This window comes from Geotrypetes seraphini, chromosome 6 (assembly GCF_902459505.1).
Source record: "Geotrypetes seraphini chromosome 6, aGeoSer1.1, whole genome shotgun sequence".
Classification (NCBI taxonomy): Eukaryota; Metazoa; Chordata; class Amphibia; order Gymnophiona; family Dermophiidae; genus Geotrypetes; species Geotrypetes seraphini.
Window position 1 is genome coordinate 205,421,884 of NC_047089.1, and position 288,358 is coordinate 205,710,241.

General features: G+C 42.6%; 3 protein-coding genes across 4 annotated transcripts; 1 reads left to right on the plus strand and 2 right to left on the minus strand.

Annotated features, from left to right (window-relative positions):
* Positions 1-11,804: 11,804 nt before the first annotated feature.
* On the minus strand, positions 11,805-24,199 carry TMEM230 (transmembrane protein 230). 2 transcript variants are annotated; one of them, XM_033950607.1, is made up of 4 exons: positions 24,074-24,199; positions 14,559-14,679; positions 13,749-13,871; positions 11,805-13,440 (listed from the first exon to the last, which is right to left on the minus strand). In XM_033950607.1, exons 2-4 carry the CDS (start codon positions 14,652-14,654, stop codon positions 13,300-13,302), a joined length of 360 nt encoding a protein of 119 aa, XP_033806498.1. In that variant the 5' UTR covers positions 14,655-14,679; positions 24,074-24,199; the 3' UTR covers positions 11,805-13,299. The 2 variants fall into 2 exon arrangements, with proteins under 2 accessions (XP_033806498.1, XP_033806500.1); XM_033950609.1 differs by lacking the exon at positions 24,074-24,199 and adding an exon at positions 23,997-24,017.
* A 10,636-nt stretch (positions 24,200-34,835) lies between these two features.
* PCNA (proliferating cell nuclear antigen) lies at positions 34,836-65,957 on the minus strand. The gene is made up of 7 exons (XM_033948954.1): positions 65,820-65,957; positions 57,517-57,996; positions 56,636-56,733; positions 47,494-47,561; positions 46,163-46,357; positions 36,926-37,049; positions 34,836-35,114 (listed from the first exon to the last, which is right to left on the minus strand). The coding sequence occupies exons 2-7, from the start codon at positions 57,735-57,737 to the stop codon at positions 35,035-35,037; spliced, it is 786 nt and encodes a 261-aa protein (XP_033804845.1). The 5' UTR covers positions 57,738-57,996; positions 65,820-65,957; the 3' UTR covers positions 34,836-35,034.
* CDS2 (CDP-diacylglycerol synthase 2) lies at positions 65,931-165,556 on the plus strand. Its single transcript, XM_033948953.1, has 13 exons — positions 65,931-66,071; positions 87,251-87,396; positions 98,814-98,910; positions 106,534-106,631; positions 113,643-113,782; positions 118,238-118,296; positions 124,119-124,201; positions 133,128-133,215; positions 145,082-145,150; positions 151,980-152,132; positions 152,857-152,976; positions 156,414-156,517; positions 162,835-165,556. The coding sequence occupies exons 1-13, from the start codon at positions 66,018-66,020 to the stop codon at positions 162,965-162,967; spliced, it is 1,344 nt and encodes a 447-aa protein (XP_033804844.1). The 5' UTR covers positions 65,931-66,017; the 3' UTR covers positions 162,968-165,556.
* The last annotated feature ends 122,802 nt before the right edge of the window (positions 165,557-288,358 follow it).

Below are 288,358 nucleotides of genomic sequence, written 5' to 3' on the forward strand. Positions count from 1 at the left end.
GAGACAGAAAGAAAAAGTTGGGGAAGAGAATGAGGTCTGGAGGAGAGGAAACATACAGGAGGCTGAAAGAAAGGAAGAAAGATTGGATGCACAGTCAGAAGAAGAAAGTGCAACCAGAGACTCATGAAATCACCAAACAGCAAAGGTAGGAAAAATGATTTTATTTTCAATTTAGTGATCAAAATGTGTCGGTTTTGAGAATTTATATCTGCTGTCTATATTTTGCACTATGGCTCCCTTTTACTAAACCGCAATAGCGTTTTTTAGCGCAGGGAGCCTATGAGCATTGAGAGCAGCACGAGGCATTCAGCGTACCTCCCTGTGCTAAAACCTACTATTGTGGTTTAGTAAAAAGGGAGGGGGTGTATTTGTCTATTTTTGTATTTTGTTACTGAGGTGACATTGCATAGAGTCATCTGCCGTGACCTCTTTGAAAAAACCCGGAATATGAATAATTAACATTTTCTCTGCCTTTCAGTGTGCTTTGTGGTTTTTTTTAATTTTATTGTTGGTAGATCATTATGACTTAGTCATTATAAAAGTAGCTCGCAAGCCCATAAAGTGTGGGCACCCCTGAGCTAGAGTCTTCTCTGGAGCAACCGCAAGCTGTCTAAATCTCAGGGCAGTCAGCAGCATGCTTCCAGTCATCATCAATGAGAGCCCCCCCCACTCAAGCATGCTCAGTTCATGTACGTTAAATGAGCATTGGCAGAGGGCTCTCAACATCAGCAGCTGGAAACTTGCCACCAGCTAACCCTGAGGCTCAGACAGCTTGCGAAGACTCTGGAGAAGACTCTAGCTAGCAAGGCATGAGGATCCCTGCCAGCTACACTAAAAATATGCACTGCTGCTGGGTGGGCCTGAGTTGAAACTTGGTGAGCCCCTACCCACCCAGGCTTTCCGATGGTAATGCCATTGAATGCAACTATGTTAAACTTCAGCCAGTCATGTTTTCAGGGTATCCACACTGACTAAGTATCAGAAATGTGTATATGCAACAAATACAGATATTAGGCTTCACTTTATATTGAATTGAACTTAAAATTGTATGTTTACCCAAATTAGAAGTCAAAGTTTCTGTAAACCAGGGGTGTCCAACCTGCGGCCCCGTGAAATATTTTGTGCAGCCCCGGTCAAGGGCGATGCAGTGTTTTCTTCTGCTGCCCCTGGGTGTTTACCGTCTTGCCGGTTCCCTCCTCTGTCTTGCTGCAGCATTTGCGTGTTTGTGCAGCCCCAGAAAAAAATTTTTCGGCCAATGCGGCACAGGGAAGCCAAAAGGTTGGACACCCCTGCTGTAAACGAACTGGGGTCCAAAAAGTCCTATGTAATAAAAATAACCATGTCTATCTCATAGATGCTGATGCTGTACATTTCAACCTCCAAGTCCAAATTCGTAGCCAATGAGATACAGAAATATACTGTTTTATCTCGATGCTCCAAATGTCTCTAAGACTATTTTTTGGCATTTTATTCAAAAATTCAGAAATTAATTTGTACCACTGGGCGGCCTGATGTCCTACTAAATCTGTCTAGTAGCAAAGGATCTGCAAGCTATAATAAGTTTTTAAGTTTTTCCTTTCAGGGAACCCACTCTGAATAGCCTGCTTCAACTGCAACCACCTATAATGTTGAGACTTTAAAATACCAAATGATTGTTGCAGCCGTGAAAAATCAAGCAGTTTCCCATTAGATAAAACATCATCCAATGTCCGAATACCTGCCTGCATCCAATTCTTCCATGAGATCCCAGCACCGCTTACTTGAATCTTGGAGTTTAACCATAAGGACTGAAAAGTAGATTTCATTATAGGAATATCTGATAATTTATCAATAAATTTAATTGTTTTCCATATGTCCAATATTATAATGTTATCCTTGGTATATCTAGGTAGTCTGATACTTATTACATGAGATAGTCACATAGGGGACATAATTTTCCATTCTAGGTAAAGCCAATCTGGGAGATGCTCCATGAGCTCGGGGAGGATCCAATACATTCCCTGACGCATTATATAGGCAAACTAGATAGTTCTAAGTCTAATAGATGCTGGCATTGTCATATTAATATAGGGACTCTGGATCACTTGTTATTTTTGTCCATTGATACTTAAGTTCTGGAGGTCAATTTGGGGACAAATATTATTCTTGAGTCATCTATTCCCTTAACTTATGAAGCCATAATTTGTGGTACGTTACTACACATTAAGCCTACTTTGGATAAATATAAAAGCCGTCTTTTCTTGATCATGATAAGAATAGCTATCCAAATGGTCACACATAACTGGAAGAGCCATGACAGAATAAATTACACATTTTGGTGGGCATATGTGTGTACCACATATAAATATGAGAGCATGAATGCGGAATGTATGGGGTTTAATAGTTCATTTAATAAAGTGTGGAGCCTATTGAATACATTTGTTACCTCGCAATAAGGGTCTTGTATTTTTCCTTTTCTTAGATTTCCTTACACATCCAGGATGGGTGGGTGGAATTTAAATTACTTAATTATAATATTGTAATTACTTAATTATAATATTGTAATTACTTAATTATAATATTGTAATCACATCATATGTCTTATTGTATTAATAATTGGGAGAAGGATGGGAGAAAATTATTGTTTTATGTATTACTTGTGTAGTTAATAGTGCGATTTATATAGTATTTTATGTTCAATTAATTGTATTACACTGTCGAAGTTTGAAAATCAATAAAGATTTTTTTTTAAAAGTCAAAGTTTCAATTTTTCCAGACAGCTGAGTTACCTCCTAAAATACTGAGTGGAGTGGAAAGGGTAGATAAATTACTTGTTTACTCTTTTAAAAAAATATTAGGACTAGGGGACATGCAATGAAGCTACAAAGTAGTAGATTTAAAACAAACTGGAGAAAACATTTCTTTACTCAATGTGTAATTAAACTTGGGAATTTGTTGCCAGAGGATGTGATGAAATCAGTTAGCTTAGCAGGTTTAATTTCCTAAAAGAAAAGTCCATAGGTCATTATTGAAATGGCTTTTGGTTTGGGGACATCCACTGCTTATTCCTAGGATAAGCAGCATAAAATCTGTTTTACTACTTGGGAGCTGGCTAGATAACTGGGACCTGGGTTGGCCACTGTTGGAAGCATGATACTGGTCTTGATGGACCATTGACTTGTCCCAGTATGGCAATTTTTTTTTTTATTATTATTTATTTATAAGTTTTCAATATAACAAGTATAAACTTGTACAGAAAAGCAAAATTCAAGAAATAAAAATTCCAAACATAATGATAAAAATCAAGAAATAAATTATATCTTAAATCTCACTCAAGTCCTCTTATATAGGATCCAAGATTATAATAAACGGAATTTAAGTAATCAATTAAAGAAGAAAAGAACAGTTATAGGTAAAACTGTGCTAACAGTCGTCTTTCTCTATCCATCTTGAGCTTTCTCCAGCCTTGACAGTGTTAGGAATGTTGTCAGTTGAGAAGGTTCAAAGAAAACAAATTTATGCAACTTATAATGGACTATGCATTTACAAGGATACCGAAGAAAAAAAGTAGCACCCAGGGCTATAACTGCTGATCTCATTAAAAGAAATTATTTTCTCCGCTTCTGTGTGTCTCTGGCTAAATCAGGAAACATTTGAACTCTCAGTCCCAAAAATTCTTTATGTTTATTTTTAAAATATAATTTCAATAGCCATATTTTGTCCATTGTAAGAGCTACTGAGAGAAGCAAAGTTGCCGGTATGGCTACTTCCCTATCTGAGGATTCTAATAAAGCTGTAACATCCAAAGGCTCTTGATTTACTTCTTGTAAGTTCATTTGATCTTTAATATCTTTAACAGGAAGATAATAAACCTGAGTAAGAGGTGGTATAGAAGGTTCAGAAATTCCCAATATTTCCGTTAAATAACGAGTAATCATCTCTCTAGGAGTTACTGTTGTAATCTTAGGAAAATTAATTAATCTAAGATTATTACTTCTTGAAGAATTTTCAAGTGATTCAAGTTTTCTTCTTAAATTTGTATTATCTTTAATTAAAGCCTCCTGTATTACTTTATGGGAATTAATATTCTGTTGTTGATTTTCTATCTGTGATTTATTATCAGCAGTGATTTTCCGTAGTTCTATAATATCCTTATCATACAATTTAAACCGTTTTTCCATTTGATTTAGTTGGGACACTATAGTTTTAGGAATAGTAGCTACCAGGTCCCACAGAGCGTCCAATGTTACCTCCTGGGGTTTAATTAACTGAGGAAATTGAAAATGTAAAATCCTGTGCTCACCCACTGGCAAGTCTTCCAATGTCTGTTCAGGCTGGGCTAATCCATCTCCCGCAGTTGTTGAAGCCTCGAATTCCATGTTCAGGTTCCCTAAAAAAGACTGGGAAACCGAATCTCTGTCCCCCGGACTGATCTCCACTGCCTCCGGAGGAGGAAACACTCTGATAACCGGAAGTTCCCCCTCCCTCGGGGAATTAGCCGTTCGTGGATGCGGGGGAGGTGCTCGCATATCAGGGCTAAAGGTAGTTTCAAGCCCCAAGGAGGACTGCTGCGTGCCGTTCTCCTGCAGCGTCTCCAGCGGGGGTAGCCCTGATCCTGTCGACGTTCCCTGCATGCACCGGATGAGATCTTCAATGTTGTCAACCGCGGAAGTTTTGGAGCGCCACGAGGCCCCAGCGGCGCTTCTCCCTCTCCGTTTAGGCATATCAAAGGTAGGAAATCGTGCCGGAAATAATATCCACTTTGAAGGAGCTATTGGGAGCAAACGCACAGCGTTCCTATGCCTTCGCCATTTTGGATCCCCACTATGGCAATTTTTATGACATGAAGCTGCTTAGCAACCAATCTCCATTAACTTTCCTAAATATGAATTTGTGCTTAGTGCACATCATCATGGCCCCTAAATTTTGGTGATCATCAGAATTTATTTATTGGGATTAACCACCTTTTTCAGGAAGAGATTCACCCAAAGTGGTTTACAATACATTGAATAGTAATCTTAGCAGCACTATAGAAATGATGAGTAGTGGTATTAGGTACGCTTAGGTATTTTTCCCCATCTTCCCAGCAGGCTCACGATCTAACTGTGATACCTAGGGCAATGGATGGTTTAGTGACTTGCTCAGAGTCACAGGGAGCAGGCTGGGATTGAACTTTCAACCTCCCATTTGGTTTGAAAGTGAGTCAGATTAGACCAAGTGTTCCAAAATATATAACTCCCACTCTTCCCCCCCCCAAAAAAAAAAAAAAAGTCCTAGCATATTTCTATGTAAAAGTAATTCCAACCTCTTTAGTAAAGAGGCTTTGATGCAAAGAAACAAAGCAGTTTGGAATTTCTTCCTCTAAAACTGCCTCTTCCCTCTTTTCTAGTCTTCTGGTGACAAATACATATACACACAGAACAATGAACAAAACACATACACACAAACGTATACAAAACACAATCTGTCACACACATGCTTTCACTCTCATGCAGCCCTCTGCTGCTGCCACACTCCTTTCCTTGCTGAGATAGCTCTGTGGCACAGTGCTAAGAGCAATAGCCTCAGCACCCTGCGATTGAGGGTTCAAACCCTGTGCTGCTCCGTGTGACCCTGGGCAACTCACTTAATTCTCCACTGCTCCTGGTACATTAGATTGTGAGCCTATCAGAACAGATAGGGAAATGCTTGAAGTACTGTATGTAAACTACTTTGAGTGCAGTTGTATAACTACAAAAAGACAGTATACAAATCCATTTCCCTAATTCAATTATGTAATTAATTTTCTTTGTTGTAAACTCTCCTATAAAACCTAGTGATCACACCATAAAGCTTTCTTAATAGTTGCAATATACAACTTAAGCATTTAGGGGTCCTTTTACTAAGGTTCGCTAGCCATTTTAGCGCACGCTAAAACAGCTAGCACACCTTAGTAAAAGGACCCCGACCCTAAGGAAGTCCCCAATTGGCTCAGATGCCTCAGGCCCCTCCTAAGGGAGGGGCCCGAGGTGCCTGAACCAATCAGGGCCTTAGGCCCCTCCCTGTGCCTCATATGACGCACCGGGGCAGGGCCTAAGGCCCGCATTGCATTGCTGGAGGCCGGAGGAGCAGGAGGGACTGAGCACCACTACTGCTCCCAACTTACAGGTACCTGGGGGTTTGGGGTTCAGGGCCGGTTGGGGGGGGGAGGATGGCAGGAGGGAGTTGACATCCCTCCTGCCATATCTAAATTGGTGGGGTTAAGTGGCAAGAGGGAGTGGGTATCCCTCCTGCCATATCTAAGTTGAGGGGGTTCGGTAGGGGGGTGCTGATGGCAGAAGGGAGTGGGCATCCCTCCTGCTATATTCGTGGGGAGGTGGAAGTGTTTGGTGACAGGAGGGAGTGAGCATCCCTCCTGCCAGTTTTGGGGGGTTCGGGGAGGAGGAGCTTTGTCAGGGGGGAGGCCTCTTCATTTTTCTTGGGGGCCAGATATTTTGCGTGTATACTACATGCAAAATGTTTTGTCATTGCAAAAAAATAAAATAAAACCCAACAACAGGCAAACCTGTCAGTAACAAAGTTACAGGTCAGCAGCAGTCGGGTTTTAGGATAGTAAAATCTGATTCAAAATAGCCAAGCAAATGTTAGTGTACCAATCGCTTGGCTATTTTGCATGGGGTTTTACTAATTTGCATGGGTTGGATTGATCAACACGTGGTGGGCCGTTTAGTAAATCAGGTAGCAGCGATTGTCGCTAAACCTGTGAAATCAAGTTTAGCGATGATCACCGACTTTAGTAAATTGGGACCATAAATTGTAAGATTTTATGATATATGGTGCATAAGTATATCTCCAACCTATACGCCACCCATGTGAACACTCACCCTCAAAGTATACACCATCAAATCCAGGCACTTACTTAAATAGGGCTTAGCTGGAAGCTGCTTATTTACACTTATGTGTTCACATATGTATATAAACAACTAGACTATCACATTCATATATGTTCTTACACCCTAAATCCTTATATAATTACCCCCTCCCCCATGAGCCTGGACAGAATACACAAACTGTTCTGACTACTGGAGAGAGGAATTAGGGAGGGATAGGAGAATGCGATGGACTGGGGAGAGGAAAAGGTGCAGATAGCATTAAAAGTGCAAGAGAAAACAATATGCATTTCACAATGCTTTATGGGTTACAGCTAGTGCTACCTAAAATCCTCTCATACATGGATTACAATCTGGAAACAAGAAAAATGCTGTAAATTTACTTTTTAATCAGCAATTGAAATGACTGGAATGCAGGCAGGGGAGCTCGTGACTCTTTTTCAGAGCTTGATAGTCCAGTTATGAAGGGCCTTTTAGCTTTACTTGCCTCCGATTTCTAACCTGGTATTGTGCTCGTGCTGAGAGCAGCAGAAAAACAATCTCCTAAGCATGAAATTAATTACAACCTGGAACTAAAGCCCCCCCCCCCCTTTTATTCATTTCAAGAAAATCTATTACAAGGTCAGGCATGCCTAGATCTGACTTCATATGCCCTAGCATCTGTGCAGTACGAGTAATATTATAGATAGATATAATTTCTGATATGGATTTTGGCAAAAGGGATGTCATGTGTTTCAGCAAGATTTTTCCAGCTAAATTGCAGGGAGGCTCTTTTGAGAATTAAATGACCAGTTATTTGAACAATAGGCAACAAAAACTGGGTCTAATTTTATGGGTTTCTTAGTTTTATGCATTCAGGGCTGGCTTAACAATTGGACTAGGTGAGGTGACAAAGAGCACCAAAATACCCAGCCTCTGACCTTGCCTGATCTACTTGTTAAAGCAGGGGTCTCAAAGTCCCTCCTTGAGGGCCGCAATCCAGTCCGGTTTTCAGGATTTCCCGAATGAATATGCATGAGATCTATGTGCATGCACTGCTTTCAATGCATATTCATTGGGGAAATCCTGAAAACCCGACTGGATTGCGGCCCTCAAGGAGGAACTTTGAGATCCCTGTGTTAAAGCCTTTTCTCTCCCACCTCACAGTTTGGTTTCTTCCCCCTGCCTGTGGGAGTGGCACTGTTCCCTCATTATTCTGTCTTTAGCCAGCTCATGAAAGGGTGAGATATCCCAAGGAGGGAGGGGATGCTGCCAAAGAAAATTGGTTCAAGGTATCACTAGCGCTTGAGCTGGCCCTGGAGCTCCAGTTCCGATGAAAGGGAAGCTGCGCTGTCATAGATACAGCTGGTCCCGAGAAAGTAGCTACTCCTGTAGACTCAGCACAAGCTACTACATCCATATTCCATAGATTTATATGGGAGTCAAAGAGAAAGCAGATGGCATTGATAGGTAGACTAGATGGGCCATATGGTCTTTATCTGCCTTCATTTTTCTAGCCAATAGCAGGGTAAGACATAGCCCTCCTCTCTCCCCTCACAGAACAAATTGAAAACTTTTTATCTTCACCTTGACTTAGTTTGCTACTGAGAGAGCAAAGCCCAAACTTTTAATGGAAGCGTTTAATGTGCCCACAACTTATTTTGAAAACTTCAAGATTCATGTTATTTTGAGACATTTTGTACAGATACAAAAGTGTGATTAAAGAGACCACATTTACTTTGTACCCCCTAATAACATGGATCCAGCCATTTGTTTATTAAAACAAATTGTATTGCAAGACATCACAGAAAGGAAGTGGACAATTTGTACAAAAGAGAGAGGGCTTCTCTAACAACCTTAAGGCAACATAAAGCAATCATAATTTAAAAAGTTGGTAAGGGTGAAGTGGTTATTCTACAAGAGAGTTGATTATATGCAAGAAGTTGAGCAGCAATTATTAAATATAGATGCATATAAAAAAATATCATTAGAGCCAACAACAAAATTACTACAATCTCAGTTTTAAGATTAAAAAAAGTTAATGGATGAAGATTTTCAAATTAATCTGAGTGAAAAGAGGAAGGCTCTGTCTGACCTCTACTTTCTTATTTTGACAGACATTGCAAAGTCTGCACACCTATCCAGAGTTTCTTCCCCCCCCCCCCCCCCCCCCAGCAAGATCCAATGTTTGCTCACCGTTCTTGATCCCAGTGGCACTGCTCTAGCTCTTTGGGCCACAGGCAGCAGTGAAGTAAACACGCTGCCTTCGGCGACCCAGAAGTAGCTTTAACTCTGCCACTACATCTTGTCCCCACATAGTTATGTGAAAAAATTAAGACACCCCATGAAATATTGTTCTTTAAGAAATGTTCACATATCAATGTCAAATCGGACACCCCTACACCCTAATAGCTAGTGTTACCCCTTCGGCTGAAATAACTGCAGTGAGACGCTTCTTGTAGCCATCTACCAGTCTCTGACATCGGGCCGAGGAAAGTTTGGCTCACTCCTCAATGCAGAATTCTTCTCAGCTGTGAGATGTTTGAAAGGTTTCTTGAACGTACAGCCCGTTTCAAATCACCCCATAGCATCTCAATGGGATTAAGATCAGGGCTTTGACTTGGCCACTCCAGGACTATCCATTTCTTAGTTGTCAGCCAGTCCTTGGTGGATTTACTGGTATGTTTTCAGTCATTGTCATGTTGCAGGGTCCATGACAGATGGTCACAAATGTTCCTCAAGCACCTTCTGATAGATTACATATACCCACTTAACTACCTCTCTTAGCTCCAACCCTTGCTCTCTCTTTACCACACTAAACTTCCTACTCAAAGCACCCTCACCTCCTATCCCCCTTCAATTTCTCCCTAAACTATGGCAGAGTTCTTCTACAATAAGATCCAGAAGATTCACCTTGAGCTCTCAACCAAGCTGCCTCCCCCTCCTCCTTCTCTGAAATCACTAAGGAAACCACACATCTTCTCTCATCCTCCAAATCAACTCCCATTCGCCTACACAGCGCTATCTCGCTATCATCTCTCAAATCACATCCTCAACCTACTGCTCTCCACTGCAACCATCCCTGATGCCTTCAAACATACCTAGCTTGATCCCAAGTAGTAAAACAGATTTTATGCTTCTTATCCTAGGAATAAGCAGTTAATTTCCACAAGCCATCTCAATAATGGCCTATGGACTTCTCTTTTAGAAAATTAGCCAAACAATTATGGATTAAATTGATTGATTACTTCTCTCTTATTCAAAGAATTGTAGTTCTATTTTTCTAAATGTATTTTATTGTTTTAGATTGTAAATCACCTTGCTCTGTGTTTCAGTTACAGGCGGTATAGCAAATCTTGCTCAAATAAAAAAAAAATGTACAGTTAGTCAATGGAATAATTAAACAGGATTAAGGAACATGTGAGAATATCAAGCTGCTTGGCCTTTGAGTACAGCAGCTGGATGTTGCCACTGATGTTGATTAAACAAGAGTTACAATAATCTGCATGGTAAACAGTAGAACACTCAACTTTTCACTCCTTGGTATCATACAGTGATACACACAAAACCAGAAAGACTTTCACACTGGACTCCTTTAACTCTTGTTTCAGGTGCCACTAGTGTTGACTTTTTGAACAGGGGCACAAAACAAAGGCATAAAACTAAATAATTGAAAATAAGAAAGTGGTAGAAATCTGGAACGCTTTTCTGGCGGCTGTTATAAGGGAAAGCATCTCCAGAGATTCAAGATAAGGTTAGGCAAGTTCCTGCTGAACCAGAACGTATGCAGGTAAGGCTAGGCTCAAATAGGGCACTGGTCTTTGATCTAAGGGCCATCACGTGAGCAGACTGCTGGGCACGATGGACCGCTGGTCTGACCCAGCAGCGGCAATTCTTATCCTCTATAATAAAACCCTAAGCACGTATGCACACTTAGGGTTTTGTGATCGCTGAGCCGTGCTGTGTCCCTCTGTGCCGAATTCCATTTTGGAACACGGAGGCAGGGAACACGCCGGCGACTCCCCCTCCCTCCCGCTCTCACTCACCAACCGCTGCTGCTCCTCTTCAGAAGGAACGTGCTACCATGGTGGAGAGCGGCCTGCGAGGTTCGTTACAGCCGGCTGGCGAACTTCAGCAGGCTGCTTTGTTGAATAGGAGCAGCAGCGGCAGCGGTTTGTTCCAGTGGGACAGAAGACACCAGGAACCATGGATGGAGGGAGGGTAGGAACAGGAGGGGGGAACAGAAGGGGGCTACGGAGCAGGCAGGCATGGCACAAAAGGGGACCAGGGGGAGAGGGAAAGGGGGCTGCTTTGGGGGTAGGGGTGTGCTGGAGGCAGACAACAATCATGGGGGGGGAAACAGGAGGCCACGGAGTAGGCAGGCATGGCACAACAGGGGGCCAGGGGAAGAGGGAAAGGGGGCTGCTTTGGGGGGAGGGGTGTGCTGGGGGGGGAACAAGGGGGCCACGGAGAGGCAGGCAGGCATGGCGCAACAGAAAAATACAAGCAGGCAGGGGGCCAGAGAGACAAACGGCCAGGGAGAGACACAGACAGAAAGAATGACAGACAGCATCCAAGGAGAGAGAGACAAAGAAAAAAAACCAAAACAGACAGACAGACAGACACATCTACTCTAGCAGCCGTTAATGTAACGGGCTTAAACACTAGTGTTCTTAATAATAATAATAATTATTATTATTATTAAGAAAAAAAAATCATCAAGATATCCACTCCAGAATTGGTCACAAGACTGGAAGAAATTCATGTTTGAAATAATCAGCAATCACAAAGGAAAATCTTTCATAAGCTGTCATGATCCTCATGAAATTAAGTGGGGCAACTAACAATAGCAATTCAAACTACTCTGCATGTAGCTCCATGTGAATGGATTTTCTCCACAGCGTCCTGAACGCTTAAGAGCTGTTATTTCAGATATTTGTGAACCTGGTACAGACTGCACTGCATAACTTCTTTGGCTCAAGATTAATTGTTTTACTGAGTTTATTTTAGTCACTATAAAACTAAACAGGATGTCAAAGCAAATATACAAACACTACAATAGCAGGAACCTGTGATTAAATGCTGCACAAATCTGCAGCGCGATTTAAATGCTATATAAATATGTAGCCTGAAAAAATAACTTGAAAGCTGTGTCCTGAGGAAGGTCAAATCTTTTTAATCCATTATTTATAGTCACAGGGGGCTGAATGCAAAGTTACTGCAAGTGTGTCCTGAACGCAGCCCGATTCTATAAAATATGCCTGATGTTAGGTGCTTAGATCAGCATATCAAGCCGATCTAGGCACCTTAATTTTTTAATTGGCTCATTGAACAGCACCATTAAAAAAACAACTTAAAAAGTTAATTTTTGAACAGGCGCCATGTAGATGTCTACATTGGTGCCTATTCGAAAATTAGGTGTACTTACAGGGTTTGGGCGTGGATTGCATTAGGTGCTAGTATTTTAGGCCAAGAAATATATCGACACCTGTCTTTGATGCCTACTGGTGCGATTCTATAAATGGCATTTAACTTGCCTATTCCCTAGGCGCCTACCAATTCAGGCACCGTTTATAGAATCAGACTCATAGTGCTTCAGACAAAACAGGTCCATAACATTTTAATCCAAACTTAAAAAAAAACAAAAACCCCAAGACATGTATGAGAATATCAAGAACATTAGTAAGGTTGTGTAGACAGTCAAGCAAAGAGGATAAAGTTTGGTGATTTTATATTAAAAAAAGATATGGTCCTGGTACTGGACAGCAGACAGATGCTCAGATCCTTATACAGCCTGCTAAAGTCTTGACCTCTCACGTATGGGTCTGCTGTTCAGGTACCATGATCTTTTGTTGCCTTAGAACTCGGCCTCAACAAAAGGAAAGACAAGATTTTGTTCTCTGCCTGCTATTTTCTCATTTCTGCTGCCATGTCTTGTTTCTGGGGCTTGCTGGTTGTTTTTTTTAGGTCTGCTTTTTATTTTAAAAGAACACTATCTGACTTTATTCTGACCACATGTACTAAGTTTGAATTTGTCTATTTTAAAGCTTGAATGATGGGCTGCCACAGTCTGGTGGATTAGGGGTACTGATCACTATACGGAGCCACCTTCAATTTTTGTTCACCATTTACTGAAAATTAAAATATACTTCTCTTGTTGCCAATTCTGTTCTATAACAAAAATGATACACCTACCAGCATATCCAGTAAATGCTCAATACAGTTTGCTTTTTCTTACATAAAAAGCCTACATAAATATGATACAGTAAATGTTCAAGAATATATAATACTTTGTCATGGCGTCCCTGGCATTTGAAGACGTCTTTGAGAAAGTTTCTAAAATAGAATTGTTTTCTGCTTTACTGCTGTTTCCTGAGTAGGAGGTGAGGGTGCTCTCTATATCTGCAAAGCCATCCACTGGTATTAGTAATATTAGTGGTGGTGGTTGTGGGGAAGCATGGTAGAATGGTCTTCAGTCATCAAAGTCTGGAATATCATCATAGGAATAGCCTCTGTAGCCTTTGGATGCATAGTATGCAATTCGCAGATGATAAAACCCAGGTAAGAATACCAAGATCCCAATTATCAGCACGGGGATAGCTCGATCTGTATCCTGAACAACAACAAAAAAGAAGCAGAAAGAAGTAGACTGTTAAAATGTATTATCTGTATTTATTAACAGAGTGAATGTAGGGAGGCAGGCTGATGGCTCTGTGGCAAATTTTGTGACGTGCCGTGTGCAGGAACTGGTTTTGAATTCCAGGCCTGGCTTCTGCTCCCTGTGTCACCATGGACTGCAATTTATGAGGAAAGGAGGAGAGGCATTTAAAAGATGATGCTGAGCTAAAGCTCCCCTTTCCAAAATGTGGTGCATAATATCATAGTTAAAGAAGAAAGCTAGACAGTAGGGAAATTGTTTACCCCTTTGATAATGTAACCTGCCAGAAGTAGAGCCCCAATGACTATCAGCAGCGTCCCAATCATGAACAGCACAGTTGCCAATGCAATCGCCTTGTACGGGACCTTTGGCGGGCTCTTCTTGAACTTATAGGAATAAACAGAAAGTTTGCATTTAAAAAGACATCACCACCATTACCTTTCTCCCACACCCTAAAGAACCTAAGGCTGCCCTTTACTACCCCAAGTTGGCCATAAAGTGCATTAGGAAAAAAATAAATGGATAAATTTACTGACCTGCAGAATCTACCTTTTGGAAACTTATAACTCACCTAGAGACCAAATAAAAACAAATCTGCAGCTGAAATTTGCTGCTCGGTTTTGGCTAGAACTGAAGCTGAAACCAAAAAATGTTGTACCACTCCACCGGCCCCCTCCTGGCAGAAGATACCCCCCCCTCCCCAAAAATGGGTTTCCAGAGGAGTGGGGGGAAGACCTAGCCATCCTGGGCTTCCTAACCACCCATAGGTTCTCTCTGGGCCAACCTAAACAAGCCATGGTGGTCTAGTGGCTTCTTCAGGGGCAGGAACAAAGCCCATTTCCTGCCCCAGTGGCCCTGCTCAATGGAAATGGCTACTGAGGAAAGTCTTGGTTGCCATTTTGAGATCTGTACTGGCATAAACAGTGTAATCAACACAATGGCAATAATTCAAGAAGATGAACTATAACCAGTGCATAGAGTTTGGTTGTAACTTAGCTCCCTTTCTCGGTCAGTAGCCTACTGGAGTAGTAAGACTAGCAGGAATAATTCAGCAGGGACTTCCAACCTCTTACCTGAAGGTCAATGTATCCATCATCAGTACTGGACAGCTTAGCATACTTCACCTTGCTGCTGGATATCCCAGCAGTTATATTACGTGAAGGCATCATCACAGGAGGCGAGGTCAGCTAAAATCTGGAACAAAACAGAGACGTGGTCAAGGAACTAAGGCTTGAGTGGGAAAGGTCTGCACTGTTTAATACACTCCATCCCTCAGTACTCACACACTACTCTCCCCTCTGCCATACAAAGCCCTTGCTTCTCTTTCCCAGTTGTGAGATAACATCCCACCCCTTTCTCTCTTGCTGACACACTGAGGCACCATCACGCCCCCAATTTTAAAACCTGCCAGCTACTGGGTGAAACACTGCTATATATACAGTACTGATTTCTGTGAACCTGTTTTGTGTTGCTCTATATTTAGATTGCCTTTTAATGCTTTCTAAAATTATCTTCTTAAGATCACTGCATTAATAAAACACATCATTACTCAGGGGTTTTATGCCAAGGCTCCAAAACAGTGAATGACATTTTTCTCTGTACGCTGTCTGATTACATCCCAGCCCCATTGATCTTAGTCTATAATTATTTTAATGGCTTTTGGATTTAAAATTTTGCCATCTACATTTCCTAGTGCAACACTATTACATAAACCTCTCTCATCAAAGTATTTAAGGCCTAAAGAGCCATGCTTCTATTGAATTATCAGAAAAATTAGCAGTCCTTCTCTTCTAGGAAACTGAGCAGTCAGCAGTAGCTCTAACACCCTACTGGAGACATTTTAAAACTAAATCTGAACCGCCGGCACAAACCGCTGTTTTTCACTCGCGTCTGCCTTCACCTGGTCTCCTCTTCAAAGCAGCCTGCTGAGGATCGCTGGCCGGCTGTAGCGAACCTCGCAGGCCGCTGTCCACCACGGTAGCATGTTCCCTCTGACATGATCACATCAGAGGGAACGTGCTACCGATTTGGACAGCGGCCTGCGAAGTTCGCTACAGCCAGCTGGCGATCCTCAGTAGGCTGCTTTGAAGAGACCAGGTGAAGACAGACGTGAGTGAATAACAGCAGAAGCAGCAGCAAAAGGAGACCAGGAAGCCAGGATGGAGGGAGGGTAGGTACGGCGGGCCAAATCTGAAGGTGAGACCGGGAAGAAGAATGGGGGAAAACATAGAGGCCTTCGGGACGGGGGCGGGCTCTGGTGTAGAAGTACCCGGAGGGAGAGAAGGGGTGCAGATGTGCATATGCTGAACTGAGTGGAGATTGGGGTGGGGAAGAAATAAAACAAAGGAAAGGGAGAGAGATGGTGGGCAATGGGATGGAGGGAGGGAAGGAACAGAAAGGGAGAGAAGTTGGACACAAGGGATGGTGTGGAGGGGAGATAAAGATACTGATAGGAGGATAGTTGGGAAGAGAAACGGAGAGATGGTGGACCCTGGGGTGATGAGGAAGGAGGGAGAGATGCTGGTTGAAAGGGTAGTTGAGAAAAGGACAGATGGTGGATCTGGGGATTGTGGGGTCCATTGCTGCAGCTGCGGATATGGACACGAAAAAAAGGAAAGATGCCAGACCTCCGGGGGAGGGAAGGGAAATGGAGGACAGAGATGGATGGTTAGCACGGATAAAGAAGAAAACAACAAATGGGTAGGAGACCCTGGCAAGCGAGTTATCAGAAGACAACCAGGGCCTGGGACCAACAAAAGGTAGAAAAAATAATTTTATTTTCTGTTTTGTGATTACAATATTTATTTTGTTTACACCACAGAGCTGGTGTGGGATTGGAGACGTTGTAACCCTATACTTCTACTAAAACTAAGCCTTAGTCACTTAGGAGTCTTTTTATTAAGGTGCACATTTAGTGTGCGCTAAATTAGTTAGCATACTTTAATTAAAGGACCCCTAATTAACTTAATTACAAATTTGGCCCGCGGCTTTGCCTTTTTTTCAGATTTCGGCCCCTTATGTGATTGAGTTTGACACCCCTGCTCTACTGCAAAACAGTTTGTACAGTGGGGAAGTCTGTTACATGAATGCACCAGTTTTAGACTATTTAATGTGTCCCTCATTTTTAATACTTATTGTTCCTTACCCAGCAAGGAAATAAAACAATAAACATAAATAAAGCGAAAACAATCAATTCACATTGGAAGCTGACTGAATTCTGGTTTTGGTTACAGCTACGGTGCTGAAATTGCCCTAAAATCCTTTTTCTGCCCAGTTTCGGTCGAAAGGCTATGGAAGCTGAAAATCTATGCTTTGTCCTTATTGTCTCCCTCTCTCCCCTCTCCAAACAGGCGTTGCTTCTCCCTCCTGCCACCTGTAGGTGCCCCCTTCAGGCCTATTTTATAATCCCTAATGGTATATTCAGGTCAGAAGCGATCCCCAGTCGCTCCTGCCCATCCTGACTCTGCTCTCAAAACAGCTTCCACTAGATGTCATGGCAATCTCACAAGACTGCCACAAGAAGTCACAGCAACATTTTGAGAGAAGAGCTGACAAGGCCAAGAATGACTGAGGATTCACTCCTGCCGTTAATACACCACTAAGACTACCAGATATTCTATTCAAGTCAGGATTTATAGCCCTCTTATCTCTCTCCTCAGCCATCTCTTCTCCAAGCTAAAGAGACCTAACCTTTTTTAGCCTTTGTCCTGTTCCCTTAATCACTTTGTTATCTTTCTCTGTATCTTTTCTAATTCCTATATATCTTTTTTGAGATGCAGTGACCAGAATTGAAGCACACAATACTCGAGGTGCAGTCATACCATGGAGCAATACAAAGGCGTTAGGCTATTCTTCATTTATTTGCTATTCTTTTCCTGCTGCCACACCTAAGCACAAGATTAACATATTGTCCACAATAATACCTAGATCTTTTTCCTGGTTGGTTAACTCCTAATGTGGAACCTAGCATCATGTAACTATAATTTGGGTTATTTTTCCCCATGTGCATCACTTTGCACTTACTAACATTAAATTTTGTCTGCCACTGGAACGTGTGGATGGGCATAATCAAAACATATGTCTAAGTCTGATTTGGGCATATGTCGCTAGACACGCAAAGTCAGCAGTAGGAAAATGCCCATTTTTGAAAAATACGTCTAGAATATATATTTTTTTAAATCGTCTTTCTGAATGTACAGGCTATTGTTCGTCCAAACCACCAGGACATCTTATCCTTATACCACATTTTCGACCAAAATTTTGTCCAAGTTCCAAACACCCAGAACAAGACCATTTGGATGTGGAAGGGGCCAATCTTGTAAGGGACTGGCCACCCCCAGACATAGCAACAGAGCAGTGGGGCACCTTACCCGGCACTGCTGTGAACTTCACAAAAAGGGTGCCACATAAACATCTCACCAGAACTCCCTTATAGGTTATGGTGAGCCCTCCAAAACCCACTATACCCATCTGTCTACAACCCCAATAGCCCTTATGACTGCAGGTGGAACCTATATGGAAGTAGAGTAGTGTTTTGGTGGGTGCACATGTTCCACCATATATGTAATGGATAGAGTGGCTTATGGGCCTGGGTCCTCCTCACTATGGTTTACTTGCCCACCCCCCAGGTTAGGCCCCATCCTACCCATATACTGCCCTAACCACTCCTCCAGATATGCCCCTTTCAGACCTGTCTTTTAGGTCATCCAAGTGCAGTCAAAACTATTACCAGGTTATGTGAGGAGCTTCCTCCGACATCAGAGGGAATGCTTCTGACTCAGTCGCGGGCACACGTAGGAGCCGCCTGCAGCTTTGTGCAGAGAAACGACTGTGGCTGGAAGGAGGGAGCCAGCCAGAAGGTATACACCTGCTGGAAGGAGGCACGTAATTGGAACACAGAAAGGAGGGAGGGAGGGGGAGAGGGGCGTATTAGAACTCAGAAGGGAGGGAACACAAACTTCGGACAAAGAATGGAAGGAAGAAGTGGGGGGGGGGCATGAACTTGGGACATAGAATGGAGGGGAGGAGGGGAGCATGAGCCATAGGATGGAAGAATGGAGTGAGGGAAACAGATGCTGAAGTGGGGGAGGAATAGAAAGGGAGAATTGGGTGTCTAAGTGAGAGGGAAAGAGAGATGGTGCACATGGGGAAATGAAGACAGGAGAATTGTTGGGTATAGGGAGGGAGAGAGAATTATTGGACATGGTGGTAGGAGAGGAGTGAGGTAGAAAAGAGATGAGATAGGGAAGAAAGAGATGAGAGGAAGTAATGTTGGATATTGTGGTAGAAAGGGATGCAAGATGGATGGAAAGGGATGCAAGAGGGGCCTCAAGGAGGTGGAGATGGTGGGAATAATACTAGGATCTGAATTACATACAAATTCAACTTAAGAACAGTTTAAAAAATGGAACCTGTTCTTAACTCGGAGAGGGCCTGTATAGGATCATATAAGGACAGGTAAGAAGACTCCCTGAACTACAGATCTGTTCTGCTCTGAATGTATAATGTGCAACACTTTCACAAAAGATGATGATGTCACAAATAAGTGTAGGCAGTACTGCTTCAGTTTAAAGGGGTGTAAATTTCAAAAAATGGAGGAAAAAGCCTCAGACAAATGCCCTTCCACCACCACAATGGTGGATAAAGGTGGTTGGGTGGTAACCTCATTGGCAGAAAACCTCCATTGCACTCCCTATTAAAAACCTTTAAGCAGGGCTGTCTATGCAATTGATAGATGAAAAAACTTTCAACTTATCTTTATTGATCGGTACACTGCTCTGAATGTATAACATGTTAAACATCTTAAATGAACAATCAAAATAACCATACCAATCAGAAACATTTATGGAGCTCAAACATTCTCCCAAATGTGTTATAGCAATATTCTTCACACCCTTAAGGTCTGACTGACATCAAAATCTCAAGTTTTATCTTGAACTTCCTAATTGAAGACTGTAAGCAGGTGAGGTAAATACTGACAGGGCGTGGTTCCTGAATGACACACCTATCTACTAGAAAAGACATTTACAAGGTAAGAACCTAATCTCTTTCTAGTGCAATAGGTGTGTCATTCTGGACAGTTCCAGAAATCTAGGGTGGGACTTCTGTGCCCGCTCACAAAACTCAAGGACCCAAAGAGTGTCCTCCGATGCTGGCATGTCCACTCTGTAGAACTTGGGAGAACGTATGCAGAGCAGACAAGGGCGCTGCACTACAAATCTCCCCAGGTGAAATCACCCAAGCTTTCACCTATGAAGAAACCATGCTTCTTGTGGAATGTGCTTTCAAAGAGACCAGCAATTGCTTGTCACAAGCAATATATGCTGACGAGATGGCCATCCATATCCATCTTGAAACAGTAGCCTTAGATGCCAGTCTACTATGTCTTGCATGACCAGTGAGCACAAACGGATGGTCTGACAGTTAGAACTCATTGGTGACTTCTAGATAAGATAGGCGGACGCTCCTCACATCCAGCTTCTTCAGCATCTGGTCCTTTTTTCTTTGACCCTTTGGTCTGGTATGCTGCTAATCTTGCTTCTTGATTGACTGGGTGTCCGTTGCAATGGACTCCCCAGCCGAACAATCTGGCATCCGTTGTGAGAATCACCCACAAAGTTATTATAAAAGGCATGCCCCATAACAACTGTAGTGGGATTCCGAAGTCTACTGAAGAGTCATTTGAAGGAAGTCCATTTGTGGGGACCACCAGACAGTAGTGCATTCTAGACAGAATGCATGTGAGCTTTCGCCCAAGGGATCACATCTATAATGGCTGCCATGGAGCCTAGTATTTGGAGGTAGTAGTGCCATGCAGATGGAGCTGGCTTGGCCATCATGTCCATTATCTAAGTGCAAAGCTTCTGTCTGCGTGCCTCTGCTCTGGAAGATAGACTCAGCCTTCTGCCATGTTGAATAGAACTTCCAGGTATTTGTTTTAGAACCAGTTGCCTCTTTCAAAAATTCACTATCCAGACCTAACCACTTGAAACACTGCTTGCTCCCCTTCTGATAACAACAGATTTCTGATCAGTCAGTCATACAGATATGGACACATTTGCAATCCTGCCCTGAGGAGATGCGCTGCCACCACCACCATCACCTTAGTGAAAGTGTGTGATGCTACTGCTAATCTTGAGGGGAGCGCCAAGAAATGTCTCTCCAGCACATAGAATCTCAGGAAACTCCTGTGTTCCAGAAATAGGGGAATGTGCAGGTAGGCTTTTCTACAGATTCTGTAAAGGCAGCTCTGAATAGCCTTTTCCCTTCCCTTTTGTATTATCCTTCATTGTGATCTTTTCTGATTATATTGTAGTTCTCTCCCTCCCCCCAGTCCTTTTGTCTCCTGTTTGTTTGCTTGTTTTTGTCCTTGTCTCGGCATTTGTTGCAACATTTTAAATTTGTATTCCCTCCTTTTTTAATTGTATTGTATTTTACATCGCCTAGAATGTTGATAGGCGATGTAAAATTTTTAATAAACCTTGAAACCTAGGGAAGGTAGAAATTCCCCCAGAGCTACTGCTGCAATGACTGACTGCATGGTTTCCATGCAAAATCATGGAACCTGAAGAGCCTCATCAACGTATGTGAGATCCAAAATGGGTCTCTATCTTCTGAGCTTTTCTTGAGCACCATGGAGTACATAGAGTATCTGCCTGAGCCTGATTCTTCGGGCAGCACTGGCTCTATGGCCTGAATTTCTACAAGTCTCTGTACTGTTAAGACTCTACATGATTTTCTGGGTGCCCCACTGGAAGTCCACAAACCAGTCTGTTAAAAGATTGGTGAACTCGAGCTTGTACCCTCTCTGAATGATCTCCATCAATCTGAAGAGATTTGTACCCAGACATACGCTGAGAGCCTTCCTCCTATCTTCAGTGGGAAGACTTCGGCCCTGGCATCATTGCACTTTCTTGGAGGTTGATGTGGGACAAGAATTGGAGGCTTGACTTTGTTTAGGTTCTATAAATTTCTGTCTTGATAACATCTCCGAGATGAGGCTACTCCCAAGTACTGTCGAAGCACCTGGAATTGCAAACATTAGACCAGTCAGAACCTCTAGAACAGTGGTCTCAAACTCGCAGCCCACCAGGTACTATTTTGAGGCCCTCGGTATGTTACCATTATCCTGGAACATTGCCCGCCTCACTGCTGAAACCTCACGCAAGCGCTTTCCTGCATCTGTACACAATTGTGAGGTGGAGTGGAGAGGACAATCGTGTACAGACGCAGGAAAGCGCTTGCGTGAGGTTTCAGCAGTGAGGCGGGTAAAGTTCCAGAACGTAATCATTAAAGGCTTGTGTGTATGTGTACGAAATCTCGTGAAATTCGGTACCTCTCCTAGCAATAACTGCTTGATGGCAGTTGTGTCCAGTGCTGGAGATGAGAGCCGAAGGCGGTTGCGGACGCAACCACCAGACACTTAAGGCAAAAGTTTTCCAGGCACCAGGCACAAGTCAGATATTGATTCTCCCCTCTACAAAAAAAAACAACAACTAGAGGACTAAACCAAAATCTTGTCTCTTGCAGTTGATCCTTTAGATTAGAATCTAAATCACAATTTTCCATGAGGTAAAACTCTTTATAGTTTATAAATCTTTCCTTAATTGCTTCTGATAATTTCAGCTATACACAGCTGAAAGCAGTGCAACATGCAGAAAGTGAAAAACTATCTAAAATGTCAATCTATCTATCCAAAATGCGGCCCTGCAAAGGGTTTGAATTTGAGACCACTGCTCTAAAAGTTTGCGATCTGCTATTAGGCAGAGATTTTGGCCAACAATCTGCCACGATGGCTATCAGATCGTCCAGACCCTTTCCAAACAAAATCTATCCTTCAACTTTATTTATTTAAAAATTTATTACTCACAACCATTCAACAACCCTGAGCGAGTTACAATCTAACATGCATAATTAAAACAATGTCACAAGATCTCCGGTGTATCTCTCTACCGAGCCAAGATGAGTAGTACTGACCACTGTCTTTAAGTGTCATCAACCTATGACTACTTTGGGGCATTAGTTCTGGTCTTGTCCCTTGGTACAAGTCTTTTGGACTCAGATTCCCCAACATCTCTCTGCTATGTGGTATTACACATATACTTGTTGTCCTGAACTGTTATTTACGTTGAGTCTATTCCCTGTTCATCCCCAAAGGGTTTTCGGGGATTTTTGGAACTAGCTATTTTACTGGGGGAAAAAAACCATTTTGAATAACATTGTTGAATAACACTGGAGCCACCAACTTTGTTCCATTGGCGCACCCTCATGATCCAGCAGGCTTTCATGGAACAACTCTTTTTGACTTCACTGGATACTACAACAGGACATTTGTTTTGTAATATTTGGAAGCCTTTTTGGCTCACCTTGACCTCTAAGGCTCGGAGTCATTTCTTGAATCCATGATTTTGTTGGAAATATGGCGCTGGAATATTTTTGCTGTTTTGTATAATTGGGTGGGTGGGAGGTGTGGGGTTGGCTATGGAGGGTGGTTGGGTGGATAGGAATTGCTTTGTATTTCTTTGCTGATTTCCTATTGCTTATTTGGTGTGTGCTTTGTTTACTGAAAATTTGGTTAATAAAACATATTAAAAAAACCCCGAAAACAAACGTCACAAAATACAAAGACATAAAACCAAATTATTTCATAAACTATAACAAACAATAATATTCTGCAACAAATTCCTGTTTCCGCATAGGTGGGACTTGCAGAAGCAGCTTCTGGGGCAGGACGGAGGCAACAGGCTTCCCTCATTGCTTGCCCAAAGATTCAATGCAGCAGCCAGGGAGGAGGTAGGTGGGGGAGTCAGGAGCTGGAGAGAGAGAGGTCTGCGGAACCTGGGGTGGGGTTTGAATTGGTGCAGGCTCTAGTATTGGGGTGCAGTTAGGTGAAGAGGGAGAGTGTGGCAGATGTTGGAATGGAGAAGGGGAGAGTTGCAGTACAATGGAGGAGGGACAGGGGAAAGAAGAGAGAGATATTGGTCCTGTGGTGAGGTACAGGAGAAAGGATAAAGAAGGAAGAGAAACTGGGCAGGAGAAGGAAGGGTAGATAGGGATGGAGCTGGAGCTGGAACTGAAAGGGTGATGAAATTCAGTGGAGGATAGATGAGGGCCAAAATGGTACAAGAGGATGGGAAGGGGAACTAAGAAAATGGGTGAAAGGTGGGGTGGGACTGTGACCAGTGGGAGGCAAGGGCAGGGCACGGTATAGGCGGGGGTGTAGTCACATGCCCTCTTTTTTAGTCTTCTGAAATATGGTAACAGCAAGGTAAATTTAAAAAAAAGGGTCAGGAAAGAGAGAAAAAGTGTGCCCTGAAGCCATGCAAGTGGGGGCGGCTTCCCGAGTCCGTGCAGATCAAAGGAAGGCGTTAAGCAGCGCCCCAAACGTCATCACATTCAGATAATTCTTATACTGAAAGTGCGCTTAACAAAGCCTAATGACGATAGTTAAAACACCTCGGAATCAGTCTGCCCCGAAATAATCCGAAAACGTTCTGTACTTGCAAACCTACCGTAAAGCATTTGTGGGACGAACGAGGTGCGCAAGATTACGGCTACACTAATCCTGGCCTATCTCCTCATACTTTACCTGTACCGGGAACCCATGCTCCCTGCCACCACTTCACCCAGAAACGCTTTCCACCGACTAACTACTTCCGGCCACCGTACTTTAAAGAACTCCCTATGCAAGCTACCTTTCTATTGGCGCTTGCAAAGAAAAGGCCAATTGGTCTGCTGCAGGCTGGAATCCATCCAATTTTCGATGGTTGGGTTCATTGGCCCTGAGTAAACACGGCGGAATCCGCGAGATACGACCTTGTTCCTTGGCCCAGAGTAGCCTAAGCATTGTACAATGGTAACACGGACCGCACTTACAACAGAGCAAGAGCTAAAAGTTGCTATCAATAGCTATGAACAAGGTTTTCACGCTCACGTCCCCTATTGGATATAAGAAAATCTTTTATTTGCTGTACACCTAGTCATAATTTATTAAAAATGGAAACTTGTTTAAAATTCTTCGCATTCTGTAACGAGGAATGGTGCACAGTTGATAATTTCCTAAATATAGCCCTGAGCCCAGTCTATAAGCTAACATTGATACAGCACTAAGCGATGTTCAGGAAATACTTTAAAATTTAAGATGAGACCACTCACACATAGGCAGGGTGACTCAACTGTTTAGGGAAGCTAAAGTGGATAGAGCTAGGATCAGGATAGGGTATGGCTGGGACGAAGTGGAAGTTAAAGTTAAAATACTGGGTAGGGCAAAACCTAGTCAAAAGTAGAACAGAGGGGCACTGTTGAACACTGCCAGGAAGGACACTTTCACGATTGGGCTCTGGTACAGCTGTGTACCCGGTACTTGTTACTGATAAGTTTCCCTTGACTGTATCCATGACATCCTGTCTCGCCTGTTTAGATTGTAAGCTCTTTCAAGCAGGGACTGTTTTCTTATTTGTTGTGACGCAGTGCTGCGCTGCATGCGTCTTGTAGCGCCATAGAAATAATAATTAGTAGTAGTAATATATACACTAGGAATTATGTAGCAAAAAAATCAAAATACAATAAACAGAAAAAATTTGTGCATCTATTTCCAGAATACTGCAAAAATTAAACATTGAGCTGCCTCAGCACTGTTGACCATATGAACAATAATGATATTCAGCATTATTTTTAACAGAAATCATGCAGTTTAATGGCAACCATAAAATGACTTACCTATCAGGTTTTTTAGTAGTTGGTAAATGAGCAGCATGCTTCCTATTGCTTGTAGTTGTTTAATTTTATCTTCGCTGTTTCAAATGCTTAGAGAGCAGCAGTCTGAAGGGAAGATTCTCTAATGTGGGCATCTCTCCTGCCAGTCTTCCATTTGGGGGTCTTTTTTTTTTTTTTTTTTGCATCCGGGGGAGGGGGGCTGAGATGTCAAGCCTTCACCCACAAAGCAGCAACTCCCATAGTGGAGTGTGCTTTCAATGTGATCAGTGGTTGTTTACCACAACCCACATACATGGAGGAAATGGCCATCTTAATCCATCTGGAAAATGAGACTTTAGACACCGGCCTCCCTTTCTTGGCATGACATGTGAGAGCAAAAAGGTGATCAGAAATGCAAAACCCAGTTACTTCAAGGTACCAAAGAAGCACTTGCTTGACATCCAGCAAATGCAATGCTTTATCCTTTTTCTTAAACCCTGTAGTTCTTGATTGATATGGAAGGCCAAGACTACCTTCGGTAAGAAAGAGAAGATCGTGCGTAATGAGAGCCCTGCTTTCGTGAACCTAAGGAATGGCTCCCTGCAGGAGCTTGTAACTCAAACTGTCTCGCTGATGTAAATTGCCACCAGGAACACTGTCTGTACTGTAAGATTGAAGAGGAAAGCCTCCTTCCTGTAAGAGCTCATATGGAGCAGCACTGAGACCTTGCAAGACAATGTTAAGGGAAAGGGGAACACTCAAGAGGGCACAATCGCAGAGCTCCTTTAATGAGCTGGGTGACATTGGGTGAGTGGCCAAGGAGCCTCTTTCCGCTTGAGAATGTACTGACAAGCCCCTTCTATAGTCCCTCCTGCAAAAAGTCCAGGACTAATGTCGTGGGGGCCGGTCTCTGGAATAGCTCCGAAATCTAATTCTGGAGCTTCAGGTCTGAAATGGAAGCCTGCTTAGCGTAACTTTAGTAGTATCTCCTGCCCTCTGTCTGATCCAGAACATCCGCAGAGATATCATAGGTCAAGACCTTGCAAGTAACTCTGATAAGATCATACAGAGCATCAGCAATGTAATTCACTCCAGAGAGGAGCATTTGGGGATCTTCCTCCTTTATTGGGTCAGAGGCCCAAGACAGGTGAGTATGACAAGAACATGCCACAAGGAAGATGCAGCTGCTAATTTAATCCCTAGGACCAAAGCTTGAAATTGATGCTTGAGTAGCAAGTCCGCTTTACGGTCCCAAGGATCCTTTAACATCATCCCTCCATCACTAGGAAGGAAGGGTTGTTTAGTGACTTATGCTTCCAGCAAATCCACTTTCAACTGAACTGCTGGAAATCTGGCTCCATCGGATATAGTTTGGTCATAGTCTTAACCACTGGCGAATCCCAGTGGGCAGCGACCAGATTAGTGATGACCAGATGCAAGGGAAAGAAATGCGGTCAGAGCCATAGAACTGAGCACTCAGAAACAGCAGCTGGCAGGACTTCCAGCTTTAATTCTTGCAGCAAGGTAGAAATAATGCTCGAAAGCACAGAGGCCCTGAACAACTAGCATACTGTTAGGTCTTCCCCCTGATCCAGTGTCACCATCCCCTCTTGACTGCTTTCCTCCTGCAAGAAGCAGACTCTGCCAGGGAGACTTCATACTGGGATAGAGTGGCATGGAATTAGACTTGCTATCCTCCCAGTCTGTGCTTGACTGAACCTTCCGGTTCAAGTCTGTGTCCTTGTCTGGTCGGGGCACCTGTCGAGGGGTGAACCCCTGCACCGCCACCACAGGTGCATTGCTAACAGATACTGAGGACCCTTGGCAGGTCAAATAAGCATTCTACATCAGGCTCACAAAATCCGGTGTGAAGCCTGGTACTGTGCATGGCCATTACAGATTCAGAGGGTCCTGGGAAGGGTTTCTACCTCTGGGGATGCGCCTCCTGTAGATCCCCAACCCTGGAGGATTCCGAGGAGGCTGAGGCTCCCGCCCCTCCCCTACACACTCCCATCACATGCGGACATAGATGCTCCTCAGCCGACCATCCAACACAAACCTGGTATGAAATAGTGATAAAAAGGCCCGAGGAGTACACCTCATTTGATTTTCAGCAGAATCGAGGAGTTTTGAGGCAGATGGAAGCAAAAGAAAAAAAGATAGTTTAAAATCCAAGATGGCCAACACCAGAAAAATTGTGCCAAACACAGCCCATGGAGACTTCCTGAAGGAAATAAAATCACAAGGAGGGGTTTTGGAGGTGGGGACCTGGGCTATGGGGTCAGAAATTTTCAAACTCAACTGTAAGACTCCCCCTCCCCCCAATGTTTCTCATAGGCTTCAATAACCTTACTCACTGTGCCATGTTGTCTGCCTGCTTTAGCTTAGGATTTCAGCTGGACTACTACAAATTGATCCTACAAAGCATTCAACACTAACAGAAAGCACAGTTACTTACCGTAACAGGTGTTATCCAGGGACAGCAGGCATATATTCTCACATGTGGGTGACGTCATCTACGGAGCCCCAGCGCGGACAGCTTTTCAAGCAAACTTGATTGAAGTTTCAAGTTTGCTACACTGCACCACGCATGTGCATGTCTTCTTGCCCACTAGAGGGCGCATCCCCACCTCGTGGTCCTCAGTTCCTTAACCAGCAAAGAAGCCATCCCCGGGGAGGAGGGCGGGTTGTGAGAATATATGCCTGCTGTCCCTGGATAACACCTGTTACGGTAAGTAACTGTGCTTTATCCCAGGACAAGCAGGCATGATATTCTCACATGTGGGTGACCTCCAAGCCAACCAAAAAAGGGCAGGTGGGAGGATGGCAATTTAGGAAAACAGATTACGTAACACCGACTGGCCAAACCGGCCGTCGCTTCTGGACAAAGAATCCAGACAGTAGTGGGAGGTGAACGTATGAACCGAAGACCAAGTGGCAGCTTTACATATGTCCTCCACAGGAGTAGATCGGAGGAAAGCAACAGAAGCTGCCATCGCCCTGACCTTATGCCCCGTGACTCTACCATGGAGCGTGAGACCAGCCTGAGCGTAGCAAAAAGAAATACAAGCAGCTAGCCAGTTGGACAAGGTGCGCTTGGAAATAGGATGTCCCAGCCGATTAGGATCAAAGGACAGAAATAATTGAGAAACCTTCCGATGGGACTTGGTACGTTGGAGATAAAAAGCCAACGCCCTCTTACAGTTCAGCGTGTGAAGCGCCACCTCACCAGGATGCGAGTGGGGCTTCGGGAAGAACACCGGAAGAACAACAGACTGATTGAGGTGGAAATCAGACACAACTTTAGGTAGGAATTTAGGATGGGTGCGAAGAACCACCTTGTCATGATGGAATACAGTAAAGGGCGGGTCCGCAACCAAAGCCTGTAGCTCAATAATCCGACGAGCAGACGTGAGCGCAAGTAAAAAGACCACCTTCCAAGTGAGAAACTTAAGAAGAGACTTATCAATAGGCTCAAAAGGAGGTTTCATCAGTTGAGCCAAGACCACATTAAGATCCCAAACTACAGGAGGAGGTTTCAGAGGAGGATTAACATTAACTAAACCCCTCATGAAATGAACCACCAGAGGATGAAGATAGAGAGAACGTCCCTCTAGATGCCGATGGAAAGCAGCAATAGCACTCAGATGTACCCGGATGGAAGTTGTCTTCAACCCAGACTCGGACAAATGCAACAAATATTCCAGCACCGAGGACACCGGAATCAAACTTGGATCCAGATGGTGCGAGGTACACCAGGATGAAAATCTGGTCCACTTCTGAGAATAACAAAGCCGAGTCGAGGCCTTGCGCGAGGCTTCCAACACCTCCCTAACCGCCGAAGTCAGGGGGAAAGGAACCAAGCCGTCAGATGTAAAGACTGAAGATTGGGATGCAACAGCGAACTCCGACTCTGAGACAGCAGAGAGGGAAACACCGGCAGAAGTAGAGGCTCCCTGGTACTGAGTTGAAGAAGCAGGGAGAACCAGTGCTGACGAGGCCAACGAGGCGCAACGAGAATCATAGTGGCGCTGGATGACTTGAGGTGAACCAACGTCCTCAAGATCAGAGGAAAAGGAGGAAACGCATAAAGGAATCTCCCTTCCCAGTCGAGAAGGAAGGCGTCTGCCTCGAGACGGTCCTGGGAGTAAATCCGTGAACAGTAGAGGGGCAGTTTGTAAGTCTCCGGGGAGGCAAACAGATTCACCTGAGGCGTTCCCCAGCGGTCGAAGACCTCGCGCAGAACTCGGGAGTTTAGCGACCACTCGTGCGCCTGGAGAAGACGACTGAGTTTGTCGGCCAGACAATTCTTCACTCCCTGAATGTAAACCGCCCGCAGGAAGATGTTCTGGGAAGTCGCCCATTCCCAAAGGCGCAAGGCCTCCTGGCACAGGGACCTGGAGCCCGTTCCCCCTTGCTTGTTCACATAATACATTGCCACTTGGTTGTCCGTCCGTACCAGGACCACCTGATTGCGCAGCAGATGACCGAACGCCCGAGCTGCCAGAAAGATGGCACGAAGCTCCAACACATTGATGTGACACAGACGGTCCTCCTCCGACCATAACGCTTGAGTCCGCAGACCGTCGAGGTGAGCCCCCCACGCATACTCCGAAGAGTCCGTGGTCAGAACCTTGTGATGTGGAGGGACGAGAAAGAGCAAACCCCCTGAAAGATTGGAAGAGTTGGTCCACCAACAGAGCGATCGTCTCAAAGGAGTGACCTCTACAGGGAGGGAGAGCGGGTCTCGATCCTGATGCCACTGGGAGGCCAAGGTCCACTGAGGAATTCTCAGATGCAATCTGGCAAACGGCCTGACATGAACTGTCGAAGCCATGTAGCCGAGTAGAATCATCAGCCTGTGCGCAGAGACGGAGCGCTGCCGCAGAATCTGGCAGGCCAGGCGAAGCAGAGCCTCCAGTCTCGACGAGGGAAGGAACGCACGAAGGCGAACCGTGTCCAGCACGGCCCCGATAAACTGAAGGGATTGAGCCGGGCACAACTGCGACTTGGGAAAATTTACCTCGAACCCCAGACGTTGAAGATAACTGATAGTCTGTCGGGTCGCTGAGATAACCCCCTCCCGGGACGAAGCCTTGATCAGCCAATCGTCCAGGTAGGGGAAGACCTGCAGTCCCTGAGATCTTAGGGCAGCCGCGACCACCACCATACACTTTGTAAAGACCCGAGGAGACGAGGCCAGCCCGAAGGGAAGGACGCAATATTGGAGGTGCAACTCCCCCACCTGGAACCGTAAGTACTGGCGGAAGGCGGGATGCACCGGAACATGAGTATATGCTTCCTTCAGGTCCAGGGAGCACATCCAGTCCCCCGATTCTAACAGAGGGTACAGGACTGGAAGGGACAACATACGGAACTTCTCCCGGACCAGGAACTTGTTGAGCCTCCTGAGGTCCAGAATGGGGCGTAAGTCCCCTGTCTTCTTCGGGACCAAAAAATAACGGGAGTAAAACCCCCGTCCCCTTTGGTTCGGGGGCACGGGCTCCACCGCCCGAAGGCTCAACAAGGACCTGGCTTCCGCCAGGAGAATAGGAAGCAGGTGTCGACAGCCAGGAGAAGCTCCCGGCGGATGTTCTGGCGGCATGGCCAAGAAGTTTAGCAAGTAACCCTCGGAGATGATCCGGAGCACCCAAGCGTCCGACGTGATCTCGGCCCAGGCTGGAAGAAAGGCCTGCAATCGGCCCCCGATAGGAAGGGGGTCTTTTGACAATGCGGAGGGGGCCCGCCCCCCAACCGTGCATCACGTCAAAAAGACGGAGCAGGTTTAGACGCTCCTTGCGCTAGAGGCTTTGGTTGGGACGCCCTGCCCTGCTGCTGGGGGCATCGGGGCGGTGGCCTGGAGAAGGCCGGCGTCGACTTCTGCGGGTACCGCCGCGGAGGGGGTCTAAACGGCTTCTGCGGCGGAGCCCGGGGTTTGGGACGGACCAACGAGGCAATAGAGCGCTCGTGTTCAGACAAACGCTTGGTTGCCGCCTCCAAGGATTCATCAAACAACTCTAAGTCAACACATGGAAGATTGGCCAGACGTTCCTGCAAATTTGGGTCCATATCCAGGGTACGGAGCCATGCCAGGCGGCACATGGCCACCGAGAAGGCGGACACTCGAGAGGCGAGCTCAAATGCGTCATATACCGCATGGAAGAGGTAGAGACGCAGCTGGGACAAATTGGACATAAAAGCCCCAAAATCCTCCTTATGGGAATCCGGCATGACTCCATAATACCTCGGCAACGACTTCACCATCTGTCTCAAATAAGACGAGAAGGTGAAAGCGTAATTTAGGACCCTAGTCGCCATCAAAGAGTTGGAATAGAGGCAACGACCAAACTTGTCCAAGGTCCATCCCTCCCGTCCGGGGGGAACTGCCGCAGAGACCCTGGAAGGCTGCGACTTCTTCAAAGCCTACTCCACCAGTAGGGACTGGTGGGACAGCTGTGCCTTATCAAAGCCCTTGCACGGAACAGTGCGATACTTGGACTCCATCTTAGAAGGCACCGCTGTGACTGTAAGAGGGGAGTCAAGGTTCCTCAAGAAGGTCTGGCTAAGAACCTTATTAAGAGGGAGCCGAGGCGTCTCTCTGGGAGGAGAGGGTAAATCCTGCTCCTCCAAAAACTCCTTGGTGTACTGTGATCCTGCTCCCAGATCAAGGTCCAAAGCCCTTCCCATATCCAGAACGAATCTAGAGAAAGAGGAGGGCTTTGAAGGTGGAGAGGGAGATCGAGACAAGCGCCTCGCCAAAAAGGAAGGAGAAGCCTCGCGTGAGTAACGAGGTTCCCTTCCCGTGCCAGACCCCGAACCCCAAGAAGCTGCCCCGAGCGATCGAGGCGGGGTCGGGGACCGCCCATGTCCCGAGGAACCCCTTCGGGAAGTCCCCGGGGTATGGGGCACCAAGGCACACCCCTTCCGTCTTGGCGAAGAGTCCCTCGAGCACTCAACCTCAGACAAACGAACAGCCTCGGGTTATCGAGGCGTAGTTCGGAGACCCGCAGGGTCTCGGCCCCGGTCAGCGAGGAGCAACCGCGGCGCCGAGGCGAAGCCCGTTGGCGGTTGGGCTTCCTCGATCGACGCTTCGCCTGAGGCCGACCCGAGGGCGAGGAACCTCGGGAGGACCTCGACGAGGACGAAGAGGAAGAGATCCTCCGAACTCGCCGCACCTTGTCCCGAGGCCGCACACTCCGCTCAGGCTGGTCAACCGAGGCCGAGGGCAAGGTCGGGGCCAAGGCCGAAACCCCCCCCCCGGGCCCGAAGTCGAGGGCACCAAGACAGAGGTCACCGACGCCGGGGCAGCCGAGGCCGAAGCCTGCTGAAGGTGCGTGATGGCCCCGGACAGCTCCGAGGCGATAAGAGCCCGGAGCAAGTCCTGGAAGACGGGAACCCCCATCATAGTTGGCAGATCCGGGGCCGTCGGGTGCTCCCTCGATAACGAGTATTCCCGCGGGGCACCCGACTTCGGCTCTCGGGGCGGGGCCGAGGATGACCCACCCGCCCCCGCCGAGGAACTCGAGGATGGCTTCTTCGAGGCTGAAAGTGAAGAAGGAAGTGAGGACTTACCCTTCGCCGACTTCGGAGTTGAAGCTTTGACGTCGAGGGCTCCCGGGGCGAGGACGAAGGAGTCGAGGCCGAGGTCAAGGCCGGGGCCGAAGCCGACGTAGAGGCCTTCCCCGCCACGGGGTCCACTACAAAGAGCTCCGCCAACGAGCCTGACGGCGGCGGAGAGCTCTCCTCTGAAAAGTGGAGCACCGGGAACAAGTGTCGGTGGGGTGCTCAGGGCCCAGACAACGCAAGCACCACCGGTGAGGATCGGTAATAGAAAGAAGCCGATCGCACCGGGTGCACTTTTTGAAGCCCGTCACAGGACGGGACATGGGCCCAAAAACCGGCCGGGAACAAGCGAGGTCCTGCGGCCGCGGCTACCGAGAGCCCCTGGAGCCGAACGAAAAAGTTTTTTTTTTTTTAACGAAAACGGAAAGAAATAAAAGGAACAAAAAAGAGAAACACAGCGACCGAATCAAAAAAGAGATACAGCCGCGGTGACAGAAGGCAAAACTAAGAGCACAATTTCCACAGGGCTTCTGGCTCCGCGGAAGAGAATGAACTGAGGACCACGAGGTGGGGATGCGCCCTCTAGTGGGCAAGAAGGTATGCACATGCGTGGTGCAGTGTAGCAAACTTGAAACTTCAATCAAGTTTGCTTGAAAAGCTGTCCGCGCTTGGGCTCCGTAGATGACGTCACCCACATGTGAGAATATCATGCCTGCTTGTCCTGGGATAATGTGTGTTCCAAAAACCAAAAATAAGCCAGGCATACAAACAGGTAAATAAACTATAAAACCGAAATATATAGACAAAAATTAAATTGAACACCTAAGCAATACACTAGAGAAATAGAAAAATTATACATGTTCCTCTGTACTGAGCGAGTATAAAAAGATGTGAATTTTAAAAGTTATCATATTCCAACTGCTACATTATAAATTAATAAAAATAAAATAATCTAATTTTGTGCTTTTATTAAGCTTACATTTTTAAACTAGTTTTCAGAAGACAGACAGACATCCTGGTTTTGGCCTCTAAAAATTAGTTGGAGGTGCTCAATGAAAAAGGCAGCTTACTAGTGGGGTGTGTGGCAGATGATCCAGTGTCTCCAGCTGAATGCAGATTAGGTTGATCTGCTTATATCCAAGGCAAAGCACAACAAATATCTATCTATCTATATCTATCTATCTATATATAACTAAATGTAAACCATACTTTAAAAAAAAAAAAATCAACATTCTGAAATGGAGATTATTTAATAACTAGGATCACAATGGATGTCCAGAGGGAAAGAATTGCCCTGTTTGTGAAACACCCCCCTCGTCTAATGTGACCTATTTAGGAACCACTGCTGTAGGCAGCTCAGATCAGACCCTCAGAAAATTTGTAAGTACTATAGAAGATGGATCAAGCAAAGATTATTTTTTAAAATCAAAATTAACTGTAAATTGGCCAAAGTATTACATTATATTAGAGATCATAAAAAAGATACAAGGATAACCATGACCAAGTTCTGACGCACTGTACATTAAAGCTTGTTCTCTCCTTGCAGACCAGCAAGGATCTCGCTTTGTTTTCCAACTGAGAAATGAAGAGTAAAAGCTGATACCTTATTTGAACTAGCAAGGGATCTAGCGAATCTTGAGAAATAGTCTAGGATTTGGTAGCTAATATGAAAGCAGGAGGCGGCAGGGAGGAGGTGAGAAACTTCAGTGCATAAAGCCACAGAATCTGGAGATTTTAAGTTGGTCAAACAGGTAGAAAAAGTCACAGCAAGCTAGGATAATGCTTGGGTGTAGAAAGAGGAATGACCAGCAGGGAAAAGGCAGCAATAGTGCCCCTGTATGGCAAGACCTCATTTGGCATACAGTGTGAAATTCTGGAAACACCTTAAAAAAATTGAAACAAATGGGTTGAAGTCAGTCCAGAGACAGTTACTAAAATGGTTAGTAGTCATCATAAAGCATAAAAGAGGCAAAGTTAAAATAAAAAAGTACTTATTTTGGGAAAAGGCAGGTGAAGGGAAACCTAAGGAGGCATTTAAATACTTCCTATGTATTTATGCTTGGAGTCAGGTCTCTTAACTGAAATATTTGCAGTAGGTTTTAAAACAAAATCTTTATTGACTTAAAGAGTATTTACAGAAATATCTACAGACATGTCTAAGAGGTATAAAACTGGCAGACACCTGCAAATTTATACTTTAATTGCAACAAACACATACCATAAGAGCAGTTTTGTATACATATATATATAAAATGAGTTTCTTGTGAGTGCTCCAGCACCCTGTGCAAATATTTATGCAGCTTCCTCATCTTCTATCTTGGGGGCCAGATAATACTTTACATGGCCCATATCTGCAATTTTGTATTCAACAACTGTAGAATGAAAAAAAAAAAGGAAATTAAGGTCTCCAGAATGCTTAAACAGCTTAAGGGGTCCTTTAATTAAACTGCATTAGGTACTAAGGTGTGCCTAATGCAACAAAATTGACCTAACATGAAACACACTAAAGCAGGGATGCCCAAATGGTCGATCGCAATCGACCAGTAGATCGTAAAGGCAACACAAGTCGATCGCATTGCCTTCGCAATCTTTTTCTCCCTGCTGCTTCCCCAAGCCAGGCCTGGTGTGTACAAGCACAGGACTTACAAAACTTCACCTCAGACGTCAATTCTGACGTTGGAGAGGAAGTTCTGGGCCAGCCAATTGCTGCCTGGCTGGCCTGGAACTTCCTCCCTGACGTTGGAATTGACGTCAGAAGTGAAGTCTTGTGGGCCCGGCGCTTGTACGCGCCAGGTCTGGCTCGGAGAAGCAGCAGGGAGAAATCGCGTTGGTGGCTTGGGAGTGGAGGTAGGGAAAGAATCGGAGAAGTAGAGAAGCGGCACGATGGCTTGGGGGGATGGCAGGGGGAGAGAGAAAGGCAGAAATAAAGAGGGGGGCAGGGGGAGAGAGAGAGAAAGGCAGAAATAAATAAATATTGGCTTTACAGAAGAAGGAAGTGCAATCAGAGACTCATGAAATCACCAGACAAAAAGGTAGGAAAAATGATTTTTTCAATTTAGTGATCAAATTGTGTCCGTTTTGATAATTTATATCTGCTGTTTATATTTTGCACTATGGCCCCCTTTTACTAAACCGCAATAGCGGTTTTTAGTGCAGGGAGCCTATGAGCATGGAGAGCAGCGCAGGGTGTTCAGCGCAGCTTCCTGTGCTAAAAACCGCTGTCACAGTTTAGTAAAAGGAGAGGGGGTATATTTGTCTATTTTTGTATAGTTGTTACTGAGGTGACATTACATATTTTAAAGTCATCTGCCTTGACCTCTGATAAAACCCCCAAATACAAATGATAATTAACATTTTCTCTGCGTTCAGTGTGCTTTGTATTTTTCAAAATTTTATTGTTGGTAGATCATTTTGACTTGGTCATTTTAAAAGTAGCTCGCAAGCCAAAAAAGTGTGGGCACCCGTACATTCCACGTTAGTTTTGCCATTTGTGCAAACTTATGATTTTTTTTTAGGGGGGAGGGGGTTTGGAGAGGGGGAGAATGGGCTAATCAGCTATCACACTTACTAACTGGCTAGCATGTTCTTAACAGAAGCCCTTAGCACCTCCTAAATAGGAGGTGGTAAGCGCTCCAATAGCAATTATTTTAACACTAGCACATGGCCATATATTCAACTGAAGAAAGACCCTTTTTGACAGCCACACTAAAAACAGGCTTAGTGCAGAAGTAAGTCCCTCACAAGGATGCACTAAACCCATTTCTTAGTGCAGCTTAGTAAAAGAGCTCCCAAATGATCTGCTTGCCTGAATGACATAGCTAACACCCTGTCAGCTATACTTTCAGCAATGCAGCAACCTAATCGATTCAAGCGTATGAAAAATGGAAGAATAATCGAGCTAGCTAATAAAGATACTTTGTTTTACTTAAAGCAGCTGTGGAAATTTTCATTCAGTTTTTTTTTCTATAAGATCTTTAGCCTGCTTCCTGTCAATCTAAATGGAATACAGTTCAAACATTGCCATTGGATCAGAATCCTCCCCCATCAACACACGTCTGAACATCTCAAAAGAATACTGTATAAACATAAGCAGATTATTCTACATTAGACAAGACTAGCAGCCTAAGAATATGACCAACATGGAAAAAGGGAAACACAGAACTTTGACAACTCTAATGCTTACCGAGGGGTATATCTGCAGACATGCTAAGCGTGACTGTGGGTGAGAGGGGGGTTGCTTTGGTGAAGAAGTTCAAGTACCTCAGTGCAAATGTGAGCTGGACTGGCTCATTCATTTCTATTGTAACCTGAAAGGAGGAATAAATAATAATAATAATTTATTTTTATATACCGCCATACCCGAAAGTTTTAGGCGGTTTACAACAATTAAGCATGGTACATACATTACAAATCATTTGAGATTCGGCAAGTTAAATGCATACGATATAGGAAAAAATACTTACAATGTGAGATAAATAGGAGTTAATGCTCTGCACTTCTGATATCATAAACCTTCTAAGATGCTTTCAGACTTGCCCTGGAATACCCTCTTGCCCTGGAATAGCCCTTTAGATTTCCAGGATGTCCACAACAAATATGCACAAAGGGAAGAAATTCTACCAGTGTCTTAAGTTAATTAACAAATGCCATTAAAACAGCAAAAAAAGTTAACGTTAAAGTGCCTACCGGCGCCTAAATAATATGCACCGGAATCGCACCTATTTAGGTGCTTTAGGCTACCTAATACCACTATGGGTGTGGCTAACACCGGAAGTGGCATTAGCCAGCCTAAAACGCCTATGTAGGCATGATACACATCAAAAGATAGGTGCCGGAAATACCAGCCTTGAAAACCCTAACCTTCATTTCTGGGACCTTTCTTTTGCCCTGTAGAGAATCCAGGCCAAAATACCTGCTTACCATGGAGGCAGTGTATGAAAATGTCCTTACATATTCCTTGTGGATATCCTCAAAACCTGACTGGTTAAGGATAATTCTAGAAGCAGTCTGAGAAATGGCTCTAAGGCCAAACCACTCATTCCTTGCAGGAATCTGCAGAGCAAGGAAGAAGCACTGTGGATCAATTTGGAATGAGGGAATGGTGAATATATTTACATTGGTGTGATATACAAGTCTCCTTCAGATGGAAGAAGTAAGACAGATTTAACAATAGGCATTCAGAATATATTTAAAAACGGGGAAGTTTTACTAATAGGTGATTTTAACATGCCAGATGTTGATTGGGGTATCCCTATTGCAGGGTCTTCTAGAAGTAGGGAGATTCTGGATTCTCTACAAGGAGAACTGTTCCAGCATTTGGTAATGGAACCCAAGCGGGATGGGGTCATACTGGACTTAGTACTTACAAACGGGGAAAGTGTTTCTGATGTTACAGTGGGTGATCATCTGGCATCGTGATCACTGCATGGTACGGTTTAATATTAAGATGGGTATAGAGAGGGCTCATTCAAAAGCAAAGGTTCTAGACTTTAAATAAAACTAACTTTGTTCGGATGGGGGATTACATAAAGGAATTGTTGTGTTGGGTGGGAACATCTGGAAGGAGTGGAAATGCCGACAAACCTTTTTGTGAGGCAAGTAAGTAAAAGTAAGAGGAAAAGGAGGCCACTTTGGTTCTCATAAGTTGTAGCTGAGAAGGTAAGGAATAAGAGGTTAGTTTTCACAAACTACAAAAGATCGCAGAAAGAGGAAGACAGGCAAAAATATCTGGAAAAGTTAAGAGAGGCTGGTCGTGTAGTCAGGAAAGCAAAGATGCAAATGGAAGAAAAAATAGCTGACATGATAAAATGGGGAGACAAGACATTTTTTTAGATATATTAGTGATAGGAAGAAGTGCAAAAGTGGCATTTTGAGACTCAAAGGTGAAGGGAATGAATATGTAGAAGCTGATAAAGAAGAGGCCGAATTGCTTAACAAATATTTCTGTTCTGTGTTCATGGCTAAAGCGCCATGAGTGGGACCGCATTAGACAAATATAAATAGGGATGGAGGAGTAATAGACCCTGATCTATTTTCAGAGGATTGTGTTCGTGAGGAGCCAGCTAAAATAAAGGTAGATAAAGCGATGTGGCCAGATGGTGTACATCCGAGGGTGCTGAACGAACTTAGGGAAGTTCTGGTAGCTCCCCTGACCTTTTCAATGCATCTCTAGAGTCAGGAGTGGTACCGTAGGACTGGAGAAGGATGGATGTGGTCCCTCACCACAAAAGTGGAAGTAAGGAAAAAGTAGGGAATTACAGGCTGTAAGTCTGACTTCTGTGGTAAGCAAATTAGTGGAAACGCTTTTAAAACAGAGAATGGTCAAGTTTCTGGAATCCTGTGGATTACAGGATTGGAGGCAACATGGAGTCACTAGAGGTAGGTCTTGTCAGACAAATCTGATCAATTTCTTTGACTGGGTGACCAGAGAATTGGATAGAGAATGTGCGCTAGATGTGGTGTATTTAGATTTTAGCAAAACCTTTGATAGTATTCCACAGACATCTGGGTGTGATTGTAAGTGATGATCTTAAGGTGGCCAAACAGGTTGAAAAGCTGACGGTGAAAGCTAGAAGGATGCTAGGTTGCATAGGAAGAGGTATGGCCTGTATAAGACTCTGTTGAGACCTCATTTAGAATATTGTGTACAATTCTGGAGGCCGCACCTTCAAAAAGATATAAAAAGGATGGAGTCGGTCCAGAGGAAGGCTACTAAAATGGTGTGTGGTCTTCATCATAAGGCATATGGGGACAGACTTAAAAAATCTCAATCTGTATACTTTAGAGGAAAGGCGGGAGAGAGGATATGATAGAAATGTTTAAACACTTATGTAATATAAATGTGCACGAGTCGAGTCTCTTTCATTTGAAAGGAAACTCTGCAATGAGAGGGCATAGGATGAAGTTAAGAGGTGATAGGCTCCGGAGTAATCTGAGGACATACTTTTTTTTACAGAAAAGATGATAGATGCATGAACAGTCTCCCAAAAGAGGTGGTGGAAACAGAGACTGTGTCTGAATTCAAAAGGGCTTGGGATAGGCACGTGGGATCTCTCAGAGAGAAAGAGATAATGGTTACTGTGGATGGGCAGACTAGATGGGCCATTTGGCCTTTATCTGCTGTCATGTTTCTATTCCAGTGCTGCAATACAGCCACAAACCTTTCTGATCACCATTCTGTCAGCCATTAGTGACTTGTCATAAGCCGACTTGTAAACAACAGCTTTGATGAAGTACCCCAAAAAGATTTCAAATGAATGGCAGAAAGTTTAAATGATGGAAATTACTACTTCTGAAATGGTGATCATAACTCCTGAAGCTGAAAAGATAGCACGTTAAGAGGAGAAAACTGTTTAAATAGTTGTGTAATACTAAGCTTGATAGGTCTTGGAGCTTGTTGACACGTAACAGAAAACCTGATATTTATCAAAAGCGAGATCCATCCTAGGAGTGAAGTTCATTTGTGCCAAGTAATGTGTAGAAAGCAATGTTATTTACCGTAACAGTTGTTATCCAGGGACAGCAGGCAGCTATTCTCACTAGTGGGTGACGTCATCCAATGGAGCCCCGATGCGGACATCTCACAAGCATACTTGCTTGTAGAAACTTTTAGAAGTTTCGAGTTGCCCACACCGCACATGCGCGAGTGCCTTCCCGCCCGATGCACCGGGCGTGTCTCCCAGGGGAGTTGGGTGAGACGTGAGAATAGCTGCCTGCTGTCCCTGGATAACAACTGTTACGGTAAGTAACATTGCTTTATCCCAGGACAAGCAGGCAGGTATTCTCACTAGTGGGTGACCTCCAAGCTAACCACAATGGGATGGAGGGAGAGTTGGCAACTTAGGAGAATAAATTCTGTAACACTGTTTGGCCAAACTGTCCATCCCATCTGGAGAAAGTATCCAGACAATAGTGAGAGGTGAAGGTATGAACCGAGGACCAAGTGGCAGCTTTACAAATCTCCTCAATCGGTGTCGATCTGAGGAAAGCTACAGAGATTGCCATTGCTCTGACCTTATGGGCTGTGACTTTACTGTGAAGGGGTAATCCAGCCTGGGCATAGCAGAAAGAGATACAAGCCGCCATCCAGTTGGAGATGGTGCGCTTAGAGATAGGGCGTCCCAACTTGTTCGGATCGAAGGAGATGAAAAATTGAGGAGCAGTTCGGTGAGGCTTGGTGCGTTCCAGGCAGAAAGCCAAAGCACGCTTACAGTCCAGAGTGTGAAGAGCTGATTCTCCAGGATGAGAATGTGGCTTCGGAAAAAATACAAGAAGAACAATGGATTGATTCAGATGAAATTCCGAGACCACCTTGGGGAGGAATTTGGGATGAGTGCGAAGGACCACCTTGTCATGATGAAACACAGTAAAGGGCGGATCCGCAACCAATGCTTGAAGTTCACTCACTCGACGGGCAGAAGTGAGGCCAATGAGAAGCACCACTTTCCAAGTGAGAAATTTCAGAGGAGCCTTGTTAAGAGGTTCAAATGGAGGCTTCATAAGTTGAGAAAGGACAACATTGAGGTCCCAAACCACTGGAGGCGGTTTGAGGGGAGGATTGACATGGAAAAGTCCTTTCATGAACCGGGAAACCACAGGATGTGCAGAAAGAGGTTTCCCCTGAAGAGGCTGGTGAAACGCAGCAATCGCACTAAGATGAACTCTGATCGATGTAGACTTGAGGCCAGAGTGAGACAGGTGCAAAAGGTAGTCCAAAACAGAGGACAAGGAAGCATGTTGAGGCTCCTTGCGCTGAGAAAAACACCAAGTAGAGAATCTAGTCCATTTCTGGGAATAGCATTGTCTAGTAGCAGGCTTCCTTGAAGCTTCCAAAACATCCCGCACAGCTGGTGAAAACTGAAGGGAAGTTACGCTGAGAGGAACCAAGCTGTCAGATGTAGCGACTGCAGGTGGGGATGAAGCAGAGATCCCCGATACTGCGTAAGCAGAGACTGAAACACTGGCAGTAGGAAGGGCTCCTTGCTGCTGAGTTGCAGAAGAAGGGAGTACCAAGGCTGCCTGGGCCACCGAGGAGCAATCAGAATCATGGTGGCCCTGTCGGACTTGAGCTTGACCAGAGTCTTTTGAATGAGAGGAAACGGAGGAAACGCATACAGAAAGAGATTCCCCCAGTCCAGAAGAAAAGCATTTGCCTCGAGACGATGAGGAGTGTAGATCCTGGAGCAGAACTGAGGCAGTTTGAAGTTGTGGGGAGCTGCAAACAGGGCTATCTGAGGCATCCCCCACAGGACGAAGATTTGATGAAGGGGCGTGGAATGGAGAGTCCACTCGTGAGGCTGGAGAAGACGACTCAAGTTGTCCGCCAAGGCATTGTCCGCCCCCTGAATGTAGACAGCTTTGAGGAAGGTATTGTGGCGAATCGCCCAATCCCAAACTTTCAGAGCTTCCTGACAGAGGGAGGCCGATCCCGTGCCTCCCTGCTTGTTGACATAATACATGGCAACCTGATTGTCCATACGAATGAGGACCACCATGTCATGAAGTAGATGCTGAAAAGCAGTGAGAGCATTGAAAATCACCCTGAGTTCCAGGAGATTGGTATGGCACTCATCCAAAAGCCCTGGGTGCGGAGCCCGTCCAGATGAGCCCCCCAAGCATAGGTCGAGGAGTCGGTCGTGAGGACCTTCTGATGGGTAGGCACATGAAACAGCAAACCTCTGGAAAGATTGGAAGAGAGCATCCACCAGCGAAGTGACTGCAGCAGAGCAGGAGTGACCTGAATGTGATGAGTCAGAGGGTCGGAGATCTGCGACCATTGGGAAGCCAGGGTCCACTGAGGAATCCGCAGGTGAAGTCTGGTAAAAGGAGTCACGTGAACCGTAGAGGCCATGTGGCCCAGGAGCACCATCATGTGTCTCGCCGAGATGGACGGGCGAGAAGAGACCGAGTGACAAAGATGAAGAAGAGCCGCCAGGCGCTGAGGAGGGAGGAACGCTCTGAGTTGAACAGTATCCAGAACAGCTCCGATGAAGGGGAGAGTCTGCGAAGGTTGAAGATGGGATTTGGGAAAATTGATCTCGAATCCCAGACTCTGTAGAAATCAGATCGTCCTCTGAGTGGCCCGCACGGCCCCCTGAGATGTGGGATCCTTGATGAGCCAGTCGTCGAGGTAGGGAAACACTTGCAAACCATGGTTCCGGAGTGCTGCAGCCACCACAACCAGGCACTTGGTGAAGACCCTGGGAGACGAAGCCAGGCCGAAAGGAAGCACTCTGTCCTGAAGATGAAGATGTCCCACCCGAAATCTGAGGTATTGACGGAAGGCCGGATGGATGGGAATATGAGTGTAGGCCTCCTTGAGATCCAGGGAGCATAACCAGTTGTTCTGCTCGAGGAGGGGATAGAGAGAAGCCAGGGTCAACATGCGAAACTTCTCCCTGACCAGGAATTTGTTGAGCACCCTGAGGTCCAAAATAGGATGCAGGTCGCCCGTCTTCTTTGGAACAAGGAAGTATCGGGAGTAAAACCCCCTGTTCCACAGGGATCGGCTCGACGGCACGAAGCCGGAGCAAAGCCTGAGCTTCCTGAAGAAGAAGGGCGGTCTGGGTTAAGTTGAAAGGATACTCTCTTGGAGGATGTTCCGGAGGAACATGATGGAACTGAAGAGAGTATCCCTCCCTTATGATGGAAAGGGCCCAGAGGTCGGTGGTTATAGTCGTCCATCGATGGTAAAAATGATGGAGACGACCCCCGATGGGAAAAAGCGGGGAGGGCAGAACGGTGGAAGTTCTGCTCCCTACGAGACAGTCAAAAAGGCTAGGGAGCCTTGGGGACAGCAGAAGGTTGAGGCTTCTGTTGGGGCTTCTACTGATGCTGCCTCTTCACCGGCGGCCGAATGGCGGAGGCCTGCTTCGGCGGGTAGCGTCGCTGATAAATCATAGGAGGATGAGCCGGACGAGAGATGGCAGGCTTGGCCTTCTGACGGAGGATGGACTGAAAAGATTTTTCATGCTTGGATAACTTCTCCGTAGCTGCCTCAATGGACTCATCGAACAGGTCCGCCCCTGCACAGGGAAAGTTCGCCAGTCTGTCCTGGAGGTTCGGGTCCATATCGCGCCTCATGGCCACCGAACAGGCTGCCGCCCCGGCCGAGAGCTCAAAAGCGTCGTAAGACGACTGCATCATCTGCAGGCGTAGCTGGGACAACGATGCCAGTACCTCGGAGTACTCGAAGCGAGCCTGAGAGTCCAGATAGGGCAAAAAGTTTTGCAGGATGGAGAGGAAAAACTCGAAGTAGGTGGCAAAATGAAAGCTGTAATTGAGGATTCAAGAAGCCATCATCGAGTTCTGGTAGATGCGCCTGCCAAAATGGTCCATGGTTTTGTCCTCCCGGCCAGGAGGGGTGGAAGCATAGACCTGGGAGGGGTGAGACCGCTTCAGAGAGGATTCCACCAATAGAGACTGGTGCGAAAGCTGTGCCCCATCGAAGCCCTTATGGTGCACCGTGCGGTAGCGAGCATCCAACTTCCCCGGAAACGCCGGGATGGAGTAAGGGGTCTCGAAGCACCGCATGAAAGTCTGGTCCAGACGCTTGTGCAGAGGCAGGCGCAGAGACTCGACAGGAGGTTGAGGAAGATGCATCGTTTCGAGGTACTCCTTTGAGAACTTGGAACCCGAATCCAGGGTGATATCCAGATCCACCGCCATCTGCCTCAGGAAAGACGAGAAGGACAACTGGTCCGCCAGAGCCGGGCCACGAGGCAGGCTCGAAGACGATGAGGCGGCCTGGTCCGCCGATGTCGAGGACCGGCACGGAGAGAACGAGCCCACGCAGTCTTCAAGTTCTGGCATGGGAGGAGGGGGCGAGTATTCCAGAGAAAACTCCCGGAAGGGTTGCTTCCGACGAGGCGAGGTGTGCCTCGATGAATGCCTCGATCGACGACCGGAGCTGTGTCGAGAAGCAGGCCTCGAGCGACGGGGTGAGCGACGCCCAAATGAGGCAGCCACCGAGTAGATGGGACTGGAGGCCGTGGATCGAAGCAGCAACGGCTGAGACGAGGTCCCCCGAGGCGCTCCCCAAGGTTCGAGGCCCGGCATCGCCGAGGAAGGGTCCGGACCAGGCAAGCCATGGAATGAAGGTATCGACTCCAAGGGTGGCATGGGCAAAGACTCTTCTCCCTGCAAGACATGCCCCAAAGCCAGACCAGACACTCGCCGAGACTCTGCTCTCAGCAATGAGAGTGTGCGCCGAGGAGGCACCGGAGGCGGCTCGACCTCGAGGGAGGCTTCCGCGTGCTCAGGCTGTATATTGGAGAGAAGCGTCGGCCCATGTTTGGTCAAGAGCTCGACAAACCTCTGCTCCATCAAGGCATGAAACGACGCCGGCAAAGAGGGATCCACATCAGAAATGGGACCTCCTGCACGGACGTCGGTCAGCCGGCCGCCAGGGGGCTTGGATTTGGAGGCCTTGGGCACCTTAAGCACCACTGGAGGGATAGGGGGCTGCGCTATCTGACCTGAAGAGACATCAGAAGGCACCGCAGCCTGCGTCGAGGTGGAAGCCGGCGTGAACGAAGCAGGCTTGAGCAGACTCGAGGCCGAAGTTGTAGAATCGGAAGTTGAAGGCGTGGCGCCCTGGGAAGAGGGCCGCACCGAGGACGCCTCCATGCCAAACAGCGACTCCCACAAAATACAGCAACGCTTAAACGCACGTGCTGTGAGCGTGGAGCAAGGCTGGCACGATTTCGGAAGATGTTGAGGACCGAGACACTGAAGACAGCATCGATGCGGGTCCGTCAATGAAATCGCGCGCTGGCACTTGACACACTTTTTAAAACTGGTAACAGGCCGGGACATAGGCCGAAAAAGCTCCGCCGCAAGGTCGAAGCCGCGGGGCCACGGCCACGTGACCTGCCCAGTCGAACATTCGAACAAAATTTTTTTTTTAATGCAAAAACAACAAAACGCAACATGAGCCAACAGGAATGAGCAAAAGAACCCAAACCCGCGGGCACAGAAGGCACAAAAAGGGAACTTCGCGCAGAGAGTTCAAAGGCAAACTTCTCAGCTCCGCGGAAGAGAAAGAACTGAGGAGACAAGCCCAGTGCATCGGGCGGGAAGGCACTCGCGCATGCGCGGTGTGGGCAACTCGAAACTTCTAAAAGTTTCTACAAGCAAGTATGCTTGTGAGATGTCCGCATCAGGGCTCCGTTGGATGACGTCACCCACTAGTGAGAATACCTGCCTGCTTGTCCTGGGATAATTAATCCATTAGAAACAGTTCCCTGTGAGATCAAATGTAACATTAGACAGCATGGGCAAGTAAAGGTACATCTTTACATTAAATTGGTGGTGCCACATTTTCCATTTGAGACCACACAACAATCAAATCTCACTCGGATTCAGTTAAAGTACATTATTACTACAAACATCAGAATTTATACTGTAAATAAATTCTTACTGCATCATCCTCTTTATCCACATTAGAAGTCTGAGATAGTTTCACATTTCCAGTACCCAGCTCACCACTGGCAGAGAACTTCACACCATCCTTTGCACAAGAGATCACAACAGCATCCCCAATTTGGCTGAGATCCCGACAGATACGGGCAAATTCACCAGAAGGCATTTTTATTATACAGCTATACTCTTGTTCCTGCAAATGATGAAAAAAAAATATCATTGCATCAAGAAAAGCAGTGATGAAGTTGGAAGAGGCAATGGTCTGGCCTTGCTTCTAAACTTACTGGTGCTTATCAACAGCTTATTTGACGGCAGTTATCTGGGATGTAAACTATTAATAGTGCAGCCTATAACTTCATGTTCCTACTCTTTCAAAAAGCTCTGTCATGTCTGTCCCTATATGGTTGTATAAAAATGTTAAAAGAACAATCTGCCGGGGACAATTTGCTCCTTAGTAAAGGTTACATTGGGGGGAAGAAGTGCATTTTGAATCACTGGTTACAGGACTCTCCACCCACCATCTGGTATTGGCGCGATCTTTTAATGGTCTGGGAATCTCTGTCAGCCCGGTTCTCCAGGCACCGGAGTAAGATCTTTCTATCTGTTTGGTCTTCTTATTTAAATACTCTATCCCCTACTAGCAAGAGTCAAATTGTAAACAGACTGCAGAAGCCAGCAATACTCTTACTGTCTGTTACTTGATATTAGATTTGGGGGGGGGGGTGTTTGCAGTGGGGTAGCTTTCTTTGGCTGAGTCTGAGTTATAAGAACCCAAACCTGATCTCTGTTTGTTTAAACTTTTGTTATATTTGTTAGGTTTTGCTATACTTTTCTTATTGGAAAAATGTATCTGTTTGTATTGCTCTATGCTTTATTTCCTGAATAAACTGTTTAAAAAAAAAAGTGAAAGGATGTGCATTCAGCTGGGCACAGCTCCACCAGGGCAGGATTAACCAATAGGCCAAGTAGGCACGTGTCTAGGGCCCGAAATGGTCAGTGGGCCCGATGAAGGAGGGCATCAACATTGTTTTTCCAAACAGCAATGGGCTCCTCCTGCATCGATCGGCAACGCGGGCCCCCCCCCATTGACGGAAAGTAAGACAAGCAAGCAACGCGGGTAAGAAAGGCAATGGGAACTGTAATTGTGCAAGCGGTGCTGCTTGCCCAAAGCTTCCCTCTGATGCAGCTTCCTGTTTCCGCCTGGGCGCATAGTGGGGTGGGGCGGGGCAGGGGGGCCCAGTGTGCCTAGGGACCCTCGACGAATTAATCCTGCCCTGTGCTCCACTACTGACAAAACTCCAAAAGGGTGGCTGAAGCACCATGACTTACTGGGATTCCAAGCTGTTCCACATCGAGATCCATCAATTTCATCTCATAATCTGACACCTTCTCCTGATCTGTGAACAAAAAATATTAGTTCAAGTAACATTCTTCCATAAAGAGCAAAAACTGATAGAAGGCAAAGTTAAAAGTCCACCTTTCCAGATATTATAGCTCAGGTGGGAACAGAAAATGCACACCAGGCAGACAAAACAAGTTTCCGGGTACAACTTATGCAAGTATCCTGTTTGCAGACTTATCTTTTAAAAAATCTTACAACTGAACAGATGTGAACCAAATATAAAATATATAAACAGATGGTTTGGGTAGCTAGAAAATATGATCACTCTGCCGTCTACAAAGATGAGTTGGACACCCAAGTTGAAGTTTGGACCACAGACCTTTGGTCAACTTTCCTGCTCAATTAGGACCTTTAGCAGTGTGCTGCCACCTCACTCACTGGAACTCTATTTTGAGCACAATGGGAGATAACAAAAAAGTCAGATAGAGTGCTGCCAACTTTGCTTAAAGAATTAGGTTTCTTTCATAAAAATGTCTATGGCAGTGGTCTTCACTAATTTTAAATTGGGGCCACTTTGGATCCAATGAGCTGAAGGAGAACTGCCAAATATCTTCCCATGCAAAGTCACGACACTGCTGGCCAGGGTGTTTTCAAGACATCCGATACCCCAACATCCACCTTCAAACTGGTATTCCATGTATCCTCAAGGAGGTGGGTATTTCCAAATGCATTCCCTTCATCTATTGAGAAATGCCTTGTCCTTCAAGCATGTGGCTCTTCCTCCCATTCACTTCCCTCTTTCTCTCCTGAACTTGGTTAGCAAGTAGCAGAAAAAAAAAAACCCACCCCAGGATGAGGGCCGTCCCAGAAGTCTCCAAGGGCCATTGAAAAATTATTGTCTAGTGTGTTTTTTGCCATTACTGTGTACTTTGTTTCAGCTGCTTAGCTCTGCCAGCCACAAGAAGCAATCATAAACCAGCATGAACAGCAGTATCTTTGGAAATGGAATAGAGAAAAGATAAGTGCATGGGATTCACTATTTCCACCTGGCAGGTAGATGGATTCTGAATGACAGCACTGGAATTAGCAAGCGATGCCATGAAGCTGGGGCTTCTAAAAGTAGCTGTTTCTTTTTAAAAGCAGTGTTGCTCCTCCCCTCCCACAAGACCTGTACATTTATATTCTGCACTATTCAAAGTTCTAGGTGGATTACAAAAGGACATACATAGCAGTAATTTAAGACAGTAAAGAATGGACAACTAGTGAAAATTATAGTGCAAAAATTGGTCCAAGGTGGTTAGCAGACCCCATAGGTAAGCAAGAACAGCATGGTGATCAGACATGACCATTTCCCTTTCTAACCTCCACATAGAGGCTAAACACCAACTTTAAACATTGTGGGGGAGGGAGTAATCAAGTGTGCTAGGTTTTGCGCATAGCTTAGCCTTCCTGCACAATTTTGTACAGTTGTGTGTGCACCTTATGTTAAAATGAGATTTGTATATAAGCTGTGCACAAAAGACAGACTTTGACATCAGCACACAAGTACATTTAAATCCCAGAGTAATGAAGATATTATTCAATACAGATGCAGAGAGCTACACAGAAAAGAAGGCCGAGTGTTGGGTTTTCCAATGCTGGGTCTTTAACACAAGGCCTGAGGAGTACAAATTTGACTCATCTGAAGTCAGCATTAGCGAGAATTTCATGCCTATTTCTTCTCTTTATCATAAGTATACAGAATACACCTTTTCTGGCTTCATTGAAAAGGATCGGTAAAAATGGCTGGGGGGGGGAGAGGGAAATGTGCTGGATTGTTGACAAAATGGGTGCTGTAAATGTAAATCTGAGTGTTTTTATACCATGTACTGGACTGCTATTCTACACAAATTATTGCTATTGCAAAAATTGTATGCACAGAATAGCATTCCACTAAGAAATACAAAACAATGGATAAGAACATCCAGCCCAGTATCCTGTTTCCACAGTGACCCAATCCAGGTCACAAGTACCAGGCAAAAACCCAAATAGTAGTAACATTCCATGCTACTGATCTCCCTGTCTATCTCAATAGCAGACTTTTCCTCCAGGAACTTGTCCAAACCTTTTTTATTTTTGTAAGCCAATAGCACAACATACCCAAGATATCATAACACAAGAATGTAAATATATTAAATAAAAACATATGTTGAAGGTTCAGTTTCACACTATGACCACAAACGTGGGAATTCAGTACATATCTATAAAACAAAAACAATTAAAATAAGTTTCACAAACCTGCATCAAGGATAACACAGCATATTGATCCAATTATTTTACGATAAAAATAGTGTCATCCACATCCTTTATACCAAGAATCGTTTTTGATTTTTTTTTTTTTACAAAATTATCTGTGAAGTTACTCCAAATGGCCTTAACACAGATTGAGTGGATGTCTCTAATCTGGTATCAGTGATATGACTCCTGTTTAAACATTTTGAATAATGTTCATTCACATATGACTAGATTACTACTACTATTATTATAGTACACTCTCTGTTAACCACAACCAGAACTCTCAAGCAACTAGCAAACCCCCCCACAAAAAAAAAATAAAAACATACCACACCTGAGTATGCCCACTAGTGCTGCCCGATTTAGGAAAAAAAAATTTTGATTCGATTTAGCCTATTGAATTGATTTTTCGATTTGATTTTCCTGCCCAATTGGGTGTTTTTTTCAAACATCCTGGTGGGTTTATTTTATAGCTTTTTCACCCCCTTTGGCTTCTCCTAACCACACTGGCGCAGTGATGTAAACAAAATAAAGAAACAAAAAGGACTTTTCCTCTCTCTGTTAAATCCTAGCTCACGTTTGCGGTCTAACACCAGCTCTGACAGGATACACTTTTCAAATCTGACATTTTGTAATCACAAAACAAAAAATAAAATTATTTTTTCTACCTTTTGTTGTCTGGTCAATATTCAAATCTTGTTGGTCCCAGGCTCTGGTTGTCTTGCTTGCCAGGGTCTCCTTCTTTCTCCGTGCTAACCATCCATCTGCCATCTCTGTCCTTCCCTTCCGTTTCCCTTCCCTCCCCCAGAAGTCTGGCATCTTTCCTTTTTTTCATCTCCATTCACAGATTCACCTTTTCTCAACTACCCTTTCATCCAGCATCTCTCCCTCCTTCCCCACCACCCCAGGGTCCACCATCTCTCCCTTTCTCTTCCCAACTATCCTCCTATCCAGTATCTCTATTCCCCCTCCACACCATCCCTTGTGTCCAACTTCTCTCCCTTTCTGTTCCTTCACTCCCTAAATCCCATTATCTACCATCTCTCTCCCACTCCTCTGTTTTTAGACCCACTATTTCTTCCCCCCAAAGTCCAGCATATGCATGTATCTTTGAACCCCCCTTCCCTCCCTCTGTGTACTTCTACAACAGGACCCCCTCCCCTGAAAGTCTGTCACCCCAGAAGGTATGTCCCTCCCTGAAGGCCTACACCCCACCCCTGAAGGTCTGTGTCCTCCCTGAAGGCCTACATCCCATCCCTGAAGACCTACACCCCACCAGAAGGCTTGCACCCCCCTTGAAGGACTGTACCTCCCCTCTAAAGGCCTGCACCCCACCATGAAGGATTGTACCTTCCCCCGAAGGATTGTACCCCCCTTGAAGGACTGTACCTCCTCCCTGAAGGTCTGTTCCCCCAGAAGGCCTGTATGTTCCCCTCTGGCCTCACGTGCCTCCCTTTACCCGATTGCAGCCTGCAGAAAGGATCGCGGGTACTTTAGCAATCCTTGCAGGTTGCCATAGGTCTCAGGAGCTGTCGTCCTTCTGCCGCAGTCCCACCCCTCCTCTGATGTCAGAGGCAGGATCGCGGCAGAGGGACGACAGCTCCAGAGGCCTATGGCAACCTGCAAGGATCGCTAAAGTACCCGCGATCCTTTCTGCAGGCTGCTCTCTGCCGCAATCAAGTAAAGGGAGGCATGGGAGGCAAGGGGGAAAGCCGGACACTGCAGTACTTCCCCACTGACCCTCTCCCCCTCGCCCTCTAAAGCAGGAGCGGCAACAGTTTTTGCTCTTTATGGAAGAATGTTACTTGAACTAATATTTTTTGTTCACAGATCAGGAGAAGGTGTCAGATTATGAGATGAAATTGGGGGCGAGGGTCAGATGGTGAATCGGGAGACCGATTTTTGGGGGTTTTGAATCGATTCAAATCGATTCACCCAAAATGAATCGGTGAATCGATTTGAATTGTGAATCGGGCAGCACTAATGCCCACGCTTTGTCTATCACATGTCTGGTAGTTTATCTAGAACAGTTTATGGTATAGCATATTAGTAGTAGTAGTAGTAGTAGTAGTTAGGTCTATTAATCCCCATGGGTGCCGGTTAACCAAGAGTCTACCTATCCCACCCACGCCATGAGATCAGATAGCACACGGCCAGTCCCAGCAGGGCCTTCCTTCTGCTGCATCCGCATCACTTCCTATAGACCAGGGGTGTCAAACCCAAATCACATAAGGAGCTGAAATCTAAAATGCAGGCTTAAGTCATGGGCTGGATTTTTAATTAAAATACTTACCTCCTCCTTTGCTGACGCGCAGTGTGGGCCCCAGCGCTGGTGGCGGCTCCGATGCTCACAGGACTTCTGTGAGCATCAGATAAATTGCCGGCACCAAAACCCACGCTGAACGCCAGCAAAGGAGGGGGTTAGTCTTAGTAGAAATATAGGGATGCAACCTCTCCAACCCCACGCCAGCTACAAAATAAATAAAAAAACGACTTTTCCTCTCTTTTAGGTCCTAGTTCACGCTAGAGGTCTGCACGGGAACGGGGATCGCAGGAATCCCGCGGGACTCCCTCGGGGACCCCCCTTGAGCCAACAGGACTCCCACAGGAATGGAAGGCTTTGGAAGCAGGGTTCGTCCATATAATATAATGGACACGTCGGCCTTAGTAAAAGAGGGGGTTTATAAGTTAATTACCTGAACAGAAAACAAAAAAAAGGGTTCCACCAAAGAGATTCCACAAGGAAAACAGCAGCGCAAACACAAAAGAAACTGTGGAATTGATGATCCTGTCAGAAGCAATTGTTGCTTTTTATGGGGACGGGCGGGGATGGAGATAATTCCATGCGGGGATGGGTGGGGACGGGCAGGGATGGGTGGGATTTCTGTCCCCGCGCAACTCTCTAGTTCACGCTTGCTGTCTAACACCAGCTCTGGTAGGATACATATTTCAAATCTGACATATTGTAATCACAAAATAGAAAATAAAAATTTTTTTTCTACCTTTTGTTGTCTTGTCATTTTGCTTTTCGTCCCAGTTTCTCTGTCTGATTTTGTCTATCTTCTAATTCTCTTTCCAGTGTCTGCTGTCCATTTTTTTTCTCCTCTTCTCTCTTGCTCCTTTCCCTGTCTCCAAAATATTGATTTTTCCCTTTCAACTTTTCTCCTTTTTTCTTTTCTGCCTCTGTCCACTCAAATCTCACCCTCTTTCTCATCCTTCTCCTTTTTAAATTTTCAGCTACCTATCAATTTTCCATCTTCTCTTACTCTGTAGCTCTCCCATTTCTCATCTCACTCCTTTCCCAGCCTCCTATTTCCTTCTATCTCTTCTCCTCTCTCCTCTTGGTCCAACATTTTGCTCCATCTCTTTTCTGTTGTTCTTCTTCCCTCCCCCCTTGATGCTGAACAATGAGATGGAAGGGGAAAAAAACAAAAAAGAGACGCTGCATCTATATCTCCTTTCCACCCCTAGGCCTAACATTTCTCCATCCCCTTCCATCTCCAGATTCAACTTCTCTCCCTTTCTCTTCCCAACTGCCCCTCATCCCATCTCTCCCCGTCTGCCTGCCTGCCTGCCTCCCTCCCCCCAGGTCCACCATATCTCCCTTTCTCTTCCTCACGGTTCTCCCTTCAAGTAACTTTTTCCTTCTTTCTCCACATTACCCCAGGTCCAATCTCTCTCCCTTTATCTCACTCTCTTCAAAGCCCGTTGTTCCTTTCCCTCCAGCACCGGTCCGATGTTGCTGCTGTGGCCCAGCATCTGCCGGCCTCGGCAATTCAGGAGTGCTGTATGTGGCTCCTTCTGCTTTTTGCCTGCCGCGGTCTGTCTCCAATGACACGCAACTTCCTGTCTACGTCTGGATGGACCGCAGCAAACTGAGGGCAGGAGGGGGAGCCATGAACAGCACTGCCGCCGAGGCCGGCTGACTTTCTGGCGTGGTGGCAGACTAGCACAGAGGGGAGGACACGCTGGGCTCAGAAGGGGAAGATCAGGAACATTGCTGCGGGCCACATAAAAAGGCCAGGCGGGCCGGATTTGCCCCACGGGCCTTGTGTTTGACACATGTGCTCTAGATGGATGATGCAGCAGAAGGAATCGATTTGTTGTCTGGAGAATGCTAAATTTGGATGGAGAGAAGAGGGAAGGAGACATGGACGACAGATCAGTAAGTGGAGGGGATAGGGGGTGAGCAAGAAACCCAGGCCATAAGGGGGGTGGGAAGGAAGAGATGCTTGATCGTAGAGAGAGGGGGACAGAGATGCCAGACCATGGGGAATAGGGAAGGGATTCAGGGTACAAGCGAGAGAGGTGGTGAGTGGGATGAGGGGACATGGATGCTAGACCCACAAGGGGGGTTGGGGGGTGGTAGAGAGGAAGAGAGAGTGACCAAGACTAGAAATGGGGTGGAAAGGGAGGAATAGATTCTTAGCCAGTAGAGAGAGAGATCAGACTATGGGGGGCCAGTGAAGGGATTCAGGGTGCAGGCGAAAGGGGTGAAATTTAAAGGGAGGCAGAACTGCAGTTGGAGTGAGAGAAGAAATAGTGGAGGCTGGAACCTGAGAGAGGAAAAGGCAGGAAGGATAGGAGAATTCTACACAAAACACTACAAAAACTGCTGCTGTAGTTCTCCGGCATCAGCTCTTTCAAGGCAGCCTCACCTCTTACCAACCTAGAAGCTTTTTCTCTGCAGCATCGTACAGAGAAAGTTTCTGGGTCGGCAAGAGGCAAGGCTGCCTTGATAAAGAGCTGAGGCTGGAGAACTGCAGCAGCAGCAGCATTTGGGGTAGGGAGAAAGTAAAAGACACTGGACCATGGGGAGAAGAGAAAGGAGAAAGATGCTGTACTGCATAGGTTGAGAGGTGGGGGAATGCCAGACAGTTTATGCCCTGCCTCTGGGGAAGCCTGAAACCAAGAATAGGGTGGGGGCTTGGCCTCCCACAGCTACGCCCCTGCGATGGAAGAAAATGCCAGAGATGTTAGACCCAGGAGAGATAGGCCAAGGAAAGGAAGATGCTGAATGGAAAGGCAATTGGGAAGAGCTAGAAATACATTAGATAAGATTTCTTTCTCAATAACAGACTAGGTTTTCCTCCAGGAAATTGTCCAAACCTTTTTTAAAACCAGATACGCTATCCACTCTTACCACAACCTCTGGCAATGCATTCCAGAGCTTAACTATTCTGAGTGAAAAATATTTCCTCCTATTGGTTTTAAAAGTATTTCCCTGTCCCCCTAGTCTTTGTAATTTTTGACAGAGTGAAAAATCAATCCATTTGTACCCATTCTACTCCACTCAGGATTTTGTAGACTTCAATCAAATCTCCCCTCAGCCGTCTCTTTTCCAAGCTGAAGAGCCCTAACCTTTTTAGTCTTTCTTCATATGAAAAATGTTCCATCCCCTTTATCTTGGTTGCTCTTCTTTTGAGCCTTTTTCTAGTGCCACTATATCTTTCTTGAAATAAAGAGACCAGAATTGAATGCAATACTCCAGATGAGGTTGCACCATGGAGCGATACAAAAGCATTATAACATTCTTAAGTCTCGTTAACCATCCTTTTAATAATGCCTAGCATCGTGTTTGCTTTTTTGGCCACTGCCACACATTGGGCAGAAGGTTTCATCGTATTGTCTACAATGACACCCAGATCTTTTCTTGGGCACTAACTCCCCAAGGTGGACCCTAGCATCTGGTAACTGTGATTTGGGTTATTCTTCCCAATGTGCATCACTTTGCATTTGTCCACATTAAATTTCATCTGCTACTTGGATGCCTAGGCTTCCAATTTCCTAAGGTTTGCCTGCAATTTTTCACATATTTGAACAGTTTAGTGTCATCTGCAAATTTAATTACTTTACTCATCGTTCCAATTTCCAGATCATTTATAAATAAGTTAAACAACACCAGTCCCAGTACAGATCCCTGCGGCACTCCATCTCTGCCATTAAGAAAAATTACCATTTAACCCTACCCTCTGTTTTCTATCTGATAACCAATTCTTAATCCACAACTGAACTTTGGGAGAGAAGGAGAAATGTTGGTCTAGGGCAGTGTTTTTCAACACATGGTACGTGTACCCTTAGGGGTACGCGAGTCACTTGTTGGGGGTACGCAGTAGTGCTGCCCAAGTCATTTGAATATATTCACCAATTTACTTTGATGAACTGATTTGAATAGATTCGTTTCCTCCGGGTCAAAGCAGCAGCAGCAGCGGTGAACAGGCTGCTCCTGGCCTGCCCGCTGGGGCCTTCCCTCTGCTGCATCACTGATGACATCACTGATGATGCAGAAGAGAGAAGCCCTGTTGGGCAGGCTGCCGAGCAGCCTGTTTACTGCTACTGTTTAGGTCTGAGGTGGGGGAGGGGCCAAATCAGCATCGAATCAAGGGGGCAGGAGCGAATGAGCATCAAATCATAGCAGTATCCTGGAACAACAATGAGTAGAAGCAGTTCCACTGTGACTGAACAACTCTATCTGGATAGAAGGAGCACTTGTTGCAAAAATAAATTCTTGATCTAGGTGGATGCAGCCCTCCTGGAAGCAATGGGGTCTGGATGCAGCCCTCCTGGAAGCAATAGGGTCTGGATCCAGGTGGATGCAGTCTTCCAGGAAGCAAAGACCTGCTCTAGGTGAACTGTAGGTCAAGGGGCCAGGACAGGGCAAAAAAGCCAGACATAACAGGTCAGCATGGGGGCTTGTCCCATATCAAAACCAGCAGTGGCTGCCAAATGAAAATTACACTCTGGTCTTAAGGTGGTATTAAAAAAGATCCAGAAGATCCTGCTTTTACCCGGACCCACATCTAGGCCTTATCCCTTAGTTTAGAAAAAAGTTTAAATTGGTCATTTATCACTTACTTGGGGATTCAAAAACCATAGTCACTGTATCTGCATTGTCTTCTGCTCTCAGAGTAATTATGTCATCACTGGCAGCACATTTTAGTATCTTAGACATACTAGAAAATGCAAACAAAAAAAATCAGTCATCACAGCAAAGCTATCAATTAAGATTACACCTTTATTCACATTTGTTACAGGTTTTCCCACTTCAGCATAAAACTACAGAAGGTTGTCAGGTATTTGTGACCTGGATTAAGCACTATTAGAAACAGATACATGTACTGGGTTGCATGGAATATTGGGCTGTCCCATGGCACGCAACTTTATAATTGTCTATAGGTTAGGGACAGGCTCGTTCCCGCGTAGCCTCTATCATGTAATCCAAGCTGGCGCCAAAATTACGTCATCACGCCGCGGCCCTGGCGCCTTTTTTTGTGCGGGATACAATTAAACGCTCAACGCGCTTCTTACAATGTAAGACTTAAGGGTGGGTGTGGATATGTTGAAAGTGTGTGTGAGGGGACAATCTTACCCCATTTCGGAGGCTTCTTTCCTCCCCCTACCTCCCAAAAAAACCCCAACAAGTCCGGACAGATCGCGCCCGACGTCACAATGGCGCTCTTTGTGAAGTACAACGTTACAAGATACTGCAACATTGTTCAGAACGGGATGAGGGTGATCTCGCGCTCAGTCGGCGAGAAACAAAGGTCTTCTATAAAGTGTTCCTTTAATTCACCAACTCCTCAGCATGCTACAACGGATTTAACAAAACACCAATCATTACCATATACTTTTGAATAAATATTATTTTCATACTTTATAACCACGATCTTTTAAGAAATCTGTCCGGAACACAGCTCCTTGACTTCCCATGCTCGACCCAATCGTTTTCTCCTCACCTGCTCATTTTGACCCCAATAGACTGGTTGCGGTCGCAACGATATGTATCAAAGCCATCCGAGCGCATGGTAAGCTGCACCAGGGAGACATGCGAAGAGTCCATACTTTGTAGGCTGATGCCGCTCGAAGTGATGTCCCAGCACGCTTCATCGATCAGGTCTTTTAGGGCCTCCAACACCTTCTTTAAGATAGAGCCCTGCACCAGTCGAGCCTCGAACATGGTCACTGGAGGGAGAGTGGTAGGACCCTGAAATCAATGTTGCCGGGAAAAATCAATGTCAGCTGGTCTGTCTTTTGCAACAAAGATGTTAACTACGTCGTCCTGAATTTTTCACTTATGCAAACGGCCGGCTGCGCGCCTCCGTTTTTATAGAGTACGTGACGCCTCGCGTCAGACGAATGACAGCTTTGAAGTCAAAAGGCGCCAAAGCCTGATCTCCCTCCTCTCTGCAGGCTGCATTTGTTTTATAGATTCTGGCCTGTGGAAAGAGAGGGAAGGTCTTTTAACTTTTTCCTATAGATATGTGGTTTATGCTGAGAGATTAATAAACAAGATGACACGTTTTAGACTGCTGGGGAACAGGGCAGAAATTAAGGAGGGGGCCCCTGATCCCCTCTCCTTAATTTCTTCACCAGCCATTACTACTGCACATAAAACAACTTTAAATTACTTCTTCACACAGAAAAATACACACAGACCTTTACCAAATACAGAATAAGGGATCACAAATAGAAATTGAACTGGGAGCTAGAGAGCTGCACGGGAACGGGGACGACGGGAATCCCGCGGGACTCGCGGGCATCCCGCGGGTTCCCCCTTTGGGTCACGGGGATCCCGTGGGGACGCCTCCGAGGGTCGCGGGGTTCCTGCGGGGCTGGATGTACTCAGTCGCGCGGCTCTTCTTCTCCCTACCTTCTCTGCTTGCAGCACAGAGCCGAACGGAAGTCTTCCCGACGTCAGCGCTGACGTCGGAGGGGAGGGAGGGCTTAAACAAAGCCCTCCCTCCCTCCGACGTCAGCGCTGACGTCGGGAAGACTTCCGTTTGGCTCTGTGCTGCAGGCAGTGCAGGTAAGGAGGAGAGTAGCCTCGCGGTTCGAGTGGCTACCAAGGGAGGGGGCGGTCCGCCCCGCCCCGCCCCGGTTGCAGCACAGCCGGCCAGGTCCCCTTACTTTTGTGGCACTTCCCCTACCGACCGACAACAGTCCCGGTCCGACAATCTTCCCTGCCCTGTAGCCGCGAATATAAATTATCTTCTTACAGCAGCTGTAATAAGGTAATTTAGATTCGGGGTTAAGGGCAGGGAGGTTTGTCGGACCAGGGCTGTTGTCAGTCGGTCGGGGAAGTGCCACAAAAGTAAGGGGACCTGGTCGGCTGTGCTGCACCCGGGGCGGTAGAGAAGGAGTGGGGAGAAGGACGCTGAAAGGCCATGGGGAAGACAGAGAGGGAGAAGGACGCTGAAAGGACATGGGGAAGACGGGGGGGGGGGGGTGGAGAAGGACGCTGAAAGGCCATGGGGAAGACAGAGAGGGAGAAGGACGCTGAAAGGACATGGGGAAGACAGAGAGGGAGAAGGACGCTGAAAGGACATGGGGAAGCAGAGGGGGGAGAAGGACACTGAAAGCACATGTGGAAGACAGAGGGGGGAGAAGGACGCTGACAGGACATGGGGAAGATGGGGGAAGAAGGACGCTGAAAGGAAATGGGGAAGAGAGAGTTGGGAGAAGACGCTGGGCAGGGAAGAAGACAGATGCCAGACTATGGGGGGAGCGGAGAGAAGAAGATGGGTGCCAGACCAATTTGGAAGGGGGAAGAAAGGGAGAGGCACAGTAACAGAGCAAATGGAAGATGCAGAAGGAAGAGAGACAGTGGATGGAAGGAATTGAATGAGAACATGAGGAAAGCAGAAACCAGGCAACAAAGGTAGGAAAAGAATTATATTTCTTTTTTTTTATTTTGCTTCAGGATAAAGTAGTATATTAGTTGTGTTGATAAAAATTTATAAACATTAGAGGCTCTGGTAGAAACCCGTTTGCAAAGTATGTATTCTTCCCAATTAATATTTTCAAATTAATAAAGTCTTTTTGCTTATTTGTAAATGGGTTTCTACCAGAGCCTTTAATTCAGTAGCATAATTAAATGAAATAACTATTTTTGAAGTTTATAGGGACTGGCGGGGACGGAGGGGATTCCTCGCGGGGACGGGTGGGGACGGAGGGGATTCCTCGCGGGGACGGGTGGGGACGGAGGGATTCCTCACGGGGACGGGTGGGATTCCTCACGGGGACGGGTGGGATTTCTGTCCCCACACAACTCTCTACTGGGAGCCTCAATAAATTAAACTCCGCAAGTATTAAAACATTGGATATGCACTTATTTTTGTACTAAACATACAGGGGATCCCTGGTCCAGGTCCCTAAAAATTTGCCACCTCCCTTGCTGTAGTTGATGGAGATCCCAAAGCCCTGCCAGCTGAAGGCCACCTCCTCTAGTCTGGCAGTCAGAAATCTCCAAGCTCTGCAGCAAGCAGCAGAACTAGGAAAGTTCCAGCCACTGGACTGTAGGAAGAGGTTTTCAGCTGGCATGACCTGGGATACCAGCTTAGGTATTTATATTTTGCATTTGAGCAGGAGGCAGGGAATGGGGAGAATATTTGATAACCACCCACTTTGGGCTCAGTGCCACTGTCCACCCTTCCCATCTGCAAATAAAACACAACTACAAGCAACCACAAACTTAAAATATGTAGACAAAAAAATTAAACCTCAAGAAGCCATATGAAATGCAACACTAGAGAAAGAGAAACAGCACTCTACACTTAGGAAAATAAAAACAAAACAGTATAAATTTACTGTAAAACTGCATTTTCTGTTCATGAAATGAAAAATAAAAATTATTTTTCTACCTTTATTGTCTGGCCATTTTATTCATGTTTAACCCAGTTACTGCTTTTTTCTGTCTTTTCTTATTTTTTTTCCCAGGGTCTTTAGTCTATCTGTCACTTTTCTCCCTTTCTGTCTTATTCACTTTCTCTCCTACATCCATCTCTGACTTTAACCTTTTCCTTCCAGTTTTCCTCCATGTATGTCCTATTTTTAATTGTAGCTCAGCCCTTCTCTCCCTCAAAATATTTTAAACATTTTATATTGTAATTTTGTATACCCTTAGGCTATTATAAGTGGTCTATCAAATTTTAATAAACTTGTATTTTTCTCAATCTCTATCTGCCTCTATTTACAGCTTTCTCTCTCTCTCATCCTATTATTCTCCAGTTTTGGTTTTTTTTGTGTTTTTTTGCTAACTCTCCCCTCTCTCTGGTCAAAAATGTGGTATAAAGATAGACGTACTGGCTGTCTGGACAATCAATGGCCTGGACATCCAGATAGATGATTTTCGGGGAAAAAAATTCTAGACGTATTTTTTGAGAATGGTCATTTTACCACTGCTGACTTTGGGTTTCTAGTGCCATAAGTCCGAATTGGACTTAAGACATTTCTTTTGATTACGCCCTTCCACGGTTAGAATACAGGGTTGGCTTAAGGCATGAGCCAGATGAGGCACTGGCTCAGGGCGTTGAAGCTCAAGGGTATTGCAAAAGCTTGCCTCACTGGTTCTTCTTTCACAGTGGTAAAAGAGTATTTCTTTGCTCTTGCAAAAGGTGGCACAACTCCTTGAGCCAGTTTTGGTAGAGTAGTTTAGCGGAATTAATGAAGAGCTCAGCAGAGGCAGAGCATACCAATAATGCATTTACCTTTAAGAGTGTTGCCATACTGTCTCCTGACATTTTATTAAATTAATTGATTGATTTCCCAGCCCCACTGGGATTAAGTCTTACAATAACAATAATGTGATTTCTTGGTTCTTATCAGGAGGCTTGATCCCAGTGTGGGGAGGGATCAACTGAACAAAAATGTTGGGAGACAATGTAGCAATACTATTGAAGCTAAGTACAGTATTTACTATGCTAATTTCCTCCTAAAAAATGTAAGCCTTTGGAGAGGGGATTTCCAAATTTGAAACTGAAATTACACACTGACCCAAAGCAATGAAGGGTAAATTTACCCAAGGTGTTAGCATGTAAAAGCATAAAAAGCATCATTGGGAGACACAGGATTTGAACCTAGGCTTCTTTGCTTTTCCACCTGCTGCTCTGTTAGGCTGTGCCTCCATTTGCTGGATACTGGGGAGCAGTGGCATGCACTGCAGTCAGGCCTTAGGTGAATTCCCTGAAAGAATCCCCTGAAGGCTGAAGCAATCCGTAATTACAGGCTCTCGACTCCTGCTTCTTGCCTCTTTCTTAGCGTCCTGTTGTCAGAGGATTCACTGTCTGGTAATGAATCCACAGCCCTATGTGCTTTTTTTTTTTTTTTTTTGCTTGCTGCGGTTTGGTTGAGCAGGAAGCCTGTTCCAGGGCCTTCTGTTTCTAAGCAGCAGAGGGAAGGACCCGGAGCAGGCCTGTGTGAAACGCAACATTGAAAGCAAAGTGTACCACTGCGGGACTGGGTGTGAAAAAAAAAAATAAGAGGAGGCTGTGGTTGTGCTGGATCTTCAGGGAGGGAAAACTCACCAGACCTGCAAGGGTACGGGGTGGAGAGAGGGGAGATGGACACAGAACCTGCAAAGGAGGGGTCTGGAGAGAGAGGAGATGGGCACAGAACTTGCAAAAGAGGGAGCTGGAGAGAAGGGAGATGGGCACAGTACCTGCAAAAAAGGGGGAGGGGCTGGAGAGAGGGGAGATATGCACAGGAGCTGCAAAAGGGGGTAGGAGACTGGAGAACGGAGATAAACTGAATAGAGGAAAGATGCTATGCATGAAGGGAACATAGAGATAAGGATACAGAAGTACAATGCTGGACACAGAGGGAGAAACAAGAACAGGGACTCTGGAAAAGCAGACAGTGAACACTGGGAGAGGACAGACAGGATCACAGGGTGGAAATATTGGACTGATAGGGAAAGGACATAAGAGAGAAGATTGATGGTGGACATGGAGAGAGGTGAAATGGACAGGAGACCCAGACAAGAGAAAAACAGAAGAAAGACACTGGGACCCAAGCAAATGGAAAAATAAAATACTCAGAATACACAGGTAGAAAACAATATTCTGAATTTGTTAATTGGAATATGTCAATGTTGGTAAATGCATAAATTTTTGATTTCTTAAATTTCAGTTTTTTATTCCTTTAGAATTGCTGAATATGCAATTCAGACTTTGAGGGTTACAATTCTGTTTTTTGCCTTTAGATCTGATGTGTGGTCCCTTGTTTCATCTTTTTGCGGGTCTGCTTTTTATGCATATGGCCAAGATGTAAAGGGTATGGGTTTTGATATATTGCTTTTTCTGTGCGTGATTACAATCAAAGTTTACATTTTTTAGATAGGTATTTATTTTGTACCTGGGCAATGAAGTGTTAAGTGACATGCCCAGAGTCACAAGGAGCTGCAGTGGGAATTGAACTCACAACCTCAGGTGCTGATGCAGTTGCTCTAACCACTAGGCTGGTATTATCCTAGCAGGTGGCTTTTGTGAGGTATTCTGTGTTTACTTTCAATGTAGGGATCTGTATACTGGTATTCTAGGGTGCTGCTGCCTTATAGATAAGGTTGCTTGACTCGCTCTAGTCCTGCTACCCATAAGCAGCAAGCTCTGAAAGGCGTATGTGGCCACTGTGATGGTTTTGCTGGTAGATCTTAAATGGGGTGAGATTGCTAGTGCCACCCCTGGCCATTTCAATGCATTGGAGGATTAAGTGGTTTACCTAAGGCCACAAGGGGCTGCAGTGGGATTTTAACTTGGGCCCTCAGATTCCTAGTCTGCTGCTCTAACCATTACCTATTCCTTCACCCTGTCCTGGACATTGACGCTCTTTAATTATGACCAGTTTTCTACAGTTTGTAAGTCTGAAATAGGTTTGTATTTTGCAGTTTGGCTACTGGAGCTGTTTCTGTTATGAAGTTTGTGACATAATCTAGAATATACATACATGTAATAGTTGGGTTTGTTGCTGGTTTTTTAAAGATAGCAACCTTACTGCTGATTGCTGCAGAAGGGTGGAGAAGGATGCAACAGTATGTATAGTAAGGAACTTGGGAGAGGCATGAAGGCAGGACAAGGGAGGGGCAGGGACAGGGCAGGAGTCAAGTTTTTCTTTGTCAAAAAGTTGGCAACCCTACTCCTAAGTGAGCAAACTCCAAAGTTTCAAGTTTATTAGTAAATTTGATAAATCGCCTATTAGAATCACTAAGCGATGTACAAAATAAAAATAGTATATAATAAACGAAACAAACATTTAACAAAGTTCTTTAGTCATAAACAAACATGAGTTGGGTGGGACAGGAAAAAAGTTACAATTTTAATTGGGGTAGAAAAAATGGGAACAAACAAAAGGAGAAGGGAAATAAGGCACAACATAATTTAGAATCTCACTGAACATTTAAATATCAAAAGCGTCTTTAAATAGGTAAGATTTTAAAAGTTTTTTAAATGTTATAATGTCCTTCTCATTTCGAATGTATTGAGGTAGGGCATTCCACCATAAAGGTCCCATCACAGAGAATATGTGAGCAAGAGTGCAAAGAAGAAGAGCCTCTGCGAGGGCTTTTAGAAAGGAAGATGCTGAGTCCTAACAGTTGAAGCGAGCAGCTCTGCCATCCATATCAGGCACCAGCACCAGCAACAGAAACACCACCAGCCTGAGGAAATTGCCCCAGGGCAGCCTGTGAGGTGCCTGATGCTCCATTCTCTTAGCCTCCTACATTTATACTTGCAAAAATAAGAAAAGAAACTGTCAGTTTTTCTCTTTTTTGATTTGCATACACATCCGCCTTTACCTTTTGATCGGTTGTTTATTGATTTGGACCCCCGAGAAAGGCTCGGTCGAGCCGAAACACAGACCATGTCGGGTCCATACACACCAACTGGGTCAGCTGTTCAACAAAGTGGATGTACAGCTCTCCCTTCGGATTTGCGGTTTCCCTATTCACAAATTTGGTTATTCTCAATTTTTTATTTTCTTCTTTTTGCTGGCTAACCGAACCCCCCCCCCCCCCCCGAACCTTACCTGGTGGTCTAGCAATGATGCGGGGCAGAAGCAATCTTCCTATGCTCTTGTCCCATGCAGAGCCGTCATCAAAATGGCAGCCATGTGTTCCCATTGTAGTCTTGAGACTACAATGGGAACTCACGGCAGCCATTTTGATGATGGCTCTGCACAGGGCAGGAGCATAAGAAGATTGCTCCTGCCCCACGTCACCGCTAGACCACCAGGTAAGGTCGGGAACGCAGGATGGAGGCGGGGGTGGGTCAGACCTGGCCCAAAAATTTATTCACAATTTTCCCTATTCGCAGGCCAGCTCTGCACCTAACCCCCGTGAATATGGAGGGAGAAGTGTATTTGACTATCTTATAATAAAGGACCATTCAAGAACATTGTAGTCCACAATCTCTGCTTTTCTTTGGTTTCTCTCCTGTATGCCACACCTGGTCTAGCTCCTGCCTTCCTTTTGCCATTTTATGGTTTCTTCCTCCCATCTTTTACCTGCAAGATCAGGTTAATTTATCTTGCTCCTGACTTTTGAGTCAGCTTCTTGTTTTGATCGAATCTGCAGTTCTACATCACATAATGTCAGCCTGTGCATAACTTTGAAGGATAGATTTTGGGAAGGTGGTAGTGATACGGAGCTTGTTTTTTCACATCAATACAAGCTTTTAAATTTTCCCAATTATGGAATGAACTTCCTTTAATTTTGAGGTGTCCCAGTTCCTTCCAATCTTTCCATAAATCTTTGAAAACTTTTCTATTTGCTAAACACTTTGACAATTAATCTCCAAGTATTTTAGTATATTTATTAACTTATTGTTAACCGTGTCGAGCTTCCTCTGGGTGAAGACCCGGTATATAAGGCTAAATTTTAATTTAGTTTAGACTGGGGATGTTGAACTCCACACATTACCTCTCTGAAAACAGAGAAGAATTTTCATTAATATTGGGAATGCTTATTGCATTCAAAGAGCTGGTACCTATGAACAGAAGACTCAGTAAATTAATAAGATTATTGAAAACTAAGATTAAGAAAAAGACATACTTTCAAGCTAGAAGAATAAAGCTCTAGCTTAATAGGGTACATTGCATAACAGAGGAATTTGGTTTGCTCCTGGACACATAATGATACAATGGAGTCAGGACCGGGATACTGTGACCTGAAAAATGAAAAAATTAGCAACCCTGATATTATATTATGATAAATCAATTGGGCACAGAGATATGGGACACCGCCTGCAACTGATATTACTATAAGCCTCACCTAACGGATGGTTCTTTTCTTTATACACGAACCGGAAACAGGCAAGGCTCCGCCTGCTCTTCGATACCGTCGGCTGCTGCCAATCACAACGCACTGCCCATCGGTGACGTCATCTGCTGCGGCTGCGTTCTGGAGGTGCTCCCGGGACTGTTATGCTCGCGCAGTGTTTAGCTGATTCTGCAACCGTTCTCGTGAAGGATGGCGGAGCTTAGGCAGCGGGCGGGTCGTGAGCAAAATGCAGAGGAAAACAAGGTGAGAGACTTGTGATAGGAAGAAATTTGGCCTAGGCGTAGAGCCATGCCATTCCTAGGATTACTATATGGCTCCAAAAAGGAAAACGGATTTAGATATCCGGGATTTACTTCCATTGCTTCCAATAGAAGTAAAACCTAAATGTCTTATTCTGTCCTCCTTACTTCCATTGCTTTCAATGGAAGTGAAATCCAGATGTCGCATTCTGTCTTCCTTTTTCTGCAGCTATAAGGTAACCCTATCTTGCTATTAGCTCTCTTCTCTGACTGTCCCAGACCTATGCATTTACAATATCTGGTGGTCTCTATATATCTTTCTTCAAATCAAGTCTTGACTGACCCTCTTCTCAATATGTTATCTTTTCTCTACTATGTTTGAGTGCCTCCCCACCACCACCACTACTCGCCTACATCATTCTCTCTGCCCTATTCAGATGCTCCACCTGTACCCCAATGTGCATTCTTCTCTTTAGCTTGTGTGGGTGACACCCCTCCATGCATCTCTTTATTTTCTCTGCCTCATTGCCCCTTCTCCTTGCCATATTCGGGTGAACCTGTGCATGAATTTTCTCCATATCCTGCCTGGGTAAAAGTATATCCCCTCTGCATGTATCATTAGTCCTCCCTTTATGACTCCCTTGCTTGCATTCTTTAGGCCCTCATGACCCTCCTTGCTTGCCTACGTTTTCTGCATCACTTGAATACCCTTTATATAGTGCTTTTTTATGTAAAAAAAAGTACTGGTGCTTATACAGGGCCAGTTTTAAGGGTGGGGTTTCACTATTTATGGCGCTACCCTACAGTAGCTGTACCCCCATAATAGCTACACTCGTTTTACCAGCCATTGAACATATCCCAGGAAAACTACGAGTGTGAGTACATACACACACACACAAATTCTGATCTACACAGCCAAGGCCCATGTTAGACATGCTGGGGCTCAGGACAGACATTAAAAAGGGGGTCTGCCACCCCTCTGATGCAACTTCCTGTTTCCGACTGGATGGACAACATCAGAGGAATAGTGCCAAGGCGGCCAAAGGCAGCACTGGTAACCCCTTTCCAGATCAAAAAATGCATTTTAAAAGGTGAGGAGGGGCCTTTGGACCAGGTTGGGGAGAAGGGAAGAACATCCCAGCCCTTGGGGGCCCCCTGGAGCTATGGAGCCCAGGGCAGCTGCCCTATTTGTCTCCCCTCCCTCACGCTAGCCTTGTACATAGCTTTAAAAAATTCCAACTCAACATACAGTGTAATCTTGTTATAACGGACTTGCTTATAATGGAACCTCATCTATAGCGGACTAGGTCCACTGGTCCCGACCGAGCGCCTTTATAAACATGCAGAAAATCATCGCATATAGTGGATTCGCATATAATGGACTTTCGGATATAACAGACAACCAATTTGGTCTCCAGAGCCGATTTTAACTATAGTTTTATTCGGCTATAACGGACATGCAGGCTCCCCCTACAAGGTGTGTGGTGTGCCGGTGATATAGTATCAAAATGCAGCCCAGAATAAAATGACAGATTATTTTTCTTTCCAGTACAGTACAACATAATGCTTTAGAACATCTTTTAGTGTTCTGGTTTTGCAATCATTTTGTGCCATACAGGTGTCTGGTTTTGCAATCATTTTGTGCCATACCAATGTTTTGTTATTGATGTTGCTGATATGCTTGTGCAGTTACTGTTGTTCATTGTTGATTGATTGATTGTATGTTGTTTCAAGTTGACCTAAATAAAGTTTTAAAAGAATGCAACTCTGGATATAACGGACCGTTTTTCCAGGTCCCTTGAAGTCCGTTATAACGAGTTATACTGTATATGTAGCAAATCTACCATAGAAAAGTAGCACTGATTCCTATGATTTTAAACAGGAATTCTACTTAAGCAAGCAGCACTACAAATATCACACAGGTTGCTAGAACACCAGAATACCTACTGTTGATAAAACAAAATATGTGGGACTACAGAGTTCTACACAGAAACTACTTGCAAACGGAATAACATACCTCTATCACACACAAAGCACAGACAAACCCACACCAAATATAAAACAAAGGATCATAAATTAGAAATAAAAAAACAAAATTTAGGAAGCCCCCAGAAGCCAAACTAGGCATTTGCCATAACATAGGAGAAATAAAACCAGAAAATGCATTTTCTATTCTACTAAACAAAATACAAAGACGTCAGTGATGCACAGTTTTCAAAGCTAACGTATTTCACCAAATAACTTAAAAATAAAACACTTTTCTACCTTTGTTGTCCAGGTACTTTATTTTTCCAAGCATGTTGGTCCCAGTTTCTTTTCTTTTGTCTTATCTGTCATCTGTTTTTCTAGTAGATGTAGTCCATATGTCCTTTCTCCACTTTTCTCCTGTCTTGTATTCCCTCACTATATCTGTCTTTGATATACAGTATTTCCTTTATCTCTTTTCTGTCTTCCCCTTCAAATTTAACTTTTTCACTTTTCAGTCCCTCACCTATATTTCACTTACCGGTCTGGTAAAACAGGCTTTGGCAGGCAAGCAGGAGGCAGGAAAAGAGAAGGATAGAAAAGCAGAGCAGAGAACAGGAGAGGGGAAGAAGGAGCAACAGAAGGCAGGAGAGAGCAAGGAGCATCCGCAAGAGGTAGCTCCGCCCACCCCTGACATCATCCACCGGAGCTCCTCCTTAAAAGGGGGAGGGGCCAGCGGCACTCAGCCGTTTGGTGCGCACTGAAGGTGAGCCTTAGCAAGGGCGCCTTTTGCGAAAGGGCCTTGAGAAGGAATGAGCCACCGTTAAAGGAGAGCAGAAGACCACAGCAGACGTAGAGGACACACAACCAGGCAGACACAGAGGACAAAGCAGGCGCAGAGGACAGACACAGAAGACATCCACAGTAAACCGGCAAGCGGGCAGCAACGGAAGCAGAAGACAGAAGCAGGATGTTGATCTACCCAGTTTTCTGTACCGTCTGCCATATGCATGACTACCTCCCCTCTGGGAGGTGGTCTTACGTATGCACTCAATGCGGAGAACTGGAGAGCCTGAAAAAACAAGTCAGACTTCTGGAGGGCAGAATACTGGAACTGGGGGCACTTCAACCAGAGGAGGAGGAGGAAGACAAAGATGTAGAGAACATCAAGATAGAGGACACCATGGAGGAATAAGTCCAAGAGCTGGAGAAGTTCATAAAGGAGGCATACAGGGAGGCTGTGAAAACCCCCCACAACAGTGGAACTGCCTAGATACACCTAAAGAGAGTGTGAACCACCCGATGGACAACCACCAGGAAGAAATGGGTGACACAGCAGCGAGATCTGGAAACAGCGGAGGGGACCCACATGAAGACGAGTCCGGTGCAAGCCAACACCAGGATGAGAGAAAATGGATGGGAATGAAGAACACGGACCTGCGGCTGGAGAGATGGACATACACCAGGGACATGGACCTGCGGCTGGAGAATCAAGAGAAGATAGAGAAGACAGCAATCGTCGTGGGGGACTCCATCATCAGACAAGTCGACAGTCACATAGCGAGAGGAAGACTGGATCGGCTGGTGACCTGCCTACTGGGAGCCAAGGTAGAAGACATAATGAGCTGCACTGACAGGATCATCGACAGTGTGGAAGAAGAAGATATGGCGGTGGTGATCTATGTGGGGACTAACAACGTGAGCAACAGGAACTAAAGCAGGGAAGTACTGATAGACCAGTTCCGGATGCTAGGAAGGAAGCTGAAGACCAGAACGCAGAGGATAGCATTCTCGGAGTTCCTGCCGGTACCCAGGACCGATGAGAGGAAGCAGATGGAGCTGCAAGCAGTCAACACGTGGATACGGCGCTGGTGTGAGGAAGAAGGATTCCACTTCGTGCGCAACTGGATGACGTTCTGGGAGAAGAGCAAGCTATTCAGGAAGGATGGATTCCACCTCAGCAGAGATGGAATGAGGCTACTTGCAAGCAACATCAAGTGAGAAGTTGAGAAGTTTTTAAACTAGGAAGAAGGGGAAAGTCGACTGAGAGAGAGAGTCGATGATTCGGGAACTGGAATACCCGTAGAATACCATGCAGGAAGATAGAGGGGAAGACTCACCAGATCACAGGCAAGACAGATCGAAAGGGACACGAGGGAAGGAAATGCAAGAAAAGAACAGGCCGCAAACTCAAGTGTATGTACACGAACGCAAGGAGCCTAAGGAATAAGATGGGTTAATTAGAAGCTATGGCACAAAAAGATAACGTGGACATCATCGGCATCATGGAAACGGTGGCCTGAGGAAAACGTCTGGGACACTGTGCTACTGGGATACAAACTATACCGCAGAGACAGAGTGGCTCAAAAAGGTGGGGGCATTGCCATATACGTCAAAGAGGGAATTTAATCTACTGGAGAGAACACGCCATAAAAGATGGTTAAGTTAAGAGTCTCTATGGATCAAAATTACGGGAACAAATGGACTGGAAACGAAGATCAGCATCTACTACCGACCCCCAAGGCAGTCCGAAGAAATTGATGGAGAAATGATGGACGAGATTAAACGCAACTGCAATGGAGGCAACGCAGTTATCATGGGTGACTTCAACTATCTGGGGATAGGCTGGAACCTAGGCATCTCCGGCTTCGCTAGGGAGACCAAGTTCCTGAATGCTGTAGGTGATTGCTTCCTGGAACAACTTATCAAGGAAAATACAAGAGGAAATACAATTCTGGGTTTAATTCTAAATGGACTGTGAGGACCAGCACAAGGTGTAGAAGTAGAAGGGACACTGGGAAACAGCGATCACAACATGATCTGCTTCGACCTGGACGCAGGGGCAAAACATCGGTCCAGAATGACGGCCACGACACTGAACTTCTGAAAAGGGAATTCTGAAGACATGATACTCATGGTGGGGAAGAAGATTAAGAAGAGGATAAGCACTGTAAAAATGCTAGAGCAAGCTTAGTCCCTTTTTAAGGACACAGTCACCGAGGTGCAAAATCTATATATACCGCGTATCAACAAGGGATCCAAGAGGAAAAAGAACAAGGAACCAGCGTGGCTCACTGTAGAGGTGAAGGAAGCGGAGACAAGAAAACTTTGTTTAAGGAATGGAAAAGGTGAAAAACGGACGAAAACTGGAATAAGCACAAACAACATCAACGCAGGTGCCATAAGGCGGTAAAAGGGGCCAAAAGAGACTACGAGGAAAAAATAGCCAAGGAGGCGAAAAACTTCAAGCCGTTCTTTCAATATATTAAGGGGAAATGACCTGCGAAGGAAGTGGTGGGACTGTTGGATGATCATGGAATAAAGGGAGTACTAAAGGAGGACAAAGCAATTACCGACAAGCTGAACACATTTTTTTGCATCTGTATTTACCAAAGAGGATATACACAGCAACCAGAACCCATCAGGCTATATGCTGGAAACGAAGATAGGAAACTGACTGGGTTGATGGTCAGTCTAGAAGAGGTATGCAGGCAGATCGATAGGCTTAGGAGCAATAAATCCCAGGGACCAGATGGCATCCATCTGAGGGTCATTAAGGAACTGAAAGGGACTATAGCTGAACTGCTTCAACTAATAGCCAATTTGTCGATCAAATCGGGAAAGATTCCGGAAGACTGGAAGGTGGCGAATGTTACGCCGATCTTCAAAAAATGTTTGAGGGGAGATCCTGGAAACTACAGGCCGGTGAGTCTGACCTCGGTAACGGGGAAGATGGTAGAGGCGCTGATAAAGGACCGCATCATTGATCCCCTGGACGGACACGGTCTGATGAGGACCAGCCAGCACAGTTTCAGCAAAGGCAGATCTTGCTTGACATACTTGCTGCACTTCTTCGAGGGAGTAAACAGGCAGATAGACAAGGGCGACCCGGTTGACATTGTATATCTGGATTTTCAGAAGACGTTTGACAAGGTTCTACATGAATGACTACAGAAAATTGCAAGCCATGGAATTGAGGATGAAATACTCACGTGGATTAAAAACTGGCTAGAGCATAGGAATCAGAGAGTGGGGGGTAAATGGACAATGCTTGGACTGGAAGAGCGTCACCAGTGGGGTGCCGCTGGGAGAAAAAGCCTAAGATTTTAAACAGGAGCATACTGGAAAAGTTCTCAGAGCTCCCTGGCTCAGTCACTGGCACAAACCTCCTGCTGGTGCTCCTAGATAGCTCTTTAGATAGCATCAAACAAATACCTCTTCTTTTACGAATGCATAGTGCGGGTTTTAGAGCTGGCAGTGGCAGTAACTGCTCCGATGCTCATAGGAATTCTATGAGGATCAGAGCAGTTACCACCGCTGCCGGCGCTAAAACCCGTGCTACATGTTAGTAAAGGAGGGGATATATCTTCTATAGCAAAAAAAATTTTCATCTATTTCAAAATACTGTTATATTTGCTTAAAGCAGTGTCCCGCAAACTTTTCTGGCTGGCGGCACACTAAATGTAGTGCCCCGGCCAGAAGGCACCCAGAAGTTGACGGACTGAAGTCATCGTATCAACGTCCGCGCAAGCGCGGAGGCTCGTCTTGCCATGACCCCACTGTTACAGGGATCCGGGAGGTGCAGGGAGAAGAGAGACGCCGGCCAGGAGGAGAGTCGTCCATGCCGGCTGACTTCCTACAGGACGTGCCTCTCGTTGCGAGAAGCACATCCTGTAGGCAGGCAGCTGGCGTGGATGACTCTCCTCCTCGCCAATGTGTTGTGGCACACCAGAAATCTCAGGAGGCTCACTGGTGTGCTGCAGCACACAGTTTGTGATACACTGGCTTAAAGCATTGTACCAGAGAGTGGGAAGCTCTGGTCACCCATTCATATAAATTAATCACATTTGTCTACCAAGACCTTCTTCTAGTTCAGAAGTGTCAGTCCCTCCTCAAGGGCCGCAATCCAGTTGGGTTTTCAGGATTTCCCCGATGAATATGCATGAGATCTATTTGCATGCACTGCTTTCATTGTATGCTAATAGATCTCATGCATATTCATTGGGGAAATCCTGGAAACTCGACTGGATTGCGGCCCTCGAGGAGGGACTTTGACATCCCTGTTCTGGTTGAACCACGTTGCCTAGGGTCCTGTAATCCATTGGATTTTAAAAACTACTATTCTCAGTTTTAAAAGCAATTGCATTAATTTTCTTACCACAGAAATCAGACTTTGCAGCCTGTATTTCCCAGCCTCTTCCTTACTTCACGTTTATGGAGAGGGACCACATTTGCCCTTTCATTGTTTTGTGTTTAAAGAGGAAGATGTGGTTTATAGATACTTATTATATTCACACTTGAATTTAATTGATCTATCCAAAATTCATATATTGCTTGTACTATAGAGGGGGTGGCAGTTCTTTTTCATGTGTTAACATTCCATTTAGCTAATGCAAGAGTGAGCTGGTATTGACAATTTTTGACATTTCTTAATATCTTGAAATGTCGTTCCCATCTCAAAGTGAAGGGGTAATAATGATTCAAAAAGATAAGGTCATAATATTACTCCTGTGCTTGCTTCTCTTTAAGACCCACATCAGAAAATCTTTTGCCACAGGAAAAGTGCTGCTAGATGCAGATGAAAAAATAGCTACAGATTTTAAAAAGCACATGGAGTCCACAGTTACAAAGGAGTGAGAGAAGAGATTGAGTGGAGTGTCTGGCACTGTAGCAAGGATAGATATGGGTCTTAGGGTGCTTATTCTGTCTGCAAATCAGAAGGCTGCATGTATGAATTTTTAAAAGTAATTGCATATCTAAAAAGTGTAAATTTACTGTGGATTTTATAACACAAGGCCATAGTGAAAAGAGGCTAAATACGTATAATACATTTATTGAGGTTAGCTGCAGTGATAATGATGTGAATGAAGGGCCATCATGCCTTTAAATTTTGGAGAGTAAACATAACATGCACAGAATTTCAGGTCAGCCTTGTAAGATCAGATGTGCATTTATGTAAAACTTGCAACATCTTTATTCATGACAAAAGGATGTTAATAAAAAGGTTTACCATATATGGTGGTCATGTGGGTCAGAGCGCAGATTGTGTTATCTTTGGTTTTCTCTGCTTCTATGGGCCTTTGTGCTATCAAATGCAGAAATGATCTCAGGCACCTTGTTGCTTGATTTATGGATTTCTAGAGTTTCCACTGTCAGATACCTAGTTGACTGAAATCTTTTCAGCAGTTTAAAAAATGGGAGGGTATCTGCTTGTATATTTTTTTTTTTTCATCCATAGATCCATATAAGCCTGATGTTTCTCAACCCCCATGAATCCTGTCACTCTCAGATGTTCTGTGGTAACCTCAGTCACAGTAGACCCTGTATCTCTTTTCTATAGTGCATTTAGCATTAGGACCATCCTCATCGCTATTAGAATTTGGGCTTCTGTCACTCCTCGGCCCAAGGTGCCCAATTCCAAAAGATGAATATTATAGAACTAGGTAGAGAGAATGCTTAAAATACTTTTGTGCTTTTTTTTGACCTTTGTTCCAATTAGGAAAGATGCCATTAAGTGTTATAATGATGTGTCATAGTTTGGACACACAATGTTAGTACAGTATGTAGGGGAAAGAATATTAGATAAGCATGGTATTCAAGGTCTATCATCTTGCTATAACTGGCATAAGATTGTTTCCCTAGCCCTTCGCTGTCCCATTTGTATGGATTCTTCACAGAGCTGGAATATCAGTATCCTTGCTTGGGAAGCAGGAAGTGAGGTTCAAACTGAAGGCTCTTACATAGCTGCTGGGGACATCGGTTTAGGGGCTGGGAGTGGGAGGGGAGGGTGATTCAAATAGCAGAAGACAGATGTTAGACTTAGAATTAACTCTCTTATATTTAGAGAGTATTACTTGGAGTGGAAACTGCTATTTAACTCAAGGAGTAATAGGCTTTTAGTTTGTACTTTCATTGCTTTGATGAGATAGACATTCTGATACGATGATATCCCACTAACTCTTCCTCTGTATGCCTCCACTTTATAGTCAGCAATACTAGAGGGTGCTTTTTCATTCTGTTCAAGAGAGCCTGCAAAAAAATCATGTGAAAAACAAGGGAGGGGGATCTGGTGTTGATTTCAGAATGCAGCAGTTTAGTGATCTCACCACTCTTGAGTAGCCAGGCTATGGCTCTTTTGATTTACTTTAGACATCTTACAAGAATGGACACTGTACCTCTTTTTCCCTTCTCTGTATGCAGTCTCAGCCCCTTAACCTTTTCCTATCGTGTGTCCCGGATGACAGGACATTCCAAAAATGACATAGACAGTGGATAAACAGTCTGTATCCTATATAATAAAAGACTAAGCGCACATGCGCACTTAGGATTTCGTGTTCCCTGCCGCTGTGGTGTGTGATCCGTGGCAGCCAACCCAGCGGCAGGGAACATTCTGGCCACTCCCCTTCTCCCGCCCTCACTCACCATGGAAGCCAATCAAGCTCTTTCCCTGCCCGCGTCCTCAGCAGGGAACACACCTCCGTCCTCACTCGCTGCTGCCGCCGCTGCTGCTGCTGATCCTCCTGTAAAGAGCAGCCTGCGATGGTGGCCGGCTTTAGCAAACCTCGCAGGCTGCTCTCCAACCTCGTTAGCACGTTCCCTCTGACGCACGGGATCGCGTCAGAGGGAATGTGCTACCAAGTTGGAGAGCGGCCTGCGAAGGTTCGCTAAAGCCGGCCACCATCGCAGGCTGCTTTTTACAGGAGGATCAGCCACCACGGGGATCGTGAGAGGAGCCGCCGGTACTTTAAAACTTGGAAAAAAAACCTTCAGCTGCAGCAGGCCAGCCCGCGGGAAGGGAAGGGAAGGGGGAGGGGCCAAACGGAGCAGGACAGCTCACGGTAAGAGAAGGGAATGGGGGGTGGGGGAAAATGCTGCTACTGCTTCAGCTGGGACCTGGAGGGGAAGGGAAATACTGCTGCTACTTCTGCAAAGGAAAGTGGGGGTGGAGAGAAGGGAATGGGGGAATGGAGGAAAATGCTGCTACTACTTCACAGGGATCTGGAGGGGAAGGGAAATATCACTGCTGCTTCTGCAAAGGAAAGTGAGGGGGAGAGAAGGGAATGGGGGGTGTGGGAAAATGCTGCTACTACTTCACAGGGACCTGGAGGGGAAGGGAAATACCGCTGCTGCTTCTGCAAAGGAAAGTGGGGGGGGGGGGAAGAGACGGAAAGAAATACAGACAGACAAAGGAGGCCAGGGAGAGAGACAGAAAGAAAGACAGACAGGGGACCAGAGAGACAGACAGAAAGAAAGACAGACAGACAAAGGGTGCCAGGGAGAGAGAGAGAGAGAAAAATAGCAGGAGGGAGAGAGACAGACAGGAGCAGGGAGAGAGACATAAATAAAGAAAGACAGACAGGCATATATTCTAGCACCCGTTAATGTAATGGGCTTAAACACTAGTGGACTAATAAAGAGCCAGGAACACAAAATATTTGAATTTACAGACTTATGACTTATTTACATTATGTTTACAATAGCTGTAAATGATAACGGTGAATAATACAAAACTTTGCTAAAATAATTACGATTGGAACCAGCGTAACGTAAAATTTATTACGATAGGAAAAGGTTAATTCCTCATTTCATCCTAGAGAAAGTAGCAGCAGAAAGACTGTAAAGCCTATCTGAGTCTCAGTTGCCCATCCACCCCAACTGATCAAGTCAGCAGTCCCTTTCTCTCCCTCATAGATTTCTTCCTGAATTCAAATAATGTCCATGTCTGTTGGGATGGTTTAATTCTAAATACTTAGGGTCTAAGTGGATAACTACTTATAATAAGACTTTTATTAAACTAACTAGTGTTTAAGCCCGTTACATTAACGAGTGCTAGAATATATATCTGTCTGTCTTTCTTACTTTCTGTGTCTCTCCCTGCCCCTGTCTCTCTCTTCCTTTCTTTCTGTCTTTCTCCCTCCCGCTGTCTGTCCTACTTTCTTTCTGGTTCTCTCTCTGGCACCCTGTATGTCTGTCTTTCTTTCTTTCTGTCTCTCTCCCTGCCTGCTGTCTTTCTGTGTGTCTGTCTTTTGTTCTAATGCGCTGCCTGCCTGTCTTTCTGTCTCTCCATGGCCCCCTTCTGTTTCCCCTCCCCCAAAGCAAACCAAGATTGCTCCCAGGCCCCCTTTCCCTCTCCGTCCCCTCCACTTCCCTGAGCAGCAGCAGCATTTCCCTCCCACCCTTCCCTGAGCAGCAGCAGCATTTCCCTCCCACCCTTCCCTGTGCAGCAGCATCATTCTCCCCCCCCCCACACTACCCTGTGCAGCAGCAGCATTTCCAGGCCTTCCCTGTGCAGAAGCAGCATTTCCCCCCACAGACACACACTTCTCTGTGCAGCAGCAGCAGCATTTCCCACCCTTCCCTGTGCAGCAGCAGCATTTCCCGCCCCCCCCCACACACACACTTCCCTGTGCAGCAGCAGCATTTCCCACCCTTCCCTGTGCAGCAGCAGCATTTTCCCCCCCACACACACACACTTCCCTGTGCAGCAGCAGCATTTCCCACCCTTCCCTGTGCAGCAGCTACATTTCCCGGCCTTCCCTATGCAGAAGCAGCATTTCCCCCCCCACACACACACACTTCCCTGTGCAGCAACAGCAGCATTTCTCCCCCACACACACATACTTCCCTGTGCAGCAGCAGCATTTTCCAGCCTTTTCTGTGCAGCAGCAGCATTTCCCGCCGCCCCCTTCCCAGCCGCCGCGTTTAAATTCAGAGAAAAGCGCTGCACCGCGCTACCGCTGGCTTTGGCATCTTCTATCCACTGCGGCCAATCTTAGCGGAAACAGAAAGTAGTCAGAGAGGGCGGGCCGCAGTGGACAGAAGACGGCGAGGCCAGCGTTAGCGCGGTGCAGCGCTTTTCTTTGAATTTAAACGCGGGTGAACCGGCGAGAAGGAGGAGGCTGTGGCGGTGGTGGTTTTGACGGTGAGTGAGGGCGGGAGGGGGGAGTCGCCGACTGTGCTGTGTTCCTCCACTTTCCGATTTGTATGGCCTCCACATACGCACTCCTGCTGGCCACGGACCTACTGATCACAGATCAGAGATCACGGAAGCACGCAGGTAAGTGCGCATGCGCGGCTAGGGTTTTATTATATAGGATGCAGTCTCCTTTGACAAGCTTTCTGAGTGTAGTCCAATTTGTGCTATATAGTGTTGTGAAAACTCATCACAATTGTACTAAGTTACATACAAAATGATGCAGGTAAAGATCATATGGGCCTGTCTAATCTGCTCATTCATACCATCTGCTAAGCTCTAATACCTTGGCATCCCTCAGAGGTGCTTGTCATATGCTTTCTGACAGGCTGTTCATGCATACACCATCCTTTTTCCAAAGAGATGTTTCCTGAGGTTACTGTATGTAATGTACTGTCTACTTTGAACAAAAGATGGTAGTTAGACTATTTAGAATTTTTTTTCTATCATATTCCTATTTGTCTATATGAGAGAGAAATCTGTGCATGAGTGACGAGCAAGTATAATAAAAATATGGTAAAACAAAAAAATGCAGATTGTGAAAGACCAGAATTGGAAACAATTACCCATCTTGTTGCTGACTGTGGTCTAGTTTTATATTTATCATTCCTTATTAATGTAGCCATATTATTGCAGTATTTAACAGTGTTGGGGGCTCACAATGGCTATAATGATTTGAACAAAATTTTTACATAAAAACTTCCCCATTCCCAAACAATCAACCTCCCTAATCTCTCCTCAATAGCAGTCACCAAATCTCTTAGGAAAATACTTAGGGCTCCTTTGACAAAGCTGCAGTAGAGATTTCTACTGTGGGCCAGCGAGAGAAATGCTCCAGTGCTCAAAGGAATTCTATGAGCGTCGGAGCATTTACCTCGCTGGCCCGTGGTAGAAACTTTGTAAAAGCCAGTGTTAAACAGTTCTTCTCTTCCCCCATCCCCAAAATAAACCCAATTGGGATGATAGCTTGATTAGCAAACATCTGAGGTTAAAATTTCCAAATTCTAGAGGTATTAAATATAAAACAATACACTTGAGAGCAAAATGGTGGCACTCTCTTCCAATACTTGTACAATTAAAAACTATCCTCTCCTATGAGAGTTTCTGTAAAGCAGGGGTGTCCAACCTTTTGGCTTCCCTGGGCGGCATTGGCCGAAAAAAATGTTTCTGGGGCCGCACAAATGCGCAAACACTGCAGCAAGACAGAGGAGGGAGCCGGCAAGATGGTAAACACCTAGGGGCAGCAGAGGAAAACACTGCATCGTCCTCGACTGGGGCCACACAAAATCCTTCATGGGGCCGCAGGTTGGACACCCCTGCTGTAAAGGCTTGAACACCTATTTGTTTGCAAGATATCTCATTCACTTTAACAGATGGCAGATCTTCAGTGTGTTTGTTTTCATTTATAATGGGAAGTGTGTGACACAGTGGTTATAGCTACAGCCTCAGCACCCTGAGGTTGTGGGTTCAACTCTCATGACCCTGGGCAAGTCACTTGATCCCCATTGCTCCAGGTACATTAGATAAAGTGTGAGCCCACCAGGACAGATAGGGAAAAATGCTTGAGCACCTGAATATAAACCACTTAGGCTATAGAAATAATAAAAAAAAAAAAAATTATATATATATATATATACACACACACACTAGTCTTTAAGCCTGTTACATTAACAGGTGCTAGAATATGTCTGTCTGTTTCTTTATCTCTCTCTCCTTGGCCGCTGTCTGTGTCCTGTCTCCCCCCCCCCCCCGAGCCAAGCTATGTGCCCCCAGCACACACCTCCCCCCAAAGCAGCCCCCTTTCCCTCTCCCTAACTGTCTCTCCATGGCCCTCTTCTGTCTTCCCCCACAGAGCAAAGCTGTTTGCCCTAAGCACACCCCTCCCCCAAAGCAGCCTCCTTTCCCGCTCCCTGTCTGTCCATGGCCCCTTCTGTCTTCCCCCGAAAGCAAAGCTGTCTGTCCCCAACACACCTCCCCCCCCCCCAAAGCAGCCCCCTTTCCCTCTCCCTGTCTCTCCATGGCCCCTTGTAATGTAATGTAATGTAATTTATTTCTTATATACCGCTACATCCGTTAGGTTCTAAGCGGTTTACAGAAAATATACATTAAGATTAGAAATAAGAAAGGTACTTGAAAAATTCCCTTACTGTCCCGAAGGCTTACAATCTAACTAAAGTACCTGGAGGGTAATAGAGAAGTGAAAAGTAGAGTTAGAGGAAAAATAAAAATAAAATAAACATTTTAACAAGACAGCATTGATCTAAATACTTTGGAAGGTAGAAGAGAGGAGAGAAAGGAATAGAAGCAGAAGGGGGAGCCGTTGAACAGTAGAATTCTGGAGAAATTTAAATGATAGAAATAGAACAAAACAAAGACAAAAGGCAAAACAATAGATAAGATTAAAGATAAATCATAAGCTGGAAAGAAAAATAAAATAAAACTTTGTCTTCAATCCACGGTTTCAGCGTCAGTGATGAAGTGGAGCAAGTAAGTTTAGGAGGAGCGATTGACGTTTCCAGAAAGGGCTTCTTCAGGGAATTGTCTTTCCCCCAGAGCAAAACTGTCTGTCCCCAGCACACCTCCCCCCCAAAGCAGCCCCCTTTCCCTCATCCTATCTCTCCATGGCCCCTTCTGTCTCCTCTCAGCACACCCCTCCCCCCAAAGCAGCCCCCTTTCCCTCTCCCTCTGGCCCCCTGAATTAATCCCCCTGCTTACCCTCCCTACATCCTGGCGTCTTCTGGCCTGCTCCTCTTCAAAGCAGGCCGCGATTGTGGTGGCCGGCCCCAGTGAACTTCTCAGGCCGCTCCCCAACCCGGAAGCACGCTCCCCCCCGACGCGATCCCATGTGTCAGAGGGAACGTGCCACCGAGGCCGGAAAGCGGCCCGCGAGGCCCGCCAAAGCCGGCCACGATCGCAGGCTGCCCCGAAGAGGAGGATCAACGGCAGCAGCAGTGAGTGAGGGCGGGAGGTATGTTCCAGCTTGCTTCGGGTTGGTGAGGGCGGGAGGAGGGGAGTGGCCAGAGTGATCCCTGGCCGGGTTCTAAAATGGAACAGGGCCACGGATCACACACCACAGTGGCAGTAATCATGCTTTTTTAAAAGCGCATGCGCCGCTAACGTTTTATTAGATAGGATATATATATATATATATATATATTCTGGTGATGGCCAGCTTCTTATTAATTGGAAATCACATTGAATTTGGGGTATTTTAGCGATTCATAAATATTTATGTAATATAAAATCTCTCATTTGAATTTCAGGACTGTTTATTTTTAAAACTATTTCATGGTAGTCTTATTAAGTTTCAATTTGCATATTTTACCTCATTCATCCCCCCCCCCTTTTTTTTTACAAAAGCGTTTTTTAGTGCCAGCCAGTGCACTGAATGCTCTGTGCTGCTCACGACACTCATAGAATTATGCATTTATGTTTATATGTGATCTTTTTACTACTGTTATAAGTTCTGTGTTGAATTATACCTGCTGTACTGCCTTGGATAAATCTCTTCATAAAGGCGGTTAATAAATCCCCCAAAAATAAAATAAAAAATAGGGATCATCCAGTCCTAGAGATGATCAGCTCTGTGTCTTTCTGCGTTCCTCCCCCACTCCCCCAAGCCCCTGATTCCTAGGGGTGACAGGCTTTGTATCCCTGTGCGTTTAAACTGAGGTTTTGAACCAACCATCTGAGTTTAATTAAACTAAACTAAACCTTAAGTTTGTATACCACATCATCTCCACATTCGTAGAGCTCGGCACGGTTTACAGGAGATGGGATAAAAAGGAACTACAATGAAAGGTAGAGGTTTACAGGAGATGGGAAAGAAAGGAGCTACAATGAAGGGTTAGAGGACCAAGTATGAAGAGTTTTTTGAGGGCTTACATATTATACGTATTTTGCTGCCATATATGACCATGCCATGTTGGTTCTAGGACAAATCAGCGTGGCCAATTCAGCTCGGCCGTTGTTGTTTTTTTTGTGGGGTTTTTTTTTTTTTTTTTTTTTTTGCAAATAATTTTTATTGAGAAAGCAGTCAATACAAACAACAAAGCCCAGGCAGAGGACCAAAGAGCTGGTACATTAGAAGATTAAAACAGAGGTATGAACAAATGCCTTACAACAGGAGAGATGCAATCGGAACGCACACCTGAGACAAACACAAAGTCAGTCTAGAAGCTCGGCCGTTGTAATGGCATGCACTTACTTTGCTGAAGCTGCAAGGTTTGAAAGAGAGAGAAGGGGAAACCCCCTCACCCTCACCCCATTGGTGCTTCTTTCCTTTCCCTTCACCCACCCGCGATTGTCTTCTCCTGCCTCTGCATCATCTGATGACTTCAAGGTCTGAAAGAGAGGGAAGGAATAGCCCCTCTTGCCCCCAATTGGTGCTTCTTTCCTTTCCCTTCACCCACCCGCCATCGTCTTCTCCTGCCTCTGCATCATCTGGCGACTTCAAGGTTTGAAAGGGAGGTGGAGGGCATCATCACAGATCAATCAGGTGTGTCGTAAGGTTTCCCTTTATTCAGAACATTGTCCAGAGGGAACACTTCCGGGGTTAAAGGTTGACTTTGAGAGGGTGCTTTAATAGTAAGAGATAAAACAGCCTGCACTGAACTTCCGTGCTGAACTGGCTATGCTGAATCGTCCCATTTTCTGCCATGTCTGGGCTGCTGTGCATCCTTAACTGGAGAGAAGTGATTGACATACTAGGAAGTTGTTGTCAGGGCAACTCCTTCAGGATCAGATGAAGTGTGGCACTACCTGTAATTCTGAGAAGCCAAGCAAGGAGGGAGTATCAGAGCGAGACTAGAAGGGGAAAGAGGGTTGCCAAAACAGATTATTCTTTCTTGCATCTTGACTTGTAGACAAGAGAAGGAGGAGCTTCCAAAATGCTTAGCCCTCAGTCAGAGTCTGGAGCTGAGGTCCATGGCCCTTGTTTTTGTGTTAGGGATTTGGATTTTAATGAAGCTGAGCAGAGGCTGAGAACGCTGCATCTGAGAAAAGGAAACAGGACAGCAGAGGATATTTTCTCTTCTCTCGAGGGAAAAGCTGCGCCTTCTAAATTCTGTCAGCACAGGAAACATCTGGGTTGCTCCAGATGGTGAACTGATAAATGTACTTACTGTAATGTTAGAAAGGTCAAACATTCTCCATCTTCTGCAACACCCCTGCCAACTAAGAACCTAAGAGCTTAAGTTTTTATGTCTGTGCAGAGTTCTGATCAGTGCCGATGGACCACCCAAGTTTAATATGGGGCAGTATCTTCAAATGGGTTAGTCTTATGCACGCCATGATGAAATAGAACCACATTCCTAAGCTACAGTGTGATGGGTATGATTTTTGTCTCAGATTTATTAAGAACATAAGAATAGCCAAACTGGGTCAGACCAATGGTCCATCTAGCCCAGTATCCTGTTTCCACAGTGGCCAATCCAAGTCACAAGAACCTGGCAAAAACCCACATAGCAACATTATTCCTAGTGCTCACCTCTTTACTTGCAATATAGCTTCCTTTTGGACTTCATAGGATATAATAATAGGTCGCAACGGGCAAGTGACATCCAAAAAAATTGAATATATTTGTATCTTTCTGCCACATTTTCTTGATGTCTGCATTTTTTAATACTTGAGGATCTTTTGTCTCTCCATATGTTGCTCAGAATAATTGCTTGACAATGAGACTTTTGTTATGAGCAATGCTGTACTTGTGGCTTTTTTTTTTTTTTTAACTTTTTAGAAAACCAAAAACATGTAAAATGATGACTGATAAAGACCATAGGATCTATTCAGTCTGTCCATCCATATCATCTATTATTCTTTCCTCTAATTTATAGATTCTATGTGCTTAAGATCATAAGAATAGCCTTACTGGGTTTGACCAGTGGTCCAACTAGCCCAGTATCCCATCTTCATTAAGGCCAATCCAAGTCGCAAATACCTGGCAAAAACCCAAATAGTAAGCAAATAAGATGAAGGGAAGATAAGTTAATCGATATATGGTCAAAACATCAATTCTAATATTATTCAAAACTTTAAATGAAAGCCAAAAATGGCATCTAATATAACTGATCTAAATTAAATTATTTATAAAAAATATCATCATAAGTGTCTAAATCATAATAAGAATAAAGCCTTAATCCTTATTGAGTATTCAGAGAAAATTAAAATTGTATAGTGGACATATCATAAATTATACAGACTTTAAAATAGTTGGGAGCAGGAGGGGTGCCCGGTCCCTCCTGATCCTTGCGACAAGGCTCCCAGGCTCCCTCCATCTTCGGGAGTAGGAAGGGTGCCTGGACCCTCCTGCTCCTACGCCAATCTTTGGGAGCAGAAGGAAAGTTCTCCCGCTCCTGCTCCTCTGTCCGGCCGCCGCCCAATAGTGGCCTTAGGCCCTGCTCCGGCGCATCATCTGATGCACGGGGAGGGGCCTAAGGCACTGATTGGCTGAAAGAATGAATGCAGAACAATTGGGAAATAATAAAAATTTTAAAAAATATGGGGTCCATTAGAGTCATTTGTTAAACAAAAGACTGACTGATTGATTAACCTTTAATTCCTAGATGATTTCTACACACACCCAGAGAGTACTTTGTTTAATATTTGTTTGAAGATAAGTGCTGTTATATGTTTTATCTGACTGTATATTTTGTTTGCACTTTGCATAAGTTCTGAAAATGAATAAAGATTTTTTTTTTTTTTAAAAAAGTCTGCTGCTCTAGCTATGTGAGATTTTAATGTGCAAATGAGTTCATATTGAACAAACATTTGGGACGCTGTAACTTAATATAAATTGAGGTGGCCCTAACTAGATGGCTGAAAGAAAGAGTGGAGGGTTTCGATGAGCAGAATAGTCATGCATCCCTTTGGACCAATTTGGCAGCCTAGATCCTACCTAGAGACAGAATGATGGGCCAGCTCAAATCTTCTCTCCAGTCTTTGCTTTCTAGGGCAAGATGCCCAGTTAAAATGAAAATTTAAAACCAGGAATAGCTCAAACTGTAAAATGGGAATCTTAAAAAATCTTTTCTGATGAAGCATATGAGCGCCAGCCTCCAGAAAAGCTCTAATGTTCATGGTTGGTAGGTGTGAATAATTTAAGGTGTTTAAGGATAGTAAATATTTTCACAGTCATTGCAGTGTTTATCTGGCTTTGTACAGCAAGTGCCTGTCGAATTGTGTTCACAAAATAATACATAAGGTAACTGCTATGCAGCCACCTTTGTCATAGAAAGTTTGCCTGTAAATATGATAGTGGGGGCTCATTTTCATAGCACTTAGACACATACACAGTAACATAGAAATCTGTGGTTACTCCCGAGTGCTTTGAAAATGAGCTGCTCGATCTATTTGATGTCATCCAAAGGGACAAGAAGAAAATTGACTTGCTTTGTTTTTGCAGCTGAATAAAATGGAGTCCGGGAAGGGGAGAGCAGAGAGGGAAATGCCATACAGGGAGATTGGGAATTACAGCCATAAATCTTGAGCATTTTCATGATTCCTAGTTTACTAGCTACTAATCTATACTTCTTCCCATATATTAATTTGTTACCTTTTGAGGTTATGTACAAGTCAATAGCATTTTTAAGGACACTAATAAGTGATTTAACTGTATACTAATAGTTATTCATCTGCTTTGCATGATTTTGTATTGCAGCAGCTCAGTTATCTATTCTTAATAAATGTTTGCTTGTGAAAACCTATTAAAAAAACCTAACTGTATTCACTGTCAAGGTGAAAATCTTTATAAAGCTTCACAAGCTAAAATTCCAAAAGTGTACTTGCACCGTTTGGGGGGGGGGGGCTTTAGCACATGGTGCACCATTGCAGAGCTTTCTACTCAGTATGGGCTCCTTGTACAAAACCGTGCTAGCGGTTTATGCGCACGCACCAGATTAGCGTGCGCAAGCCGAAAATCTACCGCCTGCTCAAAAGGAGGCGGTAGCGGCTAGCGCGCGCTATTCCGCGCGTTAAGGCCCTAGCGTGGCTTTGTAAAAGGAGCCCTATATGTATGCTGGTTATTATGTATGTCATATTCCAACAAGCGTGTTTGTGCTGGTTTTTGAGAGGCATTTGTTTCATTATTAGTTTCTCTTTATATCCCCTTCAAAAGAGTGGCTTAAGAACTTTAATTTAAAAAGGAAAATGATTTATTATTGGCATAGATGTAGTTGCTTATTTTGGAGGGGGAGGTTGGCAAAAGGTAAGAAAGCCATATTGGGGAAGGGAAGGAGGGGGACATATTTAACATTAGCACCCACAGTCTTTAGGGGTTGCTGCCCATCACAAACTATGCCTATGGTTATAGACAGACACAGCAATTTTAGCATTTTCTGTGAGCACATGTGAAAATGGGTGCTGGAACTGTCCAGCCTCTGAGCCAGTAAAAGTATGTGCCCAGGGAAAGAAAACCTCGTATTTCTCCCTGCTGCAATTATGTATGAATGCATTCACTCTGCCTTGCTGGGGTTTGGTGTGTGTCTAGACTCTAGAGCAGTGGTTCTCAACCCTGTCCTGGGGGACCCCTAGCTAGTTAGGTTTTCAAGATATCCCTAATGAATATGCATAAAACATGTTTACATGCCTGTCTCCTCCATTATATGCAAATCTCTCTCATGCATATTCATTAGGGATATCCTGAAAACCCAACTGGCTGAGGGTCCCCCAGGATAGGGTTGAGAACCACTGGTCTAGAGGAGTAGTTTAATGCTTAAGAAAAGTTGGGTTCAAATCCCACTCTGGGTCATGGTGGTCTTGAGTCACTTAACCCTCCATTGCCTCAGGTATAAAATCATATATATAAATCCTTCAAGGATAGGAAATTACCTAGTGTATCTGAATATAACTCACCTTGAGCTATTGAAAGAAGTATGAGCTAGAGCTAAAATTCCTTCCTTCCCTACATACATACATGCCTTTTTTGCCCAGTTTTTTGTGCACACATTTGAATTAGTAGTGCATGAAAGCAAAAATAAATGAAGAATTTGTCATGAAGACACAACAGGGAGAGCATTTCCTTCCCCTGCAATGGCCAGAGTCTGGAGTAACTTAAAAATCCTTCCTGTTATAGTGGTATTAGAGATTTGATAGCTTCTGATTTTCTTTTCTTTGGGGGGGAGGTTAGTTACAGCACTAGTGTGACAAAAAGTTGTAATCTCTGACAACCCTGTTTCCCCCTTTCCCTCTTCAGCCAATGGCTGATAGCTGTAGCCAAAGTATAATATTCTCTATTTATTTTCATGCAGGAACCTGAATCAGCGGCAAGGGTGAGCAGAGAAATCACATCGGACAGCAGTGAGATGAAAACTGATCCAGGCGGGTCTTCTGCTTCCGGCTCTGTGGATGATACTCCAGAGGTCCTGAACAGGGCCTTCTCCAAACTGTCCTCGAGGTAACAGCCAGAACTGAAGAGGCTCAGCATAGCAAAATGGGGATGATCAGTGATTGTCTTGGCTTCTTTATTCACCTGCAAGTGGCATTAACCTGTGTGTGGTAGCTACATGTTTCTGGTAGCTACAGTTTGAGTCAGGTGCAAACTGGAGAATGCTAAGGGCAGTTCATTCAGCTTGTGCCTGGATTGGAGGATCAGAGAGGACAATATTCAGTCAGGGCAGTCAGCTTTTTTTGTTTTTCTTCTTTAAATACTTGCTGCTGCTGAGTTTAGTTTGATGGATAGTGGCAGTGCTAGAATCTAGATAGTGATAACATTCAGCCTGTTGTCAGGATGGCTAATTGGGTATCCTATTTTTAGATATTTGGTTAGTGGATTGAGTATTGCCACTGACTAGATAATTCTAGGAATCATCCTTGCTCCACTCACTGACTCCCTGGTACTATCTGGTCTATAATTATTTATAGCAGCTTTATTCAGATAATGACTAGTCCTGATCATTGATGCTTAGGTAGTAGCTTCTACTATCTGGATAAGTGCTTTTGAATATCGTTCCGAGAGTGTCGCATCTTTCACCAATAAACACTCACATTGCTAGATAAGAGTAGAATCGGGTTGGGCAGACTGGATGGACTACCGTATTTTCGCGGATATAACGCGCACCGTTGTAAAACGCGCACAGGGGTATAGCGCGCATAAATCACGAAGATATGTAAAAAAACTTTTCTATACCGCGCTCAGGCATATAACGCGCATGCTGCCCGACTCTCCTCTGGCCACCCCGACTCTCCTTTCGCTCTCCCCGACTCTCCTCTGGCCACCCCGACTCTCCTTTCGCCCTCCCCGACTCTCATCTGGTTGCCCCGACTCACCCTGACTTTCGGTGCACTGCCCCGACTCTCCTCTGGTTGCCCCGACTCACCGTTCACCCGCCCTGACTTTCGGTGCACTGCCCCGCCTCTCCGTGCCTGTCCCCCTTGAAGTCCTGTCCCCCTTGAAGGTCTGCCTGTCCCCCTTGAAGATCTGCCTGTCCCCCCTTGAAGTCCTGTCCCCATCCTGAAAGCCTGATGCCCCCCCTCGACGTCCGATTCTTCTCCCCCCTCGGCAGGACCACTCGCACCCCCACCCCGAAGGACCGCCAACTCCCCGACAATATTGGGCCAGGAGGGAGCCCAAATCCTCCTGGCCACGGCGACCCCCTAACCCCACCCCGCACTACATTACGGGCAGGAGGGATCCCAGGCCCTCCTGCCCTCGACGCAAACCCCCCTCCCTCCAACGACCGCCCCCCCCAAGAACCTCCGCCCGTCCCCCAGCCGACCCGCGACCCCCCTGGCCGACCCCCACGACACCCCCACCCGCCTTCCCCGTACTTTGTGTAGTTGGGCCAGAAGGGAGCCCAAACCCTCCTGGCCACGGCGACCCCCTAACCCCACCCCGCACTACATTACGGGCAGGAGGGATCCCAGGCCCTCCTGCCCTCGACGCAAACCCCCCTCCCTCCAACGACCGCCCCCCCCCCAAGAACCTCCGACCGACCCGCGACCCCCCTGGCCGACCCCCCCACCCCCCTTCCCCGTACCTTTGGAAGTTGGCCGGACAGACGGGAGCCAAACCCGCCTGTCCGGCAGGCAGCCAACGAAGGAATGAGGCCGGATTGGCCCATCCGTCCTAAAGCTCCGCCTACTGGTGGGGCCTAAGGCGCGTGGGCCAATCAGAATAGGCCCTGGAGCCTTAGGTCCCACCTGGGGGCGCGGCCTGAGACACATGGTCGGGTTTGGCCCATGTGCCTCAGGCCGCGCCCCCAGGTGGGACCTAAGGCTCCAGGGCCTATTCTGATTGGCCCACGCGCCTTAGGCCCCACCAGTAGGCGGAGCTTTAGGACGGATGGGCCAATCCGGCCTCATTCCTTCGTTGGCTGCCTGCCGGACAGGCGGGTTTGGCTCCCGTCTGTCCGGCCAACTTCCAAAGGTACGGGGAAGGGGGGTGGGGGGGTCGGCCAGGGGGGTCGCGGGTCGGCTGGGGGGCGGTCGGAGGTTCTTGGGGGGGGGGGCGGTCGTTGGAGGGAGGGGGGTTTGCGTCGAGGGCAGGAGGGCCTGGGATCCCTCCTGCCCGTAATGTAGTGCGGGGTGGGGTTAGGGGGTCGCCGTGGCCAGGAGGGTTTGGGCTCCCTTCTGGCCCAACTACACAAAGTACGGGGAAGGTGGGTGGGGGTGTCGTGGGGGTCGGCCAGGGGGGTCGCGGGTCGGCTGGGGGACGGGCGGAGGTTCTTGGGGGGGGGCGGTCGTTGGGGGGAGGGGGTTTGCGTCGAGGGCAGGAGGGCCTGGGATCCCTCCTGCCCGTAATGTAGTGCGGGGTGGGGTTAGGGGGTCGCCGTGGCCAGGAGGGTTTGGGCTCCCTCCTGGCCCGATATTGTTGGGGAGTCGGCGGTCCTTCGGGGTGAGGGTGCGAGTGGTCCTGCCGGGGGGGGGATGTATCGGACGTCGGGGAGTCGGCCGGGCAAGAGGGCTTGGGCTCCCTCTTGCTCCGATCGTGGATGCGGGTGCGGGTGGGAGCGCGTGCGAGCGGTCGTTCGGGGTGGGGGTGCGAGCGGTCCTGCTGGGGGGGTGAATCGGGCGTCGGGCGGGGTGGGAACTATGTTTAAAAACTTTTGTATACCGCGCTCAGGCATATAACGCGCGAGGGGTATGCGCGGTACGTAAAATCACGTATAACGCGCGCGTTATATCCGCGAAAATACGGTATTCTGGTCTTTATCTGCCACCATCTACTATGTTAGAGAAAATAATGTCAAATTTGTGCAGTGGCATCTCTTCTGAACCTCAACCCCCCAAGTCAGGTCTTGTTGAACCTCCTGCCATGCCCAGGCTTTTAAGGAGCATAAGATTCATGCCATCCTGCTTTCTGGGTTAACTTTAAATATCAAAGAAAACATCAAAGAATACAGGGTAGCATGAAATACTTCATTCACCATTCAGAACATATTATCCTAGAGTCTTCTCTTGTAGTATTTATCAAAAAAAATTTTCAGATGGGCTTCTGTCATAGACTCAGTGTAATAAATACAAAGCCTTGCACAATTTTAAATATAGGAGAGAAATATCAGAGTCATGATTGGAAAGGGATCATGGGGACTCTTATAGCACACAACTATTTCAGTACCCACTTCACCGATCCTAATCTTTTCTAATCATTTGTTTCTCCCCCCCCCCCCCCCTCCTCCACTGCCCCTAACAGCGTTTCAATCAAACAAACCTGCTACGGGGGATTCACCGGCGCACACATCTGAAAATAGAGAAACCATTTAAGCTCTTCAAATCTTTGTATTTGTTACATTGAGTCTATGACAAAAGATCATTTGAAAAAAATTTTTTTGATAGAATACTGCAAGAGAAGACTGTAGGATAGTATGTTCAGAATGGTGGTTGCAATGGCCTTGGGGGTCATTACTGAAATGTCTGAAGTATTTCATGCTACCTCGTTTTCTTTGATATTTGTATTTATTAGGGTAGTAAAAGAAGTTTGTGTGATTATACATCTCCTAGTTATTCTGGATTAACTTTGGCATACCAGGTTTGTTTTATTCTAGATAACATAGTAAATGACCGCAGATAAAAACCTGAACAGTCATACTCATCATTAATTTATGATTAAATTCTCTTCCTTTAGCATTTCTGGGACAGAGAACCGTCACGGTCTTTAGGATCAGCCTAACCAAACCAAAACATTTTAGCAGCATTCCTCTGAACCAACTCCATCCTGTTTATATCTTTTTGACGGTGCGGTCTCCAGAATTGTACACTATTCTAAATGAGGTCTCACTAGAGTCTTTTATAGGGGCATCAATACCTCCTTTTTCCTATTGGCCATTCCTCTCTGAAAAGGATTAGGTCCCAATTCCTGCCCCATACTTTCTCTGCCATTTGGAAGTCAGGTGCACCTGGGGACATATTGTAGAGGCAAGAAATGATCTCCAAAACATGTCCAAATTTATTATCAGCTTCACATCTCTTTTATATTATTCTACATGAATCAGTGTTGTCAGCATGTGTCAGCATGTGACGTAAACACAAATCATATATGGACACAGGTCACATGAAACTTTAAAGACATCAGCATTTTTTCTATCTGGAGACTGGAGTCCAAAAGGTCAGAAAAAGCCTTGACCAGCAAAGCTTCTTAACTAAAGCTGTCTGTAAATACAGCTTAACAAAACAATTGAATTCACTTCACAACAAGTTAAGAACATATCTTTTCAAACATAAATGTCCTTGTACTATCTTCAAAGAAGGAAAGACAAACAGGGCCTGGTTTTCTTACAGCTTCAAAACATGGCCTAAGGACATGATACGTGTCCCTTCACTCTCCGTATGCACCCAAGCATCCTTCTAGTTTTTGCTGTTGCCTTTTCAACCTGTTTGGTCACCTTAAGGTCATCACATATTATCGCTCCTCTTTCGTGCACAAAAGTTCTTCACCCCCTAAACAAGTGGTCTCAAACTTGCGGCCCGGGGGCCACATGTGGCCCGCCAGGTACTATTTTGAGGCCCTCAGTATGTTTATCATAATCACAAAAGCAAAATAAAAGTTTCTTGATCCTATGTCTCTAGCTATAAATTACAATATTATTATTAGGACTTAGCCAAAAGGAAAGATTTATAAACTATAAACCTTGTAACCCATTCTGAGCTACTGGGAGGATGGGATAGAAATTGAATTAAATAAAATAAAAGAGTTTTACCTCATGAAAAATTGTCATTTCTTTAATAAGACATTAACTATTTTTTTTCTGAGGCCCTCCAAGTACCTACAAATCCAAAATGTGGCCCTGCAAAGGGTTTGAGTTTGAGACCACTGCCCTAAACTATACTGTTCCCTTGGGTTTTTGCAGCCCAAATGCATGACCTTGCATTTCATAGCATTAAATATTAGCTGCCAAATTTCAAATCATTCCTCAAGCTTCATTAGGTCCTTCTTCCTGTTTCCACACCATCAGGGGTGTCTACTCTATTGCAGATTTCGATATCATTCACTAAGAGGCAAATATTACTATAAGGGGGTGCTGAAAAGTTCTCAGCCCAACCAACTTCTTAAATTCTGAGTGTTATTTTGCCAGTGTTGCTGAAAATAGCTTTATTTTGCAAAGTGCCAATTTGTAGAATCATAATGCCGTGTTTTAACATTGTTTCAGATCATTAATTGAACCACATCAATGAAAAGTGTGGAATTTTCCAAGCTGTCCATGAAGTGTGCAAGCATTCAGCATGGAGATTTTGAGACCGAAGATGCAGCAACGTCTGAGAGGCCTCAAATGGTGTCAGCTCCTTAAATTGTTGACCATATCCAGATCAACGAATATTGGCTAAAATAATTGCTAAGACACTACAGATATCCAGGGAACATGTTGTGTACATAAGCAGCTGGGTATGAAGAAGCTGTCCATCTATGTATGTCTCCTTCCACTCCATGGTTCTTCAGTTTCCGTAGTAGGCGTTCATGGGGTACCTTGTCAAAGGCTTTTTTGAAAATCCAAGTATATGATGTCAATGGGATCCCCTTTGTCCATTTGTCTGTTAATTCCTTCGAAGAAGTGCAATAAGTTCGTTAGGCACGATCCTCCCTTGTAGAAGCCATGTTGGCTTGTTCTCACCAGTTTATTCCTTTCTAGATGCTCATCGATGCTGTCTTATCAGCGCTTCCACCATCTTCCCCGAAACCGAAGTCAGACTTACTGGTCTGTAGTTCCCTGGGTCATCTCTCGATCCATTTTTAAAGATAGCGTTACATTAGCTATCTTCCAATCCTCTGGGATCACGCCTGTTTTCAGGGATAGATTAGAAACCTGCTGTAGTAGTTCCACTATTTCCTCCTTTAGTTCTTTCAATATGCTAGAGTGGATTCCATCCGGGCCCGGAGATTTGTCAGTTTTTAATCTATCTGCTTATGTACGTCTTCAAGGCTTACCTCCATGGATGTTAATTTTTCTGCTTGATCTACTTTGAAGATCTTTTCAGGTTCTGGCACGTTGGATGTGTCCTCTCTTGTAAATACTGACGAAAAGAATATGTTTAGTCTATCCGCCACTTCTTTTTCTCCTTCACCACTTCCTTCCTATCTCCTTCATCCAGTGGGCCCACCTCTTCCCTTGCTGGCTCCTTCCCTTTAACATATCTGAAGAACGGTTTGAAATTTCATGCTTCCCTGGCTAGCTTCTCTTCGTATTCTCTTTTGGCTCTTCTAAGTTCCATGGCTCCACATCATATCCTTCTTGTTTGGGCTGAGAACTTTTCAGCACCCCCTCGTAGACAGCCCTTCAGAAATATTGCTTATAAAAATGTTAAAAAGAACAGGCCCAAGAACAGAACCTTGAGGCACACCACTGGTAACATCTCTTTTCTCAGAACTATCTCCATTGACCACTATCCTCTGTTATCTTCCACTTAACCAGTTCCTGACCCAGCCTATCCCAAGAGCACTCAATTTATTTATTAGCCGTCTTTGTGGTACACTGTCATAGGCTTTGCTAAAATCTAAATACACCACATTTAACGCACTCCCTCTATCAAGTTCTCTGGAAGAAGTAGAAGAGACACTGGGAAGCATTAATCACAATATGATCCACTTCAACCTGGACACGGGGGCGAAACACTGAACTTCCAAAAAGGGAATTATGAAGGGGGGAAGAAGATTAAGAAGAGGATAAGCACTGTAAAAACGCTAGAGCAAGCATGGTCCTTTTTTAAGGATACAGTCACCGAGGTGCAAAATTTAGATATACTGCATATCAACAAGGGATCCAAGAAGAAAAAGAACAAGGAACCGGTGTGGCTCACTGTAGCGGTGAAAGAAGCGATCGGAGACAAGAAAATTTCGTTTAAGGAATAGAAAAGGTAAAAAACTGACGAAAACTGGAAAAAGCACAAACATCATCAAAGCAGGCTCCATAATGCGGTAAGAGGGGCCAAAAGAGACTACGAGGAAAAAATAGCCAAGGAGGCAAAAAATTTCAAGCCGTTCTTTTGATATGTTAAGGGGAAACAACCCACCAAGGAAGTGGTGGGGCCGCTGGATGACCAAGGAATAAAGGGAGTGCTAAAGGAGGACAAAGCCATCGCCAACAAACTAAACACATTTTTTGCATCTATATTTACCGAAGAGGATATACACAGCATACTGAAAGCCAACAGGCTATACACAAGAAACGAAGACAAGAAACTGACTGGGTTGATGGTCAGTCTAGAAGAGGTATACAGGCAGATTGATAGGCTTAAAAGCGATAAATCCCCTGGACTGGATGGCATTCATCTGAGGGTAATCAAGGAACTAAAAGGGGTTATAGCTGAACTGCTTCAACTAATAACCAATCTATCGATCAAATCGGGAAGGATTCCAGAAGACTGGAAAGTAGCGAATGTTACACTGATTTTCAAGAAAGGTTCAAGGGGAGATCCGGGAAACTAAAAACCAGTGAATCTGACCTCTGTACCGGGAAAGATGGTAGAGGCACTGATAAAGGACCGCATCACTGACCACCTTGACGGACACAATCTGATGAAGATCAGCCAGCATGGCTTCAACAAAGAAAGGTCTTGCTTGACGAACTTCCTGCACTTCTTCGAGGTAGTTAACAAACAGATAGACATTGTATATCTGGATTTTCAGTAGGTGTTTGACAAGGTCCCGCATGAATGACTACTTGAAAAATTGCGAACCATGGAATCGAGGGTGAAATACTCACGTGGATTAAAAACTGGTTGGCGGATAGGAAACAGAGAATGGGGATAAATGGACAATACTTGGGACTGGGAAAAGCGTCACGAGTGGAGTGCTGCAGAGTTTGGTGCTTGGACCTGCGCTCTTCAACATATTTATAAATGACCTGGAAATTGGTACGATAAGCGAGGTGATTAAATTTTCAGATGATACAAAGTTATTCAGAGTAGTGAAGACATGGAAGGATAGCGAAGACCTGCAACGTGACATAAACACGCTCGAGAAATGGGCTGCGACATGGCAAATGAGGTTTAACATGGATAAGTGTAAGGTGATGCATGTTGGTAACAAAAACCTTATACACGAATACAGGATGTCCTGTGCAGTACTCGGAGAGACCCCCCCAGGAAAGAGACTTGGGAGTACTGGTCGACAAGCTGATGAAGCCGTCTGCGCAATGTGTGACGGCAGCGAAAAGGGCGAACAGAATGCTAGGAAAGATTAAGAAGGGGATCACGAACAGATTGGAGAAGGTTATCATGCCACTGTACCGGGCCATGGTACGCCCCCACCTGGAATACTGTGTCCAGCACTAGTCACCGTACTTGAAGAAGGACACGATACTACTCGAAAGGGTTCAGAGAAGAACGACAAAAATGGTTATGGGGCTGGAGGAGTTGTCGTACAGTGAGAGATTTAAGAAACTGGGCTTCTTCTCCCTTGAAAAGAGGAGACTGAGGGGGGACATGATCGAAACGTTCAAGATAATGAAGGGAATAGACTTAGTAGATAAAGACAGGTTGTTCACCCTCTCCAAGGTAGAGAGAATGCACTCTCTAAAGTTAAAAGGGGATAGATTCTGTACAAATGTAAGGAAGTTCTTCTTCACCCATAAAGTGATAGAAAACTGGAACGCTCTTCCGGAGGCTGTTATAGGGGAAAACACTCTCCAGGGATTCAAGACACTTAGACAAGTTCCTGCTAAACCAGAACGTACGCAAGTAAGGCTAGACTTAGTTAGGACACTGGTCTTTGACCTAAGGGCCGCTGCAGGAGCAGACTGCTGGGCATGAAGGACCACTGATCTGACCCAGCTGTGGCAATTCTTATGTTCTTATGTCACCCAGTCAAAGAAATTAATCAGATTTTCTGTCAAGACCTGCCTCTAGTGAATCCATGTTGTCTCAGGTCCTATAATCCACTGGATTTCAGAAACTTCACTGTTTCTGTTTTAAAAATGTTTCTATTAATTTACTTACTACACAGGTCAGACTTATGAGCCTGTAGTTCCCTAAATAAATAAATACAAATGCAAAATCTTCCATGAATATCTTCAGTCTCTTGGGAACACACTCTGCATGACTGTGAATAAGTGAAAATGCTTGTGAATAGCAAAAATGAGTTACCGTATATACTCGAATATAAACCGGGATTTCTAGGCCCAAATATCGGCCTAAAAATGTGGGTCCCGGTTTATATTTGGCCTAGCGCTCACCCGCCCCCCTCCCGGACTTATTGCAGGCCTCCGCCAGCCTGCCAGGTTCTGCACCCTGTCCCCCCTCCCTGCTCTGTCCATCATACCTCCTCTGCCGCTGGAATCCGTGGTGGTCCAGAGGTGTAGGGGGTAGGAGCGAGCTTTCCACGCTCCTGCCCCGTTGCTAACCTGGTCAGTTGCTCCCATGAGTTCCGACTTCAGCTGCTGAACGGTACTGAGCAGGAGTCCAGGATTTCGTACACATTGGTGTATTCCCCCAGAGTAGGAAGCACTGGGTGTATATGGCTGCAGGTTGGCATCTGTAGAACCTGAACATATCCCTACTTGGTAGGGGTGAGGTGGGAATATGTATGTGTTGAATACTCCAGTCATGCTTTCCCCCTCCCCACCAAATCTCCTCAGCACCCTTCAAATCACCAGCGATAATTCACAACAGATAGTTACCGTGATTTGAAACCCATATGATTTCTATGTCCACCACACATGATGTTTCACTATATATTCTGCAAGGTCTCTTCCTTAACCACAGTCTGTTTGCTTTCTGATAAAATGGTGATATGTAGAGAGGTGTCAGACTAAGGTCTTTACTGCTCATTGGCATTACTCTGTATTTATTGCATTGTCTGCCCTCACAAAATGTACTAGGTCATTTTAGTGTTCTGCTGATTTAATTATCTTTACTGAAAGAGACAGGCTGTAATTTTGAGTTTAGCCTTTCCCTGTAGGGACTTTGGCCTAGATTCACAAAGCAAACCAATTGTGTATCGATCGGTTTGTGACCCCTTTATGACCAAATTTCCCTCCGGCCTGATTCACTTACCTCTCCTGTGATCTGCTTCCAATCCGTGCATGCAAATGAGGGGAAACGCATACAAAGTAGACAGGGACGCGATTAGCCAAAGAAATTTTGTGCTGGCCGATCAACGCAAGAAGCGACAGCTGGGGACCAGTCGAAAACGTCTTTCCGATTCTCCTACTCTATTGAAGCCCTGCTCTCTGCCGCCAGTGAAGAGAAACAGGTTTAAGCTGCATCTTTTCTTTCTGAACAATCCACACGAACGTGCCCCAGATCGCCTGCCTGCCCCAAACTGCCCTGATCGCCTGCCTGCCCCAAACTGCCCTGACCGCCTGTCTGCCCCAAACTGCCCTGACGCCTGTCTGCCCCAAACTGCCCTGATCGCCTGCCTGCCCCAAACTTCCTTGATCGCCATCCTGCCCCGAACGCCTGCCTGCCTCGACTCTCCCACCCTTCCCCGCAATGCAAACCCATGGTTTTAACCCGCGGGCTTAAGTGGGTTAAAACCATGGGCTCCAGTTTAAAAAATAAAAAAAATCTTTGCCAGCCCAGAGGTCCAGCGCATGTACTGGGATCGCTATAGAGTGATCCGGGCAGGCAGATAGGGGCATTCCTCCGATCGCCCCCATCTGCATATTGTTGTTTTGCAAATTCATCGGTCCTGCCTGGATCGGGCCTGATCGGGCAGGTTCGTGAATCTAGCCCTTTAAATAGTCCATCCACTGAAAATGTTTCTTTCCGAATATGCTCAGGCTATACTGTATATCAGCTGTTCTGCTTGCTCTTTCAACGTAAGGTGAATGCTACTTGGTAGCTTATGAAAAAATGGAAAGAGTTCAGCTGTATAGAAGTACATTCCAATGCACTTAGAAAATCCTTGAGTTCTGAGAAGACATTTTGAAATACCTTATGTTTGGAATTGGTATTTGGCATGATTGTATGGCAAAGGATAGATCTGTTCATGTCATTGTGTTTGTACTTGTTTTTTTTCTGTGTCTCTTTGCAGAGTGCCGTTCATGATTGGTCTGGCTATTTTTCATAAAACTGAGCATTGGGGTTATGGGGGTGGAGGTAGTGCTTTGAGATGCCCTTTTATCCTGGATCTCAGTGTGGCGGGTTGGTCCTATGCCTTGCTCTTTTTTTTTTTTTTTTTTTTAAATTCTTTATTCATTTTCAAATTTACAATAAATGTAACAATATATCCAAACAAATTAACAATAAATATAACACTTAATAATCATCAATAGTACAAATAATATGCTCTTATCTCCCACCCTTCCCAACCTTTCTTATCATATAATCAATACCTTATTCAATATGTAACAATAAATTTACCCTCCCCTCCCCCCCTCACAATCAAACTTGTAAATTTAAGGGCTCTTATGCCTGCTTTTTCCTCTTTGTGTGGTTTAGATGGAAGAACTGGTGGGTGCGAGGTATCCTGACCATGGCAATGATTCTGTTTTTCTTCATCATCATCTACCTGGGGCCTCTGGTTCTCATGATGATTGTAAGTAATACCTGCAACCATGCTTCATTAATATCATCTGCAACTGTGGAGTCTACATGCTAATGAGTTTTATAAACACCTGAGCTTGTGACATCAGACAGGAACAGTGGTATCTAATTATATAGAGGGGGCAGAGAGGGGAATAAAGTTCCTGGATGCAGCATCCACAATTACCGCTCTACAGCTCTCTGCATTAATCTATCTTGCCACCTATCCCTATGTGGGTCTTGTGCTTGGAGGTGCTACAGAGACAGCTTTTACAGGCCCTGGGTGAACGAGGATGGGTGGGTGTCATGATCATTGCATAAGGACGATACCTGGTGTCCGAATTCAGGGCCAGCTTTCCTGAAGGAGCCCTGGAACATGGCCCCACAGCCAAGAATCACTACAATGATCAGGGTAAGTATGTTGGGGGAGGGGAGGTTTACCTTGGAGAAGAAGTACCTAGGTAGTTGCAACTGATGGTCCTTGGCATCAAATCCCAGCCCTAATTCTGATTGAGCTGGAAATTATAAGGGAATAGGAAGAAATCCTTGATCAAAGAAAGTTTTTATAGATATGTACCTACTCAAGGAGGAATAAATATATTATTACTTCCATTAATTAAGCAGACCCTGCACTTCTGTATTTGTAGCATTTGCATATGCAGTTTTGGGGAGAAGACACTTGGATTTCTATTTTGTACCAAAAGAAGCCTCAGTGCTTCTTGTAGTCAGAATGTATCACCTGAGTGTTTGAACAGAACGCCTACAAATTGGAAAAGAATGGGGTGTCCCCTCTCTTCCTCTACACAGACACAAGTAGTTTTTAAAAAAATATGAACATAGGATGTAAACAAGAGGAGAAGCTAATCTAGGCACAGAAAAGAACATGCTAACCTCTGCAACCTTTAAAGCAAAAGTGCATTTATGAGATAATTGGGGGATAGAGGAGCAGGAGGTTTACTTAATGAGAGGATGAAGAAATCCAGAATACTGTGGTGGCCTCACTGGAGGAGACATTTCTTGGGGTTGGGGAATAGAGAAGGCAGATTCTCATAGGTCCTGTGACTTCTCTGCTGTTGCAGAGATTTGATGCTATCCAGCAGGCCACAACAATAGCCCTGTTCAATAGCTTAGCCTCCCTTAGTTAGTCTTTTAAAGCTTTAGTTGTTTGCCTTTGTTGCAGAAACCTAATAAACTTTTTTAAATTTACTTATTCACTTAATTAGCCCGTCCTCCCAAAAGAGCTCAGAACGGGTTACAAGAGTACATGCACAGAATGGTTGAGATAATACAAACAAGCCGTAATAGAGTACTACAGTCACATTACAGTAGGTATAAACACTAATTTGTAGTGCCTACTTTGGGGTGGGGTTTAGACAATGGCCTAGATTGTGGGTCTATCCCTGAAAACAGGCGTGATCCCTGAAGATAGCTAATGTTACGCCCATCTTTGAAAAAGGATCGAGAGGTGACCCAGGGAACTACAGACCGGTGAGTTTGACTTTGGTGCCGGGGAAGATGGCAGAAGCGCTGATAAAAGACAACATCGATAAGAATCTAGAAAGGAATAAACTGATGAAAACAAGCCAACATGGCTTCTGCAAGGAAAGATCGTGCCTAACAAACTTATTGCACTTCTTCGAAGGAATAAACAAAACGGATGGACAAAGGGGAACCCATAGATATTGTATACTTAGATTTCCAAAAAGCCTTTAACAAGGTACCCCATGAACGCCTACTATGGAAACTGAAGAACCATGGGGTGGAAGGAGACATACATAGATGGATCAAAAATTGGTTGGCGGGTAGAAAGCAAAGGATGGGAGTGAAGGGCCACTACTCGGGCTAGAGGATGGTCACGAGTGGTGTTCCGCAGGGATCGGTACTCGGACCGCTGCTGTTCAATGTATTTATAAATGATTTAGAAACAGGGATGAAGTGCGAAGTAATAAAATTTACAGATGACGCCAAACTATTTAGTGGAGTTAGGACTAAAGAGGACTACGAAGATTTACAAAGGGACCTGAACAAGCTGGGAGAGTGGGCGACGAAATGGCAGATGAAGTTTAATGTAGAGAAATGTAAAGTCTTGCATGTAGGAAACAGAAACCCAAAGCACAGCTATACGAAGGGAGGGCTGGTAATGGGTGAAAGTACCCAAGAAAAGGACTTGGGGTAATAGTGGACAAGAGAATGAAGCCGTCGGCACAGTGCGCAGCAGCCGCAAAAAAGGCAAATAGAATGCTAGGTACTATCAAGAAAGGTATTACAACCAGAACGAAAGAAGTTATCCTGCTGTTGTATCGGGCAATGGTGCGCCCCCATCTGGAATACTGCGTCCAATATTGGTCACCGTACCTAAAGAAGGATGTGGCGATACTCGAGAGGGTTCAGAAATGAGTGACACGATTGATAAAAGGTATGGAAAACCTTTCATATGCTGAAAGATTAGAGAAACTGGGGATCTTTTCCCTAGAGAAGCGGAGACTTGGAGCGGACATGATAGAGACTTACAAGATCATGAAGGGCATAGAGAAAGTGGAGAGGGACAGATTCTTCAAACTTTCGATAAATAGAAGAACGAGAGGGCATTCGGAAAAATTAAGAGGGGACAGATTCAGAACCAATGCTAGGAAGTTCTTCTTCACCCAAAGGGTGGCGGACACCTGGAATGCGCTTCCAGAGGATGTCATAGGATAGAGTAAGGTATTGGGATTCAAGAAGGGATTTAGATAACTTCCTGAAGGAAAAGGGAATAGAGGGGTATTGATAGAGGATCACTATACAGGTCCTGGACCTGATGGGCCGCAGTGTGAGCGGACTACTGGGCGCGATGGACCTATGGTCTGATTCAGCAGAGGCACTGCTTATGTTGTTATGTCTAATGGGTTCTTTAATGTTTGCTCTTTTCATGGAGCTGAGTGTGTGGTGAGACAGGGAAGAGTAGTACAAGTTTGAGGTACAGTAGGTATAAACATCAAAGATACACCAATTTAAATCCAACAGAGGTACATTAATTTGTGTCACAGATACAGTAAATTGTTTACATCAAAGAAATACTTATTTACATATCTATTTTGTGGCCTTTGAGGTTGAAATGCACTAAAGTGCTTCTCCACGCATGTCGTCTTGGAGACTGGGTAATGTGGTTTTCGTCTATTTTTATAAATCGTATGTATTCTGACAAGTGGAGGAAACTTTGCAGAGCAGGGCTCATGGAATTCTTTCCATCCCCTCTTTATGTGTGAGCACATATCTGTGTTTTTATGAATGTGTGTATTTATTTGGCTCTCCATGTGTCTGTGACTAGGAGATGAGATGAAAAGAGGGTAGTTTAAAAGGTGCACTTCCCCCCCCCCCTTCCCTTTCACAATAAATATTCTTATGGTGCACTTGCTGGAACTGCTTCTCTCATATAAATGCAGTAGAGTTGTTGTTTTTTTTTTCTTTTTTGGATTTGAATTTTGCTCACACTTTTTAAATTAATAGTTCAGGGTGAGTTACATTAAGGTACAGCTTTTTTTTTTACTGTCTCTGGAGGGTTATAGACTAAGGGCTCCTTTTATAAAGGTGCGCTAGCGTTTTTAGCGCATGCACAAGATTAGCGCGCGCTAGCTGAAAAATTACTGCCTGCTTAAAAGGAGGCGGTAGCGGCTAGCGCGCGCGCTAAAACCGCTAGCACACCTTTGTAAAAGGAACCCTAAGTTTTTGGGGATTTTATTTCTATGGGAAAACCTGGTCTGATCTGCCGTCATCATTTTTTTTTTTTCTCTCCATGCTAAATTTGGTCCCATTCCATTAAATTTTCAGAGAGTTATTTTGCCCACAGACAGATGGATAGGCATTTTTCTATCCCATATGCTTAAATTATTTTCAACAATCAATTGGGTTGGAAAGGCAGGCAGAAACCCCACATGTCCTATATATCTATTTATGACAAAAGTGGGAAGTAATGCTGTATGGAGTTGTCTAGTTTTAGGCAGCAGGATTTCATGTAAGTGGTGGCATACTAGTTGTTTGTACACACAAATGGTTTCTTATAGAATTCTGGAAACATCCTTTAAATGTATATGCAAATCTACATGTACAAATTCTGTTCAAGGCTTCTAAAATAATTTTGTCAGCAAAAATCTGAGCTTAGCCTACATAACAGATACCAAAACCAAGATATCATACAATTACCATCTGAACTTTCAACAAATCAGTTTGTCACATCCCCTGATCACTCGGTGTTCTTGTAATCATAAGGAGGCTTAATAAGCACACTTTTCCAAGAACAATGTTCTAATCTAAACCGCAAAGCAAACAATAGGTAAAATAATTATACTTCATGAACAGCTCCCTGAAACATTATCTCCCTCCCAATCCTGATTCCCAGAATTAAAAAAAAAAAAAAAAGTTACTCAATTTCCATTTTATTGAACATATGCTGTAACATTTTTTTCCACTTTTCCCTCAACCTTATCCATCTGTAGTTTTTATCTGTGGGAGCTTATCAGGGGAAGGAGACAGCAGTTTTTTTTGGTCTGTCTCAATGAGATGAGGGACAAGAACTGGATTTAAAAAACGGACTGGAAATCAGTCTCACAGCAAACCACATTCATCCAGAAAAAAAGTTGAAAAAGACAAAAAAAATCATAAATACATAAAACGGAGAAAACCAGACCTTGTACATGGACAGCTGGGACTGCACTGTGCCCTAAGCCGTCCGTATCATCACAGGTCTGAAAAAACTTCGTACATCAATAATAGATCAATCTCTCATCTGTTTAAACTTAAGTTTTTCCAAAACTTTTTTTCTTCCTTTGTAAGCTGGATAGAAAAGTAGTTCTCACTGCATAAAACTTTGCAAAAACTTCAGCTGGGAAGAAAAGTGTCTCTAAATTCTAGCATAAGTAGAAAGTTTTGAAAAATTTAAGTTTATTTAAACAGAAGAGAGAGTGATATATTATTGATGTATGGAGTTTTTTCAGACCTGTGATGATACAGACGGCCTAGAGTACAGTGCAGTCCTGGCTGTCCGTGTATGAGGTCTGTTTTTCTCCGTTTTATGATGTTTTTGTCTTTTCAACTTTTTCTGGATGAATGTGGTTTGCTGCTAGACTGATTTACAGTGTGTTTTTTTTTAGTCCAGTTCTTGTCCAGTATAAACGACTGTATCCCTGTATTCATTGATCAATGAGATGAGGGTCACTTTAATTTCAGTGGTGGAGGCCCTAGGACAAAATGTTCATCAGACATATTTGCATATATTTTGACCCAAATTTATGCCAATTTTTTAAATACATACTCACTCTGTTATGGACCTGGAGTATCTGTACATCCAGTTGTTTAGTGTTGATAGATAGTTCTGTATGATTTCCTGAGGGGATGAGAGGGTTTGACCTAACAGCTTTCTCTTTTTGCCTTTGTACTTCCAGCTTAATCAGAATCAGGGCTGAGTTCTGACACCAGAATTTTCATCCATAACAAGTTGGGGTCCTTTCTCTTGTGTTGTATTCTCCATTCCTCCCTCCCACTTCCATTCCCGCAGTGTACCTAATCTGATTATTTCAGTGATGGTTTTGGCTAGACTAGGACATGCCACCAGGGTGCTGCCAGGGAGTGGAAGATTGGATTTAGTGATCGAACTGGGGACACTATGGGCTTGCCTGAGTTTCTTAGGGACATACAACCTCCTCTGACATACCGGGCGGGAGGCGAGAGGTTGTGGTCCATATAGAGGATGAGCCTTTTCTGTCCTTAGCTGGGCAAGAAGTCAGCTCATCCATGACACGTTAATTAGTTCACAAAACAACTGTTCTAGTGCAATAGGTGTGTCATTCTGGACAGCAGGGTATTCTCCCCTTGCTCGCGAACCATGCAAAAGGACTCCATTCAAATTTTCAGCTCCTCCTCCCTCTCCAGAGGGCTCTGCTGTCCCCTGTAGTTGCGGAAAGTGTCTTCTGATCTGCTCTGTATGTTTCTTTAGAGTGCAAAGGAGGTTATACAGAGATAATCATTACTGCTCTCCTCAAAATCAAGAAGCTTATGATGATCTCTGCTTATGTTAAGGCATGGTAGACGTTTCAACACTGGTGCACAAAAGAGAACATGGAGCCATTTAGTGCTCTGATCACGCTGGTACCTGCTTTCCTCCATGCATGTCTCGACAAAGGCCTTGCAGTGGCATCACTCAGGGTCCAAGTGGCAGGCCTCTTGTGCTTCAGAGCCCATAGATGCAAAGCTGCCCTGGCTTCTCATCCAGACATAGCCAGATTCCTAAAGGGGGCACTAAGGCTCAGATCTCAGGTAAAACAACTGTTTCCGTCATGGAACCTTAATGTGGTTTTGCTTGGCCTCGGTTGAGCCTCTTATGAACCTATTCAAGAGGCGTTCTTGTTAGATCTTACCATCAAGATCATCTTCCTTGTGGCCATTATGTCAGCGAGACGAGTTATGGAGGAGTTTCCTTGCACACAGTCACATCCTTATTGTCGAAGGTCGTTAAGGTGTTTCATATCAATGAAGAGGTAAGATTGCCAGCATTCCAGAACACAGGTCAAAGAAAAAGAACGGGATTCTGAAATATCTGGATGCAAGGAGAGTCCTCTTATGTTATCTGGAGGTCACTAATTTATTTGTACTCACCAGCCAGGCTAGACGCAGTAGACCAGCATCTAAGGCTACCATCTCAAGATGGATACTGATGGCCATCTCGTCAGCATATATTACCTGTGGCAAACAATCGACTGTCCCCTTGAAAGCACATGCCACAAGAAGTGTGGCTTCTTCATGGGCGAAAGCTCAGGCAATTTCGCCTGGAGAGATTGTATGGCAGTGATCTGGTCCACTCTGCATATATTCTCCAAATTCTGACGAGTGGACATGGCAACACGAGAAGACACCATCTTTGTGTCCTTGGTGTTACAAGCAGGCGCAGAGTTCCTACCCTAGATTTCTGGGACTGCTTTTGTACATCCCTACAGTCCATAATGACATACCTATTATATTAGAAAAAGAGATTAGGTTCTTACCCTGCTAATATCTTTTCTAGTAGATTGACATGGTGGGGTTCCAGAATGACACACCATTTATTTACTCCACCTGCCTACTGTCTTAATCAGGAAGTTTGAGTCAAAACTGAGATATGAAGAATGATCTATTGATATAACACATAAATGTTTCTGATTGGTATAGTTATTTTAATGTTTTGATTGTTTAATTCAAATGTTTAACATGTTTGTTATACTTTCAGAGCAGAATAAGATCTGTAGTTTGGGGAGTCTCCCCATGCCCCTCCTTCTTATGTGTTCCTATATAGGGCTATTGCCTGCCTTGGTACAAACTGAAGGGGGCAGCAGGGCCCTCTGGAGAAGGAGTAGGAGTTGAAAACCTGGATTGGATTCCTTCTGCACAGCTCGTGAGCATGGGGAGAATACCCTACTGTCCGGAATGACACACCCATCTACTAGAAAAGTTATTAGCAAGGAAGAAGCTAATTTCTTTTTGAGGAGGGGAACGGGAGCAAATGCATGTCCCAATTAATATGTTTTCCATCAGCTTCTGTGGATACTGACATTTGAGCAGAGAGGATGATGATGCTTATCTGTCTCTCCTAATCTCTCCCCTTTTCATTTTTTTTTTTTTTTTTTGACAGGTGATGTGTGTGCAGATCAAGTGCTTCCAAGAGATTATCATGATTGGATACAATGTGTACCACTCCTATGACTTGCCCTGGTTCAGGACGCTCAGCTGGTAAGTGCCTTGAGTGCCGCATGCCTAAGGTGACGCAGTGGTGATAAATTGTATCATCAGTTTCCATGGTTTGTCACGGCATCTCGGGCACATGATAGGATGTCAGAATGCAAAGAGACCTTAGATACGTACCCAAAAATATAATATATCGCAAGTGTGGTTCGGGTATAGTTGAGACTTACTGGCAGAGAATGACACGGTGACTGTTTGGTAGAATTGTGTCCTAGAGAACAGCAATTAAAATATCGGGACAATATTCAATATTCACTTAGCCTGGGTATTGCTGCTGAATATGCCCTCTAATTGTTTTGGCACTCCAAACTGTACTGGAGCAGAACTTGAGCAGAGCAAAAAGGTTCTCCTAACTTTTGGGGAGAGTGTTATGCAATGGTTAAAACTTATTACAGCCTCAGCACCCTGAAGTTGTGGGTTCAAACCCATGCTGCTCCTTATGACCCTGAGCAAGTCACTTAATCCCACCGTTGCCCCAGGTACATTAGATAGATTGTGAGCCTGCTGGGGCAGACAGGGAAAAATGCTTGAGTAACTGAATAAATTAATGTAAACCATTCTGAGCTCCCTGGGGAGAATGGTATAAAAAACAGAATAAATAAATAAATTTATTCAGTTAACTATCTGTTTAGTGTTCTGAATGCCACCACCTAACATAGTAACATAGTAGATGACGGCAGATAAAGACCCGAATGGTCCATCCAGTCTGCCCAACCTTATTCAATTTAAATTTTTTTATTTTTCTTCTTAGCTATTTCTGGGCAAGAATCCAAAGCTTTACCGTGTACTGTGCTTGGGTTCCAACTGCCGAAATCTCTGTTAAGACTTACTGCAGCCCATCTACATCCTCCCAGCCATTGAAGCCCTCCCCAGCCCATCCTCCACCAAACGGCCATATACAAACACAGACATATTTAATATTATTTTCTGATTCTAAATCCTTTGTGTTCATCCCACGCTTCTTTGAACTCAGTCACAGTTTTACTCTCCACCACCTCTCTCAGGAGCGCATTCCAGGCATCCACCACCCTCTCCGTAAAGTAGAATTTCCTAACATTGCCCCTGAATCTACCACCTCTCAACCTCAAATTATGTCCTCTGGTTTTACCATTTTCCTTTCTCTGGAAAAGATTTTGTTCTAAGTTAATACCCTTCAAGTATTTGAACGTCTGAATCATATCTCCCCTGTCTCTCCTTTCCTCTAGGGTATACATATTCAGGGCTTCCAGTCTCTCCTCATACGTCTTCTAGCGCAAGCCTCCTATCATTTTCATTGCCCTCCTCTGGACCGCCTCAAGTCTTCTTACGTCCTTCGCCAGATACGGTCTCCAAAACTACCTCAATGGCACTTCTGGGTCAGCCCTAAAACTGGATGGTCAGCACCAGGCAGTATCTGGGTACTCTTTCATTTTAACCCCAGCAACTGCCATTTTTACTGACAGTAGTGGTTAAATTTTGGCCCTGTTGAATTGCAAACATGTGAGAATAAAAAAATTTGTAATGGCCTGTAATGGTTGGACTGGAGGACAGCTAACGTCATTCCACTCCACAAGAAAGGCTCAAGGATGGAGACAGCAAACTACAGACCAGTGAGTCTAACATCGATAGTGAGCAAACTAATGGAAACTCTAATCAAACACCAATTAGATAAGATCCTGGATGAAGAGAATCTACGGGATCCCCAACAACATGGATTTACTAAGGGGAGATCCTGGCAATCCAACCTGATCAGCTTCTTTGACTGGGTAACGGGGAAGCTGGATATTGGGGAGTCCCTGGACATCGTGTACCTGGACTTTAGCAAAGCATTCGATAGCGTACCACACCGCAGGTTACTGAGCAAGATGAGTTCTATAGGATTAGGTAACACATTGACGAAATGGGTTGGGAGCTGGCTTGGAGGTAGGCTCCAAAGGGTGGTGGTGAACGGCACCCCCTCCGAAATGACGGAGGTGATTAGTGGAGTACCACAGGGCTCAGTCTTGGGCCCAATCCTATTCAACATCTTTATAAGAGACTTGGCAGAAGGGCTTCGAGGTAAAATAACGTTATTCGCCGATGACGCCAAACTGAGTAATGTAGTGGGCAAATGCACAACAGACGAAGATTCAGTGCCCGACAACATGATGCACGACCTACTCCTACTGGAGCGATGGTCTAGGACATGGCAACTCAACTTCAATGCCAAAAAATGCAAAGTTATGCACCTGGGCAGCCAGAATCCATGCAAGTCTTATACCCTTAATGGCGAGATCCTAGCAAAAACGGTAGCAGAACGAGACTTGGGGGTAATCGTCAGTGAGGACATGAAGTCTGCCAATCAAGTGGAGCAGGCTTCGTCCAAGGCAAGACAAATCATGGGCTGCATACGAAGGGGTTTCGTCAGTCGTAAGGCGGAAGTCATTATGCCATTGTATAGATCCATGGTGAGGCCCCACCTGGAATACTGTGTGCAATTCTGGAGGCCGCATTATCGCAAGGATGTGCTGAGACTGGAGTCGGTGCAAAGAATGGCCACCCGGATGGTCTCGGGACTCAAGGATCTACCATACGAAAAACGGCTTGACAAATTACAGCTATACTCGCTCGAGGAGCGCAGAGAGAGGGGGGACATGATCGAGACGTTCAAGTATCTTACGGGCCGCATCGAGGCGGAGGAAGATATCTTCTTTTTCAAGGGTCCCACGACAACAAGAGGGCATCCGTTGAAAATCAGTGGCGGGAAACTACGAGGTGACACCAGGAAATTCTTTTTCACTGAAAGAGTGGTTGATCGCTGGAATAGTCTTCCACTACAGGTGATTGAGGCCAGCAGCGTGCCTGATTTTAAGGCCAAATGGGATCGGCACATGGGATCTCTTCACAGGGCAAAGGTAGGGGAGGAACATTAAGATGGGCAGACTAGATGGGCCGTGGGCCCTTATCTGCCGTCTATTTCTATGTTTCTATGTTTCTATTGTCTTTTGGCATGTTATCCTGCAAATCCATTTTGTGCTGTTTCAAAGGCAAAATTGGGGATGAGAAGAAAGTAAAATGTGGTGGGGGATTTTTTTTTTTTTTTGCTGGTTAGGGTAATGGCATTTGATATACCGCCTTTCTGTGATGCAACTAAAGCAGTTTGCATATTATATATGGGTGTTTTCTCTGTCCCTAGTGGGCTCACAGTCTCAACCTTGCCTAGTAGCTTTTTCAAATCTATTCGATGTATGTTTAAGTTAAGGGTGTCGTGTGATGAAGGGGCAGGCTGTTTCATGTTTGGATCTCTGTCTTTGGATCTAGCAACGTTCAGATGACTTTTAATATGAGCAAGTGCGAGGTGATGCATTTGGGAAAGAGGAACCCGAACTATAGCCAAGTGTGAGATGTTTCTGGCCTGGAAAAGAATCTAGGTGTCATCATTGAGGATACAATGAAACTCTTACTTCCGTGTGTGGCGGCAGCTAAGAAAGCAAATAGAATATTAGGAATTGTTTGGAAAGTAATGGAAGACAAAAGTCATAATAATGCCTTTTTATTGCTCTATGGTGTGGCTGCACCTCAAATACTGTGTGCAATTCTGGTTGCCACATCTCAAGAAAGATATAGTGGAATTAGAAAAGGTACAGAGAAAGGTGCCAAAAAATGGTAAAAGCAGGGTGGATTTAATTTAAATCAAATTGATTTAAATCACTAGTCAGACAGACTTTATTTAAATCAAGATTTTCTACAGAGACTCATTCTTGCTAGTATAATCTCTTAATATTTACAAGCAGATTATTTCATTTTTTTTTAAAATAACTTTACAGATTAGTTTTACATAGAAACATAGAAAATGACGGCAGAAAAGGGCCCATCTAGTCTGCCCACACTAATGACCCATCCCCTAACTTCCTCCTTGAAGAGATCCCACATGCCAATCCCATCTTTTCTTAAAATCTGGCATGCTGCTGGCCTCAATTACCTGTAGTGGAAGATTATTCCAGCGATCAACCACCCTTTTGGTGAAGAAATATTTTCTGGTGTCACCATGAAATTTCCCTCCCCTGATTTTCAACGGATGCCCTCTTGTTGCCGTGGGCCCTTTAAGAAAAAAGAGATCTTCTTCCATCTTGATACGGCCCATGACATATTTGAAAGTTTCGATCATGTCTCCCCTCTCTCTGCGTTCCTCGAGTGAGTATAGCTGCAACTTACCCAGCCGTTCCTCATACGGGAGATCCTTGAGTCCTGAGACCATCCTGGTGGCTATTTGCTGATTTGGTTATACTATTAGAAATACATAGATAATAAATAATTATGAAATTATTGTGAAATATATAGTTCACCTCACAATAATTTCATAATTATTTATCTATCTCCAACTTAATAGGTTAATCATTCATATTTGGACAACTTTTCTGCTTTACTTTATTGAAAGGAGAAAAATAATTATTACCTTAATAACAATTTAAACAGTTATTTAATCAAAACAATAACATTATAGCATTTGTATTCTTGTATTTCCTTAAACATCCATATTAAACATATGTGATTAAACAAAATATTTTTTAAACAACTTACGCTGTGTTTTACTAAATGGCAGTAGAGGTTTCTACCACAGGCTGGTGAGTTAAATGCTCTGACGTTCATAGGTTAGGGTTAAATAACCATTTTTATCAATGGAGGAGGGTGAATAGTACAGTGCCACAGGGATCTGAATTGGGACCAGTGTTTAAGAAATATGATGAAATCAAAACATTTACCAACTTGAAGATCCTGCCTGTTCAAACATGTTCCTTTTGTCATCTTCATCAAAGCACTTCTTATGCTGTTTTATTCGGCCCATGAAGGCTTGCATTTTTGTTGCAGTGTTTTGCATTTTGCATGCGTTCCTGCCTTGCTCATAGGTAGAGGAACTTCATTAAAATATTCCCAAACTGGGTCTCTTTTACAGCCTGCTGCCATTTCCCAGTTTTGAGAAATGCAAAACCAAGAATCTATGATAATATCTTCTAGATAGAAAAATTGCCCATTACATTATGAATGGATTAATGGAATTCATTTACAAAAAAATTTAAACATTGCATGAATATACATCCTCATGTTATATTCATTAAAAACTAATCCTTATTTCATGATGAATAACTTTCGGACTATAATGTATCTTAAATAGAAATGATCTTTAGATAGATTTATCCTCAAAAAAGTATTGTATTTAAAAAAAATTCAATTTAAGTAAAAAAAAAAAATCCAATTTAAAAAATCATCGATCTTTGTCCAACCTGGGAGAAAGGGCTAGGGCAATTTCCCTACGAGGAAAGGCTAAAGTGGCTAGGGCTTTTCAGCCTGGAGAAGAAACAGCTCAGGGAAGCTATGATAGAGGTCTATAAAACATTGAGTGGACTGGAGCAGGTAGATGTGAGTCGCTTGTTTACTGTTTCAAAAAATACTAGGACTAGGGGGAATGTATTGAAGTTACGAAATAATAGATTTAAAATAGGAGGAAAAATGTTTTCATTTAACTTGTAATTCGTTTCCGGAGAATGTGGTAAAAGCATTTAGCTTAGCAGGGTTTAAAAAGATTTGGATAGCTTCCTAAAAGAGAAGTCCATAAACCATTATTAAGATGGATGTAAGGAAATCCACTGCTTATTCCTAGAATAAGCAGTATACAATCTGTTTTACTGTTTGAGATTTTGCTAGGTACTTGTGACCTAGGTTGGCCACTGTTGAAAACAGGATACTGGATTTGATGGACCTGCAGTCTGTCCCAGTATAGCAGTTCTTATGTTCTTATCTAGTGGAAAACTGCCTCTGAAATGCAGAAGCTGTCACTCTCCCAGGCCTTGCTTACCTGCTATACAATACCACCAGTCACTGCAGCTCCCTCCCTTCCCCCCTCCCACCATCTGAATGACTTAACAGGCAAATGACAACAGCATGTAGTGACTTGAAATATGGTGTGCATCCCCATCCTTTTGATAATAGCCCTGTTCTCTTCCTTTTCTTGTTTAGGGTTTGGAGAATTTGATGGTGTTTTGACATTGTTGATAACGATATGTGGTGTACAGTCTTGCTTTGGTCATATGTTATTGGTTAAAATGTCTCTCACTGGTCATGTGTGACCTTTTTTTTTTTTTTTTTTGCATCTACACTGTATGTGTTTGTGTTTACATATGGGGGCAATTCTACAACTGGGTGCCTCCATTTAGACACCCCAAGGACATGTGGTAGAAACCTATTCTGCAACGGCACTCAGGTTCTGTTATAGAACAGTGATGTAATGCAGCATCAGCATGCCTAATGTTTTGGTGCCTGCAGTTAAATCAGCCATAGATCTGGCATAAATGCAGGAGCCTAAATACATCAGGGATGTGTATGCACATGTGGCTCTGCCTATATGTAAGCCTTCTTTACAATTGCACAGTATGTAAGTTGCTTGGGTATTTATAGACCAGTGAATCGCAAACTGTATGCCGTGGCATGATTCTGGGTGTGCCGCCAAGGTCGAGTCACTTCCGGCATTGGCACCTCCCCCTCCCCCACACGGCACCTTACCGCCTCCCCCTCCCACCACGAACCTCGTCTTGTTTTCCCTGAGCTTGGCGCCACATCTGGAGGGCCTCCGAATATGCGCGGACGCCAACGTAATGACGTGTGCATGCACGCATACATGCAATGTCAACATCCGCACCTGCTTGGAGGCTCTCCGGATACAGCTCCGAGCTCAGGGAAAACGAGACGAAGTTCATGCGGGGGTGGAGTGGGTCGAGGTTGTGGATGTGCCACAGGAAAACATTTGCTTCGTTAGTGTGCCTGAGCAAAAAAAAAAACTTTGCGAGACACTGTTGTAGATGATGCTTAGGCATCGTCCTGGCAGTGTCGTGGACGAATGTACATTTATGTGCATAAGTGCCAGTACTGCATACATGTGTACAAAGAGTGCATAAGTGCGGGTGCCTAGATTAAAGAATTGCCCTTAGAGCCTCAGTCCCCCCATAAAACTTGGATAACACAGTGGGGATGGTCTCTCTATGCCAGGTACTTCTTGCTGTGTGTGAATTACTTCTTCTATGGAGAGACGGTAACGGATTATTTCTTCACACTGGTCCAGAGGGAAGAACCATTGCGGATTCTCAGTAAATACCATCGTTTCATTTCCTTTGCACTGTATCTAACAGGTAAGGTCTGCATCTTCTCATTCAACTGGTCATGTCTCCATCTGAGCTGTGTTTTCCCCCTTGCTGAGAGAAAAATTTTAATGTGTTTGTAAGCATAGGTTAAGTAGGTATCCCAGAGAAGCTGTGGAGTATTTTTCTATATGTAAAATAAACCTTTTTGATGTACAGACATCGCCTTTGAAAAGATTTCCTAGAATATAAGTATCCAAACATATGTGCACACATCCTGAATTTCCATACGTTTATCTGACCTGGGTGGAAGGATTTGTGCATGGTGTGCAGTTATGAGCATTAAATAAAAATTTTTTATTAGGGGTGTGAGAGAAACTGAAAATTTGTGTGCCCGAGAGCAGGTTCCAAGTATATTATCCTTGGGAGAATTCTGCACAACAGCACAGAATTTGCTGAGGAGAGAGGGGAGCAGTCACTGGAAGGAAGTGGGGAGGAGAGAGAGGGGAGCAGACGCTGAAGGGAAGTGGGGAGGGGCGAGAGAGCGGAGCACATACTGGATAGAAGGAGGGGGGGATAAAGAAAAATACAGACATGATAGTTAGTGAAGTATTGGAAGGAGTGAGGGAAAGAGGTGACAAGCTGTAGGTAGACACAATGAAAGGGAAATTGAGGACTAGAAGGTAAGAAAGTAGAGAAGTAGAAAACAAACTGAGAAGGAAGATCAGAAAAGGAAGGAAGAGAGAGAGATACCAGAGCATTGGGGGAGGGGGAGAAGTCAGATACCAGATCTGCACAACAGCACAGAATTTGTGCAGAATTCCCCATCTCTGCAGGATGCACATAATTTTGTACTTTCTGTGTAGATAGGCAGCAGTGGCTCTGCTCGCTCTCAAGCAGCAAGAGAAGGACGTGAAACTTCATTCTCCTGAGCCAGTTAGAACCGACTTTAAGTGAACCGGCACTTAAGGATGAAGTGACCTGATATGCAGTGGTTCACTTCTTTCTCTGCATGAGAGTGAGCATAGCTATTGCCTGTGGCTGAAAATGAGAAGGGGGCTCAGAATAAAGGTAGATGAATATGCCATGGGGAGGGTGGGTGGAGAGAATGAGAGGTTGGGGTATTGCATACAGAAGATGTTGGGAATAGACAGAATTATGGGTTTTAGGATTTAGAGGGAGACAGAGAACTGTGGAGGCTGGAGTTTGAGAAAGGAAAAGATGAGAGAGAATTTCAGGTCATAAACTTTGCAGAATTGTAAAATATTGTGTGCAGAATTTTCAGGGGATTTTTTATTTTATTTTTTTTTTTTTTTGCACACAATTCCCACGTAAATAATATGTGAAGGTAATTTTAGAAAAAGGAAATAAGTGCATCCTTTGCTTTTTAAAATTGATGTAGTACATGCACATTCTTACCATACAAGTTTTATATATTTTATATATTTGTATATAATTTATTTATTAAACACTACCTGAAGGCTATCAAAGTAGTATACATTCAGTTGTGCAGCCTGCCAGATGCTAAATTTTATAACTGTTGTAATGTGATGCCTAATACAAAGCTCGCCCATCCAGATTTAGGGTTCCACTGTAGTTTCTGTTTAGCATAAAAAAATTAAGGGTAGATATTCTACAGGATTTAATTGGGTAGGAAGGCTCCAACCTAGTTAAATCAGTTGGCCAGCCATGGAGCACATATTCAGCAGCACCAAAAAGGCTAGTGCCACTTTGACAATCATGACACTAACCGGTTAGTGCCCGGGTGGTTCTGGTATAGTTGGGAATGACACGGTGACTGTTACCTATGGGTAACCCGCATATTGGTAGCTGTGGAACGGTGAATGGCCTTGTCCCTGCAGTAAAGTATTTGCCGCACGTTGCCTCCCTTCCCACCCCTCCTGATCAGCAGCCTTCCTTGCAATCGCACGGTCCAGCAGCCCCCTCCCTCCCGATCATTGTGGACCGTGCATCTCTTCCCCTCATCTGGCCATCTCCCTCCCTTCTCCTCACCTTTACTTGCGCTTTTCAGAGTTTTCTCTCTTCGAGTAGCCTGGATGCCACAGTCTTCTCACAAATCATGCATGATTGCCCTGAAACTTCTCCTCTGATGCAATCCACCCAGGTGGAAATAGGAAGTTGCATCAGAGGAGAAGTTTCAGGGCAGTTGTTCGCAACCTGTAAGAAGATTGTGGTGTCCGGGCCACTTGGAGAGTAAACCTTGATTCTGAAAAGTGCCCGCGAAGGTGACAGGAAGGGAGGGAGATGGCCCGACCAGGGGAATAGGTTGAGTGGTGACGAAGGGGAGGGGAGAGAGGAACAGACACTGAAGGGAAATGGGGAGGAGAGAGAGGGAACCGGCACTAGAAGGAAATGGAGAGGAGTGAGGGGAGAAGATGCCAAAAGGAAGTGGAGAGAGCGGTAGGAGTAGACACTGGATGGAAGCAGGGAGGGGAGAGAGGGGAACAGATGCTGAAGAGAAGTGGAGAGAGAGGGGGAGGGGAGAGAGGAACAGACACTGAAGGGAAATGGGGAGGAGGGAGGGGGGAGCAGATGCTGCATAGAAGTGGGGAGGAAAGAGGAGGAAGTAGATTCTGCAAGGAAGTGGGGAGAAGAGAGAGAGGGGAGCAGTCGCTGGAAGGAAGTGGGGAGAAGAGAGAGAAAGGGAGCAGTCACTGGAAGGAAGTGGGGTGGAGAGAGAGGGGAGCAGCCACTGGAATGAAGTAGGGAGGAGAGTGGGGAGCAGACTCTGAAGGGAAGTTGGGAGGAGAGAGAGAGCAGAACACATACTGGATGGAAGGAGGAGATAAAGAAAAAAGAGCACGTGCTGGATTGGGGGAAGATGATAGAGTTAGTGAAATGCTGGAAGGGGTGAGGGAAAGAGGTGGCAAGCTGTAGGTAGACACAATGAAAGGGAAATTGAGGACTAGAAGGTAAGAAAGTAGATGAGGCAGAAAACAAATTGAAAAGGAAGAAAAGGGAAAGGAGAGAGAGAGAGAGAGAGAAATATCAGGGCATTGGGGGAGGGGGGAAGAGACAGATATCAGATCTGAAGGGAAGAAAGGAAGAGAGAGATGATAAAAACCACCTGGGGGAAGGAGTGAGAGATGGAAGAAGACAGAGATGCCAGACAATGGGGGGTGCGGAGGGAAGAAGATGGGTACCAGACCAATGGGGGTGGGGAGAGATGGAAGGGAGAGGCAGACAGTTTTTGGTAGAGGCATATAAATAGAGCAGATGCCATATGGAAGAGGCAGAGAGAAGGCAGACTGGATGGAAGGAAGAGAATGATTAGAAGATGAGGAAAGCAGAAACCAAAATGTGAAAAATTGGAGTTTGCCACAAATAATCTTAGGTCCTCACAAGGTGAACTACTGAGACACTCCCTCCTACCTTTACTAACCTTAGTAGTTTATTTTGTGAGGACCTAAGAAAGCAGAAACCAGACAACAAAGGAAGAAAAAGATTTCTATTTCTTTTCTTTCTTTTTTCTTTAGGATAAAGTAGTATTGTAGCTGTGTTGATAAACATTTATAAACAAAGCCCTGCCAGCTGAAGATCTCTTCCTCTAGTTCAGCAGCCAGAACTCTGATTTATAAAATGACAATTGTACAGAATATTGTTTCTTTTTATACTTTAATAAAATAAGTTCAGTATAAAACTATTTGAGATTTGTGCGGATAGGATCGGATGGTTTGTGGGGACGAGGCGGAGATGAGGACAAATTTTTTCCCTGTGTCATTCTCTACTTACCGGTTAGCGATGATCTTCAATCTGCTAACCAAGTATGTGCCCAGATAACCCCCCCCCCCCCTTTTTACTAAACCGCAATAGTGGTTATTAGCGCAGGGAGCCACACTGAATGCTCTGTGCTGCTCCCGATGCTCATAGGAACTCTATGAGCGTCGGGAGCACCTAATAACCACTATGGTGGTTTAGTAAAAAAAAGGGGGGGAGTTAGGACACTAAAACGGCTGTCCTAACTTTCTCTGGGCACTGGTCTGAATATTGGCTGGCACTTTGATAACTTCTGGTGACTGGCTAGATCCAAATATTCCCTGCTAGTGTCTGGATTAGGGCAGCATTGAATATTTGGATCATTAACTGCTTGCAGCAAGCAGCACCTTTAAATTTTTGGACCCTCCCCCCCCCCACCAAACTTTGTTCTCTCCTGCAGTTCACTCACATTGCTTCACATTTATGCCTAAAGTTTCAGATATGATTGCCCTGACCAGCAGGAATTACATATGCAGACATTTGGGTTCAGAGGGGAGGGAGAAAGGGAGAGCTTTTAAAGTGCCACAAGGTTCCCCCTTGATTTTCTACTAGCGTAGAGGTTTGCCTCGTGGGTCCAGTGGCCCAGGAGAGGGCCTTGACTACTGTCATTCTCAAGCCAGGATGAAGAAGGTAAAGCAGTGACTCAGGGCCTGAGGACAGGCTCATTGAAAGGATACATCTAGTAATGTATGAATATCCCCTCCTGATCAACTCTTTGCCTTTTCTCAGGTTTCTGCATGTTTGTCCTCAGTCTGGTGAAGAAACATTACCGACTGCAGTTTTACATGGTAAGCTGACTTGAGCAAGTTCTGACAGTGCTTCATGGTATGGGCTGATAGTGTAAGGAAGCTGGAGGATCAGAAAGTGTCACCAGAATGGACAAAAGCCTCTTGGGGACATTTCAGTAGGTGAGGACTTCCTCTTAGGTGCCCTGAACCCTGCAGTGAGCACCTATTTAATAACAGCATCTGATCCACCAGATTGTGATTGGCGTGACTTGCATGAATATTGTTGCCAAAATTGAATCACTATGACATCTCCCTTATCTGCTCTCAACATAATGATTTTGATTTGATTTATTAAAACTCAATTAGTCACCCTTCCTCAAAAAGATGACAAGGTGATGTAAAGACTAAGAAAAAATTTGAAAAGCATAAAAATGTGGTCCTGATCATTCTTAAGTTGATCCAGAGCTGCTGTTCAGCCTTCGATAAACTAAATTTAATCCATGTCAAAGAAGAATTAGATTCTAATTTTTCTAAATCTCTCAACACCAGCTCTTGAAATAATAGAGTCCATTATACCTGGTGGATACCATTTTGTAGAAGGTCATAGAATAGATATGGCAAGTTGGCTCCTATTGATTGCAAAATATTGTTTCAACTGCAAAAGTCTTATAAATCAAAAAAATAGCAATCCTAGATTTAAAAAGATTGTAGACAGAAGCAGGGACAAAACCTAACCCTAGATTCAGTACATCTTCCGGTATTGGAATCAGATTAACTATTCCCAATTTATATCCATTTGTATTTATTTATTCAATTTTCTATACTGTTCTCCCAGGAGAGCTCAGAACGGTTTACATGAGTTTATTCAGGAACTAAACCATTTTTCCCTATCTGTCCCGGCAGGCTCACAATCTATCTAATGTACCTGGGGCAATGGGGGGATTAAGTGACTTGCCCAGGGTCACAAAGAGCAGCATGGGTTTGAACCCACAACCCCAAGGTGCTGAGGCTGTAGCTTTAACCACTGCGCCACACTCTCCCTGCAGATCCTTCTCCTCATTGTCTCTCTTTTGGGCCTTCTATCCTCTTTCCCTCAACTTTTTCCTGTGAAGTGATCTGTAGATAAAAAAAAAAACCTATTTAGAATCATCTGCTTTTCCAGTTTGTGTTTTCTGTGTTCATCTCTAATTCCGTCCAAATCTCCATCAGAGTTTTCATGTATGTTTCTTCCTCAGATCCCATGACCTATCTTTATTCAACCAGGTGTATACCATATTCTGTTGATGATCATTTTAATACATTTATATTTCTTAATTTTCAATTGCTGTAAGGAATCATGAAAGGAGGTCATGGTTTTGACCAATTCTTGATGCTGTTTCTCGGTATTCATCCACTGGACATCACTGCTTTAATTGATCCTCAAGCTCAACCACCTCTACTTTTAATTGAGCCTTCAGAACCATTCTTTCGACAAGTAACATCATAAAATCTCTTATATTTATTTAAGATGCCCATCCATTTATCAAAAAAGGATGTTATTTAGTATCCCTTGTTTTTATGTAATTTTACATTGTAAACCGCTTAGAAACCTGAATAAGCGGGCTAAAATTTTTTTTAATAAACTTGAAACTTGAAAACTTGTCTTATTGGAGGAAAATAATCTAGGTTCTTTCATTATCTGAAGATCTCGAGGTATCATTAACTTTTTTTTAATGATTTACTTGTCAATTCAAATAAAAAAATTTTAAACATTTAAAAAAATAATGTTTTGATCTGATGACGATTATGGGTGATATTTCTTTTAGAGGAACTAGGAACAAAATGTCCTTGCTTCTAGGAGTTCTCTGAAAGTCCACAAAACTTTTAAATTTAACATTGCGTCATTATGTTTTAAGAGTATAATTTTTTGAATTTTATATTGATTTGAATTTACCTCTTGAATTGAATACTTACATTTGTGCCATTTCTCTGAGGTCAAGTAGTCATAATATTCTCATATGTGGATGACATCATCCATGGAATCCAGTACATACCCTGTCAAGTGCACTGTCACTTTAAATCTTTAGGCAGTGCCTGCACCACACACATGCAGGTGTCTTCCTGCCTGACGTCAGCACGTGGTACTGACAGTTCTAAGTTTTCTGCAGAGCCGAGAAGCTGTGTCTTTGGTATCTTCTCAGCACGTCAAACTTTGAAGTCTTTTTTTTTTGTGTGTGTGTGTGTGTGTGTCTTTTTTTTTCCATCACTATTTTATTGTTTTCCAGTGTTTTCACTGAGTTTGGTTAAGTTCTGTCAGTTTTTCAATTTTTGGCCACTTTGAGGCCTTTTTTTCAACCCAGAGAGCATCAATATACTGAAGCTACCTGGTACATTGAGCCTTTTGACTTTGCATCGACTGTTTTCCCCTTCATGTCAAAGAGGGTTTCTAATGGCTTCAAGATGTAATCGGACAATTTTAGGCTCTGACTCCCACAATTGGTGTGTTCAGTGTCCTAGGTCCTGAACATCGGAACATTTCATTGTGAACTCTTGTCTGCATATGCAAAAGCCAGGCAGATTCAGTGTGATAAACTTTTCGGTTCAGCATGGAGGGGAGATTCAAGGCCTGACGCTCAACCTTTATCGACACTGGCTACTTGGTCCTCAGTCAGTACCTTTACCTCTCATTATTGTTTGGAACACAAAGAGTCAGTCGGTTTGGACAAGCATTTCTGTAAAATCGTTTCTCTACCTGAGCACCAGCTTTCTTTCCAGACCTGTTGGGTTTCACCAGGCTCATGTTTATTTAGTATTAAGCCTTTTCCAGAGACATGATCCTGTCTGCTTGTTCTTGGAGAAAATAATTTGTCCCTGTCCCCGAGAGTTTGGCCCCATCCCTACCAGCTCAGTCCATGACCTTACAATCTCGGTCCCCGTCCCATCCCATCCCACAAGCCTCGGATAGTTATGATTTTATACTTAACTTATTTTATTAAAGTATTAAAAAAAAAAATATTCTGTACAATTGTCATTTTATAAACACAATACACAGCAAGGATCAACAAAATCCCTGTCTTCCCTCCCCAAATATCCTCTCCACTATCGAGAAAACTGAATAAGCCAAATTATTACAGAATGTTACACAGAAAAATTATGTTAACAGAATACTGCAGTCACACATGACAGGAATAGTGTTAGGGGAGTGCTATTAGGGCAACTGCCCCCTGATCAGAGAGAACCTTAAGTCTGCTGGAAGCTAAAGAACCACGGCCTGGGCTTTGCAGTCCCCGTCCCCGCAGGAACTCAATTTCTCCATCCACGTAAGTTTTGTCGCTGACCTTGCCCCATTCCTGTAAGCTCTGTCTTAACCACACAATCCTCTAACACTTATGATTTTAAAGTGTTTGAAGCTTGTACAGATGAGGACAGAGCTTGCAGTAATGAGGCAGAGGCAAGGAAAGAAATCAATGGGACGGGAAAATTAGTTCCCGTGGGGACAGGGAAAAGTTTGTCCCCGTGTCATTCTCTACCAGTTATGTCTAACACCAGCTCTAGCAGGATACATATTTCAAATTTGATATATTCTAATCACAAAATAGAAACTAAATTATTTTTTCTACCTTTTGTTGTCCTCATTTTATTATTCAAATCATGTTGGTCTCAGGTGCTGGTCTCTGTTTTCTATTGTCTACTCTTAACTCGCTCGCCAGGGTTTCCTGACCACTTGACATTTTATTCTTTCTCCATGCTCACCATCCATCTTCTATCTCTGTGTATGTATTGTTCCCTATGTTCAGTTTCTCCCTTCTCTGTCTCCTTTACGTTCCTTTCTAGTATTTTCCCTGTGCCCATCTCTCTGCCTGTGTATAGGGAGTGGGGGAAAAAAAGAGAGATCCAGGGTGCATCTCTCCCATGCCCTCTACTGCCACATCCAACAATTTCTCCCTCTCTAATCTCTCGGATCATGTGCAGCATTTTTCACCACTGCTTTATTCCCTCCCTCCCATGTCCCAAGTTCATGCCACCTGCCTTCCTTGGTTCATATCCCCCTTCCTGCCTTTGTCCCAAATTCATGCCCCTCCCATGACCCAATGTGCTCCTTTCTCCCCCCCCCCTTTCTCCCTTTGTCCCACATTCATAACCCCTCTCTCCCTTACTTGTTCTCTTCAGGGCTACACTCACTCCCTTCAGGGCTGTCCAGCTGGGCTGCTGCTTCCTGCCTTCAACTGCAATTCTTTGCAAGGGCACGGGCAGTGGTTCTTACACACTGCACGTGGCTGACCTGCAAGCCTTCTCTCTGACATTGGACAGATAGCTTCTGGGTTATCCACATGCAGCATACAAGAGCTGCTGCCTGCATCCCTGTAAAGAACAAGTGCGACTGAAGTCAGGAAAGAGCAGCCCACCTGGAAGGAGGACTGTTGAGGTAACCTGGGATCCCCGGCTGACCCAGAAGGCTTCCCTATAATGTCAGGTCTGACATCGGAAGGAAGCCTTCCAGGTCGGCTTCAGCAGAAGGGGGCATGCAGCTGAGGGGCAGAAAGGAGGCCTGTTTACATATGGGATCCCCAACAGCAGTGGCATGTGGCAGTGGCTCCACATTGGGGAGGAAGGGGACGGGTGACCTGTGTAGTGCCGTGTTAATGGCAGTAAGGAACAAGGGGGTGCTTCTAACTACAGGGATAAAGCTTTTCACCGTTCTTGCGAGCGTTGAAAAGTTTTGTTCCTGTGTCTGTGGTGAGTCAGTCTTTGGTGTCTCCGTAGTTGCGGGCAAGCCTCGGCCCACCGTGTCCTCTAGTTTGAACCAGTCCAGTTTTTCTTTTAGAAGACACCTGTGAAGAAAGCCCAAGAAGGTACTTATTTAATTCTTAGCTTATAAAGGCAGCAGAGGCACTTATGTGCCTTTTAATAAAGCCAGCCTCAGTAGAGTGCAAATTCAGACAACCAGTTTTACACCTGCTGTAAACATGGTGCAAATGTCTGCATGTAACTTACACATATACATTCCAAATCTTCCTCGTCACTGTCCAAACTATGCCTCTAGGAATGCCTACATAAAAATACATGTGTACTTTTGGTATATGTACATGGCCCTGCAATTTTTTAAATGACATTTTCTGTACTGAAAGCACTTTACATGTTAATAATCCTTTATAAAAGACCCCCCTTGAGCTAAGGTGGCTTTACACCAGGAAAGGTTTTTAATATACAAAGGTGTTTTCAAAATATTTGGTAAAAGCTTGGTAACTGCTACTTGATATTCTGACTAATTTGAATCCTCCTCCACCTGTATATTCAATAGGCCTAATACTCAAAGCAGTTTAAGCAAGCAGAAGTAGTTCCTGCCTGTTTAAACAGCGCTTAACACATGGTCCAGCACTGAATATTTGGGTCTAACAGCCAGCAATAGTAAGCAATTAAAAAAAAATGCTCCCTCTCACAAGCTGAATATTGACAGAATGTGTTTTTTCTTCTAAATTCCACTTTGGAGCAGTTAGCTGAGCAGATGACACTCAAAGTAATTGGGCCTTTGGAGGTGACTGATTTACAATATGAAAAATGTAGGTTTTTATTCTTCCCTCCATTTCATATTTTTTTTTGTTGTTGTTGCCTCCCAGTCTGCCCTGGTGATTCCATTTTTCTCACCAACTGAGGACTGCAGAAGAAAATCTCATATTTGCTGTGAGGGCTCCACATTTCTCATGCTGATACATTTTACCTCAGGTCCTGTCTGTCAGGAGACTAGGAAAATGTGTCCTCTGTTTAGATTGTTTTTCAAGGCATAAAAAATTTGCAATAAATTTACCATATCAACTTGATTACAAGTGAGGGATGAACAGATCATGCTGGCGGTATATGCTGTGACAGCCTGGAGTGACTACTTTTTCCCTTCTTGTCTCCAGTTTGCTTGGACACATGTGACGCTATTGATTGTCGTTACCCAGTCACATCTCATCATTCACAACCTGTTTGAAGGAATGATCTGGTAAGTACCAATTATTTAATTAATTTTGTTAGTTTGTCATAGAAACGTGATGACAGATAAAGGCCAAATGGCCAATACATTATGCCCATTCATAGCATCTACTACCGTGTTTCCCCGTAAATAAGACACTGTCTTATATTAATTTTGTGGCCAAAAAAGGCACTAGGTCTTATTTTTGGGGATGTCTTTTTTTTTTTCATGTACAGTGATCATCTCTCCCTTCCTCTCCTCCACCCCAATTCTTCCTATTTCCTTTTTCTCCCCCCCCATGTACAGCATCTTTCCTCCCCTCTCACCCATCCCCTTGTGCAGTATCTTTCTATCCCCCCTCCCATCCCTTGTGTAGCAGAACCCTTGCAGCTTCTATCCTTCCCTCCCATCCCTTGTGCAGCAGAATCTTCCAGCTTCTATCCCTCCCTTCCTCCCCCCCGCCGACTCATCTCTCTCTCCCATCCGAACTGTAAAACAGTAATAAATACCTTATAACGAACCGACAGTGTCGGCAGCAATCTAGACAGGCTACTTTGTGGTCTATTGCCCGGCGTTCCTCTGCTGAGTTGCTGATGATGTCATCAGTGATGAGGCAGAGGAACGGCCGGGCGATAGAAGGCTGCGAAGCGGCCTGTCTAGATTGCTGCTGACGCTACCGGTTTGTTATAAGGTATTTATTTCTGCCTCGCGGTTCAGATGGGAAGGAGAGATGGGGGGGGGAGCGCTGCTGCCGGTGACTAGGACTTATTTTCAGAGGTAGGGCTTATAAGACCTACCCCCAAAATCAAGCTAGGGCTTATTTTCAGGGAAACAAGGTATCTTCTCCTCTCCTTAAGAGATCCCACGTGCCTGTCCCACGCTTTCTTGAATTCTGACAGTCTTTGTCTCCACCACCTCTACCAGGAGACTATTCCACACATCTACCACCCTTTCTATAAAAAAAAAATATATTTCCTTAGATTACTCTGAGTCTATTGCTTTTTAACTTCATCCTATGCATTCTCATTCTGGAGCATCCTTTCAAATGAAAGCGATTTGCCTCATGTGCATTTATGCCATATTGGTATTTAAATGTTTCTTATCATATCTCCCCTCTCATGCCTTTCCTCCAAAGTATACATATTGAGATCTTTAAGTCTGTCTCAATTCACCTTATGATGAAGACTACCAACCATTTTAGTAGCCTTCCTCTGGACCAACTCCATCCTGTTTATAGCTTTGTGATGGTGTGGTGTCCAGAACTGTATATAATATTCTAATACAGGGGCATCAATACCTCCTTTTTCTTACTAGCTATGCCTCTCCCTATGCACCCTAGCATCCTTCTAGCTTTTGCCATCACTTTTTTAATCTATTTGGCCACTTTTAGATCATACTCCTCTCCTCAAAGAGCTAGGCTGATGCTAGCCCTAAAAGCCCATATACTTGATTTGAATTAAATTGAATTAATGACTATTGAGCATGGATAATGAGACACCAGCGCACTCATAAAGCTGTAGTTGCCAATTAAGCTGCTAGCTTTCACTCAAGGTGTGCAAAATAACAAATATACGGAAATGATGCATAACGCAAGGTTTACCAAAATAATTATTTATTGCTTTTATTTTGCCATCATGGACCTCAAAAGGCTAGTTGCGTTAGCGGGAGGTCGTTATAGTTGCCAAAATGCTCGCCTTCTGATAACGATCTCAACCCGATACTTCGAAGCTCCCCAATATATACCTTCAGTCCAGTTTTACATCATTGGCCGTCAGCCAATCAACTAACAGAGGCTGTACTTAAATTTAGACAAAGACCTTCTTTTTAACATAGACTAAAAGTTCCAGAAATCATAATTTTTTGTTTACATTCATTTCTGAATATACATAAACATTTTATAACATAGCCAAAGAAATGTTATCTGAAACTGCTTATTTGTGTCGAGAAAACCTACATTAAAAAGTGCTGAAAACTTGTCAGCCTCAGAGAAAAAGGAGGGGCTGTTTCCCCCTTTCTCTCTGAGCTGACAGCTTCAAATTTCATTGGCATACAGATTCAGAAACCTTCCTATGCTGGAGATTGGAACAGCAGTTTCTGACTCTAATTATTCCCAGATGTTACCCTAGGATTTTTCCTTAGTGTTCCTTCAAGTTTAAAATATATACAATATTAGAAATCAAGTACACTCTTTCACATATCTTTCATCCATCAATTCATTCGTTCTTTCGGGGCCCCTTCCATACATTCATAGCTTCACACATTATATGTCATTCATATTTAATGCATGTTATATCTCAGTTTGGGATACGTAATCTAATATGCTCTTCCTAACCAGCCTAAGGCACATCTGATATCAATTAGAACCATGAGGCTAAAAACGGGAAAAACCTGAACAAGGAGAAACGCAGAGAGAAAAAGAAAGAAACATAGAGGCAGTTTCATCCCTCCAGAAGTGTGTCCTGATTTCCCTTATGGTCTGGCTTAATAGCAAAGTACATAAAAAGAATATTATTATGCTTTTCCTTAATATTAATCTGTAGTGTGTTTTTCTGGCCTTGGCTACATCCATATTCAGATTTTTATTCACCAATTTTTCGTACGCTTCTATTGGGTGTGGCCTTAACTAACACATATGCTTGTATAACTAGAGTTACCCAGAATTATACGAAAAGCAGGCGCTTTTGTAGAAAAACTCCACAAAATACTGCACCATCATGTCCTGACGTCCATTCCATTATGTCCCATAGACATCACCCCCTACTGGCCACGAGCCACTATTCCTCACTATGGATCTCAATTTAATTCAAATCAAGTATATGGGCTTTTGGGTCTAGCATCAGCCTAACTCTTTGAGGGGAGTATTATGTTCCATAAGTCTTTTGAAGTCACTTTTAGATCATCACAAACTATCAGACCCAAGTCCTGCTCCTCTTTCGTGCACAAAAGTTTTTCACCCCCTGACGGTCACTTCTGATGAGTAGTCCCCCCCTCCTAATTTATTGTTAATTTGTGTGAAGAAAGGCTGCCAACCCATCCTCAAGAGTGCACAAATCCTTTAGTGGCCTTTGTGGTTTGGGGCAGCAGTGAAAATGTAGCTGTGTGCCATCCAGTCAAAGATGAATTATGATGTGTCATGGGATGGAGGCTCATGATGCCAGAAAAAATTGGTGGCTTTGATGAGTGAAGGTAAGGACAGGTATTAACCAGCATGGCTGTGGTGCTGAGTCTTATCTGCAAAGCTGAAACAAAAACAGATAAAAATGAATGCAGTTTTAGGCCATTGGCCTATTTAGTCTGCATAATCATGCCATCTACTATCCCTTCCTCGCCTCCAGAGAACCAATGTGCTTGTCCCAAGCTTTCTTGAATTCAGATACACTTTTTGTTTCTATCACCTCCACCGGGAGGCTGTGCCACATATTTACCACCCTTTCCATGAAAAAGTATTTTCTAAGGTTACTTCTGAATCTACACTTCTCCCTCCGTATTCACGGTTTCGAGTATTCATGATTTTTAGCTTGCTGGCTCCTCCCCCAAATTACATCAGCTTGCGTAGAGAAATCGCTGATTCCAAGGATTTACAGGAAAAAATCGCTTTTTCTCAGCACTTTCTTCACCGTGTTTTACCTCTCCTTCAGGAACAGGCAAGGTCTCCCACCTTTTATTCGCGGTTTCACCATATTCACGATGGTTTTTAATAGAAAACAGTGAATAACATATGAAAAAAGTTATTCACAGTTTTTCTTTATTTGCGGTTCTGTAATCCCCTATCACAGCGAATACGAACGGAGAAGTGTATCTCCTTTCACCTTCATCCTATGCCCCCTTATCCCAGAGTTTCCTTTCAATTGAAAGAGACTCGCCTCATGTACATTTATGCCACGTAGGTATTTAAACGTTTCTATCATCATCTCCCCTCTTCTGCCTTTCCTTCAAAGTATACATATGAGATCTTTAAGTCCCCATGCACTTTATGAAAAAGACAACCATCCATTTTAGTAGTTGTCCTCTGGACCAACTCCATCCTATTTATATCTTTTTGAAGGCATGGTCTTCATAATTGTACACAATATTCTAAATGTACATGGGTTGTACTGTATGTTTGGTTAATGCATTTTGTATGTTTTCCTGTAACCTGCAAAGATTTTGGATGTGCAGGATATAATTTTTTTTTTTTTAATGGGGCCTCACCAGAGTCTTATATACAGGGGCATCATTACCTCCATTTTCCTACTGGCCATTCCTCTCCCTGTGCACCCAAGCATCCTTCTAGCTTTCGCTGTCACCTTTTCAAACTGGCCACTTGAAGATGATTACATACTACCACACCCAAGTCCCGATCCTCTTTTGTGTACATAAATTTCTCACCCCTTAAACTGTATCGTTCCTTTGGTTTTTTCAGTCCAAATGCATGACCATGAATTTCTTAGCTGTCAAATTTCAAACTATTCTTCAAGCTTTGCTAGGTCCTTCCTCATGTTCTCCACACTGTCAGGGGTGTCTGCTCCATTGGTATCATACGCAAAAAGGCAAATCTTACCAGACAGCCCTTAATCAATATAACTTACACAAATGTTGAAAAGAACAAACCCACGAACTGCAGCTTGAGGCACATCACTGGTAACATCCCTTTCCTCAGAGTGAGCTCCATTGACTACTATTCTCTGTTGCCTTCCACTCAAACCGTTCCTCACCCAGTCAGTCACCAAGTGCAGCATATTTAATAGACACCTGTATGGAACAGTGTCAAAGGCTTTGCTAAAATCTAAATACACCACATCTAATGCTCTCCCTCTGTCCAACTCTCTGGTCTGACAAGACCTGCCTCTGGTGAATCTATGTTGCCGTAGGTTCTGTAATCCACTGGATTCCAGAAATGTCACTATTTTCTGTTTTTAAAAGTGTTTCTGTTAATTTACTTACCGGCCTGTAATTCGCTACTCTTCCTTTCGTCCACTTCTGTGAGAGGGACCACATCTGCCATTCTCCAGTCCTCCAATACCACTCCCAACTCTAGAGAAGCAGTGGGATCTGCCAGAACTTCCCTAACTTCTTTCATCCTGTGCACTCTTGGATATACGCCATTTGGCACCATCGCTTTGTCCACTTTTAGTATAGCTGGCTCCTCACGAACACAGTCCTCTGAAAATTGTTTATGGTCTACCACACCTCTTTTTCCATTTGCATTTGTCTTCTGTGGTCCTGCTCTCGGCGCTTCAGAACACAGAACAGAAATATTTTGTTAAGCAATTCAGCATTATCTTCAACAACATATATATATTCCTTCCCTTCACCTTTGAGTCTCACAGTGCCACTTTTGCACTTCCTCTTATCACTAACATATCTAAAAAAAAAGTCTTGTCCCCCCAGTTTACCATTTGTATTGCTGTCATGACTACCGTATTTTCACACATATAACGCGCGTGCTATACACGATTTTACAAACCGAGCATAACCATGCGCGTTATACTATTGTTTTCTGTCTTGATGTCGCCCTCCTCCATCTTCCTGCAGCGTTTGCTGAAAGCCGCAGCAGCGGCTTCCATGCGCCTCCTGCGGCTGGGAAGCATTCCCTTTGACGTCGTGACGTCAGATGAACACTTCTGGGTCAGCCGCAAGAGGCACATAGGATCCGCTGCCCGCAGCTTTCAGCGAACGATGCAGGAAGATGGAGGAGGGCACCAGCAAGACAGAAAACACCGCATCACAATAGAATAGGTATTACAGGAGCATGCACGGTATACGTGTGGGTGCGCTATACCAAAATTTTCTTACATAAATTCCTTGTTCCCGCGCGCTATACCCGTGTGCGCGTTGTACACGTGTGCGCGTTATATGCGTGAAAATACGGTACTTTATCAGTTTATCAGATATCTTTGCCTATTTTCCTCTTTCTGTGATCATTTGTAGTTTGTGTAAGCTAACCTCTTTTTTTTTTTTCCTTACCTTGTCAGCTACTATTTTTGAGAACCAAAGTGACCTTCTTTTCCTATTACTTTTACTTATGTTCCTTACAATAGCTTCTTTCAGTTTTGCCCACTGATTTCCTACTTCTTCCAGATGTTTCCATCTACACAACAACTTAGGTTATCTGAACAAAGATTGTTTTTTTTGAAGTCTAAAACCTTTGCTTTCGAATGAGCTCTCACTATACCTATCTTAATATTAAACCACACCATTCTGTGATCACTGGATGCCAGATGATCACCCACTGTAATGTCAAAAGCAATTTACCCATTTGTAAGCACTAAGTCTGGTATGGCTCTGTCCCATGTGTGTTCCATTACTAACTGCTGGAACAGTTCTCTCTACTTTTTGGAGACCTCATAATAAGGATACCCTCAATCAACATCTGGCATATTAAAATCATCTATTAGCAATACTTCCTCTTTTACAGCTATATTTTGAATGTCTTCAATTAAATCTCCGTTAATTCCTTCTGTCTGTCTGTAAAAACATTTTCTTTTTTTTCTTTCCAGATTAACCCACAGTGCCTCTTCCTTACCCTGACGGTCCTCCAATTGAGTCACCTTTAATATGATCTTTAACACATAACACCACTCCTCCTCCTTTTCTTCCTATCTTGTCTTCCAGAACAAATCATAGCCTAGTATAACTACACTTCTCCCTCTGGATTCACGGGGGATAGGGGCAGAGCCAGACTGCAAATGGTGAAATACCGCGAATATCTTCTGGTCCGGCTCTGACCCACCCCACCTCCCTCCCGCCTTCCCAGCCTTACCTGGTGGTTAACAGGCTTTTGGGGCAGGAGCGATCTTCCTACGCTCCTGCCCCGTGCAGATCACCAATAGGAAATGGCTGCCGTGAGTTCCTGTAGTCCACCAGGTGAGCCCGGGATGCCAGGGGGAAGGCTAAACTATGTGGGGTGTTTTTTCTTTTTTTTCCCCCTCCCCAAAAAATCTCGAATATGTGAAATTGCGATTGCTGAAGCCGCGAATGAGGAGGGGGAAGTGTATATCCCAGTCATGGTCATCTGTGAACCACATCTCTGTGATTGCCACTAAATCCAAATTGGTCTGTTCCATCACAGCCTCTAGATACAGAACTTTATTTTCCATACTACAGGCATTAGTATATACTGCTTTTCCAGACATTACCCCTTTTTCCCATGTGTGTAGAGGTATTCAATGATTCACTTACCTGAGGGCTTATACTTACCTGGGGGTTTTGATCACCCAGCCCCAGTGATTCTAGTTTAATGCCCTCATCAGTAGGTTAATCAGTCTGTTGCAGAAGACACTTTTCTTTCTTTGAGAGATGCACATCAGTTCTGCTCAGCAGCGATTGAAAAATCATCTTATGGTCCAGGAAGTCAGAATGCTCTCGATGATGCCATCCGCACAGCCACACATTCATTTTCAGAATGCCAGCTTCACTGCCTTGGCCTTTTAGCCTCGACAGGGAGATTGATGATGCCATCTGCACATCTGTCTGATTCACCTTTCCTAGAGCCACAAAGTCACTTTTTATACAGTTGGAGGGGTACCTAACAGTATCATTAGAGCCAACATGGAGGAGCAGTATCGGGTAATAGTCATTAGGCTTGATTAGTCTCAGCAAGCTCTCTGTAACATCTTGAATTTTGGCACTAGGCAGACAGCACACCTCCTAGGACATCATGTCTGGCCTGTACTTCTCAGGAGGGAATCACCAACCACCACTATCTTTTGCGTCCTAGTGATTATGGATCCAGCAACTTTGGGCATTTCGATCTTTGGTTCTTCCTCTCCCCTGGGATACTCTTCTCTCCTCCACTTCCAGGGCTGCATACTGGTTTTTCAGTTCAAGGGCAGGTGGAGTCAGGATATTGTCCTGCAAGATCCCATAATTTGAGTCCAGCTGTCCTCTTTCAACATGGACTCTTCTTCTCCACGTTTGGAAATCTTTGTTGCCTCATGCAATATTTCATTGATGTACTTCTCATTCTTGCTTTTCAGTCTTGCCACTTCTTTTCTCAGTTTCTTCATGAGGGATTCAAGCTGTAGACACATAGAACCAGCCCCTCTCCTTGGGCAACATTTTCTGTCTGCATGGAGGTAGAAACTGTAACTGGGGCAGCAGCTTTGGTGGCACGATGTTTCTCAGCAATACTGTGGTTGCAGAAGTAACTCACACCTGATGAAAGAAAAGAGAAGAGAAAACAGTAAAAGCCCTTCCAAAGCAGTTATCCTCCTAATTGACTGAAGAGCCTGTAAATCAAAAGATGAGCTTTGGGGTGGGTGGGAGGCAATTAAACATGAAACAGAGGCTTTCCTGAACTGCTATCTATTCTCTAAATTGATGTTTTCTTATGCTGTAAAATGCAACCTACAGTACGAATCTAGACCTAAAACACTTTTTATATAAAAACCCTAACAGAGACTTTAAAGAATACACTATTGTCTAAACTGATTTTGCTAAATAAGTAGAGTAATTAAAAAAAAAAAAAAAGAAGAAAAAGACAATGAAATCACATTCTGAAGACCAAGTCTAAATGCCAGCAGGTAAGATACTGCAATGAAGTTTTTCCCTTAGCAGGTCCTTACTCAGCACCTCTTCAGTGCCCCATCCCCCACCCCCTTGATAAAGTCTAGCTGTGTCTGTAACAAGCTGCCTATTTGATGTACATCTTGTAGACTAGTTACTTGCATCTTATGTGTTGTAATGTTGTGTTGTGTACTATTAACATTTGCTGGTAGTGAAATTAATCTGGCAGGTTTATTGCACTAGAATCTAGAGTACTCTGCAATTAATTTCATCTCCTATGTGGAGTTATAGTTTATTTAAACTTTATATACTGCCATTAACTGATCAGCAGGTCAAAGCAATGTACAGGCTAAAATAGATAAAGAACTCCAGTAAATTACAGGAAAGATACACTCAAAAGACAACAGTCACACAATAATGCCCTGAAGCGGTGAAATAGTATCTTCTGATCTGGGTGCCATCTTTTCAGGTTCATCGTCCCGATTTCCTGTGTGATCTGTAATGACATCATGGCCTACATGTTTGGGTTTTTCTTTGGCCGGACTCCACTGATCAAGGTCAGTGCAATGTGTTGTACGGTGGTCTTGTGCCCAGGATCTGGAATGCAAGAATGTTCTCTGATGTATCAATCGGAAATGCTTCTTTGACTGCATCCTCTGTTTCTTTGTGTTTCTTTGAGCCTGGGTTGGTAAAGTTCAGCTGTTTACCTGTGACGCCTATGCTATGAGAATAGCATTTTACACGATCCTTACGTTTGCTTCTTTTAAACATATGCGTTCTCATAATCCCAGCCATACTGTAGCTATTCTTGGGGTGTGTTATGGAAGCAGCCTCACTTAAGTAGAAGGGAGAACATGTTAGAAGCCATTAAGGAATCGCAAGGAGTCTCATTCTTAGGGTTCTTGTGTGTATTTATTTATTTATTTGGATTTATTAACTGCCTTTTATGAGGAGATTCACCCAAGGTGATGTACAGCGAGTACAGTTCAACATAGGTCTTACAATTTTGTTAACAGCATCACGGTAGTAAAAAGACCAAATATGAACAAATACAATAAGTGAGGTAAACTCAAAATCAGCAAATAGAAACGTAACAATAGGACTACCATGAAAGAGTTTAAAAAATATACTTATAAAGCACTGAAATTCAAATAAGAGACATATATAATACAGTGTCAGCATAACACTTATGAAACAACTGATAAATACTCAGAGCATTCAAATAGCAAATATGATGCTTATACTTTTCTACCATACACCTTATCCTTTAGCCGAGGGGCCAAGTGCACTTATTAGTTGGGAACAAGATGGGTGGTACAGAGTCCATTGGGTTAAACAGATGGGAGGCTAAACTCAAGGCAAGTTGATTATACAGTTTAACAAGATATAGTTTTAAGAAGATGTTAAAAACCAAGCTATTTGTAGACGCATACTTTTGATTTGTCTTTCCTAATATTGTCTGGGTATTTTGGTAGCACCTTATAAAATATGTTATTGAAGAATTTATAGGTCCTATTTCTTATGTATTTTGACATTATATTGGAAAGTGATTTGTATTGTTCTTTGTTTTTGCTTTATGTATGTTCATTTGGAAACCGCTGTGACTCCAGGCGGTATATAAAGTTTTAAAGTAAGTAAACAAATAAAGAACTGTAGCAAGCTAGTCCTGGTGAAAAATTAGTGTGTGGTCAATCACCCTACTATATATTTAAGGTTTGGGTGAAGAGCCAAATGTTCACCTGCTTCCTGAAGTAGAGAGTCTGGAGTTAGACTTAGCCCCTCTGGGAATAAATTTCAGAGTGTGGGGGCTAATCTTGTGAAGGTCTCAAAGGTGTGTAAAGGGTTAAATTAGTTGCAGCTTATGTAAACTCTTTTTGGTTAGACTAGTGTACAGGGCATTACAGTAGTCTAATCGTGATGTTATCATAAGAACATAAGAATTGCCATCTCCGGATCAGACTTTGGGTCCATCAAGATGGCATAGACAAATGTGGTCAGACTTGTCTTTTCAATATATGGCGAGAGATTGCATAGCTGTCATAGAGACAATTTTTAAAGGTTATTTGAATTTGCGGGATCAGAGTGAGTGATGTCCTGAGATTCCTGACCTGTGAATTTAGGGGGAGTTCTATAGATATATTTGTTTATAGAGTATGAGCTTTGTTACTTGTTGATTTTACATACTCTTCCCTATTAATTTGGTGGAGTTCATATATCCCAAAATATATTTTTGAAGTCCCCTTCTGTTAGGAACCCAAAGAATCTCTGTTTTGCTTGGATTCAGGCAGAGTTGTTTGCCCATTCCTGAGTTGTAGTTCGGCAGGCAGTCAGTCTACTCATAGTTGTGGGTAGATCTGGTTCAGTGGGTATGAGTAGTGGCACATCATCGGCATAGATATAAAATTTTGAGTCCATTTGTAAGCAGTTCAGCCAGAGGCTTAAGATTAGATATTAAATAAGATTAGAGACAATATGGAGAGCTGTGGCACCCAAAATAATATGCTGCTGTTGAACAGAACTGATTGTTGTCTGTCTGACAAATAGGATTTGAACCATGTAAGTACTGTGCTGCAGATACCTGTTTCTGCCAGTCTTGAAAGCATGATATTATGATCCATAATGTCAAAGGCTGCTGAGAATTAGTATTGGAGGCAGATCCCCTGTCACGGTTTCTGTGCAGATCATCAAGAAGGGTCACGAGTCTGAAGCTGGATTGACATGGGTCTTGCCAATTACTTTAGAGTAGCCAGTCATTGAGTTGAATGCAGACATTTTTTCTTATGTTCCTTACAATAGCTTCTTTCAGTTTTGCCCACTGATTTCCTACTTTTCCCAGATGTTTCCATCTACACAACAGCTTAGGTTATCTGAACAAAGTTTAGTTTTTTTACTAGAACCTTTGCTTTCGAATGAGCCCTCACTATGCTTATCTTAATATTAAACCACATCATTCTGTGATCACTGGATGCCAGATGATCACCCACTGTAATATCAAAAGCAATTTCCCCATTTGTAAGCACTAAGTCTGGTATGGCTCTGTCCCATGTGTGTCAAAAAAACTCGGATATGGTGAATATCACTAATAATCACAAAAACACTTTCACCAAAAGGAAAAATGAAGGTATAGTAAATAAAGACACAAGCAGAAACCAATCTTAACGGAAGAAAAAGCCTCAGACAGGGGCCCGCCCACCTCCACAATGGTGGAATAGCGGTGTTCAGGCGATCACTTCACTGGCATAAAACCTCCTATTTTGATGGTCTTAGCAATGTGTTGAAAAATTGTTTTCAGAGTTGAGTGATATGGAAGAAGATAATAATAACTTAACTTTCTCCTTAAACTCCTTAACTTTCTGTCCCATGTGTGTTCCATTACTAATTGCTGGAATGGTTCTCCCTGTAGAGAATCCAGGATCTCTCTACTTTTTGGAGACCCCATAATAAGGATACCCCCAATCAACATCCTGGCATCGGTAGTTTTCGGGCTTGTTCTCATCAAGGGAGCTCTTTTTCAGTAGGGGGCGCACCACAGCTTTTTCTAGTGTTGTTGGCAGCTGCCCTTCCACAAGCGAGGTGTTAATGATTTTAGTGGCCCCTTATGGAAAGTGTATTCTTTCCATAAGAAATCTTAATTGAAGATGTGCGTATACTGTTGTGACTCCTCTGTCAAAAAGTATAAAATGGCATCGCTCTATATGATTAAAGTACCAAGAAAAGATACTACAATATTTTGTGAGTGGGTGCCAGTCCTTTCTCAGGGGGTTTTTTTTTCCCGTGTAACATTGATTGGTGGAACTTTTGTCTACCTGCCAGCCACATGGTACATTTTGGGCTCCTTTTATGAAGCCGCGTTAGCGATTTAACGTGCATAATAGCACGTGCTAATTTGCCGGCTGCGCTAGCCGCTACCGCCTCCTCTTGAGCAGGCGGTAGTTTTTCGGCTAGCGCAGGGGTTAGCGCACGCTAAAAATATGCGTGCGCTAAAGCCGCTAATGCGGTTTCGTAAAAGGAGCCCTTTATCTCAATATGTGGCTTATCTTTGCAGTAATAATGAAAACGCAGAAGGAAGCAGTTCTTCAGGAATGAGAGACCCAGCCAAGTTCCTGTGTATAGATAGGAGCCTCATTCTTTTTTGTCTCCCACAGATGAGCTGACACTTGAATTTTAAAGCACACGCAAGTAGATATTAATTAAGGATCTTATGGCCGTGAATGTTGCCCGTGAGCAGAGCCTAGATATGAATGAAGTAAGCAGGTTGTGTTCAGGGCAATATTAACCATTAGGGAGATAGGCAGTTAAGGTTCAAGGTTCAAATTTATTTGTTATACTGTATATTATACTTTAAAATAGTGGTAACAAGAATTCAAATAAAGGGCAACAGTTTCTAGGGTTACAGAAAGGGGCTAGAGCAAAGAGCATCTACAGTCAGCAGAAAACAAGTGATCCTGACAGCCACACAAACTCTTTGACTACCATAACCACAGGGAGAATAACCCATATACTTAAATAAAGACTTTAAAAGTATGATTTTAATTATGCCTTTTTACGTTATGTTCTAGGAGAGACTTTAGTGGGGTGATCGTGATTGTCAAGTTAATGTTCAAAATGTCAGGGGAAGCCCTGAAAGCCTAAAGGTTAATTGATAGTGGACCCAAGGCTCTCTTAAGATGCTGGAGACCTTTGCACTGGCCCTGATCACATGTGAGGATGCTGCGATGAGGAACATGATCTTTTCAGCAGAATAACCCTGTCATTAAAAAATAAGAGAGACTTCCGGTAGGGGTATGCAGCAGTGAGGACGTAGTTCTAGCTGCTCCTGACACCCCCTGCTAAATCTGCAGTTGATTGCCAGCAAAACATACTTCACCGTACTTGCTGTAGAAGAAGGGGTACCCCCTTACCACCTGCAGAACCTTTCTAGCCACTTCGGACCTAGATGGCAGTGGAATCATTGAAAAAAGGACAGACCAAGCGCTCATTGGGGGGAAACACAAGATGGCAGAGACCTTTCTGGCTTCTCCTTTGCCAAGTTCAGCGTGGGCGGCAGAGATTATGGTGGAGGTGAAGTCTGCCATGGAACTTACCTTAGCTAGACAACTACAGCAGATTTTGGATAAGTTTGAAGTAATGGACCAATGTATTCTTTCACTTACGACGGATATAAAAGAAGTGCAGGAGAGAGTGTGATGGAAGACGCGCTGCAGCTGTTGTTGGAAGACTACAAGTACATCAATAAGAGACTAGATTTGGTCGAGGCAAAATTGTACGACTTGGAAAATCGTTCACGTCAGAATAATCTTTGTTTAATAATCTTACCTGAATCCATTACTGACAAAGAACTTAAAGCTTTCATGGAAAAATGGTTGGCGGCTTCCCTTGGACTTTCTGGAGTGGTTGGGCTCATAGGATTGGCCCACAGTGGGATAATAGCGAGCGATCCTGTTGGGAATTAGACTTGGTAAACATCTGGAGATTCCTCCACCCTATTCCACAATATCCAGGGCCCATTCTACTCTATCCAGGAATGATTATCTGTTGATTTCTACCTCTTGGGTATCCTGAATGGGGAAGGCGGAGATAGGCCCTTGTGAGATCTCGGCCCATGCCCCAGTATGGGTGGATTGGGAGGGCCCTGGAGAGTGATTGGGTGGGGGTCACTTGGAAATTTCCATTAGACTTATATGCAGATCAGACTTTTTGAAAATTTCTCCTGAATAGTTGGAGGGGAATACAAGGCGGTTAATGCTCTTCAGAGTGAGGACTCGGGCCTTTTTTGGGAAGCAGCCAAGTCTATTCTGAGAGGTCATTTTAGCTATGCCAGCCATAAAAAGAGGGCCCGAGACCGAGCTATTCTTTGGTTGGAATATAAGCTCCAACATTAGCAGAAGCGCTTTGGGCACACACATTTACCAGCGGATAAAGTAAACTGCAGGCGACTCAGGTGGAACTCAATACCCTACTTCATCAAAGAGTGAAAAAAATCCATGACTTATTACAAGATACCAACTTTATCGTTTTGGGAACTTAGGAGACTGGGTTAGTGAGAGCAGCAGAGGGACATTCCCCTATTTTACGTTTGGTTTTAGAGCAGAATTTTATAAACATCTTCAGAGTGAAATCGCTCCCCCTCTGGTTCGGATGTATAATATCTGTATTGAAACAGGGACTCTACCGACGGAAAAAGAAGATATCTTCTTCCACCTCGATGCGGCCCATTCAAGTATCTCAAGTATCTTCTTTTTCAAGGGTCCCGCGGCAACAAGGGGGCATCCGTGGAAAATCAGGGGCGGGAAACTGCACGGGGACACCAGGAAATTCTTTTTCACTGAAAGGGTGGTTGATTGCTGGAATAGTCTTCCACTTCAGGTTATTGAGGCCAGCAGCGTGCCTGATTTTAAGGCTAAATGGGATAGATACGTGGGATCTATTCACAGAGAAAGGTAGGGGAGGGTCATTGGGGTGGACAGACTAGATGGGCCGTGGCCCTTATCTGCCGTCTATTTCTATGTTTCTAACTTAATATGGCCAGGATAATGTTTCTTCTCAAACCGGACAGGGATCCTACGCTTCTAAGTTCCTATAGACCCATCTCGCTCTTGAATTTTGAAGCGAAATTCTTAGTTAAAGTTCTGGCCAATCGTTTGGTCCGGGTTATTCCTTCTTTGATACATGAATCTCAAGTAGGTTTTATGAAAGGGAGATACTGTATATTATCAAGAGCATGAGGTAGATTCTTATGTCCTTAGAAAAGGTTATGAGAGAACAGAGGCCCTCTTTGTTAATCAGCTTTTATATGGAGAAGGCCTTTGATAGAGTAAGATGGGACTTCTTATTTTCGGTCCTCGCTTTTAAGAATTTGAGGAATGTTTTGTGCAGGCCATCCATACTCTGTATCAGGACTCCCGGGTGTGGTTTGAGTTCTGCTCAGTTTTCCATTCACTGAGGAACCTGACGGGGCTGCCCAGTCTCCCCTTTTATTTATTCTAAGTCTTGACCTGCTCATCAGAGAGATCTTAGCTACACTGGACATTAAAGGGGTGGTGATCAGGGACCAAGAATTTAAACTTGCTGCCTTTGCGGATGATTTTTTGGTGGTGCATGTTCAGGATCCCACAGGAAAGGTCACCACCTAGACTTAATCATATTTCTCTCCAATGCTCCAACTACCCCCATCATAAGTTTTATAACTGAAACCTGGACTAACACCCCTTGGTCAGACCACCTCCTTTGTAATTTCAAATTACACTGGACCAAGAAACCACCCAAAAGGAAACCAAAATTCAATCAAAGAGAGAAAACGATCTGGACAAGAGGACAACTAAACCCGGCAGAATTTTGGTCACACTATAGCTTAACATCCAATCCTGACTCAGATCCAAACTTCAACCTAGGATGGAAAAATTTCAGCAATCAGGTTCTAAATGATATTGCACCACTGAAAGTTTGCAAGAAAATATATCGTGTAACAGCCTGCTGGTACGATACCGACTTAATGCCACTAAAACGAGTAGTACATAAACTGGAAAGAATATGGTGCAAATCAGGAAAAGATCAGGATAGCCCTGGCGACTAAAAGTTAAAGAGTACAAACTAATGATTAGAGAAAAGCGCTGTAAACATTAATCCAAATCAATTAACTCTCCTTCGCTGAATACCAAAGAACTCTTCAGAATTGTCAACTCATTATTTGATATTGAGCTACATAAGCATTCTCTGACAGATCTCCCACCCTCTGCTTCTAGCTTAGCCAACACTTCGCTTCAAAGATTCATAATATGAAAACGTCCCTCACAGCTATAAGCTTAGACCTATCTATCAATTTATCTGCTCCAGAAAATGAAGGCTCAACTGCAGACATGACCTGGAACCATTTCGAAAACCCAAACTGAAACCAATTCCACAAGCTCTCCTCTAAATACACCAAATCCAACTGCCTACTAGACAACTGCCCACCAACTATCATGAAAACAGCCCCCTTCCCATTCAAAGCTGAACTTTTCAACTGGGTTACTTTTTGTTTGTCCACCGGCTACTTCCCATTGGAACTCGGTCACATTCTCATTACTCCTATTATCAAAAACTCCAAGGAGCCAGTCACCTCTGTTGCCAACTACAGACCCATTACCAACATACCTCTTTTCCTCAAACTAATGGAAGGCCTAGTTAACCTTGATCTCATGACATACTTAGAGAAATTCAACATTCTACACGATTCTCAATCAGGATTTCGCACAAATCACAGCACGGAAACAGTCTTAGCCTCACTGACAGATTACCTCCTCCATCTATTCTCCCTGGGAAAAAGTGCACTGGTACTTCAATCAACTCTACCATTAAAATCCTTGGAGTCATCCTAGACCGATGCCTGTCTTTTTTGAAGACCATACTAATGTTCAAGTTAAAAAATGCTTTGGCACCCTCTGGAAACTTCGTACCATGAACTTAAGCACCTTAGATTATTGCAATATCATATACTTGGGTTCCTTTAAGAAAACCATCAAACGACTGAGAATCATTCAGAATACAGCTGTCCGTCTCATCTATGGTCTCAAAAAATCTGATCATGTAAGCCCATATTATAGAAAACTACACTGGCTGCCGATGGAGGCAAGGGTCATCTTCAAGTTTGCCTGCCTCTGCTTCAAAACCATAACCGGTTTATCCCCAATCTACCTCTCGCATTATTTTGAATTTCTAGGCACCAATTGCACATGTAATGCCTATCTGTTCACCTTCCCCTCCCCGAAGGGCTGTATCTACAAGAAATTCCTTGATAGATCACTGTAATTTCAAGCAAGCAAATGGAACAAATGTCTAACCATCCTCATTTCCAACTCACCCTCCTACCAATCCTTCAGGAAATCAATAAAAACCTATCTCTTTGACAAATTCCTCTAACTCCTTCCTACCTTGTAACATCTCTGAAACACTTCCGGATATACATATCTACTCCTGACTTACCAATGTAATTTGAAATTTTCTCTAACATCACTGTTTGTATACAGTCTCTTCCTCTGTAAACCGCTCTGAACTGCTTGTGGTATTGCGGTATACAAAAATTAAGTTATTATTATTATTATTATCTTCTCTTTCTTCATTATTAATGGTTATTCAGTAATATGGTGATTTCCTGGTGGGAAATCTGAGACAAGAATAGGGGACTGCCTTCCCGCTTCAGTGGGCAGACCATTTCGGTATTTGGGTGGGCTTCGGTGGGCAGACCATTTCGGTATTTGGGTGTTTTGGCTTCCTCAAAACATTGGTCTTTTATATACTATTAATGTTCAGCTTTTGATGGAGGAGACTGGACACTGTTTGGATCATTGGCAGCATCTTCCCTTATCTTTAATAGACAGAATTAATCTTTATAAAATGATCATATTCCCTAAATGGCTCCAGGTCCTCCCTTTGAAGCTGAGAGTTAGGGATATTTTGCTCCTAAATAAGATGATTTATAAATTCTGCTGGGACCAATAAGAAATCAAAAATCTGTTTCTCTTTTTTGTCTGGCTCTTGGAAATTGGACAGCTTGGGCCTTCCAGATATTAAAACATATAATATTGCTCATCTTCTTTGACACATTACTGATTGGCTCAGGGGCAGTGATCATTATAGTCCTCTGGAGCTGGAACGGGCTTTTGTAGCTTCTTATCATTTTAATGTGATTCTGCCTGTTCCTCCTGCCCCAGGATTTCAAACACAGCTGGGTAATTACACCATTGTGAGAAGCAAGGAAATTTTTGGTGTCTCATCTGGGGGGTAATCCACCCGTATCAACTCTTGTTACCCATAAGGGGGAATATAATTTTTTTTTTTTTTTTTTTTTTTTTTACCAGGAATAAGAGAATAAGGCATTTCAGCACTGGAAGGTGGCTGGTATTGTCCTTTTGGAGCATCTGCTTAACCCCACGGGGAATTTGATTACCTATGTGGAATTTTTTCACAGGATGAATCCTAGATGGGGTGATTGCTATGCTTTCTGTCAACTTAAGCATTACTATCTTTCTTTGGACAGGAAGGCCATGAGCTTTCCTCTGGGGGATAGAATGCACCAATTCTTTGACCTCATTTCCCTGGGAAACATATCTATTTTGGGTACCTATAAAGCTTTAGTAATTTTGGGTCCTTCTAGAGATTTTGCCTCACTGCATCAACGATAGGAAAGTTATTTGGGAGGATTGGTGTCCACTTGGGATATTTATGCCAGTATCAAGGACATTCCTATTGAAGTGCTCAGGGAGTGTGCTTTCCGAGTATTTCACAGGGCCTATATCACACCTTCACAGTTCCGTAAAATGGGTTATGTTCAGGCACCCTATTGTTCGAAATGTAATTTAGAAGAGGCCACTTATTTTCATGCCCTTTGGCTCTGCCGGCTGTTCAAGCATTTTGGAAGGGGGCTGGGGCTTATAAGCGTTTAATCAAAATTTTAATAAACTATGAAACTATCAGACAGATATTAGGACAACATCTAACTATTTCTCCAGAGGCACTTTTATTGGGTTTTCCAGAATCTAGCAGGATTCGGGGAAGGGGGCCCGAGACTAGCGGATAGTGAGGCTGGTTTTAAGAGCGGATAGTGTAGCTGGTTTTTAAAAAGGTTTGGACTGCTTGCCCTGCATTGGTAGCATGGAATGTTGCTACTCTTTGGATTTTGTCTAGGTACTTGGAACCTGGATTGGCCACCGTGAGAACAGGTTCTGACCCAGTAAGGCTATTCAAAAGATGTGTATATTAGAACAAAAGGTTATTCTGAAAGCGTGGGCTTTGTATGGTTCTCCCTCTTTCTGGGGGTGGAGACTCAGAATCCATGAGCTGCTGGGATGGGAAGCTAGGGATGCTAAAGGTATCTACAAACGGAAGAAACTTTTTTTTTAGCATTTGGGACTCCTACCTTAATTTTCTTATCACCTTGTAAGCACAGCCAGACTTTGAATCAGCTCTGACCAACCCTGCTATTAACCCGAAGTTCTTTTCTTTTATCTTCTTTCCTTTCCATTCACACTTTTAGAATTTTATTTTGGGTGATTGGGGAGGGGTTTCTCAGAGAGGGGGGATGTTGTCTGAAGGGGGGGTAATATATGTAAGATGAAACTGGATGACAAATTTTATATTTTCTTTATTGTTGTTGTATAGTTGTGCAGTCATCAATTAAAAAAAAAAATAGAGGTCTTTTTATTTGAAGCATAAACCTGTACAAAAATGTTTCTAGTACGCAGCAAACATATGCTTCAGGACAAAGGATACAAACAACAAAATTGCTTCTCAAGTATATCATTCCAAACCAAGACCTCTAATTTTAAGAGAGCAATATAAGTGAACCAGAATAACCTTTTTGAGTCTGAAATATTGCTTGCCCTTAGTTCACTGTGTAAAGCAGCAAGTCTCGTTTCCTCTTCTGAGTTTTCTCCTGATAACTGAGTCTCCCAGCATGTGATTACCGTACTGGTGCTTTTTCATATTGTATTTAGTACTTGTGATAGCAGTGGAAAATTGTAACTTCTAGTTAGCCCTATAATAGATAGGAGGGAGCGGAGGGGGGCTTACACTGCTAGTGCCTGTTCCCAACTTACCTCCCTAGCATGGTGTTCTGCCAATCTAGTGTGTCTCTGTTCTGCCAGTTCTAAGCATGAGAAGGTGGTTTAGTCTCCTTGCCTGCAGAGACCACTAACCATGATGTCAGTTTTTAGTGGTCAATTTAGGTTTGGAATTGAGGGCCCCTAAACAGATCTGGGCTGGTTTAGAGATATCTGACTACCTTGGTGAACCTTTAGCTGTACCCTCCCCTCCCTTGGCCACCATCCCTTTATCTTCCTTTCTTTTTTCCTCTCATGTCCGGCATCTTCTCTTACCTTTCTGCACACCACCCTTAGCCAGCATCTCCTCTTCCTGTGGTGGCCAACATCTGATCTCCCTTTGGGCCTACCTATATTCTCATTGTTGCCGACACTGCAGTTGCCATGCCTGGCCTTGTGGCACTAAAATACAGTCTGAATGGATGGCACCAGGGCCTTGAGCTCATGCCCACACTCAAGGTCTGCTGTATCCTGCTTCCCTCTGAACTTTGTTTTAGAGGGACCGGGGTAGAATAGGCTTTGAGTGAATGCATGTGCCAGTCACATGGAGTCTTCTCTGCTGCTTCTGACTGCTGCGTTGCGTTGCAGTGTCACTTCCACAGTTGCATCACCTTAAGTGATGGCTGGCCCACTTAATGAGAAAGACAAGCTTAGATCATTAAGGCCACCTAATGGTAATGATTTTTGCTCACTATTGATCAGTATAATGTTTGAACCTTGAGCTGAAAGTCTTTGCAACCCTGTGCTAGTCTCCTTGAACCTTCTGAGTTAATTGAACTATTATGTTCCCTATTTCTTTTTTTCCTTTCCTTCTCTGCTCACCCCTGTGTCCCTCTTCACCTTGCAGCTTTCGCCAAAGAAAACATGGGAAGGTTTCATTGGAGGATTCTTTTCCACAGTGGTTTTTGGACTGTTGGTAAGTTGTTGTTCTTTTGTGTTTTGTTCTGATATTATATCATGTAACGTCTTATTCTTTTGCTTTTAAATTAACCGAATTCTGGAATGCTTTACCGCTTACATTAAGAAGTTTAGGTTCTTTTGTTTTATTCCGGAAAGTTCTGAAAACTTTTTTGTTTGCTAAACATTTTGGAAATCAACTATTTCAGTCTACTTTTTCTTGTCAAATTTATGTATTATGTTTTACATTATTGTAAACCGAGTCGAGCTCCTCTTGGTTGATGACTCAGTCTATAAAATTAAGTTTTAGTTTAGTTTAATCTACTTTGCAGTGGCAGAGTATAAATCCATGAATGGAAAATGTTTTGATCCATGTTACCGAGGACCATTGGCGTAGTAAGGGCGCCGTCTTGATGGGGGTGCTGGCCCCTTTTCACCCCCTATGCCACGCTCATGCCCTCCCTTCCCCCTGTACCTCTTTAAATTTTTGCCATCTTGAGAAACATCTCCATTCTGCTGCTCACACTGGCCTGGCTGTCCTCTGAAATCACTTCCTGGTCATGGGGCTAGAAAGTGACATCAGAGGGAAAGCCAGTGCTGGTGTGAACAGCAGGCCAGAGAATTTGTTCACATTGGCGAAGATTTAAAGAGGTATGGGGGAGAGGGGAAGGGAGGGCGTAAGCATAGTGTGCAGGACAGGGAAAGAGGAGGGTGGAGAGGAGGATGCCAGGGGAGGGGGGGACACTACTGCCCCGGTTTCCTCCTACCCTCATTATACCATTGTTGAGGGCCTTCACTTTTCTCAGTGGTGAGCAACAAAGTCAACTGGAAAAGAAAATAAAGTTACTTAACCCAAAACAAGTATTCTCCATGAACAAGCAAAATAGCAGGTCCTCAGAGCATAAGTCTCTCTAGCTACACACCGCATTTGACAGAGAAAAAAAGGCAGTAAACTGGGTGCTGCAGTGATAGAAACCTATGTCTTTTAAGTAGCAAGAAGTGTTTTTTTAAAATATATATTCTTTTGAAAGACTAGCCTGGAACAGAATTTCAGTGAGCCTGGGGAGGATAGAGTTGGATTCTATTCTGTTCACTAATAGGTTCTAAGTGACATACAATATAAGGAAGACAAAATCCAATGAAATAAAATTGAACATAATAAAAAGCAGAATTAATCATTGAAAAATTAAATAATTTCTAGAATGCCATTTTAGTTAAAAGGTTGTTTAAATCTTATTTTTCCGTTTTGAGGGGAATTCAAGTATTCAGCGGTTCCATCCTCTAGTAGGGTCTTTATTATTCTAGACCAAAAAGACAGCTTTAGAAATGAAAGAAACAAAACAGTGACTGGACTTTCTAATGGAATGGGGCTGCTGCCAAATGCACACTATAATAAATCACAGGATTTTAGTTTCTTTGTGTGTTCATCTTTGAGAGATTCATTAAGGACCAGGGCAGGATTAATTCGACGAGGGCCCCTAGGCACACAAGTACACTGGGCCCTCTGTCCCGCCCCACCCCACAATGCGCCCAGGCGGAAACAGGAAGCTGCGTCAGAGGGAAGCTTTGGGCAAGCAGCACTGCTTGCACAATTACAGTTCCTGTTGCCTTTCTTACCCGCATTGCTTGCTTGTCTTACTTTCCGTCGATGGGGGGAAGGGAAGGCGCGTTGCCAATCGGGGTGGGGCCCGTGGTTGCTGATCGATGCTGGAGGGGCCCATCGCTGTTTGGAAAAAACAATTTTGATGCCCTCCTTCATCAGGCCCCCCTGACCATTTCGGGCCCTAGGCATGTGCCTACTTGGCCTATTGGTTAATCCTGCCCTGTTAAGGACCATTATTGTAGGCTAGTTATACAATCATTGAGTAAAATAGTAGTAGTTATATGTTTTTAAACTGGTACCAAAATAATATCTGCACATGAACATAATTGAAACAGGAAAAAAACTTGCCCAGAGTACTCCTATATAGGTTAAATAGGATAGGGGACAGTAGGGAACCTTGAAGAATTCCACATGAGGGACACCAACAGAACGAATTAATATGATTTTTGGAGATTTTTGAAAGTCAGACTGTCCAAATCTACTGTCATGTTGGGAGTCCTTTTCCAAACAGAAATGAGCTGTGAATGTATGAGCAGATGACCATTTTGTAGCTCTGCAGATCTCTTCCATAGAGGTTGATCTCAAGTAGGCTAAAGATACCGCCATGGTTCTGATACTGAGTTGTGACACAACACCTATGCATAATCAAAGTAAATGCTGTTTGCTGAACAATTAGATAGCATGCATTTGACAGCAGCCCCCATTCCAGTAGAAAGTCTTCCCAATGTTTTGTTTCTTTTATCCTTAAGGGCTTTAGTCCACTCTAGATATGGGATTGCAAGAGAACCTTGGTCTCCTGTTTGGCAGTACACTTTCACTACTGTGGGCTTAAGGCCTAGAAAGCAATATTGCAAGAACAATAAGACTAAGGTGGAAATCTGACACAACCTTAGGAAGAAACTCTGAGACCCAAAGAGACTGATTATTATAATGCTGGAGTCAATGGATTGAACTTATCAGCGCCTAAAGTTTGTTAGTTCTGCTTTTAATAAACATGAAAACTGTCTTGTCTCCAAGGGCCTGTGATCGTTTCCTGAACAGACTTCAGTTGAGTGCACACCTACCTAGGGAAGTTTAGTTTTGTGGGTATGGGGTTGGTTGGATTTGTGGATGGTTTACTCTTGTGTGTGGGAGATGGGGTATGGGCAGTTGTTGAAAACTTGATGACTTGCCACTTAGTTTTTTATCTATGCCTGTATTAGACTTATTGTGTTGCTGTACTTATATATCTTTGGTTGGTTGTACTGCCTTAGCCATCAATAAAAATTGTTTTAAATTAATAAACATGAAAACCTCTCTTTAATATCTGTGAACACAATTTACAATGAGAGGGATCATGATTGAGCCTCAGGCACTGCATACAGTAATTATGGATATCCGCCATGTAAATGGTCTTGTTGCATCAAGTACACTACTTAAAGGCAATGAAGGCTTTTTTTTCTGGAAAAAACAGCTGAAGCAAAATTAAATAAACTCAACTTTTACAAAGTATACCATGACTGGAAGCCTGAAGTTTTCAATGGAGGCCTACACAAGGCTGTGCAAAAAAATAAAAGAAAATGTAAAACAGCCAAAAACCTATCTAAAATGCTACCAGGGAAAAGTACCATATGATGACAGGACTACATGAGGTGATAACTGTGTTTGATGCAAGTTTCAGTGACACGTGACTGACCAGCTCCACAGAAAGATAAAGACTGAGATGGTCCTGAATAACAGTGGCAAGTGGGAAGCAACTCAAAACATTCTAGTAATTATTAAGTTGGAGAAGCTTTGACGTGCAGGCTTTGTCGATTACATCGCCCATGTCATGAGGTCTTCTACTTGTCTTTGGAGAAACAGTAAACCAGAAACATGGAGCTTCTAGAAGCCCTTTTTGGTCTTGCTTTGCAGGCTAGAGAAGGCATACCTCCCCTTTTTTGCCCATTCTCCTTGTTGATTTGTGTGTGTTAAGAATATAAGAATTGCCGCTGCTGGGACAAACCAGTGGTCCATCGTGCCCAGGAGTCCGCACTCACGGCGGCCACTAGGTCAAAGACCAGTGCCTTACCTGCGTACGTTCCAATTCAGCAGGAACTTATTTAACTTTGTCTTGAATCCCTCGAAGGTGTTTTCCCCTATAACAGCCTCCGGAAGAGCATTCCAGTTTTCTACCACTCTCTGGGTGAAGAAGAACTTCCTTACATTTGTACAGAATCTATCCCCTTTTAACTTCAGAGAGTGCCCTCTTATTCTCCCTACTTTGGAGAGGGTGAACAACCTGTCTTTGTCTACTAAGTCTATTCCCTTCATTATCTTAAACATTTTGATCATGTCCCCTCTCAATCTCTTCTTTTCAAGGGAGAATAGGCCCAGTTTCTCTAAGCTCTCGCAGTATGGCAACTTCTCCTGTCCCTTAACCATTTTAGTTGCTCTTCTCTGGACCCTTTTGAGTAGTACCGTGTCCTTCTTCATGTACGGCGACCAGTGCTGGATGCAGTATTCAAGGGGGGGGCATACCATGGCCCAGTACAGCGGCATGATAACCTTCTCCGATCTGTTCGTGATCCCCTTCTTAATCATTCCTAGCATTCTGTTTGCCCTTTTTGCCGCCGCTGCACATTGCAAAAATAAAAAATAAAGTTATTATTATTGCGTGGATGGCTTCATCAACTTGTCGACCAGTACTCCCAAGTCTCTTTCCTGGGGGGTCTCTCCGAGTACTGCACCAGACATCCTGTATTCGTGTATAAGATTTTTGTTACCACCATGCATCACCTTACAGTTATCCATGTTAAACCTCATTTACCATATCGCGGCCCATTTCTTGAGCGTGTTTATGTCCCGTTGCAGGTCTTCGCAATCTTTCTGTGTCTTCACTAATCTAAATAGCTTCGTATCGTCCTCAAATTTAATCACCTCACTCGTCGTACCAAATTCCAGGTCATTTATAAATATGTTGAAGAGCACGGGTCCAAGCACCGAACCCTGTGGCACTCCACTCGTGACGCTTTTCCAGTCCAAATATTGTCCGTTTACCCCCACTCTCTGTTTCCTATCCGCCAACCTGTTTTTTAACCACATGAGTATTTCACCCTCGATTCCATGGCTCGTAATTTTTCAAAGTAGTCATTAATGCGGGACCTTGTAGAATGCCTTCTGAAAATCGAGATATATAATGTCGAGCGGGTCACCCTTGTCTATCTGCCTGTTTACTCCCTCGAAGAAGTGCAGCAAGTTCGTCAAGCAAGATCTTCCCCTGATGAAGCCGTGCTGGCTAGTGGTCTTCAGATTGTGTCTGTCAAGATGATCAATGATGTGGTCCTTTATCAGCGCCTCTATCATCTTTCCCTGTAGTTTCCAGGATATCCCCTCAAACCTTTCTTGATGATCGGTGTAACATTCACCACTTTCCTGTCTTCCGGAATCCTTCCTGATTTGATCGACAGATTGACTATTAGTTGAAGCAGTTCAGCTATAGCCCCTACACACTGTTAGAATGGCTTCCATCCGAGTTGCTGCTTTCAATCCACAAAGCTGACGTCAGAAAAGTGATCTACCCATTTCTAATATTCTGGCTCCCTGCCAGCTCTACTTTCCCAGCTGCTGGTGCCTGCCTATTTCTTTCACGTACCTTTCTATTATTCCCAGTTGCATTGCAGTGTGCATATCTGACTCATGTTCTCCGGCAGGCTGAAAATAGGTAATTCACAGAGAAATGGCTCTCAAAGCAATAATTAATCCTTCCGTTGTCATGAGAATGCCTCTTTCTATTCTGTAATTTAACAGATGTTTTCAGTTAGTTAAATTACAGTTGGTGGTCTGACTTTGAGCCTAATGTCGGCCACTAGGTGCATGAAGAGTTTACTGGTATATCAAGAACATTGAGGGGTATGATGGTTTCTGGACGAGACATGCTTAGTCACAGCTTTTTGCCTCCGGCACTATTGGTTCCTGTGGTTCTGCACCCCCAGCCACTGAGAATGAGTATTTAAACTGCCACTGTCACTGTGCAATAATTGAGCCTCTGATTCCAGTAACTTATAAATCTGGTATCTGCAAATGAGATCAGATCAGGTGGGACTTTCACAAGGAAGAAATATTGCAGACAATAATTCAATGATACATACTCTTTATTTGTGGTTCTCCAAGAGTCATAGACAGGTCTGGTTTTCAGGACAATTGAATGATGTAATTTTATGTAACTACTGTATTTTCACGCATATAACGCGCGCGTTATACACGATTTTACAAACCGTGCATAACCATGCGCGTTATACGTGTGAGCGCGTTGTACACATGTTTTTTTTTTCATTCGAATCCGGCATTCCCCCTGCGAACCGGCATCCTCCCCCTTCCCCCCGCTCGCGTCACCCGCCCCTCCCCCCCGATCCTACATGCCCCCCAGCACCGCAAAGACAATTATTACCCGATTGGGCACCGGCACCAGCACCAATGCACAGGATGTGCCAGTGCCCGAAGATCCTCCCTCGTTGGGTTGGGCTGGGCGGTGCGGTGCGAGAGAGATCCTCCTTCTTCCTGCGCCGGGCTGGACTAGGCTTTGAGCATTTGTGCATGCTCAAAGCCTTCTGGTCTCGCTCTCTCCGAGATAATCTCGGAGAGAGCGAGACCGCACCGCCCAGCCCAGCCCAAACCAACGAGGGAGGATCTTCGGGCACTGGTACTGGCACATCCTGTGCATTGGTGCTGGTGCCCAATCGGGTAAGAATTGTCTTTGCGGTGCTGGGGGGGATGTAGGATCGCGGGGGAGGGGTGGGTGACGCGTGCGGGGGGGGGGGGAGGATGCCGGTTCGCATGGGGAATGCTGGATTCGAATGGAAAAAAAAATGCTCTCTCGGGTAAGCGAGCGGGGGGGAGGATGCCGGTTTGGAGTAGGCGGGAGGAGGTTTTAGCATGCGTGGTATACGCGTGTGCGCGCTATATTAAATTTTTTTAACATAAATTTGTGTTCCACGCGCGCTATACCCGTGTGCGTGTTTTACACGGGTGCGCGGTATATGGGTGAAAATACGGTATATCATGAATGGTATGGATATCCTGCTAGTGGTCTTTTGAAGGATGGTACTTCCGAGCCTTGGTACTCAAAGGGCAAATGTTTTTTTTTTTGTTGTTTTTTTTTTTAGAATAATCAAATTGCTTTTTAATAAGGAAGATTGGGATGGATGGAATTGTTAAATCTTTTTTTGGTCGGGGGACTGTTGTACTCTGTATAAATTTTAATTTCTGTCCTGTTCTCACCTTGCAGTTATCATATGTGATGGCTGGGTACAGCTACTTCGTCTGTCCCGTGGAGTTTAACAATGACACCAATCGCTTCACAGTGGACTGTGAACCTTCTGAGCTTTTTCAGCTTCAGGAATACCACATTCCTAGTGTGATCCAGTCCATATTTGGCTTGGTAAGAGGCCAGGATAGAATCATGTTTTAAAAATTAAGTGGGGCCAAACTCCTCTCCTGTCCCTTATTCACTAGGAGGCTGCATGAACTATGGAGGCCCTATCTAGTCCTATTGTTTTGTGACACTGGAAATTGACAGTTTCAAGTATGCAAGCACAACTTTTCTCTGTTTAATAAGAACATAAGAATAGCCTTACTGGGTCAGACCAATGGTCCATCAAGCCCGTTCTCACTGTGACCAATCCAGGTCACTAGTACCTGGCCAAAACCCAAGGAGTAGCAATATTCCAAGCTACCGATACAGGGTAAGCAGTGGCTTCGCCCTTGTCTTTCTCAATAACAGACTTTGGACTTTTCCTCCAGGAACTTGTCTAAATCTTCCTTAAAACCAGCTATGCTGTTCGCTCTTACCACATCCTCTGGCATGTTGGAAATAAAATTCAGCACTGTTGTAGCCTGATGTTGGTGGGATCAAGTGGCCTCGCTGAGAAGAGATAAACTGCAGCAAGGGTACAAAATTCTGATCATTGAGGATCACAGCCCTTACTGCTTTTCAGGGTGCATGTAATTATTCACAAGAAAGTTTGGGTGTAATGGCCCTGATTAGTTTGCATATTTTTGGTAGCATTCTTAAGGATCAATATTATGTACTAGATGAATTGATGAGATTATTCTTTTCTCTCAGCTGTTGGAATAATTTTTTGTTTTATTCCCCTTTCCTGCAGAAGACTGTTCATATGTATCCTTTCCAGATCCATAGCATTGCTTTGTCCACCTTCGCGTCTCTTATTGGCCCCTTTGGAGGATTCTTTGCCAGTGGATTTAAGAGGGCTTTCAAAATTAAGGTAGAAACGTCTCTCCATATAGACTAGTGGTCTCAAACTCGCGGCCCGGGGACCACCTGTGGCCTGCCAGGTACTATTTTGAGGCCTTCGGTATGTTTATCATAATCACAAAAGTAAAATAAAACAGTTTCTTGATCATATCTCTCTTTAATAGCCAAACGGAAAGATTTATAAACTATAAAGAGTTTTACTTCATGCAAAATTGTCATTTCTTTAATAAGACAACTATTTTTTCTGAGGCCCTCCAAGTACCTACAAATCCAAAATGTGGCCCTGCAAAGGGTTTGAGTTTGAGACCACTGATATAGACAGATGTTAAGAGTATAAAACTGAGCGACCTGTAGAAATAATCACATAGCTAACAGCTCCTTGGTTGTATAGGTGCTCTGTTCCAGGAGATTCTAGTCTTTGAGCACTGCAGAGAATGCACGCCAAGATTGGGTTCACAAGATCACCGCACAGCCACTATCCCAGGCAGTTTGCTGTGCAGAGCTGATGTAGCCAAGGCTGTGGAGTCGGAAGCAATTTTTTGGTTACTGGAGTCCGGAGTTGGAAAAAATGTGCTAACTCCAACTCCTAATAGAGTTAAATTGTATGTCGTGCAAATATTATAATGTTTAAATTTCTTATTTCACAGATAATAATTTGATTAACCCATGTTTTACTTTTAGAATAAATGTTGATATAAAGTTATTTGCTTACAAAATGTAGTGTATTTTATGATATTTATATTAGTGGAAGTGGCACCTAGAAGATGACACAGAGACAGTTTGTCCCTTCAAATTCTGTCTGATCCCATCTGCACAGAAATCATTTTATTAAAGTATAAAAAGAAACAATATTCTGTACATTTGTCATTTTATAAAACACAAATACAACAAGGGGAGAGTATGGTGCAGTGGTTAAAGCTACAGCCTCAGCACCCTGAGGTTGTGGGTTCAAACCCACGCTGCTCCTTGTGACCCTGGGCAAGTCACGTAATCCCTGTATTGCCCCAGGTACATAGATAGATTGCGAGCCCGCCAGGATATACAGGGAAAAATGCTTGAGTACCTGAATAAATTCATGTAAACCGTTCTGAGCTCCCTTGGGAGAAAGGTATAAAAAAAACTGAATAAATAAAATAAATAAACAAAACCCCTGTCTTCCCTCCATTCTTGTCCTCCTCACAAATATCCTCTCTATTATTGAGACAACTGAACAAGCCAAATAACTACAAAATCCTGCATAGAAAAATCATGCTAACAGAATACCTCAGTCACACACAGAAAACACAAATGCCAAATCCATAATAGCTGACCAAATCAATAAACATAAATTAAACCAAAATCCCATGAAGCCACACTTTACACGCAGTACAACACCTACAGTGTATATAGATATATAAATAAAGGAGTTGGATTTGAAGGTTTTATGTACCAACTCCACGGCCCTGGATATAACAACCCTTTCTGCTTTCTCCTTCCTGGGAGATCTTGCTGGCATGTATGCGGTGTGGTTATTTATAATTTCCCAGAAAATGAAACCATTGAGGCACCACTGCTCAGACATGCTTGGATCATAGTTTGTGCAGTTGAATCTGACTGTTTTGGGTCACTTAGAGGCTCGTTTCAAAAAAGAAAGACATCTAAAAAGTAGCATAAAGGGGCAGATGGATGTTTTCCTTGTCAAACCCTTCCAATTCGCTATTTTCTAAACCGATACCTATGCTGTTCATCTGCAGTTCGTCTACATCTCAAAGAGATGTATTAGAGGCTTGGGGTATGTGGGACTAGGGTGGTTTATGACATGGGCATACAGAATACATCCAGGCAGGGCATAATTTGCACATCTGGGTGCTAGAACTGTTTTTAACAACGAATAAGTGCCAAAAAGGTGACCAGATGACCGCTGGAGGAATGTAAGCATGACACCCCCCCATACTTACTAGTGGGGGATAGTGTGGTGCAATGATTAAAGCTACAGCCTCAGGACCCTCATCTATTCCTTGTGACCCTGGGCAAGTCACTTAATCCCCCCATTGTCTCAGGTACATTAGATAGATTGTGAGCCCGCCAGGACACACATGGAAAAATGCTTGAATACCTGAATAAATTTATGTAAACCATTCTGAGCTCCCCTGGGAGAATGGTATAGAAAATTTGAATGAATGAATAAATGACCCCTCACACTTCTTCCCCAGTGGTCACTGACCCAAAGTGTGAATGAAACAGTACATACCTGCTTATTTGACAGCTTCAAATATTATGGCCGGTCCTAATAGAGCAGCAAGCAGGTTCCCGAAGTAGCCTGGTGGGGAGTATAGTGAACTGTAGAGATGGCAACTCAGGCCCATACTCCACTCTAACCTTTACTCTTGTATTGGAACATGTGAGCCTTCCAAACCCCATCCTAATCCTACTGTATCCACATATAGGTGTCATCTGCAAGCATAAGGGCTTTTGTGGTGTGTAGTAGGTTTTGGAGGGCTCCCCATACGTTATAAGGGGGTTATGGTGAGATATGTACCTAGGTGCCTTTATGTGAAGTTCACTGCAGTGCCCTATAGGTGTCCCACTGCTCTGCTGGGATGTCTGTGTGGCAATCTATTAAGAATGCTGGCCCCTCCTATATACCAATGGCTTATTCTGTGTGGTTTTCTTTTGGATGTGTTTGTGGGTTTTGTTTTGTTATTTTTCAAAAATGGGTAAAAAAAAAAGATGCACCGAGCACAAACACATCCATTTTCGAAAAAGCAATTTAGACATCTTGCAGTTTTGAAAATGGGCATGTTTGATACTGGCTTTTTGTGTGTGTTCTGCAAGACATCTAAACTCGAATTTAGATGTCGTATTTAAAATGCCCCTCTTAATGAATTAAATTTGTGCACATTGCTGTACTGATCTTCAGCACATGCCTGCCCAAGCAGCAGTGAGGAATGTTTGCTGCTGTGTCAGATAATCAGTGTGACATGGCTGAGGGAAACTTTGGCTTTAATTCAATGGTAGAGTCCCTCCATGTTGCAAGTTCACAGGTTCGAATTGTTGAGGTTCCTGGTTGGAAATTTAGCCTGTGAAGCTTTTTAGCAGCTGTCGAGTTGTATTGGTTTCCTGCAGAGATGGGCAGAATCACCACATAGTATAGTCCTCTGCTTATTATGGCAGTGTTGGAATTCTATATTGCCATGATAAGTTGAAAGAAAATATTTTTATTTATCTTAATGATGAAGTCCATGTGCATTAAAAGAATAACAACAGAAAATATCAGTGAATTGGTTCTAGTACCTGTATATGCATTTCTGTGTGACAAGTCTTCTGTGTTACTTTTTGTGTGTGTGAGCCGGGGGTGGCAATAATGGGAAAGAGATGAAGAACAAATTTGGTCAGATTGTACAGAACTCTGTGAAGAGAAATATAAGAGGCTGATTTAGGGTTGTTGTTTTTTTTTGTCTTTGGTAGGATTTTGCTAATACAATCCCTGGACACGGAGGTATTATGGACCGTTTTGACTGCCAGTATTTGATGGCCACTTTTGTGAATGTGTACATTGCTAGCTTTATCAGGTAAGCCACGTCCCTTTTTTCTTTGCAGAAAGTCTGCCGTTCATATTTTGTGGATGAACTATATATTGGTGAATAGCACACTTAAAAACTAGTGACATGTACTAGGAGGGGGATCATTAATAAAGAGAATGGGGCTGGTGGAAATAGCAAGTATAATATAGAGAGACAATTCCCCTGTCTGACTAGAGTTGGAAGGCATGCCGGTTGGAAACTCATTAATATCCTAAGGTAATCCTACAGAAGGAGCCTCAAAGGAATATACAGTATACAGTTTTGTGATATTCAGGATCATACCTTGGGGTAATCGGGAAGTGTCTTAAGGTAGTCATAAGAGGAAAATTGATAATAGTAATGCCACAGAGAGAAAGGGTGAAAGGAGCAGCTCAGTCAAGTACTTCAGAGTTAGGAAAGCTCACAAACAGGGAATGAGGACAAAAAATGTATTAAAGAGGCTGGAGCCAGCAAGGGGGAAAACTCCAGACCCTGCAATTAGATCATAGAAACCATACTTTCTATATATATTCCGGTGTTTTAGTATACACACATCCAGGGGAAGGAAAGTGGGGGGGGGGGTATTTCTTTTGGCTGGTTTTATTCCTTGATGAATGTGTTGGATAGGAGAGGGGTTTTATTTTTTCTGTATTACCATTAATTGTTTATAAGTGCTTATTATGATTATTAATATATGTATGTATATTGTTGTGCACTTTTGTTAGTTTTAAAAACTTAATAAAGATTTATAACCCCCCCCAAAAAAAACCATACTCTTAATTGCTTAAAACAAAGGCATTTAAAAAAATATCTAAATGCTTTTATCAATGTTCAAAAGCAGCACTTACAAACAGAATATTCAGTACCGAATAGCAAACAGCCGGGTAAGCACATCATGGTTCTTTGACCCGCTCACCCTTATACACAAATCGATACAGATCAAAATCCCCACAGGTAACTCCCCAGTTCTCCTCCCCCCACCCATATACCACAGTCACAATCAATCCCCTTTTACCTCAAAGACCTTTTCTACACTTCAAATCTCTGCTATTGTTTTACAAAACTCCCCATTTTGTGGTGCTTTAAACTGTCAATTTCTAAAGAGCATACCAATCAACCTTTTTGTCTATAACTAATTTCCAATCAGGTGGGAGCAACCTTTTCCAATGTGTGGCCAATACCACTAGAGCGGCAGTTAATAGTAGTTTAGAGAAACTCTCCTCCATTATCCCAATCAAAATCATATTGGTGTAGGAAAACTAATAATAATAATTTATTCTTATATACTGTCAGAACACAAAAGGTTCTAGGCGGTTCACAGCAGATAAGGCTGAACATCAATTTCTAGAATGTGCACAATACATGTTGTATTTAAAAAGCATTAGGAAGCTTGGGTTACAAATTTGTCCAATAGTTGTGTCTTTAATAGTTTTCTAAAAAAAATAATAGGATGAGACTCCTGGGATGATTTTGCCAAACTAGGCATTCATTTTGTCTGCCTGGAAAGAGAGAGTTCTCTCGAGAAATCTCTTCAAACGGCACGATTTGACAGTAGGATATGTGAATAACTGGACTCTACGTGTGGGCTTATTGGAGTGATTTAAAGAGAAATGGGAAACAAGGTAACCTGGGGACATACCGAAGATTGATTTGAAGCAAATACATCCACAGTCTTACAATCTCTGGCAACATGGTAAACGTGTTTCTAAAGCTGGTGATCAAGCCCCTGGCCCTGAAGGTGTTTCCAAAACTCCTGTATGGTCCTACACCCCAACCCACACACCCTCCCAACACCTTCCAAATGTACTGAGGTATAACACCTCATAAGGACCTTACACCCATTTCCACTATCATCGTAACTAGTCCCAGTGAATTTGTATGGTGCCAGGTACTTTCCCATTCTGTCTTAGATATTTCCCAGTCCAGATCAAGTTCCTAAGCCTTCATGTATGATAGGGGCTTATCTCTAGTGTTGAGGCATTGATAGATTGGAGATATCACTTCTTTTTGCACAGTAGGGCCTAAAAGCTCAAAATCTGTTTTCATCCTAAGAAGGTCATCTAAACCACTCTGAATTGAATCTCCAGTCATTAGTAGCGGTATAGAAGCTAACAATAAACAATGTTCCAACCTTAAGAATACATCAGCACCCCCCCACCCCCTATGGCAAATTCAACATTGTGTGGCCATTCAAACAAAAAAAGGCAAGGGAGGTGTCTTTTCAACCAGTAATAAAGTCTTTATTTGAAATGGTGGTCCCAATAAAGATCCCTGTTTCGGCGTATAGGAAAACGTCTTCCTCAGGGGACACTTATGCTTGAAAGATGCTGGAAATAAAAACCACGTGTGCAGTTGAGCAGCAGCGTTGAAAAAAACTATCAAAGTGAAATTCAACATTGTAACACAAATGAGTGACCCAAGAGTATTTTCACCCCGCCATGAGAGTCCTCTTCACTGCAGAGCTGTGTTAACAGCTTCTGAACCCCCTTCAGTCCTACCCCCACCAGGATAACGGGACTGGACCCAACCCTGCCCTTGTTCAATATGGTTTACACGATTGTAAGGCCCAGAGCTGAGCTATTTCTGCAGAGAAGGAACTGCTAGGTCCCCAGCTCTCTTGCCCAAGCAGAGTACTCTCCTATCCACCCTAGGGTGTGTACTTGCTCAGATAAAATTAATAAGCTGCCTCTGTAAAGTGCCCAATATTTTCTTTCTCCCCAATACTGGAAGTGTTTGAAATAAGAAGTGAAGTTGGGGCAAAATCATCATTTTAATTACCTCAGTACGCCCTAGCCAAGAGAAGCAGAGGCCTGTACATCTGTCTAAATCCCTACGAATTCTTCGTAAGACAGAGATATAGTTAAGATCATACAGATTAAAGACAGGACTTCCCAAATGTATGCCTAAATAATGCAACCCACTTAAAGGCAAAGGTACGACCCAACAATTCCACTCTGTTAATTGGCAGATTAACATTCAATATTTCAGACTTAATCATGTTCACCCAAAATCCGGAAACCTGACCATATATAGTCAATTTCTCTCCCACTGCTTTAAAGAATTCTCTGGGTGAGTCAACATTAACAAAAGATCATCCACAAATAAACTCAACTTGTACTCCTGCCCAGGAGTTTTCACCCCGGCAGTTTCTCTCACCTTAGAGGCCAGGGGCTTGATCATCAGTGCAAACAGCACCAGGGACAGAGGACACCCCTGCCTCGTCCCCTGGTATAGCCGAAACGGAGCAGAAAAACTCCCATTTACCTAAGGGTCCATTATATAGTGTCCTGTTCCAGCTCAGCAGTCTGGTTCCCTCACCAAAGCGCTTCAAGTTTCAAGTTTATTAATTTTTAATATACCGACCATCAACTGGTATCTAGCCGGTTTACAATAAAATGATAAAATAAGAATAGAAGAAATGCTTATAAAAAGTAATGCTTATGAGAAAGAGGGGATGTGTACATAAAGGACTTTTGACAGTAACAAACATGATGGTGAGGTTAGAATAAAGGGGAGGAGAGTTAGAGTACATTATTAGTGATGAAAAAAAAAAGGGTTGAAAGGAAAAGGAAAGAAAGAGGGGGAAAACATTAGGGATGGGATTGCTTCTTAAAAGCGGTTGGCTAATTGATGATGGGGGAGGTTCAAGGGCGATGAAATGCATCTTGAAATTAGTTGTTCATGACGAAGTTGGGATGGCAGAGCATTCCATAGAGTTGGAGCGACTACAGAGAAGTTAGATTTCCTGGTATAGAAGAATTCCTTAATTGAGGGACTGGATAGTAGATTCTGATCAGTGGATCTGAGAGTCCGAGAAGGGCAAAAAGGGATAAGAAGTTTGTCAAGGAAAGACCAACATGAGAGTTTTGTAGGTAATACGGTGTGTAATAGGTAGCCAATGGGCTTCTTTCAGGAGAAGGGTGACATGATCATATTTCCCTAACTTGTCAATAAGTTTTATTGCCGTGTTTGAATAAGCTGTTGACGTCATAGTTCTTTTTGGGGGATTCCATTATAAAGAGAATTGCAAAAATCAAGATGGTAGATAACTAAATAATGGACTAGGGTTGTGATTGCTTCGGTTTCAAGAATAGAAGTTAGGGATCGCATAAGCCGCAGTTTGTAAAAACAAGTTTTTACCACTGAACTTATTTGGTCATGAAAAGTTAAATCTTTATCTATGATTACCCTGAGTAATTTTATTTTTGTTTCCATTTTTATAGGGTGAGATTTAATGAAAATCTTTCCTGTTATTGTTTTGTTGTTTTTAGTTGAAAAAAGTAGGCCACATGATTTATTGATATTAAGGGAGAGTTTATTTGCGTGGAGCCAATCACTTATTTTATCTAGTTTAGTATTAATTTCTTGTATTTCAGAGTGGTTTGTAGTATCAACGGGGTGAAGTAATTGAATGTTATCCGCGTAAGCGAAAATTGTGAAGCCAATTCTCTGGGCTAGAGTGAGAAGAGGGGACATAAAGATATTAAATAGCAGGGGAGATAGAATAGAACCCTGTGGGACGCCATAAGTTTGGACTATAGGTGGTGAGGTTTCCTCATTTGAGTGAACTTTGAAACTACATTCGGTGAAATATGAGTTAAACCATGAAAGAGCTGGACCTGTGATGCCACAGTCTCTAAGACGGTTGATGAGAAGAAAGTGGTCTACAGTATCGAACGCTGCAGAAAGGTCAAGGGAGATAAGAAGAACAGATTTTCGGTGATCAAGAAAATAATATATAGTAGAAATAAGACCTAGTAACGATAATTCAGTGGAGTAAGAAGAACGAAAGCCAGTTTGGTGTGGGTGTAGAGCATTGGTTTTATCAATAAATTCAGCTAATTGGTTATAGATGATTTTCTCCGTTAGTTTAGAAATAAGAGGAAAGTTAGCGATAGGACGGAAATTTGTTGGCGAGGTTGAGTCTAAATTTTGGTTTTTTAGTTTTGGAAAAACGAGGGCTGATTTCCATGCGTGGGCCGCAAAGGAAGTGAATTTGAAGGGGAGGCTATCGTAGAGGCTTTCTCTGCATCAACTGAAATAAAAATTGACTCTTGTCCCATCTTTACAGCCCATTTGCCTAAATTCAGAACATTCCTGATATTATCTCCCACTTGCATTCTCACTATGAACCCCAACTCATCTGGGTGGACCAGTCTAGGACCCAACATATCAACCTGTCTACTACAACTCGGGTGAAAATTTTGGTGTCTACTCCCGTAAGCAAGATAGGGTGATAAGAAGCATAGGACTTAGAGTCCTTCCCTTCCTTATATAAGACAGTCACCCCTGCCAGTTGCATAAAATATGAGAGTTGACTCTGTGCATCAATTGAATTGAAAAGATGAAGTAATAGCAAGAGAAGGGATTCAAGAAATTGTTTGTAGAACTTAAATGTGAACCCGTCCAACCCTTGAGGTTTCCCTGGTTTCATTGTTCTTAGTGCTTGACGAGCTTCAATCAGCATATTAGGTCTTTTACATCTGCAAAGCATCCTCAACTGAAATAGAGCTAAGTGTAACAAGAGTTCAAGTAATCATCAATAGCATCTTCTGATACCTCACCTCCACTGAATACAAATTATTATAGAACTGAACAAAGGTATCCCACACTTTTTCCTCTGTCCGCACAGCTACCCCTGACTGCCTCTTAATAGAAAGGATAATAGATTGCGCTCTCCTAACTTTCAATCTGTGGGCTACCAGTCAACTAGTTTTGTTGCTGTATTCAAAGTACTTTCGTTTCAACAACTGTAAATGAAAATGCATACGATCTAATTCATAAGCCTGCAAGTCTTTGCGGGCTGTTTATAAGTGCTTCAATAATTCCTCATTCCAGGGCTGATGTTTGTGTCCCTTCCAATCAGGCAATTAGATACTTCAGGTCAGGACTTCCTCCTGTTGCTGCCACTTTTTGAAAGATGCTAACGAAATAAGGTGTCCCCACAGAGTAGACTTCAACTCTTCCCATACAGCAGCTGGAGATGTGGTTTCTTGTGCATTACTGAATCATGGATTGCAAAAGATGATTTATTTACTCAAAATGAGCTCTGTTCCCATGGCTATCAAGGTCTTTTTTCTTCCAGAAACTGCCGGAAAGGAAGAGGTTTGGCACTTCTCTATAAATCATTTTTCAATGTACAGTTTCTTGAAAAAGTTAGCAATGCATTTCTAGAATATCTGCTAGCTACTGTTAACAATGAGCTCGCCCGTCATCCATGAGACAGTTGAAGAATTCTCCAGACAATAACCTCCATGCTCCTTTTTTTTTTTTTTAGAAGGTCACATCAACAGGATGACCCTAATAATGGTTCTGTGTTCTTTTAGGGGTCCTAACCCAAGCAAGTTGATCCAACAGCTTCTCACTCTACGGCCGGATCAGCAGGTATATATTTTCAACACATTAAAAGCACATCTAGTTGACAAAGGGATGGTGTCTGTCAGCGGTGAAGAGGCGTGAAAACTGAAGCCGCAGGACCTCTACCTTGGACAAAGGCAAAAGACAAGATGTCCGCCCTTAAATGACTAGTGCACCATTTCACCACCTTTTCATTGTAAAATGTTTGCTTTTTTGTCTTTTCTATTTTTACACACTTGCGCATATATATATATAAGGTTTCTTAAAGAATATCTGATTTAGTTATCAACAGATTGCACGGCTGAACGAGGGAATAAACTGTTGCTGTGAAAAGTCAGCGGTTCCCTTTCCCATTAGTGGGACAGTACACTCAGTGCTAGACTTCATTTTATGTTTTTCAAGAGTCTTTTTTAATATAGATCCTGACTGACAGATTTCATTTTATAGCAGAAAAATCTCTCTCATTGCTCTTTCTCTCTGCCTTTGAGCAGTGAAGGTGACCTTGAGAAAACAGTATTTTCCCTTTGTGTGGGTCTTGGCTTTGTGAGGTATTGTCAGTCACTATGTCCTTTCTTGGGCTTCTCATTTTCTATAGTGAGGGTAACTTAGTAACAGCATAGCTGGGCAGAAAGGCTCATCGTCATAAGGACAGCTTACTGTTATGTTTCTTCATAAAATTATCCCAGGGAAAGTAGATGTGCACTAATTGCGCTTATGTCTATGTGCCAGTAAGACTAGGCGCAAATGTGTGTATTTTATTCTCTGCCTTTTGGGAGTGCCAAGGTGCATGTCATATAAGGGTAGGTACTATATTTCTGTGTGCCTACCTTTTTATGCATGCATATCTCTGGGCAGTTTTATAAGAGCCTACTAGTCTATATGTTCAAATCTTATATAAAATTACACTCTACATGTCTTTTTGTCAGTGCATACTAATCATGTTATGTTCATTAGATACTATAGGTAAGGTCTGTATATATCTATATAACTATATATTTTAGTCTCATTAGGAACACACATGGGTCAAGCGTAGATTGACTAGGAAACCAACCATATAATGTTTTCCAAGCACGCCCCTTAAACCCTGCAGGCCTTTTCACACCTTGCTCAAACTCCCCCCCCCCCTATTAAACTGATCAAGTATAGGTTTTGGAAATTCAAATAGTTTTTTTATTGCTTGTTAAAAAATTGTTCTTATTGCTGACAGTTTTAATGTCATACATGATGAAAGGATGTAAATAGGGAAAAGGTGGTGGTAGAAAGCTAGCGTGTAAAGCAACTAAACTCCATTTAAAAGAGGTAAGGGTGAAGCCTGGCATGGCAAGGGGTCTTGGGACGAAGTAAAGCTGCTAGGTTTTTAACTCTGCTCAATCCATTCCATTGTTGTCCAGAAAAAGTCATAGGCAAATCCTATAAACAGTTACACAATCATTAAGCCAAAAATAAAGGCAATTTTTTTTTTTTTTAAATTCTTGAAAGAGGGAGGGTATTTGAATCATTCTACTAAATGCATATTTAGTTTTTCCCCTGAAAACTAAATGTATGCAGGACACTGTGCTTGATAAGGAAGGGGGAAGGGAAACATTATTTTGGCATTGCCATAGGATTTGGGAACTTAAGGTGTTGAACTGCATGGTGCTATAGGCTTATGGGATGCTTGGCTCTTGGGTGAAGGGCAATTCAATCTGATGTTGTTGAGTGGAACTGGGGGGGGGAGATGGGGAAAGCTGTAGAAAGGATTGGATTGAGAAGGAAAGACTTGGATTGAGAAGGAAGAGATTGGTTTTGATCTTTGGACACTGTGGAGTCAGTTTTAACATCTAAGGTGAGCATGTTTTTGACTGAAAAGTTGCCTAAATTTGTGTCTGCAATTCATTTACCTAGATTTAAGCCTTGAGTTGGGTGCCTAGTATCAAAAAAATAAGTTCTGAGCCTAGTTTTATTTTTCATACCCTAACAACCCTTTTAGTTGTCCAGCTTTTTTAAGTGCTTAGCACTAGTCTTTTTTTTTATTATTGTTAAAATTAAACAAAATTAACAAAAGCAACCAACTTGTTATAGAAATCAACTCCTACATGAAGAGAAAAATTATGAAACATCATTCAACTAAGAAAAGGTGCAGAACTTCACGAGAGTCAGTTAGCCCACAATATAAGGAGGATTTACACAACACAACACAAAAAAAAAAAAAAATCAAGTAGAACTGAGCTAAAAAGAGGCCATTTAAGTCTTCTTTTTTTTTCCACAACCAGACAGAAAACAAACTCAACAGCAGAAATATATTTATAAAAAAAAATAAAAAATCTTAGCACATACACTGGTAACCTCCCTCTTAATCATCAGGAGGTTTAGCTACCTCCATATGTTCCCTTTTGGGGGCTAATGATGGTATAGCAGGAACTTGACTTCCCAAATATCTGAGCTTACAAACGAGGCAAGATGATGCAAGTTTGGAAAAAATATATCAGACATTTAACTAAACATTTACAGAGAAACCTTAAAAGAAATAGTCCCCCCTCCCTCTAGATTAACAACAGTGGGCCAAAGGAGCAACCTTTTCTGTTTTTTTGGTGTCTTTAGTCACATTGTGGTAGATATGAACTTTAGAGTTCATTTACGCAGTATATTTAGTCCTAAAAAAATTTTAAGGAGTCAATCCATATCCAGTTACAATGCACAAGTTATTGACATGGTGGAAACCACAGGATCAGAGATATATTGTTGCAGATATTCTGTCAATTCTAAACTAAATATATCTATCCACAGAAGTTCAATCTGGACCATTTTTCTTCACTTGTGGCAAATAAGCTTTCACCAGTGGTGGTGTTGACTCATTAGGAACCTTAAGGACAATGGGGGCAAAATTCTTTAATCCATCTCCAAAGCTGGAAATAGCTCCAGGGGGAGTGCAGAAGGGACCAACGGTGAGAGAGCAGGGTTTGCCACGTATTGCTTATTACCCAGCAGGAGCACAAATGAATTTTGTCTCTCTGGTAATGTTCTTACTGCTTCTCCCAAACAGTAGCATCCACAAGCAGAAATGTAGCTTAGATTATGCTCTAAACACTTTTTTTAGTTCATTAACCTGTATGACTACAATGGTATAATTGGCACTTGCAAAAGTTACCTCTGAGGCAAATGGACTGGTTGCACATTTATGATATGTGGCGAGTATAAAAGCTTCCAAAGAAAGGTGGAAGAAGATGTTTACTATTTCTCAAAGGCACAGTGTTTAAAAAACCAATTTCTTCTGCTTTGTGATCTAGTTTTTATTTTTATTTTTTTTATAAAATCTTTATTCATTTTCAAACTTACAATAAGTGTGACAACAAGTTAAAACATTTTAACATTAAATATATCACTTAATATTCAGCAATAATACTAATCATATAACCTTATCTCCCTCCCTTCCCACCCTTTCATAACAAATATTTAATATCCTATATAGAAGATGAAATACTAAAATTCCCCCCCTCTGAATATTGAACTTTTAAATTTAAGGGAAAAATAGCATGTATTCATTACAATATTTTGTTAACGACTCCCACACATCTTGAAATTTCCTTAAATACCCCTGCTATGCAGCTATTACTCTTTCCATTTTATATATATGATACAATGAGTTCCACCAAAAATTATAATTCCATCTATTCCAGTTCTTCCAGTTACAAGTAATTTGTTGTATGGCAACCCCTGTCATTATAAGTAAAAGCTTATTATTGTTCGAAGATATCTGATTTTTTTGCCCTCATTAATATGCCAAATAATATAGTATCATAGGTCAATGCCACTGGGTTTTCTAATAAACAATTAATTTGGCCCCAAATTGATTTCCAAAAAGCTATAATAAATGAACAATAGAATAATAAATGATCTAAAGTTCCTGCTTCGAGATGACAATGACAACATCTATTAGACTTAGAGCTATCTAATTTTTGTAACCGAACAGGGGTCGATAATGCTCTATGTAACAGAAAAAAACAAGTTTGTCTCATAGATGCAGACACTGTACATCTCATCCTCCGAGTCCAAATTTGTGGCCATTGAGACGCAGTAATTTGATGCTTAATCTCAATGCTCCAAATGTCTCTCAGACCAAGCTATATTGATTATTAAGATTTTTCCATTCAGGGAACCCCTCCTGAATGGCCTGCTTCAGTTGCATTCATCTAAAACTTTGTGTTTTATTTAGGCCATATTTATGTTGCAACTGTGAAAAATCAAGCAGCTTACCATTATAAATAACATCATCTAATACATGTATGCCTGCTATCATCTAATACTTCTAGATGACCTTAAATCCGCCAATTTGAATCTTGGAGTTCAGCCATATAGTTTGATTTGTGAATTGGAATAGGTGTTAAATTACTCACATATCTTAATGTTTTCCATGTATCTACTAATATTCTATTTTCTTTATATAATCTAGGCATTTTGATACTGAGAACATGGCATAATCGCAGAGGAAACATGAGGCGCCATTGCAACCATAACTAATCTGGGATATTTTCAATGAGCTCTGGGAGGACCCAATACATACCCTGACGCATAATATAGGATTGATGATACCTATAAAAGTTGGGAAAATTTACCCCTCCCTCTGCAATCGGCTTTTGTAGAGATACTAAAGCAATTCTAGGAGTTTTACCTATACAAATAAATTTTAACTAGCCAAATAAATTTTTTATAAAAGGACCCTTGAAAAAAAACCGGCAACATACCCATTTGATAACAAACCACAGGCATCATCATTTTAATAGTTTAGACTCTCCCAAACCAGGAAAGATGTAAAGGATTCCATTGCTCACACATTTCTGTTACCTTCTGTAATAGAGAGTGATCTAGTTTTTAAAGGATTGCACTACGGGGCCTGATACATTAAAGAGGATTTCCCATCTTCTCACTATAGGAAAGTACCTCTGCCTGCCTCTCCCCTGCACTCCCCAGCCCTAAGTTTGATGCCGATTGGTAGACTCCATGATAGTTCCACTGCTTGTATAACCAAATATTTTTTTAAACACATACTCTAAACAAACCTGGAATTTAGTGGAGGAAGAGAAATTACTTTTTGTAATGTTTCATTCTCCAGTGATGATACTTGGAGGAGTCGCATATTGGTCATGTGGGCACACCTAGGCTGTTTTTTGGAGAAATATTTCTTTAGACGGCTGAACTGAAGGCAAAACTTGTGTTAATGATGGAACTGAGCTTTATTAGCAATCGATATCCATCTGTGCGGTATTTTGATAAAAAGTTCTCTCTAGTACACAGGTGTATAGACTATATCCCAAGACATACAAGTAGCCAATGTATTTATTGTTCTTAGTCTGCATGGTCATTTAAAATCGGGAAAACTGCATAACTATATTTAACCTTTCAGTTCCATGATTCCCTAAACCTTGACTCTGGCTCTGAAAGCAGATCCCACAAGACTTGTAGGGAGGCACCCAACCTCCTATCTCAAATAAGAAGGGAAGTTATCAACATGGATACCATTGAGATGGGTTATTTTACCATAATTCAAGAAGAACTATATTATATATAATTAATTAAATAATAACCCCCCCCCAAAGGGAAATATACTCCTCCTTTTACAAAACCGTTGAGCGGTTTTTATCTCCGGCCACGGCAGTAACAGCTCCAACGCTTATAGGAATTCTATGAGCATCAGAGCTGTTACCGCTATGGCCAGCATTAAAAATCACACTACGGTTTTGTAAAGAGGGGATAGTAAAGATTCCCAAGTTAAGATAGCTGCATCATAAAAATTTGTGGAGAAAAAAAGAGACCTCAGAAAAATGCCTGTATACTTCAGCACAATATTGTCCTGCATTCAGGGCTAGTCACAGTCATGGGTTGCTGAAAAAAATTCCACAAAATCAAGACACAAGTTATCCAGCTTCATATAAACATATATAAATGCAGTTTTTCTTCTTAAACAAAGAGATACCAGGACATAATACAAAATATCAAAGTTAAAAAAACAATCCAGAACACTTCTCGTAAATATAAATTCAAAAGGCAGAAAACCAAAAAAGAAAGTAAAACTGAAGCAAAATAATACCAAGCAATTGGCCAGACCTGATAGAGGCCCTGTTTTGCAATTAAAGCTATCTCGAGGACTCTGGCCTATAAAATTTCTTCCCAGCACTCATATTCTACTGAAACAGCTCTCAAGAAAACAAAGGCTCACCAATGCCTGAATGCAGGACAATATTGTGCTAAAATATACGGGTATTTCTCTGAGGTCTCTCTTATCTCCACAAATTTTTATATGATGCTGTTATTTTAACTTGGGGATCTTTACTACATTTCCCTTTGTGGATTATTATTTAATTATTTTACCACAAGCCATGCTATTTTAGCACAGGGTTTCATTGAATAAAATGGTATCCTGTGCTAAAATAACAAGACTTCTAATAAAATAACCTGTCTTAATGGTATCCCCACGTTGATAACTACCCCCCTCCCCTTTAATTATACCAGCCATAGAAAGGCACAATGCAGTACAGCATATGAGTATCACAAGTGCAGCATTAACACATAAAAATTCTGTCTTCTGACTGAATTCTTTCTAACTTATGGTACCAGTACAAGAATAATTCAAATCCAGTGTGCACTAGCTTTTGAAAGGTGAGGGGACTTTAATGGTCCAGAAAACTCTGGCTGGCAGTATTTTGGATAATTCTACCACTAGTCAAAAAAAAAGTATCAGAGAGGCCTCCAGTTTTCTGAATGACCAGTGTAGGTTCTATAACTATTCCCTACATGTTTCAACATTGGATTTTGAATTCTTCAGTTTTGGGCTGGTCCCTCTGATTTTGTTACCGCTATAAGTGGTTGAAATGGAATAAGTATGGGAAATATATGTATTAGTACTTTTTTATGCAGGGGCTCACCATTTCATGTATTTCTGTATTTATTTTTGTTTGCTAATGAAGTTATCTGCAAACGAAACGATAGGATATTTGAGCATTAATGTAGTTTTAATTTACAGATTAATTTCAGATTCTTATGTTTCAATGCTCATTGTGAACACTGGAAGGTATACAGTTTATTTTTTCCTTATTGTATTTGCTGTGATCCAATAACACTGAACTGTATTTTAAATGTTTTTGAATGTATTTTTTTTTTTTTGTAGTTTTTTAAATCTTTATTTTTTTCTGGATATCCTGACTCCCCTTTTCTCCCCTCCCTCCCTCCCTAAATAAAAGAAAATATATTTTTAGGTGGTCAAAATGAATGTTAGGCACAATAAATATATATACAGTATCTAATTTTTTAGCAGTGTTTATAAAGCTTGTTAACACGGTATGTGTATTTCACATTTGTTCTCCAGTCAATAAAGCTGGAGCAATGATCAACTAGAGAACAGCATGAGTGTCAGCTGCTTTTTTGAGAGCCATAACTTTATTTATTCTTATTTTTACAATACAATGCAATTTCTTATATCCTGCAATTTTCAACAAGGAATCATTGCGGCTTACAGCAGGCAGAGAGAGTTAGGAAGATATGCTGGATCCTCAGAGTGGGGGAATAAGATGGAAGGGAGAGGGGAATATTCTGCACACGGAAGGGAAAAGAAGTGGAGGATGCACATAGATGGAACTGAAGGGAAGAGGAGGAAATGCACATGGATGGAGGAAATGCATATAAATAGAAGGGAAGGGAGAGGAAAGCACATGGATTGAAGGGGAGAGAAGAAAATGCTGTAAATGGATGTAAGGGAAATGGGGAGGGGGAGTGCATATATAAAAGGGAAAAGAGAAAGGGAAATGCATATGGATGAGAGGGGGATAACTAGATTTGAGAAAATAAAAAATGGAAGAAATATGAATGTGAAAGATCAGTGTTAAAGATGATGCAATAATCATGCTTACATTACTTTAATACCTAAACCGGGGAAGCCTGACCTGTATATTGAATCTTATCGTCCTATTTCTTTGATAAATGTTGACATAAAAATTTTGGATAAGATATTGGCTAATCGGTTGGTGCAGTTACTGCCTGCATTGATTGTTCCTGAGCAGGTTGGTTTCATTAAACATCGTCATTCTGTGTTAAATGTTTGCCAGCTGCTAGTTGCTGTGCAGCGCACTCGGGATGCTGCACTTCAGGGGGGTCTTGGTCGGCCTAGACGCTGCCAAAGCCTTTGACCAGGCCAATTGGCATTATCTTTTTCAGGTACTCCAATATATGGGTATTACTGGCTGGTATTTCGACATGGTCCGGTTGCTTTATATGCATCCTACAGCCTGTGTTCTGGTCAATGGCAGCCGTACGTACATCTTCTTTCTTGATTGCGAGGGGTACCAGGCAGGGGAGTCCTTTATCACCCGTACTGTTTCTCCTTTACCTGGACCCCTTTTTGCGCACTTTGCAGAAGGACACTGATTTGCAAGGTCTGCCGGAGGGCGATTCGCATTTGAGGGTGTTGGCCTTTGCGGACGACCTCCTGTTGACCTTGGGGACCCTACAGAGCTCTGTTCCTCGAGCCCTGGAACTCTTAGATGAGTTTAGCATGTACTCTGGTCTGGTGCTCAACAAACAGAAATCTTTGGTGCTGGCTTTATCTCCGGAGGTGCAGAGTACTTGGCAAGGTCCCTTCCCTTTGGTCTGGGCTCCGGGTCGGTTGAGATACTTGGGTATTTGGGTTTCCCCAGACTCTTGTCAGCTTTATCATTTGAACATTGTTCCACTGTTGACCGCCACCAAACAGAAATTGCAGAACTGGCAGGTTTACCCTCTTTCTCTCATGGGGAAGATTGCATTGTATAATATGGTCTTGGTCCCACAGTGGCTTTATGTTTTTCAGATGTTACCAGTTCTCCTTTCCACTAAACATGACAAGGAATTGAACACCTGCCTTCGTCGTTACTTGTGGAATGGGAGGAAGGCGAGATTATCCCTTCCTGCTCTGCACAGACCCAGGGACCAGGGTGGACTGGGACTTCACAGTTTGAAGATGCTGTCTTTGGCATGTCCAAATGAGACATCTCAATGATTGGTATTGGGGAACGGGACATTTTTCTGCTACAAGACAAGAATTGTTTCTCTGTGGACAATATCATTTTAGTTATTTACTCCACGTGAAGCGTTTGCCCCCGAGGACATCTTCTGCTAGAGACTTATTTTTGTTGCCTTTGCGTCGTGTTTGGAAGTATTTGTGTCAACGGATGCACATCCCTTACACTGTGACCCCTTATTTGTCACTACAGGGCAATGGAGACTTTGTTCCGGGGATGTCCCCGACGGTTGCAACGGTGTGGACGGCAGCTTCTTCTCAGTATATCTTTCAACTCGTACATTCCAATGGAACTTTATACTCTTTGGACGACCTCATTAGGGAGCATGGTTGGACAGCCCAACATTGGCTCCCTTATGCTCAGTTATCAAATTACGTCCGTTCCTTGCCACAGGACTGTCTTACGGATAGATGCATGGAAACTATTTCTGAAGCTTTATGTTTGTCTGCGCAGATGTCGATACCGTTGCGATACCATTATCGCTAACTACAGGAATCTTTAGGTGACATGCCTTTTGCTCATTATGCGACCAAATAGTCATTGGACTTACCTTGTGAGGTTACGGATCAACTGATAGCGAGAGGAATTCGTCGAGTGGCTAAATTGACCTCTAGAGTGACCTTGATAGAAATGAATTACAAATTCTTGCTCCGCCTATACAGGTCTCCGGCATTTATGTTCCAAGCTTCCATCTGCACCTCTTCTGCTTGTCTTAAGTGCAACCATTCTCCGGCTACCCTTGGACATCAATTTTGGACGTGTGCAAAGATACAAACTTTTTGGCAGCAGGTCCATCAACACATTATGGCAATGTGGAAACATAAATACGTCTTTGGTCCTCTTAATTTGTTCACTGCTGACTTTTTGCCGAGACCCTTCCCAAAGGGTTTCAGGGGCTTTATGGAAAGAGCAATACTACTGGGCAAGAAAGTGATTCTTCACTGTTGGATATCATCTGACTCTCCGACTTTAGCACATTGGCGCACTCTGATGATCGAATTGGCATCCATGGAACGCCTTAGAGTGCCTTCTTTGGAAACACCTCGGGGGCAAGCGTTTTGTTCATGTTGGGAACCTTTTTGGACTACTTTGACGCCCAGGGCACGCAGTCACTTGCTGAATGTTTAATTTTTTCTGTTTATGACACACTGGAATGGGAATTGTGGATTGTCTTCTGATGGTCCTTAGTATTTTTTGGGAGGGGGTGGAAGGGTGGGTTGCAGCATACCTTGGTGAAATATGATAAGAATTTTGGATCTCATTTTTGTGCTTTGGTATTCTGTATTGGTTTGGTTCTATTTGAAATTTAATAAAATATATTATTCCAAAAAGATGATGCAAGGCAGGAAATAAAGAAAGGAAGTGGACAGGAGGCCTTGAAAACAGTTAAAAACACAGGGAACAAGATAATTAGAAAAATTAAAATCTCCAGACAACAAAGGCATGAAAAGTGATTTTATGTTCCCCTTAGTGATTAATGTATATCAATTTTGAGAACTTGCATCTGCCAGTAGTGTTTTAAACTGTACAGGAAGAAGTGCATGTCTTTCTATTTCTCTTGCTCTACATGCAGTCTGGCATCTGAGGTTTCAGTTTAATATTTATCTTCATTACTGCTTTTGTGGTCACATTCTGTATTTGAACAGGTGCGATCTGTGTTCTGTGCTTGTGACAGAGGCAAGGATGGGGTGCTGAGGAAGGAGATGGTTGAGCGAGTGTGGAAATAGAGTTAATATGGTAAAAGTGAGGCAGTAGAAGAGGGGATAGGCTGTAAGAAACAGCCTGGAAACGAGGGAAGGAAGGAAATACAGAGATGTAGCTGAAGCTAGTGAGGGATGAGAGGCAGTGGAGAGTAGATGGAGGCTAAGAGAGAAGAGTTTAGAGGGTAGAAATGGGACACTAGGGAGTGGGTAAAAGATAGAGGCAGTATAGCATATTGGGGAAGGAGAAAGATGGGGGCAATGCGATTGCTAGAGAGAAAAGCCAATAGGCAGATGAGGTGAAAAGGAGGAGACTAAGGGCTCCTTTTATCAAGCTGCGGTAGGCAGTTAACGCGTGGAATACCGTGTGTACATCCGCCTGCCGCGCTAGTCGCTAACGCCTCCATTGACGAGGCGTTAGTTTTTTTGGTGTGCCGTGGGGGTTAGCGCGTGATGAAATGTCCGACGCGCTAACCCCCTTAGCGCACCTTGATAAAAGGAGCCCTAAGGATTAGAGGATGAGAGAATTGTAAAATGGGTAAAATTCATATGTGGGTGGACATAAAGGCAGAGAAGAGAAAAGTGAAAAAGAACAAAAATGATTAGTGCTAGGCAGATATAAAGAAGGAATGAAACACAAACTTGGAAAAGAATTTAGGTTAGCATGGGCACAAAAAGTGGAATAGACTGGGACCAACATAATAGAAAAGTGCCTAGACAACAACAATAGAGAAGAAAAAATATTTTTATTTACTACTTTTTAATGATTGGAATGTGTCCACTTAACATCTTTTCTATTTTTATATTTAGCAGAGTAAAGGACAAAATAAACTTCTACAAGTATTGTCACTGCTTATAGAATCTTTTTTCTCAGGAGTACCCATTTCAGTTTTTCCTTCTTTTTTTGTGTGTGTGATTTTCCATTCTCTGTAAGTAAAGGGTCTGTCTGTGTTCTGCATGTGCAACTGAGGTGAAGGATTCTGTTACAGTCCAATTTATTATAGATTTCTATAGTAGATATATTGGTACTCTAGGACCCAGTGTAATATTTATAGCCCTGTATTTTCATAGATGGGTTATGGTTTGTTAAGTTTGCTATGTAGGCTTTGAATGTGTAGTTGCAGGGTTTTGTATTATTTTGCAGAATGTCTGGCCTGTTTGAAAGCAGACTCTGGGAGATTGTCAGCCAAAATAAAAAATAGCCAGTAATAGTAGTCTTCCATATCCTGTGTAGTTGCCACAAAAACAAAACCCTACCTGTTTTAATTGTTTGGATGTGGAAGGTGACAGAATTCCAGCGAAACCAGAAGTTTCATTGGAAGGAGGGACTTAGCTGGAAGAAGGTCCCGGAGCAGGCCTTCAATGTTGCCTCTTCATTGATGAAGCTTCTAAGAGGCTGGTAGACCCAGGGCAAGAGGCGCAAAAGGGATGAACCGGTAGGGGAGTTGCAGGGTTTGGGTTTTTTTTTTGCCATTTGACAAGTGATCGGAAGGGAGGGAGGGGGGCTGTTGGACCTGCAATCGGGAAGGAGGGGGTTGCTTGGGCTGTTGGCTTGGCTGGAGCTGAAGGGAGACAGATGCTGGATCTAGTCTGGGGATTGGGGGAAGGGAAAGAGGTGCTGAGCCCAAGTGGTAGGGGGGCTGGAGCTGGTGGGTAGGGATAGGTACCAGACTCACACCAGGGCACTGAAGGGAAGGGAAAAAGGTGCAGGACCTTCAGGGGGGAGGAGAGAAAGGGAAAGAGTAAAGCTCAACCAAAGTGATGAAGGAAAACAGTGAAATATTGAACATGGGGGGAGGAAAGAGAGTGTGTGAGACGCATTGGTATAAGGGAGTAAGAGGGGAGAAGCTGGACACAGGGAGATGGGCATGGATGGGAGCATGAGGGTGGTATAATGCCAGACATGGATACAGAGGGCTATAATGCCAGACATGGGAGGTTATATGGACACAGAGAGAAGATGGCTAGAAATGGGAGAATAAGAACACAGAAGGAAGATGCTAGACTTAGGGGAAGCATAGATATATAGAGCAGCAATGCTGTTACCATGGAGTGTGGATCATAGAATGGTGAGATGATGAAGGCAGGGAGATGGGCACAGGAGAAATACTAGAAAGGGACATATAGGAGACCTAGAGAAGGGAGATGCTGAACATGGGGAATACATACATAGAGAAGATGGATGGTGAGCATGGAGAAAAAAGAAATGTCAAATGGTCAGGAGACCCTGGCAAGTGAGTTATGTGAAGACAAAAGAAAGCAGAGACCAGCATCTGAGACCAACATGATTTGAAGAATAAAATGACGAGATAATAAAAGGTAGAAAAAAAAAATTTATTTTGTGATTAGAATAAAAAGATTATGTACTTACCCTGGTAAACCCTTTTCCAGAAGATAATTGAGACATTCTAGACAAGTGGGTAGTTTCCCCATGGCTGTGTGTCATCTGCAGAAGGAATCCAGTTCAGATTTTTCTCTGTGCCTCCTCTGTACTTCACTGAGCTTCTTAGCTCCACCTAGAGTTAGTATCCAACCGCCAAGGCCCTCCAAATCAATGTGAAATAGAGGCACCCATAACAATCAATCAAGGTCATAAATAATTGTTCTGCTCAAACATGAGAATATCATAGAAGCATAGAACATGACGGCAGAAAAGGGCCACGGCCCATCTAGTCTGCCCACACAGCCCACCCCCTAACTACCTCCATGAAGAGATCCCACATGCCAATCCCATCTTTTCTTAAAATCTGGCACGCTGCTGGCCTCAATTACCTGTTGTGGAAGATTATTCCAGCGATCAACCACCCTTTCAGTGAAGAAATATTTTCTGGTGTCGCCATGAAATTTCCCACCCCTGATTTTCAACAGATGCCCTCTTGTTGCCGTGGGTCCTTTAAGGACAAAGAGATCCTCTTCCACCTCGATACTGCCTGTGACATATTTGAACGTCTCGATCATGTCTCCCCTCTCTCTGCGTTCCTCGAGTGAGTACAGCTGCAACTTACCCAGTCGTTCCTCATACAACCTGAGACATCCTGTTGGTCATTCGCTGAAACGACTCAACTCTCTGCACATCTTTTTGATAATGCGGCCTCCAGAATTGTACACAGTATTCCAGCTGGGAGTCTCACTATGGATCTGTACAACGGCATTATGACCTCGGGCTTACGGCTTACGAAACTTCTACGGATACAGCCCATGATTTGTCTAGCTACAAACAGCTGGCAAAAAAACTCAAGGGAGCTCAGAAACTACTCCTGCCAAAAAGGGCTGACTGGTATCCAAGTTACAACTCTGAGACGCATGAAATGAACTGAGACAGTAGCAGGTGCAGGAAGGACAGGGCGGGAGTTTAGAATGTCTCACCTATCTATTGGAAAAGAGCTTACCAGGTTAAGTACCTAATCTCTTTTTCCAGTGCAATAGGTGAGACATTCTAGACAAATGGGACATACAAATAAATAAATGGAACATACAAATAAAAGCAGTCCCCACAAAGCTAGGGTGGGCTCACTGTGCCAACCCTCAAGATTGAGGACCCAAAGGCAGAATCCTGTCTTGCTGCTATATGCACTGTGCAAAACAAGGCAAACATGTATAGAGAGGACCACTTTGCTGCTATGCAAATCTCCTTAGGGGAGACACCACTAGCTTTGGCCCCACAAAGAAGCCACACATTTAGAAACGGGAGACTTTCCCAGAAAGCATGTAGGCTGATAAAGGGGCCTCATGGGGATCCATCTGGAATCAAGGCCTTAGAAGCAGGAACACTCCACTTGATAGAATGAGTCAGCACAAACAGAGACAAACTCATTTGTGACCTCCAGATAGTGAAGAAGTACTCCATACATATCTAGGTTCCTCAAAACACGTGTCTTTGAACCAGTAGGCTGAAAAACAGGCAAATGGACTCCCTGATTAACATGGAAAGCCAAAACCGCCTTCGGCAGTAAGGAAGGGACTGTGTGTAAAGATCTCCCATTCTCTGAGATTCAGAAAGAGCCTGGAGTCTGAAGACAGCGATGGATCAGCGATCAGAAAAAACATCTTGAGCATCAAGGCCAAGAGGGAAGCATCCTGAAAAGGCTCAAAGGAAGTCTTGGATAGACTAGACAGCACCAGGTTGAGGTCTCAGAAGGGGGTCGGTAGATAAATCGGTTGTCTAAGGTGAAGAGCCCCTTTCAGAAATCTGGCAATGCCAGGGAAAGATGCCAAAGACTAAGGACGATCCTGGGCTTGAAAAACAAGAAAGCCCAGTCTCTTGGACCCGAAGAGGCCTTGAGCAAGACCAGCCTGGAAAAAAAAAGTCCAGCACCACCAAAAGTTCTTCACCCACTAAACTGTACCGTTCCCTTGGGTTTATACAGCCCAAATGCACGACCTTGCATTTCTTGGCATTAAATCTTAGCTGCCAAATTTCAGACCATTTTTCAAGTTTCCCTTAGGTCCTTCCTCTTGTTTATTCACACCATCAGGGGTGTCTACTTTATTGCAGATTTTGGTATCATCCGCAAAGAGGCAAATCTTATCTGACAGCCCTTCGGCAATATTGCTTACAAAAATGTTAAAAAAGAACAGGCCCAAGAACTGAAGCTTGAGACACACCACGGTAACATCCCTTTTTTCAGAGCAATCTCCATTGACCATTTTCTTCTCTTGCCTTTCACTCACCAGTTCACAACCCAGTCCGCACTTTGAGAGCCCATCCCGAGCACACTCAGTTTATTTATTAGACGCCTTTGTAGAACATTATCAAAGGCTTTGCTAAAATCTAAATACACCACATGTAGCATACTCCCTTTATCCAATTCTCTTGTCATCCAGTCAAAGAAATTGATCAGATTTATTTGACATTACCTGCCTCTAGTAAATCCGTGTTGCCTAAGGTTCTGTAATCCACTGGATTCCAGAAACGTCACTATTCTCTGTTTTAACCTCAGAAGTCAGACTTACCAGCTGGTAGTTCCTTACTTCTTCCTTACTTCTACTTTTGTGGAGAGGAAACATATCCACCCTTCTCTAGTCCTCTGGTACCACTCCGGACTTTAGAGAAGCATTAAAAGGATCAGGCAGCGAAGCCACCTGAACTTCCCTAAGTTCCTTCAGTACCCTTGAATGTACACCATCTGGCTCCATCGCTTTGTCCATCTTTAGCTAGCTCCTCACAAATACAATCTTCTGAAAATCGATCAGGGTCTACCACACCTCTAGCCCTAATTGTGTTTGTCTTCTGTGGTCCCGCTCCCGGTGCTTCATCTGTGAACACAGAACAGAAATTTGTTAAGCAATTCAGCCTTATCTTTATCAGCTTTTACATATTCCTCCCCTTCACCTTTGAATCTCACAATACCACTTTTCACTTTTTCCTGTCACTAATATATCTAAAAAAATGCTTTGTTCCCAGGGCGGTCCAAGATGGTGACAGCATGTTGTCAGCGTCTCTAATGGAGATCAATAGAGGGATTCAACTTTACCTGCTTTGCCGATATGCCTCATTTGAAACGCAATGGTAATGTCTGCTCCGACCCTGTTGTGGTAAGGGGCTCTTCCCCTGCACAGCAGTCGATTTTGGACTTTGCCATCGCCACAGTGAGTCCCCATGCAGCCGGAGTGTTGTCTGCATTGTCTCTGGCAGGCAGAGTTGCCGAAGATCTGGACTTGGAGGGGCCTCTCTTCCCCAGGGCAGCTGTTCCCCCACCGCTTCCTGTTCCAGTCGCAGCTCAATTGGAGGAATGCTGCGCTGTTACTCTCGCAGGGGAGACCCCAATTCAAGGGGCTGAAGCTGCGAGAAGTGGGAAGGAGTAGGGAGATTTGGGAGGTAGCCTGGAGGCTTCCTCTCAATTGAAGAGACCAGCAGCGGTGACTTTAGAGAGAACTTGGGAAGTTCTCTCGAAACTAAACATTACCGTTGCCAAGTCTTTCCAGGAGGTTATAGCTCTTGTGAGTACTGTGGACAGTTTGGGGAAAAAATTAGATGGTACAAATTTACCTCTGAAAAACAAGTTAAGGAAAGTGTGGAAGATCATCAAATATTCACATCTGAAATTGTTAGATAACATTTTGCTTAATAGGAAAGCTGAACAATTAGAAAATTATAATCATAGACTGAATATGCACTTTTTGAACTTTCCAAAATCACTTAAATGCTTAAAAAGGATTTGATTGAGGTTGTGACATTTTTTCCTGATTCTGCTAGTGAATCGAATATATAATTTACCTGCAAGGAAAGATATAGGAGTCATCCTAGAAGCAGAAGAAATGAATTTAAGCACAAAGGAACCATTAAATGTTACTTATTGTTTGCTACCACATTATCCAATACAGTCGAGAGAGTTACTTTAATAGCATCTGTTCCGCCACTAATTTCTGACAAATGGGATGATCAGTGACACTCAGAAAAGCACACAGACAATATAAAAGCATAAACAATAACCCTTTATTATATAAGAATAAAAATAGCATCACCTTGACCCCATACAACGACCATCTTCACAATTGGGAATCCTGGCAATTGATAGGTGGGTGGACCAAAGGACTGTCCCTTTAGACATCTTGGATTCTCCCTCCAGACGTCATGGATTCTAATTCTAGGAGCAGCGTCCCGTCCTTATAAAGGGTGAAATCTGCTGAGTTCAAAAGCATAAACAGCAGGTGCTGGTCTTTTGTTCCTTGTTTTGGCAACACCCAGGTCAAGATGTCAGATAAACAGACTTGTGGATTCATGTCAGTAGTATGCTGAGTTTCAGTTACCCCCCTGGCCAGTCCCTTTGATGTTGTTTGGGCAACACTTAGGTCAAGGAGGTCAGAATGACAGATTTACAAGGAGGTGTTGAAGAAATCAGCTTCCCATCCTTTTGATGCGGTTTGGGCAACTCCCAGGTCAAAAAGGTCAAGATAGCAGATACTTGTTGTGGAAACTTTTGATGTTGTCTTGGCAACACCCAAATCAGATAAGCAGACTTGAGGAGACATATTACATAGTATTTTGAATTTCAATTACCCCCTGGTCATGGGCATAACAGCATCATTTGTTTTTGAGCATGATGTCAAAAACTTTCAAACTTTATTTTATGGTAAAAAAATGTTTGGATTTTTCCCGACGTCACCAGACAAATACAGGAGCGAAGGAAATTGTTTCTGACAATGAGAACTGAAATGGTGGCTTTGGGTGCTTCATTCCTTTTGGCTTATCCATGCAAATGTAGGGACTGAAATATGCTTTTTTCTCACCAGAACACTTGTGAGTCTTTCTGGATTTGAAGAAGTTGGTAACTGGAAATGTTTAGTTAGTATAGAACAGATGTTTGGCTAAATGGGACTCAAAAGCTGCTAAGCCAATTCTTTTATGTATTTCTTGCAATAAAAGTTTCTCTTCACACTATCACCCCCTCCCCCATTTATTGTTTTCTAAGGAAGGCATGTAGATAGTTGTTTTATTTCTACAATTGTTTCCTTGATATTTTCTTCTGTTTTTCTGAAGCAAGAGTTTTCTTGCAAAATATCTTTAAACATCAATAAAAATAAAGTAAAAAATAAAAAAATGTTATGGTCCCCTGTTTTACTGTGTTGGCTATTTTTGATTCCACTTGCATCTTTGCTTTTCTGACTACTCGACCAGCCTCTCTTAACTTTTTTCAGATATTTTTGTCCATCTTCCTCATTCTACAGTCTTTTGTAGTTTATGAAAGCTAACCTGTTTTTCCTTATCTTCTCAGCTACTACTTTTGAGAACCAACCCCCTCTTTTACTAACTGCTCCAACGCTCAAAGAATTCCTACGAGCGTCGTAGAAGTTACCGCCACTGTCGGCGCTAAAATCCGCGCTACTCAATGAAAGAGGGGGAAAAGCGACTTTCGTTTCCTTTTACTTACTTTCCTTACAAAATGGTTTGTTGTTCCTTTCAGTTTTGCTCATTTCTTTCCTGTTTCCTCCAGATGTTCTCATTTAGACAATTCCTTAATGTAATAACCTCATTTGAACAAAGTTAGTTTTTTTAAAAGTCTAGAGCCTTTACTTTTGAATGCACCCTCTTTACACCTTTCTTAATATTAAACCACAACAGGCGGTTATCATTGGATTCAGGTGATCACCCGCTGTAACATCAAAAACACTTTCCCTGTTTGTAAGCACTAAGCCCAGTATGGCCTCATCCCGTATGCGTCCCATTACCAACTGCTGGAACAGTTCTCAATTAAGAGACTCTAGGATCTTCCTACTGCTAGAAGACCTTACCTGTGGGGCATTGGCCTGCTTGTGCTCCTTCAGTTTTGTTTTATTACAACAGCGTATGAAGCTTCAAAGTGGGAAAGAGAGTTAGAGCTTTTGCTGCTCACTGCAAGATCTTACTCATTTTAGAAAATTACTTATTAAATCTTTTTTATATGTTCACTGTTCAGTTTCTCTTTGTGAATTGTAAGCCATGTTCAACTTTATGATATTGCGGCTTATACTGTATTTTTCGTTTTATAAGACGCACCCCCCTATAGAGGAGGAAAAACAAAGGAAAAAAAAATTTCCTCCTCTACAGGGGGGTGCGTCTGGTGACCTGGTGCTGGGCAGTCCAAAGCAGCCCACCCGCAGCCCAAAGCTCGAAGCCACTCGCCCACAGTCCAAAGCTACCCACAGCCCCCCAGTACCTTTTTAAAGTTGCAGTGGTCCAGCATGCTCTCCTGTCAGCCATGGTCCAGCGCGCTCTCCTGCCAGCCGTCCAGCAAGAAAGCGCACTGGACCTCCGCAACTCCAGCAATCTGATCTTCACAATGGGAAAGTCAACTCTTCTAACAGACTTATTCTTACTATAACTTATTCTGTGTGGTGTAGACATATAGCACTATGAGAATTCAAAACGATGGCTATGCTGAGGCTATTATAGAAGTAATACAAAGCAGCAGCTATTTTGTAGAGGCAGCTTACTAGTGGCAGACATGAATAGAGTTTGCACCGCTGGACCTCCATGGAATTTAGGTAGACTGGGGAGGTTGAAAGAGGATTCTAGACTTGTGTGTGGGAAGGAATTGAGAACAGAGTGGTAGCAGGGAAGAGCGGAGGGCCCTTTTTCTGCAATGTGGGTTTGGCTGATATTCAGCCATGACTCACATAACTGTTTTATGTGGCCTTAGCTGAATATTGACCAGGACCTGCATTTGTGCTGGCAGCCACAGCATGGTTGATTAGCCCTAGATATTCAGTGCTGGTGCTTGGACTTGGCCTAGCACTGAATATTGGGTTAATTCTCGTGGCAGTCACTGTTTAAAAAACCCAACAAACCACCATTTACTGTGGGCTGAAAATTGACCAGATGGTGTATAAAGTGCAGTAAGTATAAAAGGGCTTAAAATCATAAGAATTGCCGCTGCTGGGTCAGACTAGTGGTCCACCATGCCCAACAGTCTGCTCCCGCGGCGGAGCCTTAGGTCAAAGACCAGTGCCCTAACTGAGTCTAGCCTTACCTGCATACGTTCTGGTTAGCAGGAGCTTGTCTAACTTTGTCTTGAATCCCTGGAGGGTGTTTTCCCCTATAACAGCCTCTGGAAGAGCGTTCCAGTTTTCCACTACTGTCTGGGTGAAGAAGAACTTCCTTACATTTGTACGGAATCTATCCCCTTTTAACTTTAGAGAGTGCACTCTCATTCTCCCTACCTTGGAGAGGGTAAACAACCTGTCTTTATCTACTAAGTCTATTCCCTTCATTATCTTGAATGTTTTGATCATGTCCCCTCTTTTCAAGGGAGAAGAGGCCAAGTTTCCTCTAATCTCTTGCTGTAAGGCAACTCCTCCAGCCATTTTAGTCGCTGTTCTCTGGACCCTTTCGTGTAGTACTGTGTCCTTCTTCAAGTACGGCGAACAGTGCTGGACATAGTATTCCAGGTGGTGGCGCACCATGGCCCGGTACAGCGGCATGATAGCCTTCTACAGACTGTTTGTGATCCCCTTCTTAATCATTCCTACCATTCTGTTTGCCCTTTTTGCTGCCGTTGCACATTGCGCGGACGTCTTCATTGAAATGTCGACCAGTACTTCCAAGTCTCTTTCCTGGAGAGTCTCTCCTAGTACTGCACCGGACATCCTGTATTCGTGTATAAGATTTTTGTTACTGACATGCATCAGCTTACACTTATCCACGTTAAACCTAATTTGCCATGTTGCGGCCCATTTTTCAAGCATGTTTATGTCACATTGCACTTATCCACGTTGTTGGTTTAGTTTTCCTTCCCTCTAAAATAAGCTCAGATTCTCAACATTTACCAGAAGAAAACTCTCTCATAGCATTCTGCTTAAGGGCAGAGTTTACAAGGCTGAACCCTTCTTCTGAAGACAAGCGATTCTTTGGCTCTGTATTCGGTATGGAATGATTGGGTATTATCTACTGGGCAGGCCTAGCACTCAGGCTACAATACATAGATCTTGTACAGTTAAAGTCTGGGAGGGATTTTGAGCGACACCAAGAAAAAATAGTAAGGTTTCATCATTCATATGATAGCAAAACTCTTTGAATTTTGTCATCACTTTAGTGTAGCAAATGCCTTTAACATCTAGGTCTTTTAAGTAACAATATTATGTTACAGTTGAAATTGGTTGAATTTCCTTTTATAGTCTGACCACTACACTGCATAGTTATAGCTGAACAGAAGGAACAAGTCTGACACTACTACTTGAGATGCAAACGGTAAAGTTTAATTGCAATTTACAAAAGAACAATACAAAGCTCTTTACAATAAATAAATAATGTATCATTGCACAATGTGAAATTAAAGTAGTTTGCATAAATGAACAATTGTGTGCAAATATAATATGCCTGAGAATTATGATCAATAGTACAAAGGCATATTTTTCCCCTAATTATTGAAGGGAGAGTTCTACTAAGATGAGTTTTTATAACACTGAGAAGACTTGCATTAAGAGATGAAGATGGAAATATCTAAATAATTTGAGAAAATGTAGGATATGTACAGTAAGCTTTTACACTTGAACATGGCCTAATGATGATATGATGCTTATGGTTTAAGGTTTAATCTTGGCATGTTGAAGTCCATTCACTTCATAAAATTTAGTTATCTTTTGATTGGGATTAATTACTGACCTAAATAGAACTGTGGAAAGATATATGTTTTCATTGGATATATTTAAAAAAAACAACAACACAAATCCCCCCCCCCCCCCAACTGTTCAGGAGAATACTCAAATTGAATACCAAATTTCCAAACCTAACTATAGCTATTACTGGAATTAAAAAAACTAAACAAAATAACATATAACATAAAACCTTTTATTTTCAATTATAATGTGCTCAGTCAACCTACAGATATCATGTCTTCCTCCTGAAGAAGCAGATTTTGGGAAACACGATCGGTGTTGAGGAAGCTGCTATTGTGAATTGTTTGAGAACTTTCACAGCATTTTTTTAATACCTTTTTGGGACATGGACTATCACTCCAAGGGATTTAATTAATTGATCATGTGGATTAACCTGGCAGCAGTTCATCTTTAAACAGACAGCAATTTGCCTTACCGCCTAAAAACACTCTTGCAGCACAATAACGAGCTAAGTATTAAGTTTCCAACAAGTTTTCAAATGTAATAGTTGAATATTGAGTGTGATAGCTTAGTAACAATATTGGTAAGCAGGTAGGGCGTGCTACGATGCCTAAATAACACTCATATGAAGCACTGCTGCTGGTTCAGGATGGGTGGTTTTGACTGAGCACATTATAATTGAAAATAAAAAGTTTTATTTTATATGTTATTTTGTTTGGCTTTGTTTAATGTTTAGTTTTTTGAATTCATTGGATATATAACATAATGTAGACCTATTCCGTACTCTCATGGTCCTACACAGATTCTTTGCTCCTTCTAGCCATATACTGTTGAAATTTGTGGCTACCTTATCTGAAAATGAATGTGGTGGGGCAACAAAGTTATGAAAACAATGTCAGTACTTTGTATAGCAAAATTGAGTGGCATCATTACACACTATAGTGTGATACTTCCAGATCATTTAGTTGAGTGGATTGCCTAGTACTAAAGCGGTGATTCTATAACTGGGTACCTAGTAGTGGAAGATTATGTTCTTTGAATAATATTTTTTTCTGTTAAAAGACATAGGAGTCTGTACTCTAGCTGAATATCCTCTGGTCTTGAGCTGCTTGCAGAAGGATGTTAATCATATCTTTCAACTCCTGCTCCTTCAACAGTAGAGTATAGTGCCCTCTTCAGTTTATTTGAAACAATTAATATCCACTCTAACATAATAAAGCGGAAGGAGGGGCATGGGGAACGCCCCTGAAAAAACAGTACTTTTCTGTTCTGTTTTAATTCATGAAAAAGAATAATAATAGCAAAAACTAATAGCATAGGTGTACCAATGAACCACCCTGTTGTGTGTAACTAACACAAACACATATGAAGCTCAGGAACACAACAGACTTTTTGTTTATTACTTTATTATCCATATGTGATTACATGTTCATCCAACTGACAGGAGAAACACTCATGTTCTGGATTATAGATTTTTCTGAGGCAGTAAGCAGGCACTTGGAAAATTGACAGGCTGTGCAGTACAGACTCCTTTGTCCTTTAACAGAAAAAAGATTATCCAGGTAAGGACCTAATTGTCCATTCTGTAGCAAGGACATAGGAGTCTATATTCTTGGTGATGTACCAAAGCATGGAAGATGCCTAGGGTGGGACTGATAACCCTTCTCACAATACTGAGGACCTAAAAGCGCCATCCTGAGCCGCCATGTCTACTCTGTAGAACCTTGTGAAGATATGGAGAGTAGACAAGATAGCTGCTCTACAGCTTTCTTTGGGTGGTACTGCCCTGATCTCTGCCCAGGAAGCTGCCACGCTTCTAGTTGAATGAGCTTTTAGAGAAATAAGTGGCTGTTTGCCACAGGCAACGTATGTTGACAAAATTGCCATATGAATCCATTTGGCAAATAGATGCTTTGGAAGCTGGTCTGCCTTGTCTTGACAGACTTGATTAGAACAAAAAGATGGTCGAAATGACAAAAGCCAATGTTCCGTTCCAAATAGTGGAGTAAAACCTTCCGTACATCTAGTCTCTGCAATGTCTTATCTTGCTTGGCTGAAAAGTGGGTAGAGAGACATATTGGTTGACATGAAATGCTGAAACAACTTTCGGTAGAAAAGAAGGTACTGTGAGGAGCACAATTCCAGTCTCTGTGATCCTGTGGTACGGTTCTCTGCATAAGAGTGCCTGCAATTCTTAGACCCTTCTCACTGAGACTATTACCACCAGAAACATTGTCTTCACCATGAGATCCAGAAGGGACATTTCTTGAAAGGGCTCTTACAATGTCTCTTCAGGATAATGTTAAGCGTCCATGTTGGGAAAAGGTTGGTGTAACGGAGGCTGCAATCTGAGCACCCCCTTCAAAAATCTGGTCACGTCTGGATGAGATGCCAGCAAAATCTTTCCCACTCCAGCTTGGAAGCACGAGAGGCTTGCCAGCTGCACTTTGAGAGATAACACTGCCAGGCATTTCTCTAGTCTGGCTTGAAGAAATATAAGAATCAACGGAATTGGAGCCTTGAAAGGCTCCACATTATTCTTGGTGCATCAGAGCTGAAAAAGTCTCCAGGCCTTAGTGTAGGCCACAATAGTCAAAGGCATTTGGTTATGATGACTGAGTATGTCATCGGGCAGTTCTGTATGGTCTGGAGATTTTTTTCCTCTTCTTTCCTATACATTATTATATTTTCTTTTTGATATTTTTAATTGTAAACTGCCTTGATGTTTGTTGAAGGGGGGGGTGTGTGTCTACAAATTTACATAAAGATAAAAATATCCTTAGGGAGCCTTCTGGAGATTCCCATTGAATACTGACTAGCAAGGTGATGTCCGGGTGTGCAGGAGAAAAGGTAGTCTGAGCATTTGTGCTACTCTTGACCATGCATTGTGAGTTCAATGGCTGTTGTGGTTCCGGTTTCTGTTCCCTGAGCGCATCCATAATAATGTGAGGCACAGTACCTGACTTAAAAAGCCACTGCACAGAGGGACCATCTCCCTAGTCAAGCGGGACTATCGCCTCCTGACTTCTAGTCCCTGCAAGGGAACCAGAGTCATCCAGGCAAAAGACTGCACTCTGGGACTGTAAAGTCATGGAGTTTTGATCTCCATTCCTCTCAGGCCTGGTCACTCAGTCTGGGTGTTGGATTCCTTAGTGATGGAGAGGTTTCCTGGAACGGAATCTGTCCATAGTCCAAAGCCAGCGTGCCCACAGGCAGTGCAGAGTATCCCTGACCCATCAAATAGGCTTTCCACAGGAGATTAATGAAATCCGGGGTAAACCTCTGAACATGAGGCCCCTGCTGGACTTTAGACTGCTTTCTCTTGGACTCCACCACTTCCATGCACTTGAGTTTCATATATTCACTGTTCAGGTTTCTGGGAGGTATTTCTTCCCTGTCACCTGGACCCCCTGTGGTTCCCCAGTCCGAGAGGACTCAGAGGAGGCCAAGCCTGAGACTCCTGTCCCTCCATCGCGCGGTATATGGATACTCCTTGGCTGACCATCCAACACAAAATGAGCATGATTATAGGGGCAGAACAGCCTGAGGAATCCATCTCAGTTGATTTTGAGCCAAATCAAGGGGTTTTGAGACAAATGGAAGCTTTAGAAAAAAAGATTGTTTAAAATCCATGATGGCCACTGCCAGCGAATTCGCACCAAAAACGGCCCATGGGGGCTACCCTGAAGTTTAGAAAATTAAGGGAAAAGGGTTTTGGAGGTGGGGGACCCTATCTCTGGCTCCAGAAACCCTTAAAAATCAAAATTTTAGACCCCCCCCCTCCTGATTTTCCCTATAGGGAATAATGGGCTGTGTTTGCTGTGCTGGTGCCTGCCTGTGTCATCTTTCCTGCAGCCTGACTGAAGGGAGAAGATTTTCTGCATCAAATCCTTCAGGAAGAGATCCAAAACTGGAGATCTTCAGGCTGCCAGTTGGACTGGTATCGACTGTGACCTCAATCCCCATGGATCCTCGCGCTGCAATGGGTGAAGTGCAAAACTAGCTGTCTCCTTGAAGTCCAAAGGGAATAACACAAGGGCCCCACAGCCTATGCTTAAGCCTCTGATAAATCAGAAGACAAGCTAGCTCCCAGAGGCACATTCCCCGAGCTTCCAAAACACACAAAACAGGCTGGCTCAGCAGGTATACCTTGGGGTTGCTCTGTGAGCTGCAGACTGCTCATGCAGAATCTGTGTCCTCTCCCAGGCAGAGCTACCCCAAATTGAGGACCTCTGGGCATCGAAGCCTCACAAAATGGATAAAAAATACCTGAAAATAATTTTTTAATAAACGAACAGAGCAGATCAGAATACACCTCAGCTTGCTTGCAGTAGGGAAAACTGAAGAGGGCACTATACTCCGCTGATAAAGGAGGAGCAGCTGAAAGATGTTATTGACATCCTTCTGCAAACAGCTTGTGATCAGAGGATATTCACTTAGAGTACAGACTCCTATGTCCTTGCTACATTAGATCCTATTCTATAAAGGAACATTAGGTGCCTACTTTCCTTTACAAAATACTAACATAACATATCCAATATGTATGTATAATTTAGATGTGAGCACTTATATTAGCCAAAGGCTGGTGCAGGGGAGTGCACATGCTTAGACTCGTATCTCCCAAAACTAACTTGGTATGCTATAAGTTACATATGTAAATGTGCATTCTGCCCATGCTCTGCTCATGTGTATGTCCACCATGCAATTACATGCAAATGTTAGCATCTACTTTATAAAACTAAGAGAGCAACTTGCAAAGGTCTTTATGCAGATAAATTCATATTTACCTGTGCAAAAAAAAACCAATACTTGAAAAATTGCTTCCTTCAGTGTCTGAAAAAGTATGCATGCTGGTTTTACAATGTGCATATTGTCCCCTGTGTGTCTGGGGCTGGACCAGAGAGCAAGGAGGCTGGTTTATCCTAAAGCAAATTGCAGTTGAGCTGGTGCTCTATCACTCTTTTAAACACTTATCTGGTGGTGGAGGAGGATTTCTAGGGTTTACAGGTGCCTCAATGGCCTCTTGCACAGGTTGATCCCTTTCTGATTTTAATAGCATATAGCAGGACTATGTCCATGACGTAGGACTAAGCCAGGGATATTTTTATCCTAAGTCTGTTTGCTCAAGTTGTGACACATTGGCATTTCAGCAACTTTCTTATACAGGTTTGTCCCCTGCTCCTTTTCCAGCAGAAAGAAAACAAAAAACTATAGTGGACTAAATTAGGACAAATCATATTATTCTTCCATTTTTAAATTTCCAGTTTAACATTCATCCCAGTACTCCCATTTGACAAGTTAGTTGACAGGTACTGTTGCACTTGCACAATGGCTTAATGCGATGATTTCCAAACATGTACTGACGGTACCCCAGCCAGTCAGATTTTTAAGATATCCACAATGAATATTCATGAGATTGATTTGCATACACTGTCTCCTTGGTATGCAGAATCTATCTCATGTATATTCATTGTGGGTATCCTGAAAACCTGACTGGCTGAGGTTCTCTTGGGAAACATTTGGGAATCACTAGCTTAATATGTTAAGTTAACCAAAACTTTACATCTCTTTTAGAATATAAACCCTATTATATTTTCTGGTGGTTTCAGGTCTTGGGACCCTGTGTTCTTGTTGTAATGCTTGAACAAACACTTATCTACTGCATTTTCCACTTGGCGGGTCTTTCACACTGCTTGTTCACTTTCATCTCTTGCCTTTGATCGTAAAGAAAAATAATGAAATAATTCATGTAAAGGTAATTTTGTGATTCATGGGCATGCAACTTTGCATGCAAGACATGAGATCCTATGGTACCTTCTACACAACAGATATAGCTTAATTTCTTACTTGTAATTGAGGTTCTTCATAAACAACAGGAGATTATAGCCACTCTTGTTGGATGAATCCGGTATGTGGGATGCTCTCTAGTACCCCAAGTAAGCCTTAGAGCAGGGGTAGGGAACTCCGGTCCTCGAGAGCCGTATTCCAGTCGGGTTTTCAGGATTTCCCCAATGAATATGCATTGAAAGCAGTGCATGCAAATAGATCTCATGCATATTCATTGAGGAAATCCTGACAACCTGAGTGGAATATGGCTCTCGAGGACCGGAGTTCCCTACCCCTGCCTTAGAGGCTCCTTTTGAGTATTTGTAGATGTTTCCAAACTAGGCAACTCACAAACCCCTTAGTCCACTATAGAGTTGTACATATATTATCCTCCTTGAAGATGGAGTAGAAGAGGGGAAGTGTGTCTACATTCCCTCACTGTCTATGGAGAACCTCCATTACAGACATTATAATTAATTCAGTGTATGTAATGTCTTTGTTTCCTAATGAATGTATATTTTACTGTACATCGCTTAGAAATCCGATTAAGCGATTAAACAAGACAACTAATGAACTTGAAACTTGACATGCATCTCAATTTTTCAGATAAGCCAGGAAAATGCAAGCACACTGAGAGTTGTTGTATGAAGCAGATTCCATAGTGCAGGGGAAGGCAATTCCAGTCCTCAAGAGCCACAAGCAGGTCAGGTTTTCAGGATATCCACAATAAATATGCATGAGATAGATTTGCATCTCAAGGAGACAGTGCATGCAAATCCATCTCATAAATATTCATTGTGGATATCCTGAAAACCTGACCTGCCTTGCACAGTAGATCATGGAAAACAGAAGACAGGACTAAGGCATTCTCTTGTAAAGCAAACTAATTCACTTCATTGTGGCCCCAAATGACAAGAGGTACTGTGCTACTGTGGTGGTAAGGGACCATTCATGAGGGTCCAGCTTGAGGTTCAGCAAGTCCATAGATAAAGAAGTGCACCCCATGTATATCGAATCTGTAGTTGGTATGAGTTACAGTTGCATGTCTGAAAAGCAGTGATTTAGGGAAAAAATTTTCTACTCGATTTTTCAATTCAATTCGCTTTTCCTGCCTAATGGAGTATTTTTTTCAAACATCCTGATGGGTTTATTTTGTAGTCTCTTCACCCACCCAACTCTCCTTTGCCCTCTCCAACCCCATGCCAGTGTTGTGGTATAAACAAACCATAAAGTCTTTTCCTCTCTGTATGAAGTCCTAGCTCACGCTTGCTGTCTAACACAATCTCTGTCAAGATACACATTTCAAATCTGACATATTGTAAGCACAAAATAAGAAATAAAATTATTTTTTCTACCTTTTGTTGTCTGGTCATTTTATTATTCAAATCATGTTGGACCCAGGTTCTAGGTTTTGGGTTGGGTTTTTTTTTAACTTCTGTTAACTCACAGCTGATCCGAAGAGCTTTTCCTGCTGGATGCGTCGAACTTTTAAAGAATGCTTCTATTGGGCAGAACAACGCAAGCAGGATTCCACATGATGTTCGGGGCCTAAGCATTGTAAACCCCACCTATGCAGGTCAGTTAGGGCTATAGGCTGCTGACACCGACAGCACTTTTTAAAACCCATCAACTGCTTCAACATGGATGAGAAAATAGCATCGGCAAGGTTAAACTCAATGTTTAAGTGTGTTAAACGAGAAAAAACAAAAGACAATTGAAGGCTAAAAACCTTAAGAAATGCCTCATACGACGGCACAGACAATCTCCAAAGGGGCAGAAGCCCATCCTGAGGGAACAAAAAAAAAAATTTATATATATATTTTTTAAGGTTTAAAAGAAATACAAGAAAAGAAAAATAGAGTAAAATAAAGGCTGAAAGCCGAATACAGCGGGTCGAAGGCATGCGAACCGGACAAAGTCCAGAACACAACTTCTTCGCTCCATGGAGAACGAATAACTGAGGTAGCGTGAGCCTAAATTGGGCTGGAAGGCATTCACTCATGTCCGGTGTGGGCAGTCACGAAGTTTTTTAAAACTTAAAGTGACAGTTCACTTTCAGTGCTGTCCATACTCGGCTCCGTGGATGACATCACCCACTTGTGAGAATAAGCTGCCTGCTTGTCCTAGGATAATTAGTGATTCTTTTTAGGAAGAGAATTCCAAATTAAAAGACCAGTAGAACAAAAAAAAGCCTGCTTTCTCATAAACATCAATTTAACCAATGTCTGTGATAGATGGTTGTGGCCCGTGTAGACTGGGCTTAGAGACCCCCCTGGTCTTCAGTGTGGCATGTACTGGAAGGTGATATAGCAACAGCCAATGACTGTCACAACTACTACTGGCAGTCTTTACACTGGGCCCTTTATCAGCTGCCTATAGATAACATGGATGAGCAACAGAATTTTAACATTGTGTAACTAACCCTCTCTTTTACTAACGCCTAGCGTGGGTTTTAGCGCCGGCAGCAGCAGTAACTGCACCGATGCTCATAGAATTCCTATGAGCATCGGAGCAGTTACCGCTGCTGCCGACACTAAAATCCACGCAACGCATTAGTAAAAGAGGGGGTAATTTCCTTACAGCATTTTTAAGGATACAACAGTAACAGGCTTGGAATCCATATTGTCCTACATTGCCTCATTTACAGCTTAATATTTAGCCTTATTTTTATTACTTCTATTTTTCCATTTCCTATAAATGTGGGCCATTTAACCCTTTCAGGACCAAGGGACATATTTGTCCCATAACTTTAAAATCCTATAAATTTTGATTGGGATAGTCTACAGTTCTAAATTTGATATGTACGGATTCCATATGATACTGCCTTTATGTAAACAAACTGGTTCCGACATTCATTCATTAGCGTCGTTGCCAGATTGACGAGAAGATTCACTTGCCACACTGTCCATAAGCCAAAAGTGTGATTTTTTAAAATAAAAATAATGATATTTCACAAAAAAAAATCAATTTTTTGGCATCTGCAAGCCCTTTTTACCATAAAAATGTCGTCAAAACCACAAAAATTGGCCTACGATCCTTATGGTCCTGAAAGGGTTAACAAAAGCATATTAGAGAGAATAAATTCAATCTGTTTTCATCTATATATTAAGGACTCCTTTTACAAAGGTGCGCTAGGGCTTTAACACGCGGGATAGCGCGCGCTTGACCTTAACGCCAGCATTGAGCTGGCGTTAGTTCTAGAAGCGTAGCGCATGGTAATTTCTTGCGTGCGCTAAAAACATTAGCGCACCTTAGTAAAAGGAGCCCTAATAGTTTCTAAAGGCAGATATACTTACCTTACTACAACTTGGAACAGGCTCTGATACTGGTACTTGACTAGAGCTTGGGATAGGCTCTGATACTGGTACTTGACTAGAGCTTGGGATAGGCTCCGATACTGCTTTTAGATTTTCCGTGTACCCACTCTTGAACTGGTAATATCTATTCATATATATATATAAAAAAATTAGGATTATTCAAACCAGTAAACACATCTGAAAAAAGTCACACAGCTGAAATATAGAAAGAATATTTCATTAAAAATAGAAATCTGACATTTTTCTTTCCTTTCCAATATTGTGAATATGCTCACCAAGAAATTTCTTTTACAGTTGCACAAATGGAGGGATATGCACTCTTTTCTATAAATACTTGGATGGATTTATTTCTCCAAAAGGAGATTTTGAGGTGAAATTGACTTCACAGGACAGTGGGGCTACAAGTGTTCAGACCCATTGGCAGAAGAATTAACATTATGGACAAATGTGTGAACTCCTTCAAAAAGGTGTTAAAAAAATCCAAATAAATAATGGCTTTTTTGTTATCCAAAACTATCTTGTTAAACAGATGCCATGACTGATCTCTCATTCAATGAGAATGGGGCAGTTTGGCAATGAATGAACCAGTATATTTTTAGTTGTTTTTTAAAAATAATTCTTTATTGATTTCTATACTTCAAAAGTGCAGTACATGAATATATAACACATAAAACATCAATTTTAGCATATCCACTTACCATTATATATATAACCACTCATTTTCTCCCACCCACCCCCACTTAATGATTATACAATAAAACATAGCGATATTTATTTGCCCAGTAACCTTACCCTCTTCATATTAATAATATCTTCCCACCCTTCCTCCCACCCCAAGTGTAACTACCCTAGGGTCAAATTAGGACAAAAATATCCCTCCACCTTATTTTGGATGTGTATGAAAGTAAACAAAACCTGACTTATAATCAGAGACCTGCTATAGAGAAGTAACATATTTTTAGTCTTGTTTAGGTGTTACTGAGAATGTCATTTAAAAATAAAGGAAAAATGAATTGAACGTTTTTTTGCTAATGGTGTCAAAATCTACCACAGACTAGTGAAAACCCACTACAGCCCAAGAAATCATTATATTTTTTTCTAAAATCAGGCACACTAACAAATAAAATAAAATTCTGCACATAAATTTAAGGGATGTGGATTTATGAATAATCTATGCATTTATTTAAGCTTTATGTTGAAACAAATTTACACCTTTGCTTATGAGGACAAAAGTAATATGTTTGAGAGCAGCATGAGAGAGGGACCTTTCCCCCACTCTTAACTGCCAGACAATAAAACATGGGCCAATAATACCAACCTGACTGCTGCATAACATGTTTTAACAATCAGACTGAGTATCAGCAGAATGATAGGGAAAATAATGCAGAAGCCAACCAGAAGCCAGATGTGTAGAAACGGTTCTGTTTTGGAGAGAGAAACAACAATTAGTTATAATTATTGATCATTTTGTGTAATTTCTGTACTATTCCGGGAAGATACGTTATTCTTGGGTCAGTTTTTCTGAGGGGTAAGGTGAATGTATAGAGGGGGTTAAGAGCAACATTTTCTTCCTGTAGGTTTCTGCTAGGGATGTGCATGTCTTAGCGCACATGTGGTTCATTAGCCTGCTTTAAATTTAATGTGCTAAATCAATTCAATGTATATTAACAAAATAGTGCATATTAAAGTTCTAATATGAGTTAAATTTTTTTAATCAAAACAAACCAGAACAAATCTGAAAATTGGGGGAAAATTCTGAAGCAAACCAAATTTTTCTTGTGCAGGGAAATGTGACAAGATGGACAAATTAATGTGAGGGAACACATCTGAGTACATTTCTCCCTCCGTATTCGTGGTGGATGCGAGCGGAACATAGCCGCGAATATAGAAAAGCTGCAAATAACTTTTTATGTTATTTGCTGTTGTGGGGAATAGCCAGAATTTTTACTATTGAAACTGCGAATAACATTTCAATAGTTATTTGTGGTTTTTGGAAACAGGCACTTTGTATTACTATTGAAATTCGCTAGATCTATGGTAGGCAAGCAGCGATTCACAAAGCTGTTAGGGCTTTTAGAAGGCGATTCCCAAAGATCCCTAGCAATTTTCTCCATGCATGCTGGGAAGCAGCGTTTCTCTCTATGGATGCTAGGAAGCAGCTTTTTTCTCTGTGCATACTGGGAAGCAGCGATTTTCAGGGTGAAAGATTTGAATCATCAATTTTGTGGGAGAAAGCATGGAAGCAGCAATTTTCAGAGTGAATGTTGGTAAGCTAAAGTTTTTTTTATCGGTGCAGTAAAAAGAAAAAGAACTTTAATCATGATGTAATTTAGGGGGGCAGAGTCAGCATGCGAAAAATTGTGAATAAGCGAAACCGTGAGTGCTGAAACCGCGAATATGGAGGGAGAAGTGTAAAGATATTCAGACAATAGAGATGAGTAAAGATATTCAGACTATAGAGAATGGGTTTCCTAGCCAATTACTTGGGAGACCTGCCAAGTCTTCTGCATTCAATAGGAGATCTCTCATCAAAGTAGGCAAATCTCCCACCGAACCTCTCCACAGTCCCATCCTGACTTTCCCCTCGCTCCTATTGCCATTTCCGTCTTTTTAGTACTGCAGCAGCCGTGGCAATAGTAATATCAACAGAAAGACACAGGTGTGTCAGAGGGGAGTGGGACCACCAAAACTAGCAACAAGGGCTGCAGGGAAATGGTCCTGTACCTTTCCTACTGCTTTTGCCATAGATGATTGAGAAGAACAGTAAGAAGATAAGTGAGAATAGAGGGAAACAGAAAAAAGGGATAATGCTGCGGTAGGAGAGTGGGGGAGAGATGGGGCAATGCTGGATGGGGGAAAAGAGAGAGAGAGAGAGAGAGATGGAGTGATGTTACAAGTTGAGTTGGTAGGGCTAGGGTGGAGTAGGGTGAGGTTAGGGGCATGGAATGAAATCTCCCTCTCAAAAATTGGACCCTCTTGGCAGCCCTGCCTTGGAAGAAATCTGTAGGCAGCAAGAGGGCCTTGCTTTAGAATTAAAAAAACCCAGCCCCTGTGACTAGTTTATGACAGATATTGAGTTTGTGACAAGGACATGAGAAAAAGCAGCAGACTTCAATCCATTCTGTTCTCCTTCCCTTATATTGGAAGAGCACCTGAGACCACATTTCCCCATTAGGCCAAATAGGCAGTTGCCTTTGACTGCTGGGCTGGAAGAAATAGCAGTAGAACTTCATCACAAGTACCAAGTGATAGTACTATAAGACCCACTGTGTTAAAGATGTGCAAGTTCATTGACTGGTGGCAGTCAGAGCTCTGAAGAGTAGAATTTCTTCCAACAACATTCCTGTACATACCCTTTAAGGAAGTGGGTCACTATCACTCAAACTGGGGCTTGCAAGAAAGCCCCATCAGTAGGTACCCTTTCCACTGCTTTTGCTGAATTCATGGAGCAGGACTCCCCTCATTTGATCCTGTGTGTTAAATCCAGTCCTAAGCATGCCCCTTCTAAACCAGATTAGAAGAGAGTTTATGATGTGATGCACTGATGTAACTCACCATCTTCTGTTATGCGTTCAGTGTCGATGCTTCCTCCATATCCTCGTGTTACGCAGTATGGAGGTCTCCAGTTATCATAGCAATGGCAGTTCCCCCTGTTGTTGCACACCTATGGGAGAGAACAGGTAACCACAATGATTTGCTTGTAATTTTTAATTTTGATGGGTGTCAATCATGCAACGATATGTGTAATATGAATAATTTATTTTCTGGCACTTAAAAATTTCTTTTGAATGAAGCAATCAGGAACATTAATGTGGTCATTAAAATATGTTGGATGCACTATATGATGAATGTCTAGTGACCCGAATGATTGGGACTATCTTAATTACACCTTTAACATTCACATTATATTTTGCTGGGAAGGCTAGTGTATTAGAAAGGAATTCAGTTGATAATGATGAAGAGGAGGATGGGTTTATGTTATATTTCTGTATATTAATAATAAGATTGGGGAGGGAGGGTGGGTTATAGGTTTATATATATATACAATCGTTGTTTATTTTGATAGATTTTCCAAGTGTTGTTTATGAGACAATGTATGGTTTTACTCTGTACACTTGTTGATTGATTAAAAATGAATAAAGAATTTTTTTTAAAAAAGAAAGGAATTCAGTTTTAAAAAAAGGGGGAGAGTGCATGCAGAACAGATGGGCTGCTATAATAGCTACATAGTCATCGATGGGCCACACTAAAGTATTTCTTTCCTTTTCTCCTCAATTATTTAGGAGCCAAATTTACATTATGTAATTAACCAGATGTTAAATTTAGAATGTGCATCAGAAACATAGAAACATGATGGCAAATAAAGGCCAAATGGCCCATCCAGTCTGACCATCCGCAGCATCCACTATTTCCTCCTTTCCTTAAGAGATCCCATGAGGGGATTATTATGTGTTTCCTTGTGTTTAAAGAAAGTTATTAAATAGGGGGGAAGAGGGTTATGGGATCTGAAATAGGATTTAATAGATTATTAAGTGTTGTATTTAAGTAAAAATGATGTTATATATTGTTGCACTTATTGTAAGTTTTAAAAATGAATAAAGATTAAAAAGAAAGAGATCCCATGTCCTGTCCCACACTTTCTTGAATTCAGGCACAGTCTTTGTCTCCATCACCTCTACGAGAAGACTATTCCATCCTTTATGTAAAAAAGTATTTCCTTAGATTACTACTGAGCCTATCACCTCTTAACATTATCCTATGCCTTCTCATTCCAGAGCTTCCTTTCAAATGAAAAAGACTTGACTCAAGTGCATTTACGCCACAAAGATATTTAAACATTTCTAACATATCTTCCCTCTCCCGTTTTTCCTCTAAAGTATACATATTGAGATATTTAAGTCTGTCCCCACCATGCACCATTTTAGTATCCTTCCTCTGGACCGACTCCATCCTTTTTATATCTTTTTGAAGGTGCGGCCTCCAGAATTGTACACAATATTCTAAAAGAGTTCTCACTAGAGCCTTATACAGGGGCATCAATGCCTCCTTTTTCTTAATGGGCATACCTCTCCCTATGCAACCTAGCAACCTTCTAGCTTTCATTGTCACCGGCCCAACCTGTTGGGCCATCTTAAGATCATCACATACAATCATACCCAGGTCCCGCTCTTCTGTCGTGCACATAAGTTCTTCACCCTCTAAACTGTTCCATTCTTCAGGTTTTTGCAGCCCAAATGCATGACATTGCATTTCTTAGCATTAAATTTTAGCTGCTTGTGGAAAAAGTTATTAACATGTGCGGTCACAAAAATAAATAAATTTAGAAAAGTAAAAAAATGCGTATCTCAAAAATTCAGTGTCTTAAAGTTTCTATACTTCAGAAGCTGCAACTGGTTCTCTCATAATAACAAATTGGGGTATTTTTAGGGGGATATTATTTCTCTGAAACCCCCAGTCTAATCTGGCCCATTTTTACCTGTAGTGTATCTTTTCACTGGTTTCTGCCTTGCGCTAATTGTAGTCTTATTCTGTCAAATTTTGGGAGAGCTATGTTACATTTCAGTACATTAATGATTTCTATTCTGCCAATACCTTGCAGTTCAAGGTGGATTACATAAAAGTTTTCAGAGATTACATAAAAGTTTACAGGAATAGCATAAGAGTTGTCATAAGAGTTACATAAGAATTACCAAAGAGTTGTTGAGATCTTAAGGTGATAAATGTTGGGTAATAAGAATTACCAAAGAGTTATCAAGATCTTAAGAAGGTAAGTGTTGGGTAAATAGAGGCATTTTAGCATTAGTTGGGTAGTTAGAAGCATATTAGAGTATATTAAGGGTATAGGGTGGGTAGGTGGGGTTTGGGTAGGAACTGGTCGTGTTAGATAGGTTTTATGTATTTTTTGAAGAGTAGGGTTTTAGTATCTTTCTTGAAGGTTTTGTAGTCTGTGGTCGATGACAACAGAATGGTGATTTGTCTGTCCAGTTTAGCTGCTTTGGTGGCTATTAGGTTGTCATATAGTTTTTTTCGTTTGACATTTTTAGATGGTGGGTGTGTGAAAAGTGATTGGGTTCTCCTGTGCCTGGATGAGGAGGATTGAGTTAGTCGGTTATTCCAGTAGGTTGGGCTTTCTCCGTTAATAGCTTTGAATAATAAGCAGTGTACTCTTGCTTGTATTGGGAGCCAGTGTGAATCATAGTATGCTTCTGTGATGTGGTCATATTTTTTCAATGAGTAGATGAGTCTTAGGGCTGTATTTTGTATCGTTTGTAATTGTTTTATCATGGTCGCTGTGCATGGGAGGTATAGGATGTTGCAGTAGTCTATTAGTCCAAAGATAAGGGATTGTACCAAAAGTAGGAATTGTTTCCTGTCGAAGAATTTTCGGATTTGTCTTAGATTTCTCATGGTCACGAATGATGCTTTTATTACTTTGTTGATTTTTGGTTGCATGGTACAGCATCTGTCAATTAGTACTCCCAGAAGTTTTAGTGTGGGTTGAACAGGGTATAAGATCAAGTTTATTACTAGATTTGTTAAGGTAGGAGTTTTATTGTTTTCTAGGAGGATGAAGTTTGTTTTGTCAGGGTTAAGTTTTAATTTGTGCTCTGTCATCCATGTTGCTACTGTTTCGAGTGTTCTGTGTATTGTGCTTATCATGGTGGGTTCTGGGTGGTCGAAGGAGAGGAGAATAGTGATGTCATCTGCATAGCTGTATGAGGTTATGCCATGTTTGTCTAGGTAGAAGCTGAGGGAGGCTATGTATATATTGAATAGTGTGGGTGATAGGGGTGATCCCTGGGAAACTCCGCAGGGGTTGAACCATGGTTCTGATTTTTCTTGCTTTGTTTTAATCCTGTAGGTTCTGGATTGTAGGAAGCCTTTGAACCATGAAAGTACCTTGGCTGAGATTCCAATGGAGTCTAGAGTTTGTATGAGAATGTCGTGATCAACCAGGTTGAAGGTTGCAGAGAGGTCTAGTTGTATGAGCAGGATTTTCTTGCCTGTACAGAGGTATTGTCTGGCAGTGTCCATTAGTGTTCCTAGTAGGGTCTCCATGCTGTGGTTGGTTCTGAAGCCAGATTGAGTGGGGTAGAGTAAGTTATATTTATCTAGGTATGAGGTTAAGGTTTTGGCTACGAGGCCTTCCATCAGCTTGATGTACAGTGGGATTGAAGCTATGGGTCTGTAGTTGGATGTTTATTGTTTATTGTTTATTTAGTTATTTGATTAAACGCTTTATCGATTCTACAAAGCGTTGTACAGAGTAAAAAATTTTTCCTTTAGACAAACAATATTACAGTTAATACATACTTTCTAAAAACTACAAAGCGAACAATAATACATGCAAAGTTATTGTGGACGAACGAACAAAAGACACACAAGGTAAAGAGGGAGGAAATACAATAGCTATAGTAAATGGAAGAAACATTAATGGCAAGTACAAAAGGGCAGGGAGTTAAAAAAAAAAATAAAAAATTAAAATAAGACAGCAGTTAAAATCAACTTTGAAATAAAATAAAACTTCAGTTAAAAGCATCTTTAAAAAGGAAGCATTTTAAGTTGCTTTTGAATATTTTTTAATTATTTTCCATTTTTAAATAAAGCGGAAGAGAGTTCCAAATCGTTGGGGCTGTTACAGAAAAAATGGTAGTACGGCATGTGCCAATTATTTTTAATGAAGGGATATTAAGATTAAATTGGGATATGGATCTCAAAGATCTTGGTGGGTCATAAGGGATCAATAATCTGTCGATAAAAGCTGGAGAATTAGTTTGCATGGTTTTGAATGTCAAAAGGGCTATTTTATAAGTTATCCTATGTGAAATTGGCAACCAGTGGGCATCTTTTAGCAAAGGGGTAACATGATCGTACTTTGATGCTCTTGAAATTAACTTAATGGCCGTATTTTGAATTAACTGCAAACGTTTCAAGTCCTTATGATATATTCCTTTTAAAAGTGAATTACAATAGTCTATTTTTGAGATTACAAGTGAATGAATCAGAACGTTAAGGGAACTGGTGTCAAGAAGAGGGGCCAGTGATCGAATCATTCTTAGTTTGTAAAAGCAGTTTTTAACCAAGGCGCTTATCTGTGGACGGAAAGTAAGCCTACTGTCTATAAGGACCCCTAAGATTTTTATAATTGTAGTTGGTGTAAGTGGGGTGTTATCAATAATAACTGGGGAGATTAGTTGCGCCCCCTCTTTTCCAGGGAATAGGAGAGTATTAGATTTTGAAATGCTTAATGAGAGCTTATTAGAATTTAACCAGTCATGAACCATGCTGAGTTTATGGTTGATTGACTGAATCTCAGATTGGTCAGTTGATTCGATGGGGTGCAATAGTTGGAGATCGTAAGCGTAAGCATATACTGTGAACCCTATCGATTGGCAGAGAGTCAGGAGAGGGGACAGGTAGATATTAAATAATAAAGGCGATAAAATAGAACCTTGAGGAATACCAAAATTTAAATGAAAAGGTTTTGATTTTGAATTATTAAATTGAACTGTCACGGCTCGCTCAGAAAAGTATGATTGGAACCATTCAAGGGCGTGGTCTGCCACACCTATAGAAAGAAGACGATTTAATAAAAGGTGATGGTCGATAGTGTCAAATGCTGCAGCGAGATCTAATGAAATTAGATGGTTGGTCCGTTGTTCCTTTGGGGTCTTTTAATATTGGAGTTATGATGATTTCGCTGAGTTCTTTTGGGAAATGACCCTCTAATAGTAAAGATTGTATCCATTGTAGAAGCAGGGAACGGAATAATGTACTTGAGGTTTTCAGTAGATATGGGGGGCAATGGTTGAGGTCACAGGCTGCGTGGCTGTATTTATTATACAGATTGTTAAAGTCTGACCATTGTATGGGTGAGAAATGGGACCAAGTTCTATCTGCTGCGACTGGTTCTTTTTCTGTGGGGGGAAATGAGGTCTCTATGTGTGAGGGGGGTTCCGTTGAACATGTCTCTAATGTTTGCGATCTTGTGTTTGAAGTATGTGGCTAAGAGGGTGGCTGAAGGAGGGGTGGAGTTGCTGTTGGTTATGTAGGGTGTGGTGTCTGTGAGAACTTTTAGTAGCTGGAATAGCATTTTTGTGTCTTGGGGTCCTTTTACTATTTGTTTTGAGTAGTATGTCTTTCTTTTTTCATTCAGTTTTTGTTTATATTTTCGGTTTGTTACTATCCATGCTGTTTTTGTGGACTCTTGGCTGCTTTTTCTCCATTTTCTTTCTAGTTGTCTGCATTGTCTTTTGAGTTGGAGTAGTTCGTTGTTGAATCACTTGTCTGATTTTCTGTGATTTTGGTTTTGGGTTTTTCTGCGGCTAGTTCGTCCAGGGTTGCAGTACTTAGGTGGTTCCATTGTGAGAAGTCTTTGGGTGTGTAGTATTGGATTATGGTGTCTGTTTTTGTCCAGAATGCGGTAGGATCTATATGTTTGCGTGAGTTGTAAGTTGTTTGTTGGGTAATTGGAATGCTTTTGTTACTGGTCCAATTGATTTCGAAGGAATATGTGTAGTGATCAGACCAAAGGGAACGGTTCCAATTTCTGTTTGATGTTTGGATCTCTAGTTGTGTGGGCTGTTCGGACATGTAGGCTGCGATGTCTAGTTGGTGTCCTTTTTCGTCTGTGGTTTGAGGATCTAAGATTTTATATGTTAAGGCCTCGAGATATGCTAGTAAAGTTTCTACATTTTTGCTAGATTGGTTTTCGAGATGAAGGTTAAGGTCTCCTAGAAGAAGGTTGTAGGTTGTCGTTAGAGAGTTTCGATAAATAAATTCTTCAAATATTGGTTTAGCTGTGTTCCAGTTACTTGGGGTTATGTAGTATAGAATTAATGTTAGCGTTCCTTTAAGTGATGTGCTTGAAAGTTGACAGGCTAGTTGGTTGTTTTGTCTTGTATTTTTAGGTTTATGGTGTTTCTGGCTATAATGGCAATTCCTCCTCCTCTTTTATTTTCTCTGCAGACTAACGTTATTTTGTGGCTCTTTGGGCAAACTTCTGTTATTCTGGTGTCCGAGTCAGAGGTAAGCCATGTTTCTGTGAGGAAAAGGCAATCTAGGTTATCTTCTTCTATCCAGTTTTTTATGCGTTCTGTTTTAGGGCCTATGGCTCTGATGTTAACATATACACACTTGAGAGTAGTGTATTCTATTGGTATGTTGTGAGTTGTTTTTGGGTATATGAGTGATCCTTGGTGGGGTTGTTTTTTGGTCTTGTATGAGTTTGTTGGTTTTCTACTTGTTGCTTTTGGAGGGGGTTGGTATGTGTAAGGCTGATGGTTTGAGTTTCTGTCAATTGTAAGGTGCCAGATTGGTTGGGTAATTCCCTTGGAATTTGCTATGATTGGTATTGGATATATATTGTTTGCAGTTGCTTTCCAATCAGTTAGGAGCAGGAATATCAGTAGGATTGCTTGTGGAAAATATGGTGATGTGGTTGTCATGGTGGTGTTAAGTGTGATGATCATTGTACTTAATATATTGTGTATGGTGTGGGTTTGAGGAGTTAATCAATTCTAAAACTTTAATCAATTCTAATATATTGAGTTTCTAATCTAATATAAATCTGTCATTTAATGGTAATAGTTCACATTAGTCAGACTTTTAAATTAAACTAACATTAGCTTTAAACTTTTAAATTCAACAAACATTTAGCAGACTTTTAAATTTTTATACTTTTAAGTTTTTTAAGCTTTTAAACTTAAAATTTTTTTTATTTTTTTTTTAGAGCTATAACAAGTTGTTATACTTATCAGGTGGTTTTGGTATCAGTCTTTCCGTCTCTCCGCTTAGTTTCTTCACAAAGTCGTGTACCAGCCTTGTGAGATCTGTAAGGACTAATCCAGCCGTGAGTGGTAGGTTGCTGCCAATAAATCAGGAGGTCTAGGCCGAGCTTATGATCTTGTGGGCACTACAGATCTGTCGCTTCACCAGGTCGCTTCACAAAGGCGCACGGCAAAGGCGCACCCTTAGTCGGCGCGCCGAACGGCTGCGTGCTGTTGGCGCTCTGATTTTAAAGTAGCCCCCGTTGGTTCGGGGGAAAGGCGGATCAACTTGCACGCCTGCAGGATCGGGCTCCTGCCTCTCTCTGCCTGCCCGCTGGTATCGGTGCTGATTTTAAAGTAGCCCCCGCTGGTTCGGGGGAGGGGCGGATCAACTTGCACGCCTGCAGGATCGGGCTCCTCCCTCTCTCTGCCTGCCCGCTGGTATCGGTGCTGATTTTAAAGTAGCCCCCGCTGGTTTGGGGGAGTGGCAGATCAACTTGCACGCCTGCAGGATCGGGCTCCTGCCTCTCTCTGCCTGCCCGCTGGTATCAGTGCTGATTTTAAAGTAGCCCCCGCTGGTTCGGGGGTGGGGGCGGATCAACTTGCATGCCTGCAGGATCGGGCTCCTGCCTCTCTCAGTAGCACAATAAATGACAGCAGAAAAAAAGTCCCGCATGGTCCATTCAGTCTGCTTAACAAGATGGTCAGATCCATGCCTGCTACTATGTGCAGACCCCAGCCAGCCATGGTTAAATGCTGGTTGTCGATTCTCCACCATGCCAAACTACTACAACCTCTATTTATTATTTCTATAGTGCTACCAGATGTACACAGCACTGTACATTAAACACAGAAGAGACGGTCCCTGCTTGAAAAAGCTTACAATCTAAATTATGACAGACACACAGGACAAAAAGGGTGAATCTATACATGCTGCTCAGGTAGGGAATTATAAAGGGAATGATGAGGCTAGGGCACTATAGAGGGAATGACAAACAGAAATAGGTGCTTTACAGGTGGGTTGGGTTAGGACTTAAATGCAGCTTCAAAAAAGTGAGCTTTCAGTATGGATTTGAATACCCCCAGAGATGCCTGACATACAGGCAGGCAGGTTGCTCTAGGCATACGGCGCAGCAAAGTAGAACATAAGAATAGCCTTACTGGGTCAGATCAAAGGTCCATCAAGCCCAGTAGCCTGTTCTCACAGTGGCCAATCCAGGTCCCTAGTACCTGGCCAAAACCCAAGGAGTAGCAATATTTCATGCTACCGATCTAGAGCATGCAGTGGCTTCCCCCATGTCTTTCTCAATAACTGACTAGAAGGGGCAGAATTGGGAGTTGCAGTAGAGAAGAAGGGTACAGACTATAGAAACTTACCCAATGAATGGAGTTCCTGAGGTGGAGTATAGGGAGAGATAAGAGAGGAGAGATACTGAGGAGCTGCAGATACTGAGGAGCTGCAGGTCAATAAGAGGAGTTTGTGGAGTAACTTGAGGAGAGGGGAAATGGCATAATGATTTGAGAGGGGAAACGTGAGCATAAGACTGGCGGAATACGAGGTGTGCAGCAGAATTTTGAACAGATTGAAGAGGGGAGAGATGACTTTGCGGAAGACATGTGAGAAGCAAGTTGCAGTAGTAAGGCAAGAGGTGACAAGAGCGTGGATGAGGGCCCTGGCAGTATGCTCAGAAAGAAAAAGCTGGATTTTAGTGATGTTGTAGATGTAGAGAAAGAAATAATAGATGTTGACGGTCTGTTGGATATGTGAAGAGAAGGAAAGAGATGAGTCAAAAATGACCTGGGGTTGCGAGCTAATGATGCAGAGAGGATGAGAGTGTTATTCACTGAAGTAGAGAATATAGGAAGAGGAGAGGAGGGTTTAGGAGGAAAAATAAGGAGTACATTCTTTGCCACATTTAATTTTAGATAGTGACGAGACATCCAGGTCGCAATGTCAGACATGCAGGCCTGGATCCTGTAGAAATTTCAGGTATAGATAGCATTGCGAGCCATCAGCATAGAAGTGATTCTGGAAGCCGTGGGAAGAAATTAGAGCACCAAAGAAAGAAGTGTAGATGGAGAAAAGATCGGTTGTGAAGGAGGATCCTCCAGAGTTTATACTAAAAGTGCGATGGGAAAGATTGTAAAAAAAAAAACAACCCAAACCATGAGAAAACAGAGCCGTGAAACTCAAGCGAGGACAGCGTATTCTACAGTGTCAAAGGATAGATTAAGGAGGATGAGAATGGAGTCTTTAGATCTGGCCAGGAGCAAGTCTGTAGAATGAAAAGGGTGAAAGCCCAATTGAAGCAAATCAAGGATAGCTTGAGATGAAAAAGTCAAGACAATGGAAGTGAACAGCACGTTTGTGTAGCTTGGATAAAAAGGGAAGGAGGGACATGGTGTGATAATTGGAGGGGTAGGTAGGGTTGAGAAAGTATTTTTTTGAGGAGTGGTGTAACTATGGCATGTTTGAAGGCATCAGGTACAGTAACTATGGCATGTTTGAAGGCGTCAGGTACAGTCGCAGTGGAAAGTGATTGGTTGAGGATATGGCAGATAGAGGGGATGACAGTAGGAGAGATGGTGATCAGTAAACGGGTGGGGATGGGATCAGAGGAACAGGTAGTGAGTTTGAAGGAGGAAAGAGCAGTTTCCTCTTCTGTGATTTCAGAGAAGGAAGAAAAGGCTGTAGGGGTCGATTTAGGGTCAGTAGAGTGGACCAGAAGAGGGAGAGGTATTGTCGAGAACTCAAATATAATGGAGATAGCATGTGGTTATTGTTGACAGTATTCAATTTACCAGTCAAGATGTCTTCCCATTCCTCCTGAGCTGCATAGCACCCATATTCGCAGTATGTGATAATAAACTGATCTAAAACACTTGAGTTGCCAAAGCTTTATTTTCAATCCCTTATGTATAGTTTCTTTCAAACATCTTTTTATTTTTTTTTTTTAATTGAAAAGCTTTTATTGAAAAACACTCCAAACAGCATATAACAATTGCACATGAAATGCCAGAACAAAAATGCATAGAGCAAAATAACACACTCCAAAATAGCACACATAAGTACAATCAAGAATATAAACATGTGCAAGTCCTACAAACTAATAAGAACACTCTATAATACCCACCCAAGCACAGCCAATACCCCCCCCTCCCGCCCCCCAGGGACAAAGCACAATACCCACAGCTCTCAATATGGTTGAGAACAGTCAGTGCCAAACATAACCCAAATATTGGAAAGGAATATGGTTATGGGATCCCCCCAAGCATTACCCCCCCATTCCGACTCCAAGGCCAACTCAAAGCCCCTGACCACCCCTACCACAAACCCCCACAGAGGCCCGAAAATTACGCCACACATGAGCATAGCCATGTAGTTTACCATGTCTCAAGGCCGTTAAGTGATATAGGTTCTGCCAAGTCAGCAAACGGTGCTCCACCAGGGCCCACGTGGGAGGGAGCGCCTGATTCCACAGAGAGGCAATGGCTAAACGAGCAGCAGTGAATGCCAACTTGCAAAACAAAGAGTCACCCCAAGCCAGATCCAATTGATGCCAAAACAACAAGGCGTGTCGCCAATCGGCCGGTATCTGGACATCCAGGATCCGGGACACCCGAACAAAGACCTCAGTCCAGAATCCACACACCTGCCCACACTGCCATCACATATGAAAGTAGGTACCCACTTCCCCACAGCCCCTCCAACAGAGAACACTCGTACCTCCCCGCCAGCGAGCCACAACCTGAGGGGTATAATACCAACGAAAGAGGACCTTGTATCCATTCTCGATCAGCAAAGCAGCTATACCCGCCGAGGAAATCTCCGACCAGATGTCACCCCAAGTGTCCCAGGAAATAGCGGAACCACCATCACCCTCCCAGGCCCTCATGTAGGGAAGGGGAGCCCCCCGACAATTAAGACACCTGTATACCGCAGAGAGAACTCCCTTCCGGAGCACTGGACCCAATAGCAGCTCAAAGGGCATCTTACCACCCCTTAAGTCCCCCAGAAGGCCCGAGGTCCTGATATAATGGAGAACTTGTAGGTAGAGAAACAAATCCCGTACCCCAAACTCTAACTTGCCCCTGAGTTCTGCGAAGGGTCTAATCCTACCCAGAACCGGATCCCACAACTGTCCCACACAGACTAAGCCCCGAGCCTCCCAGTCTGTAAACACTCCCCTATCCCTTCCCGGTGGAAAGTCAGGGTTATGTCTCAACGGTGTATACCAGGAATGCCGCCTACGCCCCAATAAACTAGCACGGGTCTGATTCCACACCCTCAGAGAAGTCGCAACCAAAGGTATCTCCCCCCCCCCAGTCGCACCCTACCAGGCACCCACGGCCGATGCAACAAAGGCACCCCAGCACTCAAGCTTTGCTCAATCTCCACCCACTGTTTCGGCGTCTGCGTCTGCCACTCCAAAAGAGCGCGCAGCTGAGCAGCCTGATAATATTTTACCACATCCGGGACCCCCAACCCCCCATCCCCTCTCCCCATACATAGGACCTTTCTACTTACTCTGGGCCGTCGACCAGCCCAAATAAAATTAAAGATATGCCTTTGAACCCCCTCCAACGTTCGCCTTCCCACCCAAAGGGGCAATACTTGGAATAAGAACAACAACCGAGGCAGAATCATCATCTTCACAATGGCCACCCGACCCAACCAAGAAAAATACAGATCTGTCCACTTAAGCAAATCCTGGTGAATATGACGAAAAAGCGGAGGAAAATTAAGGTCATATAAATCCACTCCCGGCGGTCCAAAATAAACTCCAAGATACCGCAGAGAACGCTGAACCCACCGAAATGGATACCGGTCTCGGAGATAGGATACCCGATCAGCAGGCAAATTAATATTAAGAAGCTCTGATTTGCCAACATTGACCCGGAATCCTGACACCTCACCATAACTATCTAACTCCCGTAGTATAGTCGGCAGGGAAGTAGCGGGGTCTTCCACCGTAAACAAAATATCATCCGCAAACAAAGCCAGTTTATAATCCCCTCCCGGCACCGTAACCCCCTTAATATCCTGATTCATCCGCACTCGCTGTGCTAGGGGTTCCACCGTTAGGGCGAAAAGGAGCGGGGAAAGGGGACACCCCTGGCGCGTTCCCCTAGCCAGAGAAAAAGTCTCCGAATAACCCCCATTCACCTTGATACAACTAAGAGGTCCAGTGTATAGAACCCGAATCCAATCTCGCATACGTGGACCCAAACCCACAGATTCCAGGACCCGAAATAAGAAGGGCCAAGACACCCTGTCGAAAGCCTTCTCAGCATCGACAGATAAAAATACTGTTTCCCGCACCCCCCCCCCTGGCCCGGTCATATAAATCATAGACCCGACGAGTATTATCGCCCACCTGTCTACCCACCACATCAAACATCTTTTTAAAGTTATATTTGAACACATAAGTCACTCTCTTCCTTCAATCATTGCTTACCCCACGTTTATGGCATGTTACTTCAGCAGTGCATTTCTGATCCTTGATTAAGCTAAAGACATCCACACACTTGAAATTCAAACAAATCTAGAATAGAAAACCTGTATTCAGTCTCGGGCTACTTATTGACTCTACATTTACACAGTATATCAGTTTAAGTAGAACAATTGCTATTTCTATTTGGAAATAGAGATCAAACACATAACTAGTATAACTCACCTTGAGTTGCTACTAAGAAAAAGATGGGAGTTAAATCCTGAAAAAATGAATAAAATAAAGCATTCATCAACAAAAATGAATGATATTTCTCTTATGGAATGGAGGAGTAGCCTAATGATTAAAGCAGCAGTCTGAGAACCAGGGAAGCCCAGCTTAAATCTCACTATAGCATCTTGTGATCTTAGGCTAGTCACTTAACCATCCAATGCTTCAGGTACAAACTTATAGACTGTAAACCCTCCAGGGACAGGGAAATACCTACTGTACCAGAATGTGACTAACCTTGAGCTACTAATGAAAAGGGCAGAGCTCAATCCAAATAAACAAAATCACTGTCTGAAAAAGCATTATGGGCAATTCTCATAAATTGGCACCTCATTTTAGACAACACATAAGGACATGCTTAGTGCCAATTTAATAACAACTTAAGAGCATGCCTAAGCCATTATAGAACACTAGCACAAAGCTGCACTTGTGCACCCACTTACAACAAATCAATGGCTGGTGTAAGAGGGCACTGCTAAGTGATAGTATTCTATCAGTTGTGCACGTCGCTTGACAACATGCCCATGTCACGTCCCTGTTCATCCCATCTGTATATCCCCCTGACTATTGTACGCTAAACAATTAGATGTATTTTTACAGAACAGTGCCTAGCATTTGCAAGCATAACTGCTAATTATTGGCGCCAATCATGAACATAAATGCTATTATTCTATAAACTAGGTACATTATTGGCACTTACATTTAGGTGCCAGCTTATAGATGTGCCTTTATTTTTAGCTGTAACAGATGCTTTCCAAAGATAATATCACTAATCAGGCACACAAATGAGATGCTGGAATGGAAAAGCTCTTCCAAAGCTATGCACTAAATTTAAAATTATAAGCATATGAGGTCCATCTTGTGCACAAATGTCACCTCAGTCCTATCAGTTGGCTGCATGGTTTAAAGAATGACTCTCATGGGAGAAACTGTATATCTAATCAAGCTGTCTATAGAAAATGTCTATTATAAGTGAGAAACAATGTTTGTTCAATTGATAAGCAGAACTGAGTCAGACAAAAAACTAGGTGACTTCAGGAGTGCTCTATTTATCTATAGTTTGACCATTGACCAGGAACAGCCTAGCGATAGAGAGAAATGTGAGAACTGTTGATGTTATAAGGTTAGGCTGGCCGGCACAGCTTTACTGAACTAATGCTTGGACCAGTCCATGATTAGATACAGTGCATTCAGACTGAATGCATTAGTCCAAGCATTAGCGAGAAGTGAAAATATGAAGTGGAGATCGACACTGCTTTGCATATGCTGTCCAGTGAAGCAAATTTCAAAAGAGCTATGGTAAGTGCAACGGCTCTGATTTGATGTCTGAGTTTACTGGCTAGAGGCGTATCAATATATTCATAACAGAATCGGCTATTGGAATACTGATTCTGCTGGGGTCAAAAGAGGTAAACAGGTGTATAGACTTTTGATCAAGTCAGTTCTTTTAAGGTAGAAAGTGAAAACCCTTTTGCAGTCCAATGTGTGATGTAGAAAATGACACGGGGACAAATTTTTTCCCATCCCCACAGCATTCCTGTAAGCTCTGCCTTAACTACACAAGCTTTAAACACTTATGATGAGCAGGTTCTAACAAGATGGCGGCCATTTAAGTCACCTGCTGTGCAGTCTCCCTTCCTTGTTTCTATTTTAATTTATTTTTTTTAAGTTCCACTTACATTTTACTTTATTTTTCATCATCCTTTAATTTGTCCTTTGTTTTTGATCTGATTTTGAATTTTTGTCCCTTCTGTTCATTCATTTTATTTATCTAATTTTCTTCATACCTGGTTCTATGGGCTAACGGCCTAGATGGCAGTAAACATTCTTCTCACCTTTGCAGTGGAGTGGGGAGTTTACCGAGGTGATGGGGAGATCGGAATTTGCCCGCCAAGATGAGAGCATCCTGCATGCTGCGGAGGCACGGCCATCCTGTGTTGCTGCGGAGATCAGGGAGAACGATTGGCCATCGACTGTGGCTGATGAGCTGAGGACGGGTGTTACAGTTGATCACTGGGTTCCCCTTCTCCACTCGGCCTGCTGCCTGCCTCTGGGATCTTCTTCTTTCTTGCCTGACTTTTGCTTCTGCGATCCGCTGCTCCTGGGGATCTGCTTGCAGGGAATCGCCGAGAGCCAGAAATGGTTTGATGAGGCCTGTGTGGCCTGACAGCGGGAGACCTCCTGTGGCCTGTCTGATCCTCAACAATATTACTCGGCAACAGTTCCTTGCCACTAGGACACATATTAATGAAGTATTAAATGCAATGGCTCTGCTATACAAAAATAGGCTGCACAGATGAGGAAATAAAATTGGCAAATTGTTGGCCTCCCTGGTTAAGCATAAGGAGGCCAAGCAATTTATTGCCAGCATAAAAACCATGGAGGGATCTGTTACCGCTACTGACAAGGATATTCAGGCAGTTTTTGTGAAGTTTTATCAAGCCTTGTATAACAGGGGCAACTGTGACACTTTAGCCCGAGAACAATTTTTTCATGGACTTGGAAGGACCTGCCGGTGCCTTTTTTGGGGGGCGGGTTGCCATAATCAAAATGGTTTTACTACCCTAATTGCTGTACCCTTTGCAGAAGTTGCCCCTGTGGATTACGAGAAAAGATGAGGGTTGTTATCATGGGCTGGTGACCTCTTTTATTTGGAAATCTAAGTGGGCTAGTATTAGTTTCACTAAATTGGCTAGGGATAGAGCAGTTGGGGGTGTTAACTTGCTGGATCTGTGTCTGTACAATGTTGCAGCCTTGCTCCATTGGATACATGAACTCCATACAGGTGCTTTGGTACGTCCCATCTGTTTCTGTACCGGTCTGGAGGGACACTAAAGGAGGAGAAATTAGGTTCTTTTTTTTTCCAATTGTGTTTATTGGCAATTGCAACAGATAACATACAACCAGAAGCAATATAAATATCAACAGTGCTAAACAGCAAGTATACAGTCAGTGGAAAGCAAACCAGAAATATGATAGAGAGACCAACAAACCTCTAGTCATATTCCCATCATAATTGACACTTTTAAGTAATAGTGAACTCCCATCCATGCACACTCAGAAGTATCCACAGTCAATCATCCTCAAAACACAACAAACACTCCCCAGGCATCCATCCACTCATGCCCCCACATAGCCTGCTAATTTTCTTTCTTTTAGTCCCTCCAGACCGGCACAGAACCTGCCCTATCATTTTGTTATTCAGTGTCTTTTCGCGATATGTACGGTTTTTTCTGTTGTATCTTTTAGTCTAGGTTGTTAGAGAGTTCAATAAGAGCAGCTGCGTTTGGTTCATCTGGCATAGCTGGCGAGCTGTGGGGACATTTTTGAAGGCTCTTATTCTAATCAATATCCAACAGTGTTTTGCCCTGGCCATTTGGGACAATTTCTTGATGTTCTCCTTCTGGGAGTGCTGTTAGTGTTTCTAGTTCATAGTTATTAAGTTCTTAGTTCTGCTTGGCTATTCATCAGACTGATTGTCTACTTATACTGCACAGTCTACTTATACTACAGCCAAAAGTCAATGTTTCAGTCTGCACCTGCTGGCAGAGGAACATAAATCCATCCGTTTCTGTGCCGGTCTATATATAGAAGTAATTAATAGTTAATAGTAGTAGTAGTCAAATTAACAGGTAAGAACCTAATTTCTCCTTATATACAGGTACTTATTTTGTACCTGGGGCAGAGTCACAAGGAACTGCAGTGGGAAAAAAAAAATTTATATATATATATATATATATATATTTCATCTACTCTGCCTTCCAGGTCTGAATGAAGGGTTGTAGAAAGATACAACCTCACAACTCAATCATCCCCTTACCATCCTTTGCTCTCTCCTCTTATCAACTCATTGATATGATGCCACAGCCCTCCATTCAAGATCCACCCGAAGATCCATAGTGGTATTTAGTTGTATGCAACTTAGCTGCTTTATAATTTAAGGAAAGCTTTGAACACCCCAGACCCCTTCTTCCAGTCAGCATGCCTCCCATTGATAACCTATCCATCACTCATCCTCAAAGGTCTTTATTTGTTTTTCCACTTTCTTCAAGAATTTCAGTGAAGTCCTAATAGGAAGCTGAATAAATAAATATGCCAATATTGGACCAACATAATCTATATGGCAGTTATCCTCTCCATCCAACTGACAATCTCTTCCTCCTCTCAAACTCCTTAGATAAGCCAGTGAAAGATAATTGAGTTCAAAAAGTTGTTCAGCCTCAAAATTTCACACAAGAACTTGCTTCACACTAGATAATGACACGGGGACAAATTTTTCCCCGTCCCCATGGGAACTCATTTTCCTGTCCCGTCCCTGTCCCATTCCTATAAGCTCTGTCCTCATCTACACAAGCCTCAAACATTAAAATGTTTATGTTTATTTAGAATTTGATATACTGCTCCTGCATTTTACTGACCTAAGCGGTTTACAATGTAACAATTGAATATTGAAAAGAACTCCATAGAACATATTCAGATAGGAAAGGTAGAGATAGAGAAAGATACAAGATATACATATCCTAACAAGTATTCATTATGGGTGAAAACAAAAATTACTTTAAAAATAAAAATAAAGTAAATTTAAGAAAATTAGAAATTTAAAAATAGAAATTAAACTGAAGTGAAATAAAGGTCCAATTAGGCTCAGTCCAGTGCAAGTCTGCAGCAGGACGCAATGGCCAAAATAATTATTTGATGTCAATCCAAAGATGATCTCAGGATCCCCACTATAGGAGCCGGGCCAACAGCCAAAGATTGTAGGTAGAAAAGAAGGAACAGTCAAAGGCAGTAGACAACCAGAGCAAATATCGGCTCCATTGAAGTAGAGGTAGAAGAGGCAGGAAGGTCCCAACTGCCGAAGGCATCATGCTGAGTAGCATCGGAACAACTGCAAAAGCAGAGTGTGAAAAAACAAAATAGTAGCAACAGTCAATAACATGGCTCAGTAGTCCACAACTTATAGCGCAGTCTGAGGGCCGAAGAGAAAGAAGACAGACAGCGCAGCTCAGAAGCATAGGAACCCCAGAGAAGTTGACAACCATGAGTTACTGACGCTGCATTCCCCTCAGTTCACAGCAGGAAGTCCATCAGGGAGCGGCAGCTTTTCCAGGAAAACGTGCAGTTCCTCTGGCTTAACCAACATGAAAGTGTGGGTTTCATGGATAATGGAAAGCAATCTTGATTCCTCTCCCAAACAATTACAAGCAAAATGGTGCCAAAGCCTTGCACTGCTCAATTACCCTCGTAGAAAAATCTTGAAAAAGTAAAATGTTATTATCCAAAGAGTGTTGTTTTTTATACAAATCCAAAAGCTTCACTTTCATAGCATAGCTGAGAAATTGTGCTATTACCGGGTGCGGTCATCTGCCCTCCTCCCATCCAGGGCCTCTGCGATGCACCCTCTCCACGAGCACCTGCACTTTGAGGAGGCCTAGCGCCTGTGGCAACCAGCACTCCATCAAGTCCAAAAGCTTAGAGTCCTTAACAGCCTCCGATAAGCCAATTACCTGGAGGTTCTACCGCCTACTGCTATTTTCTTGATCTTCAACTCTGGTCCATCAAGATCTTAACTTTATCCTCCACAGCAAAACGATTGTACTCTGCAGCAAATAGTTGGTCCGCTTGATCAGATATGTGGGTCTCCGCTTCTTGCACATGCACCACATATCACGCTAAACTTTCCTTAATATCGTCCATAGAAGTATGTAATTTAGCGAACTTGTCATCTAGTATCTGGGACAAGTGGTGAAGAGAAATCTGTAAGGTCTCCTCTGATGTAACTAGCCAAATCTGCTGTCATCTGTGCTGCTGCTACTTTCTTTGGTGTGCTCACTGCTTTATCTTTCCCGTCCCGTCCCAGCTTTAATGGGCATAACTTCATTGTCAATCAGTGCGGCAGAAGTAGAGCAGCACGGTGCTACCAGATAGGTAAAGTCCCGATGATAAAAGCAGGTAGAAAAAGGGGACTAAGAGGGAAGTTGGAGCGGAGTGATGCAACGAGGTGTTCGCTCAGGTCTCTGCCATTACATGACCCTCTGTTTTTCTTCCCTTTAAGGTAGGCTGCTAACACCTTATCAGCTTTATTTTATGAAATGTAATAATTTGCCTGTTGAATTAAAATTTCTTCATGTGCCTTAGCACTATGAAGACTATTATATTGATATTTAATTTGTAATAGCCTGTAAAGATTAGCTTCAGTTCAGTTATGTATAAGTTCTGATTCATGTTTTAAATCTCAGATTCATATTTATTCAATATTTTGTAACATTAAGATTTATGGTATAGCCAATTATTGCACCTCTGATGGTAGCCTTAAAAACATCCCATTTGAGTCCCAATTATAAGATAAATGATCACTGAACTGAAAATATTCAGATACAGTGGTGCCTCGCACAGCGAACGCTGCGCACAACGAACTTTATGTCTTGATTCGTACAACGGACTTCGTTTCACACAACGAAGTCCGGGGTTCCTGCGGGGTTGGATCGCAGCGGGGTTGGTCGAGCCGCGAGGGTAGTCTCCTTCTCCTTACCTGCCCTGTCGCAGCACACAGCCGAACGGAAATCTTCCCGATGTCAGCGCTGACGTCGGAGGGAGGGCTTAAGCAAAGCCCTCCCTTCCTCCGACGTCAGCGCTGACATCAGGAAGACTTCCGTTCGGCTGTGTGCGGCTGCGGCAGGGCAGGTAGGAAGAAGGCAATGGCGAACGAAAGAGGGGGGAGGGGGCGGTCCGCCCCGAAGAATGTGCACAGCTGGTCAGGTCCCCCGATCGACCGACAACAGGCCCGGCCGACAAACCTCCCTGCCCTGTAGCCGCGAATCTAAATTACCTCTTACAGCAGCTTCAATAATCCAGCTGCTGTAAGAAGGTAATTTAGATTCGCGGCTACAGGACAGGGAGATTTGTCCGACCGGGCCTGTTCTGTTGTCGGTCGGGTGCAAAAGCGCCACAAAGGTGGAGGCAGGGAGGGAGGAAAGGTGGAGTGGAGAAGAAAAGACGCTTAAGGGGGGAGAAGGCCGCTGAAAGCACATGTTGGAGCAGGGGATGAGAGGGAGGGAGAGAAGGGGAAATATTGGACAAGGGCAGAAGGGATGCTAAATCATAGGGTGACAGGCAGAGAGAACAACAGGAAAAAGAGTGGAAGCAATCTTGAACCCTGAGGGTGAGGGCAGAGAGAGGTGGTGAGATGATTGATCATGGGGAGAGGGACAAAAGGGAATAGAGATGGGATAGGAAGATAGTGGAAGTAAAAGGACAGGGAGATGTATGTTTTTAGATGTATCTAAATAAAAATAATAACAAAAAATTTATCTTTTTTATGTCATCTTAGCATATTTTATGCTGCAGAACGAATTATTTTTTTTTACATGTATTCCTATGGGAAAACGCGTTTCACATAACGAACGTTTCACATAACAAACTTGCTCCTGGAACCAATTAAGTTCGTTGTGTGTGGCACCACTGTATAGCTATTAAGATTTGTTGGTTAAAATCTTCCCTGTTTAATAAAGCATTATTTAATCGCCATATTGGAGTTTTATCAATTTTAGTGTCTGTTAATTTCCAACAAAATACCAGCATGATCTGAAATACTTATCTACTATAATAAAACGCTAAGCACACATGCGCACTCTTATTTGCGTGATCCGTGATCCCCGATCCGTAGGTCCATGGCCAGCAAGAGTGTGCTTGCACACATAGCTGTAAAAGTGGCCGACAGAGACAATGAAAAGTGTTGGACTCCCTGCTCTCCACCTCCTCAAGCCAGGAAATACGACCGTACCTGCTCTCCACCTTCTCAAGCCAGGAAATACGGCCCTACCGGCCGAAGTTTATTTTTAAATTAAAAGCTGCCACTGGGGCTCCTCTCATGAGCCGCACCTGCTTCAGAGAAGGCTTCTGACGCAGGCGGGGATTGAGAGAGAGCCGCCGCGGCACCTTTAAACTTAAAAATAAACTCCAACAAGGGAATAACGGAGCACGCCAGACCGCGGGAAGGGAAGGGGGGCCAACAAGGGAATAATGGAGCAGGCCAGACCACGGGAAGGGAAGGGAAGGGAGGGGGGCTGACAAGGGAATAACGGAGCAGGCCAGACTGCAGTAAGAGAAGGGGGTGGGGGGAAATGCTGCTGCTGCTGCAGCACAGGGACTTGGAGGGGAAGGAAAATACTGCTGCTGTTGCTGCACAGAGAAGTGGGGGGGGAGGGAAATACTGCTGCTGTTGCTGCACAGGGAAGTGGGGTGGGGGGAGGGAAATGCTGTTGCACAGGGAAATGGAGGAGGAGGGAATGCTGCTGCGGCTACTGCATAGGGAAGTGGGGGGAGGAAAATGCTATTGCTGTACAGGGAAGTGGGGTGGGGGGAGGGAAATGCAGCCGCACAGGGAAATGGAGGGGGAGGGAATGCTGCTGCTGCATAGGGAAGTGGGGTGGGGTGGGGGAAATTCTGCACAAGGAAATGGAAGGGGAGGGAATGCTGCCTAGGGGCAAGAAGAGAGACAGAAAGACAGAGAAAGGGGGCCAGAGAGAGTGGAAGACAGCGGGAGGGAGAGAGAAAGAAAGAAAGACAGAAAGATATATTTTCTAGCACCTGTTAATGTAATGGGCTAAAAGACTAGTAGATCTGTATTTGTACTTGTGTTTAAGCCCGTTAGATTAACGGGTGCTAGAATATATGTGCAGACTTAAGAGTTAAAACAATTTACTGTCTGTCTCCTTGGCTACTGTCTGTCTGTCTGTGTCATTGGCTGCTGTATGTCTCTCTGTCTTTTTTTCCTATTTCTCTCCTTTTGTGTTTTTCTGTCTGTCTCCTTGGCTACTGTCTGTCTATCTGTCTCATTGGCTGCTGTATGTCTTTCTGTCTTTTTTTCCTATCTCTCTCCTTTTGTGTTTTTTTTTCCTGTGTGTGTCTCTCTCTCTCCTTGTGCATTTTTTTTCCTCTCTGTCTGTCTAGCTCCCTGTCCTTTTGTGTGTTTGACTACCACCTTCTGTCTGCTTGGCCAGCCTCCTGTAAATGAACAGCCTCACTCTCAGCCACGATTCCTTCATCTGCCAATTCCTTTATTCTTTTTCCTTCCAGTGACCTTACAGCTTCTTGCTCCTCTTCTTTCAATCTTTGCCACTCAGAGACGACGACACAGAACCTTCTGTTTTGCCTTCCTTTTCAGGACTATCTGGGCTCCGGGCTCGCCCACCACGGCCTGCAGCCGCCGACAGCCGCGGCGGCCAGCAGCCACCGACAGCCGCGGCCTGCAGCCGCTGACAGCCACGGCGGCCAGCCGCTGACATCCGCCGCACCGACATCCGCCTCAGGGGGCAGAGAGAGAGAGAGATGCGCACGCATGCACACTCCTACCTGCAGTGCCCTACAGCACATGGAAAACGGGAGCACGCAGATGGGAGTGCGCATGCGCGGCTTAGGGTTTTATTATATTAGATATGTTTCATATTGTACTAATGAGTTAGATATAAGAAAATAATCTATCTTAGAAAATGAATGATGAACCTGTGAGTAAAATGTTTACTTTTTTTGCAGCATGATGTAAGATTCCAAGGACCAGATTCTGTAATTGACACCTAAAAAATTTAGGCACAGTCATTTACACCATGTGCATCTTTTTGCGGTATGCTCGTGAGAATGGACAGAGTATCCTAAGGTACAGAATACCATTCTTATCTACTGGAAAAATATTATCAAATTACGTGTTTGTCCCCTGAAAAAGGCATCCCACATTGCCGAAACTGGGATCCTAGTTGGGACTTTTCTTTCAAAGAATCACTTCATTCAAGTAACTGCACTGGGACTTTATCTTATGGACTTGATTTTAATAAATGTAACTGTGTGCTGGTTCAGACATCTCGCTTGCCTTTTTTGTTATACTATTCTATGTTAAGGCAAGTCCTCTTCTTTTTCGGTGTCAGGTCAAAAGCGCGCCGGGACAAAGGCACGCCCAGACATTTGAGCGCAGCGCAGAGGCGCGTGCCGCTCTAAATTACTGTTTTTAGGGCTCCGATGGGGGGGGGGCGTGGGGGGAGCCCCCCCCACTTTACTTAATAGACATCGAGCCGCGTTGTGGGGGCGTTGGGGGGGTTTGGGGGGTTGTAACCCCCACATTTTACTGAAAACTTCACTTTTTCCCTGTTTTTAGGGAAAAAGTTAAGTTTACAGTAAAATGTGGAGGGTTACAACCCCCCAAACCCCCCATAACGCCGGCACGATGTATATTAAGTAAAGTGGGGGGGTTCCCCCCACGCCCCCCCGTCAGAGCCCTAAAAACAGTAATTTAGAGCGGCGTGCGCCCCTGCGCTGCGCTCAATTGTCCAGGCGCGCCTTTGTCTTTCGCGCCATTGTCTATGAACCTCTTTTTCTCTAGTTTTTACACACCTAAAGTTAGTCACAATTCTTGGGCATAAGCGCTATTCTATAAACTGCACCTAACTTTAAGCACAGCTTAAACATAGAATAGCACTTTTATCTATGATGATTTGGGTGTCATCTATAGAATTTAGCCTTCACTATGCACGCACAAGTAATCACCCCATTATAGAACTGTTTTTCATCTATGAGAAGTGCTATGAATGCTCAGAACTTTCTAGTAGTTCTGAGCTCTGGGAGAGTTTTTCCATCTCAGTGCCACTGGATGATGTCACCCACTAGTGTGCCTGATCGTTACCTATAAAGCTCCTTTGACTCAGCATGGGACCTATTATTGCATTATATTGAACTTTCTTATTACTTTGGCCAAATGCAGGAAACAGAGTGGCTCAACCTTTTCCTACCTCTGACAAATACACAGTCTTTCAAAGGGAGAAAATGTGCAATCTGAGAGACTAAACACTGTCCACTGTCCACAGTACAAAGAACAAAAGTAATTTTTAAAACTCTTCTGTTACCTTCTGAAAACCACACACTGTGCCATCTTCTACCATCAGAGGATCTGCTATATCCCATTCGAATTCATAATCAATAGATATGCATTTGCTCTTTCCAGTGTTATAGTACATTACTGTTCCCTTAATGTTCTGTAATGGTTTTGATGCAGTATATGTACATAATAGTTTCCCACACATAGAATCACTGCAGAGGCAATATTGTTAGAAAAAGTTTATTAGAGGTCTTAGTTCATATAATAGTTCAGTTTTCATTATCGGGAGGTCCAAAACTAGCTTATTATCACGCTTTCAGATATAATAAAAAAGTAGGATATTTAAAGAAAAAGAACAAATGGGAAGCAGCTACATTAATCTATTATAAACAAATAAGCTTTTCTATTTTCCTAATGGCTGATAGACACAACCGAAGGTTTTGGTCGTTATGAAATGAAGGGCCATGTACTTTGCTGTTTCTATGACTGTGTCTAAATTCAAGAAAGCATGGGACAGACACGTGGGTTCTCTTAGGGAGAGGAGGAGATAGTGCTTGCTGCGGATGTGCAGATTGTTATCTGCCATCATGTTTCTAAAAGAATCTTGCTGCACAGCTGGGTCTGCAATGTCTTCCAAGACTGATATAGTGCTTATAGTTTTACAGCTGATGTGTAGGTTCTGCAGAAAAGGTCCTAAAATTCTGCAGCAATTTTGTGGCACATTTGTTTATACTGCCTAACAATCACCAAAAAGTTAACTTAAGAAGAGGAGGAGAATGCTACCATCTGCTTGACTATAAATGGATGCTGACTGAAAACTTGACAAGAACATCTGTTTCAATGAGATGAGTCGGTCAATATCATGGCCCCATATGCACAATGCATGCTGCAAGAGTGTTGAGAGGAGTATGTTGTCAGTGGTGTCAGTATGAGAAGAGTGTTGCCATCTGCCTGACTGCAAGTAGATGCTGACTGAAAACTTGGTGGGAAAATCTTCAGTGAAATGAGCCGCACCGAATGGCATCATCATCTGGTGATATCTTGATACCATAAAGCACACTGTGGAGCATCTTGGAAAGAAATGTGGAAACTTTGGTAAGAACTTGGGGGAGAACTTGTTTTTGAGATTGTGAAGTATAGATAAGAAAAAAGTTAAGCCTAAGCAGGGTCCATTAGCTACATACTACTACTATTATTTATCATGTCTATAGTGCTGATTGGGTTACCATATGGCTCTACAAAAAGGAGGAGCGATTGAGACATCCGGGTTTTACTTCCATTGCTTTCAGTGGAAGTAAAACCTGGATGTCTCAATCCGTCCTCTTTTTTATGGAGCCATATGGTAACCCTATGAAAGGCATGCATAGCACTGTACATTTAACATGCATCATCTATGAAGGACCCTATGGCTCAACATGTCCTGAATAGAACATTTAGGGACTCCAGACAGATAAAGTCTTTCCTTAGAAGGAACTTTGATGAACTCTGCTGAAAGGACTCTTCCATTCCTAACTAAGGGCTTCTTTCAGAGTATTATATAGTCCCCTTTTGCCAATGGTAACCTCCATTTTGTTTGGATCAAAAGAAACAAAAAGTTGGAATATCTCTGGGGTTTAGTCCATTCAAGATAAAAGACCAAAGCTCTTTTCCAGTCAAAAGTGTGCATTGCGCTTTCATCTTTATGAGCATGTGGTTTAAGAAAAAGGGTTGGAAGAACTATTGACTGGTGTTTGGATGGGAGCATAGAAAGGGAAGGGAAAGGGATTGGGACTTGTATACCACCTTTTTGTAGTTTTACAACCACATTTAAAGTGGTTTAAATGCAGGTACTTTAAGCATTTTCCCTATCTGTCCTGGTGGGCACAGAATCTATTTAATGCACCTGGGACAGTGGAGGATTAAGTGACTTACCCAGGGTCATAAAGAGCAGTGCAGGGTTTGAACCCTGAACCTCAGGGTGCTGAGGCTGTAGTTCTAATCACTGTGCCACATTCTCCTAACAGAACTACACTATTATTAAAAATATTAGTGTAAGAACATAAGAATTGCCATACTGGGATGATGGAAGGTCCATCAAGCCTAGCATCCTGTTTCCAACAGTGGCGAGCCCAGGTCCCAAGTACCTAGTTAAATCTCTCAAGTATAAAACATATTTTATCCTAGGAATACACAGCAGATTTCCCTATCTGATCTATGGATTTCACTTTTAGGAAATTATACAAATTTTTTTTTTTTTAAACCCTGCTAAGCTAACTGATTTGTCCACATTCTCCAGCAATGAATTCCAGAGTTTAATTATGCATTGTGTGAAGAAATTCTTTTCCAGTCTGTTTTAAATCTACTAGTTATAGCTTCATCGCATGCCCCCTAGTCCTAGTATTTTTGGAAAGAGTAATGGCAAAATATCCATACTATATCAAATCATAAGTCACAATTATGTGGTCAGATTGTATCATGTATCCCCTTCTTATTCACTTGTACTACTCACTTGATTCTAAAGTGACCCTAACCAAGATTCCTCTAAAAATATGCAATGTCATCTAGAGCAGTGTTTTTCAACCTTTTTACACCCGTGGAACGGCAGAAATAAAAGAATTATTTTGTGGACCGGCAAAGTACTAGGACTAAAATTTAAAAACCCTGTTTCCGCCCCATCTCCACAAGCTCGGTCCCCACAAATCATCTGATCCCATCCGCACAATATTCAGTTATGATTTTATATTGAATGTATTTTATTAAAGTATAAAAAGAAACAATATTCTGTACAATTATCATTTTATAAATACAAATAATACAGAGCAAGGATCAACAAAACCCCTGTCTCTCCTCCCCTTCATATATCTACTATCAAGAAAACTGAATAAGCCATGCTACATAGAAATATCATGCTAAAAGAATACTGCAGTCACACATTACAGGAATAGTGTTAGGGGAGTGCAACTAGGGCAACTTCCCCCTGGTCAGTGAGCGCCGTAAGCCAGCTGGAAGCTAAAGAAGCACTGCCTAGGCTTTGCAGTCCCCAGTTATGTCTAACAACAGGTCTAGCAGGATATATATTTCAAATCTGATATATTCTAATCACAAAATAGAAATAAAATTATTTTTTTTCTGCCTTTTGTCATCTCTGGTTTCTGCTTTCATCATCTTCTCACTATCTTTCTTCCAGCATCTGCCCTCTCTGTCTCTTCAATCTAGCATCTGCCCCTTCCATCCAATTTCTGCTCTCTCCCCCTTCCATCCAGCCTGTGCCCCCTCTCTCCTTTTTACATGATTCATTCCAGCTTCACTGCTCTCTTCATTTTTATCTCTCCTACACCATATCTAGCATTGTTGTCCCTCTCTGCTTATTTCTCTGCTGACCCCTTCCCATCATCAATCTCTCTACTTTCTCATGCCTGTCTCTCCCTTTCCCCTCCTCTAATCTCCCTGCCAGCTGTTTCCTTCCTTTTTTCCTTCTCCCTTCCATCCTCCTCCTGTCCAGCAGTAACTCTCTTCCCTTCCTCTCCTCCCAGCAGTATCTCTCCTTCTCCTTCCCTCCAGGTCCAGTAGCAGTCCCTTTTTTCCATTGTCCAGAAGCTTCCCAGACTCCTTTCCCTCCTCCCCTCCCAGAAGCATCTCTCCTTCTCCCGCTCCAGGTCCAGTAGCAGCTGTCCCTTTATTTTCCCTTGCCCAGCAGCTTCCCAGCCTCCAACAGTGGCTTTCTCTCCTCCCAGTAGCTCTCCTTACTTGCCAGCGCAGCGATTCAGGAAGGCAGCCTCAGGTCTTTTGTTGGGTCGCGCCGCCTCTGAGGAAAGAGGAAGTTGCATCATCAGAGACGGCTGCGACTCAGCAAAAGCCTCAAGGCTGTCTTTGTGAATTGCTGCGCTGGTATGTAAGGAGAGCTGCAGAGAGGGGAGAAAGCCACTGTCAGAGGCTCCCCATGATCTCTCCAGCCTAGTGCAGACCAGCTGGAAATATCTCATCGATCTTGCTGGCCCTGTGCAGACCGGCAGGAAATTGAAGTTAATCAAACTCATCGGCCCTGCACGGACTGGCAGAAATTTGCTGCGGACTGGCACCGGTCTATGGACCGGCGGTTGAAGAACAGTACTCTAGAGAGTAATCTTATGTAATGATATATTGTAACACTATGAATATAAACTGTATATTATAACATTATGAATGTAAACTGTAACCCATTCTAAGCTCTTTGGGAAGGACAGGATATAAAACCAGATAAATAAATAATAAATGATTCACATCTACCCTTTCCACTGTACTTAATATTTTATAGACCTCTATCATATCACGCCTGAGCCATCTCTTCTCCATGCTGCAGGCCCTAGCCACTTTAGGGAAGTCGTCCCATCCCTTCTATCATTTTCATCACTCTTGTCTGTACCTTTTCTAATTCTGCTACATCTTTTTGAGATAAGGTGACTGGAATTGCACTCAGTATTCAAGATGCGGTTGTACCATAGAGCGATACAAGGGCATTATAACATATTCATCTGTGGTTTCTATTCCTTTCCTGATAATTCCTAACATTCTATTTGCTTTCTTAGCCACTGCTGCACATTAAGTTGAGGGTTTCAACATATCTTCAACGACGGCACCTAGATCCTTTTCCTGGGCAGTGACTCCTGACGTGGAAGCATCATGTAGCTATAGTTCAGGCTCCTCTTTCTCACATTCTTCACTTTGCACTTGCTCATATTAAATGTCATCTGCCATTTTGATGCCTAGTCTCACAAGGTCCTCTTGCAATTTTTCACAATCCTTGGTCGTTTAGCGGTCCAACCAATTCTCTTTTCGGCTTATTGCTTTTAATATTTCTAAAAAAGTTTTTACTGTATGTTTTTGCTTCCAGTGCAATCTTCTTTTCAAGGTCTCTCTTTACCTTCTTTATTAGTGCCTTGTATTTGACTTGCCATTCCTTGTGCTGTTTACAATTATTTTCAATTGACTCCTTCTTCCACTTTCTCAAGGATTCTCTTTTTGGTTCTAATAGCTTCCTTTACCTCACTCGTTAACCACGCTGCCTGCCATTTGACATTCCTCCTCTTTTGATACAAGGAATACATCTAGTCTGGGCTTCCAGGATGGTATTTTTGAATAACATCCATGCCTTATGTAAATTTTTGACCTTTGCATATGGTCCTCTAAGTTTCTTTTTTACCATTTTTCTCATGTTATCATGACCTCCTTTTATAAAGTTAAATGCTGTTGTATTGGATTTCATGTGTGAACCTATTCCAAGGATTATATCGAATCTGGTCATGTTATGGTCACTGTTATCAAGCAGCTCCAGCACCATTACCTCCTGAACCAAATCATGTGCTCCACTAAGAACTAGGTCTATAATTGTTTCACCTATTATCAGTTCCTGAAAGGCCTTATATCAAATACATTACCCTTAACCTCCTCATACAATCACTCCATTCCTTTGCTTTACACCTATTGCTTGTTTTCCTTCTTTCCCTCCAAGTATCTTATTCCCCTTTCCTAAATCTCTTTTATGTCTCCAACTCTTATTTTCTTCCCTTCATCATATTTACTTTTACTCCCTTTCTCGTCTATTCCAAACTGAGCAGAAACATTAGCTGACAGAGTGGACAATATCTTGGAATTACATGGCAGTGGCCATGTTTGCAGAACCATGAGACATTAACTTACAAGTATACTGAATGTCCACATTATAAATGGAACTGCTGTGTCTCAAACTGTGCCTGAATTTAACACACTAACTAGTACTACTACTAAACATTTATATAGAATTATAAGGTAACTGCTGCACTATTTAGATAATAGAAATATGCATTTTCAGTTCAGATATTTTTGAGTTTTGTGCACATTATTCCGTTTAGCATGTGCTAACATAAAACAGTGCACATTATTTTCTGTTAATGTGCACTAAAATAAAACACAAAAAAAGAACTCTTTGGACAGCTCTGAGAAATACACAGAAGAAACAGTTTCTACTCAGTACTGCCTACAGTTTAATGAAGACAAACAGATGAGACAACCCTTCAAGCACTGCTAAAAGTTACCCCATGTCACCCAGTATGATTCCTGTCCCTCAATACCTACCCATTGTCACAAAATGTTTCAGCCTGGTACTTTGAACCACAATGTCCAAATCTGTCATTTTGCATATTAATTTTTTCAAAATTTGCAGGACTGCATGCTTGGGCATCTGCAAAAAAAATTTGTACAAATTAGAAAATGCAATCATAATGAGTAAGTTTGAGTGGGATCACTTAGCGGCTGGGGGTTGTTTTCTGTGATGAAGCCTACCAAGCACTAAGAGCAAATTAATCCCCTCCTTTACAAAGTTGCGCTAGCGTTTTGCTTTGATGCATATAGAATTCCTATGAGCATCCAAGCTGTTACTGCAGAGACCAGCGCTAAAAACACTAGTGGTTTTGTAAAAGAGTGGGTAAGTTAGGTTCTCAGCATAAAACAAACTTTTATTCAACACAAAAAAAAATTATCAAAAGAAAGTCTGGCTTACCCTTGAAGGTTTATATCAATGCTTTGCTCAATCTCATGCTTTCCCCAATATTCACAGATACACCAGTTATATGAGTTGACTCTAAAAACCTTAGGTTGTATCTTTTGACTCTATCCAGCTCTCATGAGCTGTGTTAGTGGAGTATTTAAAAATCTTAGGCTGTGTCGGTTCAATTAACAGATTTTCTTGGGCTTAAAAACTTTACATCAAATATGTTCCATTCACACCTACTTTGATATAAGAGCACTAACACTCAACAGTTTGGACTATGGAAATATACTTTACTGAGGATCCAAAATGGCATTGAGGATGGACACGTAATGTGGAATTCTTCCCTACCCCCGACCTTGAGAGTTTAAAAAAATTTTTTATCTTTCATTGTTTTCTTCCTTGGAGATGGGGAAGAGGAAGGAGAGCACACGATTAGTTTCTTCAGTGGCTGGGAACTCCAGAGGACTTATGCAAACCACCATCGGGGAAACGCTGACGCACCAAGTGAAAGACACCAAACCAACTTCTGGAGATTCGCCGGTTTCTACCGCGAGCCTTAGTTCTGGACAGGTTTCTCTGAGCCCAAACCAGGGGCAGGCACCTCCTCAACCAGGAAGAGAGATGCAACACTGTCTTCTCAAGAGGAAATGCAAGTGATATACCATGGAGGAGCAGTGGGAGGGGAATTAGTAGCTGAATTGGACCCCACTGGAGCCTTGACATCGGCACCCTCCCCGAAGGCAGGAGAAAATACATCTATTAGAGGAGAGAATATGCAGTTTGGGAGCTGGTGAAGCCTGCTATAGTCAGCATGGATGAACTATGAAGAGCTATTGTGGTTAGAAAAGCAGTACCAATGGTGAGAACAGATTGTGCATCTATCAATTCCCAGGTAAACATTCAAAGAGAAATGCTACAAGAACAAGGTGAGAGTATAAAAAGACATGAAGAACAGATTACTCATATAAAGACCTTAGAAGTAGAGATTTTTTTAAAAAAGAGCCTTCATCCAGAAAAAATTGGAATTTATGGAGAATAAACAGAGGAACAATAACTTGAGATTGTTAAATTTTCCTAAATTCCCAATTTTGTCACCAGTTGAAATGGTATGGAGATACTTGAAAGAGATTTTGTTGATACCAGCTGAGAATTTTCTACCAATATTAAGGGCTCAATATATCTCCTTCGGGAATGAACAAACCAACTCAACTCCTAATGAAGTAGTGGGAGCAGAAGGTGGTGAATTGAACTTAACTAATTTTATGGAAAATTCATTGGAAGTAATTACTGAAAAAACTACTCTGAGTGACGTTTGGTCTGGAATTTGATAGGGATTTAATTCTTCGGACTTGCTTCAAACATATGAATGATAAATTTTTTGGTTCAACAGTGTGTATATTTCCTGATATTTCTCAAGTGACACAGAAAAGAAGAAGGGACTTTTTGGTACATAGGCCAAGAGTCTAAGCTTTGGATGCATCTTTTATATTAAAATTCCCTGCTAAATGCTGTGTGGGAAAAATTTCCTCTTTTTTCAATCAAAACAATTGTTGGATTTCATTGTGGCTAGAGAAAGGGGGGGGGGCAGTAATGATAGGAGCAATAGCTTCTCCTATAGTGTAATGAACCGGCTGTCAAACTTGTTCTCTATTGCTGTCCTTTTGGTATTTTTAAAATAATTTATTCTTGATTTTTTTCTTTTCTTTTGGATCACAAAAATTGTGGACTAAATAATTAATTGTTATTTCCTAAATGTTATACTGTTGGCACCACATAAGTGTGGGAACTTTATTTCCAAATCTGTATTCAAGTAATATTTGCTTGTCTTTAATTTTGAAAATTGAAAATTAATTAATTTAAAAATATATGTGTACTTTACTGTCATCTCAAGCTTAGTAGATTATAATAAATCAAGAATATTTTAAATACAGCAGTAAAACTAATTTTCCAAGAAATCTGATCTTTATTTATTTTTGAGCATTGATTACACTGGACAATAAATTTTTCCAAAAGTTTTGCTTCCTTAAAACAAACTGGTGCTTATGATAGACTCCTTCAAAAAAAACACTCATGTAGCTTCCTGATGCACTATGTTTTCTTGTTGATGGCTGATGTATTCCTTTTCTGGATGCCTTTGTTTGCCTATTTCTACCTTGTACCATGCTTGTTTCTCTTGTTGACTCTTTAATAAAAATGATATTAAAAAAAAATAAACACAAATATAATTTCCAACTGACTGTATCACATAAGAATTTTGAGAAACACGATGGTATCTTTAATTGACTATAACATGTTTTAATACACAAAGTTTCTGATACGCTGTGATAGTTAGCCATGGCTATAAGCATTTTCCTGCTGATTTTCGATTGTACTCAGTGTCTAGTGCATCTCGTTGCAGCGTCCAACAATAGTCAATCAGCATTGATGGTTTCCAGTTGCCCTGACATCTTTTTTCCAGAGTGGAAACCTTTCGCCATGTTCGTTACTGACTATACCAAGATTTGTAGGGAAGAAGTCCAAAGGTGAATGTAGAAAGTGCATCTTCAGTGACATGTTGCACTTCATGGTTTTGTATGCTCTAAGAAGTTTGTTAACCAGTTGAATATAGTTTGGTGTTCTGTAATTACCAAGAAAATTCTCAATGACATCCTTGAATGCTTTCCAGGCAATTTTCTCTGGTGCAACTAACAGATCTTTAAATCTCTCCTCATTGAATAAGTGTCTGATCTGTGGACCGACAAAAATGCCTTTCCTAATCTTGGCATCAGTTATTCTTGGAAACATCCATCTTAGATGAAGAAAACATTGCCTTCCTTGTTCATCGCTTTTATGAAATTTTTTATCAGTCCAAGTTGTATGTGAAGAGGAGGCAAAAATATCTTTGTTGGGTCAACAAGTGGTTCATGTACCACATTTTTCTGTCCTGGCTAAGAATTAATTGCATTAGCCTGAAAGTATAACAAGAAATTGTAAAAATGTACTTTTTTGTTAAAATGGTATGCAATATGTAATTTTAAATGTGAATTTTGTTATCAGCAGCTAAAAATATGTAAGATACACCTAAAAGTGTTAAAGAAGCAAAAGCTTTGTTGCCAGTGTTACCGAAAACATATTGAGTGCACTTTAAGGGAAGATTAGGTTCTTACCTCAATAATCTTCTTTCCAGGAGAACAGCATATGTTTCCTGACCTGTGGATTTATGTATTTTCACCTGCGAGGAATGCAGAAAGCATCATCTACTTTTTCAGCTCCAGCTCTCTGTATCACCAGGCACTGCTCACTCTCCTCATTTCATACCAAAACAGGTGATAATTCCTTTGAGAGGCAAAATAATAGGAAGGGGCATGGGGACCTCCCTAACATGCAACTTGATTTGCTCTGCAACACAATAAACAAGTACTTAATAAATGCAACATCGCATAAACAAATTGGAGTGGAAAAACTACCTACTTGAGTGCAACCAGCACTCAGATAAATTTAACATCCTTAGTGAACATCAACCAGGTTTCAGGAAAGGATACGGTACAGAAACAGTTATAGCTTCCATCTTAAACCACCTCAATGCTCTTTTCAGCAAAGGTACAAGCGCTCTGATTGTACAACTAGACCTTAGTAGTGAGTTTGACCTAGTAGACCACGAAATAATGCTACTATGCCTAGACACAATGGGTCTCTCGGGAAAAGTAATGAAATGGTTCCAGGAATTCCTAACAAACAGATCATACCGAGTGGTCAGCGATGGGATTAATCGAAACCATGGAAAAACCCCTCAGGGGTTCCCCAAGGCTCCCCACTATCACCCACACTATTCAACATATACATCTCACCCCTAGGCCATCTATTACAAAAGTTAAACTTAAAATATTATATATATGCAGATGATATATCCATCTTAATCCCCTTAAATGACATAACAAAAGAAACTATAGATCACCTTTCTCACATAATGACCGAAATTGAAAAAGGGACAATCGACTTCAAACTGAAACTAAACACAGAAAAGACAAAAGTCTTCTTGGCAACCCCCAAGGACAAAATTACCAGAACATCATTACAATTAATCGGCCAATATTGGTTATTTTGGCAAGTTTCAGAAGATCTGGGGACCATTAGCAGATTTCTGTAATGAATGAAATCATTTTCCCATAATAAAAATCTTATTAAGAAGGGAGGGGGTGGGTTTCATTTTATTTAATTTATCTCATAAAATATTTGTCATTATTTTTATTTTAATTGTTATGTGTATTGGGAGGGGAGGGAAAGAAGGGTTTAAATTTTAACAACAATTATTATACATATTAGGTAATACAGATATTTTAGGTATTATTGTTTATAAATACAGAATAATATATTGTATTTACAGTGATACATGAAAGGAATTCAAGTGTATGTTTTATGTGATCTTTTAAAATTTCTATGTTACACTTGCTGATATATGAAAATGAATAAAAAATTTAAAACAATTAAACGGCCACAAATACCCAATCTCCAAAACCATAAAAATACTGGGAATCACATTGGACACATACCTAACCATGGCTGACCACACGAACTTAGTGGTGAAAAAATGTTTTTGTACTCTGTGGAAACTAAGGACCATCAAAAATACTTTGACGCTATATCCTTTAGATCACAGTTCTTTAACCGCCGGTCTGTGGACCGGTGTCGGTCTGCAGAAATTTCTGCCAGTCCGCGCAGGGCCGGCGAGATCAAGTCAGCAGTTAAATTTCCTGCCGACTGCGGTTCCTCCCGACTGCAGTTCCTGCTGACTAATGTTCCTCCCAGCCTCAGGCGATCAAGACAGGCTGCCGACGTCGGGGCCTTCCCTCTCTGAGTCTCGCCTGTTCGGAAACAGGAAGTTGAAACAAAATAGGCGGGACTCAGAGAGTGAAGGTCCCGAGGTCGGCAGCCTGTCTTGATCGCCGCCCCTGCCGAGTTGCTGAAGAGGGCCGCGGGGAAGTTGCAATTAGAACGGAGAGAACTGCAGATTCAGGTGCAGGTGGAGGGAGATGGTCAGCGTGTGCGAGCAAGATCCTGGGGAGCCTTCACAGTGGCTGTCTCCCCTCCCACCAGCTCTCCTACTTGCCAGGGCAGTGCTTTACTGGCAACTTACTGCAGGCAAGTACTGAGAGCTGCTGGAAGGGGAGGAAGCCACTGTAGGAGGCTGGGAAGCTGCTGGATAAAGGGAGAGCTGTTACTGGACTTGAAGGGAGTTAGAAGGAGAGATGCTGCTGGGAGGGAAGGAGGGAAAGGGATGGGAAGAGAATTACTGTTGGATAGAGGGAGGAGGGAAGGGAGAAGAAGGAGAGAAGCTGCTGGGAGGGGAGGAGGAAAAGGGATGGGAAGAGGGTTAATGTTGAATAGAGGGAGGAGGGAAGGGAGAAAGAAAAAAGGAAGGAAACAGCTGGCAGGGAGATTACAGGAGGGGAAAGGGGTCAGGGTGGAATGGAGAGATCAGATGAGGGAAAGGGGAGAGAGAGGAATGAGAAAGTAGAGAGACATTGATGCTGGAAAGGGGGTTAGCAGAGAAATGAGAGAGGGATAAAGATGCTAGATCTGGTGTAGGAGAGATAAAAATGAAGAAGGCAGTGAAGCTGGAATGAATGATGTAAAAAGGAGAGAGGAGGAACAGGCTGGATGGACAGGGAAGAGGGGCATAGAAAGAAGTCAGATACATATGGAAGGGGGAGAGGGCAGACATTGGATGGAACGGGCAGATGCTGGAAGGAAAAAAGTGAAAAGAAGATGAAAGCAGAAACCAGAGACAACAAAAGGTAGAAAAAAATAATTTTATTTCTATTTTGTCATTAGAATATATCAGATTTGAAATATATATCCTGCTAGAGACATAACTGGGGACTGCAGTATTCTGTTAGTATGATATTTCTATGTAGCATTCTATAATAACTTGGCTTGTTCAGTTTTCTTGATAGTAGAGGGGATATATGTGAAGGGGAGGGGAGACAGGGGTTTTGTTGGTCAGTGCTCTGTATATTTGTATTTATAAAATCACAATTGTTCAGAATATTGTTTCTTTTTATACTTTAATAAAATACGTTCAATATAAAATCATAATTGCAGCTTGTGCAGATGGGATCAGATGGTTTGCGGGGACCGAGCTCGCGGAGATGGGGCGTAAATGGGTTTTTTAAATTTTAGTCCTAGTAGTTTGCCGGTCCACAAAATAATTCTTTTATTTCTGCCGGTCCACGGGTGTAAAAAGGTTGAAGAACACTGCTTTAGATTACTGGTGCAGTCTCTGATCCTATCAATTCTGGATTACTGCAACATCATTTATCTAGGCATCCCAAATAAAACAGTACAAAGATTAAGAATAGTGCAAAACATTGCAGTTCGCTTGATCTTTGGATTGAGGAAAAACGACCACATTAGCCCTTACTACAGAAGACTGCACTGGTTGCCAGTGGAGGCGCGAATACTATTCAAATTTGCCTGTATTTGTTTCATGCAGGCCTGGAGACTAGCGCCTTCTTACCTACTACCACATTTCACATTTCACAACCCCTCACGACTAACCAGAAACCGTAACATATTTACATACCCAAAGATCACAGGCTGCAAATACAAATCCTTCTTGGACAGGACCTTCATGTACCAAGCAAGCTGGCTGGGAAATTACCTTAATGGAACCAGGCTGACCTATGTCACATTCCAGAAAGCAATTAAAACCGCACTATTTGACAAATTCATCTCCTAAACTGAAACATCACTACTTATTAAGTTATATGTTCCTTCTGTTCAACCTTGGTGTAATATATTGTCCTCTTATCTATTTCTCATGTAATATGTTGTACCCCCTTTTCTTGCATTCTGTAATTCGTTGATTGTCCAGCCTTCTTCGATGTGAACCGCCTAGAAGTCTTCTCGACTGTGGCAATATAGAAGAATAAAGTTATTATTATTATAACACTTGTGCAGCTGTAACCCTTTCTCAAAAAGGGTTAAGTATAATACTAGTACTTTAGAATCATTTTCTCAGCTCTTGCATAGTTACCTTCAGACAAGCCTCTGAAGCAGCATCACACACTGAGACTAAAAGCAGGCTTTTACTGAAAACTGTTAGGGCAGAGTGTCAGGAATCATGTGCTGTTCTGGAAAGAAGATTATCAAGGAAAGAACCCAATCTTCCCTTGCTGTATGAACAGCACATGATTTCTGACCTGTAGGACATACCAGAACAGTCCCTTGATAAGCCTGCTGCCAGCAATGAGGACCTAAAGAAGGAGTTCATTTTTATTGCCACATCCACTCTGTAAACTTCATAAAGGGATGGAGCGAAGCCCAAGTAGCTGCTCTACAAATCTCCTTGGGTAGGAATGCCCAGGACTCCGCCCATGAAGAGGCCACACTTCTGGTGGAATGTGCTTTCAAACAGAGTAGTTGCTTTTTACCACAACAACTAATAATAATAAAAGTTTATATACCGCAGGACCATAAAGTTCTATGTGGTTTACAATAGTTAAAAATACTACAAATTGAGACAGCCATATGAATCCATCTGGAAATGGTAGCCTTCAAGGCTGGCCTTCCACGTTGGCTAGAAACTGGTCAATACAAAGATCTGATAGACAAAATTAATTTGTCATTTCCAGGTAACGGAGAAGCACTCTACTGACATCGAACAATACCAAAATCTTGTCCTTTTCTCACATCTGTGGAATGAATAGCAGGTTTGCAAACTTCCTGATTAGCATGGAATGCCAAAACCACCGTTGGCAGGAATGAAGGCACCATGCGTAAGATCATTTATTTTACTAGCAACACTTTACAGTGCTGGTGCAGGCCATTATACTGGCACAGTTGGACTATTGTAATTCTGTTTACTTAAGCCTGAATAAAGGTAGTTTACAACGACTTCAATTGATACAAAATATGGCAGCTAAATTGATTTTTGGAAATTGATTTTTGGAAAGAAAAAGTTTGATCATGTTTGTCCATTGTTAAGACAACTCCATTGGCTCCCTGTTATTTCAAAATACAATTCAAATATGCTTGCATGGTATTTAAACTCTTATATGGCATGTTTGCACCCCTGGTACCTTTGACATTGAATGCTTATCGGTCTCTTGATTAAAGAAATACTCAAAAATATAAACTCTCTTTTCCCTCCTTCAAGATAATAAAATCTATTGGAATGTTATGTTGGTCTTATTCATATAAACTCATAGAAATGGAATGGGTTCCCCTCTACTATTAGAACACTAGCTTCCTTTCAAACTTTCCACGAGACTATGAAAACATTATTATTTCAACAATATTTAGATAATTGTCCCAGGTAATTTAAATAACTTTCCTAAGTTGATGGAGACCTACCTCTCATTAGTTGGCTGTAATACTGGGATTAATTTTATTTTTATGTTTAGCTGAATTGTACTTTCCCTTGATATTCACTTATGTTAACCGAGTCGAGTTCCTTCTAGGTGATGATGTGATATATAAATTTAAGTCTTAGATTAGATCATCTTGCTTCCATAAATCCCTGAAGTTCTGAGATTCTTCTCACAGAGGTGATGGTCACTAGGAAGGCAATCTTAATAGTAAGATCCATTAGATATGCCTCCCTTAAGGGTTCATAAAGGACCTTGCTGAGAGCCCATACGATGTTGAGATTCTACGTAGGAAAAGGCTGATGCGCGGGTGGGTGCAATCTTAAGGCACCCTTCAAAAATCTGGAGATATCTGGATGGGAAGCCAGGGACCTCTTCTCCAACCTCGCTTGAAAGCATGAGAGACTCTCCACCTGTGCTTTGAAAGAACCAGCCGTCAGCCCCGTCTCAAGATCTTCCTGCTGAAACGAAAGGACCACTGGATTGGAAGCCCAAAATGTCTCTATCTGCTGTCCTGCCCATCAGTGCTGGAATGTCTTCCATGCTTTTGCATATACTGCAACTGTTGCAGGCGTTTTGGAACATAGGAGGGTGGCTATGACCACTTCATAACCTTTCAGCGCTAGGGCCACATGCTCAAGAGCCAAGCCATAAGCCCAAAGCGTTCTGGATTCTCCAGGGTAATCGGCCCTTGAGAAATCAGCGTTGGCTGGAGAGGAAACCTGAGACTCTGAACCCACTAAAGCTGGACCAGATCTATGTACCATGGTTGAGGCAGCAAATCCAGGGCTATGAAAACTACCTGCTCTTGATGGGATGCTATTTTGCGAATTACTCTGTCTATCATTGACCATGGGGGGAGGGGGGAACATGAACAAAAGATCATTTGTGGGCCAAATTTGTTCCAGGGCATCCAATCCGTCACTGCCTGGCTCAGACTTTCTATTGAAGAATCAAGCAGCCTTGTTCTTGGTGAATACCATCAAATTAAATGTTGGATGCCCCAGCGTCACAAAATTTTATTGAATGCTTCCTGAGACAGGGACTACTCCCCTGGGTTTGGTGATTGAGAAAGACCACCTAAACATTGTCCACTCCCGTTACATATGCTGCTGAAATGGCTTGTAGGTGGTCTTCCATCCAACGAAACAACTGGGCTTCCAGCTTTAATGGAGCAATCTTGTGTCCCCTTGCCTGTTGACATATACCACTGCTGTGGCATTGTCCGAGAACACTCTGATTGCTTTCCCTTCCAGACCGGTAAGCCTCACTTCGGTGCCAAGCAAAATGGTAGAAACGATTATAAAAAATAAAATTGTGGAAAACATAGACAAACATGATTTAATGAGACGGAGTCAGCATGGGTTCAGCCGAGGGAGATCTTGCCTCACAAATTTGCTTGACTTCTTTGAAGGTGTGAATAAACATGTTGATAAAGGTGAGCCGGTTGATATAGTGTATCTAGATTTTCAGAATGCTTTTGATAAAGTTCCTCATGAGAGGCTCCTGAGACTTATGAAAAGTCATGGGATAGGTGACAAAGTTCAGTTGTGGATTAGGAATTGGTTATCGGATAGAAAACAGAGGGTAGGGTTAAAAGGTAATTTTTCTCAATGGAGGAGAGTAAACAGTGGAGTGCCGCAGGGGTATGTACTATGATCGATGCCATTTAACTTATTTTTAAATGATCTGAAAATTGGAATGACGAGTGAGGTGATTAAATTTGCAGATGACACTAAACTGTTCAAAGTTGTTAAAACGCATGTGGATTGTGAAAAATTGCAGGCGGACCTTAGGAAATTGGAAGACTGGGTGTCAAAATGGCAGATGAAATTTAATGTGGACAAATGCAAAGTGATGCACATTGGGAAGATTAACCTGAATCATAGTTACCGGATGCTAGAGTCTACCTTGGGGGCTAGCACCCAAGAAAAGGATCTGGGTATCATTGTAGGCAATACGATGAAACCTTCACCCAATGTGTGGCGGTGGCCAAAAAAGCAAATAGGATACTGGGAATTATTAAAAAAGGGATGGTTAACAAGACAAAGAATGTCATAATGCCCCTATATCACTCCATGGTGCGACCTCATCTTGAGTATTGCGTTCAATTCTGGTTTCCTTATCTCAAGAAAGATATAGTGGCACTAGAAAAGGTTCATAGAAGAACGACCAAGATGGTAAAGGGGATGGAGCTCCTCTTGTATGAGGAAAGACTGAAACGGTTAGGGCTCTTCAGCTTGGAAAAGAGACAGCTGAGGGGAGATTTGATTGAAGTCTACAAAATCCTGAGTGGAGTAGAACGGGTGTAAGTGGATTGGTTTTTCACTCCGTCAAAATTTGCAAAGACTAGGGGATTTCAAGGAAGCTTTTCAAAACCCGGACAAAGTGCCGGGTTTTGAAAAGCTGTCCGGACCCCCGGACATGTCCTCGAACAGGAGGACATGTTCGGGGAAATCTGGACATCTGATAACCCTAGCTCAACAGGTACATGTGGGGGTTGTCCTGTGAGCAGCAGGCTGCCCATTAGGAATCTGTGTCCTCTCCCAGGCAGAGCTGCCCCAAATTTGGGACCTGTAGACACCATAGCCTCTCAAAACATACAAAACAAACCCGAAAATAATAAAAACTAAATAGAGCAAATTAAAATATACTTTCTCAGTTTGCTTGCAAAAGGAAAAACTGAAGAGGGCGCACTAACTGCATGGGTTAGGGACTGCATGGGTTAGGGACTGGCTACACGGTAGACTTCAAAAGGTAGTGGTTAATGGTAACCCCTCCAAAACGTCAGACGTGACCAGTGGAGTACCACAGGGCTCGGTTTTGGGCCCGATTCTATTCAACTTATTCATAGGTGATATGACCCAAGGGCTTAGAGGAAAAGTATCTTTGTTTGCCGACGACGCCAAACTATGCAACATAGTAGGCAAAGGCATTTTGCCTGACAGTATGATGCAGGACCTACTACTACTGGAACAGTGGTCATCGACTTGGCAGCTATGCTTTAATGCTAAAAAGTGTAAAGTAATGCACCTGGGTAAGGGAAATCCATGCAGAACTTACACACTAAATGGTGAGACCTTGGCTAGGACCACAGCGGAACGTGATTTAGGGGTGATCATTAGTGATGACATGAAGGCTGCCAATCAAGTGGAAAAGGCTTCCTCCAAGGCAAGGCAAATGATGGGTTGTATCCGTAGGGGTTTTGTCAGCAGGAGACCTGAAGTGATGATGCCACTGTACAAATCCATGGTGAGACCTCATTTGGAGTATTGTGTTCAATTCTGGAGGCCACACTACCGGAAAGATGTGCGGCGAATTGAGTCGGTTCAGCGAATGGCCACCAGGCTGGTCTCGGGACTCAGGGATCTCACGTACAAAAAAAGGCTAAATAAGTTACAGCTGTACTCACTAGAGGAGTGAAGAGAGAGGGGGGACATGATTGAGACGTTCAAATATGTCACGGGCCGTATCGAAGTGGAAGATGATATCTTCTGTCCTATAGGTCATTCGACCACCAGAGGGCTTCCGCTGAAAATCAGGGGAGGGAAATTTCGAGGTGATTCCAGGAAATACTTCTTCACAGAAAGGGTGGTCGATCATTGGAACAGTCTACCTCTGCAGGTGATTAAGGCCAGCAGCGTGTCAGATTTTAAGAGAAAATGGGACATTCACGTGGGATCTCTAAGGGAGTAAAGTCAGGGGGGTGGGTCATTAGAGTGGGCAGACTTGATGGGCTATAGCCCTTTTCTGCTGTCATATTCTATGTTTCTATACTTCACTAGTGAAAGAGGAGGAGCTGAAAGATGTGATTGACATCCTTTTGCAGTGGCTCCCAACCAGAGGATATTCACTTACAGTATAGACTCCTATCTTTATGTAACAGAAATTAAATAATTTATTTGGGAGGGCTTAGATTTAAATGTTTTGTGGCTATACTCGAACCGTTCCAAAGGCATCCTGAAAGGAACTTAGATGTTTCAGGCTAGACCTGTTTTACAATCATCTAAGTGCCCAAAAGGTGCCCAAAATGACTAGATGACCACTGGAGGGATAAAGTAATGATCCCTCCATTCCCCCAGTGGTCATTAACTCACTCCCATCCCCAAGCCCCCCAAAATCAGAATGAAACAGTACATACCCTTCTCTAGAATAGCAGCATCTAGTATGCAAAAGCCTACTAGAGCATCTAACAGGTGTCTTACGTAGTTTGGTTGGTGGGAAACTAAGCCAAAGAGAGGAGGAGCCAGACCTGTAAGTCATTCTAACCACTACTTTTATGATAGAAAGCGTAAGGCTACCAAAACCTACCAAAACCCTACTATACTGCCATATAGGTACCACCTGCAGCTATAAGGGCTATTGGGGTGGTAGACAGGTGGGTATAGTAGGTTTTGGAGGAGATGTGGAGGGCTCACCATAAATTATAAGAGGTTTATGGTGAGATGTATATGTGATACCCTTTATATGATGTTCACAGCAGTGTCCTCTAAGATGCTGGCATGTCTATATGGCTAGGGTTACCACATGGCTCCAGAAAAAGGAGGATAGATTGAGTTTTACTTCCATTGCTTTCAGACTGTGCATGGTGGAATGCTGTGTGTTTGGTGCAGAAGTATGAGGAAGTAGCTGCTGTAAAACAGAGGTGTTTGCCATCGTTTCTAAAAGTATGGGGTTTGTTGAATTCTTATTGTCAGACTGATACATTTATAAAACTTGGCTCTTGCTGGTGCCTCACTAGATGTGGGGATGTTCTGTTATTTGTGATTTAAAAGTCAATAAACATTATTGAACTTAAATCCCCCCCGGATGTCTCAATCTGTTCTCCTCTTTCTGGAGCAACATGGTAACCCTATCAGAATGCATTTCCTGTGGTCGAAAATTGGGTATCAAATTGGATGTTCTGGCAGCCCAGACATCCCGGCAACCTAGACGTCCAAACAGGTGATTAAAAAAATAACAACTTTTGGATGTTTAGTGGTGCCATGTTCAAAAATGGGGATTTCTCTGTCCCAGATTTTAGACATTTTACAGGAAACGTCCAAATCAAACTTAGATGTTTCTTTTGAAAATGGCCCTCATTATGATCAGGACCTGTATCCTCTTGGTGTGTGCGTTTGAGCAGAGAATACAGTTAACAATCTATTTTGAAATGCATTTATAAAACGCAATTCATTTTTACCTTTTCCAAATACATTTATACATTGTCTGTCATGGGTTTGACAAATTCCTTTGTAGCAATAGGAATTATTGGAGCAAGGAGATCCATTCTGTATAAAGTAATCAGGTGGGCAAATTGGAGATTTCCCATCACAGAACTCAGGTAAGTCACACACACCAACTGCTGGTCTGCAGAGACGCTTTTTAGAAGGCTATTTGAAAGAAGCAGATGCTTAGAAAAAATTCAGATCCATGATGTATGAACAATGGGCTAAAATTATTCTATGCTGCATTTTCTATGATCTGCTGAAAACATTTGGATTGGTAGTATACAAATATTTCTAACTAAATAAGAGGCTATGATCTATGCCACAGTTGTGAACTGGATATTTCATTGTGGAACAACAGAACCAAAAGAAGGGAAGTCCAACCTCGTCTGCAGTAAAAAAAACCAGCCAGGAACAAACAAACCAAAACTGCAGATAAGTACAACGATGTAGGCGAATTTTATTGTGACAAGCAAACTATATATTAAAACCTTTTTACCAAACGGAGGACCCAACACGGTCCGTGTTTCGGACAACCTTCATCAGGGGTCCATGGTAGATAAAGGAAAAAACATATGTCACAACAAATATTGAAAAAGGTAATATAAAACCAAACAGATGATGTGTCACGCCGAGAGTCTCTGCAAATAGTAAAAATCGCTAGCGTGACTCTCGGCGTGACACATCATCTGTTTGGTTTTATATTATCTTTTTCAATATTTGTTGTGACATATGTTTTTTCCTTTATCTACCATGGACCCCTGATGAAGGTTGTCTGAAACACGGACCGTGTTGGGTCCCCCGTTTGGTAAAAAGGTTTTAATATATAGTTTGCTTGTCACAATAAAATTCGCCTACATCGTTGTACATATCTGCAGTTTTGGTTTGTTTGTTCCATTGTGGAACAACAGCCTGTTTTAACTCAGTTTGTGCAAAAATTAGAGACCTAGTACTACACGAGAGTTTGGATATTTTGAGAAACATGTTCTTGTAAAAAAATTTTTAAAAGGGATGATATTCTTTTTTAAATGAATCCATATCACAGGCTAATTTGATTTGATCCATCCTTCTAAGGAAAGCAGTTATTTACAGCTCTCTGCTTTCCCATGTCTTCTTACCTTACAATCAATACAACAGTCTCCAAAGGAACAAACAGACCCGCTGGTCAGGGCACACATTGTACAGCATCTGCCACGACCATTACAATTCTGAAAAGACAATCACAAGGCATTACACTGAAACATAGTAAAACACGGATTAAATACTTTTATAGTGGATCCAAGTTATTCTGAAGGCTCCATATTACTAGACCAACTTTCTATAAATTTTGCTGCTTCATATGCATACAATAGAGAAAGTGTTGGTGCAGTGGTTAGAGCTACAGCCTTGGCACCCTGAGGTTGTGGGTTTGAATCCCACCCTGCTCCTTGTGACCCTGGGCAAGTCACTTAATTCCCATTGCCCCAGGTACATTAGATAGAGTGGGAGCCTACTGGGACAATTAGGGAAAAATGCTTGCATACCTGAATAATTTGAAATCCACATAGAATTGTAGGATATGCAGAATATAAATTATTTTTTTTTAAAAAGGTGACTATATCCATTACTAGAAATTATTAACCATAATTTAAACACACTGCTTGTAAAGGAGAAATTAGGTTCTTACCTGCTAATTTTCTTTCTTTTAGACCCTCCAGACTGGCACAGAAAGGATGGGTTTACGCTCCTCTGCCAGCAGGTGGGGGAATAAGACATTGACTTTTGGCTGCATTACAAGTAGGCTGTGCAGTCCCATCTACAATCAGTCTGATGAATAGCCAATCAGAAACTAACTAGGCTGAATAATAACATGCCAACTCCACACTCACATGAAGAAGACAAAGGAAAATGTCTGAATCGGACTGGAACACACTGTTGGATACTGATTAGAACAAGAACCTTCCACAGTTCGCCAGCTCAACAGCTGAATCAAGTGCTGCTGCTCTTAATATACTCTCCAAAAAGTTTCAAGTTTTTATTAAAATTTGATAAATTGCCTATCCAAATTCTTCTTTTTTATTAATCTTTATTAAATTTCCAAACTACCATTGTGCAAACAATTTCAATATACATAACATTACAGGAAAGGCACATTAAACTTATAGACATTAATGAACAAATATTTTCCTCCACCCCCCCCCCCCCACCAAATAATCAGAAAAAGTAAATACTTACAAGAATCTATCCATATGTTCCCCTAATAAATTCCAATGCAAAACCCTCCCCCCTCCCACCCACCCTGGATGTGTATGCTTAAAGGTCAATAAAATAAAGCCCATTATCATTCCTTACAGAACTTAGTCAATGGTTCCTTATATAACCTTGGAAACTTGATACTCAAAACGTGACATAATCTAAGTGGACCACACATATGCACAAATATTCAATATAGTTTAAAGGTGCTCTTTCCAATAAATATCCAATCTTAAACTCAATAGTAATCTTTACTGTCAGTTTTTGTGCAACCTTTTATATTGCTTTTTTACTATAAACTTTTTCTAGGAACCTCAGCGCCACCACTCAGAGCTCAAACTCGTTCATTGCTCTAAGCTTTATGTGTTAGCTCCTCATCGGATCCTTTTTTCATTTTAAACTCTTTTTGCTTTTGCGATATATATTATATTATTTTTTAGCATTTAATCAATTTAACTTTAAAGCTTAAAACATTAAGCAGTGCTTAGCTTTATATCTTGTGGTCTCTGGCTAGGGGAAACATCTTGCCGACATGTTTCGCTTTACCGCTTTATCAAGGCTTAACCCCTTGCTAGTTTACCGCCAAGACTTGTGACCACTCTATCCACAAATATGGCGGTGGCGTTCTTACTAAGAATTTAAATAGAGCGGGGCCCCCATTAGCATAAGCTGCGTCATCACGCAACATAAGCATCACCGGGTAGCCCCGTCACTAAAACTTTTTTTATATATATATACATATCATTAATAAGAGAACCTCCTCCTCCCGACTCAAGCTAGATCAAAGAACCCCATTCTAGCTCCGCATTCAAACCGTGCGGAACTACTGTGTTCAGCATATAAATCCAACGCTGTTCTTTATAGTTCAACCATTCTTCACTGTTGCCTCCCTCCCGCCCCCCTTCCACACTCTCAATTATGAGCCACTGTATTTGTTCTATTGTGTGTTGGTGCTCCAAAAAATGTTCCACCATCGGTGCTAAGATGTTTTTTGGTTTTAATCGTGATTTATGTTCATTTAGTCTTATATGCATGGGTCGTGAAGTCCGACCCACATAGACTAGACTACATGGACATACTATAATATACACCACATGTGTTGACTGGCAATTTGTATTAGCTCTAGCTGTAATAATTTTTTCTTTTTGAGGATCTTTCCATGTAATGCCTGTGATAGTATAAGAGCACCACTGACAATGTCCACAACTTGTGTGATTTCCTAATATCCTAGTTTTGAAATTCCCTAATTTCTGTTGAATTAAAACTTGGCCTATGGTTTTTCCTCTCTTAAAGGCGAACATAGGGATCTCGTTAAATATGGCATGTAGTTGCAACACATGCCAATATGTCTTTATATATGTTATAAGTTCTTTTGCTGCTTCTTACATGGAAAGATCCTCAAAAAGGAAAAATTATTACAGCTAGAGCTAATACAAATTGCCAGTCAACACATGTGGTGTATATTATAGTATGTCCATGTAGTCTAGCCAGAGACCACAAGATATAAAGCTAAGTACTGCTTAATGTTTTAAGCTTTAAAGTTAAATTGATTAAATGCTAAAAAATAATATAATATATATCACAAAAGCAAAAAGAGTTTAAAATGAAAAAAGGATCCGATGAGGAGCTAACACATAAAGCTTAGAGCAATGAACGAGTTTGAGCTCTGAGTGGTGGCGCTGAGGTTCCTAGAAAAAGTTTATAGTAAAAAAGCAAAATAAAAGGTTGCACAAAAACTGATAGTAAAGATTACTATTGAGTTTAAGATTGGATATTTATTGGAATGAGCACCTTTAAACTATATTGAATATTTGTGCATGGTGTGATTATTTAAAAATCATGGCACAAGAAGAAGCAAAGTTTGGAGGATACTCAGAAGAGCAGTTTCTTCACATTTTACAAAGACCTGCTCTTCTAGATGATTTAGAAGAACCCTCCTCCCAGGTGTCATGGATGGATCTGGAACAGACACATAGACGTTTGATCAGGGCTGAGTTACATGGCAGCACCCTAGTCCAGTACCTGAAGAAATTGATGATTCCACGTGGATTATGTATATTGAAAGAACCCAAAATAATGACATCAGACAGATCATTTATGGATAAGTGGACAGAGATATTGAATTGCTGCTCCAGGGATTTAATGATTTTGCTAGTGGAGACTACATCTGACATAGAATCAGAATTAAGATCTAAAACAGTGTCCATGGAATTACAGATGAAGGATCAGATTCAAAAGGATGAGTTTGAAAAGAAGAGGAATGATCTTGAAGATCTTATGTTCCAATATAGAGATACCACTAAACAAACTAAAATACGGAAGTGGAAAAGAGATGAAAAAGATTATCAGATGGGAAGAATTTATACATGGAATAAGATAATTTCATCAGGACCAATTAAAAAGAAAGTAGCCTTTAATGCCTCGTCTGCAGAATCAGACATCACGAGTGGAGAGTCAACTGATGTTCCTTCAACTAAGAGTTCGGGGGACGATATACGAAGAAGAGGAGGACGTCCAAGAGGGAAACCCAGAGGAGCCCCTTGAGGACGGGTCAAATTGATGAACAACGGGAAGACAAAATAGAATCCACAGTGGTTAATATCTCTAAAGTTATTTTGACGAAAGCTCAGTTAGAGGTGCTGGAACTAGGCTTAGGATATGTAATAACTCAACGTCCTGATTTCTTCCAATTGAGAGTGTCTTTCTTTAGATTCTTGAGAAAGATACAATTAAAAATATATTTTGCTGAAAAAGAAGGTTTGGAGATTGAAGATGAGGGCTCTATTTGTAAAAAGGAATCAAGATGGAATCTACCAGGCCCTATGGATCCAGCGGTAGAAACATTTCGAAATTTGGTGTTGACCGGGCTATCAACGTATGAAAAGTCATCTGCTCATCAATGGCCTTCTCATAATTTAACCTACTGTCAATATCAGGCATTGATGCAACTAAGAGAAAAACGAGACTGTATGATATTAAGAGCAGATAAGGGTGGCGCTATAGTCATTGTAGATCGAGAAGATTATTTAAAAGAAGCTGCCCGTCAGTTATCTGATACAGTTGCCTATAGCCTTATTCCAGATGATCCAATAGGTCCATTGATGAAAATGATTTATGATTGGGTGACTGCTTTTTATGAAAAAGGAATGCTTACTAAAAAGGAATATCAGTTCCTACTTGAAAAATATCCTAGCACTCCTAATAGATATTTCGTACCGAAAATCCATAAAGCTCTAAAGGATCCCCCAGGCAGACCCATAGTGAAGTTTCAAGTTTCAAGTTTTATTTCGCATTTGATGAATCGCCTATTTCAGAGTTCTAGGCGATGTACATAATATAATAAAGAAACTTTAACCTAATTACAATAAAATCAAATTGTGACTCACATGAGAGATAGGAAAGGAGGGTAAAGTTACAATGGGGAAAAGGAAAAAAAACAAAAAAACCAGGGAAGAACGAAAGGTAGGGTAAAAATTTATTCAAAGCATTTCTTGCATATTTGTTTGAGCCAAATCAACAATTTAGAGGATTAAAAATTAGTTAATGGCGTCCATAAGTTAAATTATAGATCGAAGGCGTCCTTAAATAAATGAGATTTTAAAAGCTTTTTGAATATTAGGATATCACTTTCTATTCTAATATAATGGGGAAAGGAATTCCACCATTGTGGACCTGCAACAGTAAACATATCAGCTCTTCTCGTTCCAATGATTTTTAAAGAAGGCACAGTTAATAAATTTTGGTTGGATGAGCGCAAAGATCTTTGGGGTTTGTATGGGATAAGTGATTTCAAAATAAATTGTGGTTCACTAAATGTGAGGGACTTAAAGATTAGGAACATCAGTTTGTAGAGGATCCTATGGTTAACTGGTAACCAATGCGCGTCTATTAACAATGGGGAGACGTGATCGAATTTTTTTGCATTATAGATTAGTTTTATGGCCGTGTTCTGAATGATTTGCAGTCTTCTTTTTTCTTTTTGGCTGATATTTAAAAATAGGGCATTACAGTAGTCGATTTTGGCTATGATGAATGAATGGATTAAAATCTTTAAAGAGGAAGGATTGAGAAATTTGGAAATAGATCTTATCTGCCGAAGTTTGAAGAAACATTGTTTAACGATGGAGGAGATGTGTTCGTGATAAGATAAATTATTATCAAATAGTACCCCGAGAATTTTAACTATGGGTTCCGTGCTGATAGGTATATTATTAATAAGAAATGGTTTTATAAGTGAAATATCTTTTTTCCATTTAAATAGGATGGATTTGGTCTTGTTAATATTCAGAGCTAGTTGCTGGAACCCTTGTCCAAATTTCTAGATGTATTCTTGGCGAAAGAAGCATTAAAAACTACTTCCTACTTGAAAGATTTGTCTCACCTTTTAAGAATTATGTCCCAGGAGATTAATGTCAGTATTCATACCTTTTTAGTCTCGTTAGATGTGGTTTCCCTATACACTAATATTCCCCAGAATGGAGCTTTAGAGATCATACAGGAGGCCCTCCATAAGAGAGAGGACCCCCAAAGGATCAGCACTGAATTTTTAGTGCAGTTAGCTCAGTGGGTGATAAAGAAAAACTATTTTGAATTTGAAGGGAAATTTTATCAGCAAACCCAAGGAGTGGCGATGGGAGCTACTTTAGCCCCATCGGTCGCGACCCTTTATGTGGGGAAATTTGAAGAGACTTATATCTATACATCAAAATATTTCCAACATATAACTTTATGGAGAAGGTTCTTGGATGACATTTTTTTCTTGTGGGAGGGTTCTGAAGTTGAGTTGCGTGATTTTTTAAATTGGATTAATACAAAAAAACCCCATCTCCAATTCACTCCATCTTACAGTAAAGATAAAATTGAGTTTCTAGATCTGTTAATAATAAAGGAAGAATTACAGGTGAAAACTAAGCTATATAGAAAATCAGTAGCTAGGAATACACTTCTTCACTTCTCCAGCCACCACCCGTATCACTTAAAGTTTAACATCCCAGTTAGTCAATTTCTAAGAATGCGTAGAGTGTCATCTAACCTATGTGATTTCATGGAAGCAGCGGAAGAGCTAAAACAACGTTTCAAAGCTAGGGGATATCCTATGAAATCTATTAAACAAGTCTATACTAGGGCAAAATATGCTAATAGGGACTTGTTAATTTCTGAAAAAATGGCAGAACAAAAAAGTGACAAACTAATTTGTGTACTCCCTTATTCAGAAGCAGCAAAAGAACTTATAACATATATAAAGATATATTGGCATGTGTTGCAACTACATGCCATATTTAACAAGATCCCTATGTTCGCCTTTAAAGAGAGGAAAAACCATAGGCCAAGTTTTAATTCAACAGAAATTAGGGAATTTCAAAACTAGGATATTAGGAAATCACACAGGTTGTGGACATTGTCAGTGGTGCTCTTATACTATCACAGGCATTACATGGAAAGATCCTCAAAAAGGAAAAATTATTACAGCTAGAGCTAATACAAATTGCCAGTCAACACATGTGGTGTATATTATAGTATGTCCATGTAGTCTTGTCTACGTGGGTCGGACTTCACGACCCATGCATATAAGACTAAATGAACATAAATCACGATTAAAACCAAAAAACATCTTAGCACCGATGGTGGAACATTTTTTGGAGCACCAACACACAATAGAACAAATACAGTTGCGCATAATTGAGAGTGTGGAAGGGGGGCGGGAGGGAGGCAACAGTGAAGAATGGTTGAACTATAAAGAACAGCGTTGGATTTATATGCTGAACACAGTAGTTCCGCACGGTTTGAATGCGGAGCTAGAATGGGGTTCTTTGATCTAGCTTGAGTCGGGAGGAGGAGGTTCTCTTATTAATGATATGTATATATATATATAAAAAAAGTTTTAGTGACAGGGCTACCCGGTGATGCTTACGTTGTATGATGACGCAGCTTATGCTAATGGGGGCCCCGCTCTATTTAAATTCTTAGTAAGAACACCGCCGCCATATTTGTGGATAGAGTGGTCACAAGTCTTGGCGGTAAACTAGCGAGGGGTTAAGCCTTGATAAAACGGTAAAGTGAAACATGTCGGCAAGATGTTTCCCCTAGCCAGAGACCACAAGATATAAAGCTAAGCACTGCTTAATGTTTTAAGCTTTAAAGTTAAATTGATTAAATGCTAAAAAATAATATAATATATATCACAAAAGCAAAAAGAGTTTAAAATGAAAAAAGGATCCGATGAGGAGCTAACACATAAAGCTTAGAGCAATGAACAAGTTTGAGCTCTGAGTGGTGGCGCTGAGGTTCCTAGAAAAAGTTTATAGTAAAAAAGCAAAATAAAAGGTTGCACAAAAACTGATAGTAAAGATCACTATTGAGTTTAAGATTGGATAATCTAAGTGGAGACAGGAGTTGCCATTTCCTATCCAAATTCTAAGTGATGTACAAAGCATAAAAGGGAATTAAAGAAATAAAAAACTCACAAACACATTACAATTTACATGATCCGAGAAGAAAGGGGGAGAAATACATTTTAAAATAGGACAGGAAGACACTTAAGGAAAAAACAATATGGATGGGGAATCGAAATGGGAAATCTGAAGGAAAAGTTAGCAAACCTGTCAATTAAGGTAAATTGAAGGCATCTTTAAATAAGTTCCCAATCAAAAACTACTGGGTAAAAATATATATAGAAAAGTCCCCCATAGAGTAGAACCAAACACCTAATAAAAAAGGTGAACTACATGTATAAGAAAAAACTTTCAACCATAGTGGTGCTCAGAACCTTGAAAAGGTGGTGAAATCACAAACCGAAGACAAGCTCCTGTAGGTGTTTCAATACTCTATTATCGCACCATCTTTGTCGGTGGAAAGAATTCTTTGAAAAAATTTTGTAAGATAATATTAACTGTGATACAAAAAGACTTTATAGTCAATAATGTCTTCAACATTTCAAATGTTTGAAAAAATTGAACTATAAAGTCTTTTTGTATCACAGTTAATATTATCTCACAAAATATACAAAATATTATCTCACAAAAGTCAACAGTTTGTCTAAGAAGATCAGTACATTAGTTGTTTGAATTTTAAATGATAGGAGGGCAATTTTATAAGTAATTCTGTAATTACAAGAGAAGGCCTGCAGTTCTGAAACACGTCTTGCAGAAGTAATGGCCACCAGGAAGGCCGCCTTAAGAGTAAGGTCAATCAACGTGCAGGAATTGAGAGGCTCAAGCATGGAAAGAACCAGATTGAGATTCCCAGGTCGATACAGACAGATGGACTGCAGGGCAGAGTAATTTCACTGCCCAACAAAAATGAATCATACCCAGAGAAGAGGTCAAATGTCGACCATGCAACAGATAACAAAAAGAAGATAAAGCTGCAATCTGCACCCTAAGAGAGGACCAGGAAAGGCCACACTCCAGGCCCTCTTGCAGAAACTCCAAGATGTGAGGCAAAGAAGCATAAAGGAGAATTATGCTATGCATGGAACTCCATTCCTCAAAAGGACACCAAACACACACATATGCCCAAGAGGTGGAAAGTCTCTGAGAACACAGCAGGGTGGAGGTCACCTTCTCTGAATAACCTTTCTTACTTAGGCATTCCCTTTCAAGAGTCAAGCCGTAAGACAAAAGGGACCCGGACCAAATATTGGAATGGGACCCTGAGTCAGAAGATCGGGCAAGAGGGGCAGTGGGAGAGGATCTGCCACGAGCAGACGAACCAGATCTGCATACCAAGGGCACCTGGGCCAATCCGGAGCCATGAGAATCACATGGCCTATGTGCCAGGCAATCCGAAGAACTCTGCCCACCAAAGGCCAAGTTGAAAATATGTACAGAAAACCATTCATCGGCCAAACCTGCACCAGAGTATCTAGCCCCCTCAGCTTGGAAATCCAACTGAAGAACCTCGGCGCTTTGGCATTGACACTCATTGCCATGAGGACCACGATCGGCCAGCCCCATGACTGAACAATCAACTCAAATGCTTCCTGTCCAATACACCACTCACCGGGATCGAGTGCATGACGATTGAGGAAGTCCACCTGGACATTGTCCATTCCAGCTATATGGGAAGTCGAGATGTCCAGAAGATGAGCCTCCACCCACTCCATGAGAAGAGAGGCTTCCTGCGCCACCAGATGAATCTTGGTTCCCCCCTGCCAATTGACATAAGCCACCTCCATGGCATTGTTTGAGAGAACTCAAATTGACTTGCCCTCCAGCAAGAACTGGAGTTCCACCAATGCTTGCTGATTGGCTCTGGTCTCCAGAACACTGATCGACCAGGATGCCTCCACCAGTGACCAGCTGCCCTGCGCTAAGTGACCGAGACATTGACCTCCCCAACCATGGACATTGGAATCTGTGAGAAGCACTGTCCACTGGGACTGATCGAAACTCACTCCCTAAATCAGATTGCAAGACTGTAGTGTAGGCTATGACAAACTAACCCCCGAAGAGATTTGGGAGAGTCCAGATCATGAAACTGGGGTGACCAGTTCCGAAGAAGCGCATACTGACGACACATGTGTGTCCGAGCCCACCTGACCACTTCAAGGGAAGCCGCCATTGACCCCAAGACTTGCAGAAAATCGTGCACCCGCGGGCATCGACAATCCATCAGGAAGCGAATCTGCATCTGCAATTTGCACGCCTGGGCCTCTGGAAGGAATACTCTTCCCAAGCTGGTGTTGAAGAGAACACCATGATACTCCAAGCACAGGGCGGAGTCATCCGGCTTTTGGATAGGTTGACCACCCAGCCCAGTGACTTCAGAAACTCCATAACCCAAGTCGTAATCCGGGAGCTCTCCTGGAAGACTTGGCATGAATCAACCAGTCGTTCAGATAGGGGTGAACTAGAATGCCCTCCTTGTGTAACGCCGCTACCACAACCACCGAAAAGAAGCACACAAAACTGATAATGCTCTCCCAAAATTGCAAAGCAAAGGAATCACAGCTGGGATGCCCGAATCAGGACATGCAGATAAGCTGGACTGCAAGAAATACGGATTTCACGTTTTCCATATGAAAAGACGGAACCCAGAGAACTCTGTTGACACCTTTCAGATCAAAAATGGGCCAAAAAGACCCCCCTTTTCCTGGGTACCATGAAATAAATGGAGTACCTGCCAGTGTGAATCCTGAGGAGGCACTGGGACCACCGCGTTGAGGTCTAGGGCTGCATGCGCTAAAAGAAGCAACCTCTGGAAGAAAAAGGGGCCACTTCCTGGCCCTAGAAAAATCACACAAACGCCCATGGGTGGTACCACTCCACGAAGCCTGGCAAAGTCAGTCCTCTGGCAGCTGAGGCACCTTAGAGTCACTCAAGGCTTGAACCAGTTTATCCAACTCCTTCCCAAAGAGAAAGGAGCCCCTAAAGGGAAATTTACTGAGCCGACCAACTCCGAAGCCACAGGGTATGGCAGGTCACCACTCTAAGGTCCATGGACTTGGCCAAGGTCCGCAACAGATTATACATGATATCAGAGAGATAAGAAGTGCCAAGGTTAATCTTATCCACCTCCTGATCCACTAAGGACCAGTCAGACAACTCATGGTCCAGAACCCACTCAAACCACTAGAAACAAGCCCAGGCTACAAGACCGCCACAAATTGTTGCCTGTACAGCCAAGGCAGCCACATCAAAACTCTGTTTAAGGAGAGCCTCCATCTTATGGCCTAAGGGTCTTTCAGGGCCGAACCACCCTCAACTGGCACTGTAGGTTTTCAAGTGATAGCGGAGACCACCACATCGACCACAGGAGACTTAAAGGTATCTTTATCCCATCAGGAATGGAGTAAAGCCTGGCCATACATCGTGCCAAGTGAAAAGGCGCATCCGGAATCTTCCACTGAGTGTTCACCATATCTTGATGCATAGGGAAAGAATGGGATTCTGACTGGATCCCTCTCAGCAGAGGGTCCAGTACTCGAGGGGGGTCCTTAGCTTCCTCCTTGTAGTGTAAAACCAAAGACACCTGAAGAATAAGCTCTTGCAGCTCTTCCCGGTGAAAAATGCACCAACCGATTCAATCTCATCAACCGGCATGCCCAAAATTCCTCCATCCACATCATCAGACTCCCCCCCCCTAGAGGATCCTGAAGGTCCACCCCAAGATCCAAGTCCTCATCCAGAGAAGATCATCATCCCAAGCCACCTGCGGCCTCTTGGATGATGGCTGAGGGGGCTGGACAGAGGTAGCTGGAGCAGGAGACTGAATGGGGGCAGCCGTGGAAGATAAACCCCCCGAGAAGGCCCCGAGACCCCCGAGATATAAGCAGGACCCCCCAGCCATGTGTAAATAAGTCTTGTACATGGCTAACACAAAATCCGGGCAAAAAACTGCCGGTGGCAATACTGAATGCACAACAGGAGCAGAAGTCACATTTAATACCTGTTCCTGTCATTCTAAGATAGGAGGAAGTTCGCCAGAGTCCATGGGCAAAATGGCCACGCTTCCCACAAAAATGGAGGGAAGGGCCACCGACAAACTGTTTCCTGAAAGAAGAAGCAGCAACAAGACCTGAGTAGACTCCACCACTAAAGCAGGACTACCTGCAGCCACTGCTGCAGCAGCAAGGGAATCCCCAGCACCCCCGGTGGTCAGCAACACCGAATCTTCCTGACCATTGGCAGGTGAGGTAACCCCGGCATGGGTGACAGGAGAAGCCCGGGTTTCTCCAGTCCTCTCCGCCAACGAGCGGTGCACGTGTAAAGGGGAGACCTGTATGCCAACATCCGAAGCTGATGTAGGTTCCCCTTTAAGGCGGCCGGAACACTTTGTGCACATGCTGGCTACATCCACCGCTTGGCACCCACAAAAAACACACTTTTCTGCTTTTCAGAAGTGTTCATAAAGCACAGTTACTTACCGTAACAGATGCTATCCAGGGACAGCTTGGTTTCTCTCAGGCTGAATCCATCTGAATTACATCTCTCTCAACCTGTCTGTAATATTATTGACGCCTCCAGAAAGCCTGCCACTCAACAATGTTACCATCAAAAGTGGAGTAGGTTTTCTTCCTGGTGTCTTCTTCATCATCACAATCCAACTTCCTTATCAGTGGATTTGGTGCTGGTCTATCTTCTTCATCTGTCTGACTCTGGGCTCAAATCTACATCTATCAGAGCCCATCTCAGTGCTATTACAGCTTTTCATATACCTCTCACTGCTCATCCTCTGGTCTCCAGATTCATGAAAGGACTTTTTAATGTTAAACCACCTCTCAGACCTCTGCCTGTCAGCTGGGACCTTAAAGTGGTTCTTTCCAGGTTAATGAAGCCTCCTTTTGAACCAATGGCCACCACTCATCTCAAGTTTCTCACCTGGAAAGTTGTCTTCCTTATTTCTCTGACTTCTGCCAGGAGGGTCAGTGAGTTACAAGCCTTGGTGGTGGATCAACCCTTCACAGTTTTTCATCATGATAAAGTGGTTCTACGCACGCATCCAAAGTTTCTTCCGAAAGTTGTCAAGGAGTTTCATCTCAATCAGTCGATTGTTCTGTCAGTGTTTTTCCCTAAGCCGCATTCTCATGCAAGGGAAATGGCATTACATACTCTGGACTGTAAACATTCTTTGGCTTATTACATCGACCGGACAAAGCCTCATCATACTTCTCCCCAACTCTTCGCCTCATTTGATCCAAATAAGTTGGGACATCCTGTTTCCAAGAGAATGATTTCCAACTGGCTAGCTGCTTGTATATTGTTCTGCTATGCTGAGACTGGACTGGCACTAGAGAGTTGTGTCACAGCCCACAAAATCAGAGCTATGACAGCTTTTGTTGCTTTCCTTAGATCTACTTCCATTGAGGAAATCTGAAAAGCTGCCATCTGGTCCTCAGTTCATACCTTCACTTTTCATTATTGTCTGGAGTCTTTCTCCAGATGGGATGGGCACTTCGGCCAATCTGTATTACAAAATTTATTTTTCTAAAGGCCAACATTCCCACCATCCCATTCTAGTCAGCTTGGAGGTCATCCATCAGTGAGAATATGCTGCCTGCTTGTCCTGGGATAAAGCACAGTTACTTACCATAATAGGTGTTATCCAGGGACACCAGGCAGAAATTCTCACATCCCTCCCACATCCCCTGGTTGGCTTCTTAGCTGGCTTATTTTAACTGAGGGACCGCGCGCCTATGCCAGGTGGGAAGGCACTTGCACATGCACGGTACGGGCTATTGCGATCTTTCCAAAGACTTAAAGTGGTGATGCACTTTTGAAGTGGTCCATACTGGGGCTCCGTTGGTGACATCATCCATACGTGAGAATATGCTGCCTGCTTGTCCTGGGATAATGAAGCTCTCCCAAGCTCTGTCCAGACAGCAAAAGGGACAAGAAAGATTCACTAATTAGATCCAACAGGCCCTAACAAACCTCAGCACAGACTGCACAAGCTTACCACTCTACCTGCTAGAGGCTGAGAACAGACTGATTGTAGATGGGACTGCACAGCCCACTTGTACTGTAGCCAAAAATCAATGTCTCAGTCTCACCTGTTGGTAGAGGAGTGTAAACCCATCCATTCTGTGCAGGTCTGGAGGGACGATAAAGAATCAGAATTTATTAGAACTTCTTTCTGAGGTAAAATAATCATGTCTGTGATTTGAATTAGTCATGCTTACGTTTTAGATTGGTGGTACTGTCTTAATTTACTGGAGAATTAAGTGAAAATTCAGGCCTGAATTTTCACATAAGGCAACATAGGCATGTGCCTAGGGTTAGAAGTTTTTACAGCATTACTACACCAACAAATTGTGCTTTCCAATTTACTAAACAAGTCAAAAGATTGCCAGGATGATGATTGGGTAAAGATTTTTTTTGCCCTGGGGTTGAATGGTATAATTAAAGGGCATCATGAAACACCATCACCCAGACTGATACTCCTGTAACTATTCCCCAGTCCAGGTACAGAAATGTCAACAGGAAACGGTCAAGTGATTGCAGAGTACAGGAGCTACATCAGGTGATATGCAGTTCAACTTGAAGGAGGAGCTTGGAAGTAGTTGGAACCCTGAGCCACTGTTACTACTGGTAGTAGAAGAGTGGTGAGAATAACTATCAAAGAAATAGACAAGTCAAACTGGAAACAAAAAATGAAAATATACAAAAATCTGATAAAGAAAAACACACAAAGCACTATGCACAGAAAATAGGTACAACAAAAATAAACAGTAAATCATTTTTCAAACTAGTAAAAATGTTAACGGGGCTCAAGGATCTTCCGTATGAAGTAAGGCTGAATAAATTGCAGCTGTACTCACTTGAAGAACGAAGAGAGAGAGGGGACATGATTAAGACATTTAAATATATCACGGGTCGTATCAAGATGGAAGAGGATATCTTTCGTCTTATGGGACCTTCGTCCACCAGAGGGCATCCGCTGAAAATCAGGGGAGGGAAATTTCATGGTGACTCCAGAAAGTATTTCTTCACTGAGAGGGTGGTCAATCATTGGAATGAACTCCCAGGGCAGGTGATTGAGGCCAACAGCGTGGCAGATTTCAAAAATAAATGGGATATTCATGTGGGATCTCTAATGAGGTAAGGGCAGGAGGTTGGTGAGCAAACTCATGGGGGAAGGGTCACTGGAGTGGGCAGACTTGATGGGCTTTGGCCCTTTTCTGCCGTCATTTTTCTATGTTTCTTTGTTTCTATGTTTAACTCAAGTCCTGAAAAAGAACAATTAGAGCACTCCATCTGCTCAAACCCTAGCCAACTTCTTTAAAAATAAAATCACAGACCTAAGAGCAAATATACCTACGCCCAAAACCAATACACTTTACTACCTTGAACCCCACGATCAGGAATCCAGAGCAGACATGATTTGGGACCACTTCGAACGCCCAAACTGGGCCCAAAATTCCTAATTTTATTCAATAAATACACCAACTCAAACTGCCTACTTGACGAATGTCCCACCCTATAATCATGACAGTTGCCCCACCTGATTTCAAAATGGAACTATTCACTTGGCTAACAACTGCCCTCACAAACGGAACATTAAACGAGGATATGGGACACATACTGATTACACCTATCCCCAAAGATCAGAAAATCTCAACAGCACTGACATCCAACTACAGACCCATAGCAAGCATTCCCCTTTTCACAAAGCTACAGGAAGGACAGGTCGACCTTCAACTAGTAAACTACGTAGACAAATTTAAAATCCTCAGTGAACACCAATGAGGCTTCAGGAAAGGATACAGCACAGAAACTGTCATAGCTTCCATACTAAATCACCTCTATGATCTTTTCAGCAAAGGCAACAGCGCTCTGATTCTGCAACTAGACCTTAGCAGTGCGTTCAATCTAATTGACCACGAAATCATGTTACTATGCCTTGATGCAATGGGACTCTCGGGAAAGGTAAAGAAATGGTTCCAAGAATTCCTATCAAACAGATCCTACCGAGTAACCAGCAATGGAAATTACTCCAACCCATGGAAAAACCCATTGGGGTGCCCCAGGGCTCTCCACTATCACCCACACTATTCAACATCTACATCGCGTCCTTAGGTCATCTACTACAAAATTAAACTTAGATTAAACTTAGTAGATTCTAGAATGTTGCCTGAGTAAGACCTGGGCTTCAGTGTCTCTCTCTTATATTTTTAAGTTTTTAGTTATATTTAGTTTTCTTTGTTTGATTTCTAGTTTATTTTGTTTCCTTTAATATACCTTATTCATAGTTTTACAGGGTTCTGCACTTTTTTCTTTTAATTTTCACTCGGCCGAGTCAGAAAACATCTTGGAAAGGAGGAGTTTGACAGTTATAGAATCGCAGCATAACTGTCTACAAACCTAAAGGCCTTGATTGGTGCATTTTCAGCAGAAGCCCTTCCTGTGTCCTTCCTTCTTCCCTGATTCAGTAGGGGATAACGGTGAGCACAAGTAGACGCTGGGGCCGTACCGAAAACAGCGGCAGGCAGCAGAAGCAGCGGCGGGGACTTATGAGAACAGCTCCGCCCGTCCCCCAATCCAGCAGGGACTAATGGTTGAGCACAAGGAGACGCCGGGGCCGCACCAAAACCAGCGACAGGCAGCAGAATCAGCAACAGGGACTTAATGAGCACAGCTCTGCTCCTTCCCCGATCCAGCAGGGGATAACGGTGAGCACAAGGAGATGCCGGGGCCACACCGAAACCAGCGGCAGGCAGCAGAAGCAGTGGCAGAGACTTAAGAGCACAGCTCTGCCTCTCCCCCGATCCAGCAGGGTTCTATACCATACTAGATATCGGATCTGAGAATGGTGGCAGTTGACCGTTTAATGCAGCTGATGCACCGAGATGATAGTGGCGGTTGTCTGGCTGTTGCAGAGGTCTTCTGATCCAAATGACATGCCTGCATTTTAGCATTGCATTGACTCTGATCTAAATGACTAGCCTGTATTTTGGCACTCATTACTACTTCCTGGGAAACCTCATGGCTGAAATATTGTGTGTTGGCTTGGCTGCATACGTCAGGGCTCAAGGAGCATACCAGCTTTCGCTCCTTGGCATATCGTCTTTATGAACTTCTAGCATCAGATCCTATTGTCTAACTGGAATTTACTTTATTTCATTTCATTTATTTTTATTTATTGTTTTCTAAGGTACTTTAGCTAGATTGTGAGCTTTCGGGACAGCTAGGGAAATCCAAAGTACCATTTTTATTTATTTTAATGTATCTTTAATTTATCTTCATTGTAAACCGCTTTGAACCTCATGGTATAGCGGTATATAAGAAATCAAATCAAATCAAATCAAACTTAAAGCACTATATATATGCAGACGATATATCCATCCTAATCCCCTTAAATGAAATCACAAATGAAATTACAGATAATCTCTCACAAACAATGATTGAAATCGAAAAATGGACTACCAACTTCAAACTGAAACTAAACACTGAAAAGACAAGTCTTTCTGGCAAGCCCCAATGACAAAATAACCAGAACATCATTAAAAATAAATGACCACGAATACCCTATCTCCAAAACCATAAAAATACTGGGTATCACACTAGATACACACTTAACCATGGCTGATCACACAAACTTACTGGTGAAGAAATGCTTTTACACGCTGTGGAAACTAAGGACTATTAAAAAATACTTCGACACAACAATCTTTAGACTACTGGTGCAGTCACTGATCCTATCTATCCTGGACTACTGGAACATCGTCTACCTGGGCATCCCCCCAAAAAAACAGTACAAAAATTAAGAATAGTGCAAAACACTACAGTTCGCTTAATCTTCGGACTGAGAAAAAAAGACCATATTAGCCCCTACTACAAAAAATTGCACTGGTTGCCAATGGAGGCAATGGAATACTGTTGAAATTTGCATGTATCTGTTTCAAACAAGTCTGGGGACTAGCACTTTCCTACCTGCTACCACACTTCACGCTACACAACCCCACACGAACAACCAGAAACAGAAACATCTTTACATACCCAAAGATCACAGGCTGCAAATACAAATCCTTCCTGGACAGAACCTTCATGTTCCAAGCAAGCAGACAGCAATCCTGGCTGGGAAACTACATAAATAGAGCCAGACATACCTATGGCGCATACTGAAAATCAATTAAAACCATTCTATTTGACAAATTCATCACCTAAACATATGACCTTCTCTCATTATGATATTTCCCTTCACAAACCTGATGTAATTTCTCACGTAACTCCAATGCCTCATGCAACATTTCTCATATAACCCCAATTTTTATGTAACATTTCTCTTCTTGCATTCTGTAATTCTCATTATATATTTCCCTTCACAAACCTGATGTAATTTCTCCTGTAACTCCAATGCCTCATGTAACATTTCTCATACAACCCCAATTTTTTATGTAACATTTCTCCTCTTGCATTCTGTAAATTCGCTGGTTGCCCATCCTTCTTTCAATGTGAACTGCCTAGAAGTCATTCGACTATGGTGGTATAGAAAAATAATTATTATAATAGAAGCTCTTGGATGAGGAGAGAGAAAGGGGAAGTCTTTTGTACAGAGGAGAAAGAGGAGAATGAATGCTAGGCAGTGACTTGTGAGCCCACTAGGGACAGCGAAAGTACTTGCATATGTGTACAGCACTGCATATACCTAGTACTGTTACAGAAATGAGTAATAGTAGCATCTATGGAAAACAGGGAAGTATGGCGAGAACTGGCCTACAGAGTATCCAAGGGTCAGACACAACTGAATGGATAGTAGTAGTAATAGAGTGGAGATGGCTGCTGCTGGGTAGGACTGAGATAGAGGAGGATGCTAGAAAAAAGAAAGGAAGTTCTTCAGGCCACGAAAGGCAGAAAAGGAAAGAGGGAATGCTGTACTGGAGCTACCAACAGAGGAAATACTGTTGCTAAAGGAGGAGAGGATGACCATAAGGATCAAAATCTTAAATCAGGCCATGTGAAGATTATATTGTTCTTATTTACTTTATACAAACCAGTTATTGTTTTTACTACTAACAGTGTCCACATCGCAATCACAAGCTTCTCCAACTTGCTTCAAATAATCCATACAAATTGGACGACCTGGAGATGAATTGTCTCGACTCTCCAACAGACACTGCCCTTTTTTATTCAGAAGGATATTCTTAAACTCGGCAATACTACAGTTGCTGATGTCAATTGTATGTTCTGAGCTTTTAACAAAAAGGAAAATGGTTATCATACAGTGAACAGTTTTGAGTAGTCACTTTGATCACGGAGAAAATAAGAGACTTTGAAGATTGTGAAACTTTTCCCAGGACAACCAGAAAAATGTTTTAGTATTTGAGCTTCTAAGACCAGAAAGGTCCCTTCTTCAGATGCAAACTATGAAATCCAAATGCTCTGGAAAGTGCACAGACTACATTTTTGTTTTTAAATATCACAACCTAGAAAGACTGCAAAATGAAAGCAGAATTTTAAAAGCCAGGTCTATTTATTGAAAGATTAGGTTCTTACCTTGATAATCTTGTTTCTGTTAATACACACAGGAGTCCGTACTTTAGCTGTTAATTCCCACTAATCACAAATCTGCAGAAGGGTTTCACTTTAAGATCTTGAACTCCTCCCCTTTTGCAGTGGAGAACAGCCATCAAACTCCACTGAAACAAGAAAAGAGAAGGAGGGGCATGGGAAGCTTCCCTGGCAACAAACATATTCTGTAACTCTGAGGTCCTTCTTGCAGAGACTATGGCAACCAAAACACTGCCTTAATGGTAAGATCCAACAGGGAAGCTTCCGTCAGAGGTTCATATGGAGCATGGGACAGGCCCTTCAGGATCACATTGAGGTCCCAAGTTGGGAATAGTCTGCGCAATGAGGGTTGCATTCTCAGAGCCCCCCTCAAAAGCCAAGTAACATCTGGGTGAGACACCAGACTGGAAGCCTCTCCAAGTCTTTTTTTTTTTTTTTTTAAATTCTTTATTCATTTTCAAAATTACATTAAGTGTTAAATATATTCATTCACGTTAACAATAAATATATCACTTACAAACAATCAATGATACATTTCATAAATTCTTATCCCTCCCCCTTTCTCATCCCTCCCACCCATATATTCCAGTATCATATATAACATATAATAACAAAATTCCCCCTCCCTACACCTTAATTTGATAAATATAATGGAAACAATTTCAAATTAATCTTTACAATACCTTGTTAATGGTTTCCACATATCCTGAAACTTCTTAAAGTATCTCCGTTGTAATGCAATAAACCTTTCCATTTTATATATATATGGCATAATTCCACCAGAAGTTGTAATTTAATCTCCTCCAATCCTTCCAATTACAGTGGTGCCTCACACAACGAACTTAATTGGTTCCAGGAGCAAGTTTGTTATGCGAAAAGTTCGTTATGTGAAACGCGTTTTCCCATAACAATACATGTTAAAAAAAAATAATTCATTCTGTAGCATAAAATATGCTAAGATGACATAAAAAAAGATAAATTTGTTGTTATTATTTTTATTTAGATACATCTAAAAACATAATTGTTTTTTAAAACAACACACATTTTTTAAATTTAAAGACAGACTAAGTAGAGTCTAATTTTACAGTGAGAGAGGGCAGAGTCTCAGCGGCAAAAACTGGGACTTAACTGTTCATTTTTTTTTTTTTTCTAGCATCGGGGAAGCGGCGAGAGTAGCTCCGCCCCCCCCAACGCATCAGCAGTAGGCGCCGGGCCCCTGCGAGCCGACGGTCCGCCGCTGCACAGGGAGCCAGGCGGAGAGAGGGCAGTTAAGCGCAGTGCCTGCGCGGAAGGATGCAGCTCGGGCGACTTCGTTGTGTGAAACGAAGTTCGTTGTAGGAAGCAAGACATGAAGTTCGTTGTGCGCAGCGTTCGCTGTGCGAGGCGTTCGTTATGCGAGGCACCACTGTATATGTAATTTGCTGAATGGCAACACCAGTCATTATAAGTAATAACTTATTATTATTCGCAGAAATCTGACTTTTTGCTCTCATTTCCATACCAAATATCAGGTGTCAGGTCAAAAGCGCGCCGGGACAAAGGCGCGCCCAGACAATTGAGCGCAGTGCACACCGCCGCGCTGCTCTAAATTACTGTTTTTAGCGCTCCGATGGGGGGGCGTGGGGGGGAACCCCCCCACTTTACTTAATAGACATTGCGCCGCGTTGTGGGGGTGTTGTGGGGGGTGTGGGGGGTTGTAACCCCCCCATTTTACTGAAAACTTCACTTTTTCCCTGTTTTTAGGGAAAAAGTTCAGTTTACAGTAAAATGTGGAGGGTTACAACCCCCCATAATGCCGGCGCGATGTCTATTAAGTAAACTGGGGGGGTTCCCCAACAACCCCCCATCGGAGCCCCTAAAAACTGTAATTTAGAGCGGTGCGGCGGCGCACGCTGCGCTCAATTGTCGGCGCGCGCTTTTGTCTTTCGCGCCGTTGTCTATGAACCAAATATCACAGTATCATAGGATAATGCCACTGGGTTATCTAATAAATTATTAATTTGGTCCCAAATTGATTTCCAAAAATTCATAATACATGGGCAATGAAACAATAAATGATCTAAAGTTCCTACTTCCAGATGACAGTGCCAACATCTATTAGACAAAGTCTTAAAGCACATGATACCGGCTATCTGCACTTTGCAAGATGAAACTGCCAGGCCCTTTTCCAGACCAGCTTGCAGGATCACCAAGATAGGAGCCCCCTCAGGCTCTACCTGCTCCTTGGCGCTCCATAACTAGAAAGTCTTCCAGGTCTCGATCATCGCAGGCTTCTTTGCTCTAAGGAGAGTGTGACTACAACTTCCGTGTAATCCTTTCAAATCAGGGCCATGCACTCAAGAGCCATGCCATAAGACCAAAGTGTTCCGGATTCTCCAAGGGAACTGGGCCTTGATTGAAAAGCTCTTGATGAACTGGCAGTTTCAGGCCCCTGCCTCTTTGCAGACACACCAGATCTGTATACCAAGGCCTGCTGTGCCAATCTAGAGCCACCAGCCCCCGGTAGTTCGCTATTCTGCGGATGATCCAACCCACCATGGCCCACAGCGGGAAAACATAGAGAAGCTTCTCTTTGGGCCAGGGCTGAACTAGGGCATCTAGCCCTAGGCTTTCCCATTCAGCTGTTCTGTAGAAGCAAACTGCCTTCGCATTCTTGACTATGGCCATTGGATCTATGTCTGGTTTGCCAATTCTGAATAATGAGGGAAAACGCCCTCTGGAACAGAGACCATTCCCCCAGATCCAGAGTCTGCCTGCTGAGAAAGTCGGCCTGGACATTCTCTACCCTTGCCTTCTGGGTAGCTGAGAAAGCTTGCAAGTGAAGTTCTGCCCACTGGAATAACATCCGTGCCTCCAAGCGAAGGGAAGCACTTCTGGTGCCTCCTTGTCTGTTCACATAAGCCACTGCGGTGGCATTGTTTGAAAACACCCTGACTGCCTTCCTTGTCAGGAAAGATTGCAACTTCAGCAAGGTCAATCGAATAGCTCTTAGTTCCAGATGATTTATGGACCACTTGCTCTCCAATGGGTTCCACTTGTCTAGAAGGGGCAACCACAGCAGTGAGCTCCCCAGCTGCTTAGGCTGTCATTGGTCGTGAATGTTACCCACATGCTGATTCTGAGAGGTATACCCCCTGACAAGGTCCCCCCTGGAGCCACCAATGCAAGTTGAGCTTTGCCTCTGCAGTCCAGGAGAGCTGCAACTGCAGGGAGTGGCACAGTGGAGACCACCTGGACAGAAGAGAGTAATGGAGCAGGTGCATATGAGTTCTCACCCAAGGATCGACTTCAAGGGAGGCTGCCATCTAGGATTACCAGATTTTACTTTAGTAAAATCCAGACACCCTAGACCTGCCCCCAGGCCTGCCCAGTTCCACCCATCCCCATCCCGTTACACCCCTGTCCCGCCCCCAATCCTGCCCTAGCCCACCCCAGTCCCACCCCATGCTGCCTGCTCTCGTCGGGAAGGAGGGCATCTGCAGATGCCCTCCTGCCCAATGTGATTTCGAGGAAGCTTTTCAAAATACGGACAAAGTGCCGGGTTTTGAAAAGCCATCCAGACCCCCTGACATGTCCTCAAAAAGGAGGGCATGTCCAGGGAAATCCGGACGTATGGTAACCCTACTGCCATCAAGCCTAGCACCAGTAGGTAATAACATCCCCTCACCCCCACAAACTGTCAGAGGCAACCCCCCAACATTTCTGACAGGAGAGATGTCCACTCCCTCCTGCCGGCACCCCTCCCTGAAGCCCCACCCCCAAAGCCCACCCAGAACACCCCGTACCTTTAATAGGCAGTCCCACCTCTTCAGAATGGCTGGCCTTCCCCGTCCCAGTGCATCCTGGAATGAACCGGGGAGGTGCCGAAGGCCATGATTGGCCCAGGTGCGTGAGGCCTCTCTCATAGGAGGGGCCTTAGGCACCTGGTCCAACCGGAGTCTTAGGCCTCCTTCCCAGTGCATTCTGGGTTGCATTGGGAGTGGCTTAAGACTCTGATTGGCCAGATACCTAAAGCCCCTCCAATGGGACAGAGAAGCTGGTTCAGGAAAACAAATCAAATAGGCACCCCAATCAACTGAGACTGAGTATAAAACTTGCTCAGGACCAAAAAAAACCAAAAGGGTAGTTAAAGTTCAATTGGAGCTAGTTAGAAACCAGGTCAGGAGCAAAGTGGATAGCTGTCATACATCCGCTTGGCAGAGAGAGAGAGTGAGAGAAATACTAAACATTTCATGCTGCATAATACCCTTAAGTGACAAGTCATTCGAGATCTATTTTCTTTTGGTTGTAGATAGACATAATCCACTTCTCTGATAGGATGCTAATAAATAAGTCAGTATTTATTTATTTATTTTATATATCTTTATTCATTTTTCTTCTTACATGTGTATCAATAATTGACAATTGAAATTGAATACATCACTTGAATTTCTATCATATTTAACATTAATACATAAAATTTAACCCCTTCCCTCCCACCCCTACCATAACATATGCAATCAAATATCTTCTATAAAATACTCTTTTCTGTTGATCCAAACATTTAATAAAATCCAGAATTCCCCCCCTCCCACCCCTTCCTTTGCATTGTACTTATAATGGAAAAATGGTATCTATTCATTACAATAATTTGTCAATGGCCCCCAGATCTCTTTAAATTTTTTATAATTTCCTTTTTGTATGGCTATTGTTTTCTCCATTTTGTAATTGTGACACAACGAGTTCCATCAACAATTATAATTAAGTCTACTCTAATTTTTCCAATTACTTGTGATATGTTGTATGGCGACTCCTGTCATAATCAATAAATAAGCCACTTATAATTAAAAATAAAAAAGAATGCTACTATGATAAAATAGAGTAGATCTACCATTAAAATTATCTACTTACAGTGCTTTGGTGTGCATTATGCAGAAGCTGCTTGGACAGGTACAGATTCTGCCATCATCATGTTGCAAGCCTATATTATGACCCACCATATGTGCAACAACAGCCGCATAAGGTTTACTAGTGTCAGGTGAATATGAAACCTATATAGTCATAAGAGAAGACAAAAATAACAAGTATTTCAGGTCCTCAGTGCAAAAAGCACAGTTACTTACTTGTAACAGGTGTTGTCTGAGGACAGGAGGTAGATAGTCTAACATGTAGATGATGTCATCCATAGAGCCCAGTATGGTCAGTATAAAAAGTGTACTGTCACTTAAAAAAATTTAAAGTCTCAAGACTACCCTACCGCGCATGTGCCCGTGCCTTACTGCCCGACACTGGTTCGCGGGGCTGTCAGTTCAGTAAAAAAGCTAATAAGCCAACAAGGGGAGGTGGGAGGGTTGTGAGAATATCTGCCTGCTGTCCTCGGATATCACCTGTTACAGGTAAATAACTGTGCTTTATCCCAGGATAAGCAGGCAGCATATTCTCACATATGGAATCCCTAACAAAATGAAGTGGGATGAAGAAAAGTTAGCTGTCAAATGGAGAAAAAATTTCGTAGAACTGCTTGGCTGAATCCCATCTGGAAAGATTTTCCAGATAGTAGTAGCTGCTTTACAGATGTCTTAAATGGAAGTGAAATGTAGATGAGCTACCAATATTGCCATTACTCTAACACAATGGTCTCAAACTGAAACCCTTTGCAGGGCCACATTTTGGATTTGCAGATACTTGGAGGGCCGTAGAAAAAAATAGTTAATGTCTTATTAAAGAATCTAGTTTTTTAGCCCGTTACATTAACGGGTGCTAGAATTACCTCCCCCCACATCCTGCAGCACCCCTTACCTGATCCCCCTGTCTAGTAGTACCCCTTCTCCCTGCCGGGACAGACTTGAAAGAGGAGCTCCGCCCCCTTCCAGCAGTCTTGATGAAGATTTTGATGCAGGCACGTGGTGGTCTGTTGGCGGGCCGGGCTGCTGTGTTCTAGGATGAGGAACCTTTCCTGTGCCAGCGAACTCATCATGCACATCTTCTCCCAGACTAGCTGCGGGCCTCAGCCACCTGTTCGCATCAGTGTGAGCACCTCTTTTACTCAGCACGAGCGCCTCTTCCACCCGGCATTCTGGCGCCAGCTGGGGCTCAACATGCCCGTGTCATCTGCACCTTGATTTCCTCACGCGAAAGGGCAAGCCTGTGAGTCGGGTTTGCCACCGAGAACTACCTAAGTGCAAGGCGGCAGCCGCGGTGACAGGAGGCGACGCGGAGCCCAAGGCAGATGCTGGTATTCCCTCCTCACACTGGCTGGATGACCTGCGCGCTTCCCCGGTGCAGGTGCTGTGTGTTCTGAGCAGTCCGTGAAGTGTAAGGGATCCGCAACCGGCAAGCCCGCACATCTCCGTGGGGTCTACAAGAAAGAGATGCATTGTAAGCGTGCATGAGCACTCCTGCTGACCACGGACCTACAGATCAGGGATCAGGGAACACGCTGGTAAGAGTCCGCATGCGTGCTTAGCATTTTATTATAGTAGATGACAATTTTGCATGAGGTAAAATTTTATAGTTTAGAAATCTTTCCTTTTGGCTAAATCTTAATAATAATATTGTCATTTATAGCTAGAGAGATACTCTCATAATGGAAAAATCCACCAAGGTACTAGGCTGCATCTTAGACGACACTCTCACAATGGAACCACATATATCTAACCTTCGGAAAAAGACCATCTACACTATGCGTCAACTGCGTCTCACAAGATCATACTTCCACCCACATCACTTTGCTCTGATCGTTCAGATGATGGTCCTACCTCAACTGGACTATTGCAACTCCGCCTACCTTGGCATCAATACATCCACAAACTGCAGCTCATCAAGAACACAGCCGTTAGACTAATCTACAAATTAAAGAAATTTGATTCAATTACAACCTTTATCAGGCAACTACATTGGCTCCCAATATCATCCCAAATAATTTCCAAATCATCATGTATCCTATACCAGATTCTATACGGAAACTCAGCAGCCACTCTCATCCAACTATTCTCTACTGTTTGGTCGACATCAAAGAAACTCCTTAACAGAATCCAACTAAACCTGCCATCCACAAAATACCTCCACTACAAGCGTATTTTCCACTCTATGCTAACTTATATGGATTTGAAAACATGGAATGACCTACCAGAAGCTATCAGGAAAGAGACAAACTACACCGCATTCAGAAAAAACCTGAAGACTCACCTCTTTGACAATTAACTCTTTTAGTTTCTGTATAGCACTCCCTACTTCTAGGTACCTCCTCTTGCTTCTCCATGCCCTCTTCCCTACTACTTTCCTCTTTGATTGTCACCTTGAGCCTGTATAAGTATGTGCGACTCACAAATGGAAGATTAGATTAGATGATCAAGAAACTGTTGTATTTTGCTTTTGTGATTATGATAAACATATCGAGGGCCTCAAAATAGTACCTGGCGGGCCGTGAGTTTGAGACCACTACTCTAACACTATGTGCTGTGCTGTGACATGACCTTATAGCGTTAGCCCAGACCAAACATAGCAGAAAGAGATACATTCTGCCAACCAAGTATAAATGATTCTCTTACTGACAGGAGCTCCCAGTCTGTTAGAATAAAATGACCTGAACAGTTAAGTGAAATTGCTGTGGGGTTTTGTTTTATATAAGTAATAAGCTAGAGCAGTGGTTCCCAACCCTGTCCTGGAGGACCACCAGACTAATTGGGTTTTCAGGATAGCCCTAATAAATATGCATGGAGCAGATCTGCATGCCTCTCACTTCCATTATATGCAAATTTCTCTCATGCATATTCATTAGGGCTAGCCTGAAAACCCGATTGGCCTGGTGGTCATCCTGGACAGGGTTGGGAACCACTGAGCTAGAGCATGCTTACATTCTAACGTATGAAGTGCTGCTTCCCCAGGGTGAGAAAGTGGTTTTGGAAAGAAGATGAGGAAAACTATAGTCTGGTTTCCAGATGAAATTCTGAGACAACATTTGGAAAGAACTTAGGATGAGTTTGAAGAACTACTGTCATAGTAGAATGTTATGTATGAAGAATCTGCGACTAGTGCTTGAAGTTCACCAACACAACGTGCAGATGTGATATAGATTAAAAATACAACTTTCCAAATTAGATATGTGAAAGATGAAGAAGCAAATGGCTCAAAAGGAGGCTTCATCAAGGATGAAAATAAGACATTAAGATTCCAAGCCAATGGGGGAGGTTTATTTGGTGGTTTCATGAATCTGGAGATCAAAGGGTGGTTATTTAGCAAGAGTTTTGTGAAAGGCACTAATAGCACTGAGATGAACTCTGACTGAATTTGTCTTAAGGCCAGAATTGGACAGGAGGAGGCAGTCCAGAACTGAAGGTAAAGGACATGTGCCTGGATGCAGTGATTGTTGATTACACCAGAGTTTGAAATAAGTTCATTTAAATTGATAACAATGCTGGGTGGAAGGTTTTCTTGAAGCTTCAAGAATGGCTGACACAGGAGAAGAAAAAGTAAAAGCATCTACTCATTGGGAGAGACATAGCATGCTGTGAGAGCTAGTGAATGTAGATTGGGATGGAGGAGCGATCCTTCATTCTGTGTCAGCAAGGTTGGAAAGATTTGAAATGTGATGGGGTCTTGGACATTGAGTTGAAAAAGGAGAAAGAACTACAGTTTCTGGGGCCACCGAGGTGATATGAGTATCATAATTCAAGCGATTGAGAGTGTAGATCCTGGAAACAAAAGTGTGGAAGTTTGTGAGGGGAAGCAAAAATATCTATCTTTGGTGTTCCCTAATTGGCAAATGGGCAGAGAATGAGGAATGGTGGATAAGCTTTCTGAAAGAAAGTCAAAAAGACTAGAGTCTTTTGCTGTGTCTGTAGTTGAAACTTTTGAGGCCTTTGTTGTTTAGATTGCTTTTGAGTAGGTGGCCTAGAGGTAGAAGCTGGTGGTACATATCTTTGCCTAGAAGAATAGGAAGGACATTTAGGTATGTAGAAATGCTTAGTGAGCTGAGACTTGGCAGTTTTGGATGCTGATAATGTAGCCATTGAGTGCTCATTTCTGGTGATCTTCTGGGTGGCTTCCTCTATCTTCTCTCCAGAAAGTTCATCTCCCAGACAAAGGATGTTAGCTAAACATTCCTTCACATTAGCATCTAGATCAGATACTCAGAGCCAGGCCTGCCTTCTCATAGCAGATGTGACATCGAAAACATCAAACACAGATCTGGTTTGTGTTTTCTAGTCTCAAGAAGGTTATGAGCAATATGTTGGTAGTCGTCAGTTTGTTATATGGAATGTATTAGTCAAAATGTGACAATTGCTGAGCGAGTTGTTTCATACAGAATGTCATATAAATGTTATAGCTCAGAATTCTGTTAGCTAGCATAGAATTTTGAAAGAGTCTGTGACCAAACTTATCTAGAGTCCTCCCCTCTCTCCTTGGGGGCATGCTGCCATATGTTCTTGTGCTACTGGTTCTTTTCAAGGCAGATTCCACCAGAAGGGACTGTTAGTGAAGTTCTGAATTATCAAAACCTGGACATGACTGAACTCTGTACATGGAGTCCAATTTATGGGAGGCTACAGGTACCAATAGGGAAGCCTACCAGTTCTTGAACATTGCTTCCTTCATGAGCTTGTAAAGGGAAGCTTAAGACACTCTGGTGGATCTTGGTCAAAACTGAGAGCAACTAAGAGCTCTGCCCTAGGTTCAGTCTCTGGATAGAGCTTGTTCTAATTGTCTGATAAACCTGGAGAATGATAGACTCTCTGGTGGCGATGATCTGCAGGCATGTGTGTGTGTGTAGGTGATGAGCATGAGGAGATGCCATATGATTCCTCTGCTGATGGATCTGGATTCTCTGTGGAGGAATGTAAAGAAAGGTTGGAGTTATTATCTTCGATGCCTAGCGTGGCAGCATGATGGCATTGAAACTGGTGCTGAGAAGAATGTTGAGAAGAAGTGCATTGAAGAGAATGTCAGGAAGTTCTAGAACTCTTATATCTTTGAGGTGATGAGTACAAAGAGCTTTGATGCCTTGATGATAGCAACTTCCTCGATGTCGAGTGTCGATGCCAGTGCAGAGTCTGAGACCTGGTCATGGATGGTCTCTTAGTGCTCTGCTCAGACTGGGCCGGTACCAGTTGCAATATTGGCAGGGCTTGTACTGCCTGAGTCTGCAATGTTTCAGCCAATTCATTCCAAGGTAGGGAGAACGAGAGGGCACTCTCTAAAGTTGAAAGGGGATAGATTCTGTTTGAACGTAAGGAAGTTCTTCTTCACCCAGAGAGTGGTGGAAAACTGGAATGCTCTTCCGGAGTCTGTTATAGGGGAAAACACCCTCCAGGGATTCAAGACAAAGTTAGACAAGTTCCTGGTGAACAAGAGCGTACACAGGTAGGGCTAGTCTCAGTTAGGGCGCCGGTCTTTGACCAGAGGGCCGCCGCGTGAACGGACTGCTGGGCATGATGGACCACTGGTCTGATCCAGCAGCGTCAATTCTTATGTTCTTAAAGCATTTCTCGTATTTGGTCCTGAAGAGAAGGCCCTGGTACCATGGATATCATTGGTACAGAAGGTGCAGGTAATATGGTGTGTTGAGGCGTTGGTGACCTTGAGGCGAGGCACACCTATGATGAGACACTAACTTCAAGGATGGCCATCTAAACTATTGGAGTCAATGCTTGGAGTGCTTAGATGGATTAGACACCTCATAAGACACTAAGGCATCCCTAGGAGGTGAGGCATGTTTCAGAGGGGACTTATGTCTATGCTTCATAGCTTTTTTATTGGATGTCCCTGATACCAGAAGTGACGGCGATACCGACGCCGAGTAAGGAGTCAATGTTGGTACCGCCTTTGATGGAACAATAAGTCCCTGTATATCAGCGTCTTAAGTAACAGACATCCTTGATGCTTCAGATGATGACCCCAAAAATTTACACCTTGGAGTTGTCTTGCCTTCAGTGACCTTTTCTGAATTTGAGAGCAGTGTTTGCAAAAGTTCACCCAGTGATTAGGGCCAAGGTACTGAAGACACCAATTATGTAGATCAGTGACTGAGATGGTCCTGTTACACCTAGTTTACCACTTGAAGCCACTGGAAGGCTTTGACATCGAGGGAAAAACCACCGATGCAAGATCGAAGGACTCTATTATCCAAGAAGGTCGAGTAATCTGGTACCCAATAAAGAGTTATTACTCCCAGCCTGAAAAGAGACTCTAAAGGGCCATAAGACCCAAAAATGGAAAACTGAAAGAAACAAAAATATTTAGGGAAACAAAAAATGAAGAAGATGAAAGTGGGAAGGCACAAAACCCAAATTTGATGTACTACTGGAAGAGATTCAACAGAACACAATTCTTCAGCTCTGTGGTAAATTGAGAAATGATGGTCATGCGAGCTGACTTCGGGCGGGAAGGCACCGGCACATGTGCAGTATGGGCAGTCTCAAGACTTAAAAGTTCTTTTAAAGTGACAGTACACTTTTTATATTGTTCACACTGAGCTCTGTTGATGACATCACCCACATGTGCTGCTGCTGCTTGTCCTGGGATAAAGCATACTACATACAGTTAACCTCTCAGCAAAACAGTAATTTCCTCCATTTCCTCCCCAACCCTCCAGTTACCCATTATAGTGTTGAATAAGCTTAAGGGAGACAAAGTGATGGATTTCTCAAACTATAAGCAAACTTCTTTCTTTGTTGCCTCTGCTGCTCGTAAAGCTGGTGTAAACATGGTAAGGGAATATGGACAGATTTGTAAGTATTACAGGTAAGAATGTGCAACCATTTATAATGACATGAAAAATACCAACAAAAAATGTTTTGCTTTATGTCATTTTCTATCTAAAACAACAGCAAAAATAACACAATTTAATTTTATTAGCATACACTAAAACAAAGAAATGAAACAAATATGAACAAAAAATTAAAAACAAAAGGACAAACAAAACAAATATGTTTCACATGCATGCCTCTTTTATTATGGTAAAAGTGATTTAGAGAATAAGGACATGATACTACTCGAGAGGGTCCAGAGAGAAGAGCGACTAAAATGGTTAAGGGGCTGGAGGAGTTTCTGTACACTGCGAGATTAGAGAAACTGGCCCTCTTCTCCCTTGAAAAGAGGAAACCGAGAGAGGACATGATCGAAACATTCAAGATAATGAAGGGAATAGACTTAGTAGATAAAGACAGGTTGTTCACCCTCTCCAAGGTAGAGAGAATGCACTCTCTAAAGTTGAAAGGGGATAGATTCTGTACAAACGTAAGGAAGTTCTTCTTCACCCAGAGAGTGGTAGAAAACTGGAATGCTCTTCCAGAGTCTGCTATAGGGGAAAACACCCTCCAAGGATTCAAGACAAAGTTAGACAAGTTCCTGCTGAACCAGAACATACGCAGGTAAGGCTAGACTCAGTTAGAGCACTGGTCTTTGACCTAAGCGGATTGCTGGGCACGATGGACCACTGGTCTGACCCAGCAGCGGCAATTCTTATGTTCTTATTGTGTTAATGATACAGTTATACAGAGATCTGCAGAGAGACATGCCTAGGATCTACTGTAAAAGGATCCCAGTGCCACTAGTTTATGCCATAGTCTATGGAGCTGTGCTCTTAGACAGAATCACAAGAGAATGACTAAGGAAAACGATGTATATTCTGAGTACAGTATTGCCCTGATGGACTCTGGATAGCAGGAGTAAGGGACAAGGCATGTAAAAGGGTAGTCTGTTTCCCTTAAACCATCATCGTAAGTAGATGTCATGGCACATCTGTAAAGGAAGCAAATAATCTAGCATCAGTTATTGTAAAGAGGACACATTATTAAGTGGCATACAAAAATAACTCCCCCGGCATTATGAGAGCAGACTCCACCAAATGTAGCTTTCCCTGGAGACTCTGAATCGGGCCTGTAACTGAAAAAAAAAGAATTAATATTATGTTAAGTTATGCCAATATTTATATTCCGCCTATACCTTGTCAATTCTAGAATACATTCCACAGAATTAATGTCAATTATACACTACCTTTTGGTCCAGCAAAGCTCGACTCAATATAGTTTACAAAGAAGCAAAATAACAGTAAACAAATATACCATAAAAAATTACTTAATACTACGGCTACATTTCAATTAAAATTTTAATCATGATTAATCGTATGATTAAAGGTATGTTATGTATTTTTTTTCTCACTGCATCTTCTTGTGACTCTGAACAAGTCACTTTACCCTCCATTGTAACTTCACAATTAGGGGTTCATAATAAAACATTTTTTAAAAGTCCAAAAACTGGCCTAAGTCGGTACTTGGATGATCAAAATGACAGGTCGTCCAAGTACTGATAATCAAAACTGGTTTTAAACGTTTCTAAAACCAGCTTAGGAGGAGTGGATAGGCAGGAGGTGGGCGGGATTTGGGTCGATCTAGACTTAGTTGTCTGGCAGCCATAACCCAGACAGAAATTATATGTTTTGACTTAGACAAAGTCAAAACAGACATAAGTTCCAGATCAGGCCGCTGAGCTGATCACCCAAGTCCCTCCTACTGGCACCTCCTTCGCCTAAAAGGTCTTGTTTTGGGCGTTTGGGATTTGGGCGATTTTTTGGTCTGGAATGTTTCTAAACATACATGTAGTGGCGGTATGGGTAATTAAACTGCTGAACATACAGAGAGGCCATTCTCAAAACCCCCCCACATTTTGGGTGGTTTTTTTTTTGAGAATGGACATTTCCCTGTTGCCTACTTTGCGCACCTAAGGCCTTAGGCCAAAAGGGGACTTTAGCCATTGGTTTTGATTATGCCCCTCTTAATCACGATTACAAATTTTAAATGCAGCCTTAAAAAAATTTAAAGAAAAGAAATTCAAAATACAAATTGAAAAATGACAAATTAAAGAATCTGACTCCATTCTAGGAATGCTCCCAGCATAGCTGACTTTGAGTTAGGCACTAACTACAAATTTTATCATCACTTAGCTGCTAAAGTGCCACTGATAGCCCTGAAGTAATTTAACTGGTCAGTAGCTGGAATGTATTACATTACATTACATTACATTAGGGATTTCTATTCCGCCATTACCTTGCGGTTCAAGGCGGATTACAAAAGGTTAATTTAAAAAAACAGAGTTACAATGATTAGCTAGAGAGGTAAGTTGTAGATCTTATAAACATTTATCGGGTTGTTGAGGGTGAGGTGGTTTGTAAGAGAGTTAATAGGTGGTCATAGTGGAGATTCTTTTGTTATTATTAGTGCAGTAATGGGTAGATCAAATGTCAGTTTTAGAGTTACTAAGAGGTCGTGGTGTTATTGCTGCTTCAGGAATTTCTTGAAAAGTGTGGTTTTTATTTCTTTTCTGAACGTCCTATAGTCTGGGGTGGTCATCAGAAGGTTGGAGATCTGGTTGTCCAGCCTTGCGGCTTGAGTGGCTAGGAGGCCGTCGTGTAGTTTTGTTCTTTTTACTTCCTTGATTGGGGGGGGTATGAATGGGGAGTGCGTTTTTCTGTGTCTGGTAGTGGGTGCTTGGATGAGGCGATTGTTCAGGTATGATGGGCTGTCTCCGTGTAGGGTTTTAAATAATATGCAGTAGAATTTGAATTGGATTCTTTCTTGTATTCATTCCAAAGGTTCAAAGAATACTTGTATTTTAATTTTTCTAACCAGCAGATAAGTCTCATAAAAAATGCTGTACTATATTTTTAAGAGGTTCAGCAGATTTAAACCACATTTTGACTGTAGGGATTGATGGAAGTTCTAAGGTTACTTGTATTGGTTGAGAAAGAGATCCTGTGGCTTGAGTCTGCTGGGAGGAAAGAGTCCATTGAGGTACTCTAAGGTGTAGATGTGTGAATAGAGTGACATGTACTGTAGAGGCCATATGACCAAGAAGATGTAATATCTGGCGTGCAGTAATGCATGATAGCGAGGAGACTTTCTGACATAGGTGGATAAGATTATTGACTTTCTGTTGAGGTAGAAAAGCTTAAGCTTGTATTGTATCCAAAAGAGCTCCTATGAACTTCAAGGTCTGAGTTGGTTGTAGATGTGATTTCTGGTAGTTGACTACAAATTAAGGCATGCTGAGCTTATTGCAATGATAAGGTCTTGATTAGTCAATTGTCTAACTAAGAAAATGCATGAAACCCGCATGAGCAGAGGATTGCAACTAGTACCACCAGGCATTTTGTGAACACTCTTGGTGCCAACGCTGGAAATGGCGAGAACCCACCCAAAAGTAAAGATATTTCCTGTGGGCAGGTAAGATGGGAATGTGAGTGTACGCTTCTTTGAGGTTGAGAGCAGAGCCAATCATTCTTAAATAATGGTATGAGCGCTCCTAGAGAGACCATGTGAAACTTATCCTTAAGTATTTGTTGTGAGCAAGGAGGTCTAGAATTAGGCAGAGACTGATGGTCTTTTTTGGTATTAGGAAATACTTAGATTAGAACCCTCAGCCTCTCTCCTGCAGAAGAACTTGTTCTAGTGCATTGAGCTGGAGAAGGGCTGAGAGCTCTTGGTGAAGGACGCTCTTATAGAGGGAGTTGAAAAGATACTCTCTTGGAAGGTGGGTTGGAGGATTTCATAATAATTGTATGGCATAACCCTAGGATACCATCTGGAGAATTCACTGGTCCAATGTTATGAGAGTGGCAGTGTTCAAGGCCCAGTTAAAAGCCCACCTCTTTGTGAGTGCTTTCGACTCTTAACTCCTCTCACCTTGGGTTCTGCATCCCCAACCCTATATGTCATGTCTTTCCAAGTTAGCTTGTAAGCTCTTCTGAGCAGGGACTATCTATAAATGTCACAATGTACAGCACTGCGTACGCCTTTCAGCGCTATATAAGTGATAAGTAGTAGTAGTAGTAGTAGTAGTAGTAGTAGTAGAGTCCAGTGATGGTAAAAGTGGTGGAGTCTGCATCCTATGGGAAGATCCAGAGGGAGCGAGAAGGGATATTGACAATGCTCTCTAGAAGGGAATCAAAAACACTTGCTGTTTGGATTGCGGTTGAGACTGAGGCTTTTGTTGTCTCTGCTGTTTAGGCTATCTCTGTTGGATGAGATGACATAGACAACTGATTATAACAATGCTTGGAAGAATAGTAAGAGGAGCATCAAGAGATCTTGGAATATCATTATGATGATTCTGTTTGTGAAGCTTGTACCTTGGACAAAGTTGTCTTACAATTAATGTGTTTCTTGATTTTTTTCTGTAGCCTCCTCAATATGAACACCAAAAAGATCATCCCCTAAACATAGGATATCAGAGAGGTGATCTTGGACGTTGGGGTCCAAATGAGAAATTCAGAGCCAAGCCTGTCTGCGCATTGCAATGGACACTGCTGAAGTCTGGGAGATGACTTCAAAGGCATCAAATGCGAATATGACCATATACTTCCTGGTTTCCAATAAAGTTTTGACCAGATGTTGGAAAGGTTTGAGCTTGTCTGATGGAAGATGTTACTCAAAGTTTGGTAATTGTATAATTAAAGACTTTAAATAAAAGGTTATATAAAAATTGTACTTAAGTATTCTATTAGCCAGCATTGTTCCTTGTAATACCCACCTGCTAAACTTGTCTAAGATTCTGTCGTCTCTTCCTGGTGGTGTACTGGCATATACATGAGTTATTTGCTCATTTCAAGGCTAACAACTACTAGAGATTGGTGGTGAAGTTGAGGCCTGTCAAATCCACAGCAAGTCTGGATTCCGTATAAAGAGTCCAATTTACATGGAGTCACTGGGACAGATAGTGGGGTTTTCCAGTTAAAGAGGGCTTCCTTCATGAGCTTGTGTAATGGAACGTTGATGCAAGCTTTAGGCCATTTTATAGTCTAAGGCCTCCATGAGCTCTGCATGAGGCTCCTTTTTAGACTCCATGCCAATAGGGAGTGTTTGTCCCATCTGTTTAATAAAGTTAGTAAAGGACAGACTTTCAGGTAGAAATCTGCATCAAGAAGGAGGTGAAGGATCTAACATTATCCCTTAGGGTTATATGCAGAAAATTCTGAGAAGAGCATGGTGTCAAATCCGAGTCAGAGTCCTCAATGTCAACACTTCTGGAAGTAGAGTATCAAGGGGAACTTTGAGAATGTGATGAGAAACATCGAGGAGAGTTTGGTGTGCTCTACTCCCTGGATCAAGCATCTTTTTGATGTGGAAGCTCAACATCAAGACATCCGAGATCAATGCCTTAAAGGACTCCATGACTGTTGCTCAGACTGGGCTGGGCAGAGAGTGAAGATGCAGGAACTTGCACAGGGTGCGACTGCAGTTACCCATCCAGTTCTTGCTGCAACAGCGCTCAAAACTAATCTTGCAGTGATGGCACCAATACCAATGTTGACAAGGGTACAATAAGCGCTTGTTGAGTTGGGTGTCAAGGCACTGGGGACCTCGATGCTGCATGCCTTTGAGGAGGCGCCAATGTAAAGATGGTGATTGGTCATCGGTGCATCGACGCATGAAGTATGTCAATGGAGTAGATGCCCAAGGTGATGCCGATTCATGTCTGGTAGAGGTTATGTTTGTGCTTAGCTCGCTTACGAGGCTCCCCTGATACTGGTAGCAATGAAGATGAGGAAGTGGAGTGAGTCGTCAATGCTGGAGTTGAACATGGTTGAGCATCAGGGTCAGAGTCTCCAGCCATGCTCAATGTCCCTGAAGTTGTACCGAAAAGTTTTTCAAATTGCAATTTTATGGCTCTAAGTGACCTCTTCTGCATACGAGAGCAGAGTATGCCCGAAATGTCCCCATGATCAGGACCTAGATACTACAAACCAGTTGTGTGTGTTGTTGCCTGAAATGGTCCTATTGTATTGAGTGCACTGTTTGAAGCTGTTAGGTGCCTTGGACATTGATGGAAAAATTGCTGACACTAAGTCAATGGGTTCCATGGCCCGGGGAGGCTGAGTAAAACTCAAGCCAAGAAAGAGTCAATACTCCCGGCAAGGGAGCAGGCTAAAAGGCTAAAAAGTGCCCGAAAGCCCAAAAACCAGAAAAATTTGAAAATTGGACAAAAAATGAAGGAATATAAGAGAACACAAAACACTATAACAAAACTGAAGAAAACAACTGAAAGGAAGGCATAAAAAAGGGAAAAATGTGACATGCTTTGAGAGAACTCAAAACACAGTTTCTCAGCTTCATATAAAACGTTCCTGTGAGCCGATGTCAGGCAGTAAAGGCGGTTCTAAAGATTTAAAGTAACAGTATACTTTTGACTATCCGTGCTGGGTTCCATGGATGATGCTACCCAGATGTGAGAATATTATGCCTGCTTGTTCTCAGAGAAAGGAACTTACAAAATTTAACAATAAAAAACAAGAGAAAAAACACTGACAAACTGACAAGAAACATATCCTAATGAGTCTATGCAAAACACAAGACTGGCGTGGTTCTGCAAAACAGCTGCAGGCAGGAAAGGGCACACATGTATGATTGAGATGACTCAAAAGTTCTGTCAGTTGGTTCTGAAATAAAGTTCTCATGCAGTGTTCTGTTGGATGGTCTGCTATGTCCCAAAGGAAGGAAACTGTGGAAGCAGACACAATGAAAGATAGCTGAAATCTTAAATTTTTTTCTTGGTTGATTAAATTAGGGTAATACCTGATGGGAACTATGGAATGAATGGCTGCATAAAGTGATTAGTGAATACTGATAATGGTTCTAATATTAAGCCAACGGCTGAAATAATAGGTATTCCGGTGGCGATTCCAATGATTTGTGTATTTTCAGAAGAATATATATGGCATGAGTTACAGGGTTATGTATTGTGAAAAATCAATTTATTTGTCGATGAGAAACCAGCCTGAGTGAGCTATTTCAATCACAAATATAATCTCTTTCTTAATATGTGACTGGGGTCTTGTTTTAATTTAATTTTTTTTTTAATTGGTATCATTCAATTCTCTTTCTATTTTGGATATGCACTTATCTTTGTCCATAACACAATCACTCCCACTTGGTCAGCTGACTTAATCACTTTACTTGTGTCATTTCTAAGTCTCTGAATAGCAATTTCTTCATTCGTGGTGTTATGCTCTGTTCTTTTGTTTTTCAAATTTTCTAAATTTTGCTATCAATTGCTCAAATGTGTATATGAGAAGAGGTTCACACTTTCAGGTGGCTGCCATTAACTATTTGTTTTGACAGTAGAGAGGTCAACATTATTTGCAGTTTGTTTTTCAAAATTGTAAATTTTTAAAAGTTTCCTTGTAAACTTATATAATTCAGCTCATGTGTTAAATGTGTTGCATCTTGGTATGGGTACAAAAGAGAGACTTTTTTCTAATACTTTGGTTTCTATTGCATCTAAAAGATATGTTAACAATTGTGTTAACTTCCCTTTCATAATTGCATTCTGTGAGGACTTGGTACACTCTTCCTCTTTCCCTGCCTATTCCTTTGTACCAGAACTGGTTCTTTTCCCTTTTAGGAAATGAGCTGTCATCTTGAGAGTTCTTCCTTCACAGCTTTCCTCATTGAAAAACCTGTTGTGGAATCATTACTTTTGGTGGGAGGGGTGCTATAGAGGGAGGTTGGAGGTTCAAATGCATCATCTCATCCACTTATTAATGTTTGGATTTGTAATTCTTCCTTTTTTATATTTTGTATATGTATTGTCTTTTGTGCTCTGCAATTTTGGGCCTTTATTTCTTGACTGTCTAGTGATACAGATAATTTTACTATGCCCAGCCTATATACCATACTTCGTTTGTAATCACCTTCATCATGGATGAATTTTTCAGCCAAACTGTGAGCGGTGCCAATTTCAACTAATAAGAACCACAACTGATTATACAGTAGACTCTCAGTTAACCGGCACCCAAGGGGATTGATAGATGCTGGATAAATGTAGTGTCTGGTTGCTTGAGAGTTACTATTAACAATAGGCCTAACTAATACTATACCCCATACTATATCATTCCATAAATTGTTCCAGACAAACTACCAGACATATGGTAGGCAAAGTGTGGGTGTACTCAGGTGTGTCATGCCAAGTTTACACTTATATTTCTGGCAGAAATTGATTTTATTTTCATTTTTATTTAAAGTATCACAGTATTTCTTAGATTTTTTTTCTAGTTTGTTTGAGAGTTCTAGTTAATTATGTTCCGGTTAACAAAGAGTCTACTTAGTTTTATTTTAAATTAGCTACACATTAGTAGTCATTAAATAAAGAAAAATGCATGCTAATGGCAGTGGACTGCTCTATCTGCTGTAAGGCCCATTTTATTCCTATGGGTTCTGAGGTAGAGTGCATGCTAAACAGTAGTAAGTTATCTTCTAAACACATGTAAGAGTTTTCCATTTCAGGAGATACACAGTCTGACACTATATCAAGAATAATACAGAAGCAGTATTTCATGAATCAAGTGCTCTTACACCATTAAAAATGCGACATCATACTCTATCCGTGGGAGAAGTTCATTCTGTGTCCATATCAGAAATCTAGAGAGGATTTCGGTGCCATCCCCCTCCAGGGAGATCTTGTCTCCATCTTTCCATACCTCTACTCCTTTCAGTAGCACCCGCAGATTAAAATCATAAAATATCTGAAAATTGAAACCAAATCAAAACATTGTGTAATATATTTTCCATTGTGAATAGCTGTGCAAATATTTTTGTCCAAACTAGAAATACTAGAGATAAGGCCAGGTTAACAAAGAAAATTATCAGCTATACATTTAGCCAAATGTTCAGCAATAGCCTTACTAGTTTTGGTAGTTGTTCAGATTATGCAAGGCTTGGTAGTAGAATATTGGATGTGATGGACATCAGAGTGTTGTGTTAAATAAGGGAACTTTATGTTCATTTGTCCAGGACGGTAGAAAGATAAGGAGAAAAACAACTGAAGCTGCCTTGGATAAGAAACAAATAAGGCAATGCTATGCCATCCTCCCTTCCACCCTGCATGTAGGTTAGCATGGAGTTAGAAAGCCAGTGAAGTATTGTAATAGAGAATGACACAGGGACAAATTTGTCCCTGCAGGAACTCACCCCCTCTTTTCCTAAGCTATGCTAGCGTTTTTAGCGCGCGCAGAAAATTAGCGCACGCTAACCCCGTGCTACGCGGCTAGAACTAATGCCAGCTCAATGCTGGCGTTAGTCTCTAGCGCGCGCGCGCGTGCTAAAACCGCTAGCACAGCTTAGTAAAAGGAGCCCTCAATTTCCCCGTTCCCGCAAGTTTTGGCGCTGTCCCTGTCCCTGCCCCCTTCCTGTAAGCTCTGCCTTAACCGCACAAGCCTCGAACACTTATGATATTAAAGTGTTTGAGGCTTGTGCAGATGAGGACAGAGATGGCAGGGATGAGACAGGGACAGGAAAATTTGTCCCCGTGTCATTCTCTAATTGTGAAACCAGGAAAAGAGGAAGAGAAATGGCAAGTGTAGCAATCAATTGAAAAATGACTGTACACTGTCTATAACTTACTGAAGTCATAAAGTTGGCCACTTTAGCAAACTGAGTCAGCACATCTGTTTCTGACACACCCAATTTTACAAACTGTGAAAAACAAACAAACACTAGAATAAGTTAATTTATATCTACAGATCATCATTGTATGCACATTACATTTATTTATTAGGATTTGTTCATTGCCTTCTTGAAGGAATTTACTGAAGGGCAAAGGGAGGAAGGGGATGGGACTTATAATCAAAGTGGGGCAATAGAAGATTAAGGGCTCCTTTTACGAAGGCGCATTAGGGCCTTAACGCGCGGAATAGCACGCGCTAAAATGCTGCACGCGCTAGCCGTTACTGCCTCCTCGTTGAGCAGGCGGTAGTTTTTCGGCTAGCGCTAAAAACGCTAGCGCACCTTCGTAAAAGGAGCCCTAAATGACTTACCCAGGGTAGTGTACAGCAAGAATAAGTCAAACATAAGCAATAGACAATTAGCAGTAAAAATATTCAAATAAAAATACAAAGTATAGCACTGTATACATGGAAAACTAGTAATAGCAAGGTGAAAAAGATGACTCCTTGTCTGATGATGACTCACCAAAGGTCTTTATTATATATGAAGAAGCCAACATGGATCCACGTTTCGACAAATAAAAATCCTTTCTCAGGGGTAGAAACATAGAAACATAGAAAGATGACGGCAGATAAGGGCCATAGCCCATCAAGTCTGCCCACACTATTTACCCACCCTCTTAAATCTACTGACCCCCTAAAGAATAATTGTAATTATACTGTCACTCTACTGACCCGCTCATTCAGTCCTAGTGACCCTAACCCTTGGCATGACCTCGTAGGGATCCCACATAGGTATCCCATTTGTATAGCACTGAATCTTGCAGAAAGCTGATCCACATATAACACCTACTGGTTTCTCAGGGAACACGAGGAAAGAGAGACCAGTAGGTGTTGCATGTGGGTCAGCTTTCTGCAAGATTCAGTGATAGCCAGATAAAGTTAGGACAGCAAAAAGGCTGCTCTTTTTCTGGGTATCGATCTGTGTACCAGCCTGAATATCACTTGTATCTGGATAGCTGCTGGCAGCTACATTTTACTTAGGGCTCCTTTCACTAAGGTGCGCTAGTGGTTTTAGCGCGCGCTTAGCGTGCACTACAATGCCGCACGCGCTAATCGCTAATGCCTCTATAGAGCTTGCGTTAGTATTTTTTGTTTAGCGCAGGGTTTGCGCGCGCTAAAAATGCTAGCGCACCTTAGTAAAAGGAACCCTTAGAAGGCTTAGATTTTGAGTGCCAGTATCTGGGTGCAGCCCAATGCTGAATATCAGGGCATAAAGAACTCACAGTGGCCAGAGTCTACAAAAATGCTGATTGCCATGGTCTGAATATCAGGGAGGGGGGGGAGTTTAGAAATTCAGTACAAAATGTTTAAAAATTATATGCACTTTTTCGGTCTTTGAGTAATAACTTTCATGTATTAAACTATAATTAATTACTCAGTTTTAAGAATAAATGAGTTTTTTGTGCAGACTTCCCCCAATCATAAAATGCCTGGCCTCTCTTCACCATAGCACTCTTACCCTCAACCAGGCATGCACTCTCAGCAATCTCTACTCAACTCAGCTCTCTCCCTTAGGTCTCCCCTTATGGGTTTTTTTTTTTTTTTTTTTAATTATTTTTTTATTATTTTTCAATAACATATCAAGTATCCACTTGTACAGAAAGGTAAAGTTAAGCAGAAAATAAAATACAATACAAATTATAGAAAATAATCAACCATATTAAGAAAATTATAGCTTAACTTCAACTCAAGTCCTCAATATAGGATCCAAGATGTAGAATTAGTGAGCAATATCAATACACAACTCAAAAGTATAAGAAAGAGGTAGTCATATGTGGGATAATATTACATCTGAAGCCCTCATTGGACAGATATAAAAGTCGGCTTTTCCTTATTATGACCACAATTGGAAGAACTGGGATCGCCTTAACTTTAATTTTTGGTGGGCAAATTTATGTTTAAGTTATAGATTGAAAAGATGAATGCGAATATGCTGGGGCATACTAAGGGCTCCTTTTACAAAGATGCGCTAACGGTTTAACATGTGTAATAGTGCGTGCTAAACCTCCGGACGCGCTAGCCACTACCACCTCCTTCTGAGTAGTAGTTGAGGCGGTAATTTTTGGCCAGCGCGGGGGTTAGCGCGTGATGAAAAGTCATGCGTGTTAACCCTGCTAGCGCGGCTTTGTAAAAGGAGCCCTAAGAGATTCAAGTTAATTTGGGGCCCTTTGACGTCTTTCATGGATTCATTATAGTTGTCTTTTCCTTTATTTCTGTGGATATAATGCACACACACCCAGGGGGAGGAGGGCAGGAGGGGGGTATTTCTTTTGTATGGTTCTATTCCCTTATGAAATATTGGTTGGGTGGGGTTTTTTATGTTGTATGGATTTTGATTGATTATAAATGCATATATGAGTAATATTATTTGTACAGAAGGAGTGTGTGGCGCAATGGTTGGATCTACAGCCTCAGCACCTTGGGGTTGTGGGTTCAAACCCTGCGCTGCTCCTTGTGACCCTGGGCAAGTCACTTAATTCTCCTTAGCCCCAGGTACATTAGATAGATTGTGAGCCCACCGGATCAGAGAGGGAAAAATGCTTGAGTACCTGATTGTAAAAATCGCTTAGATAACCTTGATAGGCGTTATATAAAATCCTAATAAACTTGAAACTTGATACAGATACTGTATTGCAGTTTTGTTAGTTTTAGAAACTCAATAAAGATTTTTATTTTTATTTTTTAAATTTTTATTTATAAAATTTTCATTCTTACAATAAATGAATAGCATAATATTTAGTTTATAATAATTATAGTTGTATGTACAATATCATATCATATATATTGAATCCCTTTCCCCTGTTATTTGTTTTTTCATTTTTCCTCATATTAATTTCTATATTTCCCTCCCTAACCCTATATTATTATTATCAATGTGTTAAGATATCTGATCTTTAGAATATTTTGTCAATGGATCCCATATTTTCTTAAAATTTTTTATATTTCCTTGTTGTAATGCCAATATTTTCTCCATTTTGTATATGTGACACACCGAGTTCCACCAGAATGTATAATTTAGCTTGGTATAATCCTTCCAATTTTGTGTGATTTGCTGCATGGCAACTCCTGTCAATATTAAAAGCAATTTGTTATTGTTTGCTGATATTGGACTTTGTGTTCTCGTTGCAGTACCAAATAATATGGTATCATATGAGAGACCAATATGATTTTCTAGTAATATGTTAATTTGGGGCCAAATTAAATTCCAAAAGGCTTTTATGCAAGGACAAAAAAAAATTAAATGATCTAATGTCCCTACTTCTATTTTACAATGCCAGCATCTATTAGATCTAGTATTATCCATTTTTTGCAAGCGCGTCGGGGTCCATAACACTCTATGTAATAAAAATATCCATGTTTGACTCATAGATGCTGACTTTGTTAATCTTAATCTCCAGGACCAGAATCTTGGCCATTGAGATGCAGAAATTGTCTGTCCAATCTCAATGCTCCAAATATCCCTAAGTCCAGTTTTCTTTTTTTTATTTAGAAATCCATATATTAATTTATACCATTTTGCGGCTTGGTGTCCCAAGAAATCCGCCTGGAAACATAAAACTTGCAAACTATATTGGGTATTAAGATCTTTCCATTCAGGGAACCCTACCTGAATGGCTTGCTTCAATTGCATCCATTTAAAATATTGTGTTTTATTTAGTCCAAATTTATTTTGCAATTGTGAAAAACTAAGCAAGGAACCTTCTGATATGACATCATTCAATGTTCTTATTCCTGCATTTATCCATTGTTTCCAGACGATTTTAAATCCGCCAATTCTGATCCTGGAGTTTACCCATATTGATTGATTTAGAGATTTAGCTATTGGTTCTGGTGATAGGTTACTTATGTATCTCAATGTTTTCCAAGTATCTAAAAAGATTCTGTTATCTTTATATCTTCTAGGCATTGTTATGGTAATTAGATGTTCTGGATATAAAGGGAACAGGAGCTGCCATTCTAAATACAGCCAATCTGGTACATTTTCCATGAGATCTGGGAGGATCCAATACATACCCTGTCTTAAAATATAGGCTTGATGATACCTATAAAAATTTGGAAAATTTACGCTCCCTTCCACAATTGGTCTTTGTAATGATACTAAAGCGATTCTTGGTCTTTTCCCAAACCAAACAAATTTTGTAAGAATATTGTTAAGTTTTTTATAAAATGACCCCTGAAAAAATATTGGTATCATACTCATTTGATAACAAACCACAGGCAATACCATCATTTTAATTGTTTGAATTCTTCCCCACCAAGAAAGATGTAATGGATTCCATTGCTCACACATTTCTGTTATTTTTTTCAATAAAAGTTTTTCATTCTCTTTGACTGTGTCTTCTATTGTATTTTTGATCATAATTCCTAAGTATTTTATTCCATCTTCTTTCCAAATAAATGAATATGGGTCAAATAGTCCTTTCGTACAATGAACATTAATTGGGAGGACTTCAGATTTGCTCCAATTAATTTTATATCCAGAAAAAGTGCCGAATTTCTCTAATAAATTAAGTATACATGGAATAGTAGTATCCGGTTCTCTTAAATATAATAAAATATCATCTGCATATGCAGAAAGTTTAAATTCCCAGTTGGAAAACGTGATTCCCTTTATCTCCTTAGTCTTATTTATTGCAATTAATAAAGGTTCTAGGACAATATCAAAAAGTAATGGAGACAAAGGGCATCCTTGTCTAACTCCCCTATGCAAATTAAATCTAGTTGATAAATTATTATTAATATATAATCTTGCACCAGGAGAGCTATACAATGTCTGGATCATTTTAATAAAACCGGAGCCTATACCAAACCATTGTAAAGCTTGATACATAAAATTCCATTCCACTCTATCAAAAGCTTTTTCTGCATCTAAAGATATTAGAAAAGCTGGATCATTTATATTTTTTGCTAAATTTAATGAGTGGAATGCTAGTCTAGTATTATTTGATGAATGTCTTATAGCAATAAATCCTGTTTGATGTACATCTATAATGAAAGGAAGAGCTTTTGCCAATCTAAGTGCTAATACTTTAGCCATTAACTTATTATCCACATTTAATAACGAAATAGGCCTGTAATTTGAAACCAGAGTAGGATCTTTGTTTGGTTTTGGTAAGACTATAATTATCGATTCTGCCATAGTACCTGAAATATTTTCATTCTTTATTTGATATTGATATAAATTTAACAGATGTGGTAAAATGATATTTTGAAATGATTTATAAAATTCAACAGTATACCCATCTCCACCTGGAGCGGATCCAACTCTAAGAAACTTCAATGCTGTTTCTATTTCTTTTAAAGATATAGGATCTTCTAAACTTCCTTTTATATGATCCGGAATATTAGGTCCAAGAAAGGAATTTAAGAATGTTAATCCTTCTTGTTCTTTATTTTTATAAGAATTAGAAGTGTATAATTCTTTATAAAAATCAAGAAATTGTGTTATAATATCTTTTGTGCTGGTATGTGTGTTACCTTGTATATCTTTTATTGCAATAATCTTAGATTTTCTTTTCTTTGCTTTAAGAAAA

Bases quoted from the DNA above. Each gene is read 5' to 3' on its own strand.
- TMEM230 (XM_033950607.1), bottom strand. From the start codon at position 14,654: ATGATGCCTTCACGTAATATAACTGCTGGGATATCCAGCAGCAAGGTG. The intron at 13,872-14,558 runs GTAAGAGGTTGG...TATTCCTATAAG, and splicing joins ATGGATACATTGACCTTCAG to TTCAAGAAGAGCCCGCCAAA. The intron at 13,441-13,748 runs GTAAACAATTTC...GTTGTTGTTCAG, and splicing joins CAGGTTACATTATCAAAGGG to GATACAGATCGAGCTATCCC.
- PCNA (XM_033948954.1), bottom strand. From the start codon at position 57,737: ATGTTCGAGGCTCGACTGGTGCAGGGCTCTATCTTAAAGAAGGTGTTG. The intron at 56,734-57,516 runs GTGAGGAGAAAA...TGCATTTTCTAG, and splicing joins ATTGGGGTCAAAATGAGCAG to TATGTCTAAGATACTAAAAT. The intron at 37,050-46,162 runs GTAAGAATTTAT...TCCTCCTTTCAG, and splicing joins TGGATAAAGAGGATGATGCA to GTTACAATAGAAATGAATGA.
- CDS2 (XM_033948953.1), top strand. From the start codon at position 66,018: ATGGCGGAGCTTAGGCAGCGGGCGGGTCGTGAGCAAAATGCAGAGGAA. The intron at 118,297-124,118 runs GTAAGCTGACTT...TCTTGTCTCCAG, and splicing joins ACCGACTGCAGTTTTACATG to TTTGCTTGGACACATGTGAC. The intron at 133,216-145,081 runs GTCAGTGCAATG...TTCACCTTGCAG, and splicing joins GCCGGACTCCACTGATCAAG to CTTTCGCCAAAGAAAACATG.